The sequence below is a fragment of the Dromaius novaehollandiae genome, chromosome 4 (assembly GCF_036370855.1).
Source record: "Dromaius novaehollandiae isolate bDroNov1 chromosome 4, bDroNov1.hap1, whole genome shotgun sequence".
Taxonomy (NCBI): domain Eukaryota; kingdom Metazoa; phylum Chordata; class Aves; order Casuariiformes; family Dromaiidae; genus Dromaius; species Dromaius novaehollandiae.
Window position 1 is genome coordinate 12,813,134 of NC_088101.1, and position 265,688 is coordinate 13,078,821.

A 265,688-nucleotide genomic window follows, 5' to 3' on the forward strand; every position below is an offset into this window, starting at 1 on the left:
AATTACTTCAGTTTAGTTTAGGATTAAAAAAAATTTTTTTAATATAGGTTTTTTACAGCCACCCTTTCACCTTACATTTACCAAAATAAATCAAAAATACTTGGCAAATCTGGCATGCTTTTGTAAATAGTTTGGGACCAGCCAACCCTGCATTTTGCAGTTACTTAGTCCTTTGCCGAGGAAGTCCTACAGTCCTACCCTCAGCTCCCAGGCCAGAAGAACTTCCCATCTGAGCAGGGTCTGCTGCTTTGCTCCCTAAGCCAGAGTGAACCAGCGCTAGATTTCAGGGCCAGTGCCCCGGACTATGCCACCCTCCCCTGCATGTGCTGCGTGCAGTGACACCAATGTTCACAAACTCTCTGTGCTGGAGTTATGCTGCAAGTCAAGTGCTTCCAAGCAGCAGCAGTCAGCCAGCCTTGTGGTGGTGGTATATAAGGCTTTACTAAATAGTTTGTTAAACTGTTTCTTTTGTAGGATTTCCAGTGAAAAAGCTTGAGGTTATGGGTTCGTGGTGGTTTACAAGGAATTCACGTTTGGCACAGCTCTGCAGTCCACGAAGTTCAGGGCTTCCTGCTAGAAGTCCTGCATGTGCTACCACTGCACACACAAGCATCTGCTAATGAGGCAAGTGATAGTTGTTTACATTTTTATTACAGCTTAGCTCTTCAGGTGAAAAATGATTTGAAACCTCTATTTCTGCTGTAAGATGTGTTCAGTTTATCATTAGGGAAACAGTCTTTGCACAGCTTTGTTCAAAAATTGCTCCTGCAGAGAGGAGGACTGCAGGGTTTGCTGAGCTGGGCAGAAGCACATGTGACAGGTATTTAATAGACACTAAACATTGACTAAGCCAGTAGATTTAATTCAAAATGCCTTTGGCAAAGAGGGAAAGCTACAGATTGTTTTTTACCTTACCTTGCTTTTCTGTTGTATTCTTAGAACTAGCGTGTAACCTCACAGAGAGATGACATGGGACAGGAGCACTATGGGCAGAATTTTACAGTTATTGTCTATACACTGTTAACTTACTGGAACAAGTCTGAATTTTAGGTCTGGATACATGAGCTTTTTAGACCTGAAACTATGGTTATGGGGCTGCAGTGGAGAAATCCAGTAAGTTAGATGCAGCAAACATGATCTGCATTGCTGCCTCTTCCCCAGCATGCACTGCCTCACATATCCAGAGCCAGGGCATTTCCTTTTGCAAGTGCAGCAGGGGCTAAAAATTAGAGCACATGAAAAACAAATGTATCAAAACATATCTTGCCCCAAACAGTGGTTCTCACTGGATGTGTTTGCTAAAAATTAGCATTTTCATAATTAAAACATTTATTGGGGATACTGGAACAGAGAAGAATTGAGAACAAAGCTCAACGTGTTAAAGGTTTGTTAATTTTGTTAAATAACATTCATATGTGCCTAGAGCAATTTTAGGAGCTGAAGTGCATTTTTTATTCTGACACTGGTAAGCAGTCCCATTAGCTACAAGTGCTGCCTTCACTCCCCAGAGGTAGCAGTGTCTAGCGGTCCTTTCCCTCCCTTTTTGTAATGCATTTCCCCCTGCGTAGCCTGGAGAAGCGCTACGCTCCGTGCATTTGGGGGCTGGCAGGAGAAGAGCAGAGGGACAGGCAGACCTCCGTGCGTCTCGTGCTGGCTCTGTTTGCAGGCAGGAGATGCAGCTGGCCTCTCGCTGGAGGCTCGTAAAGTTTCCTCCTCCTCCCCCAGCATATTTTTTGCCCACAGACATATATACACAAGGCTGCTGTATTTCTGCTGATGTGCTTCCTCGGGTGATTTCTCACAAGAAAGAGATGGGAGGAGCCATTAACAAAAACCACAGATGGTGAGAAGGCAGCGTAAGAGAGGAGAGGCACTGAGCTGACTGGTACAGGACCCATTTCCGTTTGGGAAGGTGGCTCTGCACTGAAATACCTTTGGCAACAGCCCTGAAGGGGTTTTAGCTGCCTAGTCCACAGTGACCTGTGCCCTCGTGCACAGCTGTGCAGAGAAGGGTTTAGGGAAGAGCTGCAGCATGCAGTGCCTTCACACAGGGTGAAGTGTGCTGTCTAGCTTTGCTAGCCCAAGGACAATCCTAGGAAGGACAAAGCAGTTACACTTTTGACGTACATGGCCAGTTTAAGGTAAGTGGTAGCTGCACAAGAAGTGACAGGGTGCCTCACTCTCTGCAGCATCACGTTATGTCAGCACGCTCCAGGTGAGCCCACAGCATTTTCCCCCATGCTGTCTCACTTAGCGGCGAATCTGCATCGCTCTATTTCCCCGCTTCTTTCTTCTTTTGTGGTTCTCTGGCTCAGGGTGCCCATCTCTCCAGGGTGTTACTGTGCTGTCTCCTTCCCCATCCTGTCCCTTCTCACTCTTAGTTACCGTTTCACTTACTTGTGTGTGTATGTGGGGGACTTCCAGTTTACCCAGTGCTAACTGGCTGTTCCCCTTGAGATCAACCAGAAAAGTGATGGGAAAAGAGTGGGACATCAATTTCCCTGAGGTAGCGTTCCTAAAAACATTACCTTTAATTGTCAGCCAGTTTCTGAGAGACCTCCCAGGACCAAAAGCCAGTTGAAAACAGTGCTGGGCCACTGACTTTGCTCTGACTGTAGCTGTGGCACTAGGGCACTGGGTTATGGTGTTGCTGGGCTTAGCAAGTAATCCAACCAACCACGGTGCTGTCATGGCACTTGGACCTGGCCCCGGGAAAAGAGGGGTGTGCTTGAGGCTGTCCGTACTGCACAGGCACATTCAGCCAGGTCTTTTAAAGCGTAGCTCTCAGTAAGTCCTCACGTGCTTTTAACAACGTGCTGCTTTTACGTCCTGCTCAGCCATGCCCGTCCACGTGATGCGAGCGCTGTGCAAAGCTAGTCAGCCGAATTACAGTTTGCTTTTTTTTTTTTTTTTTTTTTTTTTTTTTTTTTTTTTAAACACTGCCCTCAGGCAGTGCATGGTCAGAAGAAATTTGTGTCAGATGCTTTTCTCAGGGCTAAATCTAGCGAGGAGCATTTCCCTGCTAGGGTTGGTTGGCTGCAAGCTTAAACACAAGATCTTTTGTAAAAGTTACCTACAAAACCCATCTAAGACAGAGCTTGACCTGCTTTTCTGCAGCGTGTTGTGTGCTAGTACTTAGCAGGAGTCTCCTGCTTTCCCCTTTGGCCCATTGCAGCACATTCAGCTTTTCTGCAAGCTGAAGCCATGCCTTTACCTGGCAGTTGCCCAAGGTTTCTCACAAAAGCCACCATTCTCCTGCAGCATCTTGAGGTATATATTTATTTCTTGACACATAGGAAGCACTTACCTGGCACTGACAATAAAATAGGTGACCCTCAGACACTCTGCCAGCTGATATCCTTTGGGCAAAACAGGAGAAGCCGGTAGCTCTTTTTCCCTTCGGGTTTGTCCTAGTGCTAAAGGAAACCTTAGAGCTGAAATGCCAAAAGCCTGGCAAGACTCGTGAGGCACTCACTTTTGCAAAGCAGCTTGTTTCACCAAAACAGTTCTCAAGGTGTTTTGCTGGGCTAAAAGTATAACTGCAATTTAAAAAAAATTAAAAACAGATTTTGCAAGCTTAGGAAAGATGCTATTTGCAAAAGGAAGGCCACCGAAGGGGATTTTGAATGCCACGGGGGCTTTCTGTGAGCTGTCTCTTCGCCTCAGAAAAAGGCGGGAAAAGTGAGGCGCCATTTTAGAAAGGCGGGAAAAGCCGGGCGCCATTTTACTCTTCACACCTCTGAGGTAACCGCAGCTAACGAGGCACCGCTGCCTGCAGAGCGCCCCAGGAGGGCTCCGCTCAGCCCACCACCCACCCAAAAGTGGTGAGTATGTGTGATTTAGTGCATTTTTCACCCCGGGGGGAAGGCTGTCGAGCAGCTGAAGAGAGAAATTGCCCGTTTCCTCAGAGGGATGGGTCCAGCACAGGGCGAAGTGTGCAGTGGGGGCTTTGGGGTGCAGCACCAGAAAAGGGACTGCAGATAATGCAGTGTATGGTTTGAGGCTGACTTTCTGAATTAAATGAGTTGCAGAAGCTCCTGCTAGCTTGTAAAGGGCGAAGCTAGGGCCAAGGGAGGGAGAGGCGGGCAGGCACAGGGGGGACATGGCTGTTGGTGCAGAGTGCTGCTCCATGGTTCACCTTTCCATTTTGCACAGCAGAAGATGCCAGGTGCTTTCTTGCAAGTCTGCTGCTAGAAAGAAATATTCTTGTGCCCATTATGCTGGGAAGCACATGACTCATGGGAAGGGACCTGTCTGTCTTCCTGCACTGCACCAAAACCCAGATTGCCCATTGGCTTCCCCAGCACTTTCCATCTACGCACCGCAGACACTCACCCCACACACCGTTGCTGGGCTCCATGGTGTCCTGCAACCATCCTTCGAGTTCACTGTGAACACTGTCACACATACACACAGGTGTAGCTACCGAGTCACTTGGATGACTTCTTTCTGTCATGTGAAGTTAATGCACATTGCTGAGGGAAGAGGTTATTTTTGAGACAATGAAGCTGCTGGTCTTTCTTGCCCATCACAACTCTATCAGGTCCTGTGTGGGATTTTAATTCTTTGGTCCCATCTAGTTTTCAAATTCATCTCTTCTGCAGTTGCCATTTGTTCTCCTCTCTGTGGACTCAGGACAATAAAAAACACCCTTTTTTGCATTCATGTTGTAACATGGAGCCTCACAACTGTCTTTGAGGGTCTTCCAGGTATAATATTACAGGGCAAGATAGTGGTGCAGCTTTGATTCTGGATGAGTTGCCAAGGACAGGGACTGGGGTTGCAGACGCAAACCCCTTGACAGGAATCTGGGTTGGTTCCCCCCCTCCCCCCCCCATTCTTCATCTTGGGGGTCAGACAACTAAAGGACAGAGTCTAAGTTTTTGACATCTCTTGGGGCATGTTGCTGGACTGAGGGACTGAATGTGGACTTGGCATGGGGGGGGGGGGGGGGGAAGGGGGCACAAGAAGATCTCTGGCCATGCTAGCTCTGATGCTTTTCTGCACCTCCTCTAAAGTTAGGAAGGCTTAAGTTCCCTGCAAGGCTACTGGAAAGCTGAGTTCACCACATGTTTCCAGGAGGAAAGCATACTTAGCAAGGGCCAGACCTGCTTTTATATTCAGGATGACCCTTTGCCTGCAGCAAGGTGTAGCCTTCTCACTTTCCTCATCTCTCTAGCAGAAGAGAAGTCTTAGTATTGCTCTAGGAGCCAGCCACGGTACTTTGCATTTACTCTGCCTATTTAGCAGTGTCACTTACAGGAACAGGATTATTTACAGCTCTGGGACATGAGAGAGCAGAACTCCAGCAGCAGGAAGCACTGGCAAAGGCATGCTTCCTTTCTACCTTGTCTCCTGTTGTGGCCTCCTAAGTGGTAGCTGCCAGTGTTAGATAGCAAGACAAGCCTAAACTGTTGTGGAAAGGATAAGAAGGGAAACAGCTCCCCTGAAGACAGTACTTGCATCCTGAGCATAGTGGACAGGAACATTTGTGGCTAACCTACCTGGAAATGCCTGCTGTCTTAACTAGGGCTTTGGGGGGGAAGGGAGGTAAAAGAAGAAAACAGCTGTACTCTTGAGTACTGATGAACACATACCTAGTCTGATGAGACCAGCCAGTAACAGATGGCAGAGGGACAGCTATAAGTTCCCCTGTCCCTCTGCAACACAAAGGCTTTGTACTTCTCCTAGGAGCTTGAATGCTGTAGCATTTAGCATACCTTTAGCCAGGTATAAAAATATAGGGACCAAGGGGAGTTACTCAGAAGCCATCCTCCTCCTCCCTGCCTGCACACACATCCCACACACACCCCCAAAGAGCAAGCAGCCTTCCATGACCCTCAGGACTGTTATTTGATAACAGAAAGCATAACCAGGACTTGTCTTACCCTTTGCTTGGATCCTGTGAATAGCCCAGTACACACAGGGCAGGAGTTAAAAGCCAGCATCAGCCACCAGCTCATGGCTACAAGCTGGGCTAGATGTGGTTTAGCAGTCTTTGTCACTTACCTCCTCCCCTGGAAGTCCTGTTCCCTTGGGGAGAAAGCCTCCCCCCCAGACCAGCAGAAGACAGGATGGGCTAGCCTCCCTGCTGCATGGCAAACTGAGCCCACAGTCACAGCCCCCTTCACACTCAGGCACCTTATGAGCTCTTGGCCTAGCTTTTGGCCCATGTCAAATGAGGTAATCCAGCAGCATACCCTGGCTCCTGGGATGCATGACTGTGCTCTCCACACCCTACTCTCCATTTGGACAGCTCTAGGCATCTGACCCTGTAAGGAAAGGTTGCCAGACTCCCGACACCTGGCATCTGAGACACATCACAGCATACACCCACTGCTCACTCAGGCCAGCAGGGCTTGAATTACCTCCCTGGCACCCTGAGGAGGCTGTAGAAAGCAGAGTAGGTATGGAAGGATATGAACAGGGCTGAGGAGACTCACCTTTCAGAGCTGCTTGCAGAGCTCAGGCATGCAGAATGGAAAAGTGTCACCAACAGAGATATGGACTAAGAAGTCAAAGAATCTGCCAGCACTGAGCAGCACTTTCTCCAAGCCTTCATCCATTCCTGAGAGTGTGGCCAGAGCAAGCAGCTCTTTGCTTTGCTACCCACCTGCTTAGTGTTGCCCAGGATTTCCTTGCTCTGGTTACCGCCATGGGATGGGTTACAGCAACCTTTCCCCCCCACCTCCCCAGTAGGTGCGGGGAAGGGGATGCACATGTGAACTGTGGAGACTTTTGCTCAACTCCAACACTAAAGCAGACCCCCACATTCCCCAAACATGCATATTGCCCCAAGACACATACCTGGACAGCCTCATGCTCATTTGTGCAAAGCCATCACTACCATTAAGAAAATGCACTCACTCTGGAGAGTAAACAGGAGGACCCCTGTCTATTCAGTTACCATGCCTGGGTCTATAGGGCTGCTGGCAAAACACAGCTACAACTCAAGCCCTTCTGGCAGAGCTGAACAAAGGCTTCTGTAACAGAACATGGGTTACTAGAAAGCAGAAAGAAGGGCTAGAGTAAAGCAGGTCCACCTCCAGGGCAGATTCCCCCATTACTCCCAGGGGCTGGGCCAGTTCCAAGGTAATTGGTGCAGTACAGACCTGGACACTTACTGCCATGCAGCATTTCTTGTAGGCATGAGGACAACAGGCCTGGGGCCTCTCCATAAAAGGCCATCAAATGGCTAGAAGTGCTCTGCAGAAGGATATTCCCCTACCCCAGCAGCTGGCCCAACTACTCAGCTGTTCAGAGGGCTAGCAAATGCAGCCCTGGCCCCTAACAGCCCTGCTGCAAGGGATTAGCCAAGGGGAGTCAAATTCCACCAGTTCAGCAGCATTTGGCCAAGGTGAGACTTTACACCAGAGCACTCCTTTGTCAGCTGAGCTGCACTGGGCAGGAGTACCCCAGCTGTCAAGACCACAGTGCCAGCCCCACACCCCAGGAAGCCCACCTGCAGCACTCCAAGGGTAAGATTTCATTACCTTTTGAGGTCCTCAAATGCTGCAGCAGTCCCAGTTCAATCTCTCATGGGTACCCATGGCAGGCAGGCAGCTTGGGAACAGGAGTAGCAGACACACCCCAAGGCATTGCATGAGCAAAGCAAAGAGGTTGTAGGTAGAAGAGACTATTTACTAGGCTTTTTTCCCTTCTCTGCCTAACTGCAGCTAGCTGTACTTGGCCCTTTCAGGGTTTAATATCTTCATTTCCACTGTTGGATATAGCCCTCAGGATGCATCTGGAGCTTAGCAGCCAAGTGCTAGAAAACAGCAATCCATGAAGCAGCAGATAGGAAGGGGAAAACTTATAAGGTCTTGTAAGAGCATCCACACTATCTGGTCCCACTCCAGGATTCACCTTTCACTCCCCATCTCTTCCCCTGGCAAGTGCAGTTAACCTGTCATGCCAGCCTGCAAGACAGCCACTGCCAAGCACATTCCCAGAGAGCAAAGCTGCCTGCAAGAGCCCAAGCCATGCCCTGCTCTGCATCAGTCCCCCCAGAAACAAGGGATAAGCAGTGCCCCTTGGACAGAGGTAGCACAGCACACTTCCTTAAGCCTCTCCACCACAGCTGAGTGGCTGGGACTAGTCCCAGAGTTGAGACCAAACAGCCAGGGACCACTTCCTGCAGGAAGCAGGGTCAAGAGAGCACCTACTGCTAAGGTAGCTTGAGTCACAATAATTCCTGCTTCACATGGCATATGATCAACCCAAATTCAGTACCAGCTGCAGTTTAAATAGGGACATAGGGGGATACATCCCCCTTCCCACTGTGCACCCCTGTAGCACATGTGCACACACACAGACAGGAGCAAGCAGATTAGTGCAGGAAACAGCAGAGGGAGCAGCCACAGCAAGTTTGGGTTTATTTCATTGTGCAGGAGGTGATGGGGAAGAAAACAAAACAAGCCACAGCAGTTAACTAAACTTGATGGCTTTGACTTGAAAGTCACCCTCCACAGCCAGGTATTCGATTTTCTCTATGCCCAAACGATTGGGGAACTGGAACTCCGTCTCAGCCAGCTTCACTGTAGCCTCTGCTGCATCGAAGGAGATGCACATCTGTAGAGAACCATAACAAGACCAACACATCAGCACTGACGAGCCAGGCCACCCACTCCCTCCGAGCTGGGCACAGGCCGAGGACAGATGAGGTAGCCACAGGTGGTTAAGTCAGTGCATGCCAGCTCCATCTCCTCCCTGCCCAGCAGATGCACCAAGGGAGGAAGCTGGTTTGCTCTGCCCAAGGGCAGCCCCAAGCTTCTGCCATGAAGGGATGAGACTGACCCAGCTGGAATCACAGGCCAGTTTTAATTGCTCTTACTGGTGTGGCTTGCAAAGGAAGGCCAGAGTGGAGACCTAACCACATCTGAGCTGCTGAGCACTGACTCAGGCAGAGCAGGGCTAGACTCTGTCAGCTCAGCTGCCAGGCTCTTGCCCTGTTGTTGCCTAGCTCTTTCCATACCTGCCCCCTTCTCCATCTCAGAGATACCAGGTGGCATTAAAAGCTCCACCCTTGCAGCATCAGTGCTGTGGTCTGTGCCAGGACCTGCACACATCCTCAGGGCCTCACCTCAATCTTATCGCCATGATGGAAGGGGAAGTCGGCCTTTCTGTCCTCCTCGCCCCATGCACCATCTTCCATGGAATTGCACACAACAGTGTTGATATCCCCCTTGCAGTCAAAGCGAGGGTTGAAATGCAGCATGAGTGTGCTGCTGTCCTTCCCTATGTTCACAGCGAACCTGGGGAGACAGCAAGCACTGCAGGGAGGCAGCACAAAAGAGCCCACCACCCTCTCCACCTCCCAACACACACACAGCAGCTCCAGTCACAGCTGCTCCATGCAGAGGCTGAGCCCTGCAGGAGCTCAGTCACCCTCCAGGGAAGGCAGGAGCCCATGTGGTCCACACCAGTGCCACATCCATCCATTCCTCTATCTCCCCACTCACCCTTTAGCATCCGACAGGATCTTCCCTTTGACCTTGATGCACTCTCCAGGCTGGACATCCAGCTGAGTGACCACCAGTCCCTGCAGGAACAAACCATAGGAGTTTGCCCACTCAAGGCAGGCCTACAAGCCTGCTGGGGCCAAGACAGGGCGGAAGCTAGGTCTGCCAGACCTAGCTTCATTTGGGACCGAGAGTTACAGCACAGGTTTTGAGCCATCCCAGCTGCCTCTAACCCCTCCGCGAGGAAATCGTGCCTCACAGCTGTCACCCCAGTGGTGGCACCCAGCCTGGGTAGCAATGCAAGCTGAGGAGGAGGTAGCTCAAGCAAGTCTAACAAGGCCAGGGTGCAGGCACTCATTTAGCAGCTGTTACAAGGGACACTCACAAGCAGGCTTGTACCTTGAAGTCAGCAGTAACAAGGGCCCTTATCACAGAAGTAAACAACCTTCATTACACTTCATGTCCTTCCCTCTCTCAGGGGAAGGGGGGCAGGGTGTCTCTGAGCAAAAAGGGCCACCAGAAACTTGGTGGCTTGACTTACAGCCATTGGCACAGAGATCAGGGTCAATGGAGCCCACTTTCAGCTGCAGGCCAGTAAAGCAAAATACAGACACCCCTTTGAGGCTTGCACCACAAATAAGAGTGCTTGTTCAGCTTGTTCCTTTTCTGGGAGTCACATTACTCTCTCCCTCACCTGTATATCCCAAAAATGGCACTTCACATTAGCAGAGTACCTCCACTAAAAGGAGGGTGCTGTTTTGCCATGTCAGACAGCACAACTCAGGCTGTGCTCCACAGCCTGTACTCCAAGCCCAGGCACATTGGTGCAGAGCTGCACATGATGGTTAGGGCAGGGGGCTAAATCCAGATCAGTTACATCAAATAATTGGGCTCATCCTCCTTTCCTGGCTTGCAGAAGCACATGCTTAGCAGCCATGGGCAGCTGTGGAGCACAGTGCCCACCTAGGGCTGCTACCCTGCCCCAAACAGCCTTCATGATCATGTCTACTCCTAGCTCTGCCCACATCTGAGACCCGATTCCCCCAGGCACTAAACTGCTTATCACCATAGCACTAAGGGCACCTACTAATACTGTCTTCCAGCTCTTTTTTATTACACTGCTCAAGTACAACCTAACACACAGCCTCAAGGCTGAATGGGTCCTTTCAAGGCAAGGAGAGCTAGGAGGCCAGGGGCAGCTGTAGCCATCCTGGATTCCTTTGCTGTGAAGTTGAGGGTTAGCCCAGACCTACACCTAAGAGACACTTTTCCAGAAGGAAAATACAAAGTTTAGATATATTCAGATATTGTAAACTGCAAGCAATCCTAAACTTTTAAGGCATTAAAAGATGCAGCAATCCATTAAAACAGCCTCCCCCCTTAAATAACATACACTAAAGAAAGGCAAGAGGAAAAAGAAAAACAGCTGATCAGCCCTAACCACTCTTCCCCCAGCCACATATCAGCCCAGCATTTCCTCTCAGCTAATCCTTTTCTTCTCTTTCCTCTGGCACCAAGCCCAAAACCCACACGTACCAAACCCTCATCCTGCTTGGCACACCCACCAAGTTAGAAGAGGACACTCACTTGCTTCATGCTGCAGACGCCAGGCAGGACACGCCACCGCCCCTACTCCACAGCCCAACGTGACTCAGCACTGTGCTCCAACAGCTTAAATCATTTGGGCAGGACTATCACATGATTGGGGGGGGGGGGGAAGAGGGAGTGAAGAAGGGGATCAATTGGAGCTGTTTGGGCGCTGGAGCATTCCCAGCCATTTAAAGTTGGTGCTGGGTTAAATCTGTATTGATATTGTTCTTTGCTGGCATAACGTGCACGATTTTTAAAGCTAGTGATTGTTTGCTTCTGTGTGATCCTAGAAATCCTTGCTGTAAACTCTTCTAGCTGCTGCTATGCAGTGTGTGTTGGTGCTTCTCCCAGGAGCCCGAGTGTGGCTCTGTGCCTGCACTGAGGTGGCTGCTTTTTGTTAAGTGATCCCTGACTAAAATCAGGGTTGGATTCCTCATGTTACCGCTGCGAAGTGACTGCCTCTGTGAATGTGTTTGTACTCATCCTTGCAGCCCAGCCTCATGCCTGTGAGGGAGACTGGACTGTCAGGAGCCCTTGGGTACAAAGCATTACTGCTTGCTTGCATTTAAATAAAACCCCACATTCAATGTCAGAATTTAAAAAGTGTCTAAAAGTTAAGGCTGTTTGTGTGGGACACTAGTACACATGAGAAATCAGGCTGCAGCTTTTGAAAAGTAGAGTGATCTTACTGGTTTGATTCCAGTTGCAAAAGACTCCAGAGGGAAAAGAGAAATGCTTTGTTAGCGGAGGAAGAGGCCAGGCAGGGCTGAGTGCAGCTGGCAAGAAAGGAGGCTGTTTTCCCAGCTAGTCCGTAACGCCTGCTGTTCCCCTTTACTGTGTCTCTTGAAAGCACATGATGTCACTGCCCCAAGGGGCTCTGCAGAGCAGGGAGGTGAAGGAGGTAGCAGATGAAGTGCTACGAGGGTCTGTGGGACAGGGTCAGCTGGTGCTGCTCTTAGCTTCGGACTGGCCTTAGGAGGGTCCTTAGGCCTCTGTGCCTCAGTTTCCCCCATGCCTAAAATGACAGTAGTGATGTGCAACTTCACAGTCCCACTATGAGGTTAATAAGGGCTTTTTAAAACTTCACTGGGAGCTGCTCTATAAATGCAGCATGTTACTTGTTGGTTAAGCCATGACTAGCCTGTGAGATAGATATCTGCTGATAACACTGAAACTGAGGATAGGAATTCATGGCTAGGTAGCAGAAGGAAACATGCTACCATGCAGGAGCCTACTAAAACTTCAGCAGCTCTGCTTGCTGCTATACGAACAAGTGTCCTGGCTCCTGACACCATACCTAACCCCAAATATCCTCCACACCCAGTTCTAACATTCACGAGACGTTTCAGCATCGCATACAACTCTGGATAAATCAAGCCTGGGCTGCGTTTGAACTGCAAAGTCACAAGTGTGATTTGGAGTCCGGTGGCTGGGGGTATTTAAAATAGGGCAAAAAAAACGCTGACTGAAAGTACTGCAGGGAAAATCCTGCACGTGCTCCGGCCTCCAACTAACTCCCTGACCATCCTCTGCATATGCAAAAGCCAGGCTGAAGTCAGGAGTTAACCGCAGGAGCAGACCTGGCGCTCGTAGCAAAGGCCAGCCACTGAGAACACGTCCCTCCATGGACGGTTCGGAGAAAGCCCAAGAAATTCCACCTTAAGTTTGCCCCCGTCCCTCGCATGTTAGCTGGGATCACATGTTACAGATAGGTTTTAGGCTCCTGCTTTCTGTGCGCCTGAGTTAGTGTGCAGTTGTTCCGCTGTTCGCTGCCACATGTGAGGGATTGAGCAAATTCCATTTGGTTGGTTGGGTTTTTGTATTTGTTTTCCATTCAGCTCTGCGAAACCCCTGGAAACCTCTCTTTTCAGTGCTGCCGTGTTTCTGGAGGCAGTGCTGCTGCTGAGGGGGGTTGCGGTGCCATGGGCTTAACATATTGGCTGCTCTGATGCCCCTTCGGAAACGCGCATTTCTTGTGAGCTGCTTTTCTGGCCTGGTGTCTCCTCCTCCAGCCCTTTCCTTCAGACAGGGAGATATCTTTCTGATTGTGCTTGGAGACTGTGCTGTTTGTTTTCCTTGAGTGCTCTGCCCTAACAGCCAAGCTGGGTTAGCAGAAAACCCTCTGGTCCTGCCCTGATTTAATGCTCCTGATCCTACGCCCAGTGGAATTAGCAGTGATTAGTGTCAGACGAGTCCTGAGATGCCAAACTGCCCTCCTTTACTCCTATCCCCCTGTGGTGGGGAGCCAGAAGAAGGAACATCTTCCCTTGCACAGCCTCCAGTGGGAAAACAAGGGAGAAAATCCCCCAGTGGGTCTCCTTCCCTTCCAGCACGTTTGCAGAGGGGTACAGGCTGCAAAGCAAGGCCACGCTGCCCTGCCCCATCCCGCCAAGGGTGACCCCAGACCCTCTGCGCCATGTGAGGGAGAGGACACTTCACACTGCCCACAGGGAAAAGACTGAGCCCTGACACTCTGCTTCCTGGGACAAAACGTGCAAGCCCACAGCAGGCAGGCAGGCAGGCAGAGGATTAGGATCCCCCCTCAAGGCCAGGAAAGGAAGGGACAGAGTAGCTACCCCATGCAAGCCACTTCTGCACCCCAGGGCTGGCAGATGCTGCTCCAAGAGGAAAACCCCAGGCAGGAGCCAGGATGTAGAGGAGATCCAGAATTAGCTGCATCTGTAGCACAGGCTCCCAACACACACAGGCCCCAAGAGAGCAAAGCTGGGGCGCACACACTGCATATTTTCCCAGTTCCAGGAGCTACTGCTCACGAATGTGATTTTAGGGAGGGTGTTGCACCTGCCAGGCAACCCTGGCAGGAACTGCAGGAGGAAAGTCATCCTCTGCTTCTCCAGGGGGTGATACCTGAGGGAACTAAGGGTGCCCTCCTACCACCCAGCCCTGCAGGCTTGCTCTTGAGGACAGGAGGCACTACCCAGCATCTGCTCCCTGCCCTGAGCTCTAAGTACATCTCTTGATTTGCACAGGCTAAAGCCAGGCAACTGACTGCTCTGATTTTCTTAAAACAGTCTGTAGAAATGCCTTGAATTAAGTTTTGAAAAGGTGAGTGCCAGAAGAATGTAGCTTGACTATTACTCTTTTTTAATTTCCTGCAAGAGAAAATCTGTCCCAGCCCTTGGTGAGCTATATCCCTGGCTAATGACTCCTGTCATTAGAAATGGCTTACTCCTGGTTTTGGAAGGACTGAGCACACATCTCCACTAATGGCAAGCTCGGGGGTGATGGTGTCCAGGTGACACAGGGTCCAGATGCTGGCAGTGCCGTAAGGCTGCTCTGGCTCTTCAGTGTCTGTGCTTGGCTTCATCTTGCACTGAACCTGCGCACACTGCTATTTGTTGCTGCTACATATCCTAAATTATTCATTTCTGGAGCTGAGAAAAAGGCTCCACTTCTTGCTAAAAGCGCTGATAGTAGCTTTCTCCTTTGGCTGTCACTTCACATCTTTTCATTCATGACTTGCAGGCTGCCTCCTTTTGCAGGCAGTGTATAAAGGGATGGCAGCCCCCTCAGTGCTCCTCTGAACCAGCGCTGTGAAGGAAACTCTGCTTCTCCCAGGGCACACTGACAAAAAGCAGTCATGCTCACCGGCAGGGCCCATGGAGCAGAGGTGGGGAAAGCCTGTGGGAGGAGAGCTTGCCTCTCCCCTAGCAGTCCTGTGCACATGCCTCCCCAGGAGGGCACCACCGCTACAGCCACAGTAGGTCGCTCACGATGCGGCACCCACGCAGCACCGTGCCAGTGCACTGGGTGAAATGCGCTTGCACCAGAGTGGCCTGTGCTGGCCAGGAGAAAAAACTACTTTAGTACATTTTCACTGGTGCAGTCACATCATGCCCAAGGACTATGCTGGTATGACAAGAGCAAAAGATAGCCTTCACTCTTCTGGTGTGAGCAAAGCCTTAAGTTTTTGTGTCTCAGTTCCCCATTTGTCAGGTCAAGACAGCACCTGTTTCTTGCATTTTCCTTAAGGAAGATTTGTGCTTTCACAGTATCTGTCTGGATGGGATCCTGGTCTCAGTTACAGCCTTAGTTGCTCTTGCAACCTAAACATTTATACTGGAACAGAAACTTTAAATACATGGCTGTTATCCACCTTCTAAGGTTATCTGGGCACTTTCCCTTAAGTAATTGTGTGCTACTGCTGCTGGCTGTGCCACTGACTCTTCCTGTGGCGTGTTAGTTTGTGCTCGTGGTCTCCCCAGGGAAAGCTTTGTGGCTTTTTGGTTGTTGTGTAGTTGTAACCCCCAATGAGGAGCTTTGTTGCCCATGGGCTCTCTGGACCCTGCTGTGCTGAAGGTCTCTTGCATGGCTGGTTATGATGGTACTGTCATTGCCATGGTAACTTCCAGCTGTGTGTTATCCGCAGGGGCAACTTAGGGGTGGCTCTGGAAATCGCAGAAGAAATGGAGCCAGACCCCCAAGAAAGAGCCCTTTACCTACTCCTTAAAGACAAATGATGACTCAAGAGCCACGCTCCCATTTGGCAGGAGGCCAAGAAGCCCTCCCAAGGCCTGTGGGCATCAAACATCTCAAAAGCACTGCTCCAGAGGGAGCTTTGTGCCAGAAGGAGGGGCCAAAAGCACAAGTCACTCTGTAGATGCCAGCTGGGTTGCATGGCCACATGTCAGTGCAGCATTTTTACCCTAGAAGGTTTCCCAATTACAGCTGCCTCCTATATTACAAGAAAGGCACCTGTATTCTAGGTTAATTATCAAGTAAGTTAATTATAAAGCACTTCTTGCACTATTGCACCAAGTGATGAAATGAGTGTGCTGTTCCGTTCAGTGAAATTTAAATTATGTCTTATTTTTATTTCCCTCATTAACACTGACCCAAGCTGACAATCCCTCTGTTCCTCTCTTCTTTGTGGATTGGCTTGAGCTGGAGCAAATGGATAGCAGCCCAGCAGAACTGGGGCTTCATTGTTATTTTGGGTTCATTTCACTTTAGCACCTCTCCACATAGCTTATAAATTTGCAGGTGGCAAACACCTCCCCAGAGTTTATTTTTGCATCTCAGAAGAGCTGTTGGCGTTTGTTCCTCCCTCGAAGTCCCTGTACTTCTAAACTTAATTCTGAATCCAGGTGCATCCTTTCCTCCTCTTTGCAGTGTACCAGGCAGCAGGAAAACAAACACCTCCTCCTAAGCATGCCTTGTTGTGATGCTTACAAGAAAGCAGTGAGGAAACCCCGTGCCACCCCATTGCTGATAACACACTGTCAGGCTGCACCTCCAGCTGCCTAGGCCACCCCTATTCCCATTTCCTGCCCCGTGGTAATCTGAGACTCAGGCCACCTGGAAAGGACTTGCCTTTGGTCCCCTACAACATGGTGCCCTGCGCACTGGGATCTTGCTCTGGAGCTGGAGGCTGTAGCTGCTGCCGTGCTATAAAAATAGCAGAGACTTTCCAGAGATTTGGGGGGAGGCAGGGAACTAACCCCTTCCCTGTCCTCAACTAGCCACATTAGTTATACAAGCCTTGATGTTGAAGGCATCAAAGACATGGGAAGAGCTGGAAAGTAATTACTGCACATGCATTGCCATCCCCAAGGTACCTGGGCAGCAGAGCTTGTGGCTAGGTCTGGACTCTATGAGTGGAATAAGAGAAGGAAGGTTGCAAATAACTTTCCCTGTTTGATAAAAATCAAAGTAGGACTGTCTCTTATGGAGAGGAAGCATAGCTGTTTTCTTGCACTACAGTGACTGTGTACAGGCTGGGGTCTAGCCTTTGTTTGAACTCCTATTTTACAAGTCAGCTTTGGTCACTGGGTACCAACTGTAAAGCTGAAGCTCCTGGGTTTTGCCAGGAAGCCTGGGATGCTTTCTGAAAAGATGCTTTTCAGAAAGAACACTAGACTTGCCAAATTCCCAGCCCAAGGACAGGATCTGTCTTGTGACAGCAGGCATGGCAGGAAGCATTACTTCCTCCCTGTCTGTGGCATAGGAGTGGTTTCAGCAGGACTGGATGACAGTTGCAGCCCCCTTAGTTGATATTGCAGAGTTGCTCAGGTTGGAAATGCCTGCCTTAGTCCTGCTGAAGTCAGCAGAAGGGAACGCAAGAGCTGGAGATTTCTGGAGCAGGTCTGGCAGCTAATCCTCAGGCAAAACTTCCACTGAGGTGCCTGCAAATGCAACCCCCTCCCTCTCTGGGAAGAGTGCCTTCCCCAAGCCACTCACCTTCTGGGGCAGTAACCCACAGCAGAGGCTGGCATCACCCACCTGCCCTGTGGCAGCGAGGCAGGCTGTGCCGAGAGCCAAAGAGCCATCCGCTCTGCCCCTGCGGCTGCTCATGGGCCCGTGGGGCAGTGGCATTGCCAGGACTGCTCATCCTCAGGTCTCCACAAGAGATGCAGGCAAACTCAGACAAAGCACAGCCCAGATTGCTGATAAGAGCAGCAGCAGGAAAGTCACCCTTTTGGCCTTCTCCATTTATCAGGCATGCACAAAGGGCACAGGCTATATCTTTGTTTTCCTTCTGCAGGTGACAAAGAGAAGTCAGTTAGTCCTTTCACAGACTTTTTCGTTACTAATTTTTAAAGCTTGATTTCCCCTCTGTCACACTAGGTAGCTACCTTAATTGTGTAAAATCCAAAAGGTGGGAGTCTCCCTTGTGTGGACACACAGTCAGATACAGTTTCCTGGTTTGGGGCTTTGCTCCTGTTCCATACAAGCCAGTGGGGGACACTTGCACCAACTTTGAAAGGGGTGGGACCAAGCCTGCTGCAACAGCCCAGTGCTCACAGAAGCCCTTTAGCATCCTTAAGCCAGACAGATTTAGAAGAGCTCTCCTCCAGCCTGGCAAGTAGCCCACACATCAGGCTGGGGTGGTTTAGAAACCCAAGCCATCTGGAGTTCTTCCCCACAAAAGCAGTTGTGGGCCAGGGTTGGTCTCCTTTGAACCACCCACACTAAGAAGGGATTGTGTTATAGCTGGCTCAGATTTTTCAAATTCAATTCTCAAAGGAAAATAGTCAATAAGTATTTGGAAAATGCCTTGGAAAGAGGAAGCTGATTAAAAACATAGCAACAAACTCTGAAGAACTCTGACATGATCCTTTCTGAGCTCAGAGATGCAAAGGTCTTCAGAATGATGCTACTTTGGGTGAAATTTCTTCCCCTTCCTGCGTTCTTATCCCTCAATGTTTTTTCAACCAGATTTAAGGTTTATCTGAAACAGACTTGGGTCACAGGGGCTCTCAAGAAAAAAGCTCTGATTTTCTCTAGCTATTGGAAAGCAACAATGAGGCTACTCCCAGGCTTTTCAAACCCAATGCTACCGAATCCCTTCGATGCAACGGTTTCATCAGCCAATCATGTAATCAAGTTAACCCAAGGAAACATTATAAGAGGAGCTTTAGAAAAGCCCACTATTGACCTCATAAAATGTAATAGCTAATGCCCTTACCTAAGGGCCTGCACTGTGGGAGCACCAGCCCCCTGCGGCCACATAACAGCTCTGACAGAAGGCTGCCAGGGGTTGCTGTCATGCAAAGCATTGCTGCAAGAAATAAGACATTTAAACAGCTGCTGGGAAGGATTTGCAGATTCTGGCAAAAAGCCATGACATTCAGGAGGTCATAAATAAGCTGACTGGGAATTTTGCTTGGAGACCATCTGAAAGTCTGCATGAAAACCAGCATCACCAAAGCACGGTGGCTGGCAGAGCCACCCGCACTGATGCATACCGGAGTGACTCACATACAGGTTCCCAGCAGTGACATACGGCCATAGCACCCAGGCACCTCTGACAGCATCATCCAACAGCCACCCTCCCCTGGGAGCCACTCCAGCTATTTGTTTGGGGTCAGAGGCAGCAGCAGCACCAGAGCCAGTAGGTGGAAAATGAGACTGAGGGCAACGCTCTCCTGTGCGGGCAGGGAACACCATCCAGCAGCGAGGATGCGCCCAGGGAATATTAAATTGTGTCACAGGCCAGGGTGCTCTGTGACCAGCAGGCATCTCCCATGGAGCAAGAGCAGCCAGACCAGATGCTTCAGCTGCTGTGGGGATAAAAGCATTTCTCTGCGATTGCTGCCAGCCCTTTGCTGGTGCCAGTGGGCTGCTTGTCTCCACACAGCCTGCAGGGTGAGCAACAGCACATCAGCGCCTGATGAGCTGCCGTGGGATCTAGGGAACATGTGGGAAAACAAACAAAAACACATATCTAATGACAGCACATCAGTCTACTCCTCAGGGGAGTGACGGCAAGGGCAGCAGGAAGGGCTGCACATATTTCTTGCAGAAAACTTCTTTGGTGCTCAGAGCCCAGGAAGCTCATTGCAATGCTAGACTTGGATCCTGAGCTGAGACACAACCACAGTGACAGAGGCCCATATGGCTGCAACAGCCCAGGCTCAGAGGATCCAGGCTATATATTTGGGAGGCTTCAAGGCAGTGCTGCTATTGGTGTGCAGCTTGTTCGGTTACGTCCTGCATGTTTCTCACCTGACTGCAACATCTGAAATATCTGTGTGAGCAGCCCCTCCTCACAGGGAGCCCTGGGCAATCATTAACCAAGAGCGCAGATTTCAGCCCACTCCATACCACTGCTGTTCCTTCAGCCCACCAAGCCTGACCGCACCTGCTTAGTGCCTCTGGTGCAGGACAGAGCATGCAGTTTGCTAAGAACCAGGCTGAGGCAGGGCTACCTGCCACACAGGTTTGCAGAATGGATTTCATACATGCTGCTAAAACAGTTTCAGTTCCTCAAGTTTTAGATGGTTGAGACTACCAGTCCAGCTCCAGCAATGGCAAACCTGTGGCCATGACAGCTACTGGCATTTTAAGGATGACCCTGAAGCAGGCTGGCTTTGGAGGCCATTACAACCAGTTAGAAACAGGGAAAGTTTTGGCTCTTGTTGAAAATATCCCAGCTAGGTGCTAGACCTTTTTATGCAAAGGCACAGAGTTTAGTCAGACTTTAAATCAGTATCAAATGCAGGCAGATTATTTGGTTGTATTCCATTATTGATGACAGACCATTTCTCAGAGGGCTGGAAGGTGATAGCTCAGCTGACGAGTAATGTCTGCTAGAAATGCACATATATATCACACATTCAGTGACCTTGAGAAACAATTGGAAACAGCAGTTGAGCAAGTTTGCTTGGAAGCTGAAAGGCCTCATTACAGAGCACTGTGGGCAGATCAGGAGTCCTGCTTCCTAAATCCCCTGATGGCTCTGGTGCATTTCCCTTGAAGCTCTTGGGTGGCCCATAAAAAAGTCCTGGCCAACGAAAAGCAGCAGTGGTGGAGAGCCCTGAGCGCAGTAGGATGTCAGAAAAAAGGAGGGCAGGCAGGATTTCTCACACTAGCAGGAAGCAGGAAATTGCGAGAGCGTGAGTCAGTGCCGAGGGTCTTAGCCATGACCCATGACATCAGTTGCAGCATGCCCCTAAGAGCCATCTGAGAGTGCAAACGCAACCAGCTACCTTAACACAGCCACCACCGTGTTAGTCAGCAAAAGGCAGAAGACTCCATCGAAGCATACTCTGAGGTGCTGCCCTCCCACGGCACGCGAGAGCTCGCAGCAGTGTGCTCAGCACCAGAGAGGAAACCCAGCCAGCTGTTTAACAGGGGTTGAGTGCACATAATCCCACAGCAGCTTTGGAAACCTCAGCACCAGGTCAGACAAACTGCACATCTGCAAAATTTGCAAGATGCCAGAATTCATGGCAAGCACCACTCTATCCATCTTTCCCCTAAGCTGCAAGCAGGAGGAACAGGACTTGACCACATGTCATCTCCACATGCCTGGGTATTTTTGCACAAGTACCAACCCCCCCATGTCAGGAAGGACACCAGGACGAGCCACACTGCCTACACAAAGCCCATTTGCCAGCCTCCTTGCCTAGGCAAGGCCACCCCATAGCAGTGGGGGTCTGATGCAGTTTTTCTTTGAAGAGTAGCAGCTTCCACAAAGTGCCTGGCACTACACATAGGCCTCAGAGGAGAGCGTGCCTCTAAAGAAACAGTGTAGCACTATGAACCCCTGTCCCTGCGCTAGCAGAGATCCCACCAGACTTTTGCAGCCAGTGCCAAAGTCTGCAACTGGCTCCACTCTGTCAGTCATCACCAAGGCAGAGCCCAGGCACTGACACCTTGCCAAGGGTATCACTTTGTGCAAGTGGGCTGCAGTGCCTGTCAGGTCACTCACTGCCCAGCACCGCTGGAATAGGTCCAGCTCCCACCTCCGGACACATCCCTCCCATCAAAGATCCCTGGCACGTGCTTGTCTCAGCATCTCAGACAGCAGGAGCAGGTTGTTGCATCAGCAGAGGTGCTGCAGACACCACTGACTGCTGCCCATCTCCAGCACAGACCATCCTGCAGGAGCTAAAAAGCTGCCCAGCATGAAATCAATGAGTGCTACCAGGAAGAGCAACCTTGGGCTTCACATGAGGCAGCAGCAAGAAACCAAGCCGAGCAGCTGCAAGTTCTTTGCTCTAACCATCTAGTCAGTATTTATAAAGCAGAAATGCAAAAAAACAAAAGCAGATAACTCCTGAACAGAGAGCTCTACACATCCCTTGAATGTGCCAGTCAGTAAGTGACTAAACCAGTTTTGTTTATGCAAACAGAAGCATGCAACTTCATCCATCTGTCTGTCTTCAATCCGGAAGCAATACTGTCAGGTGTACTGATCCCTGCTGGATGGCCATTAATAAAGCTCTTGGCCCAGGAGCTGCCCTGCAGCCTGCCTTGAGAAAAGCACTGCGTTATTTTCGTACCACTTGAGCCACATCTCCTCAAGGAGCTGTAACTTTGCATGGTGCCACGTGGTTGCTCATCTTTTTCTCAGAGATATGTTTTGACATATATACACTACATGTTGTGAAATGATGTTGTTCATCCCCCTCTCCCCAGAAAGGACGCTATGTAGCATTTGTCTGTTTTGTCAGCCTCTCATGCTTGCTGTGAAGTAACATCTCTTGCCCGATACTTTCCTTGTCCTTGCCGGTGGACTGTAATGATGTAAGAAGCAGAGCTCAGATGGAGGGAACAAATGCAACATAATAGGCTTGTGGCATATGAACCTCCAGCAAAAATATGCTAAAACAAGATTCAGACTTCACCTGCTTTGTCACTAATGCTATGACTCACAAGCAGGGCTGGGAATTCAGCTGACAAACTATCTTCATGCAAGAGGCTGTCTAGGAAGTGAAGTAGTAAGATTAATTTCTAATGCAGCTGAGCTTTTTTATACATGTTTGCTCATAACAAAACCTTTCCCCTTCCACTAGTTATGTGGGGTGGCATTTTAGTTGCTCTTCAGTAATATTCAGCAGGTGCCAAGTGCACGTCTCCTTGCCTTTGGGGTGACGTGGTGCTGCTTGGCATGAGCACAGACTCCTGGGAGAGGGAAGGTGCCTCCCTCACCACAAACAGCAGACATAATGCCAGCTAGGGGGCCAAGTCGGGGCACGGCATGGGGCCAGAACAGGGATCAGCCTTCTTCAACACAACCCCTTTCCCTGCCCATCATCCCTGCCAGTCCCCTCTGCCAACTTGGCAAGCAGGACCACAGCCTAGCTGCAGCCCCTCTGCGCCCCAATGCTGGCAACAGGTACCAGCCCCCAACTTGAGCAAACCCCATGGGGCACAGCAGGCAAGGGCAGGGATGCCCCACTGACACAGGCCTTGCTAACGCTGCACGCTGCCACATCTTGGGCTGGACGGAAGTGAGCAACAAACCTCCTACCACTTTGGCAGGGCCCTCAAAGAGGCTCTTAAGAAACAAGATGTCCTGAGACATCCTGGCTGGTGAGCAGCCCTGTCCCTCCATCCCAGAGCTGTTCCCCTGCATGTTTGTTAATCTTATATTATCTTGTATTAACAACTCACCATAGTTACAAGTCCCAACTTAGGGAGCTCATTCATCACTAGCTAAGGAAAGCTCACACCTCCACAGGAGCATCTCATGGGGAGGAAGAAGGCAAGGCTCAGTCCTGCTACCTGACCTTGTTTAAGCCACAGCAGCACAGGGAGCTGGGGATTCCCCTGCTAGGTCTGGCACTGAACAGGTACCTGCACCATCTCATCTGTGGGCACAGAAGAGCACAGTCTGCCCGCAGGGAGCAGGGGACATCCCAAGCTTCAGTGACCCCAGGTGGCTGGGGGAAGTGTGGTCCAGCTGCATAGCCCCTGGAGATGCTGCATGGACACTGAAGCATCGCAGAGCCTGACATGTCTTGGGAGCCACAGCTTCAGGGTGCTCCAAGGCCTGCAGGCCCTCGGGGAATCCACAGAATTGCCTCTGGTGTTTGCAGAAACTGGAAAACTGTAGTTACACAGTTAAGTCAGAGCCTGACTTTACAGTCAGGAGGGGAGCCTCCAACTTGGGGAGGACACCTCAGTTGTCTCTACAATATGATTCTTGATTGTAGGGTCCTAAAGAATGTCTCAGCCCCCTGGCAGTTTTCCCAGTGCCCTCAGGAGGCAGGGCATTGCAAGACCTGCCTTGGCTGCCCAGCCTATGTACAGCCACACAGACACCTGTGTGGGCTGAGCCAGAGGCACTGGCACAGCCAGGAGCTGCAGAGCAAGCCACAGGGACTAGCAGGCAGGCTTTTCCTTGGGTGAAGGCACAGGGAGACTGAAGCTGCAGAAGGCAAAACCAGTGATGGCACTGGGGAATGAGCAAGGGAAAGAGGATAGGTAGCATCAATGTGCCTTCAGCCTAGCGCCTTAGAAGGCCTCTGTGCAAAATGCACCATCCAGCCCAGAGCTGAGGACTGACCAAGTCACTCAAGGGGCATGCAGGCCTCCATGGGGAAAGGCCAGTTCCAGCATGAGCTGCTCCTTGCCCATCCTTCCCCCCGCTGCTGACAGCCCCTACCCTGAACCACCTGCCTGCGGGGCTGCCCCCAAGCCCTACAGGCTGCAAGCAAGCAGTGACATTTGCTTGTCCCTTGGGCTCATTCAGGTGCAGTGTGCTCTGAGGGTCCCCTCTGCACAGGCTTGCTGAACGCCTGGCTCCGAGGACAAGTCCTGCCCTCATCCTTCTCAGGTCACCATTTTGCTTTCAGGCCCAGGAGAAAGGACATGACAAAGGAGCAAGTGCTGAGCTCCCAGTGACCAAGGGCAGGGTGCCAAAACTCACGAGGCTGCAGGATCAGCCCTTGGGACCAAGGCTGGAGCCCCACACACCCATCTACCTCTGATAAGAGGGCAGCCCAAATCCCTGCACCGCAGATACTGTCACAATGTAGTGTGAGAAACAGCAGGCAGATAAGGTGGGCAAGGTGCTTGTTAGCAGAGGGAGTGCAGCTCTCTGTGTGGCAATAACACACTCCCTGTTTAAGCCTGAGAAGTATTTCCTGTCCTTTCTGTAAACTAGGCTGAAGACCTTCCCATTTCCCCTAAACAGCTCTTTCTGTTTACCCACTAGCATGGAACTGTTGTGCAGATTTTGGACAACCTGTGATAACATCTCCTCTGTGCTTGGCTGTGCAAAGCTATTTGTCCCCTGCTGGGTTATTATGGGATTCCTGGCCTGAGACACATGCTTCTGCAAACCCATCTACTTCTCTCCTTTAGTGAAATAGTCTAGGCCACATTAAAGACCATAAAATACATCGCTTAGTATCAGGCTTATCAGTATACTCTTCAGGGCTACAGCTGTGCAGCCCCAGGGAAACCAAAAGGAAAACTTTAACCAAAAACCAGCCCCCCAAAGGCCCAGCTGTGAGTGACAGCTACAGTGACACATCTTGAAGGATTTTGGTCACCATTTCCCACAGCAGCATTACAAATACAAACTGTCCCCACAGAAAAGGATGTTTACAGCTTGAATTTGGGATAGAGTCTTGATTGCTTGAGGTCCTTGACCATACTCAGTCCATCTGCCTAGGAGACACCATCACATAGCAGGAAGAGGACAAGAAATCTTGATCAGACCTGTCTGCACCCAGGGGCTTTGTGTTTCTGTTTGATGCTGCCCCAGTTGAAAAAGAAAGCACTAATAAGGAGACAAGAAGTATATTTAAGGATTACAGCTTTTCTTACTTTGCTTGCTTTTGGATTGTGTGAGCAGGCTGTGCCATAAGGCACTCCTGAGCCACCAGATCAACTTAACTGCCCCCACAAAGGAAATGCAGCAGGGGTATCTGCACAGGGTCACCCCTCTTTGCTTACAGCCATGCTATTGCACTCACAGGTGCTGTAGGGAGTGAGGTGGTCCCCACCACAATGCCTTCATACCAAGCCTCATATCCATAGCACTTTGCACACCAAGCCAATTAGAAATCTACATAAAGCAGCGGTGCTTCTGCTAGAACTAGCTAAAAGAGAATCTTGGGTTGCTCAAGAAAATTGAGTATGATTTTCCTTCTCTATCTGTTAAGGAAATCTTACTTGTCTTCCTCTTATTTCCTGTTCTGCTTGGGACTTCTTCACTTTTTCCTCTGTAATAAGTTATGCCTTTCTTTCCTTTTCACAAGTATTTTCCTGTAGTAGGTAACATTTTTCCTCTTAGTAAGTCTCTTGTCTCCATACACACACACCTGTAATTTATTTTTAAACTCTTCCTGAAAAGAAAAATTAGGAGACATTTCTAAGTTACTATAGCTAATACATTATTATGCTTTTCCAACTATAAAATATTACCTGTAAGGTTAATTTCCCCACCCCCCTTTTTCTTCTACTTACCACCCTGACCTGCTGCTTTTCAGGTGAAGTATAACAAGATCCCAGCCACAGGGAAAGAAAAAAAAAAAAGAAAGAAAAGAAAAGAAAAGAAAACTCACTGCAGTAAATAAGAACAGAGCTGCCCCAGCCTCCTTTTAAGCAGGTTACACCCAGTGCTGAGGAGATATAAGGGGATGGATGCCCTTATTTTTTTCAGGTGTTAAGGCTGTTTCTCTGAGGATGTGCAAATGAGGGAAGTAGGGTTTTTTCTTTTTTTCTTTTTTTCTTTTTTTTTCTTTTTTTTTTTTAAGGAACTCTCAGAAGTTGTTGAGGTGGGGCTGCTGTTGCTTTTTTAAGTACCTTGTAGTATTGAAGAAACATGTTTAGTTTAAGTTGATAAGTTAGTTCTTTTTACTACTCTGAAGAAAACTGTGTTTGATAGCTTGTTTTAAAATGCTGCCCTTAAAATCCTTGCTGGAATAGTCTAAGTTGTTCTCTCAAAAGTTTTTTTCTTTCCTACTGACCGTAAATTTACCTGTCTGTCTGCCTAATTGGTTTGTGCTGGGTGTGAGGGACACCACTTCAGCCAGCTGGAGAGTTGAGATTCCCTTGCCTTGCCATGTGACTCAGTCTCCAGAAATAGTAACTCTTTTCTAGAAAGGCTAGTAACTCCAATTTTAATGGGGAAACCCAGGCTGGAGAAAACTGCCCGGTTAATTGGGGGGGGGGGATGGTGTTCTTCCTAGGAAGCTCACCCTGCTAAACTGCCACCTGGTTCTACTTGTAGCACACATAGTTATTAGAAATTATAGGTTAAACAAGATTTAGTAGCAATCAGGGCTGTGTCCTGTTGCTTGTTTAAAGTTTGCAAGACATTTCTCTTGCTCTGCAGTTATGTATAAATAATTTAAACCAAATGACATTTGTCACAGTAGAAAAAAGTGGATTTTGTGTGATATAGCTTCTTAGATGGATTTATTTTTAGTTGCACAAGTTCCCTTCCTTACTGCTTCAGTAAGGTGCTGCAACGTAAAGAATCTCCTAGCCATTAGCTTAAATTAACAGTTTTGTCCTGTGTTTCTCATCTGATTTGCTGAGGAATATTTTTTCAATTGCATTAAAACCTTCTGTGATATTTTTTGTGCTGGGCTCCCACAGTTGCTTTAGCACTCAGTCTTTGTCCTGAAACTGGTGAAAATTCAACTGAAGCACAACACTATGTTACCAGCTTGCAGCCATTTGATGGGGAAAGTTAGTGTGCACTTTGAGATTATAGATGGGAAGCTGCTTTCTGAGGTGGAAAGCTTTGATTTGCTGGAGGGGAGGAGGTTCATCACTTCAAAGAACAGCTCTGCCATAAAATGTGACTCAAATTGACACACTCCTGCTCAGTGCTGAGTTTACCTCATTCGGCAAAAATGGTTGCTAGTTTAAGTGCTAGTCTTGCAGACTCTGGGGGTTTAGGAAATCAGTTTACCAGGCTAAAGTGGCAAAGACTCTGAGGAAAGAACAGTTTGACAAACAAAGAGACTTGGTGGATAGCAGAGCAATCGCATCAGACTGTGCCAGCTCACCTGTGCAACTTCTCTGTTAGTAAAGGCTACAGGAGTCTAATCTGAGCCACAATTTGGTTACGTAATGGGGACCTTAAAAGGTGTGTGAATCAGATCAACATCCAGTTCTGTTTCTGCTGTGCCATCCGCTCTTAGTGATTTAATGAGGGGGTATGGCTGCATGTGCCCAAGGAGTAGGCAGACACTGAGAAGGGGGTTACTATGTTTGCAGGATTACCTTTACGGTAACTTTTTAAGGCCCAGAGTTCATGGGCTTGACATTATGTGGTGGCCAAAGGCTGCTGAGCGAATACCCACCCCTTACAGGAAGGATGTGGCTGTCGGGGTTGGAGGCTGGCTAGAGATAAGCATTGGAGAGCAGCAGGGTGGACTTTAGCACCTGGCAGCCATAAAGTGGGAGGTGCGTTTTCAAACGCAATGTGAGGAGAGGGCAGAGTCCTGCCATGTGTTAAACTGCAGCATGTTCTGTATTTCAGGGTGGTGCAAAATCAGATGCCTGGACTGGGTGTGAGGCAAGGAGACGTACCCAATTCTAATGAGGAAGCAGCAGCAGCAAAAGGGGCCAGGCAGGCTGACAAGTAAGTAGCAGAGGAGGTCAGGAGCAGTTTAAAACAGAGGCACTCAAGCTCCGTGTGCGTGTGTCCACGGGTGGGTTAGTACTGGGAGAATGGAGCAAGGATTCCTGCATCTCGCTGCCTGAGCAACACATCAAGGCTGCAGCCTCCACTCACAACCGATGAAAGCTCTAGCCCTGCCCTCTGTGGTGGGCTCGTGATGGATTTCAGCCTTTCTGCTGCTTACTTCACCAGCAGAAAACCAGAAGGCTGAGACTTTTTATAGGTAAAAAGAATGGTTATGTCCACAAGCAATGACTGAATGCTTTCAAAGGCAGTGCTGTGTAGGAGCTGTTCAGTATTACCAATATTAGCAGTCCAAGAACTCATAAGAAATCCTCAGATAATAAAGCAGAAGGAATGCACACTGGATCCAGTAGGGAAAGCTATTTGTAGTTTCGGACTACCTAAGGGTTATTTTACAGCATACTAATTTAAAAACTGGGAAAGCAGCTTGTCTGTGTCATCTCAACAGGTGAGTAAACAGTGGCCACAGAAGAATTTCACTGCTTTTTATTAGCTTGTTGAACTAAGATATTGCTACAGAGAGAAAACTGATCTTTAAAAGATGACATATATGGCCTGCAACAGTGTGTGCAAAAAAAAAGAAAAGAAAAAACATTACCTAGATTATCGTCATGGAGAAATGTCTTTGAAAGGCTGTAAAATGAGACTCCCAAGGTAGCACTGTCCTCCTAAGATTTTGTCTTTTCTCAGCAACATTGGAGATCTTAAAGGGGGAAGCTTTAGTCCTCAGAAGCTGCAGGTGGCTGTGGACTAAAAGCATGCTCCCACCAGACAGAGGACTGGTAATCGCCACCCTGGGGGAGGAATCGTGTTTTTCGGTTCAAGATTGAGGCTCTCCCACGCTAGTACGAGCCCTGCGAGAGCAGTGACTGCTATGTGTCCTGCACTCCCTTCAGTGGCCTGCACTGTCACGTTGGAGCTGAGTTTCTTATGAGCTGAAGTTTTCATTGTCCTCACGGAGGAGTGGTTGTTCACAGGACTTCGTTTATTCAGCAATTTTCTTCTGAAAAAGGAGGAAACCAGGCTGGGAAAAGGCCCTCTTCATGTTTCCTCAGAGGCAGGCAGAGTAGCTTACCTTCTGCAGGGAAGAGTTCCTCCCTCAAGTAAACCCTGAACAAAGCAGAGACCTCAATTAGTGCTTGAGCAAGGACTTGAGGCATGTTATGCAAGGGTCAGGTTCTGCTGCCCTGACTCCTTTTCCTCCTGAAACTGCAGACCTTTAGGCACATGCCTCAAATACGTGAGCAGTCCCACACACTGCACTGGTCTGCCCCAGAGCATCCGGTTGAAGCAGAACCAGCAGCCCTAGTTTCACCACCACTGACATCCCATGGTACTCTTGGGGGTCACCCCACAGCAGTAGCGTAACCCAGGCAACAGTGTGCCCTCATCTCACGCTTCTGCAGGCTCTTTTTGGGACTCTGCATCCTAGCTCTCTTCTTGCCTTCATAAAGGATCTATAAGAGAGCCAGATGGTGCTGGTACAGTATTAATCCATTGCAGTTTTGGACTGTTAAGAGCTCATTCAAACTGGATCAGAAAAGAGTACTTCACACCGTCCACTTTTTTAAAAAAACAAACAGACACTGAGATCTGTAAAGCCAGCTTTGCCATTTGCAAGTTCTCAGGAAGGACCATGCTGGAAGTTTCTTCCTGTGCCTGGACCCCTACTTCTACCCACTCCCTTCACTTAAACACATATAAGGCAGTTTAGGTCTCAGGATCCCTGGCTGTGAAGCTGCTTTTGCCTTACAAGCCCGGAGTGCGTGCTGTGGCACTGCTCCCTGTCCGTCCAGCCCAGATTCCTGCAGCCCTGCTTTCCGTCTCTGTGGTGTGGGAATGGGGCGCCTTGCCACGCCGCAGGTACCGCTTCCCAGTCCTGCGGTGTGCGGCAGAGAGACCGGAGGAGCACGGGGAGGGGGCAGTATCGGTGCCGCCAGGCAGCCCGGGGCAGTTGTGGGGAGGAGCAGGGCTGCGGTGCTGCCCCAGATTCCTTTCTGCGTGGGCTGGTGGGCGAGAGATGGGGCAGATGTGTTACACCCTCCTCTGCTCGGGATGCTCCAGCTGCCACCCTCCACCACAGCCAGTCATTGAGGACTCTCGTTGCAAGGCTTCGCTTTAAGATGCGGCATTTTTAAAAGCACAATTCACCCTTAATCTGCTGGGATTAGAAAGGGACGTGGCCTCGGCTACTCCCCACAATTTGGGCTGCGTAAACAAGTGTTTTGCAAACCCCAGGACCAACAGCAAGCGAAAGCAAACGCTCTGCCCTGATTGCAGCCAGGCTGCGGGTGTCACACCAGAGCTTGCGACCTATGGGGCCGGAGGGCTTGTCTCCCCAGGGTTTGGATGTGCTTCCTGCAGAAGTCCCATCCTCTCCTTCGTAGCGTGTTGCACCCAAGTGGAGAGCGTTAAACAGCCTGCCAAATCCAGCAGAAGGCAGAACACGGCAGACCCCGAGCGGCTGCCTGGGACAGGGAGCACAGCAGGGCAGAGGCACCCATGGGTGTCACTGTGCTATGGGTGCTCCCCTCAGTATCTACCCGCTCCGTGGGTGAGCAGCCCCCGACCCAGGCACTCGCCAAGCAAACCCTCTCTCCTGGGGAGAAAAGCGACAAATGGGAGCGAGGGCAGAAAGACTCGGACAACGTTTCATGGGATTAATTTAAAAGTCTCTTGAATAGGTTCAGCCTCAGCTTCACAGCTCTTTGCACCCGCCCGGCTTCCCCTCGCAGGATGCCCCCCAGGGCCGCGTTTCAGTCGCTGTCGGGATGGCGGGGCACCGCCCTGAGGCCGCGCTGTGACAAGAGGCAGGCGGGCAGCGAGGTCCTGCCGGCGGGCAGCGAGGCCTTGCTGACGGAGGACACGCTGCGGGCCAGGGGCTGCGTGGGGAAGATGGCCTTGCCCCGAGGCGCCTCCAGGAGCTGCCAGATCTCCCCCGAGGTGGAGCTGCCCAGGTACTGCCAGGGCCGGCGCCCGCTGCTGTCCCGTACCCGCACCCGGCACCCCAGCTGCAGCACCAGCACCTTGACGGCGGGCTGGTGGCCGTGCATGGCGGCCAGGTGGAGCGGCGTGTACCCGCAGCCCGAGCGGGCGTCCACGTCCAGGGCCAGCCCGGCCTCCCGCGCCGCCGCCGCCAGCTCCCGCAGGCCCTGCCCGTCGCCGTGCTTGGCCAGCCAGTGCAGCGCCGTGAAGCCCGACACGAAGTCCCGCCACAGGGCCAGCTGCGGCTCCTCCAAAAAGAGCCCCCGCACCTGCGCCCAGCGCCCCGCTGACACTGCCACCAGCCAGGCGTGCTCCCGCCGCCCCAGCGGCACCGACGGCCCCCGGCCCGGGAGGCTCCCGGGGGGGCTCTTGCGAGGGAGGGTGCCGGGCAGCCCCCCGGCCTCCTCCGGCAGCGACGAGGGGATGTCCTGCACCTCCAGCAAGGCCAGCTGGCACCGGATGCTCCTGAAGACAGGTGGTGTCACTGGGGGGCTGCGCTCCGGGGGCCCCCGCGCCTCGGGCGCTGGTGCTGGCAGCGGGGACCGGGACCGCAGCAGCCCAGGGGGGGACAGCACCCCAGGCCCCGCTGGCGGTGGCGGGCAGCGGGAACGGGGTGGCCCACTGCAGGGCAGCACCCCGGGTCCCGCTGGTGGCAGCAGGCACTGGGATGGAGGTGGCCCCCTGGGGCCTGGCGGTGGCCGGGCCCGGTACGGGGGTGGCCCAGCAAGGGACAGCGGCAGGGACCGGGACAGCCCAGTGGGGAGAAGTGCCCTGGTTCCCGATGGTGGTAGCCCCCCACGTCCTGGCGGTGGCAGCAGGGACTGTGGTGGAGATGGCTCCTTGGGTCTCGACGGTAGGGGCAGGTGCTGGGATGGAGGAGACCCCCCAGGTCCCGATGGTGGTGGCTTACGGGGACCTGATGGTTTGGTCAAGGACTGAGTTGGAGGTGGCTCCCTGGGTCCCGATGGTGGTGGCAGGCACCGGGACGGAGGTGGCTCCCTGGGTCCTGGTCCTAGCAGCAGCAGGGCCTGCGATGGTGGCGGCAGGGACTGGGACAGAGGTGGCTCCTGGTGTCCCGACGGCGGCGGCAGCGACTGGGACGGAGGTGGCAGGGACTGGGATGGAGGTGGCTCCCTGGGTCCCGACAGCGGCGGTGGCAGGCACCGGGATGGAGGTGGCTCCTGGTGTCCCGCTGGCGGCGGCAGGCAGCGGGACGGCGGTGGCTCCCCGGGTCCCGGCGGTGGCCGGGCCCGGTACGGGGGTGGCCTGGCGAAGGGCAGCGCCCCGGGGCCCGGCGGCGGCGGCGGCCCGGCGGGGGACAGCTCCTCGGGGGCGGCGCGGCGCGCCCGGCGGCACTCGCAGCAGGGGCCTCCGCGGGCGGCGCAGGGGGGCTGCCCCCCGCCGGGCCCCCCCTGCGCCGGGGGGCTGCGCCGCCGCTGCCGGGGGCGGTCGCGGGGCGGCGACGACGGCGGCGGCGGCGGCTCCTGCTCCTCCCGCTCCTCCCGCTCCCGCGGCCGCAGCTGCTCCTCGCCGAGGAGGTCGCGGTAGCGGCGGCGGAGGACGATGTCCTTGGAGGCGCCGGGGGCGGCGGCGGGGCGCACGGTGGCCAGGGAGTTGACGAGGCGCTTGAAGTCGTCGCGGCGCTGGCGGCGCTGCGCGGCGGGCAGCGCCGGGTCGCGCAGGAAGCGCTGGAAGTGGCGGAGCAGCGCGGCGTTGGGGGCGCTGCCCCCGGCCCCCCAGAGGAAGTCCAGCACCGCCTCCTGGCTCAGCTCCCGCGCCATGGGGCTCCGCGGCGCTCGGTGCGCGACCCGGTGCGGGGCTCGGTGCGCAGCCCGGTGCGGGGCTCGGTGCGCGGCGGCCGAGCGCGCCGCCTCCTGCTGCTTCTCCTCCCGCGCGGAGGCGGTGCCGCGGCCGCTGCTCCGCGGTGCGCGAAAATCCCGGCTCAGCATTAAAAAAAAAAAAAATAAAGGTCGCGGCGAGGCCGGCCCAGCGCGGCAGCACTTTGCCCAGGGAGGGCGCGGAGCCGGCGCCCAAAAGCCGGCCGGAGGCGGCGCGGAGTCACCTGCCCTTGCTGCCGCTGTGATTTCTCGGCTCATAAAAACTGGCAGTCGGGAGAAGGGATGTGACCCGGGTGGAGGTCGGGCTTGAAGGGCAGTGCAGGAGAGGGGGTTGCAGTCGTGCACGACAGCCACACGCAAATAACAGTGCCTGAAGTCACATTATATCTCATATCTGTGTTCACTGGGGGGCTGGTGGTAGGTTGGATGCGTGTTTCGCTCAGCAGCAGGGGTCTGATTGATTTTGTATTGCTAATGCTGTCATTACTAGTGCGAACGTTACAGCCGAGAAGGATGGACAAGCTTAGCGCCCCAGTGGGCACCCTGCCCTGTATGAACCAAGCAAGTGGCAGACCCTGCCCCAAGGACTTTGGGCACGAGCGGTTGGGGGAAGTGTAGCAGAGAGGACGTGCCTTTTTTTGTGTGTGATACAGTCAGGAAACAGGCATGGAGGGAGAGCGGTCAGTGTAGGCTCACTGACTTCCAGGGGGTCTGGATCAGGCCCCAAATCACACTCCAGAGGTCATCTCTACCACAGGCCCCTGGGTATCCACAAATATTTTTCGCTGCCTACCACCCAGGCAGCCAGAGTGCCTTCCAGCCACTGCACACCGAGAAGCACGCGCAACCTTCCCAAAGCCAAGGCAGAGCCTGTGCTAGGTCATGGGTGCTGACCGGCTCGTGATTTGTGTTTTGGTAACGCAGAAGCATGGGACAGTGTTTAAGGCTCAGATCCAGCAAACGCTTGCAAGAGTGGATGTGTGCTGCAGTGCTGGTCTCAAGTAAGCGAGCTATGTACGTACGCCTGTGCTTGCAGATGGCTGATTCTGCACCACTGGTTTCTGCCACAGCCCGTTATGGTGCTGTCAGCCTGATAAATCACCCCGCGGAGCTGCAGGACGGCTACGCTGTAACCCGCGGAGTCGCGGGAGCAGCCCCCTGAAAGAAACTTCAAGTTTCTAGCTTAGAAGTTACAGTTTAGCCAATGTGTCGGAGAAGTTTTCCAGTGTGCCGAGATGTGGCTTCCTTAGGCGGCAGCAAAAGTAACCGCGCTTTCATGCTATACCACATCTTGCTTTTGGTTTTACCTGTGGTATATTTTCAGAAAGTATGGCTAGAGCCCCTCAGCTGTGTTCATCTGAGTAGGGCGCAGGTGCTGTGAAAAGGGGAAGGCTCGTGCAATACCTGAGAAGTTAATCTTTTTATCAGAAAGCAGATTATCCAGCAGTTTTTTGGTACAGTTCTTCAAGGCATGAATACTTTTCTCCCTCTTCTTCTGATGAGCCCCAAATTGCAGCCCCAACCCAGTGTTTGATATCAGCACACTGTCAGCGGAAGTGGTAGAGATTAAATGAATGGAGCATAATGATATAATTGTGATCATAAAGAAGAGAGGAGGGTGGATTGTGAAGATAAAAAGATCCAAGTAAATAACCATGGCAAATGACAACATCAGTATGAAGGTGTTTCAGTTTAATGGACTTAGGTGTAAGCAGGATGTATTTTATAGCTTTTCATGATATCACCTTGCTTTCTATAAGCCTGGTGTTGATGTAAAATAGGGTTTTTTTTCTGAGAAACGTCAGCATTCGCCCTGTAAACATTTTTCTTGCAGTCAGTGAAACACTCTCAACTAACATTAAGCAACTGCTTGAATATTGGCAGGACCGAGGCTGAAACTGTACGGGGATGCTCTTGCATTGCTGTGGTTGGAATAGCCTCGCCGAGCTTGTTTAAGAAAAACGGGTGAAGCTACTGCATCCTGCTTGACAGTCACAACCGGCTGGGAGCACGTCACTTACTGCGGAGCTCAGATGATGGGTGATAATCTGGCACCATGTTGAAGCTTGTTTGGTTATGACTGTCTATCGATATCCTTCCTAGACACATGCAAAAATCTCCTGGAAGAGTAGCTCGCCTTGATTCACAGGCAGACCAAATGCTGGCACACATCTCTCGGCTTAGAGCCTCAGCTGCAAATCACGTCTTGGGATTAAGTGGGTTTAATGCTGCATGTAGGCAAGGAGAAGTGCTGCTCAGTTACCTGCAGTCACTTCATTTGTCTGCTTCTGGCTAAGAGGTTTAAAGAGACTCTTGCCCTTATCCTATAATGGTTTATCCTCTCTGTAATTGCTTGCTTTTGGTTGGAGTCTTCAAAATGGCTGAGTTTACCCCAGTCTAGCCCCCCCAGGGTTTCTGGACACAGCAAGTCTCTTGACCCTTCAGGTAAAATTCAAATCAGTTGTCAGTAGTGCTAGTCAGAAAATGCAGGGAAGGATCAAACCATTCTTCAAAATTATATATAAAAAAGAAAAAAAAGAAAGAAAAAGCAGCCCACCACTTATTCTTGTAGTTCTTGTTGTTGCATGAGAAGACATTTGATTTCTTTAGGGATCTATATAGCTGTGTTTTAACACATTGATTTTTAAACAGAAAGGTTAACCTAATTTTGACAAATTGCCAACAGCTGACATTAATTGCTTTTGCAGCACCTGTATCGCATTGATGTACTGTTCCTGCAAAAGAGCTTCAGAAAGCCACAGCCAGTCCTTGGGGGGGGTCTCTAGAGTAAAGGACTGGCAATACTCTGTGGTATGGATTTATCTGTAGGACTTTAGAAACTATTATAAATGGGGGGGGGGGGGTGTCTGCTTTTTGCCATTGAACATTAGGTATGCCAGGAACTATAACAGTGGAGATATAAGAGATTGCAGAACATATCTTTGTCTTGATGGATTTTATTTCCTACTCTTTCAGTGCGAACAGCCACATCTAGGAAGTTCTGTACACAGAAAGTCTGGGGGCGAAACCTCAGCTGCGGCTCTCCCCGCTCTGGGCTAAGGAAGGATGTGGTGAGTCACACGGGGGTTTTGCACATGCAGAAGATGTTTGCATTAGTTAAGTGACGCTGACGCACAAGTATCATGCAAGCCTCCAGTTCAGGTGATGGGAAGTTTTGCCTGCCTCGCCTGCAGGTGCAGAGAGGGTAACTCTTTGGAGATGATCATCAGGTTTCCACTAGAGGCTGCACTGGTCCGAGCAGGCTTCCCAGCACAGGCACAGTCAGCGCCTCTCACCTGGAGCTGCGTGAGTGGGAGGAACATGCTCTGAGAGATGGGATGTGAGTCTAATACAGCAGCCTCCCTGGGATATTAGCTAGGGGGCCTTACATACTAGAATAATAAAAACATCCCCATCAACTCTGCTTGCAAAACCGATTTTAGTAGTGGAAACCGCCTGAGCCCTTCTGGCAGGGCAGCTTTGCTGATGAGGGCTCCCCCCTACCCTTTGGTTGGCAGCTGGCCCTGAGTAGCCCTTTCTGGCTGCACCTGTGGCCGCTTAAGGGCTTCTGCCCCAGGTGTGCGTCCTCCACTCTGTGCCGGGGGCAGTGCTGCAGTGCTGCCCCTGCATGGCACACACTGCCATTTGGCCCAAGACTGCTCATGTGGTGAGCCCTGTTCAGCTGGGGGCTGTGGCAGTAGGTGCGGGTGACTGCTGGCTAACAGCAGCTCCCTGGTCCTTCAAAATGTGATAGAAATGGCTACAGAAAGGAAAAGGCCAAGGCTCGATATCCGAGACAGGTAAGTGCTTCTTTGTCGCAGGATGGGAACGGCTTTCAGAGCGAAAAGGAGAAGCTTTAGGGTAAGGGTGTTGTCATGAGTAGGTTAGTTACTACCGACAGCTGATTTACTTAGCGGTGTGCTCTCGCCGCTCACCCTTTGTCTCTCTGCCTCGGTGCTGAGGCCGCTCGCACGAGGGGTGGCTCTGCTAGGTGTGTAATCCAGCCTGCCGTCCACGCGTGTGGAGGATCAGGCCCTCTGCCCTTGCCGTCCCTGAGGGTTTTGCGCCTTGCAAAAAGCTCCAGGACCTGACCCGGCAAGGCCCTTCCTTCCTGGCTGGCTCGGCTTCAAACTTGTGAGTAGACCCACCGAATTTGGCCCTATAGCTCCCTCCCTCGCAGGTAAAGCGGGGCTGTGCCAAGGGGCTGGGGGGGAACAAGCGTTTTGGCAGTTGCAGCAGCAGGGAGCCAGCTGCGCTTCCCTGCGTGCCAGGAAAACGCTGTCGCCGGAGGGCAACCAGCCACCAGGGCACCCCCGTTAGGTGGTATATCCAGCGTAAAAGCGGAGCACGCCTGTGCTTGGCCGGGGGGAGAGGGCAAGGGGAAGAAGCGGGAGGGGGGTGCTTGGCTTTGCCCTCGGCGGCGAGAGGGGCTGCTGCTGGGGACCAGCCCCTGCCGTGGGAGCTGCGGTCGCTGCCCCGCTGCAGGCAGCTCTCCCTGAGCCCGGCCTCCCTCAACCCGAGCGGGAGCATCGGGCCGGCCGCTCGCTGGGACCCCCCTCCGCTTTCGGGGCTCCCCGCGGCCGTGGGGCCGCCCCAGGCAGACGAGCCCCGACTTCAGGGGGAGAGACGTGCCCGGCGGCGCGGGGGCCCCGCGGCGGCCCGGGGCCGGCGCCGCCGCCCGCCCTCCGCGGCGGCCCCGGGGGGGTCCCGCCTCGCCGCCCGGCCCCTTCGCATTGCGCATGGGCCCTCCCCGCCGGGTGGCCATGTTGCAGCCCTAGCAGGCGGCGCCGAGGCGGCGGGCAGCGCTGTGCACCGCTCCGCGATGGCCGTGGCCGTGGGGAGACCGGCGGTGGGTGCAGCGCGGCGGCGGGGTGCCGAGCCGGGGGGTGCAGGACCGAGGCGCGCAGCCCCCGGGGTGGGGGGGGGGAGGTTGCTGCCCCGCCGCTTCCCACGGCCGGGGGGAAGGGGCCGCGGCGGCGGGGGGGGACAGGCTTTGGGGGGTGGCTGCAGCGGGCGCCGGTCGCGGCAAGCCTGGCGTGGAGCTGCGGCGGGGCGGGCGCGTTTGCCGGGGGCCGCGGGATGGCCGGGAGCTGCGGGTGCCCCGGAGCCCTTGCATCCACGCCGGGAAAGACAAAGGATTTCCCCTCTGCAGCAGGGAGAGGAGGCATGAAAAAGGCAGCCCGTAAAGGCGAGCAGATGCGCTTGCCGCCAAAAAGCCCCTCTTGCAGTTAGCGGGCAGAAACGTGAGTGAAACTCCACGGTGACCGGCCTGAATGCACTTTTGTGCGTCGTCGGCCGGGGGAGGGAGAGAGACTTGACCGACTTCCCTGTAACTTTTGCAGTGCCTGTTAGTGGAACAGATGTTGCCCATGAGCTGAGGACTTGAATGTGGCTCCTTCTCGTAATGTGAAAATGGTCTGTCTTCAAGATGTGACCCGCCTGAGACGGTTTCTCTTAGCGTTTATTAGGCACTTATGGATCCGCTGGGCTACGTGGTTCCTCTGATGTGTCAAAGCGAATGTATGAAGCTGCTTTTAATGGTGTTACCGTAGGTGGGGACGTTATGCCGCTATGCAAAATAAGAGCAGATGTTTGTTAACAGAATACCTATGAATTATACCAGTTGCTTATAAAGCTTGTTCTGAAATGGTTCCTTGATCCTATGGTCTAAAGTGTATGTGGAAATTGAAGTTTGTGCTTCAGTGTATAAGCAGGCGTTGAAGTCACCACTTGAGCTGGGTTTTAGGGCAGGCTGAAGGGTATTGCCAAGTGGAGCTGGTTTTGCTTTGTGTAGAGTAGCAGCCCACACTGTGAGTAGGCTCAGGAGTGGGGTTTGATGCATACTCTTGCCAGCTGATGGTAAAATGTGATTTCTGTTTGTTCTTGTGTGTATGTGTGTTTTGCTTTGTTTTCCCTACGTTATATTAAACTGCAGCTACTACGTGGCCTCCAGCGTGTTTGGTTAATTGAAGTCCACTAGCACTAGTCCAAAAGCAGTGTGCAGAGAGGGTTTCGTGCCGGTTAAACTGAATTCAGGTCTGTGTGCAGCTGAGCCGAGTCCAGTGGGACGGATTGCAGAATAAAACCACCTTCAGCATGACAAATGTGGGGGAGAGGGAAGGATAAGGAGACTTAGCTTCCCCGTGAGGAGCTGGCGGGCAGTCCGCGCTTCCTCCAGAATCGCTGCTTTTTGGAGAAGTGAGTTGTTTCATCACGGGGCAGCAAGAAAAGGAAGGATGGCAGGCTGGCGTCTGGTAGGTGCTGGGAGCCTTTCGTCTCGTGCGCCTCCTTATCAAGTCCTCTCTGCCGCCTCATTGCCGGCTGGTGGTGTGTCAGTGGCGGGGAGGGTGTTTGAAGAAAGAGTTAATTATATGGTAGGGCGAGACGAGGCTGATAAACGTTTGTCTTTTAAGCTCTGAACTTAATCAGTGTCTCTTATAAGGGTAATGAGTGATGTGTGCCTCTCTTGCTGGAGAGAGGTAGAAGTGAAGAAAGGGGGAAGAAAGCAGAAGGAGGGAAAAGCAAAGCAAGTCGGCTTGATTTCTTAAAACCAAGATAACATTCCTGAGTCACAACCTTTTACGTCCTGGCAGGATATGACATTATGTTAATTGTAAAAGCATGCATAAGAAGTAACTTAAGCGAGCTGCTCTGGAGTCTGCGTTTAATTCTAGTTGAGTAGGGTGTGTTTTGGTAGGATGGGCGGCTTTCATTTTAAGGCCCTGAACCCACAGATGGAAAGGCACATGTGTAATGTGCTGCCTGTAATTTCCTTTCTCTTAATAGAGACTGATCTCAGTATGCAAACGTAATGGCATGCATAAGCAAAGCTTTTGCAAGGGTTGCTGCTGGAAGCTGCCGTGGGACTTCCCAAGTGTGTGTTTAAACATACATCTGAGTGGAAGGATGCATATGGTCATCTGTGCCGGCTCTATCTGGGCTCAGTCTGAGATAAGCGACTTGCAGCCTGCAAACTGTTGACATGTGCTAGATAGGGGACCCTCTCCCTCCTTCGGGGCCAATGCCCGGGATTTTGTCTGGTGCTGGATTGTGTCTTGGTAGCTCAGAGCATGGGAGAGGGCTCTGGCCTCCCCGACCTTCTCTTTCTTGGTATATCCTGAGTGTTTTCAGGATCGTAGCTTGGTTTAGTTAAAGGAGCAAAAATAACACTTGCACGCAAACACGCACGCAGTGCTCAGGCCAAACAAAAAAATTGATGGAAAGTCAAGTTGGAGTGCAGATTTTACATGTGGGCTGTGGAAGATGTTATCTGAGAGACTAAAGCAGTACAGTATATTCTTTAATCAGTTTGAAAAATACTTTATAATGAGAGATTGCCAGTTTCCATGGAGGGGAGGGAGAGAAAAGAAGGTAGAGCAGCGCTAATGGAGCTGAAGAATCTGTGGGTTTTTTGTCTTTTCTTGAGCAACAGATCTAGCAACACCCACCAGAGCTGGCAGGAGCTGTGGGGCAGTGCCTTGGGACAGCTGTGTCTGCGTGCCTTCCTGGGTGGAGCAGAGGCGCCGTGACCACTGATTTTTGACAATGAGACGAGCCCTGAGGGAGGGGAATGTGCCTTTGCCTACCTGGGTGTTTCTGCGCTCTTGTTAGCAGAGCGCTTGGCTGCCTTCAGTCACGAAGGGGTGTCTGGGCCAGGGGTAGAGCTGTTGTGGACAGAGGGCTGTGCCGGGGAGAGGTGTTGGGGACAGACCCTGGGGCTGGGAGTGGGTCGTCGCACTCTCGAGGCCAGGAAGGCAGTGCTCCAGCCGCAAGGCTATGCTGCCCTGTGGCTTGCTCTTGCTTTCCAGCTAACTGCAGCACTGAGCCGTCCCTGTAGTCGGGTATCCTCTGCAGAGGCGCTCTCCTTGCAGTGAACATGGCGACAACGTGGATGGGGCTGCACGAACCAGGGTGGCTGAAACTGTTGGTGGCACCGGTTTTGGCTTCCTTGCCCGCTCACCACTGCCAAGTGTGGTTTTTAGGGCCTGGCTCAGCTGCCTGTGCCAGGGAAGTCGGCTTGGGCGGTGCACACGTGACTGTGTTTGAGTTTGTGAACTCCTCATTTCCTTTATTTGCCTTGGTGCCTTGTCTGGGGTAGGAAACTCTTTCAGATGACTCTTGTTGCTCCTATTGATGTTAACAATGGTGGGAACCTGCCTCTTCCTCCTCGCGTTGTTTTCAGCGCGCTCAGACAGACACGTGGGCAGGTTTTGTACCCAGCCCACTGCGAGCACAGGGCCTCTGGCTTTTCCAGCATGATTTGAGCTGACCTGGGGTGAGGAACTGAGGGAGATCATTAGAAAAACCTCCTCTGTGTGGATGAGAGCATGGGGAGTTGACTTCAGTGCCTGAGTAGGGCTCCTGAAATAATGATGGGGATTGACTAAACAGCATCAATCTGAGAAATAGAGTACTTGGAGCTGAGGCATGTTTTATACATCCCCTTCCCACCCCTGTAGCCCTCAAGAGAGATCTTTACTGGCTGGCTACCTGCCTTTGCTAGAGCAGTTTGATGGTTGTCACTCCTCCTGTGCCCTTGCTGTGCCTCCTCTTCTTCTCTCAAGGTGACACTGATAGCATGAGTGTGAGGCTGCACGGTGGCTTCTGGCTCTCCCTCCAGGAGAGGTGCGAAGGGGACGTGGGCTCCTGTTGACTTTGCGAACGTTTCTACCTTGTCTGGTTAACGAGGTGGATCCTTGTCTGGATCCTACAAGCTGGAGTGGCTCTTGCAGGAAAAGATGCTGAGGCAGTTTCAGCTCAGAGCAGTTGGGTGCAAGCAGGTGATTTAACAAAAAAATTATATATATTCATGCTTTTTTTGGTACAGTATGCAGCTCCCTGAACTGCTCTCTGGCCTGCTGTAATAAGTGATGCGTAATAATGGTTCAGACAAACACCGTGGCGCTGTCAGTGCTCAGCGTTGGCATTGATGGAGAACACAGCAGATGGGAGAAGCAGAAAACCAAGATCAGGGTCTTGCCATCCCAAGTAAGACAAGCAACGGTGAGAAAATCTTCCCCCTTTCTCCCCGTATCGTGTGTGATAGCTTGAGTGCTTTTAGGTAACCTGTTCAGCGAGATGACAGCAAGAGATGCTGTTCCTTGGCTGCTTTGTTACATCAGGAGGCCTTTCCTGCTCCTCTGCATCAGTGCTGAGCGTGGAGGTATGTGGGCTAGGACTTGCACGAGTCTGGCCAGGGCTATTTTCATCTGCCGTGCAGGCAGGTGTCATTAACTCAGGCATAGGCAAGGCTTGCTTGGCCCTTGAAGGAGGCAGTGGAAGAAGAGCCATGGTGAGGAAGAAGAGGAGAAGCTCCCTGCGGTTTTCCATTAGTAATATCCAGCCCTTCTGCAAGCTTTCTCTCTATCTGCATGCTCTGCCTGTTTGCTGCGATTTCTTCCATGGAGATAAGTGCTAATAAGTGATACCCACAGCTGGCATGAAACCTAGTGTAAAGGCTACTGCTGCTGTTTCACTGCTAATACATCTATCTTGCTGGGCCCTGCAGTTGAGGGGCCTGGGGTCTGAAACTGAAATTAGTGCTTTTGAAGTTGCTGGAAATCTGGAGGAGCTGAATCTTTCCTTGCAGGCACAGACTTTTTGTTTTCCTTGGTATCATCCCACATAAGGACATAGTAAAGAGCTGGCTGCTGGTGCTTTTTCTCCATCGCAGCTGGTGGCTTCTTTAGATGTTCATGTTATCAAAGTGGGCTTTCTGTCTCTGCGTCCCTGATTTATTTTTGGATAGGATCTAGCCATTGAGAGACATTATTGAAGTACCACAACTGCAAGTAATTTCTTTACCAGATCTGGTCATGGATACTTGGCAGAAGCTCATAGGAAAAGGCTTGTTTTAGAAGTGTTTTGGCTTTGCCACAGATGTTACCTACTTTGCCAGCAGCTCCCAAGAACTCATTCCTATGAACAGCAGTAAGTGTAACGGAAATTGTTTCTGGAGGTCCCCATACATCTCTGTTTCATTCAGAAATTGCATTAACCTCTCTGACATGATGGGAGCGGAAGGGGAGAAATAGTGTGTTTTGCATCCTGAAGGAAACTTCTGCAAACCATTTGCAAGTCTTTACTTTTTGGGGTTGTATGTGCATCTGGGGCTGTTCTGTCAAGTCTGTGGGTGTTTTGCCTCCGAGTTAACTGGGCCCGATGTAAAGCACGTCACCCTTGGTAAGCAAGAGACTTGACGAAATCTATTTGCCAGACGTCTGTGTTGAGCGCACAGACTGCACTAAATGCTTTACTTCAGCACGTTAACATGGTTTGAATTAAGTTTCTGACAGTCTGGTGGTGGCAGCCTGTTTTTTGTCTGTAAACAGTGCAGAAGTGGGAGAGGAGCGAGCCTGGTAGTCAGCTTGCTTGGCTCGCTTGGTGATGGCGCGCAAGCTTGTATTTCCCTCTTCTGCAGGGGAAGGCTCTCACAGTGAAGTACAAGAGCAAAACCGCACCAGAGATTAAACTGCGAGTCTGCTTTTACGCTTTCACATAGAGATTCCCGCTTTCAGGTGCAGCCAAATCTTCGCATTTCGAAGGACACAAATCATCTCCTTTGAGCCCCTGTGAAAACCCATCTCTAACAAGCTGCGAGTCAGCCTAAGAGCTTCTGGCTGCTTTCAGAGGAGCGAAGGATGCTGGGGTGACGGTCCTGGCTTTTGTTTCCCGGGACAGAATTTGGCAGGCAGCAGCCTGGCTTGTAAATAAGGAGTTGGCAACCTGGAAAGGTGAAGATATCTGGTTATCATTGACACTTGTTCTTGGCATCGCTCCGTACTGGCCTGGATTACCCCAAATCCTCCAGATCCGCGTAGGAAATGTTCAGAGTTGCCGATACAGAGGTTAGCACAGATGTGGAAGGTTTCATTAGGGGAGGCAGGGGGACTTGCTGCTTGGTATGGCTGAAGGTTTTTCTGCTCTGTTGTCTCCTCTTGTTTTAATCAGCAGAATTAAACCTATATCCATAGAATGAGCTTATATAGAAACAGTATGGCTGATATTTCAGTAGCTTGCTGCTTTTTTTATGCTGTTCCTAGTTTGAAATGTTGTCAAGACTGAGATTTTTTTAGGAACTTGTGAATTCACTGTAGATCTTGCTGGAAATAGGTCTCACTTTGTCTCAGTTTTTATGGCGAACAGGTTAGGTTGCTGTCCTCTAGGAAGGTATATTGCTAGCCATAAATACTACCAGTGATGATAAGGCTTAATACAACCGCCTGGGACTGAGCACATGCACAGTCATCAAATCTTGATGTCAAGTCTCCAAGAAGGGTGGAGATTTTGCCAGATGCCCAGTAGCTTGTTCTTGTGATAAATCCCACCATGTAACCAGCCCCATCCATCCTTCCCTTCTTTCTCCTCCAGAACTTGTTTCATGTCCAGGCTGAGCTATGATACATCTCATTGTGCCTTTTTCTCCTCGTTGGTCGCGGACATCTACACTCTGAAATGTTTAGCCTGTGTGCAAGCGCAAGAGTGTCGCTGCTGAAAATCTAAGTTGTTTCTCAAATCCCACATCATCGATTTCATCTGTAAAGGCTTCCCTTAGTTGTGGCTGGGTAACTCAGCTGGCTTCTGTTATTGTTTTTAATAGAAGAAATAATGAAGCAGTGATTGCTCCTTCCTTAATTTTTGGGATAAGAAAATACAGGATTTTAATTACATTTGGCAACTGCTTCTTTCATTTCTAGTGTAGTGTATATAGTATGCAACCAGGAAAAATCCTTAATGCTTTTCAAGGCATGCTTTTCTGCCACGCAGTTTCTTTTATCGCAGAAAACGCCAGCCTAGTCTCATTCTGTTTCATCCGTCTCATTAATATTGAATAAGTGGCACTTTAATGTGGCAGCCGAAGTAAAGCAGGGAATTTAAGCTAATATCTGACAACGGCAAGCTGAGATTAAATGAGATTTGAGTGCAATCTGCTATATAAAAAGTAATTGGCATTTTCCAGTAGCATTTGACCTAATTTATGGTTCTTTCTTCCCCCTGCCCCCTCAGTCTGTTTTTAGAGGCCTGAGTTAGTCATCAGGATGTCTGAGCTTTCAGCCTGCTTTTGAAAAGGTGCTTAGTGCCAGCCAGCCCTCTGAAGGCCCACGAGGGCGAGAGGTGCTGGATGTGGCCCTCGTTTGTGGCTTTGAGCAAACTCTCGCACTGCACTCTTGTCTTTCTTGTAGCCTAATAAATGTAAACCCTTCCTGACCCTCGGGATCGCGAAGAAACTGGGTTGAAAGTTGACATTAAACAACTTCTCCCAGCGGTGTGTCGTCTTCTCGGATGCACAGCTGATGGTCACTGTGGCAAGGAAAGAGCATTTCTGTTTGGTTTCTGCTGTGTAATTGCCCTGCAGTGGTAGTGTAAGGAGACCTTGGGTTTTGTTTTTCCAGGTAACTATATTTATCCAGCTGGAAATAGCTCTTCCTGTGCTGCATGTAGTTATGTAATTATTCGTTACCAGGTAAATACAAGAGCTGCTGGGGCACTGGGGGTCAGAGCTTGGGTGGTCAGTGCTGTAAGTGCTTCTGCCCTGGCATGTTGGGGGGTCTTGGGCAAATGGCATCATCTCAATACGCCCTTGGTTTTTCTGTCTAAAACAGTTCATGATTCCCTTCCTTGTTCTGTAAGGTGCAAAGTTGTGATCAATGGATTAATAGCACAGCTGTAGTCACCTTTAAAGCTCTGGTCAGGCTGCACCAAATCTCGTTGGATGTTGTAGCAAGAAGCATTACCAGATTAAATGCTTTTCACTTAAACGTTTTCAAGGAAGCGACAATTCTAAGAAGGTAATATGCAAGTGATGTTTTCAAGCAGATCTAGCAAGTAGTTTCAGTAAGGAATGGGGACTTGAAAGTGAATGGCGTGAGCAACTCCATTGACCTTGTTTCCTGGGCTTATGTAAAGGCAATTGAGGGTAATTGTGAGTGCTCCGAAGCCATGGTGAGCTTCTCCTGTTGTAAGCCAGAACGTTTACACATCAGAGTTAAAGGTGTTTTGGAGTTTTTTGTTTAAACAAAAACATTATTTTAAATTGTGTGACTACTGTCTGTTACTGAACAGAACTGTGTTTCCCCCAGGTTTTGGCTTTGCTAGGAATGGAGCTCAGAAGAGCAGTTTTTCCATGGGATATGCATTAATCATTTTTGATATAACCCAAGGAAAGGAATATTTTTGTAGCCTGACCAAGAAACCTGGTGTTTTCTTCCAGTGAGATGTGCCAGAAAGCTGGAAGTATAAATCCAGGCAGCCTAGCTGTAACATACTTCCCGTCATTACATGTAAGCTATAGAGCTCACACAGGCCAGAAGCTGATTGATGTTTTAGGAATGAAATTGGTGGTTGGTCCCTCTATGAAAAGCCGTGGTAAGAAGTCCTGGGGAGAGGAGCGTGCAGATGCTGTCCCTTCTCCCCAGCCAAGCTTGCTGTAGCAACTGCATGTTACTTGTGCTTAAATATCCTTGATAGGAAACAACTTTGCTACTGGAAGCTCTTCAGGGCTGGGAAGCCACTATTGCTGTTTTGTTTTGGCGCCCAGTGCAGCGCCTTGCATGGCAGGGTCACGGCTCCCGCGTCCTAGGCTCAGAGGCGGTGGAGGGTGCAAGGGAGGACGGTGTTGGCTGGGTGGGTGCATCCCCCACCCTGCTTTACATAAGTAGGACTCCTGTGAGCGATGCAGAGGCTGCTGCATCTCCAGCCTTTGCAGCATTAGCAAGGAATGTGCAGCAGCAGATCACTTGCTTTTGTCTCTCTCATTAAGTAACTTGAGCCAAGGGCAGAAGCAAGCACCACACATGGGAATTGTGCCCCAGTTTTGGGATAGGCAGGGCTCCAGCATTTGCAGTTGTAGAGCACGTCAGAGCAGGGAGCCCCACGTGAGCTAACCTCACCGAGTCCTCTGCAGGAAACATTTGCTCAGAGCAGGCTGAATTTGCCATTGGGTATGTTTGTCTTCCCAAACCCTTAGCTATGGCTCCATTAAGTTGTGCCTGGGTTTACCTGCTGTTTCAGGTCTTTAAACTTTGCTGTCGCAGAAGGATGAAGCACGGTGCAGTAGAGCGCCCGCTTGCTTTGCAGCGCCCTTGGTTGTCTGTTCCAGTCTTTCTTGCTCCGCAGCTGGCTCGAGCTCAGCTGTTATGTGGTATGTGCTGGCACAGTTAGTTGGCCAAGCTAAACAGTTCCCCTCTTTGCTTGCAGAGGGATACCTGACATGCTCTGCTGCCTATTCGGGTGCTTCCAGGAAAAAAAGGAATCGCAGCCCAGCCTGGAAGACGGCATCTAACATGGGCAGCCTGTGACCTGCATGGGGCCATAGCTGTTTCAGACGTGTGCTGGCCCCGGGTGCTCTGCCTTTGCAAATCCAGCTGCAGGGAAGCAGCCTGCCTCGAGCTGCCTCTGCGCTCTCCTGCTGAGGTGGCGGGATGTGAGGGGGCTGTGCAATCCTGAGCAGTAGGTCTCACTTTTTGGGGGGTGACACCCTTTTAGGGGGAAGAGAGGATGAGAAATTTCTGAATAAAGTGGGTATACAAAGCTGCAGCATAAAGTAGCTGCAGAAGATGCAAGCTAATGGCATATCCTCTTGCTTATTAATTCTGAGCAACAGCCTTGCAAAATATTCCATTCTTCCCTTCCAAAAGCTGTCCTTGAGCAATGTATTTCCACAAAGTGGAGTGGAATATTTATTGTTTGTATGAGGTTGCAAGACTCTGAATTCCAGCAGCTACGTGTTCAACTTCAGTCTCTGGGAAAAGAGTCTGAGCAGCTGGACTGTTCAGATAGATAATATGTTGGAGGAGGTCTTCTGTTTGCTTTGGGGATAAATCAAGGGAAAATATTAAAAGTCTGGACTTCAGATAATGCTCTTCTGTTACAAGTAGTGGCATGGATTGCTATAGCACAAGTCTTGACAGGAGGACAGAAATTAAAAGCAACTCTAGATCTGATTAATTTTGTTTTTCTTTAAAGCACAAACATGTCTGGGGTGGACAGTCAAAGCAGAACACGGTGGCAGACAAGAATTTGTCCGCGGGGGTGGGTGCTGGCTCTAGTCTAACCTTTAAGCAGGGCTCCATCGACAGCTAATGGATGTTGCAGCAGCCTGTGTGTGGAATAATTTATGAATTTGGAAGAACACGATTGCATGAAGCGTGTGGGTGCACGCCAGCGGTTCGCAAACCTCTGCCAATGGTCTTGGGAGCAGTGGGAGTGCTGCAGGCAAAGTAACATTGGAGGGAGTCAGAGTAATACCTGGACATGTCATACTTAATTCCTAAAAACTGCCCCTTCTGCAGAGCAGTGCCAGGCTCCAGGGAGAGCACTCTACAGGGAGACGGGTGAGCAGACATGTATTAAACCTGAGTATTCTTCCTATGTTGAACAAGATGTAGGAAGCAAGAGGGCTGAACGTCCTACAGGGAGGGATTGCAGGTACAGACTCTTCCCAAGCAGCCTTTACACCATCTCTGTTAAATAGGAGGACAATCCCGGTAGTGCGGGTACTTTTGACTGTCCGGTGAGTGTGTGGTCTCACGGCTTCATCTCACAGCGTGCAGGTGCAGTTGCAGACCTCACATCTGGCTCATGAGCTTGGTGTTGGGCACCTTTTTTGCAGCTTAGTAAAATGAAGCCTTGCCTTAGCACCAGACTCGAGAGCCAGATGGGAACCCGGCAGCACTTGTGTGCCTGTTTCCACCTCTTTGGCCTCCTACCTTTAATTAAAGTGGTGCGGCACTGCATGAGAGCAGGACTGAGATACCTAGAGCTAATGGCCCGGCTCCCAAAGGCGTTGGGGAACCTCGGTATGTGGATGGGGAGTCTGGGACAATTTGTAGGGTTGGGTCAGTGCCTGCCTCCCTAATTGTTGCTCCTTTGCTCTCTGCTTGTCCAGCAGCTCTGTGGCAGGGCTAAGAACAATATTAAAGCCTGGTGGTTTCCACTCATGCTGTTTTTAATAACAAAATGTACCCTTCCACCTCAGGAGCGCCAGAGATGATAGCTGCCCTTCTGCGAGCCCTCCAGGTCTCACTGTGTTTCTTTGCAAAGCTTTATGCGCACGACTGAGCTGTGAGAATAATTGTTGCAGGGTGGCCCCAGGCAGCTGCAGAGAGACGAGCTGGAGCTCATGAGTGTTACCTGGCACAGTTTTGCACCTAATGCCTCTAGATGTGGTGGCAAAATAGAGCAGGGCTTGCATCTGAGCAGCTGGCATGGGGACCTTCGCGCGCTCGCAGGCAGGGGTCACTGAGCAGCTCGGAGGCGAGTTCATGGTCCTCGGGTTATAGACCCCGCGTTCCCATAAAACATGCAGCGCCGTAAGTAAATCTTGGCTGTAGCGCACAGGGTCTCTTCCCCCTCTTGGAAGGCTTCGATAAGGAAACTTCTTGGAGTGGGTTTTTACGGCAGGCCTTTCCCTGGCAGAGCCGTGCTGCTGGGGAGCAGCAGAGCGAGCCGTGCCAGCAAGCATCCTCTTTGGTAGGAACTGTTATGTTAGCAGCTATCCCCATGCTTTTGGCAAAATTAAACCCTGTTCGTGCTTGGCGTGCTCCACAGGGAGCGCGAGGCCAGTGACGCCTCCCAGGTACGGGATGCCTGTGTGGCACAGCGGCTCTGCAGGGGCGCTTGGGGACGGCGTGGGGCTGCGCAGCCCTGGCTGCGGTGCTGATCCTTTCGAAAGCCTCAGATGGCTCATTTGCTCTGCTAACCAAGCCTGTACTTTTACCTGGCGTGAAAGCGTACTAGGCCCCCTTGCCTGCCCCCAGGCTGGGTGCTGCTCCTAGGCTATGCGTAAGCAACTGCTCGCTGCTTCTCTCGTTGCAAAAGTCAGTGCTTTACACTGGACAGAATGAAATGCGGTGTAATGCCCAAATGCGCTGCAGCTTTGACATGTACTGTGAGATTGCTGAACGTACAAACCTGCCAGGGAATGTGCTGGGGCTGAGACGATTTGAAATACAGCTATAGGAAGGCTGGTTTTGGATGGAACTATTGCATGGAGGAGGGGAAAAAAGCTCTAAAGTGATGGCAGGAGGCATGGGAAAAAATCCAGTGACTAGAAAGTATGTTTCATTTTATTTTAAAGACATGCAAGCCCTTGTGATTTGATCAGGTCAAAAGGCTAAAGGTGTGTGTTGTATTTCGATAAAAGTTTTTTAGGGAGATTTCAGTCCGACTTCCACAGCACAGAGAGCTACCGAATGAGCACCGCATCTGGTAATTCCTCTTGGACCGTGGTAAATGGCACTAAGTTGCTGACGTAACCCAGTGGGTTAGAGGCCTTGCCGATGATCTGCTCACAGAGCTAGGGACGTGTCTCGTTTGGTCTGAGGGGTATTACAATAATCTTGGGAAACCAGGGAGGATATAGGGGTATTGGTTAGCAAGTTAGTCACAGCATCTATTGAGCGCCAATTAAATGTATATGGTGGTGGTAATACGTGGTTGCTTCTCCAAATTTATAAATCCATTTGCTATTTAATGCCCTTAGGTATGTGACTGTAATGCCTGTTATCAGCTCACCTCATGGATGATACTGGCTGTGTTCTTGGAGCCTGAAGCAGGGGTTGCTGCTCCTTGCTGGCCTGAGAGGAAAATCCGGAGCAAGTCCCAAGCAGTCAGAGCTGTTTCCTTTCTGTGTACCCTAAGACTGTTTCCTGAGAACAGGCTTGCAGAGCATGGGGCTCTTAGTCTGGGAAAGCCTTTGGCGTGTGGGTGTTGTGGGGTTTTTTTTGTTCCTTTCCCCTTCAGGTTAGTGTGCAAGATGTTTCCTGAGGTTTGGGGAATTTTTTTTGTTGTGTGTCGTTTTTTCTTGTTTGTTTTTTGTTTTTTTTTGTTGTTGTTCCAGATGGTGAGTAGACTTTATGCACAGAGTGGTGTGCATCTGATGGAGGGTTAAGCCCTTTAAAGCTGATACTGGGTTTTGGATTGAGCTCTGAGCATTATTTTTATAAATAAGAATAGTATATTATAGCTACAGGATGTATTCAATCAGTGCCTGGAATTTGTCCATTAATGTCAGCTTGTTTATAGAAATACCATTAATACTTCCCTTTGGGAGTTTTGCTTCTCTACCTGTAATTGTTCAAAATAACACCTTGTGTTAATAAAACTTAAGGAGAATTAGAAGAAAAATATTTTTCTCTCTCCTTTTTGCCTATGCTATGTGTTTATATTCAGTTCCCCTTGGGCTTCTGTTTTGGGGGGTGTGTATATATTGCTCTTTCTACAGCAACGACAGAAATGGACAAAAAAACAAGCGAAAACAAAAAATGTGCTTATGGAAATATGCTGGTTGGCTGGAGATTCAGGGGTTGGTAGCATCTGAAACTACTTGCATGAGGGCAAGTGTGGGACCTTGGGGTTTTATTAATTTATATTTCATTTCATGTTGGACTGTTTTGAAGAGATTTTTTTCCCCCCTTCCAAACCCCAGGAATTTTGTGTGGCTTTTTTCTCTTTCTTTTTTTTATTTTTTTTAGGACTGCTGATGCATAGTTAGTGTTTGTGGGGAAATTCAGCACGAGATTAGCCTCCTCTCCTAACAAATGAGCTTCCTCCGCTGAAGTCCAGATATGCTTCTTAGGAACTCACAGGGGATATTCAGCAGCACCACTGAGCTTGGGACATGTGCAAGCAGATAAAAGGCGGCGGTAAATACAACACTGCCTTCAGGAAACTCAGCCCCTAATGAGTTTTGGTGTCTAGCAGGTCTGACACAGTAACGCTGCTGTGCTGCACTTCATGGCCAGAGAGCAAGAGTCTCCTGGATGCTTTCCTTTCTCCTTGCTTATGCCAAACCCTATCTGAATCCTCTGGCTGATGTTAATTGCTGTTCTTGCACTGACTTCGTGGGCAGGATCCTATCCTGCAGTCGCCAAGAGTCTGGTTCCAGAGACTTGCAGCAGGGTGAAATGGGCAATGAGAAAAGGGGACTGGAGTGTGATTGGTGTGGTGTTGCTTTGAGCCTCCAAAGCCCCTGCTCCGTTAGCTGCTGGGAGGAATTGCGGCCTCTCCCCTTGGGGTTGGATTTCTTTAGGAGAGAAACTGTAGCCCCCAGAGGTGCTTGCTTGTAGGGTTTCCTGAAGAGAGGGACTTGTGAAAGGCCTCGTGGGCCCCACTTTCTCATGTAGCAACTTATGCCAGCTCTGTGTCTGGCTTTATTTGCGTTATTAGGATTTAAGTAATAAATTTGCTTGAAACCCTAGATGGGAAGTTGCTGTTTTGCCAGCACTCTGTTGCCGAAGATGATTTCTCCTGGCTGGGTTTCTAGTCTGCATGGCAGGTGATGAAGCTGCTACTGCACACTCAAGTGCTGTTCTTGTTTTCCTGATGGGTTATCATCCATGACTTAGTTTTTTATTTTAAGCCTGATGTTTGCTTTTATATAGGCTTTAGGGATTTTTATAGTACAGTGCAAGATGTAAAATGAGTAGTCATTGCAGACTGTGTTAGGTTTCGGTGAAAATTTGTTCTGTTGGTAAGATGGTCTTTGCAAAAATGCATATTTACAGTATTAAGCGTAACCCCACAGCCAAGGCAGCGTCTTGTTCTCTGGGTTTCTGGGGGGGCCTGTGAAGTGCTAACCTCAAGGCTGCCCCTAAAATTCCCATGGCTACACACCGTTCTGCTGCACTCCCTTGCTTGTCTCTACCGCGCGGTGAGGCAGTGTGCTTGGCCGTCTTCAGCGTGAATATTGCATGGTCGGTGAGTCGGGTCCGAGTGCCGTGGTGGAGGAGAGCCATGGCTTCCTAGTGAAGTGCCTCCACTAAGGAGCCATCCTTATTCACCCATGCCATGACACAGCTTTGTAAAGCAGCAGCTGGCAGACAGTTTTCAGATGTCCAAACCTGTGCCCGTGCTTGCTTGGAGACCCCATAAACGTACTGAGATTTTAGAGGAGGCCACGTAGAGGGCTCTGTTGTGAGGCTGGCTGCTTGGAAATCGGTAGCATCTGGGAGGAAAGCCTGGCAGCAAAGTTTAAGCCCTAGCAAAAAAGAGTGTGAGAGGAAATAGAGGCTGGGAGAAGAGCGAAAGTCTTCTTAGGGCTTTAGCTGAGGCCGCAGCTCGTACGTGATGCCAAACCTTCCCTTAGTCATCACCAAGCCTGTTTATAGCACTCAGGCCAGGTGGGTGTGAATCCGCAGCCGTTTCGAAATGGTAGGTTTGTCTGCGCCCGTGCGTTTTCCTCGGAAGCTGGGGATCAGATTTCCCTCGCATTTAGCCGTTGTTATTTTGGTTGCCCACTAGCTGTTTCTGTCTGACTACAGGTCAAGGCGTGGCAAAATACGGCCAAAATATGTGTCTGTTTCTTACCCAGAATGCCACAGAGTTATCTCCTTTTCTAGCTCCTTTTCCTTGGCAGCCCTTCCCTCCTAGACATCTCTCACAAAGACAAGGTTTCTTCTTTTACTCTGGGTTATAAAAGTTAAGTTTTGCAGCTGTACTAAAATGTGTCTTCTCCTGCTAAGGAGCACCTTGCTACTAAGCAAGCGGCATTAAGGAAGTCATCGTGGTTGTACAGGTGAACAAGCAAAACTGAGGTGAATGCTGGAGTTGAATTTGCTGAGCTTGGACCGGTGGCGTGTGGCATGGGTCAGCTCGGCCAGCATCTCGGAGGGCATGAGAGCTGCAAGCCAAAATGTGGCTAGGAGCCACGCAAGTGCTGGGAGGGTCAGAAGTGGGGAACGATGGCCACACCAGGGAGGTGCCACGTGCCTGGGCTGGGCTCCCGTCGGGGACCCAGCGGTCAGTGCTGACCAGCCTTCCCGTTGTGTTTCTTTACGCAGCTGGGGTTGTGCCTCCATCCCCTACTCTCTGCACCGGCACAGACTTGCCGCCTGTCACCAGGATCCAGCCCTGGGGTGGAAACTGTATTTGAACAGCTTGGGAACGTGGTACGTCCCATGAGCTGTGGCATGGCCTGATTGCTGGTATCATATTTGTAATTGCACCGATGAAACTATTTATTTTATTCCCAAGGATTTCCTGCCGCAGTAATTGAGGTGTTTGGAAAATAGGTCCCTGCAGTAGAAACTTGTCAGGCAAAGGCTAATGGTAGGTGTCACCCCTCCCTGCATCCAGGCACTGCCTGCCTGTGGAAGGCTGGGTGTTGCCAGCGGGCCACATTTCCCTGCGGGAAAGCCTTGCCTTGCTCCAGTGTGGTGGCATCTGCTTGAGGCTCCCTCGGAGGCCGGGGTACTCGGAGGGGCCCGGAGGAGGGAGGAGACTGCGTTGCTGTCAGCCTGCTTTGTGAATGGCCGAAGAGGTCTTTCTGTGAAAAAAGCCTCTGCTTTCCTGGTGCCTTCAGAGGGGTCCAGTCTTGCCAGCAAACCCCCTCCTTGTAGCCCTGACTGCGGTGCCCTGCAGCTGGTGAGGCAGGAGATGAGACCAGCCGGGACCGCAGGAGCCCCATGCCAAGGCCGATCGGCTGCGCTGTCAGGAGCCTCTTGAGTTACTGTGCCGTGGCAGTGCGGGGAAGGGAGGCGGCACAGCATTTCTCTGCCTCGGCTGTAGCGTCTGCGAAGCCTCGTTCCGGCTGACTTGTTCCAGATGGTAGGTAGCCGGCTTCATTTGGGCTGTCTTCGCTCGCTTGCTGACGCAGGCTCCTCCCGAGTTAATTTGCATGAAGTCAGGGGTCCCCAGGCTTTGCTGTCTGCAGTCATGGAGGTCTGATGCGTGGGGTGGGGGAGGCAGGGAGAAACTTGGTGTTTTCTCTACTTCAGCACTAGCCAGGGCTGCCTCTGGCAGGAGACGTGATTTCAAGTCTCTTCCTTCCCTCTTGGCGGGATCTGCTTGGCAGAGCATCTCTGTGACTCTGTAGCCAGCTCCTCCTGCACGAGCAAGAAAACAGTATTTGGGCCACAGTTTGTCACGGGAACTGGCTTTCATTGCTGGTCTGGTTGTGATGAAGGCTGAGGACTGGATTTGGAGGGGGCAAAAATGTAGAGCGTAAGGGAGTGTGGTGGTACTGGAAAAGAGGCCTTGGTGGCCTCTGTGGTGGGAACTTGTGGTGCTCTCATGTTGCATTGTTTTTAATTAAAGTCAAGATGGGCTAGAATGCAAGAAAGCCCTTTTTTGATTTTCTTGGTGGGGGGACAGCTCAACATAAACTCCAATGCAGAAAAATAGATGCGGGACAGAGCAGGACTCTGCGGATATATGGTGGTTAGTTTAGATCTCTAGAATAAAAGGTTGGTGTTTGCTACAACCTGTAAACTAGGGCTGTAAAGCCTCTCCTTGCATTGCCTTGCTACTAGAGAGTTAATCCCTTCTTCTGGTGCTGCAAATGTTTATTTAGCTGTCTCCTTTATAATGCACTTCTGGAGCTCAAACGTTTTTGAGTGTCTGTTGGGCATTTGCTGGTGTCCTGTCCAGAGATTGCTGAGGACTTGGACAATCCCCAGGGTTGCAGTAGACATCGAATGCTTTTGCGATACTCCCCCTTTGCGAATGATGGATGTGGAGACCACTGTGGGAACATTCCTGTCCGCGGCCTGCCGGCGGGAAGGATGTTTTGTCTTGTGCTGCCTGTCGAGTCCAGAAATGCAAAGTATCTGTAGCGGTCTATCAGCGCAGCAAAATGCAAGGCGGAGGGAGAAAGCCTGGTGTAGTGTGGCCTCTACTCGCACCTCTTCCTAATGATACCAGTGTTATGACTGTGCCACAGACCGAGATCAGATCTGCTTTCCTCTGGAAGAGCTCTTGTGTCCAGTTAATATTTTTGGAAGGACAGTAAAATTGCTCAAGGCAACCACAGAAATTTTGAGTTAATGAGATGGAGGGAAGGAAGTATTTCAGCTAAAATGGGGAATAGCTCCTTGAAGCTATGTTGTATTTACGAAAATCTTTGTATTGGCTTTCCCAGATAACGGCAGGACAGTGAAGGCACTCGGGAAGCGGGTGAGGCATGTTGTTGCTGTTAAGTCAGTTAAGAGTATGAAGTCTGCAAACTAATGCTTCAAAATTGTCAGCTAAGTAATTCAGTAAACCTTGACCTTTTCCTCTCATGCAGATTTGATTCAGCTTAATTCTACTTTGAGTCCTGATGGAAATACAAAACTGCACACTAAGGTCAACACTGTTATTTGTAAACCATATTTTTCCTTGGTTGCTGACCTTTATTATTAATGAAGAATGATTTTGTGATGCCCTAGAAGAGCTCAGTGTGCCATGAAGGGCTAAACACACTGCCTTTTTTGTGAGGCATATGCCAAGCCTGTGAGTTAGCACTCAGAAATTGCCTTTCCTTAGAAATTAGATCATAACACACAAGTGCAAATCTAGTTTTGCTCCTTTGTTGCCATTTTATTTTGGGGGGTTTCTTGTTTTGTTTTTCTTGCTGCTTCTGCAGAACTGTACTCTAGTGTGTGCATTGCTGGTGGGAGGGAAAACCAGGACTCGTCTACATCTGAAATGTTTTCTCTGGCCTGCTATTTTGTATCCTGAGCTGTCATATGTGTGCGCATATAGCATCTGCCTTTAAGCAGAGGTGATCTGACAGTGGTTCGAAGCTTCCTTGGCAATGCAGTGCCAGCCAGGCTTCCCTGGGAGGCGGCAGTGTGGATCTAGCACTCACCGTGGCCGTGAAAGTCATGGTAGGGATTTCCCAAGGAGTGCGTTTACCTGCTTCCTTTAGGCCCTCCGGTAACTCCAAGCCCAAGACAAGCTCCCCATACGCTTGTCGTGTAAATGGGAAAACCATTGAGGCGTCAGCCTTGTTTAATATGAAGAGAATTGCTGTGGTAAATCTGAACTCTTTAGCCCAGGCTTGAAGACCACTGAATAGATGACTTGAAGCCACGTGCCTTATATACGCAGCCTTGTGGGCTCTGCTCGGAAATTGGGTCTGCTTTTTTGGTGTCTGTGTGCGGGGCAGTACCGTGCCGTGGCACCTGCCTGCCTGGGAGCAAGCCGGTGGGGGCACAGGGTGTTAGCTCGGGCCCTGCTCATACTTCCCAGGGCTCATGAGTTATCCTGGGCATGGTACTAGGCATCTTTCAGTTCTGGAGCCGGTTGAATGGGCGCAAAACGTGCCCTTGATGCGGGGCTGTGATTTCAGGAAAGAAAGCATGGGGTTAAGGGATTGCAAGCCAGCCCTGCTCTGCTAACCTAGCAAGGAAAGCTGCTGCTTTTCATGCTTGAAGCAGCCCTTAATTTGATTCAGGTACTGAAACAAGGCTGCCTTGTTAGAGTTTTACAAGCAAGCCCTGTGAGCTGCTTCCCTTTCTAAAAATCCTGGTGTTCTCCTCGGGTTGCGTTTGCCCCCGCCTGCGCTGGGGTTGGTGGAAGCTTGGGGAGGGCTTGGGGAAGACTTGGCCGTGGGTCAGATGCTGCGTTCCTGCATTGGCTGTTAGCGCTACCCGGTTGTGCCCCAGATGGCCCTCCCGGAGAGCTCCCAGCCAGCAGCCGCCGCGTTAGCGTAGCCGCAGGTCTCGCCGAGCTCGTCGATCACGCTGGCCTCCCCGTGCGAATGCCGTGCTGCGCTGGGGCTGCAGCTAAGGGCTGTTAGCAAAGACTGAGCCCACTTATTTAACGGCCTGCGATGCAGCTGTTCCAGGGCTATTTCGAGTGCGTGACAGTGGAAGACAGATGGAAATGGTAGTTGCTGATGCTTTTTTTTTTCGGTTTGGTTTCTTTTTCCCTCTCTGCTGTCTCGCCGGACTGGAATCCGTATCTGTGATGATGTGGGACTCTGTAGCCGGAAGGGTGAGGAAAAAACTGAAAAAACAGTATTTCCAAGGACTGCTTAACAACAAGCCTTCTTTCCACCTCCCAGCTAGCTTCTGCCTGTCTAATCTGAGTGGCTTTCAACTCCAATAAGATTAATTGTCCTCAAGTCTAACAAAAACGCAGCCTTCCCCCAGTATCGCTCTTCTCCAGCCAGTGTAAACTGGCCTGGTGTCACAAATTCGCTCGCCCGCTGTGCAGCACCTGGCGGGCTGCTGGGTCGGGGCTGGTGTGAAGGGCGCCCCAGCTTTCTCTGCTGAGCGGGGATGCCTGGGGACGCCCGAAGGGATGAATTTCCCTTTCCCCCATGCGGCACCTGGGAAGACAAAAAGGTGGAGAAATGGTAACGAATCGCAGGCGGTCTGGGAACATGAGCAGTGGAGCGTTTCAACCTGGGGAGCCTGGCACCGAGCAGTAACTCCAGGTTTTATTTCATCAGCTTCGTGCAAGGGTTCAAAAAGGCAGTTGCACGTTGTCCTGCTGACAGCAGAGAGATGGGCCGGCTGGAGCAAAGAGCATCTGGTTCTCATTGGGCTCTGCCTTCGCATGGTCTTCCTTCTTGTTTGTCGCCTTGTGCCTCTTCCCCCCTCCTTCCTTCCCTCGCTCCCTTTCTCTCTCTCTCTTTTTCCCCTCCTCCCTTCAGCGAGTTTACAAGTCTTGCTGGAATGCACATATGGTCCTTATCATCCCCAAAGTCCAGCTTTTTTTGCTGGTTAGCAATTTGTGACATCAGGGGCTGTTAGAGGCATTAGTCACTTTTACTCCAAATAGAAAGGTTCGTGGTTTTTGGAAACCTACAGAGGAAAATGTCTTTTATGTCAGTTCTTGGCATAAATGGAGCTGTTACTGCTCTGAGCTTGCGCTGACCTTTAGCCAAACATTTTGCCTGGAAGATAAATGTTCGTTCCCACTCTCTACAGCCACTTCTGAATTGTCAGATTTTGCTGACTTCCCTCTTCACAGAGGAACGCAACTGTATCCTTTTTCTCCATCCTCCCGCGGAGCCGCTGCCCAGTGCCAATGTAAGCAGCTCCCCCGGCCTCGCAGCCCCCCTCGCCTCCCCACCAGTGCGCCTTGGAGGCGCGGGGCAGTGGCGGCGCTCGGCTGCGGGGAGCCCGTCCTTGCCGCGTGGCAGGGGCCGCGGCTCGCCAGCGCGGGCCGGGGGGGCGGAGGTTTTTGACGCTGGGCATCGGGGAGGTGACCCGTGTGGAGCCGCGGCGGTTTGGGCCAGTGTGTTGGAAAAGGTGGCTGCAGAGAGGGTGTTGTTTTTCCCCCTCCTTCTCCTCCTCTCTGTGCCCTTCCCTCCACGCGTGTCTGTTCACTCCTGCACCCTGCATGTGTGCCTAGCCTTGTTGCTGTCCCCAGCATCATCCTGTGATCGATTTGGGGAGTTTGCTGGGGTAAGAAGGAAATGGGGGGTCCCTGTGAGGAGGAGTCAGTAGCCCACCTTGGACAGAGGGTGTTTCCTTCCCCATCAGCTCTGTGGTTTCTTGTCTGTGCTAACTGAAGTGTGTCCAGGACCACCCAGCCTTGAGGGTCCCATCCCATCCCGTCCCCCCTCAGTTTGCCTTGCCGACAGCCTCCTTTGGCCCCCGACTTCCCCAGATACCAACTCCTGTGACTGCAGAGCGGCTTTCTGTGCGAGGAGGGGCAGCCCGAGTCCCGTGCCTCCCCTCCCCTGGCAAGGGCTGCTGCTGGGGGCTTTGTTGGCCAAATTGCTTCCTGCCTTCCTCCCACAAGAAAACTTTTTTCCGCCCCCCCCATCGCAATGCTTCAGGGTTGAGAAGGAAATTAAAACAGGACGTTGAGAGCCTTCAGGAGTTCCCTGTGGGACCGCTGTGGTTACTGAGAGAGGGAGCCAAGGGTGGCATAGCGTTTTGACGGTCTTGCTTGCTGCTGGGAGCAGGGAGAGCTGGCTCTTTGCTATTTTAGGTGTTGCTGGAGGGCTGGGTAGGGCACTGCCCAAACTCGGCCTGCTCTATTAAGGAGCTGTCTGCTGCTAAGCAGCTACAGCCGGGGCCAGCTTCTGTCTGGGGAGAGCAAGATGGTTGAGCGAGGTGGAGCCGTGCGGGGCAATAGGCAGGGAGCTGCGGCAGCGAGTCACTGGGGCCGGTGGCAGGGCGGGAGGCGTTAGCCATCCAGCCTGCCTACCGCTCTGCTGCATCTTTACGGCTTGCGTGTGTATCATCACGCTGCAGATTCATGTGTCATGCCTTGCAAAGGGTCTGCTCTCGCTGTCGCGAACGGAGACCTCCCAGACATCAAGTAGCTTGCAGAGACATCTGCCCGAGTGTGCAGGCAGCCAGCAGCAGAAGCATGGAGACAGGAACTCCCCCTCCTCTGCTGGTGTCGCTGATGGTTATCCTAACAAAAACCAGTTCTTCCTTTCTTGATTAACTGATTGATTGCTGCAGGCTGTTTTCTTCTGGCGTGAATGCATGAGAGCTACTGAGAGGAGAGGAATTGTTCTTTCTCCCTTACACGTTTTGCCCCATATTATTACATGAGTTCTTTTGCCCAAGAATTAAGGGTTCAACCCTCATTTAAGTCTCTTTGAGGAAAGCGAGGTGGTTTGCGGGTGCCAGTTCAAGCAACTTAAATGGAGGGTTTAGCTTTGGTTTAGGGGGTTGGTTCTTTGTGCCTTGCTGGCCCAGGCCCTGGCTTTCAGGTTTAATGCAGGGAAAAGGTATAACAGATGCAGCTCTTGCCTGACTGCTCTTCATCTCTGTGCTCACTGCTGTCCCTGGGTCACTGTGTTGTCTGTGGACAGATTGCAGTAACCCTGAGCTCCTTTGCTTTGGATCCAGCATCTAAGATTGCTTCAGGAGCAGGGGAATGCATGCCTAGTAAGCAGGCAAAAATGTAGCTGGCCTGAGATGCTGACAACAATAAAAGCTTTCAGAATTTCTTCAAGGTTCCTCTGAAATCGTGTGGCCTCAAATAACTAAACACTTGCTTCATATTTGTGGTTTAGCTCAATATTTTACATACCAGCTTTTTTTTCCCCTCTTAAATTTGAGGCTCGTTTTTGTTTTCTTTAACTCTTCGGAGGCCGTGTGAAGCTGACCCCCAGCCGCCAGGAGCAGGGGAACGGGGGGGGGGATGGAGGGGAAGATTGAGCTGGCGGTCTTAAAGCAGAACGGGCTCAGCCGGGAGTGTGCTTGGGCCAGGGGACGAGCTGCTGCTGTTCGGACCTGGGTGAGGAGACGGGAGGGCAGAGCAGGGGGGATAAGCGCAGATGTCTCCGTGGAGCCTCTCTGCAGCCTCCTGGGAGCAAGGCTCCTCCGTAGCTGGGAGAAGAGTTGCTTGCTTCGTGGCAGATCAGCTACCAGCCACCGTCCTAAGCATGAGGACATGGCTCTGCTTTACGCTGCCTCCGGAGAAGTGACATGTTTCTGATTACCTTTATTTCCACCTCCCGATCTGCACGCAGACGTGCCGCTGCTGACTCCGGTGAGGAAAATAAGTTTGCATTTCCCTTTTTTCCTGCTAGCTCTGCCAAGCTGCTGTGGCTTAGGAGGAATGAGCTGAATCTCTCCCTGCACGTGCCTTGTCAGCCAAATAGTTTTGTAAAGCTTCACTGAATTGCATCCCCAGGCAAACCCCCTGGTGGCAACCGAGCATCCATTACAGCATTGCTTGACCTGTAAAACCTTTACCTTTAGGAGCTACATATGAAGAAAGACAGATCCTAAGTAGACTTGAAAGGGCTTGCAAACTCAGAGCGCTGTTTTTTTTTCTTTTAAAAGTAGCATTTTTTTTCCTCTTAAAATTGAGTGTGGAAAATGGAGGCCCTAGCAATCCATCTTTTTCTGGTGGTGGTACGTAGTAGACCCTTGGTCCTGGCTGTGCCTGTGGATCCGGAGGCTTGTCTCTGCTGTCCTTGCCCCTTCCTTTACCACGCCAGAGTAATAGGATCTGCAAGATTGTTGTTGACCCAAGAAATGTCAGTTCTTCAATGGGCTGTAGGTCATTTTCCAGAGCAACTTAGTGATCAACATCTTGTCCAAATAAACAAATGTGTATTTATCTATGTTACTTTACAGCTGTTGGAGGGTTAGTGTGCAACTCTGCATGCTTACGATCGCTTCCCGCTCACGTAAATGGTGTGTGGGGAGGGAGGAAAAGTTCCTCTTATAGTGTGGGGGCTCAGGAAAGGAGAAATGACTCTGTCCGAAGCCTTCAAAGAAAGTTTAAAAACAAAGACTGCTCTTGAGCTGTCTTTACACTCATTTTTTGAGACACTTGGTGAACAGACTTTTACCTTGTGGGCCCGAGGTCGCTGCTTCCATATGTGGTGAACGGTCTATGTGCTGATGTCCCTTAGCACAGGGTTAGGGGGGGAGTGACAGCTGATGGGTTGTTCTGGTCCGTGGGTGTATTTGCGGGGGTATTGCGGAAAGAGAGGAGCTGGGCTGAACCCGGAGGTGTGCTGCTGCTGGGCTCTCCGAATGCCCCGGGGAAAACCAGGAATTGCTTTGGGAAAAGGCCAGGGAGGCAGGGGGCCGATGTGCCTTTCCACGTGGGATCAAGCACCTGAGCAGCCCAGCCCACTCTTGCGGGAGCAGAGCCCTGTGCCGGGAGGAGAGAATCAGTGCTCTGCGCATTGCTGGCACGAAGCTCGCGCGGCTCCCCTGCTTTGCTGGGGGCACACGGGGCAGTTGCCGCATGTCAGCCTTTGACCGCTCTCCAAACGAAGGCACCCAGTTCCTGCTGGGATGGCTCGCTTGAGACCAAAAACTAACCCACTGACTCTTTTCTTGTTGCAGCAATTAATGGCCAGAGCAATGTGGCCGTCTGATTTAGCATCCTGTTGTTTTTAAAACATTTCTGTTTTGCCAGACTGAATGCATGAATCACTTTCTTCTTCTGCTAATTATACGCTGAGCAGTCACACTCGTTGGTCTCCAGCAGAGGTTTCCTTTCCATGTTGATAAAACCCGAGCCCACGAGCTCTTGAGTTTCGAACCATCTCTGTCCTTGCCGCGTGCCCCTGCAGCCCAAGAACGGCAGCGACCTTGGGCAGTTCCAGTTTTTTTTAGCTCAGCCCGGTGCAGTCAGGCTAACTGGTAGCAGGAGAAGCCAAAAAAGGTAATTCCAGAAGTAGTTTTGGCCACATGGGAAGCTTCGTGCCACTCACTGTGAAGGAAGTATCTGGGCCCTTCACCTAATTCTGGTGTAAAGGCAAAAATGTTCCACCCCTGCTGCAAGAGAGGAGAGACTAACCCAGTTAGCGGTCCCTAAGTGTCTGCCTGACAGCGCTTCCCTGGCGTATGTAACGGGTGTTTGGGGTAGGCAGAGCTGTATCCATGTGAATGGGCTTTGGGGGGGGGTCCAGGGTGGGAGTCAGGGTCCCCTCAGCTATTGCAAGTTGCTGCGGATGGCAACGGCCCCTTGCAGTCTTATGGAGCGGCATCCCCGGCAGGGCTGTGCCCTGGCAGAAGGGGCTGTGGAGCCTCGCGGGGGGGTTCTGCAGCTTCCAGCCTGCTCAGCCCGACTTCTGCCGTGGGGAGAGCTGCAGGAAGGGGGCAGGGGCCGTCTCCGTGTGACAGCATGCCTGTAGTTACCCGGGGGAGCAAGCTGGCCCCTAGAAGGGAGCGGATGCCAGGCTGCAGTGGTTCGACACTGTGCAGTGCGTGCACCTCTCCTCCTTCTGCCCAGGGAGGAGCAGCCTGTGTAACTGCTGGGTCTCTCCAAAAATAAGCCGGCTCCCTGGGCCCGGCTGCGTGTGCTGGAGCTGGCTGCCGCCTTGCACAGCACTTTAATTTGCCTCTGTGTGAGGGGGTGGCATTTGCCAGCTCTAGTCCTTTCAGCTCTTGCGCCTTGTCCAAAATGCATACCTGTGTTATCTCTGCAGAAATGCACCTGTCTTCTATATCCACGGTACCGAATGAGGTGTGCTGCAGTCTGGAGGCGACTGGCGGGGGGGGGGGGGCTGGAGCCCTGGGTGTGTGTTTCAGCTTCATCTCTGCCTGCGCCTTGGGCCCCTGAGCTCTTCCTGAAGGTTTTGGTGTTCCTGGCAGAAAACAGACTACATTTCTGCCTCCCATTATGCAGCACATCTTGTGCAAAACATTTGGAGTTGACAACTGTAGGGATGCTGTTTTTATTTCTTCCACTGTTGATGTTTGCCACTTACAGAAAAAGAAGAATAAAAAAAACCAAAACAAAAACCTGAGCAGCAAAAAATAACTGACACAGATGCAAGAGGTGACTCCAACTTCTGTTCCTGCTGAGTAACTGATGATGAGGCAGATACTTGCTTTCCTAAAATATCTCAGGGAAAGAGAGAGTGGTGCTGTGCTGAGGGAAGCTGAACACCCACCACTTTCTGTGCAGCTTGAGTCATGGGCACCTATTGCTTTTTGGGATGTACTCCAAGCTTCCTTCAGTTAATCCACCCAAGCCCACTGCTGTTTTAAAAATACTGATATCACAAGTACTCAATTTAACTCATTCATGTCACACTCAAATCTAGGGGTCTCCTTCCACTGTCTGGGACTTTTCCAGGAAAATCACTGTCATGGGTAAATGGTGATGATGGTCTGTTTGGGTTTATTTTTTACCCAACAGGAGTCAGGAGGGTAGCATCCCGTAATCACCTTGTGCTCCTTATGTATTGTGGGGATGCATATCCTTCTAGTACATGGAGGGGTGGAGGTGAGGAGTCCGGTATATTGGCCTTAAGCTTTCCTGTAAGACTGGTTGGGATGTGAAGGAAGAGAAGACTCAAATGTCAATTACAGGTGCCAAGCTCCATGTGCCAGCATGGCAAAGAAGAGCCCTTTGCCCCTGCCCCACTGCCCTTACTTATGGTGATGGTGCAGACTTGAAAGCTTTTTTGGTTTGGGGATTTTTTTGTTTGCTTTTATGTACTGTCTTTCTCGGAGTATTTTTTTCTCTCTCTTTTTTTTGTTTTTTGTTTTTTAATATCCTGTGTAACTTCCTTCTCACTGCAGTCAGCAGCAAGCCCATCAGCATCAAGGAGGCTTGTTGAGGGACTTGGCAGTTTCTAAAGGATTAACAACCCTGTGGTCTCACAGTGCGCTGTAGGTTTTGAGGAGGGAAGCAGGGATGCGCAGCCATCATGCAGGGAGCGGGAAGTTCTCCCCTGCCTTGGATTCTTATTTTGACAACTGGAGACTGGAGGCTTTGGACTAGGCATAGAAAAAGACAAATTTCATGGAGAAGAGGCTGGTTTAAACCAAGCCGAGGTTACCTATGGCTGTAATCTAGCTGAACAGGTATAACCTATGTGGAGTGACTCAGCTGGCAGTGTCTGGGACCGGGGAAAGGTAGCTGTCTTAAGATAGGGATGACAAACTTACTGTGGAAAAAGAGGTTGTGTGAAATGACAGTGGAGCTGCTTCTGGCACAGCAGTTTTTACCTGTGCTTGGGGCATTGGTGTGGCAGGAGGGGAGTGGGTCTGGAGGGGTGACTTCCAGCTCCAAGGCAGCTGAGTGAAGGGGGCCTGGGTTGCCTGGCCTGATTTTTTTCCTCCTAAAAATGGAGAAGGGCAGTGGGGCAGGATTGGTAGGTCGTGGGGGAAAGACTGGGCACGGTGCTCTGCCCTCTCACCTCATGTCAGGTGAGGGTGGTTGTAAAGCAAACCGTCTGCAGAGCTGCGTGCACACTTCTTTCCCTTCTGGCTAAGGCCCCTAAAAGACAGAAGGGCATTTAGCTGGCTTTAGAGGCATTGTTTAAGCAACATAAGCAATGTCCTGCTGTGGCCGTAGCAAAGTATTGCACCGTAAGCGCAGGGGTGTCCTATTTCCCTCCATCTGCTGTGAGGATAAAGTGGATTTGGCAAACTGAGCAAAGGAGAGCACAAGCTTGGCTCTCCACTTGCCTGCACTGATTTCCATGAGGAATACTGGTTTTGGAGTGGCAACCGTGGCCACGCTGCAACCTGCATTGCTCGGTTGTATGTTCTTTGGGAGAGCTGGCCAGACTGCATAGTTCGGGGAAGCTCCCGTCTCCAGCAAACTCTTCCGTCATTCCACGCTTCTTCCCAGGGCCGAGCACGGCCCCGCTCCCCGACAGGGGCATTCGGTGTGAGCTGCTGTCTGCTTTCCCTGTCACATGCCTTTCCGCTTGGCTTTGCAGAGCGATGACCTTAGGAACCTGTCCCTCTCCGGCCATGTGGGCTTCGACAGCCTCCCTGACCAGCTGGTCAACAAGTCAACGTCGCAGGGCTTCTGCTTCAACATCCTCTGCGTGGGTAAGTCGTCCCACACTGCTGAGCAGGCGTCCTCGTGCCAAGGGGTGTGCACGTGCTCACAAACTAAAAAGCTTTCTCCCTGCTCCAGAGGGTAAGATCTGAGCCTGTGGTGAGCGTAGCGGCAGGGAGCTAACAATTTTTTTTTCCCCAGAGCTGCTCCAGGGTAAAATCTAATATCCCTCTTTTCCTTTCCCCCTCCTTGCCCCTAGATTCACAATGTTGAAATTTCTAGGTGATGGAAATCTACCTTTTTGATATTGCTAAAGCCCATCTCTCCCCTCGGTCTACCCATAAGGAAACTGAGCTGACTTGGGAACTAAATAAATTTGTAAAAGAACCTTAGTTTGAATCTGCCTGTCTTTGGGTTGGGCTCAGAGGCTGTTTCTCAATAAATTGCACATCCCTTCTAGGCTTTGCCTGCCTGTCTCTTCATATTCATAGCTTCTCTGTTTGGAAGCGATGCCATTTTTAGTCTAAACCATGTACTTGAGAACAAAGCCTGTCACCTGTTCTTTGCTGTATTTAACCTGGGCGCTGCTCCTTGGTTTTCTAGCCTGAGTTATTGCGTTCCTTTTCCTGATTTTTTCAGAGCTGAGATACAGGGTGATACCTGGTTTTCTTAAATATGGGGAGATAGCTGTCATCTTTGCCCTCTCTGTGGCTGCCGGGCAGTTGGAAATCCATTGCTCAGCCCCAGGGAGCCGTGTGCCAAAGCTGCGTGACCTATTAGCGAACCTCTTCAAGATGTCCTCAGAAATGCGGTTCCGTGAACGGACAAAATAGGTGGACTTTGCTCTTAGTTTGGAATAGCAGTCCACAGACCGCTCCTCTCCATCCGTTGTTCATTTAAGCAGAATATAGCACCCCTTCTAATGAGCTACGTTAATTAGCTGGAAAAAAAATACAACCTTCAGACTGTGGCTTTCTGTGGCATGTAGGATTTCTGTCTGCAGTGCAGGCTAAGCCATCTGAAATGAGAATCTGGTGAACCAACTAGACTCCTCTCCATAGCTTTGTGTGTCTAAGGAGGAGATAAGAGAATGGCTCGTATTTCTGCACACTCAAGCTGCCAACCATCATGTGACTCTCCTAGCAGCATGAAACCATTTAAAATTCAGCAGGGAACATCCCGATTAGCAAGCAGTTCTTTGATCAAAATGGCATAAATTAATCGCCTTTTTCTCTTGCAGTAAATATTCCTCTGCTAGCATGATTTGATTTGCTTCCATTAACATAGCCAGTTGCTCTCTTTTCTCTTGTAAAATGTGCTGATCAAGTATTTTTAGCCCCAAATTGAAATTTCACACAAATTGCTGCAGTTGTCCAAATAGTAGAAATGTCCCCCTTAAAAACAAACTTCCAAAATTTCGTTTTGAGAAAGGATGCGATTAAGTTTGGCATGGTAACGTGAGGCAGGGCTGCATTCATATTAGCAGCTCACCAAGAAATGTAGCTGCAGAGATTAACAGAGCATGCTATCAGTTTAGGGCTGATCTTTTCACGTGGGTTACGCTCTGTGTGGGCCTACATTATAAGCTATCATCTTATGCGTGCTTGCTGTCTCCTCCCCACACACATTTTTTTTAAAGGCTTTCTTTATATCCTATAACTTCCCAGGCCAGGAATGCTGTGCCAAGTATCTCTCCTGTTGATTTTTTTTTGGATTGTAAATAATCACTTACTTTCCCAAGCCCGGTGCAAAAGCAGTCAGCTTTCCAATGTCAAAGCCAGCAAAATGAACTGTCGAGTAACACAGAGCAACAGGCAGTTGCTGAGTTAGTGACATTTGTTTATGTGGACACAGTTACTGCATGGTTTTCTGAGGTCTTCTAAGCAGCGGTTTTGCCTATTTTGAGACTCACATTTTCGTTGCAAGAGAGCTGCCTACACCCCAGGGAGACCCTTGAGGGCCATCCCTGATGCAGGGTCTGGCTTCATGGTGGTTTTTCATGCAGGTTTGAGTTTTGCAATCACTGCAGCTAAAACCTGTTTTCACACACAACACCTAAAAATTGTTTTTTGTGGAGATATACAGGTAAGGAGTATGTAAAGCATGAGTCAATCAAAGAGAAGTTTTGACTTAAAAATGAGATTTTTGGCTAATGCTTTCATACATGTTACTAATTGCACTGGGGATTAGTGAACCTGTAATAGTTTTTAAAGTTGTTATTTATGCAGTGTGATATTTCAGAATTTTTTTTACCTTTCTGTGTGCCTTGTCTAATCTGCCATTCTTAAAACCATAATGTCCTTTTGTTAGCTTACTGCCTTTACTTTAGGGAGTCTTGTAAAGCTCAGCCCACACTCTCCATTTCCACCTTTTCCCAGGGGGAATTGTAACAGTATTTTTACCAGGTGTGGGGGTGTGTGTGTTTGGGGGGTGGTGGTGGTGGTGAGAAATTACCCCCTTTCCTGAGGTGAGTGGTGCTTTGTATCTCTGGTGATGCCCCGTTCTATGTCCTTGCCTGTGGTTGCGCTGCACCTCCAATGAAAGCCCAGCCCACAGAAACCTGAGTTTCTCTTGCAACTCCCAGCGCAGCAGTTGAGCTCTTCACCTGCACTTGATGGCTTTTAGCGCTGGAGGCACTTGGTTTATCTTGATGCCTGTCGAAGTAATGGCCATCGTGCAGCAGGGGCTCATTTTGGATTCTCAGCCCCCGGTGCGGGGATGTCTGCAGCATGTGCTGCAGAGACCTGACTGTATGTGACTTGCGGAGGAAGTTAGTGCTGCCATCCCCTCTTAATGTCCGCAAAGTCCCCGGTTCGGTCCTGGGGGATTGGTAAAGATGGGGGCTGTCTCATAAGACATCTGTTCTTGCAGGGATTATTTTGCTTAGCCACATGCATGTAGCCCAATTCCATTGCTACCAGAGTGGAATAATTCCTTACCGAATGAACGTGCCTGAGAATGAGATGGGGAAAGGGGATCATGCAGTCCTAACGCTGCCTTTGTCTGCTCAGGCGAAACTGGCATCGGCAAGTCAACGTTGATGGACACTCTGTTCAACACGAAGTTTGAAAGCGAACCTGCCACGCACAACGAGCCTGGCGTGAGATTGAAAGCCAGGAGTTACGAGCTCCAGGAGAGTAACGTCCGTCTGAAGCTGACGATTGTTGACACAGTTGGATTTGGCGATCAGATTAACAAAGATGACAGGTAAATTGATTTCTGCACGGAGAAGGAGTCCTTGCGCTGATGTGCCCCAAGGTCAGAAGGGTTTGACCCCGTGTTGGGAGCAGGGCACATCCCTGCCGCTCCTGGGGGTCATTTCCTGATGATGGTATAGCAGCTAATATTGCTAACCCTGTGAGACAAGTAAATGTTAAAAGACACTGAAGTGAAGAACAAACAGATTAACTGAAAGATTACAAAACTGGAACTGCGTTTCTGCCCTCTTTGCCTCTGGCTGGCTTAGCTTAAGTCTTTGCTGGAATTGAAAGGTAAATATTTGAAAACCTGACTTCAAGTTGCAGTTGTGTTGCTATCTTTTGGGGAGCTGGAACTTGGATTATATATAGCTCCTGTTCATACCCTTTGATGATGTTCAAGCCCAGATGGGTTTGACTTTAGCCTAGGTGCTGATTTTCCTGTTGCGTGCATAAAGTAAATATTCTGGGCAGCTTGTCTTCTGGGCAGCCTACACAATCCCTTCTGTCTGTCCATATGGACTTTTGTTCTTGTGTTAAAACCAGTTATTCTGTGATCACAACTAATAAGATAATTAACACAATTTCTACAGCTTAGAGTCATACTTGTCCCCTTGTTGCAATAATCCCAGCTTCCCTTGTGGGGTTGTTTACGACCCTCTTCCTTGTGCCTGGCCAGGAGAGAGCACGCTGGCCAGCAGTGTGTGCCCTGGGCAAAAAGCTATTAGGGTGCTAGGGCTGGCAGGTAGGTGGACAGACGGACACTCGGCTAGGCTCTTTGATAATGCAAGCTTAAAAACAAACTTTGTACCAAAATCTCTGTTAGCATAGCGACTGAGCAGGTACCACTTCCTGTTCCACAATGAGAGCTTTTGTTTTTCAAAAGTTACCATTATTTAAAGTGATTTTATTTCTGGAATGCTTTCCTGCTTCCCGTGCTGACACCAAAATACTAAATGCGCTTGTTGTCCCTGCTCTGCTCCTCCTGCTCCTAACTAATGGCCCGTTCCATGCTGCAGAGCAGATGTGCAGAGAGGCACGCGTTGGCTGAAGGGGGCTCAGGCGTCAGGCGCTGCCATATGCTCTTCGGCAAGAACAAAAGCCGCTCAGAAGAGCAGCAGGTGCTCAGAGCGGGACGCTCTGGGGCTACTTGCTGTCTGCTGAATGAAGCAAATGCAAAGTGACCTGGCAGTAAGAGCTGGCAGCGGCGGTAGCAAAGCCCGTCCAGCTTCCCTCTCCTGCAGTTAGAGAGAGGGGTGGTCACAGGGTGGCAGGGTTTAGGGATGGCTTTTGTCCCACTGTGACCCAGCACAGCTGGGGACTTCTCACCTGTCACTGCAGTGGAGGTATTTCTTTGTGCACCTAGCTTGTCCTCCTGGTCCTTTTTCTGTCTAATTTTTACAGGGCTCTCTCCAGCATGACCTGCCCTGAGTAGATCTTTACTCCTTTTCTTGCAACGTCTCTCGTCTGAGGTTTTGGGGGTCTCCTGGTCAGAGACAGAGTTTCCAAAGGCAAAGGAACTGGCAGTGTTGCAAGCTCACCTAGCGAGATTTCTCGATACCTTCTGTGCCTGCGAACTAATGAACAGTGCTCAGTGGTCTCTCGTGGGTCTCCAGCATCCTGCCCCATGCAGGTGGCCCTCCTGCAGCACCAGCTGCCTTGGGTTGCACCCCTCGCTCACTAAATCACAGAAGAATCTGATGTACTTCACCCAGGGTTTTGAGCAACTGCTCAAACAGCTTCCCTGGCAGCTGGAGCGGAGAGGCCAGTCCAAAGCCTTGTTGGCTGCCTGGTGGAAAGCTGTTTCAGGAGGATATGGAAACTCCTGACCTCCTACTTCCTCCTCACAGCTGCTTTTTAAGGAGGACATAGGTGCAGCTATGAATCCAGCACTTGAGGCAGTGGCAATACTGTTTTGGTGCCTTGGACTCAGTGCCCTCCTTTGAGGGCTTTCTCGGGCTGGAGACCATGAGGACCACCCTCAAGGGGCTCTCCATGGATGGTAGAGCTTTGCGATCTGCAAAAATTTCCCTTCCAGAAGTACAATTAATTAGTCGAATCAGGGCATATTACACTGTGTCATCATTTTTGTCCCCACCAAAACTGTTCTCCCAAAGTGCACCCTCAGACAGTGCAGGGTTTGCTGAGCTTTGCTCACAGGCTTAATTCCTGAAAAGTGCTTTTTATCCCCATGTGAATTTCCCTTCCCTCTTTTAAAGTCACAGACAAGCTTTTGGGCAAATGCGAGTGACTGCAAAATGTATTCTCCAGAGTAGCAGCCATATGTGGTCTGACATGTACCTAAACCCCAGGGTCTCTGCCACTTTCTTTGGCTAACCTTGTCTCTAATCCCTCCCTGTGCACTCAGCGGAAACACACGCTTGATAAGGAGGGACTGCAGGTCGTGGAGGGAAGGTCCCAAGGCCACCATTGTCCCCATAATGTTCAGAGCACCTACGAGGCTTTCTGAGTGTTGTCCCAACAACAAATGCCCTGGCTTGCTCAGCTCTGCGTTCTCTCTCTCCTCAGCTACAAGCCCATAGTAGAATACATCGATGCGCAGTTCGAAGCCTACTTGCAAGAAGAACTGAAGATCAAACGCTCCCTGTTCAATTACCATGACACAAGGATTCACGCCTGCCTGTATTTCATTGCGCCAACCGGACACTCGCTGAAGTCCCTAGACTTGGTCACCATGAAGAAGCTCGACAGTAAGGTACTTGCTGCATGTGTTATGACCCAACCAGTGCTTTCATGACTTTCCCACGGGCTTAACCAAATTTGCCCAGAAAAATACTGACTATTTTTAGCAGAGGGTAATTACGGATGTGGTGTGTGAAAACCTTAGTGCCTTGGGCTAGCTGCTAGGTTGGGTCAGTCTGATTCAGACTCCGCAGAGATTTGATAAGAGTTTGGGCTCTCATCTTTTTCCAGTCCACTCTCCGGTGGTTTGAAAGTTGGCTGCTTGCTCCACAGCCACCCTGTAAAGATGGTAATCTGAGAGTGGAAAATGCTCTCTTTACTAGGGTGCCATGGCAGATCCTGGTTCTTACTGCTTTGCTGTGGGTTAACTCAGCCACGTTCGGTGACAGGTTCACTCAGAACTGAAAGATCAGCTGGCTGTTGAAAAAACAGAGAAGCGTGTTTTCCTATTTTGATCCATAAATAAGAATGAGGGATTGAAGTTGAGCTCTGCTGGACCCAGCACTCAGAAAGGCATGATTCCTTCCTCCGTTTCACTTTGTCCAATAAAATAATTAGGTTGCAGTGCAAAACTTGGTTTGAGTGTGTGTGATGGGGAGAAGTACATCCAGAACACTTAAGGTCATCTTATTAATCAGCGAAAAAGAAATCAAAATGCTGTGTCTGTGCGCTCTGACGGCATCCGGCTAGACACAAACAGTGATTTGAACTTCTGTGGCAAATGCAGTGTTATTCTAACCATGTAGATCTGATAAACAGAAAGCGTCTGAACAAATGTGTTACTCTGTATGCATTTTTTCAGTTATGCTCTTAATGAGCAAGAAGAGGAGCGAAACCTAGTATAAAGCATGGTGTCTTATTAGATGCTTGCAAGAAGACTTGATCCCTTTTAGGGAAAATAACTAAAGCACAAATGTAAAACAAAGCAGCATTTAAGCTGAGGTTTCTCTGTGCTTCTTTACATCATGATTAAGCAATTTAGATTGGTCCGTCTTGTGCTTTTGGCTCCTTGGATCCTGATGCTGCAGAAGATAAATGATGACAATGGTTCTTTATTTCCTAGAACGGGCTATTGATTGGGCTTTATGCAGTGGTGGGGGACGATCCCTGTCCTCTTGAAGTTAAAATAGGGTTCTAAAGATTTACCCCAAATGAGCTAATTGGCGTTCATCTTCATTCTTTTGGCAAAGGCGGATTAATAACTCTGGAGCATCCTCTGAACAGAGTTAAGTGATGTAATATAAGAGGATTTTCAAGTAATGTAGTTAAAACCTCTTCATATTAATATTAACATCTTCCTCACTAGCAGTGTTGTCTGCTGTTATAAGGGAGAGCAAGGGAAAAGCAAGTCCTGCCAGATGAAAGGCAGAAATCAGCCATCTGGCGGGATGGGAGGGGAGAGAAAGCAGAGAGTCCTCCGAACGTGTTCTCGCTCTCTCCCAGCAAAGCGGGTGCCTGCACGGTGCTCATTGTGCCTAGATCCGCGCGGCTCCACCAAGGGTGCCGTGCTGTCTCCCCTTGGCTCTTTGGTGCTGCATTTGCCATCCTGCTGCCAGTACAGCAAACAGCCTGTCTAGGGAAGAGAAGCAGTAGTTTATTCTTTATATCTGTGTTAACCCCGTGATGCGGTTTCCTTTAACGATAGTCTTAGAGCTGCGCAGGAATACATCAGCCCTAGTCCTGCAGTACAGCAGAGCACGGGAGCATGCGAGGGCAAGAGGAGGAGGAAGCAGGCCTCTGTTGCTTCCAGCCCCCACCGTGCGCATTGCCCGGTTGGGTCTGGACCATCTGCTTCCACCTCCAGCAGTGTAACAGCAGCCCTGCCGCCTGCCCGGGTGTCCCCGATAACAACACCCAGGCAAACCCCGGCGGGAGGCTATTGTCCGAGCGTGTCGCCTGCAATCATCCAGCCTGCTGCGGCTCGGAGGAGAAGTACCTAGATGGTAATTTCCTTTTTTTGGAACAGCTTGTAATAATCCATGACAGCATTTCCTGTCCAACCAATTCAGATGAGGAGTAGGGTATGACAGCACAGGAAATAGCGTGTGCATTTGACTTCTTTTTAAGGCCATCATCTCTGCTGCCTGAAAATCCTGTCTCAGGCAGCGGTGCTGTCAGCAGCAGCCACAAGGAGGGTCTTTCGCTGAGTGGGAGGATGGCTGGCAGCGTGCTTCTGGGGCCATCGCTGCGGGACCTTTCCTGGTGACATAGTCTGTACGGTTCTCTACATGAGGGTGTCCTTGTCTTGCAGGTGAACATCATCCCCATCATTGCCAAGGCTGACACCATTGCGAAAAACGAGTTGCACAAGTTCAAGAGTAAAATCATGAGTGAGCTGGTCAGCAACGGCGTCCAGATCTACCAGTTCCCAACGGACGAAGAGACGGTGGCTGAGATAAATGCTACAATGAGTGTATGTTTGCTTTTGGGGTTTGTTTTCCTTGGTTCCCTCAGGCCCGTTCCCAAAGGCAGGGCACGTAGTGCCATGTTGCTTTTGGCTTTAAAACTCCAGTCTAAGCACAGAAATCATGCTGGCTGGAAGGCTTTTAGAGCTATAAGATACCTGTAAGACGTGGGCTGCCTGACCGGTAATACTTCATTGTCTGACAAAGGATTCTCGTCTGAGTATTTCTTCATATCCTTCCCCTACTGCAGTATTCCCATTTCAGGAAAGGAAGAGGATGGGAGGCAGGGCTCCAGAGCAGTCAGGGCAGAGGGCTGGGGCTTGGGTTTCCTGTCCCAAACGACCACTGGTTGCTTGGCGGGGGGTGATTCACGTTTGCCTTTGTTTCAGTTTCCGGTAAGAGCAGGGGTGCCGTCGACGATGTTCCAGCTCACAGGGGCTATCTGTGGCAGAGACTCTGGCTCTAGCCTCCTCCCCCTTCCTCCAGCAATAGTGGTAGAAATCATGGGCAAATGCGGCTGGGGTAGAATTAGCTTTTAGCAAGGTTTTCATGGGGAAACATGGATGTTTTCCCATGGGCCTGACGTGCAATGTGAGGGGAAGAACCTGCGCTCAAGGTTTCTGGCAGTGACGTGCATCGCAGCAGTGTTTGCAGGACCCCTCTGTGGCTTAACAGGGCACATAGCACCCAAAAGGATGCATCAGCTCCAAAGCAAGTGCACTCAAAACAGGCAAGACAGCAAGTGAGCAGAAGGTTAAGTTTTATCCGCATTTTATGTGCAGCAAATGGAGGCATTGAGATTAAGCCATTTCCTTGCCTGCAGCTTGAAGACTCATGGGAGTTTCCCCATGCAGTTGCTTATAGGTGGACAGTTGTACAACCAAAGGCAGAGAGGAGGTGGGACGGGGAGGAGGGCACTCTTCCCGGAGCAGGTTGGATGTCACACCCTCTCAAAACCCCTGTACTGCCTCCGTCTTTACCCCATCTGTTGTTCGTCCTCGCTGGGGAAGGAGCTGGCACAGAGAAGGGACGTGCCTCTGCCGGGGCGTCGTGCACAGCGTGTGCGTTGCCTTCTCCCTCTGGAGCTGCTGGCACAGCCGCTGCCACGTCGGCTTGCGGGAGCCCAGCTGGTGGGAAGCTCCTTTGCCAGTTAATCGCATCCGCTCTGCCGTGTGGCTTCTTCCCCTCTGGCCCAGCGTGTGACCACGGCGTGGCCGCTGAGGTGCCCCTGGACTCGCACCCAACCCTTGCAGATGCCGTGAAGGCGGGAAGAGCACTGTAGGGTGGCTGGCGGGAAAGGCAAGCTCCATCTTGGCAGTGGCTGTGCTTCTGAGACTAGATCCCGGGTTGCCAGATTGTCCCCACCACACCCACAGAGTGCCTGGGACGCAGCAGAGCTTGGTGACTCAGACACGTCAGCTCTGGGCTGGGTCGGCTCTGCTCTTCCCCTTGCTCACAGTTCTGCCTTTTTTAAGAGGAAACATTAGCCATTATTTCTAGCAGCAGAAATCCCCAGAATTTTTAGCCTACCTTGCTTGGGAGGATGTAGTTTATTTTCTTTTTTTTTACTGCTTGACAGATATTTTTTTCAATGCTCAAACTCATTTCAATTTTGTAAGACTCTGTCTGTGCTTAAGATAGTCATGCGTTGTAATTACATGTCAAATATGTGCATCTCTTTCTCTGGTATTTTTAGGACTTCAGATATTTGGACTTTAAGTCCAAGCAGGCTTCTAATCCAGGCTGCTGTACTGAAGCCTACCAGTTGAATCGCAAAGGGAATTAAAGCAACTTAAATCCAGCGCAGCTGCCACAGTAAACAGCTTTCTTCAGAAACAATTGCTGGCAGCGCAACAAAGGAAATCCCTAACCTCATTGTCCTTTTCCTTTTGTAGGTCCACCTTCCGTTTGCCGTAGTTGGCAGCACCGAAGAAGTGAAGATTGGCAACAAGATGGCAAAAGCCAGGCAGTACCCATGGGGTGTTGTGCAGGGTATGTTACCAAAGGCACAAATAAGTCCCAGTAGTTCTGTCTCGTTCTGGTGAAAGACGCATTGATCTTTGGATGTGCTGCATCAGAATCTGTCTTGAGGTAGCAAGATCTCTGCTGTAAGGCCTGCCCTCCAGAAGAGAGCTTTGCAACCTAGATATAGACAGGAAAGAGGAGGCTTTGCAACTCAGTGTTCACTTTGTGAAGGAACGGGGTAGGATTACTAAAAGATGTTAAGTAACTAATTGAAAACTTAAATCACCCTTCTCTGTTTCTGATGCTTTTCTGCCAGCAAACAAAGTCTGAGCGATGGGGGCAAGGCCTAGGTAGCTGAATGTTCAGTTTGGGCCTCGCGCACAAGGCTGAAAGCAAACATGTAGCTGGAGGATTTTCCAGGGAGCCAGTCTGCATGCTGAGGGAGTAGTCAGCAGGTCTCTGCCCTTTCGACTTGAAATGGGAGCAGAACTAATTTAATACTGATTACTTTGTTTATCTTGTCCTTGTATCCTAAGAAAATGTGGACGTGCAGGTTGAGTATGCAATCCCTGCTAAGGTCACTGAAAGCTCTTTTTTCTGATGGAAAGCAGAGTTTGGACTTGGACTATGTTTGCAACCCAGGTTGTATCAATACTGTCAAAGATGGGGCCAGTCCTTGCTTTTCCAGCCAACACTGGGAAACACAGGGTGAGAGCATTACTGTCCCTGTCTTCTCCACCGCTCCCAGTGGTAGTCCACTTGTGGCTTCAGCCCCGTATCCATCTGGAGAACGGCCCAGCAAGCTGCAGGGGAGCATCCACAGGACAATTCTGCACAACTCGCCCAGTTTTTCTCAGTAACAAAGTCTGACCCTGAAGTAACTTGAGACTTACTGTCTCTAGCTGTGTAAGCTGGAGGGCAATACTGGGCATGACTTGTAGAAGTTGGTTTGGGAAGTCTGGTATTTGACATGTATCCTGCTGGGTTCTTGCTATTTCCAGGAAATTTAAGACCAGCTCATCCAGAGATTTAGTTGGGTACCAGAGAGCTTTTGAAGATCCAGCCCTAAATTGCCCCTTTCTTCTGAGACATTGCTCTGGCCCAAAGGGGAGCAGCTGGAGTGCTTTGCTGGGTCTCCTGGAGCGTGCTGCAGAGTGGTCTGCTAGCAGCAGAGGCACCTGCTGCTCGCTGTCAGATCCCAAAAGGAGAACTTGCAGCCCTAATTTTTAATTTTTTGCATGTTTGCTGCAGCGATGTGTGCAGCCCTCTGGCCCCACTCACCTCTTGGGCTGCACAGCTCACTCTCCCAGGGGCTGACTGTGGCACGCCGGACCCCGTTGTGAATAGAAATAGTGACGAGAGCCCATGGTATACCCTGCCTGTCTGCTGCTGCCTCCCTTTCGGTGCCAGGAGCAGGGGTTTAAGGCTCCTTCACTAGGTAAGCGGGCATGGGACGAGTACAGCACCTCTGGCGGGGTCCTATCGTGGCCTTTCCTTTGACCGCCACTGCAAACTGAGACTCTGCTGCCTGCCTGGACTCGTGTCAGTGACTTGCATTTAGAGTGGATTTGAGCGTGAAGTGAAACCCCTTGTGCAAACAGGTCAGCACCTCTCTTGCTGCTGCAGAAATGCACAGACAGCAAGGACCTCTGTGGTGAATGGGAACACAGAGATAATACAAAACCAATGAAAGGCCTTGCTCTGATGCATGTGTTTGGCATTCACCCCAATTCAGCAAGGCATGTTGGTGCAGTTTGAGTTCTGCTTGTGTGCTTAAAGGACATTCAGGCTTGCTAAATTGGAGTCTGGGTTCAGAAAAGGGAAAGGGAGAAATCCACTGGCTCCTAGGTTTAACATTGTCTCCATAGATGGTCTGCTTCTTTTGCAGTTGAAAATGAAAATCACTGTGACTTTGTGAAGCTGCGGGAGATGCTGATCCGAGTGAACATGGAGGACTTGAGAGAGCAGACGCACACCCGACACTATGAGCTGTACAGGCGCTGCAAACTAGAAGAGATGGGATTCAAGGACACAGATCCAGACAGTAAACCATTCAGGTAGGAGGAAGGTGTTCCTCGGGCCTTGGACAGCCAGATAGCTGTGAGGTCTTGGGGTTGCTGGGGTTTGGAAGAACAGGGGAGGTAGTAGTCCGCTGAGAGCGGCTTAGATCTGAAGTGCTGTTGGAGAGAAAAATCTTGTACAATGTAGATCTGCCCTCAGGGCCTAGGATTTGTGTACAGGAAAAGCTTGAGTGGTTGAGAAAGCTTATTTTTGCCTTAATATGTTGAAAATGTGTGCAGTCCTGCAGAAGGGCATACATTCTTTCTAGCGCCTGTAAAACATCCCTGGGGTGCTTGAATGGGATGTGTTTTGAGAGCAGAATACAACCCATTTCAGATCAACCTCGAAAGTTTAGGCAGAGGAAGTGGATCTCCACAGATCCTTCTGCAGCCTGTTGCTTAAGTTGTATCAGTTGTCTGTGCACCCCTCCCTGAGCTCCTCTTGCTCTGTCACGTCAAATGTGAGCTGCTGGCCCTCACTTGTAAGGCCTTTCAGTCTGTCTTCTGCCTGTTACCTGTCAGCCAGTACTGAAAAGTGTCCAACGGATTGATCCCCAAACCGTCCTCCTGTCACTCCTTATGTAGAGCAATTCTTTATTGGTCTAAGCAAGCTGATTTTGCTGTCCACGTTTGAAGCTGTCCATTGCTTTACGTGACAAAGGCTGCTGTGAGGATTGCTGCTTTCTCCTGGTTTCTTTCTGTATCCTCAGCAGAGTGGCAGGGACCTTGTTTTTGTAAGGCACCAAAGGAGGGTTGGTTGTGGTCTGCAGCCAGGGCTTGTAGGCACGTCTGATTTGGAACAGTTAACGCCAGTACCATTCTGGTTGACTTGGAAATTTTTCAGTTGGGAAGCTTATTCCCGCCCCCACACCCTCGTGCCTGCTTTCCTAAAACCTGTGACCTGTTCAGCTTCAAAGGGAACTAACACTCACCTTCCTACTGGTTCTGCCCTTGGCTGTACCGTGGGCTTTGTGGTGGCTTGGGTGAGTCTGTTGGACAGAGTTTGTCAGTCACTTCAGAAATTCCTCCTGACGCTTTTTTACCCCTGGAGAAGAGCTGATTTTGAGATACTCAGGAGATGCGTTAGTGCCACCTTTCCTCCACTGCAGGCTCGATTGCGTTTTGCAGCCAGCTTGCTCTGCCGACAGTCGAGGCCAGATACAATAGCTGGGTTTTAAAAGTGCCGTGAGTGCAGCTGTGTCTGTGCTAAGATGAAGGTGACTCACACTTTGAGGTACAACTGCTTAGCAAAAGGGTGATTCTGGAGAAATGCTTGTTGACTCTCCTGGAGCTGGTCTGATGCATGAGGTTTGGTTTATTGCTAAATACGATTTGTGCCGTCTCCAACAGCTTTATTGGTCTGAAGCCTAAGTCATTAGCCAGGGACAACAGCTGTGTGGGAATTTGGGAGGGGGTGGCTGCTTTCTCCCTTCATTTCCTGTTTCCCGTTCCTCCCTACCTTTTCCCCAAGAATGACACCCGCTGCCTTAGCAGTGTCCCACGGTCCTTGCTGCCCCAAGGGAGAGAGTCAGAATTACATGCATGTCCTTGCATCAGCGTGGGTTTACCCCATAACACACGTGCATGTCAGGAATTGGCGTGCCCATCACCGAGGTGGCAGACGTGTGGCCGGCTGGTGCGGATTGCCACGAACGTGATTCATCTCTGGCCCTCAGCAGTGGAAACCCAGGTGGGCTCCAGAGCCCGAGGCAGAGCAGGGGCCTTGTGCGCCTGTTTCTGGTTCCCTCGTGTCTGGAAAACGGCACTCCACGGAGAGCAGAGTTCGGCCTGTGCTGCTACATGGATTTTTCTTCAGTTCAGGGCTTGATTTGTGGCTTGCTGAGAATATGCAGCTGCACTTCTTTTGCAGTGGAGAAACTCCAGTGAAATCGGTCAGGTCCAGCTCTGTTACTAAGCCAAAGTGTGAGGCTTTATTGGATTTCCTTTCTAGAGAGCAGTGGCTTAAGATGGGCTCAGCCCTTCCCGTCCAGGAATCTGAGGAATTTCCATTACTTCCTGTACACGAGGCCTCTTTTGACCAAGCTATAAGTAGAAAGGAAATGAAAATGTACAGAATTTCTCCATCTGGTATGTGCTAGTTCAGAGCGGTTCATGCTGGGTGCCTCCTCCCTCCCTCCCTCCCTCCAGTAAACAAGCTAAACCCATGAACCGAAGCTGGTTTGCTGAGGCCAATGTACATCTGAAATGAGGGAAACATTAGGTTTGGTTCCTTCTGTTCTTCCTCCAGTGATCAAAAACAAGCCTTCCCCCGGGTCTGGGTTTTGGAAACCACAGGCACCACCATTCCTCAGCCTGTTTGCATCACTTCTGCCAGGAGCAGGAAGTCTTTAATAAATCTCAAGGCAAGCTGGACAAAAGACCTCAGCAAAAAATTCTGGCACTACATAGGCGACTGTGCTAGAAGCTGCGCAAACGGGAGACTGGCAGTGGCATGATCCCAGCTCACGTGGGCAGAGCGCATGGCACCGCTTGTCCAAGCTCTAGTGATGCCAAGCGAGCAGAGCCATAGGCATCAGTTGTGGGAATGGGAGTCCTCCGCTGCACAGAGAGCTCTCTGCTGTCAGACGTCTGATTTCTCAGTTGGTCTGGTTAATTTTCTCAAACTACTTTTTTTTTTTTTTTTTTTTTTTTTTAAACTGGGAATTTTTTGACAGTGCATCTTTAACTGTGTATCGTGTTTTGGGGAGTCAAGTTACTCATCTAATCCAGGTTCATATTCATATGTTTGTTTACTTAAAAAGCAAATTCCTTAGTCATTTTTGTGAGAAGCTGTAGAGTCCCAGTTGGCTTTGACTGTTGCTCCTTTGGGCTATGAGTGTTTTTTCATATGCAGTTTGCAGTTGCTGGGCCAGTTTCTCTGCTAACTTGGTTCTTCTGGATGTCAGAGTCGCTTCAGTAGAGATTTGGGTTTCTGGCTTTAGTTTAGTGGTAGGTTTTAAGCTTGAAGCTGAGATTTGCATTGAGCCTGGGTCAGTTTAAGGGCTGTTCTTAAGCACTAGCTCCTGCTAACCTTTTCTTGCTTGCCTATCATTCCACATTGTGTTTTTGGAAATGAGCTTTGTGAGAAGCTGTTTGCAATACGGGATATGATTAGCAGTGTGCACAGCTTTCCCTTTTGGTCTGTAAGGCTCTGCTGCTCCCTGGTACAGTATGTCAGTAATTGCAGATTTCAATTTTTGCTCATTGAGCAGCGAAGACTAATCTGTGCCCAGGGTTTTTCTAGGCCAGACACGTCAGAAAGATTTGTAAATTGAAGCGTTAGTGTCCGAAGTCAGAGGATTAAATCCAAGACTGAATTTTAAGGAGGTTCTGGTTTAAGCCTGTATCTGCTGTGACCAGTGTGGTCCTTGATTTAGTTCAGTACGTAAAGAAGTCTCTTGCCCCATTCCCAGGTGAAAAGATTTGTGTGTGTTTACACTCTTATGAGCATTTTTTGGTTCAGTGTCTGGTCATCTGGAATCATGCTATTCCTTCAGGTTGGCCAGCGCTGTGCAAGAGCAGCTCTGGGGCAGCCTGTCCTTGGAGTATTTCAGGAGGGATTTGGAGCACCCATCACTTTGGGATGTTAAGTCCAAGACTGAAGCACCTCTGTTGGGTTTTATTCCCTAGCTCAAAAGAATATCCCTGTGCAAGACAAGGCGATGCTTTGGCTTTAATGGGTTTATGATGTTTCACTAGCCTGGCGTTTAATGTGCCCCTTAGGTGTGTGCGTGCCAGGTAGATGAAGCAGCACATCTCTCCTGTATCAGTGGATTTTTCATTAAAAAAATGCCCTTTCAGAAAAGCATCATGGGGAAATAGTTATCATTCCCACACTATCATTATGTCTGAAACATCCAAATCCATTTAAGGAATAAAATGAAAAGGAATTTGGCGTTCAGGCTTCCTAAGAGGCTGTGAAAATCTCAGAGGTGCATGGACCACATGTTTTGTGTCTCAAATCATTGCTGCGGTATCTCGGTGCTGGGGAAATAAAGCAATGCCAAGAAGTAGAAGGGGATAAGGGAATGAAAGGATCCGGTAATGTGGAGGATCCTTTCCTCCTCAGAGGAGGAACACTGCCGCATATTCACAAAGGTTTAGCCTCCCTTGACAGCTAAAGGAGAAAGACATCTCCCAAGGTGGCTTTATCTAAATAAAGCTCCTGGTCTGAATCCATTAGCGATGATTTGTGAAAATCAGTTTTGCACTGTGACAGCGTTGTGCTTAATAAACCTCCATAAAGCCAGATTTCGTGCTCTGATATGCCCGTCTCTGCTCCGCACGTCTTTTACTTCAGATGAAGCGATTCAGGACAAACAGTGGGTGAGGCAAGAAGGTGGGAATCGAACACATCAGCAAGCTGTGTTAACATCAGCGATGGCCGCAGACGCTTACATAGTGGCTGTTTGTTTGGGCGGTCAGTCATCCTGCCTGCCAGGTGATTTCCAGGATTCTTAACAGCGTGCTCATTTTTACTCACCAGTTTGTTTCCACACTGCTGCCATCTAGCAAGCTAAGACTTGTTTTGGTGGAGGTGATCACACCTCTTGCAATTGAGGACCTCTGGTGATGTTTTGTGACAGGAGAATGCACTAAGATCACCAAAGGCTGGAAACTCGTTGGCATGCACGAAACACAGCTTTGACTGTTTTCTTTGTGTATTTTTAACAGTCTCCAAGAGACTTACGAAGCGAAGAGGAATGAATTCCTGGGTGAACTCCAGAAGAAGGAGGATGAAATGAGACAGATGTTTGTCATGAGAGTGAAGGAAAAGGAAGCAGAGTTGAAAGAAGCAGAAAAAGATGTGAGTATATCGTAACTCAGAGGGGAGTGTGTGTGAGGGTGTGGGCTGGGGATTTTCCAGGAGAGCCCTGTGAAGGTTACGCCTGCATTCTCCTGTCGAGCCTGAAAAGGGGCTTGGCTGGCATACACAGTTTCAGGGAGCAGATGTGGACTCATTTCCCAGCTCTGCCACAAACTTGTAGCATGACCCCATTGCATAAGTCCTCTGCCCCAATTCTCTGCCTCTAAAATGGGGCAGGAGTATTCCCTGGCTTTGGGCAGCCAGAGGAAGATATATCTTGGAGTGGGAGGTGCTGCAGCATGACAGGAACAGCTGCTGCATCCTCTTACCTCCATGGAAAGACGCCAGCCTTCCTGCGCCCTGGGAGTCCTCTCTGCTCCCTCACCTTTCCCTTCCCACCTAAAGAAGACAGTATGTTTGCTGCTCAGAGCAATGCTGATCTGCAGTGGATCTCTGGCTGTGCTACAGCCAGTGCTGCCCTTCGGGAGTGCAGTCCCTCCTGTCTAGAGACCCTCAGTGAGGAGATGAGGTTCCCTTGGACTTTCTGGAGGGCAGTAAGTGCGACTCGGCGCAGTCGTAGAGGGGCATTACAGAGCTATTCACGAGTGCTGCCCAAACGCAATTTGCTTGGCTCGTACAGCCATGTTGCTTGGCTTTGCTCAAGCAAGAGTGAGTCCGTAAGGTACGAAGCAACGTGGGACAGGGCAGGGGGTTTCGGATATTCCTGCAGCTTAATTCCCCCCCTGTCTGTATGCACTACTGCAGGGCTGTTCTCACAAAATCAGGCATGCTCGTGACAGGCAAACCCAGTGCCAGTGGGATCTCTCCAGGCATTGTTACCAGTATTTGGCGTAAAATGTTCTTCTCTTTCCCTCCAATTCTCGTCGTCTTTGGACAGCTCCATGAGAAGTTTGACCATCTAAAGAGGACTCACCAAGAAGAGAAGAAGAAAGTGGAAGAGAAAAAGGTGCAGCTTGAGGAAGAGCTGAACAACTTTCAAAAGAAGAAGGCAGCAGCTCAGCTATTACAGTCACAGGCTCAGCAGGCAGGTTCTCAACAAACCAAGAAAGACAAGGACAAGAAAAAGTAAGCGGCTGTCACCCACATCCTTTGTAGGGTCTGTTACAGTTTGGGGGTTGTTTTTTCTCTATCTTGCTGCATGTCTGTATTTGCTTTTCCCCATTACCGGACTGGAAACTGGGCTTTTACCAGCCTGATCAAATAAAATATTTTTTTTCTAAAGGGTGGGTCAGGGACAAGATCTTAATTTGTCTTTAGAAGAACACCTTAAAATTTTATGTTAAAGTCTAACTGGTATGGGAGAGCAATCCAGATGGTGGAGGTTTGACCTATGACATGTTCAGCTCTGGGATGTTCTGGACTCAGATTTATCTGCCTGAGCCAAAACTAAAAAGGGATCTCTATTCATCCTTCCTTTCACCCAAAGGTAGTCCCCCATTTCTGTTCTTTAACGTTATGGTTGTAAGTAGAAGTAGATGAGAAACCAAAAACGCCATGTTATTTTTACATGGAGAATCCTAGTGCCAAAAGTGAATCCTTGGAAGCTTGCTTTAAAGATAAAAGCTTTGTTTTTGTTTTTTTAAAAGCAACAAAAACTATGGTACCATAATTACAGGTAAATGGCATTTGTGGTTTTATCAAGTTGACATAATAAGCTAAGAAACCGATACCTTTTACTAAAAGGACAATGGCATTGTTTTCTACTATTTTATATTTGTACGCTGGGAGTATAATACTATGCCCTCCAATACTCTTGAGATCCAGCAACTTCGGTAGGAACCAGGTGTATCTGTGGACAGAGTCTGTCCTGTGGTCAGCATTAGCGGTGGGATTTTCAGATGCGCTCGGTTTGCACCTAACTCTGTTGCCCCCGAAACTGGAGGAACATTGCCATTGATTTGGGCTCAGAGTTAAGTCACTGGAGAGCTCTGCTGAAAACCCTGCCCTAAAGCTCCTGATTAATCCTTTTCAACGTAACCTCCTCCTTGCAGCCTGTACTTGGAAATAGCTGTGCTTAGCTTGCTATTAGTATTAGAGGCTCGTATTTTTTGACATTATACTGGCTACTTCACTGCGCTTTAAAATCCAGAACGCACCGTCCGTTCGGACGCGGTATGTACAGTGAAGGCCGACAAGCCCCGCACAGGTGAAGCAGGATGTGCATGGCTTGTTTGTATAGCACAGCAAGACGGTTTACTGCAACAAAGGCTGCTTTGAGGCCTCCTATCGTGATTCCCGTCCCCTTTTTCCGTAGCCAGTGAGGGGATACTCTAGCAAGTCCTTTCTGCGTCCTCTGCGATAACGGCGCCAGTCTATAAGTGCAATCAGGAAAGCTGTAAAGAGGGTAATACAGTAAAGTCTCACTGGAGAACACTTTTTTTAAATCCACACACAAAAATGACAGTTCCATGCCTCTTGTATTAGCTGATAGTGAAACAGTGCATTTCTTAGCCAACTTGGGCAGAGTATCCTTCATAATTAACACTAGCCATTGCTGCTGAAAGAACCAAAATGCTAGTAGGGAAGTGGCCTAGCCACTTTTGCCTCTCCTGCTAACCTGTGAACTTCAGCCAGGTCTGAGCTGTCTCTAGCGTGAGCCTGTGAGGCTCTATTGTTTTGCATATATACTGGTATATTTTTATACTTTCGGACATTACTTTGACGCTCGCTGCACGTCCCCTGTTTCTGCTGCTGGATCAGTGCCCGTCATTCATTTCTGTTCTGACCCTGGGTCCCCGGGGGAAGGAGGGGAGGGCCAAGGGCTAGTTCCTCAGCTGATGTAAATTGTTGTAGCTCCTATGGAGCCCTGCTGCTTTATGCTAACTGAGAACCTGGCCCTCAGCACCTGCTGAAATACGTAGGGCTCTTGCACGCTGCATGCTCTGCTTGGTTAAAGACGTCATTGCGGGCACTGATCACAGCGTCATGCCTAACGGCAGAACGGGTAGGCGTCCGGCAGCTATCGTCCAAGCATGCTGAAATATCATTCCCTGACGATGCCTGTAAATAGGTTAGGCTGAAACGCTGGTCTTCTCCCATGTGAGAATTCAGATGTGGTTGCCCTTTTCCTAAAGGTAACAGACAATTTTGAAGACCCCTTTTTCTTACCTCTTAAACAGAGTTGCTAGCTTAATATTTATATGAGCTCTGCAGTAGATATTTTCACCTCTTAGGTGTGAGACCAGAGCAATACTTAGTGATCTGGGGAGTTTTGTAACTGTTGGTAGTTGGTATTAGCTACTAGTTGCTTCTGTGAAGTGGGCTGGCACGTGCACAGCACTGTGGGTATAATACATCGATGTTTCTAGCGGCCGTGACAAACAACACAGTTTCTGCTTTGCCGATGCATTCACAGAAATCCAGTCATGAGGAACATGCACGTGTTTAAGTAGTGTGTCCTTTCAGTGTCGCTCCACACCAGGTGTTGTAACCGCTTAAATTGTTCTCTAGCGTCTGAACTACTAACGGAGGCTTTAAAGGGAAATGCTGATGCTTCTGCATTGTAGCACACCTTGGTTTTTCTGAAGGCTTTACGTTTCTCCTTGCACTCTAACAAAAAGCTGCAGTTGCTATAGGTAAGGCTTTCAAGCTTTCTCTGGGGTGACATGGACTGTGGCGGTTCTCGTGCAGTTGCCAGAGGAAATCCTTGCCACGCTCTGAGCATGATCCTTGTAGCCTCCCCAGCACATAATTCGTGGGAATGCTCCTTTCCGAAGGTGGGATCGGATTTCTCCAACTTGGACAAGGGAGACTTTCCTCGGTGTTGTGCAAGCTGGAGGGAAGGCCCAGGGCCAATTTGCTGCTGGCTTAACCCCGTGAGGGAGAACTTGGCCCTCTTGATTTCCAGACCGTCCCTGTAGGAACACGGAGTTGTCTTTTTCTACCTCTTTTTTTTTCTACCCTGTTTCCCGGATAGATTCCTGTAGCTTGTGCTATTCTCATCTAAAATTGTCGCAGCTCTGGCCCGACGTCAGAGAAGCATGCTGTTTTTGTGACAGCGCATATTTGTGCTTAAGATACGTGAGTAGGTATCTGTAACATGGTCGTTCAAGTACTTTGCTAAATCTGAGGTTGACCCAATTAGGAAGCCCCTGCCATAATTTTTGGGTGGGACTGTGCTTCAAACTTCTACCATCCATTTTAAAATAGGAGCAGCAAATAGTGTTTTGGTGCTTGCCTGTTGTTTGGTAGATCACCATGTGGATGCCTCAGCACGTGCCTTCGTGTTACTCGCTCATCCTCAGCCCGCCCAGGAGCCGGGACCATCTGTTTGTGCTCCGTTTCTGTTCCTTTCAAGCTACTTCTGAAAAACAGATGAAAAGCTTTATTCCAGCTTCCTTTCAGTACAAGTAATTTCCCATCCGATGTGGCTGTCTGGCTGTCTTGGGCCATGTTTAATCCCAAAGCAAATCCCTGAGCTACAGCATGCAGCAAACATATTTCGGGGCTTGGCCCGACACCCCAGTAAAAGAGGTTTTTGTTAATACCTGAAGGATCTGGATTGTGCCTGAAAACTGATGTTTGCTGAGGTGCTGGGAGATCTCACAGTGCCAAGCTTTGAGATACCTACGTTTCAGAAAGGGCTGTGCACCAGCGGGAGCGCCCGTGTTAAGGTAACTCAGCCTGGACGCCTGCAGTCGTGCACCCCACGGACGCTTTATGAAAAGAAGCCCCACAGCTTGAAGGCACCAGCCAAGTAAAACCTGTAACCTTGACTAACTGAAGCTGTCAGTTGTTCAGTTCTTCCCACTCAGTTTTTCTTTTTGCTTTTGCTTGTCATGTAGGCTAGACTTGACCCCAGTCTTAGTTTACTTTCTTTTTACTTCCATAATCCTTCTGCATGCCCACCCACCAGAGCGGGTTGCTGGTGTTGGCTCTCCCAGCTTTCCTTGATTTATTTTTATTTTTTCATTTGGGGTTCTATTATTGCTAACTTTTTTTTTGTTTTTTTGTTCTTTTTTTTAACTTGCAGTGCAAGCTTCACATAAAGCCTGTCAAGCCAAGGATGTTCCTGCATTCACCTGCTTTTGCAGTAATGTGTCTCTGCCATCTGTGTTTTTTTTTCATATTTTTTTTTTAACACAAATAACTATTAACGCATCTAATAACGTAGTGGGAGCAAGAAGGAAGAAGGGTTGGGTACAGGACTGCGTGCAACTGCAAATTCAGGGATGGGCAGACTGGGAAGGTAATGATACCATGCATTTTTTCTGGTCAAAACCAGCAGCAGTAAATCATTTTGGCCCTGGATTTGAATTGGGAGCAAGGACTGGACATCAGCGAGCGTCGTTGACTGGATCAGGTCGTAAATGTTGCTGATGCTGTCCTGCCTACCCCGAGGGCCAGCCGCGGTTCCCTGCGCTGAATAGTGGCCCGCGCCCACAGAAGGCAGCCTCAGGGAGCTCCTGCCTGCTGCACCGTGGTTACCGCCCGGTCCGCGGCGCTGAGCCTTGCCAGACCCCGGGGTTTCAGTCCGGCCCTAAGGTGCGAGAGCAACGCGAGTCCCACTGTTGTAAGGGGGGGGGGGTACGTGTGTGTAGATAACAAAAGTTAAACTGACCTTGCATGCCATTACATTTGCATGATTTTTGTCGTCTTTTTTAAGTTACTGTTTTTGTTGTCTGACTGGATAATATTAGTTGGCCTGGGTTCGTGCCATGTCCTGGCGTATTTTTGCAGTCACCCTTCCAGGCAAAGTGTAGTCACTACTTGCTGAATGCGGCGGTGGCGCCTAGAGGAGGGAACTCTTCTCGTTACTGCTCTCCCCGCGTTGCTCCCCTGACCGTCAGCTTTGAAACCCGGCTTAAAACCGTACCTGGTTTCAAACGTATCTGATCCCAGCAGCCTTGTAGGAAATCAAAACAGGCAGGCAAGGGCCACGGCATAGTCTTCAACGGCCTCTTCCCGCTGTCGGGGGCGTTCCTGCGTGCACTTAAATACCAGCTTGCTTAGTTGCAGGATCCAGACCGTGGCGGGGGAGCCCCTGTTCACGTCAACCAGCATTTGGCAGATAAAACAGCTGATTTAGGGCTCCGTCCCTGGAGTTGCCGCTCGTTTCCAGGGCAGCAAACGTGCTCGCTAAGTCCTGCTTGCCTACGAGGGCCGCCACGGTGCATCGGAAAGGTAACGGCTCAACCCCGGGGTAGCTTTGTACGGCACGGGAAAATTTGGGATGAGCTCTCTTCCAGACGCTAGTTAGTGTTAAGGAGCAGCCGGAGGTTCGTTACCCGCTGAGAGCGACTTGGGCTCCTCCTGGGCAACAGACGGAGCAGCCGAGGAGGGAGAGACGGCGCCTGGATCGCTCTACCTATTTAACTTGTATTTTCTGTGCCGCTGCTTTTCGGACAGAGTCTTTCCTTTCCTTCTCGTGAAGTGGCGAGCCATGTTTACCCTCTGACTGCTGGATTTCTTTCTCTTCCACTGCTGCACTGCCGGCATTTCCACTGCTCCTAACTAGGTAGCCTCCTGTGTCTCTCTCTAAAGCACCCTTAAAAATAACTCTCTTCACCTAGGTCTCATGCACTCCAGTTCTTTGCTTGTTTCTGGGATGGCGTTTCTTGCCTCTGAATGAATAAAGGCAGAATTATCACCTTTTCTTGAAGTGCCAGGTCAGCAAAGGTGGTTAGGGTCCTTTTTTTCCTTCTTCCTTGTTTTTTTTTGCCTTTTTTAACCCTCACTGCCTAAACATGGCTTTTGGGAAGACCATGTCGAAATACGCTACCTTGGACAGATGGCAAAATTTGGCCAGAGATAAATAAGCTGGAAATAAAATAGTTGAGAATTTCTCCCCACCACCACCCTTTTCTTTCTTTTGAAGTGCATCTCCTGGTCCTATCAACCAGGATGCACATTTGTCAGGTTAAATAGTGTTGTTTTGTTTTGGTTTTAGGGGAGTTGCTTAGAAAAACAAAACAAAACCACGACCCTCGTGGCTTCTAGCAAACCCAACCTTCCTTCAAATCTTGAGTTACCGGGGAAGCAAGCAGCGTTCTGGCACGAGTTTTGTGCCCTGCCATCGTACGCGCACATCTCAGGCTGAGGGCTTGTGGCAGGACGCTTTGCTTCAGCTGTCCCTGTGCACGTCCGCTTTTGAATTACCAGCATTTTGTGCCAAGTAGCAAACTGAATTTTAACATTTATTTGTCCTGCTTCGTTTAACAGCCCTTCCGAGGGATGTTTGGCAGGGGAAATCAGCTGAGTCTAGCTATTTTTGTTTTTGACAGAAAACCGTGGCCAAATGCATTAATGTATTTGTGGTTGGATTTTGTCCTCCAGCTGAAAGCGAGCTGTTTTGGAGGAATTGGGAATAAAGCATTAGTTTGCCAAAGTGAAAGGTATTGCTTTGTTTTTTTTTTTTTGCTGAAGGAGATGTTAATGACCCTTTTTTTCCCTTAAACTCCTGGGCCATGTTTAGCTTGTTTCTGCTGCATCTCTTTCTTTTCTTTATTTATGCCTTTTTTCACAGTAGTCCCTGGTTCTGCATGGAGTAAATGATACTCTCAAATCTAGTTGGATGTGCTTTCACCTTTGCATGCAAGTACAGCAGTAAGAGCCGCCCTTTCTGCTCACTACTGATATGGATAAACCAGCTGTTTTCTTGGGTTTTTCCTTTAAGTCCACTTACTTGCAAGTGGCATTATCAAAACCATTTTAAAACTTTCTGGAATAATCAGACTTTGCTGACATTTTGGAAAGAAGCCGAAGGGACCTGTCGTTCAGCTCCCGCTGAATGTCACAGTGACCCTACGCAGCTGTGGTGCACGCTGGAGCCTAGCGAGCCGGGCTGGACGAACCGCTGTGCGGTCAAAAGCCTCGCTCGGGAGGTGCTGCAAACCTGAATGCGCGCTAGCCAGCAGCAATAACCAGCCGATAGGTCTGCGTGGCCCCAGTGAGCTGGATTTCAAGGCTTAGGATGCTGTAAATGAGCAGGAAAGCCCGAGGGAGCGTGCGTTTCGGGGCCGCGGCTCGCGCTGTCCTCTTGGTGCGGCTGCCCCGTCCCTCGACGGCATCCATCCCGTCAAGGGGCTCCATCGCGTCGAGGGGTTTGGTAGCAGAGTCTCTCCTTAGGCATGCTGTTCCTGTAACGTGGTCAGCAGCCCTCCAGGTAGTTCCCATGTTGCTTCTCCTTTATTTAAAAAAAAAAAAAAAAAATCCAGTGAAAATGGAAATGTCTTTTTGTGTGTGATCATATCAGACCTGTCTGTTTGAATCCGATCATGATTTGCCCTTCTAAGATGTTAGAAGCGCTTATTCCCGTCTCTTCTCCAAGGACCCTGGTTGCATTTGCAGTATCTAATATCTATGACTCTCTAGTCGGCGTGTATCATCATGGGACTATACAAGTATGAAGGTTTTTTTTTTTTTAATTAATGGAAAAATAAAGCTGTGAACAGCGGTAGAAATATTGTATTTGTATACATTTTTAATATCCTGATTGCCTTAAACTATAGATGTAGAACTTTATTACCTTGCTATTCAAAAATAACCCATGTTTGTAACTAAATAATTGTGTAACCTACATACAGTGTTAATGCAAAATTATATGTATGCATCTGTTAGATATTGTCACTTTATTTGATGTTAAAGTATTTCATTTTTTGAATTACAAATTGAATAATAACCTTATAGCATAAGCTCAGTTATTTCTTGTATATGCTTTAGGTTACGTATACAAATAGTGCCAACACTTGAAGTGGGGAGAGGAAATATATTTTTACCCAAACGCTTTGGTCTTTGAGTGGCCTTTTGTGACTTTGTTTTGCTGTTGCTGTCATGTCGGGGTGCGACGGTAGGGGAAGAGGTTCCCGGCGGGCTGTTTCTTGCCTCCTGGCTGTCTCTGTGGGCCCGGGCTGGTGTCTCTCGGTTGCTTTTCGTTGCTGTTGTGAGCGTTTGCTTGTCTGCTGCCTCTCTGCAGTTGGTTTGTGTTAAACCTCCCCGCCGCACTCTCCTTCATGGCTTGTTTCCTTTAAAATGTTGTTCCTCCTTTTTTTCTTCTCTCCCTCTCTCTCTCCTGCCATTTTTTTAATTTCAATTCTGAACCTCTCTTTCTTTTTTTTTTCTCTTTTCTGTAGCTTCTTCTTTATGTAACCGTCATCTTGCCAAAGCCCCCACACCCTCTCTCCTAATGGACAGTAGCGCGCTAGAAGAGCCTGCGGCCGCGCGGCCGCCCGCGGGGAGAAGAGCCATCTCATCCCTCCATCACGTCCGCCTTTCTCTCCTCCCCTTTCTGTTCCCACCTGTGGGTCTGCGGGTGTGCTGCGCTGTGCTGTGTGTCTCGCGAGGGCTCTGGCCGCGGCATCGCGGCTACCAGACGTGACGGAGGCGATGGCTGGCGGAGAGAGCGTGGCCGTAATCCAGGACGTGGCACCGGGATTTTGCTTGTTTGTTTTTCCCCCCCGTCCCGTTTTCTCTCCTTTTGCTGTAACGTGCACGTGCGGCTGATGGCGAAGAGGCTCACGGACTGTGGATCCGGGTGAGTGTGCGTAACCAGAGGACTGACGTTGTTTCTGACTCTGCGCTGGCTGCTTTGGACACCACAGCTTCAGCACAAGCACGTCCCGAGCTCCTCTAGCACGTGATGGAAATGGGTTCGTGGACGTGGACGACGACTTTTTTAATGCGAAGTTGCATGAAGCAGAGATGGCTGCCGTTGCCTACTGTTGGAATTGGTTCTGGACGGTCAAGGCTTTATTTTTTCCTAGTTCATCGACCTCCGTGTGAGCCAAGTAGGTGTCTTTTCTTGAACGATTGAGCTGCGCTGACCTGTGTTTTGGTCAAGGGCTTTTCATTCTGATGAAGTCCCGTTCGTGATGTTTTTCTTTTTACAGTCCTGAACGCGGGACACTTGTTTAACTTTCCAACTTGTTTACGTTGGAAGTGAATTCAGTCAAGAGGTTTGAAAAGTGCCAAACTGTTGTTTAAAGGTAAAAACAAACCTTGTAAACTTGGTATGTAGTGACCTCTAGCTGGGTCAGGGGGGATGGAAGGGGCAGCCAGATCCCCTGCAGATGTTTTTCATATGGGGCAGTGCACTCTTTTTTTTTTTTTTTTCCAAACCAAGTTATGGTTATTTTTTCTCCTCGTCTGCAGATCTTAATCAAGATTAATTAACCTTCTTTAATGTGCCATGAAAAAGGTACTACTAAATAACCTAAGCTCTCTCTCTCCAGTCTGCACATGAAGTGCAAGCTGCCAGGGGTCTGGGCTGAAATCATTTACTTTTTTTCCAAAAGCACAGTATTTTTCAGCACTGTTCAGAGACGAGCGTGTTAGATGGCTTGAAGCTCCATCCAGACAGGTGGCTCTTCTCCTAAAGTGGCAGAAAACCTGTCTGTTCTGGAAACATTTCCAAGCAACCAGGTGGATTTATAGATACGGTCTGAAATACTGTTAAGTTGGCCTTGCGCGTACGCGGTGGAAACTTCCCTGGTGTTTAAACGGAATCGCTGACTGTTGCCTCAACTGCAGGGACAGGAATATTTGCACAGATGTAGCTGGGGACAGAGTCTGCATCAATACCAATTGCGCCCATCCTGCTCTCCTGACTCGAATGGGCTCCAGCGACATCTGCTCACCTTCTGCTCTCCAGCTAGACAGTGCTTAGCACGAGACATCCCGATCTAGAAAACTACTCAAATTCAGCCTCCTGAGGAGGAAAATGAGCAGCTTATGCCTCATGGATTGAGGCCTTGAAGGCATTGCTGGATCCAACCCTTTCTGCATTAATTCTTCACTTTTCCTGCAGAAATCTGTGGATGCTTTTGCTAGCTGAGAACAGGCATGCTACTTACATGAGTGAATCCTTTCTATTCTGAGCACTGCAGCAGTTCTGTAAGTGTACCAAGCCACTGGTACCCAGCAAAAAGTGGGGGGTTGAACCCCACATTTGCCAAAATTGGTGGGAAACCCTGCAGTGATGGGGCTGGAGAGGCTGCTGCCCTGGCCCGGGGGCTGTGCGTGTATCCAAGCACACACGTGGGCACAGTTTGCTGAGAAAAAACATCTTGCCCATTAAAACGCCTGGTTTACAAGCGCTGTGTCTCTTTCTTTCAGCGTTGGTGCCTGGGCTGGTCCTCAGCACTGGGGACCGCCGCCTCGGGCCGGAGGGGCCTTGCCGTGGCTCGTCTTTGCGAGCCCTTTGCGGTAGCATCTGACTTGCCAAAAGACCCTGCCAGTTGTTTGCCCAGATGTTCCTGTGGTGTCCTGCGTGGTGAGACCCTCCCCGGCGCCACCACCATCACTGCTTTGTGTGTGTGTGGGGGGGTTCCCCTCCTTATTTCTTTCTCACTCCCCAGCCTTCTGAGCCTTTTTTTGATTTTAAGTTTGCAGTATAGGTTCACCTGGTGATAGGAGCCTAACCTGTTAAATACCATCGCTGTGCTACAGCCTCTCTTAAATGCAGCCACTTTTGATTACGTAGTTCATGTTCCTGAATGGGAAAACAGCCGTTGTGCTGGCCTCTCCCAGTGTCAGATCACCCCACGTTGTGTGGGTGACAACGGCTTAGGGCGTGGGCTCTGTTGTGGTGGCCAGGTCTCATTTATTGTAAGCAAGCAGAAGATAAAGCAACACGTTTTTATTTCTTTATCCCATACTGAAAAAAGGGATATTAAGTGTTACTTGCCCAGTCATCTTATCTAGTAGTTGTGCTCTGTGACTTTCTGAAACCTCCTGTGTCAAGGTAGGAAGTCACAACTGAGATTGCAGGTTGGCAACGCTAAAGGAATATCTGATAGACTGTCGGATCGGGCCGCGGCTTCCTGAGGGGCTGGAAGGTGTCTGCGCTCGGGACGCTTTTTCCATCCCTCGCAAGGACTGTGCTGTACCAAAGAGGCTGTTTTCTGTCAGCTGGAGGGGCTCAGGGCACAGTGACTAACCAGTCGTGCAGATGCATCAGCAAGGTTTGAAGTGGGGCAAAACCCTTTGGCTGACTCGTAAACTCCAAATAATTGACAGTTTTTAAGGTTTTTTTGTGTATGTATGTGTGTGTGTGTGTGTGTATATATATATATATATATATATGTATGTATATCTAAAGAGAAAGAAAGGGAAACTGAGAGACAAAATGCCACCACTTACATGAACCACATTTATTTTGCAGCTCTGAGTCTTGCTGTGCGCATGCCTTGAGTCCTGCTTGCAGCTCTGGCCTTCCCGTCTCCAGAAGGACGTAGTGGAGTTAGAGAAGGGCGCTGTAAGGATAAATGGGATGGAGCAGCAGCCAGCCAGGTGAGACCAAAAAGGTCAGGGCTCCTTGGTCTGGAGAGGAGAAGACAGAGAGGATCAGCCCGGCTGTGAGCCCGAGGTTGCAGCACATGTCCTCTAGAGGTCCCTTCCAGCCTGACTTTTTCTGTGCTTCTGTGCTGCTCTCCAAGCCCACAAAATAGCAGTGGTGGTGGATGCCGACCTATTAGTTACCGAATCGGCGGTACTAGAACCGAGGGGCACTCGGTGAGCTGGAAGTAAGTTGGTTCAAAACATTAAGTAAATTTTTAATAGTGCAGGTAGTAAACTTCTGGAATTTGTTGCACTGGGTCATGGAGGCAGATAGTATCAGCACAAGTGAAAAAATGGTCAGGCAATTCCATGAGGAACAGGGCCGCAAACAGATCCTAAGGGAATAAACCAGGTTAAACCCTCTGACATCCGTGGTCCAGCATTGGAGGAGGCTGGGGCACTAGGAGGGGAAAAGGGAGCAGAAAGTACATACGGCGGCTGCGAGTGCTGTTTGCGCTGAGACCCGCATGTCAGAAAAGGGGATCGATGAGTGTAGCAAGCGCACTGAGGCTTTCCCGCGCCTCGCTGCCAGGGACCGGATGGTGCCGTTGGGCTTTTTTCCCCTGCCGCATGTGGCTGATGGGACGAGGTGCCAGGATGGAGGGAGACAGCAGCATGACCTTGAGTGTCAGGCAGTCTGTGACACGGCCAGGGCAGTTATTTATCACTCGCTGTCACCAACCGTCCCCGCAGAGCCTGGAAACTGCTTCATCCACAAGAGCAAACGGGTGCCTGCATTTAAAATCGGTGAGCGCTCGCAGGCTTAATCCTCCTGTCACTACCGGAGAGTGAAAAGAGAGGGCTGGAAGCAGCTTCCAGGTCAGACATGCTCTTGGCCCAAGCTCTGTCTTTCTCTCTGTCACGTGTGGTAGGAGTTTGGGGGTGTTTTTGTCCTTTCATGAGCTAACTTTCAGCATCAGGCTCTCAAACATGGCATGTTGCAGCATGGTGGTGGCAGTCCCTGAGGCTGGACGCTGTGCTTGACTGGAGCCAGGGCATCCTCTCCGGAGGGGGCGGCAGCAGGATTTGTCCCCATGTGGGTGACGGATGGCAGGGACTCTGCAGCTGCGCGTAGGTACTTAGCAATGGAAAAGGAGGTGGGTGAGGAGAGCCACTAACATGGAGAGCTGCTTTGGTTTGCTCACCTGCTCCAGGGTCCGAAAGCTGCCTGCTCTTCCTGCGGAGCAGACGGCTTTCCCGGGAGGGCGCTGGCACAGCAGGAGCTGCGGGATGTGTCAGCCCTGCCGGTGCCGTGCTGCTGTTGGCCACCAGGACTGGGTCACTGGATGCCTGCAGGAGGGGGCTGAGATCCTCACCCAGCAGCTCCTCAAGGAACCAGGATTTCCCCCATGCTGAGGGTGCGTGAGTACTTGCAGGTCTCAAAAGTACTTCCTGAGTGGTGCCAGGCTAAGCAGGTTGGTGGAGGTATATCACTGTCAGTGCACCTCGAAAGCAGCGTTGAACTGCTGTGGAGAAAATTGCAGAGAGGCTTTGCTCTCCTGTCTTCCAAACAAACACAAAGTGAGGTGATGGCACAGGTGGGCCAAGTCCGGACTTCGTCATTATATGGGGTTTTTTGTGGGAAGTGGGAAATGGTTTCCATTTCTGGTAATATAGGATATTTCCGTATCAGCTGGACCTCGCTGTTTTGGGAAGCTGAGCTTGCTGGGAAGTGCCACGTTTCCAAAGGCAAGCCTGCATCGTTGGGAATCACCTTTCTAATTGCAAAGCACCATAAACCTGTGCTCCAGCGCAGCCAGCAACGTTGACCCGTGTGCCCCGGGCGCCTTGGCGGCCCCAGCCCCAGGACGAGAGTGGCTGTGGTGCAGCGGGAAGGCCCAGCAGTGGCACCGGCAGCAGGAGGAGAGCTGTGAAGCCGGGCTGAAGACAGCTTCATGGTGGTGCTGCTGTTTCTGTGGAGAGGCCTGCGCCCTGGCCCTGGCACCCGGGACCCTCGCTGGCTGGGCACAACTCCCTCACAGCATAGTCAGGACCAGGCAGGGGGTGTAAGCGGTGGCACTAAGTCTGGTTATGTTGCTGGTGGCTCACAGCGGAGCTGGGCGCCTGCGCTTGGGCCCTGAGTGGTTTTGAAGGTTAAACCTCTACCGTGCTGCACGCACACACCTCAGTGGTGCAAACAGGCTCTCAGGAGTGCTGAGGTCCCGTGGTGGTGTGCAGGAGTTTCCTTAGTGGAGGCACTGCGTTCGCGGTGGTGGGTTGAGCGCGCTGAAGACTGGCGCGTTCCTCTGCTGCCCAGCAGAGAGACAGGAAAAAGAGAAGAAAAGCTCAAGGGCTGCATTTGCCTGGTTTTTATTTTCCTTGGCACCTGGAAGAGCAAGAGGCAACAGGGTGCCGCTGGGCAGCACGGCCAGGAAGCTGGCCCGGAGGTGGTCCTCAGCCGCACCGGGGCAGCCTGCCAGCAGGACCCCGCACAGGCAGGGCTGTCAAACTGCGGCACGTCTTGTCCATCTGAACCTTGTGTCTTGTTAGTAGAGTTCCCTGCGGCCAGGCGAAAGGTGATCAGTGTAAAGTCATGCGTAGCGGCAACAAAAGGTGTATCCCTTGGCAATCTGTTGCCTGCGTTTACGTGACGTAGGAGCATGAGTGACCTTGGTAACCAGGGAGGGTTTTTTAGCCCTTTCACTTTGGGTATTTGCTTTGCAGGCAGATACGGAGGTGGGGCTGTGCCTTGGCTGGTTCTGTTCAGCTCAGGGAGACCAGGAGGGTCTTCGTTCCCAGACAGAACCTGTCCCCCCTTTGCGTTAACGCTGGAGGTGCCAGAGGCGACACGGCACTTCCCTGCCCCTCCAGCTTGCTCCTCTCACTGTTGGGCCGACTGGCCAGGCCCTTCCTGCACGGCCCCGGCAGCACAGGGTTTGTTCCCGCATCCACGCTGTGCTGGGCTTGCCGAGAGCGCTGTTGAATGTGGTCCATTCTACTGCTGAAATTAATTTTCTGCCTCTCACAAGCTGCATTTTAAGAGAGAGCTGCCTCCTGCCCCTTTGCTGCAATGGACAATGTTGCTTTTCCCGAAGCGTAAGGGCTTTTCTTGCCCACCGTGCCCGGGGCTGGCACAAGCACGGCAGCTAGCTCAGTGGCGGCAGAGCTCATCTCCATGGGCCGGGGGACGTGCTGGTGAGGGCCCCCCACCTTCAGGGATGGGGGGGGGCAATGGAGAGAAGGAGGAATGCTACCTCCCTGCAAAGCAAGAGACTCGCCAACACGGCTACAGCACATCTGTTAAAGTGTAGAAAAAAGTAAATAACTGCTCCAGCAGCATGTAAATCTCTCCCCTTACTCCCAGCTTCCTCTTCCTTCTGTTCCAGCAAAGCCCCTGCCAACTGGCACCGCAGGTAGGTTTCTCTTCTCAGTCCTGCGTCAACTCCTTTCCTCGTGCTCGTCTGCAAATGGGTCAGGGCCGTAACCCTAGAGCGCCCGAGTGCTGATACTGCTAAAAGGGACAGGAGGGGAAGGTGTTGCTTAAACTGGGAGGGAAGGAGCGTGCGGAGAGGGGAGAAGCCATTCAAAGTTGAGGCTTAGATTTAGTGTTGCTGGATGACAACGCTGTGGCGTTTTTATCCCTGTTTTCTCCTCTCCCGCAGTACATGCGGTGCAGTTGGAAGCCAAGTAACATAGGCTGCAGTCCAACAAAACTCTCCATAGCTTTGTACCGCGCAGTCCCGTCTAGCCAGAGCAGTTAGGATAGCCCGGCGCACCTCTTGGGCTGCGCACGCAGCCAGAGCGCTTAGCAACTGCTCCTTCAGGACAGACCGGGTCATTCTTAACTGCTGTGCACATGCAGTGAGTGCAAGAGCACAAAAACCCCCTTCAGTCCAGAAACCACAGTCGCCCGGCTTGGCTGTCAAGGGGGTGAGCGAATTACCTGGCTCTAGTCTTTCCCACGCTAGTGTTGGTACATCCAGTGCTGGAAATCAGGGCAGTTATTAGCTAGACCTGTTACGCTGTGTAATTTAACGGAAAAAGGTGTGTGCACTGAAGCGAGGCTCAAGGAGCCAGCACCAGTACCACGGAAATCCAGCAAGGACGGGGTGTGTGGCTGGGGGCGTGCCACGGGAAGCCCTGAGACTGCACCACCCCCTGGTTGGAAAAGACAAAAACCAGGGAGGCGAGATAAAAGGCCCCCAACTTACACACCCCGAGGATGACAGGAAGGCCTCGAGCAGGAGGGGACACCGCTTTCAGAAACGCTGCCTCGGGCCGGCTGAGATGGTCTGGGAGGCAACACTGGCTCACGCGTTTCCAGCTCGCGAGCAGGCAGAGGATGGCTGAAGCCCAAGAAGGGTCTATGGAGGGGAGCCGCGCGCTGTGGCGAGGACAACTCGTGGGACAGGAGGAGCAGACTGGTTCCCAGGGAGGCGTGGGAGATCAAGGCCAGCCACGAAGAAGGTGCAAGTCCAAAAGAGATGAGGAATTCAGGAAGCATGCAGCAGGAATCCATACTAACCTTTCCACTGTCAAACGTGACTTGCGGCGGAGGGGATACCAGGCAAGCAGTAAACTACAGCCAACCTGGATATGAGAAACTTGATGCTTCAACAGCTTGTTCAGAGAGTCAAAGAGGAGATGGACAGGAGACAGAGGAGACAAAACACGTCCCACGTGTGTGAGTGGACTGTCGGTCCCCCTGCAAGAACAGACCAAGGCTGATGGGAGAGTGAGGAGCAACGGGCGCCTGGGGCTAAAGCTGCAGCAGCCGTAGAGATGAGTTTGCTGCACAACTCCCCATGCGCCCTGGGGGCTGAGCACCTCTGAAGCCCCTTTTGCCCAGGGCTGGCACAGAGCACGTGAAGGGGTTGCAGCTTAGCAGCTTCGTGGCGGCCTTCAGGTAAAACTGATCCTGGGCCCAGGCGAAAAGCACTAAACAAGACTCAGAATCCAGGACAACTTTCTTTATTGCTACCAGAAGGCTTTCATCAGTACAATGGCTCCAATACAATACCTTCCTCAGGGCTGTGGAGAGAGCTTAAGATTGGGAGAGGTCATTCTGAGAAACAGAGGTGTAACATTTAAAGAGACAAGCTTTTAAAGGTTTTACTTTTGGTTAGAAGTTACATGAACACAAAACTCGGGATTGGGGTCTTTTGTTCTTTTGTGATTGATAATTACATGTCTTTCAAACCTCGGGCGTACGTAGCCACCCCAGCACCTCGCCAAGCAGTGCTGGTAACATGCGAAAACCTTATAAACATATGGAAAAACCAGACTCCATTGCAGAATTAAGGTTTACACTTGATGTAGTGTGTCAAGTGTTGGTGAATATCCACAGAATGCAACATTTCCTGGTGCAAACAAGAAAAAATACCGTTTTTGTTCAAGTGACTGAAGTTTAGTTCACTAACTGCTTTCTCTGTTTGAAAACACAGACTGTGTTTAACTTGGAGAAGTCTTTGTGTAAGGTACAGAGAGCACAGTGGCCAGCTGCCCTAGTGTTCTTCTAGAGTACGTTCACACTCCTGTGGTTACTTAAGGGTGGAGCAGTTTGCAAGCACTGTTTTTTGTTTTTTGTTTTTTTTCCTGACTAACCTTTTATTTAAATCCAGTTTTTAAATATTATCACATTTAAACACCAAAGTGCTAACAAAACAAAAAAGGTCTTTTTCTTTAGAAAGAAAAAAAACAAACCTGTCATGAAGGTCAGATAGTACAGAACATCATGCACAAGACTTGCTGAGAATTAAAAGAGAAGCAAGCAGAAAGAGAGTAAGGAGCAGAAGAAATCAGATCAGAGGGGTGTTATTTGGCTGGGAAACCTGAAACAACTCTGCACAGTTGATGTGAGCTCTTGGACACAGAGAATGGGTTACAACACACAGGAGCAGAAAAACAGTGGAACCGACAACACTAGAAAGAAACAATTTTTTGCTACTTTTTTTGTTTGGTTTTTGGGTCTTTTATAAATTTTTTATATTTTTTTGTGTTTTTAAGTGCTTAAATAGTGGAACTATAATTAGCCGCACAAGAAAAAAATTCAAAAAAGGGTTGGGATTTTTTTTTCCTGTTTTTTGGCTCCCTTCAGTTCAGCCTGACAAGGTATGGGCCCCTTCTCCCCCCACTGCAAATGCATGGCGCCAGGTCCGGCGAGGTTTAGGAAGCAGCTGCGGCGTGTGCCCCCCAGCTACATAACAGACACTGGCTGCAAAGGCGGACAAGGGGAAACGTTGCCCTCCTGCCTCGAGACGTCAGCGCCGCAAACCGAGCCCATGCTTTCAAGAGCCACTACCTCTGGAGCTATGTCTTCGTTGTAGAGACGCTTGATACCATCGTAGAAGTCGTCCACTTCCATCTCTTCCACTTTGCGCTTGGCAGAGGCTTGCTTGCAGCCGGCGGGAGCTGGCAGACGCTGGTAGAGCGCGGCTGTACCTGTGACTGGCGCTTCTGGCCTGCCGTTGTCCTTGGAGAAACCTGGCCCTGGGACAGAGGAGGGCTGGCATTTGAACACTCCTCTGTTACAGGTCACCAGGGTATGCTTGAGGGGACTGTAGACATATACAGAATTGGGCGGCAGAGAAGACTGTAGAGTGGAAAGGTGATGTGCCACGAGCTCCCGGCAGTGGATCAGCTGCGAGCTATCCATCTGGAGCGAGAAGACAAGCAAGGAAGGGGCAATGCAAGACGAAGGTTACCCACTGCCGCGAGACCGGAGGCTATGAACCAGTGCAGGGCTAGTGCTCTGAACACATGGGCCACCTACGCCCTTGAAAAACGGCTCACTGCATCTGCTGGCAGCGTCACTGCTTGTCCTCGCAATATGTGTGAGACCACCTAGTGTGCTTAAAAACAACGTCTGAGCCACTAACTAGGATTTTCTCCCCAGCGTGTAATTTTTTCCCTCATGCACTGCGCCCATTATCTATCAGGGCACGGGGCTCCCTCCATCACAGACGGGATGCAGTCACGATGAGCGCTGCAGAACTGCCCCAGTGGACTGTCCTTCCAGGCTGACGCATGAGCATCTTTGCAAAAGCGTAACTGCAGGCAGAGATCAGCAGCTATGGGTCTGAGAGCCCTGAGGGCTCACGTCGCCTGAATACTCACACAGGAAAGGATTTTCCATGTTGCACTGCGTATGGATCCTCGGCTGCGTGGCTGAGGCTTGCAGCTGAAGATGTGCTCCACAAAACAAGAGCTGAAGTCTGTTATGCAGTCCCCTTTCTAATCTGTGACTGCAGTTCTGCTCTCAGACCCGTTTTCCTTGGGCAAATCCATAGGCAAATTCATGGTTTACCCCAGCAAGAGGAGACCCTGGCCTCGTCTCGCTTGGCCATGCCTTTAAGCTGTTCGTGTCTCCCCTGCAGTCTGCGCATCCCTAGACTCAGCTTTCACAATGGACAGGCGCGTCATGCCCACGTGAAGACCACCCCTCTCCCAGCATCCGCCCTTGCCCACTGCTTAATCATCTGCACCAAACACCAAGGACAAGGTTGTGTTTTCAGTACGACTGAATGGAGTAAACATGGGAGAAGGACAGCCACTCCTGCCGCGCCTCTGCGCGCCTCTCTACGCCCAATGGCTGGTTCGGTTTGCTTCCTGGCCTGCAGCCGAGCCCAGCGCTCCTCACTCCCTGGGCCTGGGGGAGAAATTGTCCGACTACAGCCTGCTGCCACCCAGAACAAGTTTCCCTTCTCCCTGGATGCCCCCTGTCCGAGCTGCAGCCTCTTGCGGCCCCAGTGGCTCCCTGCCCGTCGGTGCCGCGATGCCCAGCTCCGGCCCCCCTTACCTGCACCTTCTGGAGCAGCTCGATGATGAGAGCCAGCCAGTCGGGGAGCAGCTTCTCCAGCTCCAGGCTGACGATGGCCAGCGCCAGCATGGAGCCCTTGAACTGCAGCAGCTGGTAACAGGCCATGCATTGCAGCAGCTGCTTGGTGAGGGCTGCCACGTGCTGGGAGGGACTCGGCTTCGGCAGGATGGTCAGTAGCTGAGGCCTGTTGGACACTGCAACCGCGTGGAACTGGGGGGAGACAAGCACACGAGGCAGGTGCCGTCACCCACAGGCTCGCTCGTGCTGCCACGTAACCCGCCATGCAGTGTGTGTGTGTGTGTGTGTGCGTGTGTGTCCCGCGCACCACAGACTCCTCTTGGCCACGTGCCTTTGCAGTGACAGAGCCAGGTTGTACCGCGGGAGTGGCGTGCAACAGGCCCTCCCTGACACAAGGGATCCTCCATCGCTTGGTGTAACCCTCGAGACTTTTTCCCATGCCATGGAAAAAGCAGCTCTGTGTTGAACCCACAAACAACTTCGTGCTGTGTTTTGCCAGAACACGTCGTCATGCACTGTGGGGAGCCGGGCTTCTCAGAGCTCTGCAAAAGGCGAGCCCCTCCACCCTCTTGTTCTCTCTCAGCAACGCGCGTTTGAGAATTCAGGTGTCCTAGCCAAAAGCCTCCCCTCAGGAAAGCTGAGAGAAGATGAAATTCAATGCACAGAACCTCAGGGCATTTTCATTCTCTTTAACCTCTTAACCACACAAATAGGTTCTCTGTTCTTTCTGCAGCACATGCTGAGCATGCCTGTTGCCCAGCACTAGCACTCTCTCCTTGCTCCAGTTGTATTTTACTGCTGCCTGGCATTTAGCTTTGAACAAAACCACCAGCAATTTAGGGCCAGGTTTTCAGGCAGCAGGCACCCATTTTGAAAACTGCCCCTGAGATATCTCAAATCACAAGTTGCCTCTGACGTTCTCTAGAAAGGTTGGTTGTTTCAGAAAGTACTTGTGAAAGGTATTGTGACCGCATCCTGAGGGCTCTGCTGTCCTATGGGTAGGGTTTTTTGTCTAGGTACCTCTTGATACAGTATATACAAAGACAGACAGTAGAAAAAATAGACTATCCTCTTATTTACAATATGAAGGAAATCCAGTGGTGTTGCCATGTGAAGATCCCAGTTCAGTTTATCCAGGATAATCTTCTCCATTCTGCGAATTTCAGCTGGAGAACAACCACAAAAGCTATCCCGAGCCAACACCTTCAGTACTGGAATCCTCTGCAAAAGCCAACACATGGGCAGGGGGGAGAAGAGAAAGCGCCAGTCAGCATTACAAACATTGCACAAGAAGCTTCATCCCTGCCTTTCAAGTGCCAACCACCACATGCAAGCAAAGGTAGCGCTATAAAAGCATACAGTCATCTGACAGAGCATTACCAGGGGAAAAAAATATATATATTACCTCATCTTCCTCGATGGTCTTTGCAGCGAGGAAGAAGCAGCTGATTGCAATACAATTCAAGTACTTTGGACGGGCCTAGGATACAGAAGAGCAGAGAAATTGCCTGTGTGAATGCGGTACAGAAAGGGATGTGTGACCCTTTCTGCTCGGACATCCTCAGCCCCAGGGCCTCCAGCTGCCCGCACCACGCGTTCTGGATCAGCGGGCTGACCTCCGACACGCCACGGCGGTGGCAAGCCATGCAGAGCAAAAATCCATACTCCATGACGTAAAGCAGGACAGAAATCAGCCAGCTTCATCACTGTAATCGCCACCCACTGATGTGCAGCACTGGAGTGGAAAGAGCTCATTTTTAGTCAGTGCAGCGGAAATGGCAAGGAGCAAACCAGAAGGGCCAGACTGTCAGCTGGCACAAAACCATCACCCCTCCAACTGCTGCAGCAGAGCATTGCCATTGCTGCAGCTGGGGCTGTCAGAGGCAGAATGGGAAGGAAAACAAGAGTTTAAAAATGCTGTCCCTGTCTACTATACAAGTATAAAGCATACATAAAAAACATTCCAGTTAGGTTATTTGTTACAGGTTCTCAAAACTGTGGCCCAGAGATTATCAGGGGAGAGCAGGCCCCTTTTATGGTGAAGTGTTTCAGGTGAGGCAAGTTAAATTAGAAGGGGAAAGGGTGATTTTTTTTTTTTCATGTGCATCAAAACTTTTCTGGGCAATTTAGTGGGGGGTGGGGGGAGAAAGCACATATCGGCTGTAACCGTGCAGGTAGGTAGTCCCTGTGATCGATGGGAGCGTAAGCACGTGCTTAGAATTTGGCACATCCACTGGGGTTTTGCTCAGCAGCAATCTTTGTCAATTTGACTATCTGGAAAAGGACTCAGCTTCCAACATCAGTCTAAAAAAAAGAAAAAGAAAAAGTATGACAGGGTGCATCCACCTGCTCCTTAGCACTAGGCGCAGTAGCTGAGGGCTAGGAAAAACAGAGGCACTGTTTCTAAACCCCATTACAGCTCCCGGAGCAAACAGCTGCACCTCCATATGGCCTATGGAAAACTGATCATCTTCTGTCCATATTAAAAGGAATTTCACTGAGAAAAAGCAAAAGATAAGTGAAAACACTGCATAGAATGCAAAATCCACTTCCAACCTAAAATGTTGCCACGATTAATTCCTGCTGGATTAATTTTAGTGGACAGAACAGAGATGGGGGTTTAAGGGTGGGATCCTACAAGCTACGCTCATGCCATGAGCTCTCCAGAAACCCAAAACGCTGTTTCTGGAAAGCAGCAGGAGAGAAGGACACTGGATCCCATCCAAATTCAAGATCTTTAGCAGCATTCAGGTTGTTACATAAAAGGATTCAGCTATGCCTGGAGCCTTGGCTTTCTAGTGACATTTAAACTTCAGCTTAGGTATTTGTAGGGACTCCATGCTGGGGGCAGGGCAGGGGTACACGTGTGCGTTCAGGTATCACTCGCAGCAAAGAGAATGAAGTCCCTCAAGGCACGACTGAGACTTGTTCTTCCCCGCATAGGCAGGTTAAGAGCAAACTGTCAGCGTAAAATAAACGTAGAGCAAAAGGACGCTCACTCAGTATTCAGGGAAAAGAAGATATTTAGAGCAAGTTCCAATGCTCAGTCAAGTTTATTCCCTGATTTATTTAGCGTTTCTTCAATAATACATTTGTCCTCTCATTTCCTGAGCACAGCCCTGCCCCCAGAGACCAACCTGGAAGGCTGAATAGCATTTTTTGCCCTAGCATGTTAAAACACAGTCACCCAGCCCAGTCTCCTAGAGAAGCCTCTGCTTGCGTTCCCTGCGCCTCATCAACAGGCAAGTGCTGCCTACGTCTGCTGCGAGTAGCACCAAGTGGAGGGTTAACTGGTGCTGTGCAGCGATCCACAGCGAACACTGCTGGTCACCAGAAACGTAGCCGGCCAACAGCTGTAGGGGCGGGCAGCGCTGAGCAATTTCAGTGCATGTTTACAGCGAAGGGAAGAGACTAGTTGTCTTAATAATAAAAATCCCACAGAGCAGCGCCTGGTAAGAAGCAGGAGTTAAGGTGCATTGGTGGAACAACAGTTTTACTGGAGAAGAAAAGCAGGGGCGGGAGCAGAAGCCCTGACCTGTTTGAGTAATGCTTGCCCAGAAGGAGTATGGGACATGCTGAAAACCTCTTGACAAACACCTTTCCACATTACTCCTCGCTGCCTGAAGCACACAGTGAGCTTCTCTTAGTCATAGTCTCATACTTCATTTCTCTGTTTGCTGCTGCAAATTACTGAAAGCAAAAACTGTACTTGAGGGCATTACTGTTGAGGGATTTTTAAATATCTATTTCCCATCTCAGAGTTCCAGTAAATCACCCATTTTAAGTTAAGATTTCCATGACTTGTAATTTAAATGTTATCAATATTTAACAATATTGAAAGGATGGGTTAATGGATGACGTCATTGTTCTACTGAGCCAAGTCTCATTGAAATGTAAGTACACAGGCTGAAAATATTATGGTCTTCTGCTTACATTTCCTAAGCTGTATTACTTACCTAACAATGTTTGTAATAAGATTAGACCCGCATGCAGATGAGACTGCAGATTTGCTGACCACGAATTTAACTGAGCAAATACAGGAAGAGATAAGGCCCAAAGCCTGACTTCAGAACTCAAGGCCAGGGATCTTGAGGTGACCCCCACATACACCCAGTTCCGTCATTCACATGGGTACAAAATGCATCCCAGGCACAGCGCTTCTGATTTATTCCCACAGCAGACCCTCTTAGCCCTCACAGCGCAACTAGCTTAGATACAGAACAGCAACAGATCCCACTCAGAGTTGCAGATGCCCTAAATACTGATTTTTATTTATTTATTTTCCTTAAAAAGCCCCTATGAAATACTAGGCCTAAAAAAAGCAAATGCTTTATGGACATATTCTCTGCACCATTCAGTACAGCAGGATGGCATGGCCTGTCACCATCGTGACTTGCAGCCATGCTTGCTTATTACCTTCTCTTCAGGTCTGTCTGAAGATCAGTCTGTCTTTAGATCTTAGTCTATCAGATTGCTTGTAGACCAGGTTAGCATTGAACAGTGAAAGCACTCATCTCCAGCTGTACCTTTCCCATTCTTCCATTTCCCTGCACTAACACGCTTGCTTACAAAAGCCTAGCCCAAACCTGTCCTCAAACAGGTATTTGATCCCTCCAGTTAGTTCACTACTAGCAAGTGCTCACAGCAATTCCAGGTGATCCAAATGAGACTAACTACTGCTGCAGTTAAATACCAGAGCAATTAAGAAAGGCAGGCTGGGACTTTCTGGCTTTCTGTGTGAGAGGGCATTAGGCTTAGGTTTCTAACTGGGCTAGCAGACATTTCCTTTAGCTTTATGACTCAATTTTGCTCAACTCAGATATTCCTTTCTTTTCACCTAAGACATAACTGCTTTAAGATCTCTATTTAGATTCTCCTTTTCTCTGGCTAAGCAACAGTTGGTGTAGCTTAAGAAACAAGTATTTTGGTAGGGTTAACTGAACGTTCAAACCAGGTTAAAAGAGAGCATGCAGTTCAAGAGGCAGGGCACTTGTTTTCTCCTAGGTTAATATGTGTTTAAATTAATGAGTTGCAGTACATGAAGGAAACAAGGCAGAACAGAAGAAGGAGAAAATATTCTTGGCAGATAAAAGCACTGGGTTAGTTTCCCAGGAGAGGCTGACCAGCATGTTCTCATTAAAGCAATGGCTACTTTCACCAGGGGAAGAAATGACTAAGGAAAGAAACTACCTCCAAAAGCGCCTAGCGGCAGTGTGTGGCCCCGGTGAGAGTGGTGTGCTGCCACAGCTTCAGAACCTGAAATTAAGGTTTAGAGTAATACAGGTGACCTGCTGTATATGCTTGAGAAAGAAAGAGGGTGGAAGAGCAGAGGTGGAAAGTAAGCACTTCCATACAGTCATGCTACCAGGATTATACACAGAAACAGGAAGGACGGCTGCTGGCATACTGTGAGTGGGCAGTAAAGATCCATTTCAGTTTACATATCTGCAAATATTTACCTTTACTGTGGCTAAAAACCTGTCCAAAAGACTGATGGCCAGGGCGAGCGTTTCTGGATAAAGGTGGAACTGGTATTTGAGCTTGGCCAGCCACTGAATGACCTCATCCCTCTGCTTTGGAGAAATGGCTACATCCTGTTGGAGAGAAAAACAAACTGTTCTTAAACATGGGCTGAGCAACTCAGAAAAGACCAAACATTTTAACCTCTGCAGGAGTTAGCACTGAAACAAAGCCTGTTTCAAAAAGGGGTGCTGTGAACCTGCCTGAGGAAGCACTCAGTTCTTGCACCTGTGACTGGTGATCAGGCAGCTTTACTGGTGGCTCCTGGATACAGATGGTCTGAAACAGGCTTTCTAGCAGGGAACTGCATTAAGATTTCTACACAGATCTTTCTCTACCTGGACAAGGCAGTAGTGATAGTTCATACGTGTCATTCTACATAGCGCACAGGCAAAGGGAGAGTCTCTAACTGCAAGTCCTTATGGCTGAAAAGGTTATAGCAGAGAGTGCCAGTTTCCCTTTACAGAAAAACTTAATGCATACAACAAAAATCTGTCAGCTTTGCAGAGGGATCCAGCTCTGACTTAACACACACACCCCAGCTATCCTTCACAAGCAATCACAGACAGCACCTGATGTGCTCCATTCGCATACAAGTCAGCAAAATGCTGAAGGCGCTCAGCAGCTTGCAGGCCATAAGCTGCAGCCTACATCCCCTGCGAGCTGCTCCAGGAAGCCAGCAGCACGTCCTCTGCCCCTGCGGGGGCATGGGACCCGGTCAGGCCTCTCACCTTTTGGTGGAGACAGTCTCCAACACCCACCTCAGCTTCATGTTCGGACACTGGTAAACGGGTGTGGGATCTAGCAACGTGTCGCAAGCCATGTAAGATATGTTAGGATATTCTGGGGTCTTTTTCCCCGACTCAACAAGATAATCAACTACCAAGCTCTGTGGGTGAACAAATGGTTAGAGCAAGGGGAGAAACTCTTGTCTTTCCCAATCATGTGAATTCTCAATAATCTGAGTAACTGTTTCTGTCTCTTGAGTTGCACGCCAGCCCTTGGCGTGGTATCAGAGTATGGCATTAGCCTACAGACCCCTGCATTGTCCAGGCTGCTGGTTAAGTGACAGTTTTAGGTAGGTAATATGGTCATCGCTCTATGAAGCACTCCAAGTGCTCCCGTAAAATTTACTCTCCCAGAGTTAACATGGACAACATGGCCTCACCATCTAACAGCACTTATGCAGAAATCAGTACAACCTTGTTCCTGCACAAGAGGGCTAGTGAACATGCATCCCCTTCTCCTCCTGCTTTCTTCTCCCTGCCTGCCCAGTGTAGCAGTCTGTTTTCAGAAACCCTGAAGTACCTGCACTCCCACTTCTGAAACCATGGGTCCCAGTGAAAGAAAAAGAGAGAGTATGAGCTGTTGATAAGGCACAGCAGTGGCTGTAAGCATCTACACATGTGCTTCTGGAAAGGGCACAGCTGCTAAATTGAGTTTCCCACCTTATTTCTCTGGAGATCGTGATCTCCTGGCACTTGTGTTCATGCAGAGTTCTTGCAGTCTCAACAAGTAACAGCCTAAACATGTTTCCTCCTTCCTCACTGCATTCCCAAATTAGCAAATGAAGGCTCTCAGGTAATCACTAAACTCGCAGGGTAGGCATACACCTGCGACAGGGAAGCATCACTGGGACATAAGAGCACTGAGTCCTACACAGAGCCTCAGGGGACAGGCAGGGAGACAACCCTAAGACTGCTTGGCTTCTCTCCTGGCCTGCTAGTGTAGATTTGTCAAGTGTGACAAAGCATTACTTACGCCATCCAAATAAATCTCCCTTGGGACAGCCAACTTTCTTTACAGAAACCCTGACTTAAACATCACTCATAAATGTTACTGCACGTTGGAGGAAAGGAGGGAGGCTATCTTGTCGTCTGTCAGGTACTGACACAGTTACCCTCCAGCTTAGCGCTAAGAGGTTTATTGACCTTCTTAGACAAAAAAGCCAGGCCTGAACAAAACCAGACATGCTATGGGAGCCAGGCAGGTGCCCAGCCCCCGACAGACAGCAGATGGGAAGAAAACAAGTTGGTGTTCTGAGAGGAAAGGTTTATTTTTCTTTAAAACTGTAGTGTTTTTTTTAGCTCAGTACATGTTAAAAATAGAAGATTCCAAATAGAGATCACAAAAAAACCTTTCAGCACTAAAGGAAACTGTGGACTGGGGCTAAGCAGGTACAATTTCAATTCAAAAGGCTTTTTTTTCCCTTTTGGCCTAAGTCACCACTATTGATCTGTTTGGACAACAGTTGAATTTCAACCACAAATACAGACCAGTCATTGACATAAATGCTCTGTCTGACTTGCACTCTGAAATATTTACAGCTTCTGCAGAGCCCTTCTACCAAGCATCCCTCTGGTCTCACTTCAACCAGGATTATTCGAGGTGATTAGCAGGGACATGTCCAGAAGTGACAACTGAAACCAAGTGAATTTCTACTGCTATGATCAGGGACTTGTGTTCCCTACAACAGTTCGACTGCTGCTGAGACAGTTTCAAAGAAAGAAACTGAATAAAAGCTGGCTGCCAAGTTACGGTGGCAAGAAAGCTAAGGGCGTGCACAAACAAAAATCACTCCTGGGCTGGGCTGTTGTGCTGGGTTGTTGTAGCCGTCCTCCCAGCAGAAACATGAGGGAGAAGAAGTAGCATGAATTAAAAGATAAAAACACCTAACACCGGGGCAAAATAAACACTTCAGGCCATATCTATCACCGAAGTACCTACCATATGTTTCAGATAGACAATGATGCGCTTTTTTACTGGCATACTGAATCCACTGCCTGTGAGCCAAGAAAACCCATGAAAGCAGAGCTTTGTAGGCAGAAGTGCAATTATACTAGTGCTTCTATCAGCACAGCAACATCCACCAGAATACCAGCGTCACATCTTTTTAAGGATGGCTACTTACAGTATGACATTTGTTTATGCTGCGCTTAAATTCCTTACTGGTGTTGAGGTCCATCTCCCTAGTGGGAGAGAAGAAGAGGGGAAGGTGGCAGGGCTAAGGCCCTTGATCCCAAGCTGAATTCCGGGCTGGCAGCTTGTTAGTGGACGCACAGCTGGTTACATTTGTTCACAGACACAGGTCCCACTGAAACGCAGTTAAGCAATTCCCTTAGAAAAGGTAGAACAGGACTCCTGGTGTAGCCGTGCAATCTAAAGACACAGTTTTTTTGTAATTAAAAGCTGTTTTTTCCAGCTGTAACATTTGGTCTAATAAGAGGTACTACCTCTGCCTACAAAACTTGCCTTAAGTGCTAAATCATATGCTTCTCTGAGGAGAAGAAAGTCTTGCCTTGTTTTCTCTCCTGATGCCGCAGTGGTGCAACAGAGTCAGCAGGACTGTGTCTCAGATGCAGATGGGCCTCTGGTCTCAGCCAGGACCTCTGGATGCCACTTGACAATCGCGTTGTTTCTTAAAAAGCACCTATTACTTTTGGACAGGAGAAGAATAAACTACTTTCCTCAATTCTAGGAAATAATGACTCTTTCTATAAATGTTACTGCAATGTACAGGTGAAATCTCAGCCCCGTCAGTGGCAGAACTCCTGCTGCCCACAGCAGGCTGCACTCATTCCAGAAATGCTAGTTTGAAGAGTGCTGCCACTATAATAAATGCACCACACAATCAGCAGTAAGAAGTTTATAAAATGGTTTGCTAATAGCATCTCTTTTTCTGGACAATGGGGCAGCGACCTAGAAATTATTGGGGGGAAAAAACATGGCAAACAGTATGTTAAATGCTGGCTGTCCTTACAGAGAACATTTCTCACGTCGCGAGGTAAGCACTGCACAGCAGAACCTAAAAAGCTCTGTCAGAAAGGGGAGGAGCGACCGTTAAGATGAACTTCCTTATTGCTTTATTCACTGCATTTATTTTTAAATGGAAGGAGAAAAAGCCATACAAAAGGATTTATAACCACAGCCAGGCTGGGCCAGTATTGCAGACTTAAAAGGTTTCAAGCAGCTTAAAGTATTATTTTGAAAATGCAGTATCTGAGTGAATCCAGACGCTAAGCTCTGTGTGTACCTCCCAAAAGCCAAATTGAAATGTTCCTTCAAACAAAAAGCCCATGATTTTAAAAGCCCCTCTGTGACTCCTAAATCACTGACCTGGTCCTGCCACAACAGCGTTTCTAGCAAAGCCAGCAAGAACGGGCTTGGGCCCTCCATCAGCAGGAGGAGAGGTTCGAAACCAGTGCAATATTAAATAGCACAGCGGCCTCTCTCTCCCCATGTTCCCCCTTGCCTTACATGTCCGCTGTAGAGGAGGGGGCAAAATCGGCATCTGGTAGGCTCCCTGCCGCAGCGCCACGCGCCTTTCCTCTGCAGCGCAGGAGGACTTTGCCCATCTCCTTTACTTCCCTGGCAGCACAACCTGGTCGTCTCCATTCCCACCAGATCCCAGGAGAAACAGGGATCACCCTGCTCAGCTCCTGTCTGCATCTGTCCTGGCCCAGCGCAATCCTCCCTGCCCAGCTCCTGCCAGAGCGAAAGGTTAATCCTTCTCCTAAGAGCAGCATCTGTGTGAAATGGGGTGGGAAAGATGGATCATCTTCCTAAGCTGCCTCTCGGCCTTCGGTCCTCCTTGGCTTTGTCCATATAGTCTCTCAATACACCTAATTCTGGCGGATCGCCCTTCATAGGTCGTGGGAGGCCAAAAGGCTAAATTTCAGAATCAGAAGTTAACTTGAAACAGCTTAAGCCCTAATGTAGAGAATAGCAACTGTACATTCAGTCCTGGGTAACATGGCCCTTTCCATGTGAAAAACTTGGCATTTAATCTAAACCACTGAAAAATAAAGCTTATCTAAGCAACATATATGTAATTAAAAAGAATTCAAAAAAATAACCCATGCACAGAGCACTGAGTTCCTTGAATATGAAGGAGTAACTGAAAGGTAATGTCATTTCTAGGCACATGCACAACAGAAGTAAGGCTTCAAAATAAATGTTGGCTTCTTAAGAACTACATGGTAGGAAGGAAAGAAGAAAAAGATGAATTGTCAGCTCTTTTCTGCAATAGCATCAATCCAATAAAGTTTCGCTACGTCAAGTCTCTAATCACAATTAAAAGGACATTAGAGGGGGACAGAAGTCCCCTACCCAGAAAGACCAGGTAAATTTAAGCCTCCTCATAGCAGCACCAGGTAAATTCATTATAGTTCATTTTCACAGACAGTGTGACTGAGAACTGCTCCCATCACATGAACAAATCCTGCTGCTGTTCCAAGCAAGGCAGGGAACTTCTTACCCAAATATATCAGTCTTTTATCCCTCTACCTTGAAGGTATATGTATGTCATCCTAGTAACGTGAATATGAAATGCAACACTGTAAAATTAATTAAGCAGAGAGGTCATTGTTCCTTGAGTTATATAAAATTAAAAGCAAAAATGAGACATGACTGTGGCTGAAAGTAAAAAGTCCCTTTGGGCTGCAAACCAAAAGTTCCTCTTCGTTTTGAAAGTACTTTCCCATAGACATTGTCCTCTGCCACTCAAAGCGTCTGTGGTCATCTCTTTGTTGTGCTGCCACAAATCTGCCATTACGGAACTTAACCCCTGGCGGGAAAAGCATGATGGCCTAGTGCAGCAGCTTTAATTAGACTGCGCGTCAGGGAAAATTAATCCAAGCCTAGCAACGGTAGCCTTCAGCAGGCTGCTCTGAGGCACGCTTAACAACCGCCCCGAGCACTGAAGGACAATTCATCTCATCTGGCTGGCACTTTTCTCCTGGGTTTTTTTGGAGCAGAGGCCAGATCAGAGCAAGGCCCAACCTACAGATCTGCCTGTCCCTGTACCAGAGATTTGCAGGCATGTGCATGACTCACGCCATTAAAAAAGTGGGAACATTCCCAGCTCTTCACCAAAAACACTGGTAGGATCCAGTGCCCACCTGCGCGGCAGCCCTGCTCGCCATCTGCGACCGCGGGCTCCCGAGACGCGGAGCCCCAGGCCCGCTGGCAGGGGTGCCACGTTACCTGGCCCCCCCCCGCAGCCATCGTGTGCGGGAGTCTGCGCAGGTGTCTCTGTGCTTTTCTGTGGGCTGGTGCCCATGCAGATATTTGCACGAGGTGCCGCTTGGCTTGCCCACAGCAGGAAGCCAGGAGGCAGCTGCATGAAGCATGAGGGATTTCAGAATAGTTTTGCTGTGCAGAAAACACCCCACAAAGCACCAGCAAAACTGTTTTGCAAAAGTGCCTCAGAGTTTTGCTGAGAGTGAAGAAACAAAGTACTGCTACACCGTAGCCTTAAAGTAACCGTTACAAGTTGCCCTGCACAGCTGTAGCCATTTGCTCACACCTACCTATCCTTTTCCTGCCTTCCATGGGCAAGGATCTCCATCCATGGGGAGAGCGGCCGAAGCAAAGGGCAGAAAGCTGCGCAGGCCTCAGGCCAAGGATTCTGCCTATATAACCTCAAAATAGGAAAGTGGAAGACTAGCACCGGTCTGTCAGATTTGCAAAACTGTTAACACTATGCACAACCCATATCTGAGTGACAAACCTGTATTTTCTTTTCAAGCAAAAGATGTGATGCCAATTCCCAGTTTTCTGGAGCACAGCAAAATTTGTAAACTGATTGGTTTTGTATCAGCACAAATATAAAATCAACTATCTTGCTAGAACTACAGAACCGAATCAAATGTGTTTAAGACAAAAACGGGGAAGCAAATGGGATGTCAGCTTGTCTGTTCCTTGGGCAAAGTGCAGGTACATCACACCGAACTCTTTCCTGCAATTACTTGATTTGTTATGGAGAAATAGGCTGTCTGTTGCTTATTCTATCGATGAACATGCCTTTAGGCAGCATCAAAGAACGGGATGTTTCTGTGAAGGAGTCCAGCCAGGTATGTTAACTAACACCATGGCACAAGGCGAGTCAACACGCTGGGGCTGTAGCTGGCCATCCTGCAGAACGAAATGGCGGCACCGCAGTCTCCATGTCTGTCATTTCATTGCTCCACAGCGAGCAACAGCAGAGGTCAGCAATTCTGCCCAGGGGAGGGAATTACAGCACCTCGCCCAAAACGCACAGACTGACATCCAATACTGGGGACAGCTAATATGTCATTTGTTTGTTTCTCACCTCAGTGCCCAGACCCCCATGTCCTAGACACAGTGTCAGAAAGCTGCTGGTGTGGCCTCCACGATGGTGAGAAGCACACAGAGCTGTCCTGCTTCCCTCTTACCAACACCTGAATTCACCTGTGGCCTCTGACTCAGTAACGCTGCTGCAGGAACCTGCTCCACGCTCACTCTATGTGAGACAGGAGGGCCGGGGGCCACGACTCAGGCTCCAGAGTGCTAGCACGGTACAAATACCCCGTGAGAATACCTTAGGACCTTTGGGAAAGGCAGTCCTAAAAGATATTAGCTGTGAACTCCAACATTACTCAATTTTATTGCTGCCTAATCTAGGAAAAACACTTTACCTGATAATTCTTTTTTATGTCTGCTGTCCCAGACAGAGACGTTTTGCTCTTTCCCTCATTTGGTTCTGCATATTCCTGCTCAGCTGGGAGCAGGTAACCTTTATTGGGACTGGGAGGCCTCTAAAAAGGGCAGCTATAAACACTGGGGCCAAATTGGTCCTTATTTGGGTCCCAGGAATGCTGCTTTTACCACACAGTGACCCCGAAATGACTCCCCTTGGGCTGTTTCTCACTTGCACCGGTTTGGAATCAGAGGTGCTCTCCTGGTGATTTTCAGAAGTGCCAGTTTGCAGGGTGTGATTACGGTTTAGCGGTGCAACAAAGAGCTCAAGCAGCACAGCCTCCGTCATCTGCAAAATAATGTGCACAAACACACGCTGGGGAGAGAGTTCGCTGCTCTGCATATCAGGAGAGCTGAATGCATTAATCTCACAGTGTTTTGCAAAGCAGGAAATATCAGTCTCTGATTCACCCACAGGATAAAACAGGCACTAGAAGGTTAAAAGACCTACCAAGGTCATGTGGTGAGACAGTAGAAAAAACTGGGAAAGAACTGGGGTCTCCTGATTCCTCATGATGTACACAGAACAAATGAGAAGGCAGAAAGAGAAAGCGAAATAGTAGATGTGATGCTGTATTTCTATAAAACAATACATACAAAAATCTTGGCTTAAACATGTCTCTGTTGCAAAGTTACTTGATAACGTGCAAAAATAAACCTTTGACCAGTCTTTGCGGCTTGATTTCTCAAGTCTTAATCACAGGAAACTTCCTGAATGTCATCTGCACGTTGTATGACCCAAAGAGAAAGAAAAGACCAAATACATTCAGCAACACTAATAAAATCAAGGGGGTTCCAGATGAAGTCCAGCTAGTTTTTCAGCCTGAAAGCCCCTATGACATCTGGCTTTGGTATATTTATAATAACACCTGGAGCCAGTGGTATCAGAACAGAAATCCCCAACAGATTCTGCACTCTGTACTAAAAGTATGAAGCCTTCCTGTTTCTGTAATTTTGAATTTCTTCCTTCCTTTCAAAGATCTCAACTCTGACACAAACAAATTTAGAAACTGAATTTATGGGTTTTTTTTAAACATTAGAATTGAAAATGTCTCCAAGAATCAAACTGAAAGTTCACTCCTGAAAAATAGTTAAGGTGTGTTTCTAATCTGATCATTAGCTTTTTTGTACACACACACATATCTTCTCATTCGCAAACCAGATTACTTCATTACAACACATTTTATAGTCAGTCTACCTTTGTAGCAAGGAATGGAAAGTTACACATGCTTCAAGCTGCCAGATCTGATACACAGAATGATGCAGATTTCCTGACTGTCATGGGAAATAAACAACGATTTCATACAAGTGAGCTTTTAGGCTACTGACGCTGTTTTCAAAAGAAGCAAATAGATGTTACGGAATATGACCCTCTTTCAGATATTTGAGAAAATAGGATAATTCGCATTGAACTATTTGATTGCAGCACTGCCAAAATGAATACTGCAGAACTGAAAGAAAATGTGACAGTTTGAAAGTCGTGTCATGAACTACAGGAATAGAAAGAAATATTTTACAGGATTACAAACCCAGGGTTTTCAGATATACCCTCGCTGTGCAAGCCAGGATTTCCACCGAGCAGACAGCTGTGTTTATGTTCTCTTTTAAATCTGACCTTTGCACATTTTACACATACACACATAGAGACTTCAACCCAATTTAATGGTTTTTTACTGCTAGAAAACTTTTAATACTATGACATTCTAGCTGATAAAGTCAACATCTTGACTTTATATGTAGGAAAATGCAAAAAATGGTTACAGAGACAACACAGTTCTGAAGATGGAAGTCTCATGAAGTTCCAGGAACAGAAACCTTATGGTGATAAACACTCCTAAGTATGAATCTCAACTTTATCATCAAAGTGAAGAGGAGGAGGGGGGAAAAGATCCTTCATTATCATGACATAATTGCACAACACTAAAAGCACAAACTTGGTATCCGTCCAGGCCAGAACTGAGAGTGTTTTATCGAGCACAAATTTTATAATGGATGTAGCCATCATACTGTTTCCATACTTGATCCTACTCTGACTTTTCGCAGAAGGCAACAGAGTTGGCGCCCCAGTCTGATATTTGGCAGATAGCCAAAAGTCAAATTAACTTCCCTGAGTATTTACTACTAAGGACAACATCTCGCAAGATGCTGCGAAACCTCAACTTCAGAGACATCCAGGCCCCTTGACACCATGCCAGGTAAAGCCCTAAATCTCTTTACCATGGGAAGAAAGAGCACAGGGATCCCTGGCAGGAAGAGAAGGGCTCTTCACCGCAGAGAGGACTGAGGTCAGTCCTTATGCTGCCGTGACAACTCAAACATGCCACAGCTGGGGAAGATCATCTTCAAAGGGCAATAATCCAATCTTGCAAGGGAGGGATTGCTACAGAGAACGGCTAATGGAGGTGGTGAGTTCTTGGCCACCCAGAATCAACTTCACAAGGGCAAAAATGCAGGAGTTTTGTCACTGGGAAATCTTCACACAAGAATCTGGTTTGGTTACACTTTCTGAATCCCTAACCTATCTCATTATACTGTAATCTTATCTCACTACATTATAATCACTAACCCCAGGGATACTGCCAACACAGAACAGCAGGCTGGTTTACCATAAACAAGGGTCTTAAAATGTGTGTGGCCTCGAGTCAGCCACAGTCATGATACACTCAACACCTCCGAAAACCAGGTCACTTACTCAGACACCTTAAGGTAGACTAATGAAACTAATATTGAGCCCTTTAAAAATACATTTGTTCCTACAGAACAGGGGCAGGGAGAACACGCTCCTCACTGACACAGGCCAGGGGCCCAGCTCTGCTTCCCTCGACACTAACTTGCACCCTGCTTTATCAGTAGTCCTACTAAAAATCAGTGGGGTTATTCCCAAAGTAGAGAGTGCCTTACCAAGACAGACCCTCAGCTGGCTTAAGTTGATACAACTGTAGCCTACCCTACAAATCTGTGATGATTTACACTAGTTAACAACCTGGCTCAAAATGAGTAAAGGTGGCAAAGTCAGGCTTTCTCATGAAATAGCATGTTACGGTTCAGGTCAGAAGACGCTTCATGTGGAAAGCAACCAGCGTTTCAACGGTATTATTAACGAACTTAATCCGACAAAATTAAGTTGCTTTTCAAAACTGTTGCACAGCAGGTGCCCACTGGAAATGTGAGTTAATTATTCATGCAATTCATAAAATGAATTTAATTAAAGCAATATAAGTACGTGCTTTCACAAGAAACAGCAGAGATTTAGCACTGCATTCTGTACAGTATGTTTTGTACCCCTGATTGTGGGCATGTTCCTCAAATAAAACAGTACTTACTTCACAGGGTAATTTCCCAGCTCCCAAACGGAAGGTGACTTCTCATGTAACAGCTTCAGTTGTTCACCAAAAAATACACCAGAGAATACTCTCATGCCTTTGACAGAATCTTTACTAAGATAAAAGATGTGAAGAAGGCACTTTACCTGATTGGGCTGAATTTTCGGCACATGTGCTTTCCACATTTGAGCTTCTCTAGAGATTGCCGTCTCCAGAAGGAGAGACAACCTCTGGCTCTCCAGGGGTCCTGAAAACTTCATGGTGACCCTTGGATCCACCTGCCACCCAACTGGATACAGCTACCTGCAAGACCAAAAGACAGTCTAGTGAAATACTAGCCACGTCTATCTGGCGAACAGAGCAAAACAACAGCACAAAGACGACTGAAGCTGCAAGAAATGGAACAGGCCTATCTGTAACATGGATAGCTACCAGGTACTTGGCAAACCTATCCAAGGAAGCCCGAACAATCCAGCTCAAATTCGGATAATGCTGGACCAAAAATGGTCCACAGGTCTCCAACACATATGTGGGGTGGAAGGTCCTGCCAGTCGGTGGTGTTCTGCTTCACAGTTATGCAGGCAATTAGACAAGACTACGCCCATTTCAGCAGCAAGTTAGGGTGTTTAATGAAAAATACTTGAAGAGAGGAAAAAGACAAACTGTTTGGGAAATATAAAGGGGATTTTAATAAGTAGGCAGTCTTGGTCTAAATCCTACTGAAGTTAAAACCAATCTACCTGTCATTTCAGGGAAAGCTAAGATACTCAAGCATTTTTCGAGAATCCCAGCCTCAGAGTCTGCTTCGTGCTAGCCTTACCCTAGCACCTTCCTCAGTAACAGGAAGTTCTGTGCAAAACAGAAGAATGTTTGTTTGAGAATTTAAACGATTTACAAGCTGAAGTCCCACAAAAAGGTCAATGTTTTCCCTCTGCAGGATGGTTTGTAGTTTCTCACAGAAGCTGCAACCCATTTCACCTACAATGTAAAGGTACTAGGGAGTTCAGGAAGGTTACTCTTGGGTCTAATCACTCTGAAAATGTTAGATCCAGAGAATTAGATGGCACCTAACTTTAAATAGGAAATGTATTTTAAAGGAGGTGAAAAGCAGCAAACCCAGCAACAGCCTTTGTAAGGCATGAACTAATTACAAGCTGCATAAGCAATGGTGAAATTTTCTACAAGGCCTACAGTATTTGGAGAAGCTTGCTTCTACTGGCAAAAGTGATGACAAAAAGTATGCAATCTGAAACAAAATATCTTGCTATACAGAAAGCAAAAAAAGAAAAGGTTCCCCTGACCCTCATACAGTCTCAAGAACATGCCAGGACACTTCTGAATTTAAGAGTAAGAACAAACTAGAGAAAAGATTTTTTTTTTAAAGACAACAGATTCCATAAAATACTTTTAATAAGAGAAGATGACCTGATTGAAAAGGTTATTCAAATTCTTCTAATACTGCCTACCATTATTCTGGCTGCAAATTTCTTAACAGTGTTAAATCACTTAGCCAAAACAATTCAGCCCTGAAGCATAAATCCATGGGAAAGTATTTAAACTCTCAATTCCTTCTGTGCGCTCTTGTGAAATCTGAAACAGGTGGATATTGGCCAAATCCTAGCCAGGCTATTTTATAAAGACTAGCTTGTTAATAACAGTTTATGTCATATTTACAGGAAATAAAGCAGCATGTTGAACAAGAGAAAACAAACATTAAGTTCACAGTGAAAACAAAAAGAATCAGCTGATTATAAATAACAACAGCTCTAAACATGGGACAATTAAGGGCATCACCACGGATTTGGATTTAAGGGAAACTGTAGAACAAATTTTTTTCTTATTTTAATTTGTAAGAGTTACTCAATGTTTTTTAATGGGCACGATTCACGCACAACCTGCATGAGGCATGACACAGCACTCAAGTCCCACTTACAGCCAAGTAGATTTTAAGTGGCAAATAAACTTCGAACAGAAATCCCTTTTTATTAGATTTTTATAAAACAAATGCTATTACATGAACAAAGGCGAGGCTGTACTAGCTTGGCATACTCTAAGCAAGCTTTCTAGACATCAGTATAATGACCCAAGGTGAATGCCCCCCCCCCCCCCCCCCCAGGGAACACCTTGCATCCAGGATTGCAACGAATGAGCCTGAACAGGCTCAAAATGCTTTGTGGTAAGTCCCAAAACCATCTGCAATCAGCCCCTAAGTGGCTAGTTAATGATGACTGTAGATTGAAAAATCTGTATTATGAGCTTCCCATTTCACCAGATAGATTCTAGTCAATAGTGGAACTACATTCTTCTCCACACAGAACAGTGGCTTTAAATGTCGTTTGTCTATGTGCATTTACTGATTTTTGCACGAGTATCTTTTTTAAACCTCAGGATGCTGCTGATCACACTCCTACAACGGTAAATGGGGTTGCCAGTGAAGCTGGATGCGGAGCACTGTGGCAGGTTCACAAAGAGGCCTATTGGCCTGCCCCAGCTCATTCCCCCAAGGGTTTCATCTGCAGCCATTAGCATCCCATCAAAGCTGGGCAGGACTGGTTCCCAAAGCTTTGATTAGCAACCATTTCCAGGGCCATCAACACTTCCAAAGCAGTGTAAAACCCTGGAAAATCACAACAGCAGTGATGAGCTGCACACCCTCTGCAGGGATGCAAAGAGCGATTCAAATTGCAAGCAAAGGTGAATAATCCGGCCCTTTGGGCAAGCACTGGGAGTCTGGCTGACCATGGTGAGGAGGAGCCATCAGCAGAGGTTCACTGGATTTCAACAGGAGTTGAGCTGGGGCACTAGAAGCAGTGGTGCGTCTGACCCCTGTATCAGTGAATGCAGCTGGCCTGCCTGGCAGCTCGAACCCCAGAAAATGCTTTTTTTTCCCCAGGCCTTTGCAGTACAGAAGATGGAGTTTGGTTTTGGGGGGTTTTTTTTGTTTTTTTTTTTTAATTTAACTGAGTCTGCAGAACATCAGTTGCTACATAAGCAAGCCTTCTTTAAACAGGCAGTCCTCACTGGGGTATCAGCTACAGCCTCTCAGACCACACGAGACGGTGCATAATTGAAAAAGACAACACTTGAAGGCTTACGTGAGCACTCAGTATTATACAAGATGAAATATATGCACAGAGAAAAACAGCAAAGTTTGGAACGGATCCAAAGCTCAGTCAAGCGGCTCAGCTGGCCTTTGGAGCGGCTCCCTGCAACACTGCTGTAACCCAGCCCATTCTCAGCACCCCAAAACCTGTGGGCGCTGCTGCGGGGCTGAACCCAGGAACCAGCACAGGGCACTGAGCACAGGGAGACAGCGAGCTCCTTGCTGCATGCTTTAAAAAAAGCAGGAGCTATATTTAACCTGACCACTTCTTCTAGTATGAAATATTGATGGTCATTCCTTGTTTTTGTAGGAAAGAGGTAAGTATTTAGCCACTTCTCCAGTCAGTGGAGAACACACATGAAAATTGCCAGGCAGAAGTTAGTGTCTTGAGATCCTCGGCGACCTTTTCTTCTGACATGACAGGCAACTATTCCCACTGTCTTCACAGTACAAATGGATGTGACAGACCTCTGGGCTCATCTTGGTCTTGCTCGCATCTTTTTTCTCAGGGGCTGAGCCACAAGGTCTACCCCAGGAGCCTTTCCAGAAAACAGCTGTTACCCTCATCCCTTTTTCTGTTCTCCCCTGACAACCTCCCCAGGGACTTTTTTAAGGCCAACTCTGTCTCCACTGGTGCTTGTGGTTCCTCTACTCACTCTCCGAGGAGGGTATGTAAGTCATGTAGTGGGAAAGCTGATGAGGCAAGAGAAAAAAACAAAGGGAAGAAAACCACCAAACAGAAACAGTCTGGAAAATGTTTCCCTCTGCCCCTCCTGCCCGTGCACCCAGTGCAGATGCTAAAGTCCTCCTCTGGGGAGAAGAAGCCCTGCTACTGCCATGGGAAGAAGCTGCTGAGTGTGGGTGCAGCTAGTGAGGGAGCAGCCACTCTGCTAAAAGCAAAATCCTGAACATGGTTTCATTTCCCCCCACAGTGCAAAGACGACCTATTACATCTAGCAAAGGAGCACCTAGAGAGCTGCTCTGTTTCAAGGATAAAACAGTTTTACCCACTTGGCAAAGGAGGCTAATGGAAAGAACTGACTGTGCCATGTATCCTGTCATTTATCTGGCTGCAAATCAGTAACTGGATGTAGGCACACATGCAGTACTACGATTAAACCGACTGTACGTCACACACCTCTTCTCAGGTTCTCAGAGTCAAAAGTCAACACTCTGAGCTTGATAGAGTGTCCCAACATAGCAGGTTTCCAAAAACAGACAGTACCCGTACTGTATCAACCGGTAAATGGCCCCAGCAAAGGGCTGAGAAGCACCCTTAATTACCAAGAGCAGATGGTGGCACAAGAACCCCTTCTGACGACTAGTGAAGGCAGCTCTCCTAGAGCTGCCAAGGGGAGAAGAGAGGAAAAAATAACCTTTCCTTTCTGAACTGGGAAGGCAACTCAATGAGGGCTGAGGCACAACAACCTTTGTAAGACAAAAAAAAAAGAAGAATGACATGCTTGAAAGTTTCCCTTGGAGCAAGTGGTACACACTTTTCCAGCACCGAGAGCACACCAGGCAACTCGCCAAGCATCCTGAGGGCTGAAAACTAGTTTGCATCTAAATTTACATAGCTCTTAATCAGATAAATGCACACCATTTTAATTACAGCATGCTCTACATGCACACAGCACTTCACAAAACACACGGAGCCTCTGCAGAGCAAGAATTGCCAGGGGAGGAAGAGAAATGGGACGGCTGGCACAGCTTCCCTAACCCTGACCGCAGAGAAGTTAGGCAAAGACCATGGAGAGTCCAGACTTGCTCAGACTGAGATGTTAAAAAAGGAGCATCACAGAAAAGCAATGTCAAGGCTCCCATCAGCAGTAAGGATACTTTTAAGACATCTTCATGAGCAGGCATCCCTACAGAAAGCAGCAGTAGCACTAGGAGGACTGAGCCTGCTCTGACAGCAAAGATTTGGTCAGCCACTTTTGCACACTTTTTTCTGTGACTGAGTACCTGCCCGAGAGACCTGAGCGTGAAGAAACTGCAGCAGCTGTGACTGAGTCAGATTAGGCCACCATAAACCAGCCCACTCTAACGTTCAGCCTCTCTTTTCCTGATTTAAAATTAAACTTGATATCCATGTATCTTTCCTGTGGTCAGTTTGGAAATTTCTGAAGCACTGTTCTTGAATTTTCTTAATCTATTCAGTGTAAGGTCAACTGGCCACTCTCAAATTCCCTAAAGAACTGCTGGAAAGTTAGAGAAAGGGAAGTGAGCCAAGCCAACGCATCAGCTTTGCTTTGAGGTCTCCTGTGAGCAAGACCACATGCTGCAGGTTGAATCTTGCTCTGAAATTAGAGAGTCAAAACTGTGGTGTGAGAGCTTTTCACTATGAGGAGCATAGCAACTACTGGAGATCTTCAAGACCATGCTTATCCATTAAAAATACCCTGACTTGGTCCATAAATGTAATTCATCTCATAAAAGTGTCCCTTTTTGATCTGAGCTTATAGTTAACTTTACTTAAAAAGGTACTTTCAGTTTCCCTATTGAAGTTTTACACTGTAAGTGCTGCAGGCTACATAGTTTAACAAAGCAGTTTCATGTTAACAGTAACTGGGGCAGCCAGCCACTTGGGCAGAAACACTTCTTAGTTTGGGGGGGTTTTTTGCATTTGTGTAGGATGCAATTTTTTAGACTTTGTACTCAAACTGACAATAGAAAATGGCTCTTGCGGACAAAAGACATAGTTACATGAACGTACTATCCATGAGCAAAGAGAGTTTATGAAGTTCCTGGTTTTCCCTTGTCTCCAGTTGCAACTCAGCTATGCCAGTACAGCTCCTCATAGGACTGCACTATAAATAGGATCACCAAAATCGTTCCGTGTATTAGTAAAAACTCCCTTTGTTTTACATACTTTTTTTAAAAATACAGATCATTTCATAAAAAAAATAACAAGACTTCTAGGATTAGAGACAGTTTAAAAACTACTCTCTTCATCTTGTACACAAATCCAAGTGGGTATTCTGCGCAAGAGGGGTAATTTCAATAGCATTTAACCACCACATGCATTTCTGCAGCCCTTGTTAAGTATTTTCAGCGACCAGCAGCCAAATCTGCTTCAGCTTTAGCAAGCAATAATATAATCTTACAGATGACCTGACAACAGATTTTTCTGGGTGGGGGAGGAAGGCGAAGCAGGAGGGAGAGGAAGGAGACTGAATTCCTGAGAGCACCAGCCAGCCATCTGTGATTTCAAATGATCAAAATGTAGTTTGCACTGTTAGAAGAAATCAGCTAACTGGGAGTTGTGATTAGAAATTTCAAAGCTGTGGGCGGGGGTGGGATGGAGGTTAATTTTAGTATCTGGGGCTTTCTCTTGGCTTAACTCTTTCCACACCAGTGTCAGTAAGGCGGTCCAGAAATTTACTCCAGGCAGGTAAATGTCCACTGCATTGTTTAAATCTGAGAGTCTTCTTCTCAAACTGAAGCGATGCAATAAAATAAATGCAACAGATTCAATGCAGAAGAAATAGATTTTTCTCCTCATATTTAAGCAATACAATAAAGCAGCAGACATAAAATTCCTTTGCAATTTCTATACTGCTTCTGTGTCATATAACAATTCAGAGAGGCCGATTTTTTTTGTGGTTTAGAGGCTAAAAATTCCCAAGAATGCCTCACTACTGGAAATCAATGTCTAGTTTTCTGTCTTTTCAACTCGTCAAAGCACAATCTGATGCAATAGTGATAAGCAGATGACCAGCAGGGGTGAAGATCAACATCCAACTATTTTGAAGTTGTAGAAAGTAAATCATGTTGTAGCCTTGCGAAGGGATATGACATAGCTCGACAGAGTTGTGAGATAATGTATGATCTTTATCAAGTTAAATAACTGAATACATTGGTCAAAAAAAATTTTGTGTGTATAGTTTCAGATTTCAAGATCTAAACAAGTGGATTAGAAGCAATGAACTGACTTCTATGGAATTAATATTAATAAAGACATTAAAAATAAGGATATATATCCCCATGAGAAATATATTAGTATGAAACATAAACATGCTACAGGTAAACCATACAATACTGCATCCTTAACAAGCAGCATATTTGACTTGTGTATAAACAGCCAACAGACCTAAATTGGAAAAGAGGGAATTTTATTTAGTCTGAGAAATGAAGAGGGCCCTTGCCATTTGCCTGTATGACTCACCCAGCACTACCTCCCACAACCTGCTACAAAGGGAAGCCTGTAAGATATTTTGGCAGCATCTTTCAACCAAGCACATATACATCACACGCTCACCACTTCTTTTCCTCCAGCAAGATCCTTCCTGGGAGTGCAAATAAAGCTGACCTCATTTTAGAGACAGTTTTACAAATTTAAGAAACTTTTCAAACATTTTAAATGAAGTTGCCAGTTAAAAATGCAAGTCTGTGACTGTAGAAAGAGAACAAACAGTTATGTTTTGATGGGAGGGAAGGGAGGCATTTTTAAGTCTGTTCCGAAATACAGAAACGCCAGGTACCACTCACAGACTACAGGAGGAGGAGCCCTCTTCTCACTCTGGAGAGAGCTGCAGCATGACCAGCAGCAGCGCACACTTCCCATCACCATCTTCTGTTCTTATCCTGCTCTAAGGGAAGCGCCCTCCACCAAAAGAAAGAGGTGGATCCCCTGCACCACTTCCACTGAGAACAAGAGGGGGACCAAAAAGAGAAAGAAAGGAATACTGAAGAGTAGTGAAACGGAATGGATTTTTCTGTATTATTACTCTGCGTATTACGGTGAAAGGCTCTTCAGGCATGCAGGAGACCAAAGAGAGGACTCCACTCGGAATTAAGGGTGCAATCATGATTACTGAGGGCTACAAACATATTACAAACCTGTTTATAAACAATCAGGACACACATGCTGTGCATTTGTTCAGGTTCCAAACAACTGGCAGTGTTGGTCCAGAATTATTTGCAAGTGCAGCCGTGAGGAGAACAAAAGTTTTGCTTGTTACAAGCCTGTTCAGAAAGGAAAGCCCAGGTGGTATTTCTCACACCAACACACACTTTCAGATTTGTAAAACTGTGGTAAAAGATACAAACATCTTCAGTTTCTCATAGTATCCCTTAGTGATAGCAAAAAAAAAAAAAAAAAAAAAAAAAAAAAGCAGGAGGAATAACTTCGGGGCAAGAAATGCCTGGATGAGGGCATTTTTAGACAGGAAGGAGGGTGACAAATTGCAAAGCCACTGGTAAGGGTAGCAGTATAAAGCTGCTCTCAGATGACTGTCACACAGCGGAGTTCCTGCAGGTACAGGCTTGAGCCCTTCTCTTTTTTTTTTTTCAACAGCCACTGTTTTGTAAAAAAAAACCCCAAATCTATGCCTGCCATCCAGTTTATTCTCACCTACACCTATGGAGTCTAAAAGAGACCAGTTTTAAGACATCTCTGCTGCACTTCTTTCACTGGGACAGGTGATTGATACTGGGGTTTCAAGCTTAAATGGTATTTTCAAAAGTAGGGACTCGTAAAAGACAAGGTAGAAGACTAACGCATGACTGAATGTCCAGACAGTGTCACCATCCTTCCCTGCTGGGGAGACACACAAGTGCACAGATCCATGCCTACACTACCCCCTTTTCTAATGGCTCCCGTTAAAAACATTGGATGAGGTTTGCATTTCCTTTTGTCTAACAGCCAAGATGAGTTGTTCCAAGTAGCATTTGTCCAGCAGTGCCTTTGGTCAGCAAGCGCCTGAAATTTTTTGTCCCACAGTTCACTGAGTGATGCAGACAAGCTGCTTGAATCGCAGCTCCTTTCCCCGTTGAGGCAGTGTGTGGCAACATACCGAGGAAACTGTGGATAAAAGGTAAACTCAGAATCCAGCCCTAGGAGACCAGCTCCAGCTGGATAACGTATGCGTTTGATGCAAAGAGGAGATGAAACTCAATATACTTTAATGAGTTCTGCTTTGAGATATTGGTTTATTTGAACCTAAAAATCAAAGGAAAAGTTATTAACTGATGGAGGCTGTTTGCCTGCATGGATTAAATTAAGCAAAAACAAAACCCTCACAAACCGAACCCCCTCCATGCCATTTTATGAATACTTGCAACAAAAATGCTTTTCAACACCGTGGGCTTGTCATCTGGCTGTTGATATGCATGCAAGATGGCTGTTGAAGATGTAAACTCCTCACAAGAACTATTAAAATCAGCCAAGGGACTTAGGCTAATATTTTGGTAGGAACCAGGCCTGCTGTGGTTTGGCACCCATATCTCAATACTCAAAACAGACATGCCGCCAAGTCCGGAATGTGAGCCCTCGTCGTGTGCACCGGGGAATCACACCGAGGGCAGACAGTCCTTGTATGGGACAGTTTGCAGTCATACACCAAAGAGATGGTACTACCTCCCTGTCCAGAACTGAAGTGCACGACAAGCACAAAGAAACAACTAACTGGGCAAAGAAAGCAAGTGTTTGCTGAAATATGCCCAGCATTTTTTACGCAGTTCCCAACGTTAATGAAGGGTAAATCTAAGAAAACAATAGCAGAGTCCTGCACCAAATTCTGTGCACACAGGCAGCAAAGGGAGCCGTGGGCTTCAGGCTCAAAGCAGCACAGTTGCAATAGCTCAGCTACATGCCCAAAGTGGCTCATCAGTTCTAGAGGCACACACAGCCTCTGCAAATGCTAAAAGCAGAGCAGGGAGGTAAAAAAACGAAACAAAACAAAACAAAGCTGGCATTATGTAATGTCTCACTGTTAGTCTCCTAAAAGGAAAAGCAACACATAAAGAGGCTGATTCACCTCTCCCGTCACCAATATAACTTGTTATAAATCGGCAGTAACTTGAAGGAAGTCGCTCTGAGGAAAATCAAGCTCACAAAGTATAAGCCTGAGCAATATTTTCATAAAATAGTGCCAGAAGCTTTCACGCACATAAAAGCTAATTCTCCATAGGCAAGGGCCAACAGGCATTCAGAGTCTTAACCATCACGCACCACCTTTTGAGTAATTTAATCACTCAAACCAAATAAATACAATGCCTCTATGGGCAAAAACACAGGAACAGAATTCAGCAATAGTTTTTTTTGTCTTTCGGCATTAGTCAGTCATTAACATAAATGAACAGCAACAAAACCAAACAAGTTTTTACAGTTTAACACCCACATCCAAAAAAAAGTGCAACTACAATGGCTCAGTTCCTCTTGACATCAACAAAACAGAATTTTATCTGAAAGCATAAATGATCACCAAGGCCAATATTTTGCTCTGCAGACTCTGACTGGCTTCAGGGTAAATTATCAGTGATTACAGCTAATATCAGGATACAGCATAAGGCACTAAAAAGAGATAATTATGAGGAAATGAGAAATTATCTGCTGTTCAAACAATAGATCAATTATAAAGTACAGCTCAGTAGCTGCAGAGCAGCATTCTTAGGCTCTGAGGGTTCAGTCTCCTCTTTCTCTCTAACCAAAGAGAAGCCACAGCTATGAAGCTTAATTATCCTCCAGGAGGGTGAGCTCGCTCTCTAATTAGCTTCTTGTTGAGACAATATGGAAAAGGACATAATTCCAGCTGTCCACAAAAATAGGATGGCACAAGCACAGTCCTGGCTCTTCCCTATGTACTCCTCTCTCCTGCCCAACTGGTATGAATATTGAAGTCTTGATTTCCCCAGTTCTGGACAGCCTAAGCACAAGAGTCCTTGACCCAAAATAAATTGAGGGAAGGAAACCTCAGGAGCTGGGGGGGCCAGTAATAAAACTGCAAATACTATATCCAAGGGCTCTGCTTGTAATGGCAAAGCCAGAGTTCCCCTTCTGCTGCTTCTGCAAAGCCTGGTTGTGCAAAGCCCTCATTTGCTCCTATCACTGCAAGTACAGACACATTTGCAGTTCTCCAAAGGGATGCAGCTCACTTTAGTAAATGGAGACCAAGCTGCATTTGATGGTAATGTTATTACAGCAGTTGCATCCTTAAAGGAAGCAGATTTTTCAGCTGCATGGCTGCAGTTACGAGCAGTTAAAAGCCAGGATCTACAGTCAAAATTATGTTAGAAAGGCAAAGGTTGAAGATTTGGGGGGCCGAGTTCTCATCTAACAGAACACCACTGAAGTCAACGGCTGCCCCAGCCAAGAAACAGAATCTTGCTGTATATGGTAAAAAGAAACACCAAAAAGGCACAAAAGCCTCTGGCAAGTGGGTTCATCCAGCACCTCCCATCATCCAGGTAAAGAAAATGTTTGATGTCTGGGTTGATGAGCAAAACAGAGTATCTGCAGTAACTTGTTATTCATGAGTGAGCTTTTAGACCAGCTTATTACATACCAAATGCAACTACCTACTCTGGTTAATAAAATAGTGTTGATAATGTTCGCAGTTAGCAAACACACAGGAAGGGAAAATTTCAGACCACATCTGCCTCACACTGAGACAGCAGACACCTGAGATTTTCCATGCATCTGAATGACTTCACCTTGCTTTGTCATATGAAAATAGGTGCTTTTGTACTCAATTGTGAAAGAAACTACTCTCTATGCACAGTTAACCAGAATCCCCCTTGAAAGCTATCTCCTTGATGGCCTACCTGGGTTTCCCACTTAGTAGGAGCGTTTTAGTGATGGTACCTCCGTCCGTTTGTATCATCTCTAGCCCCAGTGAAAGTCATGGAAAGCAAGGAAAACTGCCATAACCTGTTGCTGGGCAGGTGAGCTCTAGATACTTATTTTGCACCTTTCATGAGAGGACCTTCAGATCCCACAACCGTGTTTGGCTCTATCTGGAGATACGTGACTTCTCTTCTACTCACACTTTGCTCCTTGCGCGGGCAATGGAGTCAGAAGGGTTATCATTTGGCAGTCAAAATACCATATGTGGTTTTCCTGGAGCTGCTACCGTTGTAGCTAGTCCTGCACAGCTTTTATTAAATCCATCATCTCCAGCAGGCTTCATGCCTACAGCGGACTGTGAAATAAACTGCAGACTGCGAACACTCAGCAATTACTCTTACGCTTCAAGCATCATTATACAACAACTCGTTAGCAAAGGAAGAAAATAAGAGATAGTTTGTATGAGTAAGCTAACAGTTCAAACTGTGAAATAAATACGACTTATGAGACTACAGTATGCATTTTAATATCTCTACTGTATTGGTCACCCTCACATAAATTTTCATTTCCTAGTTGCTTGAAAAGCTTGAAATACAATTCCCCAACTATTCTCCTCCTCACACACAAAGCAATTTTGCACGCCTCAAAGTTTCTCCAAATTCTCCTCTGCCATAAGTTTTAACAGTAGGCTGCAAATGTAGGAAAGGGTTGGTAAACATTAGGAAACACAACTCTGTGCCCAGAATCCTGCTAACTGCAAAAGCATATCCACAGTGCTTGTCCACTCCCCTGAAGTTTTCTTCTCTCTGGATTAATAGCCACTTAAAAATAACACAACTATTCGAAAGTCTCTGTGAACCAGATGCCAGATAGGTGAAACACTGGACTTGCATGGAGTAGAATGAACCCAATCCCTACAGCAAACCTTGCAGATTAATGGAGGCGAAATACATGGCCTCCATTTCTTCCCCCACATGTTCCAGTTCAACTGGTACTTTTCCTTTTCTGTTTCCCGGTACTTCCATAAGGCTTCCCAGGCAGGAGCTGGAGAGAGTACCTGATGGCTACGGGTTTCCTCTGCTAATGCCACTCGCTGGGTGACTTGCTGTGCAACCTTTGAGGGTTAGCAAACCTTCTGTTTTCTGTATGAGTATAATGAGGTAGACAATAGCAAGTGAGCCACGGGTTACAAAATGCTCCAAAACCTCTACCTAGGGCTATTAATAAAAGCACCCACTCTCTAATTAAGCATTTCTTTCCTACGGTGTATCTGTAGGAAAGCTTCAGCAGCATGGACCAGTAGTGAAATGCACTGTAACTCCTGGAAACCACAGTCACTTAGAAGACTGTGCATTTGTTATAGTTTGCATGTGGTTTTGCATGTTACTGGGTCTGGTTATTTTAATACATGATTTTGAAAAATCCTCTCTATATAAACAAAACACATTTTTTAAACTGAAATTTCAGCAAAACGGGGGAAAGAATAAAAATTAAAACTTCTGGTTATGAGAACAAAGAATTGCTTCTGGAGAATTAAAAAGACTCCTGCTAGAGATATAGGAAAATGCATCAATATAGTAGACCTGATTCTTCTCTCAGTCACCCAGCATGAGCACTGCATCAAATCATTGTCTCCTAAAAAGTGGCACATAAAAACATGAAAAATAAACGTAAAAGATGCGTGCTCTTAAGAACCCTGTTCAGTGTGAGGTCAAGGTTAGCTACCACTTTCACCAGCGCATTGCTGTGGATATTCAAAGGAAAGCATTTTTCACACAGGCACTGAAAGAAGGCGAGATCCACCGCATCAGTGCTCTCAGTTTCTCATTTCTGCTGCCTGCTCGAGGAACAGTAAGAAGCAGGTGTGCACACACACCCCTGTGCAAAGACCGGAGGAGGGAGCACTGTGCAGCCAGCCTAACGAGCTGCCCAGCTGGCCTTCGAACAACTCCTTCCTCATTAGCCCCACGGGAGCACAACTCCTAGGTGCGTGTGGCGGGGCAGGCAACCCGGCCTCTTCTCCCAGCAGGACGGAGGCTGCTTTCGCCAGGTAGCCTATACCCAGGAAGCGCAAGGTTCCCCCGAGGCACGTCAATGCCTTCAATCGCATCCAGAAACAGACTGCCCGCCAGCGAGCCCAGGGCAGAGCAGCTGCAGGGAGCACTGCTCTGCTCGCTGCCAGCACCCATCAGCGCTGACTGCAGCCCCACCACGGAGATGCCCCAGCAGGCACACGCTCTGCGGAGGACAGCTCTGCTCCAGGCTCTCTGCAGACAGATAGCGAAGGGAGTGACAAAAATACTCTACTGAAGTGGACCTACCTATGTTTTTAAACCAAAAAGGAGGATTACAGGCTCACTTCTGCAATGGCATATCGCTTAGGAACCCCCATGGCAAACCAGAACCTCACTGCCAAACGTTGTGCAAACACAGGGCAAAAAGACTTCTTCTACCATGAAGATTAATCCTCAACACCAGTCCCCTAAGAGCTACAAGAATCAATTGGAAAACCCTTTCCTTCTCTTACCCTCAAAGGCCTTTTGGGTTACAGGCTTTTTCACCGTTTCCACTGGGGAAAGAGGGAGACATAGCCTGTTTTAATCTTTTTGCCTGGACAAAATGCACTGTTGGTCCATAGGGCCCACAGCCCTTCATCATACCAATTTACCTTGACAGACAGCAACAACCCTCGCAGTACCCCTCACCCCAAACATGAAATAGGGGGAACGCCCAGCCCCAGCAGACATCCACTGAGTAGTATCTTTTGTGGAAAGGGTATTGAATGGCATTTCAACTGACAGTAATACTCTATCACACAAGGACAGAACAGCAGAAGGAATCTCACAGTGTTTTTAAATGAGGACTCTGAAAAACAAAATACACAACTCAGTAAGAAAATACAAGGCTCGGTTAAGAATACAGAAAGGACACAGTAAAAGGAGAGTCTAAGATCAGTTCTGCCACATCCAACTATATGCAAGCTCTAAACAGAGGTGAAGGATAATTAGAAGTACACATACACCATGTGAAAGTTTAACTCCTGCTGGGGAGAAGCCAAAAGATCAGCTTCTTCCATCCCATGCCAAGATCTGTGCAGGCACAGGTGCGCAAGACAAGAGAAGGAGCCATCCCCGGCTTTGCAAGGCAGCCAAGCTACTTTGAAAGCAAACCTAAATCGTTTGCAGGGATCCAAAATCAAACCCTCAAGACAATGAAAAGATGCTGCGATGTGCTTTTTGAGAGCTAAACTCCTACCCAGCTTCACCTTGCAAAACCCGGACTCTACAGGGACACACACACAAACACCCCCCGGTTTTCAACCAGAGGTGAGTATCAGTCAGCCCCAAAGCAAGGCATCGGGGAGAGGGGGCCACAGCCACATCGGCCACCCCATGGCACAGAAAAGGTGAGACACACTCCGGCAGGGAAGCTTCACAATCATACAAGACATTTTGCTCATTTTAGGTATTTGGTTAAAAAAAATCTCTCTCCTCTGCCTTTAAAAGGAGCTGTGCCATGCAGCAGGCCATCACAGCAAACCATGGAAAGAAAGGATGTTTTGGGCAGGAGGACTGCACACAAAGGCTGATGCTGAAAATCACTTTTTTACTTCAAAAGAGTCTGTGTGCTAACAGCTTTATTTTTACGAGTAGGAAAACACGGGATTGCTTCCTTCCCTCCCTTCACGGAGTCAAAACGGAGGGCAAAGGCAAAGGGACAGGTCTTTCTGTGTCGTACGGGCAAGTTTTCCGGAGGATTTTCTGCAAGTCTGCTTGTTACCATTAGCTTGAAATAACCTCTGGCAGCCTTATTTGTTTGGTGCGTCTCTCTGGAGATAGATTTACAGAAAACGCCACTCTTCTTTCACGGAAACTTCTTCCATCGCAGGCGGGAGGGCAAAGGGGGAAGGGGGAAGAGCACAGTGCATCTCTGCGAAGGATTTTTTCGCTGAAGGTGGACAACAAAACCAATTCACGCCCGTCACCAAGAGGTCACCAGCATCGCTGAACACATGAAGTCACACCTGGGGCACAACTGCACCGCTGATGCCCGTGCCCGCCCGCAGGCCACCCGGACCCCGCAGGCGGCCACGCGTGCATTGCATTGCATTGCGTTGCACTGCACGCACGGGAGCACTGCGCGCACCCAGGCACCGCACAGGCACATGCAAGTGCATCGCCCAGCGCCGTGCACTGCGCACCGGCGCGCCCGGGCGTTGCACACCCGCGGGCGCGCGCGCCCTGCGCGCACAGCGCCTTGCACGCCCGGTGCCCCGCAGGCACCACACAATGCGTTGCACACACCACGCGCTGCAACGCGCGCTGCACACGCACCGCACACGCACACCCGCGCCGCGCACGCTCCTGCACCGCGCACCGGTCCCCCCGCACGCACACCCCCCGCACCCGCTGCCTCGCACCCCCAGCCCCGCACCGCCGCCAGCGGGCCGCTGCGCCCCCGCGGGCCCCCTCCCCGCCCCCGAGGCGCGGCTCACCTCCCCTGCGCGGTGGCGGGGTGCCCGGCGGGGCCCGGCCATCAGCACCCCATGGCGGGGCGGCGGCGGCGGGGCTCCGCGGCGCTTCAGCTCCGTGCGGGCCCCATGTCCGGGGCGGCGGCGGCGGCGGCGCCCGGCGGGCTCATGTCGCCATGGCGGGGCCGCGGCGGGGCCGCGGCGGCGGGAGCGGGGGGAGGAAGCGGGAGGGGGGGGGCGGGCCGCCGCTGCCGCCGCCCGGGAAGCGGGGGTGGGGGATAAAATAAAATAAAATTAAAAAAGGGAGGGGGGGGAGAGCGAGAGGCAGCCAGCAGCCAGCCGCTTCCCGGGGGGAGCAGGAGGGGGAAAGAAGGGCCGGCGAGGCGGCCTCCCCTCAGCCTCTCCCCGCCTCCCGCGCGGGCGGGGCGCGGCGGCCGTTGGGGCCGTTCAGCACCAGCGCGGGGAACAACGCCGCGCGCGCCGGCGGCCGTTAGGACCGTTGGCGCCCGAGCGGGGCGTCGCGCGCGGCTCCCCCCTCCCCTCCCCTCCCCCCCGCCCACTCCCCGCCCCGGCCCCCCCCCGCGGGCGCGCAGCCCTGCGATCGCAGCGCTCCGGCCCCCGCAGCGGCGAGCGGAGGGAGAAGGGGAGGCGGCGGCGAGCGCGGCCCCAGGCCGCGCCGTCGGGGCGGACTCTTCCCTCACCGGCCGCCCGGCGGAAGGATCGAGCCGAGGCGGCCGCGGCGAGACCGTATCTCGCTGCCCGCCGTCCCTGCGCGCCGCGCCTGCGCTCTGCCGGGCGGCGGCGGAGGGGCGACGACCGTTGGGCCGGCGGCGGCGGCCGTGGAGGGCGCGCGGGCGGCCGGTGGTGGACAGCTCCGCTGAGGGACGCTGCCCGCCGCCCCCGGTGGGGCTGCGGGGCGGGTAGCGGCCCCGGGGACCGCGGGAGGGGCCCGCCCGGGCTGTTCCCCACGGCGCTGGAGACTTGAAAGTTGCATTTAAAGCACTCGCAGAACAATGAGCCCTTTATTTGCGGACACCTTCTTCCCGCAGATGCGAGCGCGCAGCAAAAGCGTTTGCACTGCTTTCACGGCCGTCTGGTGTCTGTCGGTCTGCTTTTCTCCTGCCGTCCAGGTTGCGGCAAAGCGCCTGGTCACCGCTGGCGTCTCCTTTCACTGCCGTGCAAGCTGCAAACAGGTATTAACCCCTTGTTCGCTTTACTGACTTCCACAGTCCTTTCCCGGAACACAGAGGCCTGCAGAAGACATTCACTGTCTTTTTCTTTTCACACTTGCAGTTCGCAGCCTCTGCCTTGCTGTCCCACTGACAGAGCCGAAGACAGAGTTCCCTGAAGTATTAGGTTAGCCGGGATGGCCTTCCACAGCCTCAGTCTCCCTTTTTTTTTTTTTTTCCTGCTGGACTTGAGAACTGGACAACTCAATTTGTGAGTGCTCAAATTTCTTTAACGTAGGTCTCCTGGGGAGGGGAGGTGTTACAATGCTACAGCTGCAGCAAAGAACTGGAACTATATAGCCGAAGTAAATAATTTGAAAATCTTGGCAGTGCGAAGATGAATAGCAAAACCTTGCTGTACCACCCGAGGTTGAAATTAACAGATGAAAGCAAGAAGTTCAGAGCAAAGCCAACTCATTTTCTTTAAACTCTTTCCAGTAGCTGTAGTTATTAGCTGTTCAGATAGCACACAAAGGAGGATTTCCTCCACAGATAATAAGCACAATGACATAAATCAAGCGTAGAGAGAGAGCATAGAATTTTTCTATTAATTTCCTGACAAATGAACTCCGAATCAGTTTGTTAAAACTCGTATGGCGTAAGGTTTTTTAACTCTTTCTCTGGTAACTCTCAGTCCACATTTATGAGAGCGAAATGAAAGGCTATTTTTAGTACAGCAACCAAATTTCCCTGTGCATAGTGTGAACTCTATGCTCTCCGAATTCAAGCTTGCCATGCACTGCTCTGCTCCATTTTCCCTCCTTTTTATTTTGAAATGGAATATGCCTTTTAGAGCTAAGCAGGTGGAGAGAAGGCCAGCATTTGCAAACTTTTTGCAAGCTCCATGGGCATTTTACCTAGCTTTTCCAGTTTCAATCGAAATCTTCTGGGTCTCACCATGAGAGGATCAGCATTTCAGGAAGCTGTGAAATAGCAAAGCCATTATTTTTTTCTATTGGCCCACTAGTAGTATCTGGCAGTGATCAAGCGAGGATAATTTAGTTGATGCTCCTCATTGGGAAATTCTTGCTGGAAGTCTGGCATGCAGTGTCACAAGATTGTTGCACTCCGGCAAGTTACAGTAGTCCTTGCATACTGTGACTATTTGCGTAAGGGATTTCCATCAGGGCCCTTCCCAGCACATCTAGCATGGCCGTGCTGGGACCCCAAGGCCACGAGGCCATGCGACACATCCTCAGACCAGCAGACTTCAGAACTGATGGTTTGGCAGGAACCTCTAGTGCTAACACACTGCAACAGAGTTCCTTTTATTCCTGTCATGCTGAATATGCCCTCAACTGGATTCATGTGATTATAGCCCTTTGTCCTCAGCAACAGTAGGAAAGGATAGCTGACGCAGCACCCAACTGAGTTGAAAGTAGTGGAATCGAGTCAGCTACTTGAGAGATACTCCTTTCCCAAGGAAACCTTGGAGACTGAGGAGCGAGTCACCTGGCACAGGAGGGACCACCGAGTAGGTCATTTTAGCAGGGTGGCAAATTGGAAACAAAGTCTCTCAGGACACTTCCAGCCTCTATAGGAGGTGGCCAAGGTCTAGGCATGACGGCTGGGGGGTCAAAATAGCTGCACAGTTGTACACGCTCCAAGAAGAAAGACACAGCATGTGCCTAGAGCAGCTGAGGGTTACGGTGGGCAGGCTGCCATAACAAAGCGACTGCCAAGGCCAAGGGATTAAGAGAGACTGCTGAGAAGGAGTTGGAGGCAACCAACAAGAACTCTGTGTTTGGGCCTGCAGCCCAGGGAGAATGCGAAAGAGGCAATATTAAGCCTAGAAAAAATAACCTCATGAATGTAATGAAGCATACCTGGAAAAAGGCCCTTACAAGCAGGTGTTCAGCAGGCAGGGACCTGATGCATCGTACAAAAATCTGATTGCCTTGGAACAGCATAAAGACCCCAAATGCCATATCGGCCACGGAACAAACTCAGTTATGTAGGAGGGAGAAGGCTTTTTTACCCCTGCTGGGTGCGACTACGGCATGCCTGTTTTAAGGGAATGTCTCTGGCCAACAACACTGGCATAGGCAGCACATACTGCAAACTCGCTGTCCGGGCATGCAGGGGGCTTGCACCAATCCTCATTGCTGTGGTCATAGCAAAGTGAAGTGTCCCCGTCTGGCTCCCAAGACTGTGAGACTGCATGCAGTTACAACTACACAGGTGGCCACTGCCTTAACGCAGACTGGATGCTAGGGAGGTGACAGGCCAGTAAATATTAGAGCAGTGAGAGACCCATGTTAGTGGAAACAAGAAAATTACACATATGAAGCACTTGTAGGACCTGTTTTTTTGCTGATGCAATTCCTGATTTTTCCACTGCTGAGTGGAAGGTCGGAAAAGAGCACTGCTAGATTCACAGCCAAATTCCAATGCATGGAAAAGGGAAGGACATTTATCTTTGCAACAGACATTTCTATCTGTACTGCTTAAACACCCTTCAGACAGAAAAACAGGTGGTCTTGTGGTTTGGCTCTGAGCTGTGCTTTGGAGACCGAAGTGCTGTTTACTGCATGACTTTTGACCAGTCTGTTAAACCCACAGATGCAAAGGTTGATACTAATTTTCATATCCACCCAAATTATGTTCACGCAAAGTCCAACACAGGTAAGCAAATCTGATGAGTTCAAGTAGGTGTACATTCAACAACTTCAGAAGAGGGCAAAATTTACCTTCTTGCCAGGTTAGTTGTGAGGCTAAAGTATTCTGTAAAGCATGTGGATATCCCGAGGGACTAGAGAAATGCAAACTTTTAATAATAATTGCAGTTTAACTGGATGAGTTCAGGATGGCATGGCAGAATAAGTCTAGTAATTCCTGTGTTTGTGCTTTGACTCTGACTGTTACATAACTGTAGTTTCTTTATATTTATTACAAACCCGAAGTCTTAAAAAAAAAGAAAACAAGTTGCGGTCACCCTAGAAAAGGCACTATAGGACATGGTGTTGGCATAAAGGACACACAACCAATTTAAACACACAACGATTTAAAGAAAAATGCATGAAAAAGTCCTATTGTTTTTTTCCAGTCTGATCTTAGTCAGAATTTGGTAAGCAGGAAAGCTCTCCTCTAAAGTCACATTCATCACGAAAGAGGAAGGGCCTGGGGCATCTGTGCTGGCTGCCCCGAAGGCAGGCTGAGCTCGGGCCATTGCTGGAGAAAACCCACGCAGAGGCATTTGAGTGTCCAATGAAGCAATCCGACCTGCATGCTGATAGCACTGAGGAAATAACATATGGAGGCTTATTCAGGCCTTGGAAAGACTTTTCCTCTTTTTGGAGGAAAGGCCTTTTTCTAGTGACTGGAATGAAACATTCTCTCAGGAAGCCATATTCAAAAGCTGTAAAAAAAGTTACTCTCCCTTTTCTTTGCCTAGAAGCATAGTTTGCAAGACAGTATTGTGGAATTCTGGGAAAAGCAACAGGAGGAAATAAGAGTCCCCCCAAAATAGTTTAGGGTGAAATTAGCTGACAGACCTTACCCAGCTTCCACAGAGTAAGTGTTCATGAGACAAAAATCGTCAGTGCATATGAGTTCTCAAAAAAGAATAAAATGGGTTCGAACGCTGAACTGTCTTTGACCTCTGTGAAAACTGAACTATCCAAAATCACTAGTTATTTCTGTAAATCTGATCCTTTCTCTGCAGTGAATCAGTCAACAGAATGCTGATTTTCCAAGTAAGTAGTGTGGAAGTGATTACATACAAATTTTAAGACTGAGCATGCACAATTCTTATGTTCTACCTTATTAGTACATTCGCTATGCTTGTTCTTACAGGCAATAATGAATTATCCTTTGAAAAAAAAAATTCTAGTATTCCTGAAGTATGTGGCAAAGGAAAAAAGAAACCAGATGCAGGCCCATTCATTTATTTCAGCATAAAATGTAGGTTTCTACTGCAGCTGGACAGACAAACCCTGGCAGTTTCACAAGTAGAATTCAGCTGTTCCATGCATGAAACTGAAGGTAAATCGTTGCCTTGGCATGGAACAGAGAGAAGCATCTGGCCAGTAAGACAGACTAGCAGCAAGAAAGACCCCTTTCCAAAGTGCTCTAAGTTTGTTTACTCTTTCCCAAATAGAAGAGAAATAAAAAGGAACATAAATTATCTCTCCAAATACTTTTTAGCTTTGGAAAAAGAAACTGTTTAACAAAAAATAAAATACCTTGCGCACTCTCTCAGATACCCAAATCCATTTTTGATAAAGATACAAGAAAGAGCCATGACTACATGTAGCTTATACAGTCAACAAATTGTGCAATTGTGCAATCTATTCTTTCACTTTTAAATCAATTGGCAGTTTTAGTACTTTCCTTATTACAAGCTGTCACCTTCTCATGCAGGGAGAAGCAGTCTCTCAGGTATGCAGCCACTTGTTTTTTGATTGTGAGTCCCAAGGACTATGCATTAAAAGAAATCAGTTGACATTAGAGGTGATCATAAGCTGGATCACTGGAGTGCCAGAAAAAGTGTAACATCTCAGTGGCCTTTTAGGACTTCATAGCTGTTACCACACTGTTTTCAACAGTCTCTCACAACTTCTTCCTAAGAGCAGGAATATAATTTTTTTACTAGGAAAACAAATCCTGCTATTTGAGTTGAAGAAGATTCCCCTACTATCTCTTCCTGCCACGGAGCTTCTGAAACTGTGATACTTGTGCTTTCATCCAGAACAGCGAAATATGTGCTTACATTTAGCAAATGAAGTATCTCTTTCACATTCAGTGACTAATTTGGAGGGGAGAAATGCAGGCACTAAATTACATTTTCACCTCATTTATGTTTACTGAATAAACAGCCCCAGATTATGTAATTTTCTCCAGCAAAGCATGTACTTCTGTGGTTTGCTTTACCATTTGGAAAATGTTTGAATCTGTTCCATTTAACTTGATCTGTTATTGTAAACCCTTCAGACAGTGTCTCTCACCCTGGGGATTTCACCTGTAAATCAACTGTTCTTTCTAGAAAACAGATGACTAGTCAGAAATGCATGTTGCAACATGTGAGAAAGACAACAGTGGATAGGACTGTATGTCTTCTTGTACAATATTTTCAATTTTACGCTGGCAGCATGAAAGATAGAGTAGAACAGCTACCCAGTGATAGTATTTTATTTATATAAAATATATACAGTTTATATATTTTATATATAAAAATTTATATAAAAATATTTATATAAAATTTTGTTTATTTATATGCTATTTATATATAGCTGCCCAATATATAGCACATTCCTCCTTAATTTTGTTTCATATACATGATCTATGTGCCTGAATTGAGATTACTATAAGGAAGAAAATGATTCTTAGTTTAGCCATCTGCATCCAAACTTTTTTAGACTTGTCCTTCTAAACGATAAAATGGTGCCAAATTTTAGAGAAAAATCTTTTCAAATAGTCATCATGTCACATTTAGGTTAAGTTTTATGTAATCTGATTTGAAGATAAGTGTATTCTTGAATCGTTTAAAATGCAATATAATTTCTTATGGTCTAGCAGTGCCAGAAGCAAAACACAATGGCAATATAGCACTACAGGAGAAGCAGAAAATGGCCAATATACTTTCACAATCCAAGAGCAGTAAGTATATGGGCATTATAGATGCAAAGGTGTTAACTGCAATACATAGTCATAAAATCAGAGAATAATTTAGTTTGGAGGGACCTTTGGAGGTTATCTAGGCCAACTGCCTGCTCAAAGCAGGGCTAACTTCAAAGTTAAATCAGATCAAATAGTTTTAAAAATTGCACGTAACAGAAAAGATAGGGTAATTTGAATGCATCGGAAGACATTAGCACTGGTCTGTATTAGCCAAAGATATGACCCTCAGTTAAAATTTGACGACATACCTGGTACAGAGATGCTTTGTCTCCAGATACAGGCTCAGTGGAAGTTGGCTGGACTTGAGCTGATAATAGCTGAAATGCTTTTTTGTTCATATATGGCCTGCGTCTGCTGAAGTTGATACCAAAGCTCTCATTAAGAAAAACAGAAGAACAACCTGTCAATATCCCATAATAAAAAGCAGTCCTATTTGATATTTCTCTGATATTTTTCATTCTGAAAGGTGATTGGGACACAAACCTGTATCCTCATGACTCCTCCTTTTCTTTTTTTATCCTCAGTTTCCCTTTTCCGTTAACGAGCTTCAGTAAGCCATCTTTAAAAATCGGTTCATGACCTGTAGGACTTTACACAACAAGGTGAGTATGCCACTTTCATATTACACCACCTAAAAATGGGGAAGGAGAAAGGAAAAGAGAAAGGATTTTGATTTTAAAAGTTGGCACAGGCCTAAGAGCAGCATCTGAATCTACGAACTTTTCCATAATTGGACCTGATCTGCTGTCTCCCTGCTGCATTAGAAGAAATTCTCAGGTTTATGGGAAAGCCTAACAAAACTTTATAAAGCATTATTATAAAGTATAGAATAGTATGTATCTCAGAGCATTGTTAAATCTTTCATATCCTTAGGCAACAGCAGCTGTGTGTTCTTGAGCATGTCTGCTCCAAACAAGCCTTCAGTTAAAGCAGCTTAATTATGTCTCCAGAAAAGGAGAAAAAGTAAGGAATAGTGCCTTGAAAAATAATTCTGTAGGGTTCATTTAATACAGTTTTTCTTAAATTTTTCCCTTCCACAACATCAAAGTTTCCTTCTTTTCTCTACATGAATACTTAACAGCAGTTAACATTAATTACCTTGGTTGTGGTTATACTTCATCCTAGACATCATCATCTATAATTTGGTATTTTATGCCCTGGAGAGTTCATGTTATCATTATAAGAGTTTATGTTATCAGACATCTCATAAAGTCTACAGTGTTCCTGTGACAATTGTATACATCCCTTTTTAAATGGATAGTTTGCTGTCCAGTAACTCAGTGACTTACACTCTTCTACGTGTGTCAGGACTTTTCTTCAGAACTTTTTTCCAGGTTTATAGAGATGACTTTTCATTAAAGTGCAAGCAAAATGACTGACCAATTCTACTGCTGCAGGCACAATCAAAAATCATAGCATGTGTCTGGAAAACTGCTCTATACCCATCAATTCCTCTTGTGTGCCAAGCACATTTGAAACCTGTGGTCAGCTGTGGCTAGCAAGCAGTTTTGAAACGTGCATTAGAAGAACAGGTGGAAAAACATTCAAACTACTACCTTGATTTTTAGGAGTGCCTATAGTGTGCCTACCGAGTGCTTATATATATGCTATGTGAAACATATGCTATGCATATATATATGCTGTGTTATCTAGGAGAGATTAACTCTTGGATTAAAAGTAGGAAGAATTTTGTTCTAATCTATAGGGATAAACCCATCCTTAACATAAGGAACTCTAAATGACCATTCAAAGCATATAGAAAACAAAAGATTATCTAATTCATAATGAGAAAAGCTAAGTTAGCATTCAGTGCATTTCAGCCTAATGTTAATTTAAAACTTCCCAAGTTCAGTTCTGGGTTGGGCTTTTTTGGGTGGGGGGGGAGTTTGCTTTTAGGGAACAAATAATGGCAGTGAACAGAAACCGAAACTTTTTGTGACAAAAGAGCTTAGCACTGTCTGTAAACACAAGGCGAGTCACATCTTTTTATATAGGCTATAGTTAGAGCAGTTGGGCAGAGGAATGGCAGGGTCTACCATACTTGCAACAAAATGTGAATGCTGTAGTGAATGCTCCTGGACCTGACTTGGGAATGTTTAGCTTTCTGTATTGAAGACAGTTCTTTGGAAATAAAAAAAAAGGGATTTAGGGAACACAGAATGATGTCAAACCAAACGTAGCAAAGATACGCACATTTCAAAGGCCCACACTGCCTATTCTTGTCCTTAAATAATGACCCAACATAAATAACACCTCAAGTTTCAAGTGAATAGAAGGAAAAACTGCAGCATCATTGAGATGCAGTATACTTCAACACAGTATATCCCAGTCCTACAAAGGTTTTCTCATGTTCAGCTTAAATGCTGAAACTGTGTTGGTCCAGATCTTGTCTTTCAAATGGGAATGTAGAATGGAGGACTTTGATCGCATGTATTCATTGAAGCTCTTTCAGATAGAAAGAAGGTTGCAGATTTTAGAAAAGTGACACATGTTTCCATTTGCTAAAATTCACCTGGCACCTCAGGTGGATACAGCATTCTTCATTTCCTGTCCTAACTCCTAAATTGTTGCTGTTGGGGCCTGGCATTTCTTCCACTGAAGGAGATGGGAGCTGTGCTGTGGATTGCAGTGACAGCAGGAGGAAAGCAGAGACAGATTAGGTTAGGTGTTGGAGAATTTTCTGCACACTCTATAAGTATTTAAGGAACCATGGGAGATATGTGATCCTATATACAGAGTTACACAGTTTGAACTCTTGAGTTAGACACAGATATTTTCAGACAGGCAAAGCTACCTATTGACTGTACATCTGAGAAAGTAAGTCTAAATTATTTCTTTTGGCAAGTATCAAGAGCATGTTAGGGAATGTGCCTGGATATGCTAGCTTAAGATAGAACTATGCTGGAAATGTTCCTGCAGCTGTTACTTGGAAAACATCTGTGGTGCTGTGCATGGAAATTTGTACATCTCTGTTCATAGTAGCACAGAGCAATTAATGCTTGGGAACGGAGTATAAATTAATGGGAAATATGAGAAGGACATTAAGCACCAATTAAATGACTAAAGATATTAGTAGTATAGGAAGAAAGGAGAAAAAAATCTAATATTCCATTTCTGGCACAGAAAATGGAATAAAATCAGGAGACTGTGACACTTCTAGAATTCCAAGTGTTAGTTATCTGCATAAGAGTAACCATTTCAACCAATTACTAGATACATGTTAATGACTTGAGGGGTGACATTTTGTAGGCTTTCCAACCTCGATAATTTGTGAGACTTTATGTTTGCATAGACTAATAAAGGGAAAAATATACTGGTTGACATGGTTTGTTATTTACAGTTAATAGTCATCTCTATGCCAAATTAAAAGACATTGCTTTTCAATTTTAGCAGAAGATATTCAAAGAGGTAAGCTTAAGAAACCCTGTGAAAGGCACAACGAGATACATTTTGTTTACAGCACATTAGCTAATTAAGGATTTTTTCCTCTCTTGAGGCTTTCAAATTAAGACTGGCTTATTAGAAAGTGTGCTTAGTGAAATCTATGGCCTGTTATATTCAAGAACTCAGACTAGCTAATCCATGCAAAGCAAGTGTGTAAGGAATTGAGAATGTCTTCAGTAACACACCAGCACGATGAGAAAGTAGGGGAGATACCTGACTGGTAGCCAGAAATTTGTCACTAACTGTTACTGAGACCGAGTTTCTACTAAGAGCTGATGAGGTGTAGTCACAAGGTGTGATTCACCCTGTAATCTCTCTCTATAGCCTTGTATGAGCTCTGCGGTGCAGAACATGTATACTTTGCTGTTCTACATCTTTTTTTCATGACACTTGCATTGCAGGATTAAAAACTTAATGGACGTCAGGATGGAAGTGTCTTCCTACTGACTTGTGAATACTTCGTGCAAGGCCTCTTTCAGTGTTTTAGACTTTAATGTTAAGTTGTATAAAATGGATATGAGCCATGTTAAATGTGTAAAAAAAATTTAAATATCCATGTCTAGTACTTGTAACTGAATACTTCCTAGTAAGTCATTTCAGTCAATAGCTGCCTGGTTGCATAGTCTGAAAGGCAACTGCTCTTTTGTTCTTGGCTTAACTTTTAATGACTAATTTAAATTCCATTTTGTGCAGGCTCCATGTGATTTTGAAAATGTCTTCTGAAATTATGCACAGCTACCTTTTTTAAAAAATACTTTTAAAAGCCTTAAGTACAACACTGCCTAGAATTATCTTGTCAATTAAATAAAAGAACCCATTTGAAGTAAGTGACAAAAATACATAGTGAATGAAACACACCTTCCAGTAACAAATCATTATTAAAAGAGAACTTTAAGCAAACTGCTAGTTATGTGGTCATGCTTAGACAAGCACAAGGTTATTGAAACATACAGCCTCCTTTCAGACAATTTAACTTGCATGAAGGCAAATTATTGCCATAAAAGCATTGAAGCAGGCTGCTCGGGCATTTGCCCTGGTGTAATTCTCTTTCTTCTGAAAGATCAGTCTTGCTGCACAACAATGTCAGTGGCATCAGAATCAGGTCTACATCTTCAGTTGCCATTACAAATACTTCCTGCAATGTTTTCCAGCAGTAAATTGATGTATGCATCTGATACTATTATCTAAAAAAGACAGGAAGCAACATTTTAATAGACTCGTAGATGCAATATAGATTTCTGACAATAGCTATAATGGAATTCAGTGAAACTGAACTGGCTCACAGAGAAGCTGCAAGGGGAATATACAACTGTAATACAAACAGCATCTAAACTGACCTAACTCAGAAATCACAAAGAGTAATTTTATTCTCTAGGTAAGCTATGAAATCCACCACAGACTTGGACACTCTCGTGGTTCCATCAGTGTTCTCAGAGCACAGGGAGCGGAGTTTGAACAAGGTGCAGCAACGGCGCCCTGCGAGCAGCAACGTTTTAAGTGGCAGGGGTCAAAGTCACCCACGAGCTCCTTCCCCTTCTCACCCTTTTTCAGTGAGGGTTTGCATCGGTGTGGTGATGTAGTTCCCCCTTCCTCTTCTTGTGCCAGAGCCATTTTCAAAGCCTCCGAAAAGCATAACCTCAAGAAGCCTCTATGAGTTTTGAAAACATTACAGAAGTAGGTTGCATTGGACAACGTGCTTGCAAGGTTGGCAGTTAGCCCCTGAACACCATTATAAATCTTGCCAGCTCTGTGTAGAGAGATGTCGTCATGAGAACATAGGCAGAAAATCAGGCTCTCCCAATAACTCTGTTCCCTCTTTGGCCATTTCCCAACGCTCGCGGGAAATTAGGGAGTCCCGAATTCGGTGGTTACTAGCACACCATACATAGGCTTCTTCTGAGACATGAAATAATAGACGGAGGCCAACCCATGGTGTTGTTCCTGAAAAAAAAAATCCTTTTGCTTTAGTAGAAATTCTCGGTGAAGATACTGATTTCCTTCAGGATCAAGATTTTAGGACTAGGCACTTGCTACAAGCAACTTGATTTTTAGCTGTGTTTTCCAGGTTTTATGCCAGCTACTGTACTGGGAATATGAACAATTTCTAGGAAAGATCTGTCATGTATCAGAATCCTAAACAGGTCTAGGGTTTTTGTTCTCTCTCTCCCAGTAACCTTGCCTTGGAACTCAGAAGTTAGGTTTTCCTATTGTAAGAGGGCTCACAAACTCTTCCTTGAACAGTTTAACCTCAAAAGTATTTCTGATCATATGGGTGGTGGGGAAGGGAGGGGAGGGGAGAACACTGCGTTAAAGCAGCATAAATAGGGTGAAAACAGACCTAGCCTTACACCAAATGTTAATCTAGACAGTGAAAATGGAGGTCAGAAGTAGTCATCTTCAGCCGTCTGCTTCAACATTTCACTGTCTCTAGAAGTCTGGTGCCGCTTCCTTGGTGGTTAGCTGTAGTTCAGCATATTACTCGGGCCTTGTTTATAGTAGGAAGTTTTGTGACTTAAGTTACACTGATGCACTTCCTCTTGTCCCTGAACCTTGATGCAGCTGTGCTGGTATAGATGTACTTATCCCAATGTAACTCACACTATGGTAGCTTTTTTTTCCATAAGTACAATATGTGGTATCAGTACGTGGCAACTTTATAGCAGCATAAATGCACGCATAGATGTATGTGTGCACACAAATCTATTTTATATATATATATATAAATGGTATACACTTTCTCTCTACACACAATAGAGTTCTAGTATGTGTATATATTTATAAAGCCAGGTCTGTTTGATCAGAGCTATTTGCAACTGGCCTGTCCCATATATGCGAGTTGCTTTGCTGAAGGTGCCCTGCAGCCAGTCACAGTTGCAGACCTTGTAGCCTAATAATGGTCCAAACAAACTGAACTGTGCTTCCAGGCGTACTCTCCAAATGGACGAATGGACAGCTCCTCTAGCCTGAAAGGGGTTTCAGGATGCTCTTCAAAAAACCTGTAAATTTACCCCTTGCAATACAAAGCAACACACCTATCAATATAGGTCTGGTGTTCCAAATTTTCCTGTATAGACTGACTTGCATTTCCCCTTTGTGATAAGCTTCCTCTTGTCATGGAAATTCTTCTCATCTAGCCACTAATATTGTTAGATGTATTTCAGTACTGTTTTGCCATATGTTGCACCAGCAAAACAAAATCACAGTCTCTACTCTAGAATCTTATAGTCTATGCTAAATTTATTTATGTCTCCACTGATTTCTGTTTGGATCCTGTGCGCTCAAAATATTTACTGCTAAGTTTAGTTCCCTTCTCCTGAACAAACAAGCTTGGTTTCTTTTTTTCTGCACCCTCCCTTGCTAATTTCGACAGCTCTTTTGCACTCGGGGTGGGGTCACTAAGACAAAGTGCACGGTCACTGCTGATCTCTAGATTTATTCATGTTTGCAGTGAACCTTTTCACAAGCACTGACTTCGTGTTTACATTAATCCTTGATTGGCAAGTCTTGTTTTCCTTCCATCATTTAGGAAGAATGTAATAAATCTGAATAATCTAATTTATTTATGAATGCTGAACTTGACCAACTTCCATTAGCACAAGGTGACAAGTGTGAAATTACATACATCTATATTACAGACAGGAGCTAAACCAGCGGGGACATTTACTTGTATGGCTACTAGAGGATCGAATGCCATTCTCTGTGAGGGGGTTCTGTCACGGAAACAAGTTTTACATTCTGTCAGATATATGAATCGTTTTATCTCCTAGACTTGATGTTCCCTCACAAAGGACCTGTGCAAAGGCTTCAGTTTTGATAGTTTTTTATCAACAGGGGCTGGTCCCTCTGCTTTTAAAAGCAACAGACTCTGCAAAGTATTGCTTTTATACAGATAAGTGTATATGTTTGTGTGTATATCTATACATATATACATACATAATACAAACATAAAATAAATATATAAAATACTAAAATATAAAAAATATATAAAAGAAATATATATTTATACATATAAATATATACACGCACACACTGAGGGTACTTTATTTGCATGAAAAAAAGTAGAACATAAACAACCCAACCCTCAAGTCACCCCATTTAATTAAAACAAAAAAAATCTTTTTGTATGATGTCTGTTAAGGAATTAGGAAAGAAAGACTAGGTAGATGTCAAGGGGGGAAAGGATTCTAGGGCTAATCTCATTTGATGCAGACTCTCTTGATGTTTGATACTTTACCCACATTTTCAAATAAGCTTGAATATGCTTGGAGAAAATGCTAATTCACATAATAGCTGTTGTCTCCTGCATCATCACAGAATTAAAGGATGTTGGCCAAACTACACACATTTTTTTTTCTCAGAATTGTGGGAAATATGGCATGCTCCCATATGGCAGCAGTTCTGTCTCGTGGAGAAAGAGAAGTCACAAGTCAGTGACTTTTTTCTCCAGTTTTTAGCTAGTTTCATGGTGCTTCTCTCCTCCTTAGCAGGATAATGGAATAGCAATGGGGCACTTAGTTTAAGGAGTGGCTGTAAAGTGTATGGAGCTCTTGGGTTAAGTGGTGCAAAGGAAACAATTGTTCTGATGGAGTCCCATTGTTCTTTACCGTGGAGACCAACTGCTGCCTGGGTTGTGAGCAAGACTTCATGTTTCTAGGGTGTTAATTACTGTGTGCCCCTTAATCACAAAGGTTTAAAGTCCTATTTCAGGTAGGAAAGCTGCATACAAGGCCCAGTTAATATCTCTGATATCATCTGCTGCTCAATACACAGCTATTAGCCATCCATAACCATTCTCAATCGTCATGCAGACCTGCCAGGGAAGTTGGGCCAAACCATATTAGAAGATTGTTTAGCAAGACTCATTAAAATAAAGCCTGCCTATGTCACTTGACGGTGTTGAAAAGTGTCACATCACAACAAATTTATTTTTTTCACCCACTTCCCTTAATCCTAAGTAAGTGCCACATTGAAAGAAAATTAGTTACTCCTTTTGTGTGGGGTGGGGGGGGAAGAGCTTTACTTGTGGACTTTACCGTGACTCCTCCTTTGCCTGCAACACTGGGTTGTTCTGCCAGGTCCATATAGGAGGAGACTGTTTCGTTGTTTACAGTTCCAAAGCTCATGAGTGCGTCACTTATACTAAGGATCCTTGAGGGTTTTTTTGCAATCCTATACAGCTCTTTGCAACAGATCAGCTAATGACAGAGAAACAAAGATGGGACAGGGACCCTTTTCTTCCAAATGTAAAAAATGAGCTCTTCTGATGCAAGGCTACACAGAAAAAGCACTGGTGATCCATGCTCACGTAACAGACTTTTTCTTCATCCAATTACATGATGTGTGAATGATAAATTTTCAAAGTGTTCTGTTAGGTTTAAATTGGTCAGTAAAATATAAACAGTGCATGTGTTCAAGTAGATTGCTGAATTAGTGTTTTAAGAATCCAAATGCTATGTGTTTAAAAAAATAATCCTTTCTGGCTTTTCTTTGCATTTAGGTAAGCTGAAACATATGTTTTGCGCTGTGGTTTTCTTTAGCAGTCTGAAGGAGAACATCTATACTGCATCTCTGTGATGCTTCACGTGGCAAGACATACTTGAGAATGTGGAGGAAAAAGCAGCGACTGCCAAGGGAATTTGGATAACACAGGCTGGACTGATGAGCCTTATCCTGCAAGCATCACATAGGTGACACTTGCAGCTGCCAGAAGTCAGTTTGAAGTCAACTCCATTAATGGTAAGCACTGTTTTTAAAACTGGAGCAGAACCACAACTCCTTATTTCAGAGGCTAAAAGTACTTTTATCCTTTGAAATACTGTCTTCAGATGAAAAAAAAAATAGTACCCAGTTCATTCACATTGCAGGGATGCTATATTTAGGGGTGTTCAGATATACTTGATGGCACCTATGAGAGTGCTGTCCTGTGTTAGGAATATTCCAAGGAGAAGTTGTGCATACTGATGGGAACCTGAGAGAGCTCGTAATCAAAATAAACATGAAGAAATTGTTGGCCGTCGCCACTGGCATAACAGACAATAACTGAGCCTAGAAATAGAGATTGGCATAGCAACATTGTTGACTGTTTTGTACAGAAGGAGGCTTTTTTTTTCCCAGACTGCCACACTTAATAAACATTTTCTATTTGTTGAAACTGTAGAACCTCACTAGATCATACTGAATGCTAATCTGCTCTCCCTGCTGCAAGCTGCCACTACGCATTTTTGTCTTCAGCACGTACGCATCACTGTCATTGTGGTTTTCCCTTTGACATTTGTGTTGTGCATTTGGGTTTGTCCGTGAAAAATATATTTGCAGAACATGGAACAGGCTGTAACGTTTCTATTAAATTCCACAAATCCAGACTGTGATATATTTTGTGAGATCCTGTTTTATCTTGTCATTAGGGCTCTGTCAAGCTGTAGCCTGAGAAGATTTGATGCAACCCCCCTACGTCTAGCACTCTGCTAGGGGGTAGATAAGACCAGCATAGTTGCCAGCTGTTCACGGTATTAGCCATATTCTTCCTTACGCATCAGACCCTGGATTCCCACTATGCATAAATCTACCATGATTATAAAGAAGCTTGGAGACGCACAACCTGAAATTCTCCAACACCAGATAGTAAGTACAACTGACTCTTGCTTTAAAGCGGTATGTGGGATTTTTAAGCCACGCAAACTGGGGCATCTGGAAATCAGGAGATAGGATGTGAGGAGAAGGGTCTCACACCTGCCCCCAGGGAGTCAGGTCCACACAAGCTGAGCTACCTTAGGGCTGAGCTACGTCAGGCCACCTCAGTCGGAGGCTGCAGGTCAGCAGTCCTCCTTTGAAGTAATTACAGGAGAAGCCTAAGAGACCTGTGGGGCCAGAAGGGGTTTGCTGGGGACTTAGTTGACAGGCAGCGTGCACCGCCGAGCCTGGCCGGGCAGTTGGTAGCCGTTTCTGGGGGACAGGCGCCCCAGAGTCCCACCGGGCAGACAGAGGTGCTGCTGCGCTCCCAGGCCCCGCCGAGTGACCGTTGGGCTCTGGCCGTTGGTGCCTCAACTCCCTGCCTTCCCTGAGTGTCGCGCGCGCGCGCGGGGCTCTATCGCGGTTGCTAAGGCCTGGAGCTGTAGGCGAGGCAGAGGCAGAACTCGGCCGGCCAATCCGGAGGGACGCGCCCTCCGTCGACGGCCAATCACTGCGGGTAAACAACACAACGCGACGGGTGGGGAGGCAGAGGGGGCAAGGAGGACCGCTGGCCAATCAGTGGCTGGGGGAGCGCGGACCAATCAGGACGGGGGAGGGTTTGGGCGGACTTTTCAAAACTGGCGAGCGGCCACAAAGGCGCTGCTCCCGGTCCCTTTAAAGGTGTGCTTCGACCGCGCCCCGTCTCCTTCCGCCGCGGCCTGGCCCTTCCTCCCGGGAGCGGGATCGCGCTTCGCCTTCATCAAAGCAGAGGTGGCGCAGGGTGGCTGCGGCGCGCCCGCACATCCGGGGCTGCTGCGCTCTCCTGGAGTGAGTGGCTCTGAGCGGACTTTTTTCCCTCGCCTCGCCCCGCCCCCGGGCGACTCACCGGCCGAGCCTAGCAGCGAGCTCTCCGCGCGGGGCCATCTGCGGGCCGGGAGAACAAAAACAAGGGGGCGGCGCTGCGCCGCCTCCATTTTGATGCGGGCCCAGGGCGGCGGCGGCTGCTCGGGGCCGGGGATGGTGTCGCTCCCGCGGCCGTCGGCTTGACTGGCGCGGGGCGGCGAGCGGGGCCGGGCGCCGGCGGGGGCACAGACGGCCTCGCCTGGATGCGGGGCCCGCGGCGGAGCCGCCCCGCGTCCGTGCGGTGACGGGAAGCGGGGTCGTCTCCCCCTCCCCGCCGCGGAGGGGCCGAGCGGTGAGGGCTGCGGGGGGAGCCCGGTGTCCCCTCCCCACCGCCGCGGGGGGCTCCCCGGCGGACGGCGTTGTTCGCTTCTCCGCTGCCGTGGGGGCCCCTCGGGGCCGGGCTGGGGGAGGCGGTTGGGAGGGGGCTGCCTTTGTGTGCCGCCGGCTGACGGGCTGTGTCTCCCGTGAAGATGAAGGATCTGGAGGCCGGGGAGAAGATGAGCAGTGAGGCGCTATGGCTCTTCAAGCAGCTGAATCTCCACCTGGAGCAGGAGGGGCGGTTTCAGCCCCGCGAGAAGGGGCTCAGCCTCATCGAGTGTGCGGCCGAGGTGAGGGAGGGGGCGGTGGGGGGAGAAGGCGACTCTCCTCCGGGCAGGAAATTTGTGAAAGAAAAGCTTAAGCCGGGGGGGGGGGGGGCGGACACTCGTTTGCTTTCTGAAACTTAGGTCTTTTCTCTGCAAATACCTCTTTGCCTTTGTTCTGACTCTGTCATGGAGCTGCTTATATTTTAATATACTGTATTATCAAAGAGCTATGAACTGCTGGTCAAAAGAGGGCAAGTAAATCATGCACGTACTTAAAATTCGTTGTTCCACACCTATAGCGAAAAGTGTGTTTATTTCCATTTAGTGCACTTATTTCAGCACTATAGCAGTGCAGGAAGCCAGAATGTAAAATAGGCAGCTTAACAAAGGGGAAACTACTAGCTTTTGATTAGCAAAGCCCAGGGAAATGAACCAAGAAGCCTTCAATACTTAACAGCAAAAAAAAAAAAAAAGCATTAAAACTTTCATGTTAATGACCGAAATTCCTTACAGGGTTTAGCGACAGGCTTACTTTTTTTCCTTCAGATGCTTCTGAGCTTTTTGGATTGGGTCTTAATCTTAAACAGAAGGAGCCTCTCTGAAATCTGTCGGGTTGCTTGTTTTGAAAGCAGAGTCCGTAGTTACCTTAATATTCACATGCAGGCAGAAAGCAAAGTAAGCTGGGTTTGTTTCTTTTCCTCTGAGGTCAGGAGTCATTGTGTGTGCACCCACTTTCTGGTAACGATTGGCTTATAATAACAAGTGCATACTTAGAAATGTGGTTGTGCTGGGTATTGCACCAATGAGACTCAGAGGACCTACCCTTAATGCATGTACTTTAGGTGTGTTTTGAGTCTCAAGTACGAAACTTGTGTTTTCTTAAGTTAAAACAAATGCAGTAGAGTATGTAAGAAAATTTTTTTTTTGATCTAGGTAAGAAGTTTATATGGCAGTGAGTGGTCACAGTCACCACTGAAATATTGATTTTACTTTCTCTTTTGCCATAGAATGAAAATACTCTGTGCCCGAGACTAAGGAATGTCAAGGTGGAAGATCTTTGGAGTCTGACCAACTTTTTTGGTTTTGCAACTGAAACATTTGTTTTGGCTGTTAACATCCTGGACAGATTCTTGGCTCTAATGAAGGTAATCTGAGTGGAGAATACCTGCTGTATTGTCAGCTGCGTATGCAAGCTTCCTGTGAGCTTGCATTCTTGTCTGACACAAAGGGGAAGAGGAAGGCTGCGATCTATGAGACACTGTGGCTGTTTACCGATGTTAAGCTAGTAACACTTCCTGATTGCTCCTGTGTAACCTTGGAGCTGAGTACAGTTCTTCTGTGAAAGATTAGCCTATTGATGTGATACATTAAGTACTTCATGCTGTGACTGCTCCTGACCCTTAAAGGCAAGTAGCAGCATGCCTCGTTTGCCTGAAAGGCCTGTGTAGCCTTCGCTAGATCAGTGTACAAGACAGAAGGAAGTACAAAAGTACCAAGTGAATGAAATGTGTTACAAACTAACTCTAAGTACTTTGATATAGCTTGATTTAAAGCTGGAACTGATACCAAAAGATCGTTGTCCTGGATGCTTGTTTTCTTGTGTGTTTGTGCTGCCTTATGGCAGACAACTTCAATCTAAAGCATTTCCCCATTATTAAGGTGACAGGAAAAAATGAATGTCTTAACTTGCATCACTTCTCAGATCTCACTTTCCTTGAGGTGGCACAAAACATTGTGCTTGTACGTGGGAGAAAACAGAGGGGAGGGAACAAGTTGGGGAGGGATAAGACTGCCCAGAACAAGCTTAGGCCAGATTTGTGTAGGCTTTAATTGAGGGTAAGTGAGCACTGCCACTCGGAGAAGCGGAGTATTGCAGTTATCGGTGTATAATTTTATTTGATCTGTAGTGATCTGGAATAATTTCAGTAGTGGGTACTCAGCTGTTGAACTTCAGTTTTCATCTAACTTAGCTGTGACAGACTAATATTGCTTTATTGGCTATGCATAGCTGTGTTTTGCTGGAAATTAACTACTGAAATGACTTAAAACTAGATGAGATGTTTAAGTGACTGAGTGTGGATGCATCAGGTCTAGCTGAGATACCTTAGACCTCTCATTCTGTTGTAGTGTGGATGTTCAAAGCTACTCTCCCAGGCTCTTTGATAAACACAGCCCATAGGAAAAGAATGCTATCTCCCCCAAAAGACTGTCATCTAAACACTAAATGGTTTTACATCACATCTCTTACAGATGTTAAACCTCATTCTGTTTTTGTGGATTTTCTTTAAAGTACTCATAGTGCTTCCTCTTGCTTTTAGGTGAAACCAAAGCATTTATCTTGCATTGGAGTCTGTTGTTTCCAACTGGCTGCCCGAGTAGTTGAAGAAGAATGCAATATTCCATCTGCTCATGAGATCATCCGGATCAGCCAATGTAAATGCACTGTGTCCGACCTGAAACGGATGGAAAAGATAATTTCAGAGAAGCTGCACTTTGAATTTAAAGCTACTACTGCCTTAACCTTCTTGCACTTGTACCATGCTATTGTACTCTGTCATACCTCAGAAAGGTGAGTTTGAATTGCTTGTTGATGGTATTCTGTCATGCTTGCTGCGCCCTTTGTCTCTTTGGATGTCCCCTTAAAAAAGGGGTTCCAATATCACCTGGAGAAGAACCAGCTCCTTAGTTTTGCTTCCTGATGTGTGACTGCTTGCTGATATGAATGCTGCTTCTTTCTCTTGGGTATCTCTTAGGAAAGAAGTATTGAATCTTGACAAATTGGAAGCACAGTTAAAAGCTTGCAACTGTCGTCTAGTCTTTTCTAAAGCAAAAGTAAGTACAAATAGCCGCCTTGGGTGACATCTGAGTAGGCTTTGATTTGTGTATGTTAAGCAGTGCTTTTTGTCCTTCTAGCCATCTGTCTTGGCCTTGTGCCTTCTCACTCTAGAAGTTCAGACTTTGAAATCTGTTGAGCTGTTTGAGATCCTTCTGCGTGTTCAAAAGCATTCAAAGGTAAATATTTTCAGTGGATTGTTGCTGGGAGTGATACAGCTAATGATGTACCATGTTACATTTAAGGGATCCCTGCTATCAGAGTACAGGCTCTAGAGACACTGTTTGGCAGCAACTGAAATAAGCAATGAAACTAGTTTTTAAGCATGTCTGAAGCTTTTCTAACACAATTTGTTTTGGTAAAATGCCAAGTGCAAATAACTGCTGCTTAATTGAGAATGAGGTCAGGTAGTCATTTCTCACTTGCATATCTTGGCAACTGTCCAGGATGCAAAAGGATTACGATTCAAAAACTGTCTTGAATGTATAAAATTGGAAGAAGTGCTGTTTCTTAATGACTACGTAATACATGCTTCAACAAGTAGCTGATTCAACTTGTACAGTTCTAGCTGCATGTTCTAGAGAAATTTCCAGTCTACTTATTTCAATGACTAAGATGTCTGCTGGGCTTGTTCTTTTCCCCTAGTAACTAATACAGAATTTAAAGCTTCTAGCTGCATGTTGTGTCAGGTGTGATGGTCTAAACCACAGACTACTTACTGCTGCAGTCAAATTCAGCTAACCCCATTTGCAGTAGGGATGCTTTTGGAGGAGGAAAGCACTTCCTTAATATACGAGATGATACCATTTTAGAAAGATGGTATTATCATGAGGGCACTGGAGCTTCTCAAAGCAGGATTCTCTTACACTGGCTATCATTGCTGTACTGTGTTAGCACCAAGCTCTCAAAATACTTAATAGCTTGTGGTCTCCTTCCTCTTTTGGGAAGGATAATGAAAATACTAACAGCCACTAACAGGCAAACTGTTACTCAGAACCTGTGTGGATGTATATATGAGATGTATAGGGGTCAGCCTTCCAAAGCAGCAAAACTTTGACTGACAAATCCATCACAGTGATCACTTTCACTTTTGACTGATATTTTTATTTAAGTCATGTCCTTGAAGGTAAAATGGCAGGAGGGAGTATCTTCTGAGCCTGTGTGTAAAGTAATAAATAGATTGTGTTTTTTTTCCTCACTTTGAAGATAAGTGATAGTGACCTACTTTACTGGAGGGAACTGGTCTCGAAATGCCTAGCAGATTATTCTTCTCCTGAATGTTGCAAGCCAGACCATAAAAAGCTAGTTTGGATTGTTTCAAGACGTACGGCCCAGAATCTACAAAACAGTTACTACAGTGTTCCTGAATTGCCAACGATACCGGAGGGTGGATGTTTCAATGAAAGCGAGAGGTTGGTAAAACTCATTGGGCAGCTGATTTGTGGGAAATTCCCATTTTCTGGAGATGTAACGGCAACTCTTTAAAAACTAGGTTTATTCAGTACTTCTTGAAAGAATTCTAGCTTTGGAAACTTCAGTAGACTTAAGAAAATACATCCTAAGCAGCAGAGGAAAATTTGGGGAGCTATTATCGTGGCGTTTGAGCAAGTATAAAGACAAATGCTTTGGGGGAGGGGTGTTTTTTGTATGTCAAGGAGGCTTATGATGCTTTGGAAGCCTGCTAAAGTAACTTCTATTTGATATCCTGAACAGTGCCTGCCTCTTGGTTGGTAGGAGATTCTTGGCACTAGAAAAAAGGAAACCGTACCTTGTTATGGTGGTGAGAAGTGTTTAGATTTGAAATACTATGCTAGGAATCAAAGTTGGCAATAAAATAGCAGGGTTGAGGAACGCTTTGCCACTTTCAAGGGTTTGTGCTTAGTTTAAAATATCTTTCCTACTGTTTCTTTTAGTGAAGACTCCTGTGAAGATATGAGCAGCGGAGAAGAAAGCCTTAGCAGTTCTCCTCCTAGTGATCTGGAAGGCACCTTCTTCTTTGACCTCAAACCTAAAACGAAGTGGCAAACTCTTAACTCTCAGTCTTAGCATTAATGCTTGATAGTTCTAGGTTAGGAATTTTAATGCACCATAGTGTTTTGGCAATAATAAGTGAGGAGGTATACTCTATATACTGTCTGTATTAAGGCAAGAGTTGCCATGGTATATCCAAATACTTAGAATGCCTGCCTTGTGTTGTTCTAACTTTAAGGAGAAACTTCCGTTCAGGTCCCAGTTCAGCAAAAAGCTTCATGTGTAGTTCTGCTGTCAACAAGGACAAATGTTGCGGAGTACTGTGCCATTATAGTTCTGTTAATAAGGTCAAGTGCAATTGTGCACCTGGGGTTCCTCATGCTCAGCAGCTAAATGGAAGTCAGCAGTGTGTCTCTGTAGCAGTGGAGGCTGACAGCATACTGGGCTGCATTAACAAGAGGATAGCCAATAGTTTGAGAGAAGTAGGGTTTTCCCCCCTTTACTTGGCATTTGCTAGATCTCGTCTGGAATAGTGTGTCCAGTTTTGGGCCTGCAGTATGTAAGAAAGACCTTGATCAACTTGCTCAAGTCCAACAGGGAGCTGCCGAGGGGTTTGAGCCCCGAGGGACCTGGGTTTGCTCAGCCTGACAAAGAAAGGGCTTGGGGTGGGGGTGATGGCAGGGGATTGAATAGCAGCTGTTCAGTATCTAAGAGGAGGTTAGTGAGAAGATGAATTCAGGCTCTTGACAGAGCTGAATGGTGCAAGTATGAGATGGTGCTTGTAAATTGAAATGGGAGGTTCCCAGTTAGGGGAAGAAGTTCTCTGTGGGGACAGTCGAGCATAGGAACAGGGCCCGGAGGGGCTGTGCAGTCTCTGTTCTGGGAAGCTGTCAGTGCTTGATGCAACAAAACCCTGAGCAAGCTGGTCTGAACTCAGGAGGTCTTTAGTCCAACCTCCTGCTCAAAGTCAATACTAAGGACCCCTGCATCCTGAAGTATTCTGTGATAGTCTTGAATTGGGTGAATGGCTTGTGTGGGAGCGATGGGCATACGCAAAAGTACCACGCCAAAGTGATGCTTTACTGTCAAATGGGCCTTTCTTTAATACTGAAATTGCTTTTACACTACTTCGTATGTGCTATGCTTCTTTTGGGAAGGAGCATTTTAGCTGATCTTGTGTTTTGTACTCAAAGGGCATTTTTAAAAGCTTATTTTTTCATAAACTTGAGGAATCCCTGTTTTAAAGTAGGAATATGCCTAGTAAGAGTGTAGTTCTGGTAAGAATGGAGGTTTTCCTGTTTTCAATATTAGTCTGTTTCTAAAAAGGATAGTGTGAAGTGTGTGACAGGGCTTACTTTCATGTTTTGTTTAAACTAATGCAAACTAGCTTACACTGAAATTTGCATTGTATACTTCAGTGTGTTTAAACTCCTAGTGTTAATATGTCAATCCATACTATTAGAATAGGCTTATTAACATGATAAATTTGGTAAGTTGACATTCCTTTAAATATTTAACCCCTGTAGTTGATTTCAGTATCTTCATATTATTGATTGAGTCATAATCAGACTTGTTTGCATGCTTATGTAAAGCAGTTAGTGCAGGAAAAGTTGATATTATGCAGTAATATCAGGTAAATGTGATGTTGAAGTAGTTGATGTAGTGTTTTTTCCTGAACTTTTTATTGAAGCACACAAACTTTAGTATGATTGCATTTCTCCATATTGAGAATATGGCTAGGTAGCAAGTGAAGAAATTCACTCAGAATAACGGTGTGAAGTGTGGTGGTGCCAAAGTAGAAATGAAGGGGCAAACAAGCTAATGGCGGTTGTTTTGTAGATTACTGTTTAGAATGATATGAGCAGTGCCATAAGTTCATAACTGTTATGTGCTTTCATTTTTTTAAAAATATAAAAAGTTTACAAAAATGTATATAAAAATGTAAATTAAAAAATGTACAGAAAAAAATTTAAAACAAAAAATGAGCAGAAAATACTGTATTTTTTTACATTGTATGTAACTTTTTGTAGGTATGTTGCATGTAGATATTAATTTATTGTGTACTCTATGATAATATTGTACATTTGAAGACTTCTTACTGCAAGTCTCTGCACCTGGAAGCTCACTTCTGAAACAGAGTACCCTTGTTAGAGGTAATGAACCTACTGAGTTTTGTTTCAGTTGAGAATGACAATAAACCAATTGCTGTATTTGTTAACTGGTGTGAGTTATAGTTGGTTACTTGAAGCACTGGCTTGCTTTTTTTGCTGTGATCTGTATGGTATATACCAGCTGTTTTTCAGGTTTGCCGGCAAGTTCTGGTGAGCAGTTTGCAAAGAAAAACTCCTGTGTGGCTTGCTGCTGAAAGTGAATCTTTGCTGTTTCACTTGTATCGGTTCTAGAAGCTGGTGTGAGGTACACTGTGCTTATCCGCTGCACACAGATGCAGCTGAGCTCTGTTCCTGTACAATGGTGAGGATTTGGATTGGTGTGTTTGCACATCTGGCCAAGTGGAGCTCCCACTAGTGGTGATTTTAAGGGTCACTAACATGAGTGTTTTGTGTTAGGAGTTGGACTTCTGAGATTTTTGCTGTTCCCAACTCTGGAACTTGGTCTCTAGATGTTTGCAGTTTTACAGTCAAAAACACCTACAATAATTCATAAAAGGGAAACAGCTTCTCTCACCTTCCCATCTTACTGTTTCCAGTGTTGATATGTTGGAAAAACACTTAATGCTGCTGTAATGACTGTGCAGCAGTAGAGGATGTAAGGAGCTCTAATCCTTGCTGAAACAATGTTCCCTGACCTAAAAGGACTGACACAAGTATCTGGGACCTACCCACAAATAAATCTGAACAGTGCAGAGGAGAGATGCCAGCCACCTGCCTCCTGAGGTTGCTTTAGAAAGTTGCATACAGATCTCTGCTCTTTTGGGCCTTTTATTCCATGCACAAGGGCTTGAGTGTCAGCAAGCACAAGGGTGCTCCGTCTGCCAGGCCAGCCCATCATCCAGCGCTGGACACCATTGCAGGGAATGGGAATCCTGCCCCGATGCGCTCAACATTGGGGGCCCTGTGTGTGGGTAGGGGCTGGGAATGAATAGGGCTCTGTGGTGCTGACAAGGAGGGCTGTCACTGGCAGTGAGCACGTGTGGCAAGAATAGGGTCACTGCTAAAATAAACCTGTGAGTTTAGTAACTTCTTCATGGCCTTCACATCTCCTTTTTTTTAAAATGCATGCACACATTACAAGGCTTCTCACTTCCCACATAAAACAGATGAGGGACTGGCACCTGATACTGTTAAGCAAAATTTCCTTGAATGTCTCATAAGTCATACACATCAGTAAAAGTCAGTTATATAACAATACTGCTCATATTTCAAGTACTCATTGTAATGTTGAAGTGCAATGGCATCTTTGCTGTCTGTTGTGACCACTTTGAACATTAAAGCTGTTAAAGCAAAGATGAGCTCCTACTTCAAAGGTGCCCACTCGGGTCACTTCAGTACAGCAACCCCCTCAGCAGATGATACATAGGCAGTCTAGATGCCTTGTAAAGGCAGGAAGCCACAAGAGATGTCCTTGGGTTAACTAACAGCTGGTGGGATTAGTCTGTTTAATAAAGCTTGGGGTGCACTATTTGGCTACCTTCAGGTAGGTCCCAGTGTGAAAACAAATTTGCTTGTGAGGACATGGTCAGATTTATTTCTGTGGTTTGATAATTTAGGCTGAACTTTGATTTTGCAAGGTCAGATTGGAGTGCATCCCTCAAAGGAGATGTTTGCCTTGCTGTGCCCAAAGAATGGGGCTTTTGGTGGTTGTTGATAGTGAAGCTGTGCATACTTTTCAAATGCTGATTTGGGCTTTCTTACAGCAGAAGGTGAAGCTTTGAATGTTTGCGGTCTCAGGAGTTGAGATTTATGCTCATTTTCATAACTGTCCTGTCAGTAAGACTGGTTTGGGTTGGGGCAGAGGGGCGTGAAAGAATCTTGCTGTGGGAAAGACACCCCCCAGGACTGCTCCTAGCTGTGCACTTTGTGTGAGCTCTGGAACATTGCCCTGTCTTGTGCAAATTTCATACTGTCATACCTATTTAATGTGTAGAATTGGTAGTTAAGTAGTATGGCTTGTCTTGCACTTCACATTTTTGTAGATGAACTCGTCTCCAAATGGATCTCCAGATGTCATCATATTGCTCGCCTTTCAAATCTGCTGTCTTGTGGGTCAAGTGGGCCACCGGGGATCAGTAGTGGAACTGCTTCTATTCTAGTGAGTTGTCAAGCCATAATTAAATAGTAATCATCAACCTTTAAACAGAAAACTTGAGTTCATCACCCGATGACTACGTAATAACTCACATGGAACAATAAAAACTTTCCATGTAAATCACTCGTTGTGTTCAGGCCCCAATCTTTAATATCTCCCCATTTGTCTACTGAAGTAAGTACTGTGTTTCTGTAGGTCAGTCTTTAGAGCAGACTCTATACTTGGCTGTAGGGAGAAAGGCTGAACCGAACAGTAAAGGTGCTGCTGCCTCATGATCTCATACAACTTCTTTGCTAGTTTGTGAAGGGGCAGGACGAGTAGGGGAATGCCCAATTCCTGTGGTACCCGTTAGCTATCAATACCTTTGGGCCACAATGAAATGTAAAGCAGTAGATAGTAGGGGCAAGCACAGAAATCAGGTTATGCAATTCCCAGTTCAGTGCGCATTGTGTAGGGCCTTTAACAAGAGAAAATGTCTTTTTTCCTGTTTGCTGATAGTGCCTGACTTACAGCTGCTTTGTTCAGCTCCCTACAAATGTGGCGTGCTTGATTGCTCAGACTGAAGAGGTGTTAAAGGAGTACTCCAGAGATGGGCAAAATGTGGCTCAGCAGTACACATGCTAGTAGAGCAAGATCCGTTTTGCCATGCATGAGTCTGTGTATATGTTTTACAGGTGGACAGCAATTTCAGCAGCACTAAGGAGAGACTGGTCGAGACAGAGAAATAAGAGTGAGTGCATAAGTAGAGCTGAGCGAAGCTTTTGCTGGGTATTCTTCTTTAACTAATCTGAGTACCTTCTCCAAGACAGCAAGACTGGACTTCAGGTCTCTGTCAGATTTCAAGTTCTTGCTCTGCATCCCTGTTGTCTAAAAGATAATCTGTAAAAGAGTCAGAATAGAGAAAAGCTAATGTCTAACATAATGTGCTGACAAAACTGCTATAACTAGCTTCCTTCTCACAAAATGGCCAAACTGTTTGTGCTCAAGGATAGAGCAAAGTAATGAAAACTGAGAACAGTTGTTGGTAGAAATGAGCATGGAAATTATCGGTTGGGACAGCTGAGAGAAACTGTGGAATTTATCAGCAAATAATAATAAAACTTTGGACTAGAAGGTGCTAGACAGCCCTAACTATGTTCTGAGTCTCCCATGCATTGTATGAGCAGATAATCACTGTTTATCTTACAGTAGGTGTTGTAACCGTGCTGTGTCACGGCCTCATTCTGTGGAGGCCTGTAAGAGTCTAGTGCAATGCGTGTACTAAAGGGAGTAAGTTGCCATAACAACTGAATGAAATCAATTAGAGTAATAAGCAATTAAAATCTCATCCTTAGTGTTGCATAAACATAGCATTTTGCTCATGAATTATTAGTAATCTTGCCTCTAGACCTGTGTGTTCTGTTCCTGATTTGCAGTCTCAACAGTTTTTGAATTAATGAAGCATTTCATTTCTCCTTCAAAGAGTGCTGGTGGGTTTTTTTGGCTGCAGCTAGTATGTCTTCATCAGAGAGATGTAAACACTATTAAAACATCTACATGAAGGAAGCATTCGTGATGGGATTTCCAAAGTACTTAGCGCTGGCTTCATTCCCACCCTGTGAAGTCAACGGGAGAAGAACTGGCCTATGGTGAGAAATCTTGTCCTGGACCTAGAAGGGCAAATTCAACTTCTTTCTCTGTCACACGCTTCCTCCTTGACCTTCTGTGCGTTGCTGAATCTCTCACTGCCTTTGTTCTCCCTCAGTAAAACAAAGATAAGAATAGCTTTTTACTGTCTCTCACAGACGTCAAGAATAAATAAGCAGAAAACAGAGAACTATGTAGCTGTTATGGGAAGGCAGGATACATAAGGGTCCATGAGAAAGCAGATATTGCTAATATTGGTGGGAGTGCAGCTAGGCCCCCTGTTTCTTCCCAGTGGTGCTTTTAGGTGCTCTAATGTAAAGATGTTTTCAGGACAGGGATTCAACTCAACTGTAATGCTGCTTTTGCTTGTATGACGGGACCCGTTTAATGCCCAGTTGATAGTCTCCGATGTCTGCCCCAGTTTCTGTTGCAGGAGGCGTTCAGCATTTTGCAGGAAGAACTTTACAGCTAGCAAGGACAGGTACTCTGTGGTTGCAGGGACAGATTCTGTGCAGTGCCTTCAGGGATGTCATTTCTTCAACAGCCTTGTAGAGGCACTTAAAACTTTGCCCACTCTGTGGTACATGTAGAAATGTGGACCAAGCTGATGAGAGCTGCTGTCATGGAAGTTATGCAACAGCTGAAATGCCCTCTGTTTACTTTGCAAGGGCCTGTATGCTTGTTTTCTGAGGAGTTCGTATGCCTGTGGCTAAAACTGCTCCAGAGTTAGGGTGGACTTAGAATCCTAAGCCTCCAAAGTGTCCAAGGAGCTTTTGAAGGTGTTGCCCAATTGCGGTCCGAAGAGTAGTCTCCTCACATACAGTGATGGAGTCAGGGAGTTGGGAAGTATTGTTCATCCAAACTCGATTATCAACCCTTTTAGGGAGGAAAAGGACTTGAAGTGATCCCATTTCTAGGCTTACTGTCCTGCCAAGATTACCAAATCAAAGGCCAGTTGCCTAACCTTTGTGCTGCAGACTATCAGAAGCCAGATGGAGTTTATGTGCCAACTCCTCGCCTCAGACATTGGCATGGTGTCAAAGGGACAGGAGGGCAAAGCTGTTCAGTGACAAAGAGTCAAGTAGCATACTCCTCCCTTGCTGTATCAGGAGAGCAAAGGGACACTGCAAGTCCCAGTTCATGCTCTGTGCTCCTGTTAGGGTGCAGCGGCTGTGTGCTGTCCCTCACTCAAGCTCCACTGAAACAGGCAGATCTGGTCTATCACTCATGAAGCTGAGACCTCTTCTTCTTGGAACACCACTTTGCAAATTCAACTGTTCCTTCTGGCCAGAGGCACCATCCTTTGTATCCAGAGGTCATCTGTCTCATGCCTTTTGCTTTTTTAGACTTTTATTGTTCCATTAAATGCAACTCTGCTATCTTTAGCCTGTCTGGGCAATCTGGAGAAGCCACACTCTCAGTGCTGTAATTACACCATGAGACAGCTATTTACATCAGTTCAGAAATCCAGTGTGGCTCCATATCAGGAACTAGTTATTACTCTGTTCTTGGGATGTCTGCTTTGATCAGTTATCTCCACAGTCTCCTGTTGCTACTGGAATAGCTGTTGTAGGATTCCTTAAAACCCAAGTTAGGGATTTACTCTTGCACCCCAAACTCACTAGTTGCTCATGAGTTCTCAGGGTATTGTTGTCTTTAACACCAAGCAAGCGATGGTGATGAATAATGCACGTTGCTCTGATCTGTATGCATATACACTGTATGGCTGTTACTGCCTGTTAAAATCTGGGTTTCAGTGTCAATATAAAGAATGTGTGCACCTTATCCCTCTAAGCAGATAGGGATGCACAGTCACATAGTGTGTTGAATGCTTGTTCATAGTTGGCTGAGTGCTAGATAGCTATTAACCCTGCATGTTTATCGTTGGGGCGAGCGATGCCTTTGCCCAAGGTACATTAAACAGAAGTAATGAATAATGCTTTGTTAAAAACTTCAGCTCTGAAGTGCTGTATTATAAAGAATCTGAGTGTGGAGGTATTAGGGGCTAGCGTGATTTTTATCTGAACAGAGCCTCAAAGAGAGTTTGCATAGGAAAAGATACATTTCTCAAGTCAAGATGTTCTCTGAAAACAATCTCGAGCGTGAAGACTTGGCATGAGGGGAGGGTGCCATCGTAGGGGCTGGGTGCAAGTCCTGAGATTTTGTTACCCACATGGATGAATGGAGGAAATCTTGTGGATTTTCTCAGAAGTATAATTAGAAATAACTAATATCTACTGCTCCTTAATTGTCTAAGTGGAGGGAATGCACTTACACTTTTCTTCCAAATGATTCGGTTCAGGAGCTGGTAACAGACAGGATCAGTGCAGAAGAGAGCTCTTCCGGTGGTGAGTACAATGCAAAGGTTTTGTGGCTTGCGCTGAGACAGTGCAGAAAGGGCATGATCATTGGTCTTCCACAAGTTTCTAACAGGAATGGACCATTTCTTTCCATTGGCAGCCTATAGGAATTTTTTACTTCTCTAAAGGGTTTTTAGAGGCAAGGGAGTTGGGATTTGTTATGCCACTCTGCAGCTATATTTAGCTTTGCACTCAGGAGACAAAGAAGGAGTGAGAAAAAGACAAACTTTATAAAGTGTTGGACCTTGCTTATAGCAGACCGATTCATTTACATATCAATTGTATACTGATACGATAACTGCTTGCAGGTAAATTTCTTACGTCTGTAAGAAAAGGACCTATATTCTTTGCTGTGGTTCACAGCTGTTAAGGATGTGTAGCAGCCTACAGACTGGAAAGAGTGGTTAAGGTGCTTGACTGGCATGAAAGTGGTATGGGCCAGATTCCCAGCTTTGTCTTCAACTTTCAATGCGACTTTTGAGTAGCTGCTGTTCCACCCTGTAGAAATCTGGCTAATCATTGCCCCACTTACAAAATGGGAATGATGCTCTCTCCCTGTCTTTTTTGTGCATAGTTGGCATGTTGCTGCACTGAAGCAAGTGCTGTGCACTTACTGTATCTGTAGTGTATCTTACTTCCATTTGTATATAGCAGTAGTAAAGGTCTCAGCTGGTACCTTCAGATACTGCTAAAATACAAAAGATATCATAATTAAAGGCTGTTTTGTTGTCTATAATAACGTCTGGTTTCTTATCCTCTCATCTACTAGCGGATTTCATAAGCGAGAACTTATCTGTGGTGGTAGCTCAGCTCTGTCTTCAGACCTCGGGGATGAGTGCAGATTAATTCCTTCCGGGGGAATAACAGCAGGTTTTATTTCCACTGGTGTTTAATCTCTTTGACAGTGCCTCTGCTTCTCTGCTTTCCCAGAGTAACCTGGCAGCAGTACTTGACTCTCTAGCACCTGAAGTCAAGCGTAATCCCTTAGCTTTTCTTTTTGGGATTGATTTAGCATCGAAGCTTTCAGTCCGCAGCTCCTGGATACCTGTCATTGTACTTATATAGAAAAGCACCAGCGTCCTCCAGCATGGCCTTCCTTCCACCCTCCACCCTTCCGCTGTTCCAGCAAGGCCCTGCTGGAGGCAGAATTTCAGTTAAGGTGGAGACTTGTGCTCATCCGCCCAGGTTCTTCGGCCAGATTCAGCTACCAAAGACATCAGGAGCCGGGGCTAGTGCTGGCTTTTATTCCCCGCTTCCTTTGTTCCCCAGGGACTAGTTCAACACTCCCAGGATGTTGGGACCTGAGAGAGATTAAAGTAAAACAGTTGACTGTGACCTTAATGGTGCCGAACCTGCTGCCCAGTTCAACTAGCTTTTTGTGACAACACTCCATCCTCAAGATGCAGCAAGCAGCTTTCATGGAGCAGAGGATTTGGCCTGGGATATTTGGCAATATACTCTGATTTTGCTGGGCCAGAGTTACAAGGCAGAAGCCATTAGATCTTAGTGTAGTTGAAGAAAAAGCCAGCAACTAACCTGTCAGACGATCAGAGAATGGTGCTGCAGAAAGTGAGGAGCTCTTTATTCCTAGTTCGCTGGTCAGACAGGCCACTGGCAACTGCACACGTAGCAGGCACGTATGCGCTAACATTAGTTTGGGGAATTAGCTGTGATTAAGCAGGAAGTAGGACCAGCCATTCCTATGCAGAAGGCTGCTGTTTAATGTCCAGTTTGGGACAACAGTTCTTTAGTGTCTTTTTCTAAATAAACTGCTTAGGCACTTTCTCTGTAGTCTCTCCAAAAAGAGACAATGTCTCTCTCCAAGGCGGTGACTGCCAATCACTCAGCCATGTCCCTTTAGTCCCAGAGGTGCCTTGAGTTCCTGTGGAGGACCTTTAGGGGATCTTTAGAGCCAGAGGCCGTGCCTGCGTGATGTATCCTGTTATTCAAAGCAATGGACGTGTTAGTGGGCCTGAGGGGAACAACAGGCGGTGGCTGCAGCTCTAAGAGCAGCGTGTTGGAGCACCGGGGGAGGCAGGGAGAAGCAAGAGCCACCAAGATGAATACGTAAAGGACATGAGCAACGTACAAAGCCTTTTTTACAAGTCAGCAGTCTGGAGATAAATCTTGATAGCCAGTAATTCAAAGCAATCTTTGAATGAGAAGGAAGCCTAGCAGCCTGACTAATAGCCTTATTAGGAGTTACAGAGACTGATTTTAGGATTATTAACTTTGGACTGTGGCAAGAACAAGGGCAAATCAATGCAGCAACCCAAGTAGAGGCATCTAAAATAGCTTTCAGGTATGCCCTGAGGGGAGCCAAGGTCACTGGCTGCTCCTTTGTGCCATTTCTGACCATCGCTTCCAGAGCAGCTGGTTGTTCCACAGGTGGGGAGTGTCCTCCCTCTCCTGTCTACATGAGAGTTGTTTATTTTGTAAAAACTCTCAGTCCTTTCATTCTTTCTCCTTTTTCCTTTTTAACATTGGAAGGAAAGACAAACCAACCCTTTATGCCTCCCGTTTCCTAGAACTCACCCTTTGACTGCCCCGGACAGGATCTTTAGCCAGTCTCCTTGCTAGAGCCCAGTTCTTCAAACCCGAACAGTGAGCTGTGTTTGTGCGCCAATGGGCCAGGTGACACTGTTAAGCTTTCACAGGGCTGGACTTTCCCCAGGTGCTCAGCGCTCACCTACCTCTGCTCTCCTCACTGGCACCGCTGCATGAGTGCTTCCTTGGAGGCCCCACTTTTGCATGCCCAACTCTGCCTTCATTAAAATTGCATCCCTCAAATGATTATCCATTGCACACAAATGCACAGTTGCAAGAAGGGAGATGAGGGTTTTGCATTTAATACCCGATGTTTAATACCTGATGTTTTTCAGCAGCTGTAGAGGCCCAACCTATTATTAGGATGTAATTATTTATAGAAAAAAAGATTTAAATGGCTTCAGAAAGCAGCTAAAGGCTTGGTTCTTTTTTATATGAAGTCCTCTTTACACTGTGCTGGGTATATTTATGTATGTTTTATTAATTTTTGATCTGGAGAATTTTTTTTGTAGTGCCACGGTTGTTGGAGAGGTGCTTGGTGTAATGGAGAATTTAGCTCTCCTACTCTGTTTAATGGGCTCTGGCCACTGTTGCTGTAGAGTCTCTCTTCTAAATAGCCTTGCAATTCATTTGTTACCAAAGGCCCACTTGAAGTCACAATGCTGAACTCTTTGTATATAGCTTTCAGTCCTCAGAGGGGTAAAGCCACTCTGGCTCTGGTTATAAATCTTCTTTTCTGCTTCGCTGGCGTTCAAGCTTTTATGTTATTGCTTTCTTTAAACCTTTGCCAGTCCAGTCTATTAGACTCTGAGGTGTGTGAAGCGTTTTGGTTCGCACTGGCCGTGGCTTGGTGTTGTTGCTCTGTGATCAGTGCATACCTTTTGGAATTATTTCTTTAGCTGTTAACAGGAAAAAACTTTTTAATAAACAGTAGTAATGACAATACCATGTATCTGGGACTTATCTTTCAGCTAATGTCCTGCATGTCTTACATAATCTAAAAGGCAAATAAAATGCTTTGTGAAACATATTGCCTCTTCAAAGGTGTTAGATTGTCAGTTCTGGAGATCAAATTCCTTTTTCAAATAGCTAACAGCCGCACAAGTTTTTCCATACTTCCTCTTGCCTGTACTTCAACCCTGACCTTGAGAGGCTGTTTATTGAGAAGCCTGTTTCCGCTATGGCAATTTACCCAGCTGTGCAGCGCCACTTTCCCGGCTGGTTGGAAAACCCCTCACATGCGCATGCAAAATTTCGCCTGGCAGTTTGCAAGGCAACTAGCTCTGTGCGAAAGAAATGGCACATGGCTGGCCTGCTGCCCGCCTCGGTGTTGCAGGTGTCAAGCTCAGCTCTGTAGCGTCAGCTTGGCGGGGAAATAGCGAAAAGGCTGGATGAGTCCTGGTGTCACTGGATCATGGCATCCCCTCAACGACCGCCAGGATTCACTGTTTATGGAGAAGCCGGGCTGAGAAGGGGAGGTCGGTAGCAAGAGGGAATTGCCAGTGCAGCAGTTCACGTGACGGCTCCTGCACGCACACGAGGCACGTTCACAAGTGTGCTTAGCTCTCTTCGGCCTAGCTAGCCTTGGCTTTGCACTCTGGCTGCCAGTCCAGCTTCGTCATGTCACGTAAGCGCCTAACTCAGGCTGGCAGATCGCAGGTCTCCTCTTGCACTGATGTGGGCTGTGTTGAAATCTCAGCACTTGCTGTTAAGGGAGAGCTTTCTCATGGCTGCAGACTTCAAGGCACCCAGCCAAGATGTGTCCCCATGGCCCGCCCTTGCTTGGTGTGACTGCCCTGCACCACAGGGAGGTATTACCTAGCCACAGGAACTCAACAGTTTCCCAGCGGTGCTAATGCTCAGGCAGCATTTCTGCTCTTAGTAAAGCTGATGCCCTAACAAAATGTGTTACATACAGAGATATTGTTCTTATTCCTCTCAGGCAATCTACCCCCGTGTCATTACACCCAGACTTATTCCCCCCGCCCCGATTCAATTTGTTATTGCAAATATGAGGGTTGATTTGAGTCACCGGGATTTTTAAGGTCATAATTTCTAAAAGCTCTGGTATTCCTCCCCTCCTTAGCAATCCCACTGTTTGTCTGATGATGTGGGTCACATCCCAGGCAGTTGCTGTGTGGGTCTGCTTGGTTCCCAATGCTGCCTTTCCCTAGGCTGGTAGAAGATATAGCAGTTACGTGACATTTTGAGTCAGGAAGAAAACTCCTCCTAATCCTTTTTAAGGGCCTCCCCTGCCTCACAGGCTCAGTCTCAGCCAGGGCTCTCATGTAAGCTAAGTTTTGAGCAGTTTAGTTCTCTTCTGCAGGCCTTTATGGCTTCTGCCCTTCTCCTACCAGCAGTGTCCCCCCAGACTGAAACCACACAAAGGTACACCCAGCCTGCTTCCCAAGGGCACTTTGTGGCATGCAGGCTCCCAGTGTTTCCTTGGGAGGGAAGAGAGCAAGAAGAGAGGAACCAGCCTTATCACAAATGCAGCAAAGGAACCAGCTCTCTTAAAGAGCAGTTCCTTTTGTGACAATAGCCATGTTTCACATTAAGACAGCTTTGTGATAGCAAAGTCTTTCCTCTTCTGAAGAAACAGAAAATAAGCTGTGCTAACATTCTCCTGATAAGATGTGTACATGTTATATATTAACTCCTTGAAGAATACTGCTAAAGTAGGACTGTTAAAACTCCTAGCAGAGGAGATCTACAGGGGCTACTAGGGTGTGAAACAGGAGCGGCATTTTTCCACCCACGTGCAGAAAACAGGATTTTCTCAGTAGCTGAACACCTCCAGCTGCCATTACTTTCCAGAGTTGAAGAGATTCATGAGCTCCAAAACTCAGGTCTTACACCTCCTAGGGTTAAGCCGGAGGGAGAACTCTAGATGCAAAACACCTGATCAACACCTGAGTTTTGCAAATGCTTACATGGGTAAGTTCTTATCTTAGTAGCAGGTTTCTAAAAACAAGCAAGCAAGCAGAATTGTCCCATGGCACTGTGGGCTGAATTACAACAAGGGCAGAAGACTCCTGAACTCCAGGAGGTCTGAAAGTGAAGTCTGCACTTTGAGACTGGGCCAGTCTTTTCATTTCTATTTCAGAAGAGAAAATACCCCGCAGGACACTGAGCTGGGAATAACTTGCCAGACCTAGTGTATTAGCAGTAAATTTGGGGTGAAAAGACATCAGCAAAAATCACAAAGGATAAGATGGAGTGTATGTATTTTACCATTTTATCTTCAGTCACAAGCACTTTCAGAACTGACTACTGGTGCTGATTTTCATAGTTTTATGGGTCTGTGCAGGGAGGTGAGGGACATCAAACATTAGATTCTTTCATTAAAGGACTGAAATTACATTATTCTTAAAAGCAGAGAAATAGTTTAAAGGGTGCTGCTAGACTCGGATTTGGCTACCATTTGGCAAGCTGCCAAGCCCATCCTTGCCGCGCTGAGACAGGCCTTTCTGCTACCAAGCTGTGACTGCGCACTCTGCTTACGCTGTGTCCGTTACACTAGCATCTGGTTTCCAAAGTTTTCACCTAGCAAAACACTAAGCCACTTGAGCTGCGCAAGCCCAGTTAACATCTATGTGGAGCAGCCTTGAGTCTGGCCTCCAGCTCTGAACTTCACATTCCTACAGGTAGTTTTGTGAAAGAGGTCAGCTGTCCTATGTCACAGCCAACTCCAATATGTCCTAACGCAAATAGTTCTGTTAGTTGGTTTTCACTTTCCATTCACCTCAACTGTTATTTTCTCCTGTTCAATTCTAGCACAGTATTTCTTCCTCATCTCATTTTAAACCTATTACCTTCATTGGTCTTCATCACCTAAGGTCCTACTTAAGCAACAGCCTCTACTATGATTTGTGGCAGCCCTATGGGATATGCTAATCAAAAGTATTCACCTTTTCCCCCCCACTTCTGGCACAAGTAAGGCCTGGAAATCTCTCAAGCGTTAAAGAATAGGTTTAAATATGTTTTTTGAAAGGTACCTAACTGTGATCACTTGTCTGAACCGCCTGATGGCATTGCTGTGTCCTCCTGGGAAAAACTCAGGACAATTTTTCTCTCTACTGGCAGTTTAAAACTCGCAAGATGTTTTAAGTGGTTAAGGACAGCTATGTTTTCTTCTTGTCAAATGAAGAGAGACAAAAGTGAGTTGGGAACAAGAACTCAGCGTTTTTCTGCCTTCCAGGAGTTGCAGAATTCTTGGAGGACAGAGGAATTACTGCCTCCCTCCAGGGCTGTCCCCTCACAAGCTCCCAGTGCAATTGCAGCTGACAGCCGGGAAAGACCCAGTCCCATCATAACCAGAGGCCTTGCAAGCCCTTGCTTCAAAGCACGATTGACTAACTCAGACCCAGCCATGTTGCAAAGCCCACCAGGTCCTCATTCAGAGGGTATTTTTTCCCCCTGCTTCAAGGCTTGGATCCCCAGCCCACCCAAATCTCCCAGACTTTTATAGACCACTTGACCCTCACACCCATGCCTGCCCCCTTGCTCCTTGTATTGCTAACACCTAAACAAGCTGGCTGCAGGTTTTCCTGGTCCTTTGCAGGAGCAGGGAACCCAGCAACTGCAGAGCATGCACATTGCTCAGCAAGACAGACACCAGCAAAATCATCTCCGCTTAAGACCCGAGCAAAGAGCATCAAGTCAGTCTTTTCCAGAGGGTACAAGCTAGCCCAGCCCCCAGCAGGCTTTTTGGTATAATTTGGCAGTGATGCTTAGCCAAATCAGTGCCCTGGATTTTGAAATAATGCTGGTAGCTGATTGTTCTGCAAACCCAGAATTCACTAAAGAAAACCCACAGTGTCCCCTCAGTGAACATACCATGTTCAGACCAAGGCACAGACATTCTCCATTTGACTGCAAGGCTGATGGAGTTTACCTCTATAAACACGTCCCTTCCTGCAAAGAGCTAGCCAGGCCAAGCCTGCCAGGCCAAGGATTATAAAAGGCAGATGTACTGAGTGACAGCTGTTATGATCCTATAGAGGAGCCTCCCTGGGGGGGGGGGAAAAGGGCGGGGGCAGCTTAATATATAAAAAGGGGGCTGTGGCTGTCCCTAATTTTTGCATGATGGGGGTTGCTTTGGGGGAAGGCTGAGCTGGAAGGGGAGAGAAGCAAGATAAAGGTTAGGGTAAATAGCACTCTACTTTTTTCTTGTATCTGAAGCAGATAGGAAATTGCAGGAAAATGCTTTCATGTAGGAAAATTTATTAGAGAAGAAATTGTAGGAAGATAATAGATGTTGTGGGAAATGATTTCTTAGCTGACTTCACACTAACTCTCTGGAGGATGGAGGGCTTGATGGAAATCAGACTCTTCTCTCAGGGTTCAGCTTCATTAGCATCAGTAGAAATGAAGCTTGCACAGCTGAAAATAATCTACAAATAGGGAGAGCCAAGGTGGGGGGAAAAGAACCTACCTGACAGATAAATCATCTAGGACAGGGGGGTTTGAAGTGCAGCCTGCAGGGCACTTACAGCTTGACAAGTCTCTACATGCAGTGTAAAAGGGGTGGTGGGGAGTTGCTGATTTTTTTGTTTGTTTGTTTTTAAACTGTGGCATTGCATTTATCTGGGGAATTGCACTGTGGATGAATGTTATGTGATCCAAGCTTCATAGCCCACAGATGGAGTGGGTGTCTATGAACATGACTAATCCTGCAGTAGGGCTCTCCTACCTAGCGCTTCCTCAAGTTTTCTTTAGGTGTGAGTGCTCTCTGTGTTAAGCAAAACAGGGCTTTCTGAGATGAGGAAAAAAATAATTTCTTACAAGTCATATGCTCTACCCTGTGGCTTCATTAGCTTTCTCAGGAATTAGGCTTCAAAAAGAAAACAAAAAGGAAGTTCTAAAAGGCAATGTGATTTTCAGTACTTAATGTCAGTACTAATCAGTTATCTGAACTCTAGCTCTATTTCTTATTGCTTTATTGTAGGGCTGTTCTGGGTAGCCTGCCACAAAATGGCTGGAATAATGAGAAATTACCTCTTTTGCAATTTAGAGCCTCCTAATGATGGGCAGGGAAAAGCAAGCTCAGGGCTGCATATGTGTTGAAATACTAACAGCTGAGAGAAATCTGGCTGCAGAGCCCCTTCAGCCCTCAGGGCTATGTAAAGTGGGTCAGTGGCAAAGCGCAAGCTGGATAAAAGGAGAGGGGAGAACTCCTTACTTGTGGATTGTTTTGTTTCTTCAAGCACAAATTTAATGTTAAACTACTTTCTCACTTGAGGGATTGACATGTGTTAAAAAGCTTTGCTACAAAGAGGGGCAGAATAGCAATTTTAAGAATGCCAGAATATAAATGAAAGGGAATCTGTATCTCTGAAAGCAACAGTGATTTACTGAGACATTTGGGGATTTCTGGGAATGTGTTCCCACTTCAGTACTGCTTTATGGAAGCAACTTTCTGCGTGATGAAGAAAACTTGTCATGCACTTCTGTCATGCCACTTGCAGAGTTCCTCTAGCATCCTGTCCTTGCCCTTTGCTGGAAGGGTGAAATATAGCACTGCTATCCTAGCATCTGGGGCAATGTGGGGAATGCTGCATTAGAGAAAAACCACACGTTCCCCTCACAGGTCATGCACTTCTGCAAACAAATGCACCGCTTGGAGCTTGTAAAATTTAGGCTTGGAAATGACTGCAGAGAATGGATGACACAGGCCTGGAGGGAGGTAGTCGGGGCGTAAAACGTCATTAGCTTGCCTCTGTCTTTTTCTGATTAGCTCAACTCATCCTCCTCGCTTCTTGCCAATTGCCCAGGCACCTGAGGAAGGCACCAAAGCAGGCCTCTGTCTCACTCAACTTCCCCAGCCCTCGAGTTGACATGCCCTCAGCCACCAGCAGCCTTCTGAATCCTAACCGAGCCGAAATGTAGAGACTCGTCACAGCGACTGCCCTGCTGATTGCAAGAAAGCTGGCTGCCACATTTCTTAACAGAGAGAAGCCTCTGGAAACAGCCCCATAACAAGGTCTGCGCATGGAAAATACAGGTATTTTACTCATGTTCTTGCTTCTTTTATGGCTACTGATTGGGGCTAGACTATGATATTTAAGTGCATACAGACAATGTCTAAGGAAAAACACAATTTTTCACATGCTGTTAGAAGTAGTTCCTGCAGGTGATGGCTGTTTAACCTGAATAAGTTTCCTTATTAAGAAGAGTATACCTTCACCCCATTTCTTTTCCAATGCAAGTAGAAGTTTCCACCTGACCCCACAGTGGGAAGCTTGCGGGCAAGCGGGCTCCTCTTAGAGGTGCAAGTAGAGGGATTAAGAAGAAAGGAATGAGTGGAGGAAGGGGCAGAAGCTACTACCTCTCAGGAAATGGCCAGACAGTGCCGAAGCTCATGTAGACAGTGCAGTCCTTGGGCCTCTCCAGGTATGACCCCAAAAGGCTTCTTGAACTTCTGGCTCCAAAGTCCCTATGAAGTGCAGGGACCTTTACATTCCCACACTTCAAGGGATTCCTGGATGAAGAGGAAGACCATTTCAAGGGTTTGAAACTTCATCCTGTTAAAATAAGAACTCCCAAACTCGACCTACTCTTTGTGGAAGTCCTAAACTTTACACAGGTGGGTACTCACTCTCAGTTCACAGAGAACCAAGGAGCAACATGCTATCAGCTGAGGTGTCAGCACCTGAAAGTAGGAGCTGGGAAACATGGCAGGCATAGTCAGATGCTTAAGAACCGAAGGACAGGTGAAACAAAGGACTTCTGCTAGGTTTTTCACCCAGAGCTTAAAAACCCAACCAAACCAGCAAGGTGGGTTTAGACTCCCTACAGGTAGCATGCCTGCAAGTTCTCTCTCTACAAGGACGTTAACAGTTCACAGTACAGCATTTAAGTGTTGTGTGTTGATGGTGCTACTGCGAGGTTGTAGCAGATGTGCCATTGCCTCTTCACAAACGCCCCCCGTTGTCCTTTCACATTACCTGTCCGGAGGAGAACTCTCTAGCTTTTCTCTTTGAAATTGTCTAGCTTTTTCAGCCACATCTCCATAGCTGAGGTGGATGGGCTAGGAAGGGAGGGGAAAAGCATGTGACTTTTCCAAGTCATTTCAAAGCATGGGAAGGGCTTGCAACGTCAGCTTCGGAGGACTACGGCTGTTCGTACAGAGCAGTGAGCAAGGTAGAGACTTGGAGCCTTGTAACAAGATCTACTGGCTTTTTAGAACATGCCAGGGCCCAGATTATTTAGACTATGGAGGGGAAAAAGTTCTGTATTTGGGAAAGTCTGTGCTCTGTTATTCTTGCCCCCTAGGATTCTACTTTTTGCCATACAAAACTTGCCCTTAATGTCTTCAAACCAACCTGTCTCTGTTAGTGAAAATGATGCCTACAAGTAGGGTTAACAGAGGTTTTTACTTCCATTTTGTGTATTCATAATTTGAAGTAACTTCACAAACATGCTAATATTGCTGCTGAAAACATAACCTCTAAACACATAGTGAAGGGTATGAAGCTGTTGACAGGTCTGACTCCTTCCAGAGTGAAAAGGGGAAAGGAAATTTGGCTGCTCTTTGTTACTAATTCTGGAAGAAACCACAGCTTCCTGCCTGTCCATCAAAATACAAATGAGTTCAAAAGCACCCATTTCCTTTAGAGTACAATCGAGGTAGCCAGCATTTCAGAAAAAGCTACCATACCACGCTAGCAAAAAATCATCCGAGACTTTGATGAGGAGGAGGCATTTTGTGAATAGCAAATCCACTCTGGCCCAAAAGAAGAGTTAAAGGGTTCTTTCTCGTCCTGTTAAGTGTCACAATAAGACTACAGAGAAGGTGGAAATTTCTGTAGAGCATTTGCGATGTGGTGTAGGGAGGATGCTTTTGATGCTGTAGGTAGGTTTGGGGGTCTAAAATGGCACATGACTGATATATTCCTTAAACCAGTGCAAGCTGGAGAAGAATTGCTATGTAGATCTTTGATTTGTGCATCCTAAGATTTGCACTGCTGCCCTAGTAGGGAAGGGCTTTTGGGGAAAGTTTGAGCTCCTGGTGCTGAAGTTTAAGGGAGACTGAGGAAATATGCCAAGTGAAGGCTCACACCCAGCATTTGAAGGACTTTGTCACTTCGGAGAAGTTCAGAGCACTTGCTGTGTATCCTGAGACAGACTGCTGCTGCATGTATCATGCAGCAAGGGAAAACAAGCCTGAACAGTTTCGTATGTCCTTCAGACATCGCATGTTGGCGAAGGGCCTGCTGGCGTCTCCCAGGCTTGCTTATACAGAAGCAGGCATGTGGTGGGCTTTTGAGGTGACCTTGAAATACAAGCGTTTATTCTGTCGCAAGTGGCACGCAGCAACTGTCCCTCGGAAAAAAGGCCTTTCTGTAGGTGTGGTGGAAACGCGGGCTCCTGCCTTGCTGGTTAGGCTGAGATTAGGCAGGATAGTGACTAACACTAGGAGAGGCTGGCGGAGCAAGCTGTGAGTGTGTCACTATTCATGTGAACAGCCTGATACCTGCAGCTGTTCAGAAACTACCTGTGGGCCTCAAATTGCCCAGCTGGGCAGGGCAAATAGCTGTGGCCTTATCTGCATGGAGGTGGGACCGGTGACAGCCTCCATCTGCAGGTGTCTGACAGCTTGGGAGGGTGACATGGATTTGTAATCGGACTCGCACCTTCACCTGCATTTGTCCCTGCCTAAAAGAGGGGAGGAAGGGGAAAGAAGGCCGGGCAAGTCTTCCTGTCTGTGGTTTTGTAGCTGGCCATTTGAGGAGATGTTTCAGGAGAGGCCCGCAAGGAAGTGTCTGTTGGCCAGCGCAGGTCAAAACAGAGCTCACCCTGGAGCTGGGCAAGGGCTGGGATAGAGACTGCGGTGTTGTGCACGTCACATAAAGGTATTGGAGCAGTGCAGGCAGGATGCAGCAGCCTTTGGTGTCTCCATACATGAAGCACTGGAGGCACATGGAACAGCTCTCCCATTTCTACTTAGTCCTTCCTGTCTCTGCTTATTCCACTAGACATCTCCTAGGGTACCGGTACATCCAAGGATGTGTTTGTTCATGGGATACAGTACCTGCCTCTTTGCTTGTAGTGTCACCAATATACCATGTGAAGCTATGAGCTGATCTGGCTCCAGAAAAAAGCAAACTCTTACCTGCTTGCTTTAAACCTGGCTTTTTGTTGGGCACATAGCATCTGTCCAGATGCTATCTCCACTATAATGCAATCAGTGAGATCTTTCCCACCGGCCTTCGATTCCCATTTTGGCTTCCAAACATTCCTGTCAATGAAGTAGGCTGCCAAGCCTGTCTTCCCACTCACCAAAGCAACTGTCCTTGAGACAGACTGCTTTGGAGAGGCTGCAGGTGATGGACCCGTCCTACGGAGGGCTCTGCCGTTGGTTCCTCTCCTGCTGGGGCAACGCGCAGTCCCAGCACGTCACTGGCTGACAGCGGGGCAGGCTGCTGGCCAGGGCGCCCTGTTGGCTTTGACGCTTCCCAGGGATACTGTTCTCATATAGCCAAGGAGAGGTGCTCTTGGATGCAGTGCTAGGGCTGATACAGGAATCCTTTGCACGGCAAAAATATTCAAATGGCATTTAGCACCGTGACCTTTGAACACTTCCGCAGGCTTATTCAACTTGAATGTAGAAAACACTTTGGGTGAGGCAAGGCTTAGTGTAAATCTGTTATGAATCACGCTGTTGTGATGCTGTCCAGTGTATTACGTGGTCTCCCAGCGCCATGCACTAGAGTTCTGGGTGGATAAACATCATTTGCTTTAATGTGACAAATGAAACATTTGGGAGGGTCCATTAGTTGTCTACAATTGCTAGATGAGCACTGAAGCAGATAAGGCTTACTGTGCAATAGGCTTAGTGTTGTTAAACTATTAGTCTGTTTTGGCTTCTATTTAAGTGCTAAAAACCCCAGCTGTTCAGGAGGTTCTGCACAGAAACACACTTTATCCACGGGAGGTAGATGTTTGCCCTCTCGCACATTTGCCTTCTCAGCATCGCTGGCTGGGAGGAATTCCCTTCCAGCTCAGAAGATAGAGACTTATGCCAGCAAACAGGAAAAAACAGGCACAAATGCAGTTTGGGCAACTAACTGTAGGGTAAGTTGGTTTGACCAACCTGTAGCTGGGCCTGAATACCTCCTGGTGATACTCTGCACACACCCTGAGGATAACACTACCCGTCTCCCGTATTGCCCTCCTGAGTGGCAGGTGGGAGAGCACTACGCGGTGTAATGAGCAACCCTGAACCCGCCCAGAAATAACTGAGTCCTGTGTATATACACTTAGATATCACTGGGGGATTTTGTTCATGTTCTTACTGAATTGTGTAATTTACTCAGTAAATTTATAGCTATATCACTTACTCAGAAGTACTGACTGACACAAAACAAAGATGTCGTGCACAAAAGCTAATAGCTCATGATCTGTCATGTTCACCAGCTATGTTTTGTACTTCATAAGGGCAAATCTCAGTAACCACTGGGGAGTGGAGGAGTTCAGAGTAACCAGTAGTTGTTTGTTATAAGGTTCACAGGCCTAGCTGGGCTTTAGGATAGTAGTACCACTCCTGAGTTTCTCTCCCCTTTATCTTGCCTCTCCAGAAGTCTTACGCAGCAGGCTTGCGACAACATTATATCTTAGTAAATCAGCATGCAATATTGTACTGAGGGAAGCATATCTTTTGGGTGCAGAGCTGCCTTTTGAGCAAAAAACTCATGAGAAATTTGGAATTAAGTTGACCCTGAGCTCCCTTAAACTTCAGTCCTACCGTTGTTCCTCTTAGGGATCCAAGAAGCCAAAGATCTCAACGCACGCTTTCCCAGCTCTTGAACGCAAATGCAATGAGATCACATACTGGAACGATCAAAGCAGGCAGCCTGTTCTCCGGCTCTCCAGCTGCTCCCAGTGGGAAGCCTCAGCTGTTGTAATATTTATCTGCTTTTATATGCTGCGCACTGGTTTCTATGAAACTAACAGTTTCCAGCTGTTTTCAGGTGTGCAGCTGAACAGTAACACTTGCTCATATCTCAGCTTACGACTACTTAAGCTGCAGGTTTTCCAGCTAGGAACGTAGCTACTATAGATACACGTTCTAAACAGGCATTGCACCTAGGCGAGCACCTCCATGCTTCTAGCAAAACTGTAGGTATTTTCATGTGAACTCTCTCTGGATTGAGAAAACAGCACTGATCTTTCCTAGCTGGTGCTCTTTTTAATGCTGGCATACTTGTACTGTCAAGTATTGCAGCATAGTTCAGCAGCAAGGAGGCCTGTATAGTATGTCTTCCTCAGCCACGCAGGTTGTAGTTCGGACATGTAGCTAGGTTAATGCTCTTTCAGGTTGCGAGCACAAAAAAATGTGTGTTTTGGTGAGCTCAGAAATAACGCTGGTATTTTAGGCTGCTTGCGAACTCTGGCAGACTTGCTGCAGCAGGCACACCTGCTAATGTTTCCAAATGTATTGGCAAAGAAGGGCCCTGTAGTCTCTGTAGAGGAAAGCCCAGATCCTGGAGCCTGAAGCAGGGCAGTGTACAACATATTCAGCATGTCAAGCTAACAAATGGGCATCTCCACCTGCTTCTGCTTGGAGGTGTCTTTCATAAGATAGGGTCAAACATCAGCGTGATCATCCATGAGCCTGCTGTGCTCGGTATGCAGAATAACACTTGATCTTGGGAGTGATGCCAGCTTTTGAAGAGCAGTACAAAAGCTACTCACTTGCACACTGCCTGGTGACCCCCCACCTATGTGTTTTGAGTCACAGGAGTACTTTGCCCACACAGCAACGTGCATCCTCAGTTTGCTCATCCCAACTTGCTTCTGCTCTCTGTAACATCTTGGAGCTATGATTGGGGCGTGTGTTGATGGCAGTGAAGCTCTCCAGTGGCATCCCTTTCCTCCCGCCATCTTCCGAATGCATGGTGAAAGCTCTCTCCATCCCTGGACGGGCACGGGAGGCAGTTTCCTGCCATGTCCCACGATGACTCTGCAGCAGTCTCAGTGCTGGGCAGTGACTCCATTTTTGGTGGCTGGCTCTCAAGCCTCCTCTTGCCGCCCACAGATGATTCTGCTCAGTGCTTAGTCCTCTTGCAAATGTCCTGTCTCTCCAGGGCAATAAGTTGGCTACAGGCTTTTTTCCTTTCCTGACCTGCTTCGTCTCAGTGTTGTCTTTCGCCAGTCCCACAGCAGTGCAGGGCAAGGAAGGCATTCTGCCTGCATCTCCTTCTCATCGTATTTCCTGCTCCATGTAGCAGTCTTCCTCGATCCTCTCCCAAAAGAAAGTCCTTTGACATTGCTGCAGGGTCTGTGGGGTCTAACAGGCACTTCTAGATTTCCAGGATGCCTCTGTGCTTCTCCCCACCCAAAAACCCACCCTAAACCGTGCTTTGCTGCAGAACGTCAAGACAAGCCAGTTCCACAGGCCACCACTGCTCTTGCCAGAGAATTAAGCCAAGAGCTCTAGCCAGTGAGTTTTTTAAAAGGAAGGCTTTCTCCTCTGCCCTGCCTCTTCCTTCTGCAGGCCCAAATCTCCCTTCTTCATTGCTGCCTTGCGATGAGCCCAGTCCCTTGGTGCTGCCAAGCTGCTGCCTCCTCCTTCCATGCATATTCCCCCTGTCCTCACGCAGGACGTGTCCATGCTCCAGTCGGATGACACCGGCCAATGCAGCGACACTGGCAAAAACTTGTGTTAATGTGCTGCAGTCACTCTTGGAAGTGGCAAACGAACTGGGGGACACTTGAAAGCTGGTGGTTCAGAAATATTTGTGGAAGTGGCCTCTAAGCAGCCGGTGGAGGAGTTCTCCGCGATGAGAACAGTCCCTTGTAACACCCAAAAGGAGCTTACCACCTTAGCTCTACGCTCAGTCCACTGACTGTGACCTCTGGGCTCCGACCCAGACACCTCCGTACATCGCTGGCTGTAGGAAAGCCACACTTTTGAGGCCATTTCCCCTGTTTCCGTATTGCACTGGCGGTGGCGAGCTGTCGTCTGCAGCGCTGGTGTCTGCCGCTCTCTAGCGGTGCCGAGTCTGCAGCCTCCCCAGAGCCCTGCTACGCACCAGCTTTTCACCCAGGGCTGTCACAAACGTTGGATCAGCAAATGCTGGAAAGGACTTGAGGCAAGTCCCAGGCTGCGTCTGCGTGTACATCCCTCCTCTCCAGACATCGGCCACTGCCGGTGACTGCTTACCGGGCTGCGTACCTCACCCAGCACAGCCTTTCTTAGGGGCTTTACTCAAGGCAGGTGAAATATGTGCGTGTACAAAGGGCAAACTATTCTGGATGTTCGTATGTGTGTTCCACAAATTTTTCAGCTAAAATAGCTGTGCGTTAAGAATAGCGCGGTGGAGTGAAACAATATGGCTTTGAAACTAAAGGAAGAGAAGATGTTTCCCCTTATATACTTCTTGAATCACTGCGTTGCTGTACATGAATCTCATGGTGTCATTGCAAAATGAAAACACAGCTGGTGCCTTTTCTGCAGAACTTGCTTCTGCCCTTGTAGGTCTAAATGCTGCGTCTGTGTGATGTGGGCTTTGAAGCTGCCCACGTTCCCCAGGCCCGTGGTCTGAGGGAGGAGCAGAGTCCCTTGTGTCGTTAGGCTAACGGGATATGCTATGTGGGCATGTTATGTTATGTGGAGGAAATATCTTTCCGAGTGCCTTGCTTGTATGCCACCTCCAGCTTCTGTGCAACCAGAGCTGCCATGTGAAGTACCCCCTCACCATTTCCATTTTCTTCAGAATTGACTTTTGCTCTGCGGTGCTGCAACCCCCATCAGCAGAGGGAAAGGCTGTGGGGAGAGCTGGCTTTCCAGGGTGAGTGCGAGAAGGGCTTTCACTCATCCTGTAGCCTTTTATCAAATGGGATGCTGAAATTCAGACCCTCTAAATGCCTGAGCAGTCTTGGCAGCCCCTAACTTAGTCCCAGGGAACGTGTACGTCAAGGAGCAAGGGCATAACATGAAGAGATGTGAGTTACCATTTCCTGATTATTGTGCCATTTAAAAGTGAAGACAGCTTCAGAGGCCAAGGTGGAATATAACCAGCAACTCATTGGAATCAAGCATGTAAAGACCACCAAACAGCCCTCAGAGGAAAAAAAAAAATTAATTCAGACCAACCTGCTAGCAAATAGTAATCCTCTCCTAAATAAAAATCAAAACTACAAATCCTGAAAACAACCCAAAACTGTTCAAGGACAAATCGCATTCGTCCAATGTCAGAACATGCAACCGATGTCATTTTATTGGAAAATGCGCTTTAATATGGGACCATAATCAGATATATTTGTGAGGGCTCAGCTTGGTTCGTGTCATGATATTCCTCATCAGTGGGATTTTTTCTCTAATTTGAAGCACAAATGTTTTAGTCCTTTGGCAATTTTGCTTTTTATGTTGTTGTTTGAACAAGGAAAACCAGACCCTAGAACAAATGAAAACTTCCTGTATTTATGTCTAAGTAGTTGACATGTTAAAGGATCCAGGTTTTCTGCAAGATATTGTTTCTATTTTTCTTCCAAGCCATCTGCAAATCTATGAGGACCAACAGACTAATGAAAGGAAAAGGCTGTGTCCTGACAAATCCATGTGTAGGGAAGGGTGGGAGTTTAATATGCATATGATCCACACAGTATATTTAGCAGGAGAAAAGGATAAAGTATATATTTAAAGAGAGGGGAGAATTTTCCCTCAGATATCAGCTATGTTAAAAAGAGTCTTCGTCAGCCTTTCAGAGGCATTCATATTCCTTTAGTTAGGAAACTGGTGAGATTTAATATTTTTCTACCTCAATTTTCTATTTTCCCAGTTTTTCTATTTCATGCTCACAGGCTGCGGCTTGGGGTGCTTTAACCCAATGCAGAAAGGCTGCGCTCGAGTTCTTGCCTGGTCCGACCTGCAGCAATTTGTTTGCTGGTATTCTGGCTTGCTGCTCGCTTTGGATAGAAAATGGACAGGTTCAAGTGACTGAACAGCAGGGTGACTTATCTAATAAAGGTATTTGCAGACATCTTTTTCCTTTCTGGGCCCTAGAAAATCACCTGCGTAAGAACCAGTGTAGGCAGAAGATTTATTTCCAATTACTTTCAGCATGCAGGTGATTTATACAGATACCCTCACCTTATTTTTTTCTTCTCCCTCAGCCACTGCTGGGTCCTTTTTTTACTGGTTGTGTAACTTCATTGCTCAGCAGATACTGCATTTCTTTCTGCTCTTTATCAGTGCACCTCCAGATAAGCTTTTAGCTTTACAATGACTCTATTAGCACCTTTATTGTGCAGCACCCTGTCCATTCAACCATAAATCCACACCAGACCCTGGATGTCCTGTGCATAAATAAGAGGTAGGTGGACAGTGACTCTTCCGGCTACGTGCTAGTGCTCACACAGTGTCTGAGACGCAAACAACACTCTTGAGCAAGACAGGATGAGAACAGGGGCTGTAGTGTCACCTTCACATTACATCACGGCATTCTGGGTCTGAAGTGCTCTCTTTTTCAGAAAATGCAGATTATCATGACAGCATCAGCCGTGCATGTGTTTCAGCCTGCAAAGCACAGGCATGTCTACTGGGAAGCACACACTTCCGAAGGGCATTCGTTATGCTTTGGCTGACCGTAGGCCTGTTTCCCTCTGTTTTGAAGGGCTAACTAGTTTCTTGGACTGCTTCCAAGCTTTTGACCTATGAAAGCCAGAGGTAGCTGCCTCTTTCTATTTCTTGCACAGGAGTTTGAAGGAGGAGACATTGCTCTGTGGCATTGCTTTGAAATAGAGTTAACTGTAGTCACAACCCAAAATGCCAAGTCTTTGTGTTTCCCTGTAGGTTTTTAAAATAACTCTCAGATCATTTTCAAGCTGTTGTGGTGATCAGCTAATTTAAAAGCACGTAGAGCCAGTAGGATCGACCCTTCGTAGCCCAGAGCGTTGCTGTACTGAGTAAGGCTCGGCGTTGTCTCCCATGTGGGCAGGCATCCATGCTTCCTCAAAGTAAACATCTCGGTTCTCTGTGGAATATGTCTTGCAAAAGGCAGGCAAAACCACATGGGAAGACATCAGGTTCTTGTCTGTTTGCATAAATTTCTCAAGTGGGAATGAACCTCAAAGAAACCAAAATATTCGTTACATAACGCTCTTCATTGAGCAGCCTGTAAAGCTGCTCAGCTGTAGAGACAGGGTCAGCAATGCGAGTCCTTTACCACACACTTGGGATTTTTGCCCCATGCGGTCAGGGCGTCCTTGGTCTTGCTGTCAGATATTTCACGACTAGTCACTTTACCTCTCCCTGGAAGCTCATCCAGTCCTGTGTACACCGTGGACTTTTCTTTCCATCATCTGTAATAGAAATGCCTTTTCCTTCCTGAAAATGTATTTGTGTAGAAAGGTGGGGTTAACATGGCAATTGTAAAGAGGAATAGCTGAATTCTCATGCAGCCGTGGGGCAAATAGTGTTAATTCCTGTAGTCCTTAGGCCGTTATCTGGTTTACTAATACCGCCCCATCTTCCACTGTATCCAGGGGACAGGCGACACATGCCCCTGCTCTCCTGTCCCCGGGGTGGGACTTGATCCTGAGTGAAGACAGTCTGGCGATTGCTGTGATGTGGCAGTCTGGACTGAAGTGGTCTTAGGGTGCGTTCGTGTTTCAGTTTGGATCACGAGGGGTTTTTTTGAACCAGATGTCCCCGGCGTGCTCGCTCACCCCGTCCTACGGGGCGGTCCTCAAGAGCATGAAATCAATTCCTTTGCAGTGAAACTAAACCAGAAGAGGTCCAGCTTCTAACGGGTGTTCGGTCCACAGGGCCAGACTAGAAATAGCCTAGAATAAAATCAAAAAGCCCCTGACGTATGTATAGAACCTGGATGTCCTGTCCTCAGATCGGTGAGTACTTGCTGCTGTGGACAGGCCTGCAACAGTCCTTTCTGACCTTAGAGAAAGAAATCACCGAGTAAAAGGAGATGCTGAAAGGAGTGTGGGAGGAGGAGAAAAAGGAGAACAGTAATGAATCCTTTCTGGAGCACTGGGGAAATGAACTGTGATGAACCACCTGCTGCAGGAGTCATTTGAAGCCTCCCCCAAAGACCAAAATGCTCGTAAAAGCTATGCCAAGAACCTGGCAGTGTTAAATTAAGCACTTGTCAAAGTCAGATTTTTTTTCTTTTTTGGTTGGAGCTGAAGATAAAGTAGGGAATCCCCCTGTGGCCATGATTTAAATTCATATGTCCAAAAATAGTAAGAGAAGTTAATCAGAACATCTCTCTTCTGAGGGCTGAAACCGAGTGAGGAGCTTTCCTCCTTAGTAAGATCAGATTGCTTGCTCTATCCACCTGAAAAATCAGCCTGGTTGGATAAAAATCACTTTTTCTTTCTCTCAGTTTTTCTTTTGTGCTTGGCAGGCAGGGGCAGGAGGCTTCAAACTGTGGATGGAGAATCTTTATCATGCAGCAAAACCTCAAGCCAAGCGATGCTCTAGTCTTTGCTTGCAAGCAGCAGTCATCTAAACCACACAAAAGCAGGGTGCAAAAGGAAGGGAAAGTGCACAAATAGCAACAGAGATGGTGGATGCAACCCCAGGCTGTGCCCTGCAACTTTTTAGATTTATCATTTTTCCGGGTGTGTTTTGTAAACGAGAACGAGGATAAAAGCTGAGGAAAGATCAAAGCGGCTTCATGGTTTCTATGGGTTTATGCTTCTTGGTTTCACTTTCCAGTATGCTTCTGAGTTTCTCCTCTCCCTGCTCACTGGCCTTTCATCCCTGTTTTTGCTCTGCGGACGATCGGGCTGCAGATGAGGACTGGCTGAACTTCCTTCCCCCAGAGTTGCGGCTTCTGGACTTGGCCAACCTTTCCCCACCCAAACCTGAAGAAACGCTGGGTTATTTTAGCTGTGAGACAACCCTTTCAGTATCAATTCTCTGGGCTAGTTAGACGTAAACCTCTTGCAGAAGTTTGGCTCCGGTTTCTCCTTCCTCGGCTCAAGCAGCTGCACTGGCTCAGCAGCGCACGCAAGGCCCTGGCGCCTGAAGTGCTGATTCAGGGATGCCCGGACTGACACCGGTGGAGAAGGGGCTTTCCAGGGGCTTAAGAGCGGCTCATCTCCCCAAAGACATTTGTATTGCACCAGGGTGGTTCCTTTTCTGTGGCGATCTGGATTTCCCCTCCTTACCATGCGCATTCGTAAGCGCTGCTCGGGGATGGGCACTGTGAGTGTGCTTTTTTAACAACTTCTGTGGTGACCGCGGGCAAAATGTGGGGAAAGAAAAGCCTCTTCCCCAAGGAGAAGAGGTGGGGAGACACTTAACTGAAGGAGGTGTAGCCTCCCACCCCTTGCAGTCCCCTGTCACCCTCCACGGCCCAGCGCTTCAGCAGGGATTAACCCTGACAGCGGGACATGCGTGGTGGTCAACCGACGCTTGTCCGTGTCTCTGCCGCTGGGACCATCGCTGGTGCCCCCATGGAGCCCAGTGGGCTGGGAGCTGGCTCCAGTCCCATCCGTGAAGCGCGAGGGGGTTTATGTAGCGCTCGTGGACTTGTCAGCTGCACGGCTTGTGAACTTCTCAAGTATGCCAAATAAACCTAGCGCTGCTCAGACTGGAAATGCCAAGCTAGTGCAATTACCAGATATCTGTAAATACCGCTTTGAACAGGTGGCAAACAGCAGCGAGAAATGTCATGTGTGCTACGATAATCAAGCTCGGATAGTCTGGGAAGAGGTGACATTTGTAGGGAAATGAGTCACTAACATACATGTGAAGCGATGATATGTCACTAGACATTGGGGTGGCTTTTTCTTGGGGCTGAGGAAGCTTGTACCAAGCTGGAAGAAGAGATGCTGCTTTTCTTTAGATGTGCTACTGTATTGACTGATGTAGCCAGTATAAAATAGGTCAAAACTGTGTTCGGCCATACCAGAAATTATAGTAGAAACAGCTTGTTAACTACTGACTTCAACTAAGATGGAAACGGCTAAGGTTTGGGGAAAAAGAAAAAAACCTGCTCTAACTAAACCTGCCTGTTTCTGGCTGCATTTACCAAGGTTTCAGCCTCTGAGAAGGAGGAGAGGAGATCTTGCCCTAACTGTCCTTGGGATACTTCTGGTAAAACTAAGTTTTTGCCTAAATAAGATGCCCAAATTGGATGTAGTTGAGCTCTAGTGGTGAAATGTACCTTCACAAGGCTGCTCCCACTGGCACAGCGAGGGGATGTGCTGCTGTATTCTGCATGCCAGTACCTTCATTCTCTTCCTGCTCCTCATGACGCTTTTGGGACCTCTTTCCTCCCTGCCACAGGCAGAAAGGTCCAAGCGTGAAAGCTGGAATGGCTCCCTCCGAATCTCAGCAGTCTCCTGGGTCCAACTCCTCTTTCTTGCCAGTTGTCCAGCTAGCGGTGCGATTGCTGATGTACCGCCTGACGCAAGAGATGGCTAAAACCTTGAAATGAAGTGACAACCTACTTGATATACCCATCATCCCACCAGCACTGGGGGCTTGGCTGGATCCTCTGCCCTGTGGGCCGCAGGGGTGATATAGCCCTGCCCTCTGATTTAGCTGCTTCTCTTTAGCACCGTTGCGCAAGTCTTCTCGAGTGCCGGAGCATCCTCGCCCATGTTACAGTGTCCTCTTTCTATTCCAGGGAAAAGTGTCACAAGTTGCGGCGACTGCGATTGAGTTTGGTGGAAACTTCCCAAATATGCTGCTGAGGCGCAGACTAGATCTCGCCGTGGGGGTTTTCCGGAGCATGTTTGAGTCCAGCTGGGATAATTAGGCCTGGACCATTTTGTTGCTGGTCCAAGACCAAAGCGCTAAAAGCAATAGATCTTGTGGAGTACATCACGTTGACCTTTCTTTGCCCTACAGCAGCGCTGGTCTCCACTTTCCAATGCCCTCTCCCAAGCGTGCGACAAGTGCAGCCAGGCCATGTCCGCCGGCATGTCTCATTTATAGTGCCCGGGCTTGCACTTCATTGGCTCTCCCTGGCACGGCCTGACTTCGTTTTGACTCATCGTGGGCTTGCCCCGACACCAGACGTCAGGCTGTCACCGTCGCACGACCCCCCTATGCAAATAGCTAACGGTGCCCTCAGGCACCTGCGGCGTCTAGACTGGTTCCTTCGTGTGTGCCCACATGCAAATGGGCAGGGGAAGGTTTGGGGGTGCCTCTCCAGCACGCTTCTCTAGTGGCGAGCGAGCACAGGGCAACAGCAGTTGGGACTTTCTCCTGCACTTGCTTGGTGCCATTTGCCCCTCTGGGCAGAGACTCCTCATCCTTCTTCCTTATCCTTTCTCTTTTAAGCAGCCTTCTTACTGTTTGTGTCCCCTTTCTTTAGCCCTCAAACAGATCCATGCCAAATGCTCCATTTGTGCTTTGGAAAACGCACATACTTTTAAGTAGTTTTTTCATCTGCTTGCGGGGATGAAGAGCGTAGGTATGATTACACCACCAAAATGAGATCATCTCCCCATGCCATCTCACTGGCAAGTCCACGTGCCTTCCCTCTAAGAAAATAAGTGATGGTTAGTTTGGTAGGTGGCCTGAATGACCTAAGTCTGGACTGATTTTGCTCAGCTTTCTCTAATTTGGGTGCTCTCGTGTTTAAATTTCATTTCTATATCTGGAGTTTGGGGCAGTAATTTCAGTCTGTTTTGCATCTGAGTGCAGATAAAACTCCGGGGCTGAGTTCTGGCTGAGCTGGAAACCACCGACACGTGGCCTTGGGGACGCACGCGTTGGGCTGTTGGCTTCAGAGGGAGATTTCTAGATTTGAAGTGATGGTTTGTGCCACGGTACTGGTACAGCAAGCCCTTGCCCCTTTGCGTGCCTGCTGACCTAGGGGCAAAGCAGCCTGGAGGTGCCCGTGGGAGGGCGTCAGGCCAGACGGCAAACGCTCCGGTTTGTGCAGTCCCAGTCTAGTGCCTCCGGGGTCAGTTTTTGCTTTCCCCGGGGCTGTGCTGTTGGGTTAGTGTTATTTTTCTGGGAGTTTGGGCCTGTGATTTTTCTGCTTCAGGCTTTGATACCTGTTAGGGCAGGAACAGATTTTGACAGCTCCAGACAGAGGTGGATCAATGCTTGCGTCCCTACCTTGGAGTGACCAGGCAAAAGCTTGCCTGGGCGGTGGCCTTGGACAGCGGCTCAGAGCATGAGGACTCAGAGCACCAGGTTTTTATCTCCCAAAAATATGATATGAAGCCTGCTGTGGATGGTGCTGTTGACCAGCTGCGTCCTCTGCAACGTCCTTATTATTCTAAACGTGATAAATGGAGTTGAAAGGCACATGGATCACTGTTAGCTGAAGCCATCCAACTTGCCACTGGCCTGGGGCAGTAAGGGGAAAAGTATCTGAAAAAGTAACTGGAAAAAGAAAGCTGAAGCTGAAATGGGATGCCCTGAAGAAAGGAAGGCCAAGTGTGCAAGTGAGCTGTTCTTATTAAAATGCTACTGGGGGGGGGGGGGGGGACATCGGGGAAGATGGTGATGATTTAGCTAAATGAATTTTCTCATATAAATGGATGCAGGTTAGTTGGGAATGTGTTTTGGAGCTGCCAGAGGCGCAAGATGATATGAGGACATCCCAGCTAGGACTGGAGGGAGAGAGTGGAAGGAGCCCAGGGCTTGGAAATCAGGCACTGTATGAAGCAGATGGGGACTCTTTTCCACAATAGCAGTGAATAAGCTCAGCGATCAGATCCCGTGTGCCCCTGAAGGGGTTTTCACACGCTGCTTAAGTGGGCAGCACCAAGGCAGGTGTGCATGAAACTCGCCTTCAGGTTTCAGCAGAAGATATCTTTATATCTCTCTCTGCAGCAGATGATGTACCACAAACCACAGCAGTGACAATTCACTGCAGTTGGGGGTTTGGGGTTGGTATCTTTTTTTGTTTTTTCTCTTTTCAGACAGTTGTGAACTGTCAGCCAAAGGCATACTGGGTGGCTTGCGGAGAAAGAGAGGTGCGCCAAAAGCTCACTTTCACTTGCAACAAACTGTTTCAATATGGCCGAGATACTTCAGGTTTGGTGTCACTGAAGACGTTTTCAGTGCAATCTCCTATGAATCCTTATGCACTGTTTTGTTGAGGGCCCAGATGGTCTTCCAAGGGCAGGAGAGCTGGCATCTCCACAGCGTTGATGCCAGAGGTGGGTTTCTGTCTGTTCCCGTCTGACATCGCGAACGTCTGGTGTGGTTTGCTTCTCCCGATGTGCTTAGCTCAGATCATTTTCTTGATATCTCCAAAACTGCTGTTACAGACAGAGTTCTTGTTTTGTCCTCAACTTGTGTTTGGAAATGCCGTGACACCTTTTTCACTCTCATCTTTCAAAGGGGGCTTAGGCACATAGTATCTCCAGTCTCCCTCTGTCAAAGTGTGAGCTTCCTTCTCCTTTCCATATGGGCTCACCTGACTCTCCTCTCATTTCTCATCATCTCTTTTTGCAGTGTCTTCGAGGAGACCTTGCTGAACTAGCCTGAGGCCTTTTATAGCTTTGCAACACTAAATTGCATGTTTTTAAGCTGTTTAATGGCTGCAGAAGTGCAGCCAGGCCACACAACAGAGCAGTTCTTTCTTGCCATGCTCTCATCCTTTGGGAGCTATTTGCACCGCATTCCTACAGGCCTCCAGTTGAGGTACCACAGGAGGGATTTCCAGAGGATCCACTGGAAAATGAGATCTAATAGAAAATAACAAAACCCCAAAGTGACTTAAGTCAAGTTCTTTGTGACAACTAATTGACTCCAGTATCAGTTAGGCTCATCCTGTGACCGAACCGTCGCAGCTCGGATGCGGAGCGGGGTGAGAGAAGGTGGTTACCACTACAGCATGCTTGGCCATCTTGCCTGCAACAATACAGCTGCTGCGGTAAATACACAAACTGCTAGATCATTTCCAACGTGTTTCAGCTGACGATGGCGCACGTAAATCCACAGATTGATATACGAGGGCCGCTCTTCTGAATTACTGGCATCCAGGAAGTGGTTAGCTTAAAAATAGTCTTAGGGTAGATCCTCACCCTCCTTCTCCCTTTTCGGAATTGCCACTTGGCATGCAGAAATGTTAGCCACCAGTAATGACTTTCCCTTCCTGAGAAAACACCACAATATTTATCAGTATAGACATACGTCAAAGACACCACTATCAAAAACACTTAAAAACCTGGGATTACAGTATCTCCGTCAAGTTCTCCTTATGGCCGTGCCCACGTCCATTTCACCTTTCCATCTCAAACTTCAAGAGCTTTGGGACCAGCTACTCAAATGGCCGTATTCTGGTGCGATACAGTGGGGATTCAACAGATTACCCTGTGTACCGGGGGAAATCCAAGCACGTCACTTCAGTAAGCGAACAAGAGCTGGGCTGCGCTATGAAAATCTGTGTTTAGATATGAATCGATAGGACGCGTCTGTGAAGGAACCGCTGGTTACGCTCAGTTTCTCTTTCTGGCCGTGCAGGCAATGACGGCCACACGACACCCCGCCAGAAATCAGAGCTGTCTTATTCCTGGCATGCTAAGCCAGGCCCTGTGCAAACTGGCCTCCAGCAGGTTTGGTGTGTGTGTGTGTTTGTTTTTTTCAGAAAAAAGGGGCACCAATCATATAGCTAGAAAAATCTAAGGAGTGGTGTCCACAAACTAGCTGGATATCCATCATACATCTTCCCGTTAACAAACGCTAAAGGATTTGGACAGATGTGCCGAGCATGTGTTAACCACTCCCTGATTTCACCAAGGCTGGTCTAATAAATTATATCAACTGCACCAACATTGCAGTTGTTTTGCTTCCCAGAATGAAGTTTCCAGAAGCTGCACGGCCTGGAGCAGGGTGAGAGACGCCCTTAGTCACTCCTGCTGGGTTGGATGATGCTATAAGGATGGTTGCTTCTTTGCAACTCCAGGGATGAGCACATCGTTTTGTCCTACTTCTGGTATTTGGAGGGCAGATGCACCGTTGGACACCTTTCCCTGTGCTGGTCGCAAAGAGGAGGCCCTCTAGACCTCCCTGAGAAATGCCCGGGTGTCATCCCTGTACGATGTGAAGGGGTGCCTGACCTAATAGCATCACTGGAGCCGAAAACTGCTGTTTGGTTTCACTGGAAGGGGCCTGCTCAAATCCCTAGATGTTGGTGTCGCTTCACCCTTGTCGTGGACAGCCCCTAAGGTATGAAATCCTCAGGAGCGGCCAAGGACGGGCAGCATCCTGCTGCAGGTGGGACACGTCGCCTGGGTCCTGTGCAACGCTGGGCAGGGAAACGTCTGCCCTTCCCCGCTGTTTTGGAGACTCTTCTGCAAAACGACTCCTGCTCCTACCCAGCAAAACCACATGAAACTGTCTTCGGGTCAGGCCCCTTTTAATAACACTTGGCAGGGAACCTGAAAACTGAAAGTATTGAACAAAATCCAACTTCAATGCCAGCTCCTTTCCCACCGACAGAGCAGCAAGTTGATGGGACATTGGGAATAGCTAATGGAAACTTTCCCTGTGCTCGCCACGACCTTGATCTATGGGAAATTAAACTCCTACTTGCCCATTTTTGACCTCAATTTCTTGGATGCAAAGCTGAGGCTTTACAAGATCGTTGCCCCACCTCGGAGAAGAACAAGTCTCTCCGTGGACTTGTGAAAGACTTTTTTTTTTTTAATTCACCATTGCATTACTCTATAAAATGCTGACGTGATTTGAAAGCTCCAAATTACAAAGGTTATTACACAACCACATCGTCTTTCTGCCGCCCTCTTCCTTCCTCCCGACTGCACTCCTGCGGCTGCACGTCCCCTTCCCCTTTCCCTTCCTGGCTGGTGGCTTCGCCTTGCCCTGGGCAGCCCCAGCCCTGGGAGTCTTACCGGGCTGCAGAAGGACATTGAATATCCTCTATCAGGGCTCGAGCTTTATTTCGTTTAACAGCAAAGGAATACAGTACTGCCTCTAGCCCAGCTTGGGGGGAAAAAAATCTCAGTGAAATGAACCTGTTAGCAGCGTTTGTGGGCCGCCGGGGCTCCTCGCACGCCCGCATGGGGTCTTGCTCCCTATATTGACGGAGGACGGTCCGGGCGCGACGTGATGAGACGTCCTCTGGGACAGCGCAGGGCTTCGCCTCCCCTCGGGCCGAGTCCCCGTGCTGCGGCCCGAGGGCTCAGATCACGCCCTGGCGAGCCCCGCCGCCCTCCCGTGCTCGCTTACAAGTTTTTACACTGGTAAAAATGAAGTTGCTGCCGATAAATGAATACATCAGCATTTGGTCATGGACCTGCAGATACCGAGGAAGAGGTTTCCTCTTGCTGGCAATGCTGTGCTGGCAATCGCTTTCGTTTACTGGGTGTTTTACTGGCACAGCGAAGCCCTAGGTTTGGAGTGACTGGAAATGCCTAGCGGAGATCTTCAGTCTTTTTCCACTGTACCGCGCTCAGCCTTTTTGTTGATGTAAGAGGTGGCAAAAATAGCGTGGGGAATTATAGCCCCGCTAAAGAAATATGTAAATGTCTGACTGCATACAAAAGCCCCTGTTTACCCGGGGTTTACGCTCTGATTTTATTTCAGGTTCTTTTCGTGGTCGGAGAGTAAATATTGCAGGGAACAACAGCGATGTTGTTCGCGCGGACCCAGCTAATGAGAGAGGGGGGAGCGACGCGGGGAATCCAAGCAGCAAATCCATCCCGTCGCTGACCTGCCTCGGCAGCGCTGCGAGCTCAGCGTGCCAACGCCGTCGCTGGGGGCGTCCCAGAAGTGAAGTCACTGCTCTCCACGCTCCGCTTGCCAGCCGTGACTGCTCGGCTTTGAGTCTGCCTTGGGCCGGCACGCCAACCTCCCCGAATAAATAGGAGCCTCGCTCTGCCCGGCTCCTCAGAGCGGCTCCGGCTTGCGGCGAGGATGGGACCGGGCTGCCCCCCGCTCGCCTGCCTGCTGCTGCTGCTGCTGCTGGCGTCGCACTCGGCCCGCGCAGGTGAGCTCCCGGCGGGCTGGAGACGGGCAATAAACGCCGGGCGGCGAGTTTGCACCAAGCGGCCGCTGATGCGAGGGTTTCTTGCAGGGGTAGGGCGAAGAAATGCAGGCAGTGCTAGCTGTTTCTTACCCTGGCCCCTAAAGCTGCTAAAAAAAGCACGAGAAAGGGGTCATTTCTTTGTCGCTAACGGGTTACTGCATCTCTAAATACCGCTGACTGTCCGTGTAAGCTGTCGCCCTCTCTCTTTCCCAGCCATCCTGGAGATGAACGGAAACCTGAGCTGCAGGTGCGTGAAGACAACCTCAGACTACATCAACCCAAAGCGGTACGAAAGCATCGAGATCAGGCCGGTGGGGAGCACCTGCCGGCGCACAGAAATCATGTAAGTGCTACCAGGGGCTCACTGTAGCGTTAGCTGTCGCCGCAGGAGCGGAAAGCTGCTTTCTCCTCCAGCTCTCTCTGAGCAGCGGTGCCAGCGCTCAGCGTTTTTTTCTGCAACCACCACGCTTCTCCGCTTCCGTTATTTTTTTAAAAAAAAAAAAAAAAGCTCAAAATCTTTTTTAAAAGCCAGCAATCTCAGCCGCGCTCACAGTTTGGGGGCTGAGAAACACCGGGCTGGCCCTGACGAAGGACGCGCCTGGGCCGCAGCAACGGCTCGAGCGGGAGCTGGTTCGGCCGCGGGGGACAAGGCACCGCAACAGCCGCCACCTCCGTTTTGCGGGGAACTTCCTTCGGGAAGTTGCAAATCAGCGATTTTGTGATTCTGGACTCGGGAGCGGAAGGATGACGCTGTCCCCGGGGAGTGCTCTGGTGGCGTTTTCAGCCTGTGCAGACCCAGGAAACACCACGCATCTCCCAGCGTTGGTCCCTCCAGAGTTACAGCCCAGAAACGAGGTGCTGGCGATGTGAATAAACCTTTCAAGTAGGGGAAGGCGTGATCGCTGCACAGTGGCGTTTGCAGCCTGGAGGAAGGGCCTCTTCAGACCCCTAGGTAGAAGGAGCCGTAACCAAGACCTGGTTTTTCCCTACCAATATACAGCACTGCTGAGAGCAGGCAGCATTTCAGTGCAAGCCCTTATCTCATTATTTCTCTCTTAACTAAAGCAGCACGTTAAATGAAAGCGTAAGATTTGTTTACCTGCTCAGCATCGATTTGCTTTTGCCTTCTGGCACACGTTTTCACTGTCCCATTGATCCTGATGGAAGAGTGATGGATGCATCGCCCTTACTCAGACTTTGTGTGTGTAAATCTGCAGAGAAAACTGCCTCTGGGCTTCAAGGGTGGTCTCTGCTGGGCGCAGGAATGTGTTGCATCTTGGTTTTTCCTCTTTCCTGACTGTCCTCTTGCCTCCCTCTGCGAGCAGCTTTCTGTGACACACACACACACACACACCCCCCCCCCCGCATGGCAAGAGAAAGCTGTTCCTCGCAGATCTGCTCTGGTTGCTCAGATACCTGCCTTTAGAGGGAGTGTAACGGTCACAAACTCTGCTTGTATTTCAGAATTAAATTTAAAACCTCCTCAAAGGTGTGTGTGAATCCTGAGGCCCCTTGGGTAAAGAAACTACTGAAACGTATTGCTAGCACGTAAGTGTCTTCGATAAAGTCCTTTGGCTCACGTGGAAGATCCCCGGGCAGCATCTCACCACGTCCGTGGGCCTGGGACAAGGGCTCACAGGGACAAGGGGTCTCCTGGGGCTGGGACCTTCTCCGGGGCCACCTCTGCTGGGCGACCAGCCTGGAGGCGGAGGGGTTCAAGCCTGTGCTGCCCACGGGTCAGGGTCTCCCTTGCTCCTGCCCGGGACTGCGCCTCTGAACATACACCAGAGAAAACCAGCGGCAGGAGCAGGGTTTGGCTGTAGCGAGCGCGATGGTGCTTTCATGCTCCCCGGGGAAATCTTTCCCCCTTTGGCGCACGGAGGTGTTTCCCGGTTTCCGGTGCTGCCGGCTCTGTCGTAGCAGCGGGGCGGCGGGAGATGTCCCCGTGGGAGACACCTGCCCCGAGGAAAGCCCGGCGACTTCCCCGGCTCCGCGCAGCAGCTTCCTCCTGCAGGCCCGCGTTTGCGCGTTCACACGTTTCCCCTCCTTCTGCTTTTCACAGGAAGAAAAAGTAAGTTTCCTGCTAAGGAAGTTGCCGTTCAGAGCCTCGAGACGGACGCGCAGGCGTGCAAACCTGACGGCTCCTCACTTTGCCGTCGCTTCCCCCCACTTCCCCGCAGCCCGAGCCCTGGGGCTGGCCCCGCTGCGGCCAAGCTCGGCGCGGAGCCGCGGGCCACCCAGTGAAGCCCCGCAGCCCTTTCGTCGGTGGGTTTTCCCCGGCGTGCGGTAGCGGAGCCGTGCGAGCGCCAGCCCCTCATTTACTCACTTCGCGCGCGCTCTCTCGCCAGGGCTGTTCCCCTCTCTGCTGGGACAGATTTCCAGCTCCTTCAGTGCAAAGCACTCGTGAACAGGCTGCGTGTCTTACTTTTCATTACGTGCCACTGCGTGTTGTGCCCTGAAAGCTCGAGCCGAATAAAATCTGGGGTTTTTTTCCTCTCAGAATTTTGTTGGGTCTTGCCTTGAACCTCGTTTTGAGAAAACTCCGAAGAACCGTGATAAAACCCGCTGTCATAACTTCCCTGGAGTTGGATTTGCAGTCACTTGAGTCAGGCTTGCTTTAACCGCTGCTCTTTCACAAATACGCTGCGGGCATGAGAGCATACTTCGAGTACACAGAGGCAGCGAGGCGGGCGTGGGAAGAGGCTCCTCTGAGGCGGCGGCGGTGGCCAGGACGTGCTTGGCGGTCTGGTGCGAGGCCCCTTTGGGGTAATTGGCCATGGGGGAAACAGCAAAAGCAAGTCTCTCCAAAGCCTGGGCCAAGGTTTGCCTCGCAGAAGGGAAGTCTGGCTGTAGGATGCGTCTGTCAAGGTGTCGAGCATGAAACAGGGAAGTATTCGCTGCCCTTGTCGCTGTGAGAGCTCGGAGGGAGGAAGGGGCACGTCAGATGCCTGGTCCGGGGCTGCAAAAATCCCTTTTTCCAAGGCGTCTCCAGCAGCAGCCTCACTGAGAGCTGCCAGGGACCTTCCACCCCTCAGCAGTGCTTTACTGCCTTGCGCCACACCGATCTGAAACAGCCCGAGAGTCAATGGAGGACACCGATATATACGCCTATATGTATGGAGAGGGGGAGTTTGCGTGTGCATAGGGCAGCGTGGAGCGCCAGCCACGTACAGTGGTATGTTGAAATGGGTAATATCTGAATACACCAAAAAAAAAGAAAAAAAGAAAAACGCCCCAAAAACTCCAGGTTTGGGGGATTGTGCGGGCTAAGAATAGCCGTCGGCAGGAACAACCGCTGCCTTTACAAGAATCGGCTGCTCAGGAAAGGCAAAGCAGACACGGTTTAGGGAACCTGAGCCCAGCCAAGTCCGGAGCTGGCTTTTATCACCGGCGTCGCCAATTCAGCACGCGCCTCCGGCGGGGAAGGGAGATGGGCAAAAACTCCCGCAACCCCCGCGGGCCCCCGTGCCGGCAGCGGCGGTGCCGGGGCGGGGGGGGGAAGCCGTGGCTTCACTTCTCGTATTTCCCGGCTCAAATAGGTGCGGTGCTGCCGGGGCCGCTCTGCCTCCTTCCCTCGCGTGGCTGCCGGGGGCCGGCATGGCGTGCCGGGCCGCCCTGCTGCTCTGGCTGCTGCTGGGCGCCCACCGCCCCGCCGACGCAGGTGAGGGGGGAGCCGGGGGGGCCCTGCCCGTTTTTCCTTCCCCTTTTTCCTTTTCTCCCCCCTTTTTTTCCTCCCTTCTTCCCCCCCTATTTCCCGCAGGGGTGGGGGGCAGCTAGCCCTGCAGAGAGGGGTTTTGGGGTGCTCGGGGCTGGGGGGGGGGAGCGGGAGGGTTTGGGGTGCCCCCGGCGAGCCACAGCCCTGTGCCCCCAGCCCTGCTGGAAGCCAACGGCAACCTGAGCTGCCGCTGCGCCAAGACCACGGCCACCTTCATCCCGCCGCGGAGGTACGGCAGCATCGAGGTCCGGCCGGCGGGGAGCAGCTGCTGGCGCCAGGAGGTCGTGTAAGTGGGGCCACGGCCGCGCCGCGCTGTGGCTTCGCCTGTGATTTTACCCTCCAGTTCGCTGCCTTGGCTGCCGGGCCCCCCGCTTTGGTGGTGGTGGTGGGGGGGGGGGCCTCACAGTGCCGCCAACCCGGCTTGTTTTCCAGAATTACATTAAAAAACCGCAAGAGAGTGTGCGTGGAGCCCACCACCCCCTGGATGAAGAAACTCCTGCAGGACCTTCCCAGCGTGTAAGCTGCCCCCGGCCCCACGGACGGCCCCGCCGGGGACGCCGGCCCCCGGGGCGGCAGCCCGGCTTCACCCGTTTCTCCCCTTCCGCTTTGGGCAGGAGGAAGAAAGAGGCTCCCCACTAAGGGAGGAAGCTGCTGCGGGAGCCGCGGGGCGGCCAGATGGCCTGAAACCGGCCCCCCCCCCCCCGCTGCGCCGGCGCCGCTGAATGAAGCCCTGCAGCGCTTTTGCCAGCGCGCTTTCCCCCTTTTTACGCTTGCAAACCGTTGCAAACCGTTGCAAACCATTGAGACCACTGCAAACCATTCAGACCACTGCAAACCATTCAGACCCCTGCAACCCCCTGAAACCCTTGCGACGGCGCTCTGTTTCCTCCCGCCCTTGTGCAAGGTGCCCAGCGGCGCCCGTGGGAAGCGCGAGCTCCCCTTGGGCCACCACCGAACGGGTCGATTAAAGGTGGCAGCCCGCACATCCGCTCCCTCATCGACTTTCGTGTCCCTCTCTGGATACGCGGCCTGGGGGGGGGGTTGGGGAGCAGATTGGGGATCCCCGGCATTTTCCCCCTGTGCTGGGGCGGGAGGCGGGCGCGAGGGCTGCCGAATCGGCGGTCCCCGCGGGGAGGGGGGGTGGCCGACGGTGACAGCCCCAGGGATGCCCTCGCTGCTCCAGGGCTGCAAACGCACCAGGTTTCCAGCCAAAAGGGGAATTAATGCGCCGAAATAGGTGTTCTCCTTTCGCCCATCGCCGCTCGTTTCCCCACCTCGTCACCGGCGGCTCAGCCACGGCAGTGCTGCTCGGCGAGGGGTTGCTGAGGGTTTGCGCGCCCCCGGGTTCGGTCAGCTCGGCGCCGCGTGGCCGAGAGCGTTTTCACGGCAGCAGCCTCGGCCTTTAGCAACACGGTGACGCGAGAAGGAAGCTGCGCCATGGGTTTTTCGCATCCCGATAGACTGCCCCCCCCCCTTTTTCTTTAGCGCTTATTTTATGGTGACTCCGTTTTGCAAGAGGCCTTGCCGGGGCGCAGCTCGGCGCTGGCTCTTTCTGGGCCAAAACACACCCCCCCCGAGCCGGGCAAACCTCTTTTTTTCGCCAAAACGCTGGGAAAGCCGGGGCCTTTTGGGGCGCAGGCTGCGAAGGCGCAGGGGGGAGAGGGGCTCTGGGCCCCCGCGGCGGGCGCAACCCTCGCCTCACCCGGCTCCGTCACCGAAATTCCCGCGCGCCACGTGTCGGCGGGGAAGCGGAAGGAGGGGCCGGGGAGAACCGCTGCCGCCACGGCGCTTTTCCCCTGGCCGTTTCCTACTCGGCGAGTTCCCCCGCGGCGGGGGCTATAAGGGGGCCCCGCGCGGCGGCGGCGGCGGCACTCGTGGGCCGCTCGGCCGAGGATGAAGCTGCTGCCGGCCGCGCTGGCCCTCGCCCTGCTCCTCAGCCGCCTGGCGCCGGCGGGCGGTGAGTGACTTTGGGCGCAGGGTTTCCCGCTCCTCTGTCGCCTTTTCGGTTTGCTTTCGCCTCCAATTCGCCCTTCGAGCCCTCCTGCTCCCCCGCGTCGGGTTTTCCAGGCTGATTTACGCTACTTCTCCCCCGGCCCCGGGAAACGTCGGCTCTGGGCCGGCAGGAGCCCGACCAGGCGCTGGAAACACGCGTTAGCTTTCCAGCAGCCGAGTTTCGCGTTTCCCACCCCAAAACGCCGCCACCTCGCACGTCCTCCCAACCCCTCGGCGGTGCGCGGGCGGGGGGGGTCCCGTCTCCCGTGTGCGCGGGGGCCGGGACCCGGCTGTGGGGTGCTCTGGGCGCAGGTCTGTCGCTGGAGAGCCTGCTCACCAACAAGCGCTGCAAGTGCCTCAAATCCACCTCCCAGGTGGTCGGCTTGGGCATGATCCTGGCCATCGACGTCATTGCTCCCGGCATTTACTGCAGGAGGAAGGAGATCATGTAAGCGGGGAGCCCGGCGCAAGGGCTGGGCGCGGGGGGGGGGGGGGGGGCCCTCGTCCCCCCCTCGCGCCCCACCGCGGCGAGGGGTGTTTTCCCTGAAAATGGGGGTAGGGGAGACCTCTGGGAAGGGGTTTTTTTCGGGGGGGGGGGCGGTTCACCGCGTCCCCTTGCCTTCCAGCCTCTCCCTGAGGAGGAATAAGAAGGTGTGCGTGGCCCCCGAGGCGCCCTGGATCCAGCTGCTCATCCACAGGCTGACGCAGAGGTAGGCGCAGCACCCAAAACCCCGCCGAACAGCCACCGCGCGGCCAGCGCGACCCCCCCCCCCTCCCCTCACTCTTCCTTCTTTTCCCACCTCCCAAATCTGCAGGAATGCCGCCAAAAAAGAAGCACCGCCGGCCCCGCACAGGGCAGCCGAGCGGCTGCGGCCGGCCCCGTAGCCGGCCCGCGGCCCCCCAGCGCCGCCCGCCTTCCCCGGTTATTTATTTGCCCGCGGGGACGGCGCGGCGGTGGCACCCCGGGGCGAGCCGGTCCCCGCGGAGACGGCGGGTTCGGGGGCGCAAAGCCGGCGGCTCGCTCGGGCCCCGGGGGTTGCTGCGCCGCGCGCGCTGCTCAATAAAGGGATGAGGCCGCTGCCGGCGGCTCCTCTCGCACGGGCGCGCGTGGGCCTCGTATTTCCTCCAGACGCGCCCCGAGGGGTGAAGCCGGGTCGGGCTCGTGCTTCCCATGGGAAATCCCGCGGGAATCCCGGCCGGCGCCGCGTGGCCCTCGGGAGCTCCTTGCGCGGGAACCGGGACCCTGGGGCGACGCGCGGGGCTAAAAACGCCCTCGCTCCCAGCAGAGTCATCGCCCTTTTCGAACCTGGCCGGCTCTGGGTGTCTGGGGACGCGGCACAGGGCGAGAAGCGCTCAGGGCTCTGCATCCCGTGCACGGCACCCTGCCCTCCGCCCCGTCCGCGCTGCCTGGGGCGTCCCGGGAAGCAGCGCGGGACACGAGGGCGCTCGCGACACGGCCCCTTATTGCCTCCGGGAGGAAATAAGAGCACCCAGGTGCAAAGAAAGAAACAAGCAGATATTCAGCCCCGTACATGACACGTGAGCAGCACCCGTTCTGCGCGAGGCGGGCGGGGGGGAAGAAGAACCAAAAGGAGAAAAAGGGAAGAGGAGAAGTAACACTTCAGGGTTTTGAACATCTCCCTTTCCGAGCTGCCCTAAGGTTAAAAAAAGGCAGTGATTTTGCGCGCGGGCGCAGATGGTCGCCCCGGCCGGCCCGCGGCTCCCAGGACGGCGCAGCCTTCCCACCGCCCGCACCGGGGACCGGCACCACCGAGCCGCCGGTGCCGCCTTCCTTTCGCCCATCCTCTTCTCACCGAGACGCCGGTTTGCAGGATAGGGCCTGCCTCGGGGTGGGGGCACGGCGCTTTGTCCAAAAAGCCGAGTTCTTTCGGAGAAAAGAAGAAAAAGACCCTGTGCTAAACACAAACCTGACTTTTTAAACAGCATTTGAGGCTGAGAAATATAAATGTCTGCTGGGGGGGCGGAGGGGACAGAGAGAGTCTTTTACTATTTATTTTCGTGGGTGAAACGGGGCAAGTTTTTGCTCGGGCCCGAGCTGCCCGAGACTGCTGCTCGCCCCAGCACGGTCCCCAGGGCCGGGGTCAGGCTTTGCAAGGCCTTTTTCTCCTGGAGACGCCCCGGTCGGCGCCTGCCCGCGAGGACCAGCCGCAGCGGGACGGGGAAAGTCTCCGGGGGACGAGCTCTGCCCCTTGGCTGGCGGCGACAGAGCTGACTGCTGCCGGGGCGCACGGGGCAAAACCCGAGCAGGCGGCGGTGGCCTGAGAGCAGGGCTCGCGCTTGGCTCGAACAAGCCCACAAACGCCATAAAACGAGAGCGAAGAGCCCGTGCAACCGCAGCGCAAGCGTACGGGCGCGTCACCCTGCAGCTTCCCGAGTCTCCACGCGCAGGTCTGTGCTTCGAGGGCCAGTATGTCGCCAAAGAAACAAAACAAACCCGAAACAAAGAAATCTGAGCAAAAAACAGCCTCCCAACACACAAAAAAAGCCACCCGCGGGGGAAGCCTGAGCTCACACCACCGCTGAGCTGGTCAGACTGGGCAGTTAGTGAATTAGGGGCATATTTAGCTAAGGCGGTGCACACCAGCGCGTTACCTGCCGGATGGGGAACCCTCCATGCCACAGCTGACAGCAGAAAACGAAGCCAAAGCAGCAGAGCGTCGCTTGCACCGAGAGGCACTGCGATGATTTTTTTTTTTTTTTGCCTTGGAGCAAAGACAAACACAGACGAATGCAAACTAGGCAAATGCCTAAATTTTAGCAATTGGCCTACAAAGAGGACAAGGCCAAGCACCAGGATCACGCCAACCCCCGCCACTAAAACAGCGGCGGGGTGCAAGCTAATCGCACGGTGCTATTGCGAGGGGAAAAGCAGCAGCAGAGTCATGAGTGAGTTATGGTGAACGCCTTAAAGGTGGTCCCGCTGGCCCTTCTGCGACCGTGCCATACCCGCGCCCGTCTCACTGGCTCTGCTTCTTGTCTCTGCCCTCGTTTCCCCGAGGTAAAGCTCGCCCGTGGCCAGGATCGGTGCCGAGAGCGGTCACACGCTACGATACCGGGTCAGTGATAACTGTGCCTTTATAATCTCCTTTTTTAAGTTCTTTCTAGTATTCAAGGGAGGTCTAGGCTTGAACAGCCACCGAGCACGAAAAAATGCTCGTCCCTCTGCCCGCTCTCTTTTATTTTCCCGCCTGCCTCCAGCCTAATGCCCTCCCGCTCGCCGCTGCGCCCGCTCGCAGGGCAGATCAGAGGCCCCTCACATGCACCCACGCGCGTCCCCTCGCCCCGGGGCCGCAGGAGGGATCCCTCCGCTGCCAGGGAAAAACCTGGATCCGCCACAGAACAGCAACAAACTCGGAAGTAAAATGGCAAGGGAGGAAGAGACGACGTTTCTCCCTCTGAGCTCGATACCAGCTCAGAGCGCCGGGTCTGCCGCCGGGGAAAGCCGGCCCCACGGGCAGGATTAACGGGGCGCTCAGCTCCTCCGGGAACCAGGCGGCTCTCGGGGCTCCCCGCGTCCCAGCTCGCCGGGCAGGACCTCGGCGCTTTTGACCGGACGCTGAAGCCGATGTTACACGTTTAAACGCTAAGTTAGGTCAGCGGCAAGGGCCCCTGCAAACGCCGAGTCCCGGATTTTGGCTTTAGCATCTATAAAGCGTGGACTAGCAAGGAGCTGCGCCCAACAGGAATTTGTTGAGTTTCCCGCAGGCTAAGCAGGAGTGGCTTCAGCCACGTGGAGAAAGCGGGCGGATAAAACGAAGGGTTTTTTTCTCAGTGAATGCCAGAAAACGACGGAAAAAGCTTGCAATGCGGCAAAGGGGGAGAAAAGCTGGTCCGGGACCCCACTGCGCTGTACCTGACGTCGACACGTGGTACGCAAATGCTCGCGCTCCTTAACGTCAAAATAACGAAACAAAAATATTCAGCTGCGTTGTATAAAATTGGTTTTTTTTATATATATATATATACTTTTATATATATACACACAAAACCCCGTATCTAACAGATTTCCCACAGCGAATGTTAGAAAGTTGCTGGTCGCAGGGTGTTGGATTTTCTTTCCTCTGCTTGCGCCAGGCAGCGCCGCTGCCCAGAAGCCGACGCCGGGCAGCCGTGCTCCGCGGGCGCAGGAGCAGCGAGCGGGTTTGGCCCGGGCAGCGGCAGGCGGGGAACGCGCCCCGGGGCTGGCGAGAGCGGCCGCTCCGCGCGGCGGGGTCGGGGGGCAGTGGGACCCCGTCACCGCTCCTCCCTTACGGGTACGGAAAGGCGGAAGAAACCAGAGGGAAAGTCAGGTGGGAGCCAGACGGGAAAGGCAGGTAAAAACAGCCCCGGTACGTTTATCAACCGAAGCGAGACCCATTTTCTTCTTCTTTTTTTAAAATTCAGCGTTTTAGCGCAACATCTGTTAAACATTTGAGGAACGGCCCAGCATGCTGGACGTTCGGGAGAGCATTTCGCAGCAGAGAAAATCCAACGAAACACCTTCCCGCAACAGCCCGCCTCCGCCGGTGCCGAGCCGCAGGGAAGCACAGCGGCAGCCGAGCACAGCCATCAGCGGTCCTCCGGCCTCGCTCCCGCCCACCCCGGCGTTACAAAAGATTGCTGTTGGCTTTTATTTTTATTAATAAACGGGCTCCTCGGCAGTTCATATACAATCATAGGTGAACTTTAAATTCCATTTTATACAAACAGCTCAAAAAATATTGGGAGTGAAGTATGGTAGGAAATATTGCTCACGTTGCTAGTTTACCATGCGTGTAGGAAAGGAGGAGACCGGGTGGTTAGTGCATACCTCCAGAGCAGAGACCCCCCTCCAAAACAGATACAGTAGCTGATTACAGAAAGGTAATGTCCACAAAATTAAGTTTTTCATGCTATTCTACTTTCCAGTACTATGCTCTCAATTGCTTTCCCAATTGACCTGCGTGGCTAGGTGTCGAACGCTGAGGTATATTAAACGAGAGACACCTGCCCCTAGAGGAAAAATCCATCTCTAGAAAGGGCTTTTGGTGCTGCACAAAGCAATTTCTGTACAGTAATTTCACCCAGCTACGATAACTTCCAATTTATAGTAGACAAGAGATGACGCCTCCGTTTTTAGGCACTTCTTTTAAAAGGGAGTTGTCATTGCGTTGAACCAATTTTTGCGCTCTGTCCCCCCCCCCCCCCCCCTCGCCGGCCCCCCAACAAAAGTCAGGGAATATTTTCCACCCTAGGTCCAATTGATTTTTCCTATGGATGATTTCCTATGTATAAAACGACAGAGGAAATGTGTAATTAAAGAGCGGAGGAACAGCCTGAATTGTCGGTTTTGCAAGACAGCAGATGGCTCCTTAGTATTTAAAACTGATTTAACAATTTAAATTTGACTTTTTAAGTATACGAATGAGACATAAATATAGGCTATCAATCTGTTTAAAAATTTCATTCACATAATGGAAAATTTTTTCATTTATTAAAAATATCACATTTTGAGACTAGAAACAGTAAAGTGCATGAAAAGTTTAAAATATAAATTCAAGAAAATCTTATAGCAGCAAAAAAGCAGAATAAAGAAAAACTTAAAAACACAGACACAACCTTTTCCTATTACTGTGCCATTTTCTTTTTTAACATCAAGCAGCCAACCAATTTTTCAGAAAATTGCATTACGTTTAATGCCTCTTGAGGCACAAGGTTTTGAACTGGCCACCTCGAGCGTAAAAAGAAAGGAAGAAAAAAAACAAACAAACAAGATTTCCAACACATCTAAAGAGCATTAACAGTTGGGAATGAACCAGCAGCTTTTTAATTCAACCCTGACCGACAACAGAAAGGAAGAGTATTAAAAACCTACGATGGCTATTTGGCAACTAGGGTCAGGAAAAATAATCCAAGGAATGATTATGGCTACCCCTCTCTCCCCCAGTGACAAAAACATTCAGGTAGCTACTCCCCATGCGCTTCGGAGACAGAAGTAAGATCATTTCCAGCGGCTTTTTCCTGTACCCTTGGCGTAACCTGTTAGTCCAAAGTTTCTCACCTTTGCAACCGAACTTCAGCAAAGGGAACCTGGAACGGATCGGGAACTGATTTATTCTCCCAGAACTCGAATGCTTGCCACTATTTAAGTGCGATTTCTTGCCATTTCTAAATCCTGCTCCCAAACTACGCTGCCGAACAGTGCGTCACCCCGGTTTGCCAAAGCAGACAGACAGCTCTGTTTAACAGAGACGGTTTGGATTACCCAGCGCCTCACCCAGAAAGAACCAAGCTCTCCAGAGCTCCAAAAAAACGTTCCTTTATGGCTGCCAAGCTAGCAATCTATAGGGCATCAAATGCTGTGATGTAAGGTCATCGTAAAAGTCATCGTAAACGAGATTACGTCAGGAGAATTTAGACCGCAAGTGTCACTATGGCTAGTAAGCCATCTTTGGTTTTCTAATATTAGTTAGATAAGGGGCAGGGCCACACTGCTAATAATTTATAGTCAAATATTAAGTGCTTTGCTGATGTGCAAAATTTATTTTGGATGCAGAGTTCAGTCTCCATTTTGGGTTCAGACAAACAGCATTTCTAATGTACTTCCTACAAGACAATCATTTCTACTTTTCTTTTTCTTTCTCCTAAAAGGATGGCTCATTTTGCCATGTTCTGGAAAAAAGCATTATCTTTAAGTATGCTACTACGCAAGTTTTTAATCTCATTTGTCCATTTATAAGTGCAGCTTCCTACTGAAAAGAAAACGCTTGCCAGTTAAAAAAAAAAAAATTAAATTAAAAACCTGGAAAGGGAATAATACTTTGGTTCCAGCCCTAGTGCCAAATGATACCAATATGCACCAAAATGTGCAAAATCTCATATCAAACACATAAGGAAAGGAGCTTGAAGAAGCAGCTTAAGGTTGGCCATACTTCACTCCTATATACTTTGATTTACAACTGTACAGGTCCATGACAACAGGTCCTTGCCCGCAACGGGGCAGGGCTCCACTACCTCCTGCTGGGCAAGTGAACACCGTTGACAAGAGGCAGGAGCGGAGGATGGAGTTCGAGTTGTGTTAACAGTGAGAAGTGGTCTGAAGGGATGTGAGGGTGTGGACACCCAGTGATGTTGTTCTCAACCAGCCACTGAGGGTCCAAAGGCCCCAGGACACCAAGCACGTTCATGTGAGTGTTGGAATAGAAAATGTAGTCAATCACACCCTAGGGAGAAAGAGAAACACGACAGTGAGAACAGATCCGGGTCCCGGCAGCCCGTACTCGACTTGCCTCTCGCTGCAATTCAGAGGAGGACGTAGAGCAGCGGGACCAGCGTAATAAACGCGTACACCTTTTCGTGTTCAATGCGCTGTCTCCGTTTTAAGTCACTGACCAGAGTCAGCTTCAGACGCTTAAAAACGCCAACGCATCTAGGATTTGTGTGTGTTAGGGAAGCGTCCGGCAAGTGTAGCAACCGGCGGTGAAGCACTTACAGGAACAGAGAGAAAGACAGCCAATTGCCAGAGAATTAAGACAGCGTCCTGGAGAGACCAGGTCAATGTCTGCCATTTCAGAAAAAATCGCTGCTTACTTTGAAATCAAAAGTGTAATTGGTGTAAGGCATCAAGTTGTTTTCATAGGCGCTCTTGAGCTGGAAGCCATGCGTAATTCTTCCTTCAGAAGCCCCGTTTTTCCCATTGCCGCTGAAGTTCATGAGACACTCGTTGTAACGCAACTCCTTGAAGTCCTTGTGGTTGTCAGCTACTATGCCATTGCTTAGGTATTCCACTACCCCTGTTTGCAAAGGAAACGGTTCAGTGAGTTGCTTTAAAATACAGCATCCGCGGTATTTTGACCTAGGTGTTAAAACCCAAAACACCAAGAAGAGACCCCATGAAGTCAGAAAGAAAAGAGCTTCCCATCTAAGTGGAAATCTACCCAGCAGCTGTCCTGTCCGTGTCTGAGAGGTATGCAGCTTTTTGACCTGCAGCCAGGGAAGAGAGGCTCTTCAGTGGTTTTGACACAATTTTTTAGGATTACGGTAAGACCACAGTGCATGTACGGACACAGGGAGTGCTACAGAAGCAGCTTTCATTTGTATTTCTGATACTGCAGTATTAAACATCATACAGCAAGTCCATCTCTTCAGAAAGTTTTCGTGTTACATCAGGAACTCACTACATTCCCACCTCACTGGTGCTGCTCAGGGCAAGGCTATTTATTTAGCAATTCATTTTAAGATCATTTTGTGCTTCTCTATACATCTTTTAAGGCACGACCAGCTTTTCTAGAGCGGATAGCTCATCACAAAACGCAATCTACTCAGCCAGAGGGCTTGCATTTTCTTTATTTGGATTTTGAAAGGCAGCTGTTAACTCAGAAAACTTTCATCAATACTTAACAAAGGAAGTACAAACTACCAAATAACCCTCAGAGGAAAAGAAGATTCAAGCATTCTAAAAAACTAAGTTAAATTAAGGAGTAATCAGTCCTACCTGAATCAGGCAGTGAGTTAAGATCTGCACACAGCACCAGAGGGATAGAATTAGGATCTGCTGTTGGGCTACCAGGCCTGCTTGAGGCTTTCTCAAGGATATTTTTCAGTTCTGAGACAAACATCATAGTCTGAATGAGTTTCACATCTGAGTATTCAGGGTCCCAGTGCATGTGGGCATTGGCCACAATGAGCAGCTGTTTGTCCACATGAAGTGATTTCATACCTAGAAAAATAAATACATTTTTTTCAGTGAAAAGGCTGATTATGTGAACACAGCTGATTCCCCCTCATTATGTTCAGGGCCTGGCAACTAAGGGCTTCCGACACGCTAGCAGATGGACGTACGTTCATTGTGGAAAAAAGGCATTTCTTGAACCATTGCTCCTTTCTGAATCAACAACATTCATATATCTTTACTTGATTAAATCTCTCCCATACAGGAAAGAACAATAACCCACAAAATATGGTACAGTTCGGATTTTATTCCACCTCTGCTGCTCAACTGCATGTGTTAACATCTCTTCTAAACGCTTCCCTCCCCTTCCTCTCCACTTCTCCAGGACGCATCTCCTCAAGAACTCTCCAATTACCAGGTGCTAAAGGGCGCTATGAATTTAAAGGTGAAAGTGGTCACCACTTGACTGTTAAACCATGTACCACTATTCAAGGTTTAAGGCACAGGAGGGTTTCCTGACTCTTACCTGCCACACTGTGGCAGCTTGGTACCTCGGGGAAAAACCTAAACCTGATTAAATGAATGCAGTTTGAACTTAGTTGCTGGAAAACACTACAGCTGCTTTGCTATTTATCTGAGAAACGGTACTCTAAAAGACAGGACATGAAGTTACAGGCAGCTTCTTCCTGTCCTGCAATTTGGACATCCTGCTCCTTTTAAGAGTACACTAGAAACAAGTAAGCAAAAAAAAGCAGGCACACAAACAGAGCAGGGCGGCAATTCTAACTATCTTGAAATTTTCTACTGCATCTGATCTAACTTCATGAAAATGTGACAGTCAGTCAATCAGCTGGCATCAAAAGATACCTGATGATCTCATTTTTCCATGCCAACACATCAGCACTGTCCTGTAATCACTAGGGGAGGATGGAAGGATTCCATAAAGGATAAAGAAAAAGAGACTTGAAAATAGAAGCTGAATATTTCCAACAAGTATTGGTAAGAGCATCTGCATGCAAGCACACTGACCTTGGAAAAAATTTATCACGTAGAATTTCATCGTCAAAGTAAGCAAGGACAAAAGCTTGAGAGGAGAAAGCTAGATGTTGGACGGATGGATGAAAGTGCAGCTAAACCAGGAAATCATGTCACCTATGGCCTGTTTTGGCTTCTGATGTACTACCATTTCTCAAACTAGCACAATGAACAGTGTTTGCTCTTCTGCAAATATTTCATTACCACCACCAGTGGCAATAATATTCTACAGAACATAAGGAATAACTCACACCTTAAGTGGAACCAAATAATTAGTCTTTAAGATAAGCACGGTCATACTCACTTGCTCCAAATAATTCTTTGTGCACTTCTAACACCACAGCAACTCCAATGTTGTCCTTCGTCATCACTCTGTTTAACATAGCTTCCGAACCTTCGGAGTTCGCCATTGCCACCTGATTGAACTCCACTGTATGCTTCTGCACCAGGCTAAATCTGATTAAACAAACAGAATCGCATGTAAAATCGTATGACATATAGGTGTTTTAAAGACAAGGTTCGCATGTGAACTCCAGTCCTCCACATCCATGGGGAGAGCCTGTAGGACGGGGTGAGGTGCATCTCTTTTGTCCTTTCATTTTAATAAAGGAAAAACAGTTCTAGGAAATATCACCAAGTCAGTGCAGAGCTCTCCATCTGGCAAGGGAGCTACTCTCCTGGGAGATGAGATATCGGGGGTAGGAAGTGTTTACTTGTGTCAGTGTAACACTCTGAGAGGCCACTTCAGAGCAATGCACAGAGGTTATCACACCTCCTCGGGAGACAGTCTGAGGCAAAAAATTAAGAGGAGATGGTAATCAAAGGCTTGTCTTTTATTTTCGACAAATGTGTTATTAAAAAACAGCTTCTTTCTAACTGCTAGCTACCACCATTAGTTTTGTGAAATTGTGTTTTCATCCCCTTCCGGCCTTGAAATGCTCCAAAACATCTAGGTTCAGAACAAACTGAAACCCTCCTCTTGAACGAAAGTTGTTCTTTTTTCCTCATCTTAGAAAATAAAAAGAAGTTTAATTATTATTAACAGACAAATGGAGTTCTTCTGTTTTTTAACAGTGACAGCCAAAGCGTAATAACCAGTTCTCTATATAGCCTTGTTCGTAGCAAGGTTTTAAAAACATCAGTTTGTTTTCACAAACTTTCTCTATTCAGAACCAGTTCCATTATTTTTATACACAATCTGAAAGGCGTATTTTTGTTTCTGAAAGCAATGAACACACAGAAAGGGCCTAAGATTTTGTGAAACTTCCATTCTAGTTAGTGAAATAGCCCAGAGGGAATATTCAGCAGGAACTTCTGAGCGGTGCAACACGAGCGCAGTCCCAGGAGCAGTTTGCACCAATGAGCAGTGTGATGCCAGCACCTCCTCCTCCCTTCCCAAAAGCTTGATGCTTCCAGTGTAGCTGAACTTCATGGATCAGCTATTCAGAAATTTACCCGGATTAGAGCAGAGAATATTCTGTGATCCTCTGGCAGCAATACATCTTTTAATGCCTGAAGATTAAGCCAGCACAGCTTATGGATCATTAAAGATTAATCTTAGAGGGGTAAAACTTTATGTCAAGCAAGGCAAAAGTTTGTAAAGAAAGGTGAGAAATTATTAGTAGATCAATCAAAAAGTGCAAAAGTGAAGCATGTAAGCTTTTATTCATACTAACCCTCCTACAACTTTCATGTTTCTTAAGAGATATCTTTGTTCGTAGTCTGAAAGAAATGTAAAGACTGTTGCGAATAATCAAAGCAGCAGAGGGAGGAAGGAGGATCATTCTTTGTAGTGAACTTCGTGTTTTGTTTTATAGTGCAGTTACTTGGCTAGCGTACATCCTGAGAGAAGGAGGCCTTCAGACATAAATCAAACTATTTTTAAATGCTTTTAAGAAAAGCTGCTTTTGCCCCTTACTTTTCCGTTTTGAAGAATATTGCACAGCCATCCACATGCTTTTTCTCCTGCTCAGACATGATTTTGGCACGTGACTTTGGAGAAAAGAATCCGTCGTATCCTCGTTCTTTCAAGGCTGGCAGAAAAAGGGTGAAGTATTGCTCTGTTTCCACTTCCTGGAATGGAACACAAATATCCGAGACTAACAAAGTCAAGTAAGCCCCTCTTATCACTGTGTGGCAACTTGTGCTTGTCTTGGCTTGCAATCAGCAACTTTTACCAAAGTCAAAGGCTCGTGTTTGCACAAATCATGCCACTTCCTAGATTAATGGCCTGATGGAAACAGATTCGCCTTCCCTGATATCCTGGAATCCCCCAAAAGGGAAAGTGACAGGTGTATTTTGAATACCCACAGGAGATTACACCTGCTATTTTTGACACACGAATGCGGATACTGTACTAGGTTAAAACTGCTTAGAGGTCTATAGATATCCAGCAGCAATTACTATTTAACCTTGAGAGCTCTCCCTTAAAAGGGTCTCTCACTCTTCTCTAGCAATACATTTTCTTTGCAGTGACTTTTGACCTCTGATAGGGTTCTCTTGAGCTTTTCAGAACAAGATAACGGTTCTCGTCTTGTGCAAGACTTTTATTTACAAGAGCTTGCTTAGAAAACAAAGATCACATTAAAGACAGAAGTGCTCAACTGTACTAAGCGTTTGCAATAAACTCCTAGTAAGACAGCAGGATACAAGTAGCAATCCAGTAACCAATTACTTAACTCTGAACATGTTGGTCCCCTCTGTTTTTAGTGAGATTATTTTTGAGAAACATGTGTTTTAACTTCTGCACCAAGCAGGAGCGGCCGAGAGACGGTGGCATTTGGGCATTTATCATTCTACAGCTTGCCTTTCTGCAGTAAACTCCCAAAGTTAGCTTAGCTGATTTTATCTCTGTCGTAAAACACAGGACAACATGTGAACAAGGAGCCGTGCGCACAGTTTGTACAGGTAAGCCCCAGAATCTGTGAGCAGGCAGGAGGATGTGGTGCTTTCAAGCGAATATTACATTCTAAAGGCGGAAGTTAATGTTTTCTGCTTCTGATGTAAAACAAAGCTATTACCTGAAGACTAATGATATCTGCATCACAGTTGACTATTTCTTCCATGATTCCCTTTTTCCTGTACTCCCAGTTCAGGGCCCAAGATGGGCAGTAGCCATAGAGCTGCCGGGTGGCGTATTTATCACACAACACATTGTAACACATAACTGTGAAGGAAGCTAGAAGGAAACAAAGGGAAACGACGTCAGCCTCGGAAGATAAGGAATGCTAAAGTTATTCAAGTCAAAATGCTGTATCTCACGCGGTCTATTCTGGACAGCCTACCGAACACAATTCAGTGGGCTTATTCCACTGAGAGCTTCATGAACAGGAGTTAAAAAGGCCCTGCTGAGCCAGCAGTTATCACGTAAGGCTAAAATCTTCCTGAAAAAAAATCAGCATTACTACCAAAGCACAAGGGAGTAATAATTGTAACGAAGCAATGAAATCCCATTTTGCAGTTAATTCTTTATTTCCTTTGGGGAAGGGGTAATTTACTGGTCAGCAACAATTAGGAACGCCCTCTGTGGAGCTGGGGGGTGGGGGACGGGAAAGGAGCACCATTTCAGCAACTGAGTCAAACCCCAATACGTAGTGCTTGAAATGCCTTGATACAGCAGCGTCAGGCCTGAAGACCTGCACAGTTTGAGAGCAAAATAAAAACCAAGCTATTAAGGAGCTGTGACCATGTCATGATACCGCAGCATCAGAGAGAAATGCTGCTTTAGAAAGCTTCATTTTTAGGCAGTTTAATTCCAAAACATTGGTATGATTTTCCTAGCACCTGCATAATGTATTTCTAATTGACTAGAAAAATACATTGTTCCTCTTTCCTGTAGTTAAAGTGTATGAAGTCCAAGGGAGATAGAGGCCCAGGACAGCGTGGGCAAGAGAAGGAGAAATGAATTCATTAATCAGCAAGCACCTAATACATTATTTGCTGGCACTGAACAAAAAAGAGAGAAGTCAGCATGCGTCTCCTCAGGTCACTCAGCTTGAAACACAGTTCTTTCACGCGCAAACCTTTCAGCTCCCTCTTCAAACATCACCTTAGATTTTAAACCAATTAAAAAGAAAAAAGAAGTAGGTAAATGCAACATCCTAGCACCATGCCACTGGGAAAAGACTGCTCATATTTGCAAGGAATTGAGTGAGGTTTTACTATGATGTTACCTCAGGCCCTGTCGGTGCCTCTCCCAGAAGCCTGCGGCCAGTGTTTCAACATATACAGTATAATTCGGCACATACATATATATTTTTCAGGATAACAGAAGCTGGAAATATTATTTGTGAACTTCCAGATGTCTCATTACAAAGACTAAAAACACAATGTAAAAACATCTTTTATTCTTTTATGAGATAAAAGTTTGATATAGCCAAGATCAGCAGAAAGGCATTTGCAAACAGTACTAAGCCAGTCACACAGACTGAAGTCAAATCAAAGATTGCTGGTACAGTTTTGCAGATTAATCTGTGTTATGCAGCAAAACAGCTGTATTTTTTTATTCATAGTCAAAAAAGATTTCTGCCGTTCAGCTGTTTCCATTTTATTACAAAAAGCTATTGATTTTTTCTTTCTGAAAATCTTCTTGCACTGGATCTTGCCATTTCTACCATGAAATATCCCACAGCTCACTTGCTCAGTGCAATGCTGTTTAACGATTCCTAAATTCTGTTTCTGCTCTGAAAATTTGATTAAAAAAACAAAATCAAGTCAGTAGAACTGCACTGAGATCCTGATTTGTAAGGGAATTTGAAGCAGAAATGCTGTGGTGGCATAGAGGATTTTTGGTATTTCCTCCTTTTCTCTCTACTTTGTGCTGCTTTGCCATTTTTGAAAATAAAAAAGTGACAGGTGATCCTAACTACTACATTAACTTGCTTAACACATTACTGGCTGAAGTCCTGAAGACCTGATATCCTGGGACTTCTAAAAAAAACTTGGAGAAGACTTCCAATATTACTCTTGTTAGTTATTAATCACATCTTCTGCAATAACGATATTAGCATTTGTGTTCTTCATACATGCTCGTGAATGCTTTTTGAGGGCTATATTCAGGAAAAACAGACAGTGGATTTGTACATCCTGAGGAAATGCAGCCTCTTGCACTTTACCATAAAGAACAATAGAGGGCATTAAACTAACTGCAGTACCAGGCACTCCACGTGTTCCCTTGCAGATGAGGGACTTCTCAAAGTCTAACGCTAGTCAGCACAGGTGTGGACACTGCATTTGTATACAGTCATTTTACAGTTCCTCTATACACTATGTAACAGCATAAAAAAAAGGAACGTGCTTTTGCTTGGGCCTCAGTGGCCGCCACAAATATGAAAAGACCTAACATGGAAAAGAAATGTCTGACACCACATCAGAATTGAAAAAAAAAAAGGTATTTACAGCCAAGTTTTGAAACACAGCTCAGCCGTGTGTTAATTATTTTGCAACAAATGAACACAAATGGCTACTTCCAGTCTGATCCACATAACACTGAAGATTTCACTGAAAATAAAGATGAAGAAAAATTCTTCAGTGCTTCATTGTCTGAACACAGGGAAAAGAACTACAGATTTACCTGAGGGCAGAATTTGGTCTCGTTCTTTTAAAGTAATCCATGGCCTTGGAGGCAGCTGCTCTGGATGAACTAAAAAATTTAAAGTAGTGATTAATTCAGGTTTATCATTGTAAGTTACAATTTCTAAATCAAACTGATGACTCAACAAGACTGTTTCACCCTTTGCTTTGCAACCCCAACTCCCCAAGCCTTTTTAAGCTCCAGGGAAGACAAGGATACACAAAAATCGTTTAAAGGCTAGAAAAAGCTAACTACAGTAAGAGCAAATTGTCAGTTGTATGATTCCCAATTATTTTTCTCTCTTGCTTTTAAATCTAGAAGAACCACTGAAATACCCCTGCACCTTGAATATATTGTTTAAGAAGAAGTGGTAAACCTTGCAGCGGTTCAGCATCCTATACTCCCTTTCCCCAAGAACCGCACTCTACATCACAGCCATTCGTGCAATTCATACTCTCAGTTATGAAGCTAGATATTGGATCTTTAGGCAGCATGAGAGAAAGACCATGTAAAACGCTGGTGGCTTTACAACACAGTAGAGTTCAGCTGTGGGCAGTTTCCAACATAAATACAGCTACTATTAAAATTTAACAACTGGGAATTCTTGAAACGCAAAATCCTACCAACTCCAGTGGAGTTTTGCTATTCAATCTGCACGTGAACTGAACTTTTTAACAAAGTGCAGTAAGTAACAGAATGGCAAAATTTAAAGAACATGCTTCCTAAAAACGCACCATAAAACTCATGAAGGTTTGCATGTAGCGTGTTTTCCAGACACAGGCCAAAGCCTACACCTAGGAGTACAAAAGATGTATCTCAAAACGCAAAAGCAGTTAGAAAATACTCTCCTCTCAGCAGTTCAGATTCTTGACTGAATGACAGATACTGTCAGTAAAGCATACTTTTAAAACACTTATGTCAGTCAGATTTGTAGATTCGTCACCTGCTAGATTGTCAAGCATGTAGTTCAGTAGCTTTCGAGTTCCATCTGGATCCTGGTAGAGGCTGAGAATATCTTGTGATAAAGGATTGCCTGCCAACCAAATAACACAACACCTTGGTGATTAGCTGCTCAGCTTTCCCAATAAAAGAAAATCTCCCATAATGAGAACAGACACACTCACCTAGAAGGTCCCTACATTGCTTAACTCCGTAACTCTAGAATACCACAGTAGCAGATGCTATAGATATAGCCAGGACATACAGACTTTCTTCCTTTAACTCATTTCAATCAAGACAGAATAAGTTAAGAGATCTAATTATCTATTTACAAATTTGAAATAAGGTTATAATGAAGTTTAAGAGCATTAAAAAACAGCGTTATTTTGCAGACTGGCTGGTCATCTTTGCTACAAGTTTAATACCTAAAATTGTAAGAAAGTGTTGAAGTAATACAGAAAACTTTTGAGCCCAATCCTCTCAGTAGTTCAAGAGTACTTCTAGGAATATTTTACTGTAAAGAACTCACCTTTCAAACCTAGGGTCTGTAGCTGGAAGAGCCGTCCAAGTTCGTAAGGCAAAACCCGTAACAGATTGTTATTTAAAAGCAATTCCCTGCAGCAAATGCAAAAACATTTTGGATGAATATCACTTCAGAAGAAAATTCTCAAAGGACTATATGCTGCCCCTCTTCAAAGATGGCAGTTTCCATTCTGAATTTTTTGTATTAAAGAAAGATATGCCAATCTTCCCATTTCACAGCATAACTGAAATACTCCCATAAAAAAAGAAAAAAAGACAAAATTAAATCAGGGAGAAGTTAAACAGCAGCCAATCCCCAAGTCTCAAACTGAGACTGCTTCAAAGCAGAATACTACATGGCATACAGATATCTATCCATAGAGATCAGAAAAAAGTTTAACAAAAGTAATTATTAGAACTAAACCTTTGCACCCATCTTGAATTTTTCAGAATAACTAAATCCAAGAATAGAAAGTCAAAAAACACTTAGTCCCAATCCCCACAACATAGAGTTTTGGAAAGTTAGCCCGAATAATTTATCTTACCTGAGAGATACCATGTTTCCTAGTTCTGCTGGTAAACTTCTGAGCTTGTTGGATGACAGATCCAGGTAAACCAGATTATGAAGCTTGGCAATATCAGGCGGAATGCGAGTAAGATTATTGTCATTGAGGTGCAGAGCCGTCAAGTGCGTCAGTGACCAAAGTGACGTACTTAAGCTCCGCACTCTACCTAAAAAAGAAAAGTAAAGAACCACCTCTTCGGTCAGCTTTACACTCTCAAATTATTGCATACAAACTACGGGGGATGTCGGAATACCCATTTGCAGAGCTGCACAGGATTTCCAGTGTGGGAACCCTATCACGTCAATGCAATACTCAACGACGCCCACAGAAAATACACTCAGGTATCTTTTCACTGAGCAGATTTTAAATAACCATCTAACACTCCCTGTTAAAGAGGTGGAGACTAAGGTACCATTCCATGGAAGCAGATATGCTATACAAAGCTTAGCGCCCAAACCGAGGCAGTGTTTTAAACCAAATGAACTGAAAGCGAGCGAGAAAGGCTCGCAGGCAATCCGGTAAGTTAGTTAATATTCTACCCCCACTTCAGAAAACCTCTTTGCACTGCAGGATCTCCTGTTGGGAAGGGTCTGGTGCAATTTGTGCATGCCGCAACTCTGCCGAACCAAAATTCAAAACCGAATCGACTCACCCGAGATCTCTAATTCGGCCCAGTGAGACTTCTTCCCGTTGGCTACCTCTTCGGCTGACATGATGGTGTAAATTCTGCGAGGATCTGGAGGATCATATTTTTCCTTTGGCATCCCTGTTAGTCTGAAAGGTCATCACAATCATTACTGTATGCCACTTAACAACCTTTCTTCATTTCTGTTGTTTACGAAATAGTATAACATTTGATACAGAAAATTTTAGTTGATAGAAAAATTATTGAGTATTTATTTTACTGTTCTGTTCTTACCTATTTTCTAATTCATTCACTGACACTGCAAAAACACACGCACTGAAGTTTACTGAAGTTCACAGAAGCTGTAGACAAGACGACGGCATTTCACTCATTCCCTGCATGGATTACTCTCTCCCATAGTCTACATAGAAACTCTATGTTCTCTATTTTTTACAGCAATAATTTTCAGCATACAAAAGTCCCAGTTTTGCACCTCACTTACCAAAGACTTGAAATTGCAATTTGAAGGGGAATAAGCTGGGGTTTTTTTTCCCCATTAACTATCTAGCTTTTCTGTTTCATGCTTTTTCATGCTTAATATCAGCCAAGTCCTTTTTATTACTAATGGCCTAGAAGAGACAAAACAAGGTGCAGGTAAAATTCCCATTAGCAGTTCTTATACATACAGGGTATCTGAATATCAAATGTACTCATGTCTTAAGGGTGAGTTTGCACACAGACAAGTTCAAATCAACTGATTTTCCGATACTTGTCAGAAGAGTGCTCTGATGTCCCAACCAAAAAAGCCATACACTCTATAGATGATATGGTGAGATGCTTTCCTCTATACATTTCCAGACCACGGCACTAAGACAGACTGCGGAGCTGTTTGGTTTATAACATAAGATTGACTGAATAAGCTGTTCACTGCTCTTGTCACCCTACTCCTTTCCTCCCCAGACGCACAAAACATACAAAACCTAGATTTTATACGAATTCAACTGACTGGTCTACAGAAGGCATTTTTTGCTTATCTGTATGCCTCTATTACAACCAGCTCCTATGGGTGTGAAGATCTTAAAATAACCTTCTCTCGTTTGGTTTGCTGAACTGCCTAGTCGAAAACCTATGAAGAATTTGAGGAAACTAGTTTAGATTATTTCCAGCTAAAGAAAGGTCACACATCCGATTCAAGAGCTTAGTTGAAACTACAACACTTTTTCAAATTGAGAATAACTACTGCTGCAGATAGCCAAAACAGATTTCTGGCATTTTATAGAAACATGAGTTATCAGAGCTCTCCTTTGTGAAGCATCTCAGCTAGAAGACTATTTTTTTTATTCCCCTGAGAACACACAAGGAAATTCCATTTACCCTGCATTAAATCCCCAAGTTTCAAGCACGTGGCAGATGGAACCACACTTCTAATTATAGCAAACTTCTATTTACAGGTGAAGTCATATGGCAATAAAAGCTGCAGTGTAAGAGGATTCGGCACTCCTGCTGCTGGGCTGCAGCAATTCAGTCCAGGGAGATGAATGAAACGGATTAGGTAAGGACACCGGATTAGACCTGAGAAACTTAGATCCCCATTTCAGAGCCTGAAAATTAGGAACAGGACTTGCCAACGAAACCAGTAACAGACTACACTTCAGTACTGCTGAAACTCCCGCGCTTGAGTTTTGTGGGATTTATCTTTAATGCTAAAAACACGTGCAGGCAGAACCGCGCAGCATCCCCGGCCTCACGGCCCGTTCTGCGAGTCGCGAGAGCCCTGTTTCTATTTTTCTCACGGGGTTCCTCGCCCTAAGGCATGCATGAAATGGACCCACACTGCATCGAGCCTCCACACCGCTCTTCCTGGATTTTGTAGACCCCTGAAGCCGCCCTGAGCCATCCAGCAGAGCCGTGAATCACCACCGAGACGGGGGCCAACACTTGAGCACACGGAGAGCCGGCAGTCCCTGCCAGCCGCGGAGCGCCCAGCCCCAGGTTTAGTGCGAAGAAGCACACTGCAATGCCACTATACGTCGTATAAGACGTCTCACTGCTCGTGCCAAAAAGCAGCAAGCTAGTTTTGCAGCGAACAAAGCTGCCACGGCTGTGGATTAGCATTACTGGCAACCGATCCTTTAGAAGGAAATGAGATTTTGTTACCTGGCGATCTTTATTTTAACCATAATGTTTGCTGCAGATTGTAAGGGGCAAACATAAGGCTATCTGCATGGTGAAAATCAAGCAGATTATCCAGAAAAGATTTAGGCCTTCTACTAGAAGGGAGCTTTTGGGATCTTTAAGTCTTACTCATCACATGTTTTAACACTTGGATTTCACTCGTTTGATCAGAATTGCCCACTCTCAGCAACCAGGCCTCAATTTTGGTGCCCATTGCTCTCCTGCTCTCAATTCAGCCGTCTGTTTTCCCTCCCTCTGACCCAAGTACCAACTTTCTCCAGCTGCATCTTCTCCATGCAGTGTCCACACTGCTGCTGCAATCCCCTTTTTGCAGCAGCCGCCAAGGCGTCCAAGGCAGCGTTTCTCTGTTTGGACTACTATAAGTGTTGTAAGCGTTAAACTCTCCATTTCCCAACGTTTTCCAAGGAAAAGGGCAGTAAACAGAACAGAAATGTTCAAATGATTATTAACTAAAAACTAAACTCTGCCGAGTTCCTTCGAAGAGGTGGTTTATCCCAGACACCCACTCTGGCTCCAGATACACGCTGAGAATGTATCTGCTACCTAATTTTCGGTAAGAGTTAAAGCCTGTTCTCCTACTGGGTTTACAGAGAATCCTCCCAGCTCTGGTTGGTGCACCCCGACCCTTGCTATCCTTCACACTGGGAAATACTCTGACGCTGCTCAACCAAGCGCTACTCATTCTTAGGACTGAAAACCCAGCCTATGTTTAAAATATCTAGAGTGTGACACTTATTAGCTCCCAGACCTATCAGTCTATCCACCTAGCCAGGACGGGTCTTCATTTTGCTTTTCAGTCCGCCATATCTTGAAACAACCTGTGTTTATACCAAATGTGGGCCCAGGACAGCTGCAGCATCCCAAACTTTGCTTTCCAATAACTGGTAGGAGCTGTTGGGCAAGTGCTTTGTGAAATGTGCTGTGCTTAGTGGCCTTTGCATTCTTGTTTTCTACGCCATAATCTTGTCGTAATATCAGACCCAGACAGGGGTCTGATAAAAATGCACCCTAAATTTCAGGGTGCATTTCCAGCTAAAAAGGCACGTGGAAAACTATTTGTACTTCTGCTTGCTGTTTCAACCCAAGTCGGGCGCAGCGGGCTAAGCGCTCGGGAAGGCTCAGTCCCAACGCGGGACCTTGCTGTCACACGTGTGTCGATCCAAAGCCTTGGGGTGGCAGCGGTCTCCCTCCAGCTGCTGAGCAGAAAGCAGAGCAGAGCTGGCCGTTCACGCCGCCAGATCCCAGCAGCTTTGCTCCTCCCCATCTGGCAGATGTTGGACAAACATCCCAGGCCCCAGTGATGAAAACTTGAAGAACGGCGGTGGTTAGACCATCTGAGTCACCCCATACTCATCCATACCTGCCCCCGGGCCAGGAGATGACCACTGACCAGGCAACACCATCAAAAAGTTTCAGGATCACCGTTTCCTCTTTGGAAGGGCACCCAACCAAGTTATGTTGAAATATCGCTTGTTATGAGAAGTGCTCTGCCAATTTAAAGTAATTTGCAGCAGTCAAAGGCCCTCTAATGAAATGAGGCCTGAACTGCGAGTCAAATGACACACACATTTTTCAGATATTAGTCACTTTAATGCTATTCTGAAATAGTACTGAGTCAAATGAACATCAGTGTAATTTCCATAGCTACAGAAAAGAGAAATCAAAGCTAAATCAAATATACTTTTTTCTTCTGCATAATGGCAGCATTAAGCAAGAATTGAGCGCCGCTGTAGGCATTTTTTAAAGCAAATATGAATGCCGTCTAGGGTCCCAACTCCTAACGTTTCAGTCTTCCGCTCTACTTGTCCTGGAACTAAACCAGTATCAGAAAGAAAAAAATAATTTTTTTTGCTCGGTTAGTCTTCAGGGGGCTAAACCTAGTTCCTTGAACCAGTTAACCCTGAGATCAGGTGAGTACCAGTGCCGCTGCAAGCAACAGAGTGGGAACACGCAGCCGGGGATACGGGAACTGAAGCAACGGTGATTTTTTACACACATATGTATTAACTTTTTGGGTATAGGTCTGTCCTAACACTTTTCCTAGAGCCTCTTGAACACCTTTGGACTGGCATTAAAACCCAGAGAGAAAGCTGGCACAGTGCCATTACTCAGCTCAAACCCTAATTATGGTCCCAGATGAAATTAAGCAGCTCTAACTCAGGTGTGTATAAAAAGAGCCAGAGTCGGGTGGGGTGTTTTTTTTGTTTCTTTTTTTTTGGCACTTTTGAGCTGTGAGGCTGTGCTGCAGGTTTTTACCCTCAGGAGACATGTTTTGGGAAGCAAACAACGAGAGCTTCGGCACACATCGAGTTTCAGAAAACCAGGTACTAACAGAAAACTGTTCTGTACTTATATGGGTGTGGAGAAAATGAGATACGGAGGCTGCAGTTAGCAATATGAATTACAAACTGTGATTTTGCTAGGGAGAAGCTGAAGGCAGCCCTACAAATGGTATCAATACAACAGCAGAAGTGAAGGCATTATGCTAGGGATACTACACCATCTTTGAACATGAAACTTTCTAAGTCACACTGTATTTTTTTCAGTGGATGAGATGTCAACAGCAGCTGAGAACAATGAAAATCTCGTTTAACGCACTGCATATCCAAACACACCAAAGTAGTTATCTCAAATTTGCTGTGACAGGTGAACTATATCATTATCATTTTTAATAATGTCAGATCTCCTCTTTCAAAGGCAAATAGCTCGCACCAAGCAGAAGGATTGACACGTGTTCAGAGGAAAGAGAAAGCCTGCTCAAAGTTGCCCAGATTATTTGGCATCTATGGTGCAGGAGGGCTTTGAAACTAGATAGGTCTAGTGCTGTTCCAAAATAATGACCAATCCCTTCCCCAGAGAGTTTAAAAGATGTATTTCTTATACCACGGTGGCTATAGTATATGTTGTTCACGTTCTTTCATACCTTAATGCATAAATGAGCTGTCTGTTTCCAATGAGGAAAAGCAAATCAAGAAGTAAATCGAAAAGAGCTATAACTGCATCTCGTTTCCGCCCTATATTCATGGGTATGTTGGCATAACTCGAAATCCTGGCCTCTAGCATAGTGACTTGCTTTGAGATTTTCAGGCTTGGCATATACGAGTCAAACTGCCGGAGGATTTTGACAACTATCCAGCAGACGGCCCTGAGTCACTTCTCCTCCCTCTGCGCAGTAACAGCTTAGTGTCCGTCCGCTTCCATATGGTGATTCCTCACCGAAATTAAAAATCTTGCCGGTTGACAAGGACAAGGAGGGTGTGTGTGCACAAACAGGCACTTGTTATTTAGCCTGGCAAGTTGGGTCACAAGTTTGGAAACAGAGCCATTTTCAATCTATATATTTTATAAATAAGACTACATGCTTCCAAAGGCTACAGCGAAAGGCTGCTGTTTCGGTTTAAGTGCATTTCTTTTTTATATGGCAGTATGACAACAGTCTCATCGTCTCAGGCTCCCTAAAGAGAAGGAAAACTACAGCTGGTACCCACAGAAATGGGGGGAATGATGAGCAAAAGAAGTTGATCAATTAATGGCGTACTACTACCAGCGGTTTTGTTTTAAATCCCCATAGCATGTGTATATACGTGTTAAGGTATACTACTTAGTAAATCAGGGGAAAGTGGAGAGGGAATATTTTCTACCATCTCTCCAGACTTTGCAACTCCAGTAAGAGTTGAAGGACCGCAGTGAGTCTGTCAACAAAGACACTCTCTCTCCTCAACTACTGCTTCCAAGTAATCTGCCTGCAAACAGAGACCATAGGCGAAATGAATAAAAATGCCTCATCATATCTTTAATTAAAAAAAAGAAAGCAAGTATTCTGTTCATGCCATTCCCCAATATTGAGATTTCAAGCTAGCTTTAAGAAAACACAATGAAAATAAATAGGGACTACTTGGATACAGGCAAGCATCCTATCAACAGGAGCTTAAACACCAATTGAGGAAAAACTGTGGGACAAGAGATCAAATTTGAAGTGATTATTAAATCTAAGGAATGGCAGTTAAAATTTCAAGCTGAATACCATGGAGCTAGCAACAAATGACATGGTCTGCAAGGGTAATCGAGAAAACCCTTTGTTTTCTAAATCTGTATGAAAAAAAAAAGGCATTTACTATCAAACTAGCCATCCAGGAAAAGGTTTTCTCACATGATGGCACACGGGCTCACCAGTACAGAGGGCTCTTCTGTAGGAAATCCACTGGTCTCTGCTAAGTCTCCTCTGCAGCAGAAAGAGCACAGAAACGGTTAGGAGAGCTTTAGAAGTTAGAGCATTAAAGGTCTTGGAGTTCTGTGTCCTTTCAAGTCTGTAGCAACAGTAACGTTGCCTCTATGGCAACAGGTAGACAGGGCTTCAGTGCAGTTTGCTTTCTGGGAAAAAAAATGCTCCAAGTGGGAAAGGGAGAGGATCTTGCTCCTGTAAGCAAGCTACGTCAGCTTGCGCTCTTCTCACATCCTAATGCATCCTACGGCTCGTTAAGCGCTGTTAGGGATGTAGGAAGCGTTGCGGCCCTCGCCAGACTGGCGGCGGTTCTGCGAGCAACCGCGTCCGGGATTTGGGCCTGGGCTGGCGCTCGCCCGTGCAAGGCAGCGATGGCAGAAGCGCGGTGACGAGGCCGTGCCGACGGCCGCGATGCAGTGGCATTTGTCCCAACGTTGCTCTCGCTTATATCCCGCGCGCTCCTCCCGTGAGGCTGAGCAAGGGCAGGCTGCTGAAGCTGCTGCTGCCGGCTGTAACAGCCAGCCCTCCTTGCGCGCCAGCGAGTTTCCCGTGCAGCAGTTCACAGGGACTCGCTAGGCGCTGCCTTACAAGGGGCAGGAGCAAAAGCCAAGCAGAGGAGCGGAAAGGGAGGGAACTAGCTGTTTTCTACTAATTTTAGAGCCAACTGGCACTCACTGGATGGAAATGCTAATTGTCCTACTGACGTACACCCACTAGTTATTTCCCCCGGCTCCCTCATCTCCTTTAAATGAAATAGTCTTTTCTCAACTCACAGGTAACACCAGAATATCCGGGTTTCCACCCTTCCTCTTCCTCTGTCCCACCCCCATTTACAAGAAGAGCAGAGCTGTTTACTGCATGGAAATACTACGTAGCATTAAGTAGTTACTTTAATTTGTGTGCTTCATTAACATTTCAGTCTCTACTCAAAAAGAACAGCTTCTGCTGTGCTTCACATAGGCTGTTACCTCTCGCTGTGTCCCTGATCCCTACTGAACTGGGATCAAGTCATATATTAAGCAATATCTGCCTCTGTTTGCATACACATTTTACACCTATTACTTTCAAAACAGTTTTTAGGAGCTGGTTTGCATGCCAACACACGGTAGGTATCTCCTCAAAAGCCAAGCTCTGCTTAATAGAAACGCATGAGATGTCTACCGTAGGGCAAGAGTAAGAGCGTCGCCAGACAGACTGTAAATAAACCTAACCAGAAGCCCCCGGAGGGCCAGCTTAAATAGCAGGTTTATTTACATGCGTATCCTCCACGGGCCTAAAGAAATGACCCATTTGCATGGCCGCCCCATCCCCTGGAGAGCCTTGGTCTTTTAATGAGATACAGGGCAGAGTGGCTTAAAGGATTAAGGACTGAAGTCAGCAAGGGGTGGGAGAAGGAAGCAGCCGGGGCGACTGCCTGATCGGCAGCAAACAACACGGCAAAACACTGCCGGGCACGGCTGCGACTAAAGATAACCGCGGGTTTTCTTAGCTCCAGACTGACAGGGATAGGAGCAGGGAGAAAAAATCTTCAGCACTTAGAGCTGGATGTGTTCAAAGCGCCGTGGTTCGCTAGCATCTCGCTGGGTCTCTAGGGAAAGGGCTGTTTCACTGACAGAGCTAACCCTGCACCTTAGTTCATCCAGTCACTCGCTTAGGAACGATACAGACCCTGTTCGAGTTACCTGAGCCAACACCTTGCCTTATGCAGCTCCTCGGGATCAATAATTGGAGAGAAGCCAGCCATCGATCTGTTTTTTGAGCAAAACTATACCAGAATAATTAATTCGCACGTGCCACTGCAGCGACTTTGAAGTGGTTTTCTCAATAAATATTTCTTCCCTCTTTTACAATGCAAGTCAAACCATCGATAACCTTTCATCCTTCAAAAAAAAGTTTGTGCTCGGGGAGAAGAATAGACGAGATTATTTCCGCGGCCACAATGTTATCTTAGCCCGTACGTGGTGCACTGCCAGCAGCTTAATAAAATAAGCAAAGCCGAGCCGCACTTCGGCTACTCTCCCCGTATGATAGGAAGATAACGGCCAGCTTATCGCTCACAGTCTGTCCTTTGCAGCAATAATTAACAACATGGAAATCTGCCACCGCAACGCTTACTTCAAACAGCTTCAGAGTTACAAGGCCTGCCCTGTTTCAACTACAGGTAGGTTTGCACTAGTCAAAGCTTGGAGGGGGGGGAGCCAAAGAATAAAATCAACATGTCAGTAGTGAAAACGGTTTTGCAATCTCTGGCACAATAAACCAGCCTTTTCATATCACAGTACAATTTTAAGAGGGCACAGGATGCTGCCCTAATATTCACAGGAGCTAGGCTAGTATGCTCAAAAGAGGAGACAGTGAAGAGGAGGGATTTTTTTAATGAAGGGATTTTTTTTTAAGAAGGTTTCTAGGAATTAACTCTTTTTTTAATAGGGTATATTTAAATAGATGTCACTTTTAATCAAAGAATCAAAGAAGCTTGCCTGATAACCAGAGAAAATCATATTATCCTGATATCAAAGGCTGGTTAGTTCAGCTTTCTGTGTATTCAATTATCCAAATCCTTTGCATGTGTACTTACCTCATGCTTAACTTCCAAATACTAGATTTGGTTTTAAAATCATTGTTAACAATTAACACATACTCTTCTAGCCATGTGCCAGATTGTCTTGGGCTATGGGTGCAATTTTTCATTTTCCATCAATCTCTGCAGGAAGCAGGAAACTCACATTGAACAAAAAAGTCCTGCTGCATAATGGAAAGGTAAATTATCACAAGCTTCCACAAAATTGGACCGTGACGATGAGACGTACAAGAGTTGTGAGCTCCGGCCGGTAAAAAAGGGATGTGATCCAGCACAGGAATTTTCTGGTCTTTAAATCAAAATTAGCAGAAGGCTAATTCTGGTGTGCAGAAGGATCTCTGTAATACTACTCCTACCTAGAGCAAAGTAGGCCGTACGTGAATAAACCCTGAAGTATACATTAGCTGGGAAGGGGCACAGCTAACATGAATTCCTCTCATTCCTCTGCCAAAAGATAAGCTAAACTTAGGCTGATCCTTCTGTTCAGCCATGTGCAGGGATTTCAGGGCAAGTGTTTTCTTTACCTAATCAGGGAATACCCTTAGCTATTTTTGCAGCCGTTTTCCCAACAGCTTTCTGCTTTTATTTAGTATGGCAGCACGCAAGAAGTTAATTCCTCGAGCTCCGCAACGCTTTTGCTTTGGGAAGGCCTCCTCGCAACTCCTCCTGCCTCCCCACGGCGCTGGGCTTTGGTCGCAGGTCCTGGCTGAGATTCGCAGGTGCATGGGCCACCAGCCACCCCAGAGCTGCAGCGCTGACTCCCCTGCGAGCGCGACAACACGCCGAGCTGCAAGGGGATCCAAGCGCTCATTACGCTAAGTGCTGCGGAAACCTGCAAAAAGATAACGGTCTTGGAAAGAGGTTACAAAAATGGAAAGCCAGTCTAGGAAACGGCTATCGGTTTAGAGAACAGTTCCACTTCTCAACGCACAAGGAGCTTGGTTCAGCAGTACTTAGGGGTTACTATATCAGGCAGAAAACCATCTTACAGTTCATCACAGGACTATTTATTGTGCTGGCTTCAGGTCAAATCATAAACCAAAAATACATCAAAGAAAAATATGGGTTTCCTAAAGTCACAGCCCCACTCCAAGTTGCTACATAATCTGCAAAAAGGCTCTACAGCCTTGTAATCCAAGCCATTCCAAAGAGATGTTAGTACTGCAAGACTCCTATTCTATTAACAGCTCAAATACTTAATATATGTGCTTCTCTCATCCGCTCAAAATATTCCTCGTACATCTGACAACCTCAGCTCCTTCACCATCTTTTACTCTGGACTAACAGAGAGAAGGAAGAGGATCAATGCACAGGTCCAAAAATGATCAGAGATTTAACTCTTTCCAGTGGTAAAACCTAACCGATCCGGAGGAAAAAAATGCAAGTCGAGGGCCATCTGACGAGCTGAACCCAACTCTTCCTGGCACTTCTGACTACGCTCTGGTATGTGAGAAGTTGCCTGGCCCTCTTTTCCTTTTGCTTTCTTAACTTTCCAAAACAAAAAGGGATTAGAGGAAAGGCGTTCACAAGTGGAAATTTCTGCTGGGTGGATAATTCATCCTGTGCTAGCTCTCTCCTACTTCCAAGGCCAGTTGTAAAGTCATATAAGAGGATAAATACAAACTGAATTTTAAGGTACAGAGGAAGCAGTAACCAGTTTTCTGGAATTACTTTCATCACTGCCCCAACTGGCCTTTTCCTGCCCTGAGCTGGCGAGTCCCATTATCCTAAGAAAACACAGCGTCTCCTGCTATCAGGACTGCTTTTGACAAATATTCTGTTTTCAGGTCCCTTGCAAATCAGCTTGTGTCAGTTTTAAGTTTCACATTTCTTTTTATGAGCAGGAAACGCTATTTTTCGGCAGCCTGTGTCATGTGTGCAAGGGCCGAGCAGCGCATACCAATGCGTGCTCCGACAAGCAGCAAGGGAACAAACCCTCTGCAAAATCGCAGGAAACGCTCGCCGTTTCAGAGCGCCAGCAGTAGCTCCTATCTGCATTTCTTCCCCCAGATGACGGGATGGTAACTCTGCTCTTTCCTCCAAGTACTGTAATTCTGCTCCTGCTCTCAGATGGGCAAAGCCTGAAGCAACAAGAAGGGAAAGGATATTTCCCATGTGTCAAGGCTGACTCTAGAGAAACATAAAACCATTTATTTGAGGGAGATGCTCCACATCAGAAAGCTTATTAACTTCTCGCAAGCATAACACAAGGCACAGAGGCCACGCAAGTCCCAGCTATCCGTGCCCCTCCATCTTCTGAGCAAAAACTACTTTGCTTACATCGAATAGACAAATGTTTCACAAGTGCTACAAGGGGGCCCTTCCACCAGGAACTCTCAGATACCTTTTCAGACCACAAAACCTTGGTATTAAGCAAGAGAAGCAGGAAGAGCTGCAGGCAACTTAACCGAAAACTCGAAAACGGGCAGGAGCTCCCTGCTCAGCTGTTGACACAAGGCACGATCGGAGCAGCGGGCAGAGCACAGGAGGTACGCCTTCTGCTTCCCCCGGGCCTGCCAGGACTGCGGGCAAGAGGAGCTAAAAGTCAGTGGGAGAAAGTCTTCCTCGATAGGCATTTCTCCCTAAGTACTCAAAACCAAACGGAAACTTTTGAGAGAGCCTCTAGTCCGACTTCTTAGGAAGGACAACAGCAAAACTAATTTGTGAGTCAAACTCACAAAAATGTTCAGTTTTGGAAGCGTTCCTAAAACAAGAGCGAAAATTACCCAACGAAATCGTTAGCTGCCCTAAAGGGTGAACATCAGCAAACTTGAGTACAACCTACAGATATTGCCTATTATAATAGTAATAGCGTGACCAAAAGGGGATGTTTTTGTAGTTTTATTTACACTTGCGAAATTTGATAAACTAAAAAGAAATAGACTGGACAGGCACTGATGCTAAAGCAAAGAGGAGACAAAGCAGAGTGGGTCACTTCGCTCTACTGCCTCAAATGCAAGGTTCAAGTCTCTCGCTCGGAGAAGAAACTTGCTGAAAACGGTTGTTTCAGCTGGTAGTGGACGTGCAAAGGAATGAAAAGAAAGAGGATATCTGGGCTTCAAATTTATCCGTAAGGCATACTTCTTAGCATCCACAAAACTCTGCTTAGCAGTCCATAAAACCTCCTTTCTGAGATGTTCTGCCAGTAAGGCAGGCTTCTGGCGTTGGTAGTGTAGTGAAGAAAAAGGTCCCTTTTCAATTCTGGGCTCCGGTAAGGTGAAGGCTACGTATCCCTCCCGTCGTGGCTGTGAGACACTGCACGTTTATCACTACGTACGAGACAATCCCCATTCCCCTTTGCTTCCTGAGGAGCCCTCGTTCCTCCGTGCCTCCCCCAAAAGCTAGCAAGAAAACCTCACTTGCACAGCAACAGCATGCTAAAACTTCATCTGTACTCTGCAACCTGCCAAGCCAACTCGACCCAGGAGTATTTTTTGCCATTGAAAAGCATTTAAAGTATTATAATTGTTTTTTTAGTTTCTTGTAAGTAGGGACAGGCGAGCTTTTGACCGGCGGTAATGCTTGTGGAAGGACGGACGGCTTTGCGGTTAGGACCCTTAGTCAGGAGCTTTGGGTCACACTCCCATTTCCAACACAGACCTGCATGGGAGTGCCAAATTCGGGAAGGACGCAGGCCTACGGGCTCCTTGGAGGAGTGCCGCCTCCAGTAGTTGCCCAGCTATAAAAATTCCTGCTACTCCTAGCTGAGGGCACAGTAGCTTTTCCTTCGTGCTTCATCGAGGGTAATAAATAATCCTGAGCCACCTCGGTCTCCCTGCCCATCAGCGGGGATGACTGCAAGGTGCTCTGATGGATTAGTTGGTTGGTGTCCGCGCACCACTGAAGATTTGTCAATCCTCAAGCCGCAAAAGGAAGAAAGACAAAACAAAACAAGAACCCTAAAAACCTGTCTGAAGATCGATCGCCGCACAGATTTCAGAAGTATATTCCCCCTCCTGAGGTCTGTCATCGCTGTTCCCATGTCACCCCCGCCACATCAAGCAGCTTTTCCCTCCAGAGCGAGTACTGATTATCGTTGTAGGCAAGACATAATTTGCTGGAAGAAGTATAGTAGTACAAGAGTTCCCATGGACCTACTTGAATTACAGCCAGATTTGCTGTTGTTTTGTTCTTAACTATTTTTGACACCGCCACTTTTAGCCATCAATGTCACAAGCAAGCCTGAACTTGCTCTCAGCAGTGAGGCCAGGAGCAAAACCCTACTCTTCCTCTCGCCCCCGGCCCTACTCACACGGGCGCAACAATGTGCTCAAAGCAGAAGCATTTCACTATTCCCAACATATTTTGTTTTGATGAAAAAAGAAAGGTATTTCATTTCTCTCCTGGCATATGACTGTCTGAACATATTTGTTAATGTGACTGTGTAGCAGTGTTGGAAATTTGTGAAATCTGTCTGCAGACAATGTATGCACAGTGTTAACTTTATTTAAAATATGCAGCTGTACCGCAGACTTAAATTCCTAAGAAATCTTAGTCCAGCGGGATTTTAATTCTCATTTATATACCTTTCTCAGAGAAAATATTATGCATAAAGCCCCTTTACAGGCAAGCAGAAGTAAAAAAAAAAAGAAAAAAAAAACCCTTTAGCTAAATGCTAAGCATAAACAGCTACAATGCCATGCAATCATAAAATGCCATTAATCATTTACATCAGGAAATGCCAAAGTAAGGGTGAACACACAACCTTATCTGTTCCTTGTGTACACATACAAGTTACAAGCTTTAGTTAAATTTGTTGTTTGCATGATATGCAACAGCTAAAGGGGGTTCTGTTCCTTGGCCCAAGGTGCCAATTTTGCATAATCTCACAATCTCTGTGTTCAATGAATCCACACAAGTTGCAGCCAAAACTTTTTGTGTTGCTGTTTTTTTTTTAATCTTGTATGCTTTTCACCAGTGTTGGTTAAACTTCTCCACTTGAGAGGTACAAATTTTGTTTCTTGCAGAACAGCATAGAAAGCATGTCTGTCTAGCTTTAATCGTATTTTAAAGGTCTACCTTTGGAAGCCCAGAGGAAAAGCTTGCTGCTAGTGTCTGAACACTGTTACACCACTTCTTGATCCTGTGTACGGAGATGTGCAAAGGACGGCCAAAGTTGTTCTCCTGAACAGGATTCTAGCGCAGCTTTCCTGGAGAGCTTTTCCTCCACTGTACTTCCCTTTTCTTCAGAACCATTTAAGCTTGGGGGTTTGGTCTGCGGTTTTTTTCGTTTTGTTTTGTTTTTTCCCCATCACAGATAGCTGTCACCTAACAGTTGTGAATTTACCAGGCTTCAAACCCAACCCAGACAGCATGTACCACTAATGGCCTAGAGTCCTCTCGGCACCTCACGCTGCGATTTACTCCAAAGCGCTCCTGAAGGGGCACAAATGGATCCAGTAAATCCTGAGCGTTGAATCCTTCCATCTCCTGCAGGATGCTTCAGAGTTGCCTTTATCCCCTGAGTTTTTTGTTCTTTTGGGAGGCCTCTGTGGCAAGAGGTACGCACATGAAGTTTATGGACACGAACCTGAGATCCTCAGTCTTTTAAGGCGGGGAAGGAGAGCACGAGAATATCAGAGATACTGTATTCAGATGAAGATACCCATAAAGACATGTCCTAAGCCAGCCCCTGCTTTTAAAATTACAGATGAGACGTAAAAGCTGTGCAGACAGATGGCTAAAAAACAAAGAATTGATCAAAAGGCAAAGTCGGATGTTCCTGTTGGAGCCAGTCTAACAATGATCGCCCCTAAAAGGCGAACACCCTGTGGCCTCCATCTCCCATTTTGCTTATTTACTGAGAGTTTAGTGAGTGGAGCCGGTCCAGAAAGACACAAGACCTGACAACTGGGTAAGTAAATGTGTTCTGGGCAAGCAGCATCTCAGGCAGCCAGCTCCCGGGGTACACAGGGAACGCAGACAAAAGCAGAGGAGAACATCTGCCTGTGCGCATGTGTGTAAGTGCTATCAGTATCTTTATGGCTGTAACAAATCTGTCCTAGGACAGAGAGAGAAACATTCTGTTAAATGAAGAAAGTGAGCTGCGAATACACGGAGTTTGATCTCGGGATAGCATCAAAAGAACCACAGAATTTTAAAAAAGAAATATTAGCAGTGGCTTAGTATTTAATGCTTTAAGTAGTAAATCCACCGCAAATCCTCCTGAATTAGTTGCAGGAGGTATGCATGAGACAGATTGTAACTTACTTCCTGAAGTTTTCTAAAGTGCCATCTTATGCTCCCAAACTACCAAACTCCCCCAATATTTCTGCTTTCTCAGTATTCTGCAAGTCAGATCACATTCAGTGTCTTACATGCCCTTCTGGAATTCAGAACGCTCTTTCCAGTAAATACCGAGCAAACCATTTATTCATATTTATCCCCTTTTCAAACTTAAGTGACCTAGAAGTGTTCAACAGAATAAAGCTGATCTAAGCAGTATTTTTTTGTGGCCAAAGATGATCTCTGCGATTATGAGTGTTATTAATGCTACCACTTAAAAACAGAATGCCCTTGGAAAGGTTTTAATAAGAAAAAAGAAATACATCTCCCCATTCGCGCACGTGAACGCCGAACAAAAAGGACAGCAGCTACTGCGATCCACCTAAATGTAAGTTTTTGTTCTCAGTGTTTTAGGTTTAAATTAAGTAAAGACTCACCCTAGTGTGCAAATCAATGAATTTTTCTCCAGTGGTTCTCTTTCATTTTATTACCAGAGTCCACACATACCTTTGGAGTCACTTTCGGACTTTTAAGACCAGTGTGGGAACTAAATATTCCCGCACTTGGCAAACTCAATCAAAAGCTTGCCTTGCTTTGTACAAAAATAAGACAGTTACTGGAAAACAACGAGAATCTGAATGAAAAAAATCCCGGCCTATCACACGAAATGCAAGTTTTACAAACACCTCTGGAAAAAAGGAAAACAAGAAGCAGTCATAACATCACTTACTTCAGCACGAGATTTCTCACTGTAAAAGTTACCAAACTTCTACTGACCATGGATGGGGGGAGGAGAGCGCGCACACATAAAACACAAACGGATCGGTTGACCCTTCCGAGTCAGACAAATAAACGTATGATTACACCAGATCTCCTTCTGCCCTGGGAGTGTTGCGCTCTCCTGGCAAAACATGGCTACCGGTATAGGAAAAACACCCTTAAAAACGAAAACAAGCTATATCAGTAAAAGCGCAGTTTTGCAGATAACTGCATCTACAGCTGGGACTTCTGCTGGCACAGCTATGTCAGTCACGGGTCACACTTCGTCACAGCACTCGCAGACAGAGCTGTGCCAGCAGAAGTCTGCCATACAGACCAGGGGTAAAACTCAGCAGTGATTAAAACGAATCTGTAGAGTTTCCCATTTTTCAGACTGCTGCCAAACTACCTTTCTCTGATGACGGGTATTCTCGCTCTTGTGCTGACACGTTAGGATCCCAGCTATGAAGGACAGAAGCAGCATAAACTTAGCTCAAGAATGGGCAATACCTATGATCCATTTACATGGTATTTTACAGCTCAGCTAAATTCCCAAACTAAAAGAGAAAAGAACAGACCCTGTAGGAAGACAAAGCGAAACTGAATAAATTAAGTTCTACTGTACTACAGCCCTCAGAGCAGATCGTGACAGTCCTCACTTTCAATATTAAGAAGAGGATGAAACTCAGACTGTTTAACAGAATTTGTTTAGCAGACCGATACAGGCAGCAGAGCACTGCAAAATTCTGACCGGTTAAACCGAACAGTCACATTATAATGAGGCTTTTATCATCTTCGATCATCTCTGAAGACAGCGGGCAAGTAGATTTTATGCCTGAGCTGATGCTCGAACATAAGTTCTGTCCGGATGGATCACCACGAGACTGCAGGTCATGCGTATGGCAATGCACATAGTTATTTCAAAGTACGGAGCAGCAATATGTCAGAAGCATCTGCTGCTGATCTACTCTGGAGTAAAATTACGAGATAAAGTAATAAATAAATTCTCAGTGCCCTCTGTGTGGGAAAAGAAAGCTGAAGGCAGCTGTTTACAGCAGCAGAGCTCCTGCTAACCTGCTCGCCCTGAACAAGGGACGAAAGAGTCTGAAGCGAAGTGCTGTGGAAGTGAACAACGCGAAGTACAGGAAGTCAGATGGAGCCGCGGTGCTCGTCTGCAGCGCAAAGTAAACATCGGATGTAACGTGTGCCCTTATCTCTTCTGAAGCATCGCTAGCACATGACCACACCTAAAATAGGCTACGGTTTGGAAGATCAACAGTTGTTAGTCCAAATTTCACCATCACTTTTCTATTCTGATAGGGAGAATACAGAAGTAAAATCAGCGGCAGCGCTGTGCTTGTCAAGGCCGTATCCCATCTCTGTCAGAGCTTTTGGCCCTCCAAATGCTGCACCGGGTTCTAGGAATTCCTTGATTTTTGTCACGATAAAGTCTCAGTTATTAGAAATAACGTATTTAATTCTGTTTTTTTTTTAAGCACCGGGGCAAAAACATCCCAAAGGAACGGCGTAGGCTAAAAATAGACCTATTACCGTCGCTCTCATTATCAGCCATGTCTACACACACCGAAAGCGTAACTGCGAGCGATTTCAGTATCAGGTGTTTTCCCCTCCGGGTTACTTTTAGGGCTGCCGGGGCGCTAGGCTGAGAACAGAGTATTGCAGACAGAGGCTGATACGGGTACGAATTTAACGCAGGTATAAACTGAATTTTAAGGAAAGCTCCGTCTAAGCGAGGCTGTCATCCGTTTTGTTTACAATTCTCATCAGCGGGCTAGCGGACGAGAAGCTGGAGCTCCGAAAGCGAACGCTGGGTCCGCGCGGAGTTTCAGGCATCGGTCGGTAACGGCCAGCCTTGGCCCGGAGACTTCCCGCAGGTCGGACGAAATTTTGGGGCGGCTGGTAAAGCAGCAGAAAAGCACCCAAGCCCCCTGCCGTGCCGTCTAGGAGGGGTGCACGGGTTTAAGGATAAAGAAATAAGAGGGCCGCAAAAAACTTTGCGTTTATGCGCGCTGTTTCTAAGCGGGAGTTTGCCCGAGCTGGCCGTCACCGGCGGCGGGCCGTCTTCAGCGTCACTCCGAGCGGGTGACGACAGACCTCCGGAGAGGAGGAGAAAGGGGTTAACATCAGCATCCCGGGGGGGCACACAAGCCCCGACGCGGGGTCGCGGGTCCCCCGCCGCCGTGCGGGCCTCGCCGTTCAGAGCCAACGGGATGGAGTCGCAGCACTGGGGGGGGGGACTCGGGGCTCGGCGCCCCGGGGGGCCCCGCGCCGCCATTTCGGGCGCGGGCCGGGGGCCGGGCCCCGCCGCTCGCCCCCATTTTGGGGCGCCGCCGGCCCCGGCGGGGCTCCCCCCGCCGCTGCCCCCGACGACGCCGGGAAATGGCGCAGTTGGGGCGCGGGGGCGGCCGGCGGCCCCGCGGGCGGGCGGGCGCGGCGGGTGCTGGCCCCGGTGCTGGCGCGGCGGCGGCAACAGGCCGCGGCGGCGGGGCCCGACATGGCGGCGGGGCTCACCTGCATGCAGCGCGGCGGGGCGGCGGCGGGGCCGGCGGCGGCGGCGGCGGCAGGGCTGCGGCGGCGGCGGGGCGGCGGGCAGCCACGACATGCAGGCGGCGGCCCGCCGGGAGCGGCGCCGGGCCGGGCCGGGAGCGGCGGGCGCGGGGCCGGGGCCGGGGCCGGGAGGCGGCGGCGGGCGGGCGGGCGGGCGGGCGCGGGCCGCGGCTGGGCTGGCGCGGAGGGCGGAGGAGCGGGAGGTGGCGACGGGCGGGGCGGGGGCGGCGGGAGGCGGGCGGCGGGCGGCGGGGCCGCGGGGCGACGCCGCGGCCGCCCGGGGCGGGGGGACGGGACGCGCCCGCCGCCTCCGCGCTGCCGGCCCGGGGGGGCGGCGGCGGGCGGCCGCGCACGCACACACGGTTGTGTCACCGCACACGGTTGTGTCACCACACGGTCGTGTCACCGCACACACACACGGTTGTGTCACCACATGGCTGTGTCACTATACACGGCTGTGTCACCACACACACACACAGACCGTTGTGTCACCACATATGATTGTGTCACTACACACACAGGTGTGTCACCACACGGTTGTGTCACTACATGGTTGTGTCACTATATGTGGTTGTGTCACCACACGCGCACACACACACGGTTGTGTCAGCACACACACACATGGTTGTGTCACCGCACACGGTCGTGTCACCACACATGGTTGTTTCACACATGGTTGTGTCATTACACACGGTTGTGTCACCACACACACACACGGTTGTGTCACCGCACACGGTTGTGTCACCACACACACGTTTGTGTCACTACATGGTTGTGTCACTATATATGGTTGTGTCACCACATACAGTTCTGACACTATGCACACACAGTTGTGTCACCACACGGTTGTGTCACTACATGGTTGTGTCACTATATACGGCTGTGTCACCACACACACACACACGGTTGTGTCACCACATACAGTACTGTCACTATGCACATACAGTTGTGTCACCACACGGTTGTGTCACTACATGGTTGTGTCACTATATACGGTTGTGTCACCACACACACACACACAGTTGTGTCACCACATACAGTTCTGTCACTATGCACACACAGTTGTGTCACCACACGGTTGTGTCACTACACACGCGATTGTGTCACTACACACACACGGTTGTGTCACCACACACACATGGCTGTGTGACCACACACATGGTTGTGTCACTACACAGTTGCGTCACCACACACACACACAGTTCTGTCACCACACACACACACAGGTCACTACACACATGGTTGTGTCATCACACACACACGATTGTTTCACTACACACACGCGCAACTGTGACACCACACACACACAGGGTTATGTCACCTCATATACATACACACAGGGCTGTGTCACCACACACTGGTGTCACCACACACATACATGGCTGTGTCGCTACAGATGCAGCAGGCCCTGCACACCCACAGCTGCGTCGGTACAGGCACACACAGGGCTGTGCCGGCACACACCAGGCCATGACGCTACCCACACACGAGTGGGTGTGTGTCACCACACACAGGCGGTGGCCCGGGCCGTGCGGGTGACGCTGGTGCACGGGCGCCAGCCTCGGGGACGCTGCCAGGCTGCCGGACGCCCCAGTGACCCGAACGCCTGAACCAGGGGAGGGGAAATGCCCATTTTTACCTTCTCGTTGTGATTAACTGCAGTGTGGGGCCCGAGCCCCCCAGCAATGACGGCCTACCAAAGCCACGGCGCGGCTGTCGTGGCGGCGGGGATTTCGGGCAAACTGCAACGGGGAGGAGGCGGCTCGGTTCTTCCCAGATGGGACGGTGCCGTGCTGGCATCAGCCAGGGGGGAAATTTGGAGGTGTTTTTCTCACAGCAGCCATTTCCAAGTTGGATGGGAAAGAATAAGGGGGTGCCCCGAAGGAAAGATGGCAGGAAAAAAAGAAGGGGCTGCGGGCCAGGAGGGCTGGAAGGGAAAAACAATGTGAAACAGCACCAGAGGGAAGGTGTGCAGGATGCAGGCTGCTGCCTGGCGCGGCTGGGTGTCAAGCCGTGACGCGGTGAGCTTTACGTTACTGCCTCCATCACTGCCAGGGGAGGTGTCCGTGCCAGCGGGAAGGCAGCCCCTGCCCCAGGGCGGCCTCGGCCTCGCAAATTTAGGCTTTTTCACTTATTGCTAGGCTGGCGTTTTACAACTACGCCAGGACGAACCGATAGAGAAAACCCGGAGTTTCCGGCAAAAGAAAAATGAATGTAATGCGGAGGATCCTCCTGGGCACGGCTGTACCCGCGAGGGAACGGGGCACACGGACGCCTTACACCGACGCGCTTCGCTGTCACCGGGACGGGTGGAGACCGGACAGCGGTGAGGGGGACACCAGGCGGCGCTTCCGGGCGTCGCCGGAAGCGCCCGGCCCCGCCCGCCGCCGGAACCGCTCTTCCGCGCCGCGCGCGCTGCTGGGGAATCCTTTGCGCGGTGCACCGCGGCGGCCGGGCAAGATGGCGGCGGCGGCGGCCGGGCGATGCCTGTGGCGAGGTGATGGCGCTTCGCCTTCTCCCGGCTGTAACGGGCGGGGGAGGCCCCGGCCTGCAGCAGCCGCCTGGTCTTTGGGGGGCGGGGGGCGGCCGTTGGCGTTGCCCGCGGGAGGCCCCGGGTCCGTCTGAGGCGGGTTATGTCTTTGCGTTTCCTCGCAGTGCTGGCGCCGCGTCGCGGGGCGGCCGCCCCCGGACTCCAGCGGTGCCTCCCGGCCGCCCCGCCGCCCCGCAGACCCTACGCTGCTGCCGCCGCCAAGTGAGTGCGTCCCCGTCCGCAGCGGCGCGGGTGGGCGCCCTGAAACGCCGCGGAAGGGCGCTGCGGTTTGTCGCGGTGGGGCTTTCGGGGCCTCCGGCCTTGCTGCAGCGGCCGAGCCGGCGCTAGAGGAGCCCCAAAGGCGGCTGGTGACCAGGGAGCCAGTGTGGAGAGAGAGTAGCCGAGCTGGAGCTGCAGGGAGGGTTTCACTGGTGCCCTTGAAATATCAGGTGTAACAGTTCTGGAGAAATACTGTTTTTTCTTTTCTTTTCTTTTCTTTTTCTGTAGTATGTTTCTGAAAACCTATTGCTCAATTACAGCTAAGTGGATAGTGTCAACATGAAAGACAGTGAGTTTATGAAGCTGGTTTCAAACAATTCATATTTTCCCTGCCATCTCTTTTTCATGGCTTTGTTTGCTGTCTCTTTAAGTATGACATTTCTGTGTAAGTAAGAGAAGGAAAAATTAATTCTGTACACAGAGCAGTGAAGGACACTGCATGTGAAGTGTTCTGAAGTGCTGTGAGCTTTCTTGCCATAGTTAATACAAAAATGGAGAGCTCTTCAGATAGAAAAACCTATCTATACCTGTAGCTTTTCTTTTTTTGATTTGAGAGCTTTTTAAAATAGGTAGCAAAAAAAAAAAAAAAAAGACTTGGGGCTTCTGTTCATTAACTGCATATAAAATGATATGGGGAAGGACTTCCCTTGTGAGTGAATGTGAGACTGCTGTGCCCCACTGGAGGGGGAGGAACCCCCCACCACAGCTGATGTGCCTGTCTCTGATTACTAGAAGGTGTGCAGGATTTGCTTAGGTTGAGAAGCAATTTAGTCAGTGCCTGGAACAAGTCCCATTGGGGCAACACCTGTAAAGGTTTGTATGTTGTCTTAAAGTGGTTCTGCTTTGATGCAGTAGGGGCTTACTAACTCAATTCAGTGCTGCACAAATGTGATTATATTGCTTATGGAGCTTAGCTGCCCTCAGAGCTTTTAATATTTGAACGTTTGGTTTCTGTCACAGACATCTGAGAGGAAGGAGTTATTGAGATTAATTTAGAGATGTTATTGGTTTCTGTGTGCAGTTCCTACCTTGTTAACTAATCATCAGTTAATAACTGACACATGCTGGTACCTAATGTCTTTTGGAACATGTGCCAAACCCTTGGGTTGATGATCTAACTTTTTTTTTGATTTGATTTGTCTTAGAACTGCAAAGAAAAGTTCTCACAAGCCTAAGCAGGAAGAAACAAAAAAGAAAAAGGGAACCCTCAGGCGGTTGCTGATGAGCAAGCCGGTGGATGATGTATACTTAACATGGTGTTATGAGCGGCCATCCTATGATGTAGAAGTGGCTGTGGGTATGCTAAAGAAATTTCAGGAATTGGACTTCACTTACCCAAAACAGTATGTGTATGTTAACATAACTCTGGATATGGCATTACAGAAGAAGGTAAGCTGGATGTAGATAAAAATTTTAACACTGGAAGGATGTATTTTTGTAGAGTAAATGCTGCTGTTAGCCTTCTGTGTTGTCTCCTGCAACTTCCCTGTTTGTCAGAATATCAGATGCTTTTGCAGGTGACACCAAGTACAGGCGTGTGTATCTAAAACATTGCTCAGATCTGTGGTGTAAGGATGGAGTCATCAAGACTTCTGAAGACAGGATGTCCTGTGACTGAAACTCAAGTCCAAACAGAAATGATCAAAATAAGCTTTACATCTGTTTTGGGCTTTTAACGATGAGCATGCTTACAAGTTGTCAACATCACATGCATCTTCTGTTCTGTAATGTTTCCAATGCTTTCTCACCAATGCTGTGCTTGATAGCTGTGTAGTTTTACAAGTATTGGTAGGATGACTGTTATGGGGAGAAAAGACAAAAGTTTTTTTTTCCTGTTTCTGTCCTCACTTTGTTCTTTTTTTACTAGTTATGCCCTTTAAAAGTATGCCATTGCTTGTTTCCCATGATGGTTTTGCTGCTACAATTGGGGTGGGAATGCTGCATGTACACCACTTCGATTTTTATCGAGAGTCAGTGGAAGGGAAGTATACAGAGAAGGAAGAAGCATGTACAAAAAAAATTGTATTTTATGCTCTATTTCCCTGGGACCCTTGGCATTTGTGTATGTACCAAGCTATGTGACTGCAGGCCAGAGAGTTAACTGGCATCCTGCCCTGACAACTGCAGTAGCAGCTCCTCCCCTCTTGGTCTGTGTGACAGACTGGCCTCAAATTCAGAGCAGAACTGCCTTGTTACCTTGGTACAGCATTCCAGTTAAACTTTTAAAAGACCTTAGTTTTTAGACTGGCTGTTTTGGGAGTGCCTTGCTGCTAAGTGGTTACCTGGTTTGGATTCATGTCTTAAATTTTTCAGAAGACACAGGTGTGAGGAAATGAGAGAAAGCAAGGTGAATCTCTCTGTGCTAAATGACATTTCTTGCCCTTTCCATTTCCTTGGCGGCTGTCAGGAATCTACTGTGTGTGTGTCTTGTCAGTGGAGTATTTTAGCTTTTGTAGCCTGTCTTCCCTTGTGCCAAGGTGTCTAGCCTGGTTTAGTCTTTCCTTGAAACTGTTTTTGTTTCCTTCATAAATAGGAGACAGCTGGCCTCTTTAGAATAAAGGTTGCTCCTTTCTGTGTGTAAATGCCCCCTTGGTATACTAGTTGTCCTTTGGAGCTGGGAAATGCTTTGTTACTTCAAGTAGCGGTGGTGAGGCCTGTTGAGAGATGCATTGCTTGCTGATATTTTGCATTGGCCATTACCTGAGAAAATTCAGATAAACATCTACATGGTGTGCAGCTTATTATTGACTGAAACTGAACACAGCAGCAGGCTCATGCTTTGGGTTGCTGATCCCAGCTGCTTCCTCTTGGACAACTATAACAAATAATTCTCTTCTTCGGGGTATCTGCAGCCTAGATGCTACTGATGTCTATATATGAGACTTAAAAATGTAGTCAAAATGTATGTGTTTAGAGCTGTTTTATTATGAGCTTTGTACAGGTAAGTTTGTTATTTAGGGGGCCAACTCCATGCAGCTGAGTTTGGCTGAGTTATGTACTGTGATTTGTCCTAAAAGTTATGGCTTTGATTCTCTTGTTCTAATTCTTTTCTTTTTAGAAAAAAGTGGATCCATTTGCAAGCATCGTTCTTCTTCCATATCGTTTTACAGATGAAATGAATAAGGTTCTGGTTTTCACAGAGGTGGGTAACTGTGAATTACTTAAGCTATGTACGTAGCATGCTTTTATCACACAGCCAGTTTTCATGTTTGTTCTGTACCTTTATTCAAAAGACACTGTGAATGTTTTACAGAACTCTCAAGTCTAGTTTGTTTTCAGCAGCGTCTTAATATATTAACATGTACCTTCTTGAACTGCCTTTGTCTTGATGTGTGTTTATGTAGAATATTGTAGCAATGTACCTAAGGATTAATCACGGATATCTGCACGGATGTGACTAAGTGAGATAGAAGTAGAAAATGACTCTACTAGTAGTTTTTTTTAAATTAAACAACTTGAACCCTATTTGCTTATATTCAGCTTGTTTGAATAAAATCAGGGAAACTTATCAATAAATGTACACCAGACCCCCTGCCCCTGGCAAAGAGTTATGAGCTTAATGACTTGAATTAGATTTCTTCCACTCTTTTGTGGACAAGACAGTGGTCTGTTATTTTTAATTTTTTGAGTGCTGCTGTTGCCCTCTTTCTGTAAAGGCATTAAATTCCTATGACTGAACTCTGAAACTTATCAGACTAAGTCTTGCAGTTGCTTCTTTTCTCTCTGATGTGGTCAGCTGTTTAATATATAAATGTAGTGTGCATGTGTGTATCTTGAAGAAAACAATGTTAGGGAATGAAGTTCTTTAATTTGTCATAAGGAAGCAAAAATGCTCAGTCTGAGTACCTTAATGTGGTCTCCTTTGTTTGCATTCATTGCATTCATACCAAGCTTCTTATTCCTTTAGTATTGTGCAGAGCTAATGCAAGGGAGGTGCTGGTATTTCTTTTTGTTTGCTTCTTCCAGTTTCTAATAAAAATCAGCATGTGTCCTGTCTTCTGACTTCTTAACTTTCCAACCAACTCTCATCTCTGTTGCTGCTTGTGGGGAGTTTTGAGATAAGGATTAAAAACAAAAGTGGGCTTTTTTTTTTTGGGGGGGGGGCAGATGGTATAGAATAAAAACTTTATGAGTGAATGTAATACAGACCATATAGTGTAGCAGTCCATGTCCACCATTGCTATCGTAAACTCATTTTCTTAGTAGGCAGTGCAGATTAGAAGTTTCCTATTTTTGGTAATGTGTGTTGTGAAAGGATCCCATGGCGAGGTGGGGAGAAAAAGCAAGTCTTCCTCAAAAAAACCTGAAGAATGTAACCTTGTCTCCCAAGCCCTCCATTAGTATCCTAGGAGTTAACAAATATGAAGTTGTATGAAGAGCAGTTGTAGTCTCTGTATGAGACTAGTTTCAGCCTCTTAGCTAGAACTAGTGCTTTGCCAGCTAACAATGCAAAACTAATGGTGACTTGGGACTTCAGACTTCTGAATCACTCTAATAAAATGAATATGCATGCATCTGCTTAATATTGTTCTAGAGAAATATCATGGGTTTAGCTGACTATCCTTTGCCCTTTTTTTGTTAAATTGGGCACAGTAGCTACAAGGTAAGAATCCTCCCACAGAATGGACAGCTGGTTAAAGACCTGAGCATGCAGAGTTCCTTAGTGCTGTATCTCAAAGCCTTCTCTATCTCAAAATCACATGGGATACTGACACCCTCTTGTGAGGGTGTGCATATGAAAGGCTAAGCAACCAGAACACTTTACAGTGCTTTCAGGTGGGAAGTGTGGAGCTATTTGGCCCGTTCATGTAAGGAAAATGTCACTTTGAGACATGAATATCTATCTGCCTGTGCCAAAAGCTGAGCTAGAGTTTGTATAAAATTGCTGTTTCTATATCGGTATTTCCTTTCCATATCAGAGGCAATAATGAAACCTTGCAGAGGACAACCGAGGTTACCTTCTAAATACTCTTTGAAGCAGAAGTTTACAAGCAGTTTCTGAAGTAGAACAGCCTTATTTCTAAAGAGACAATTAATGCTGGCTTTCAGTAGCATGCTCTATGCTTTTCCTTTAGCTCTGAGTAACAATAAAGGCTGACTCCATCTAGTGGATGGTCGGTTGTAGCTTCTAGATAGTGAAGGCGGGAGAGAGAGGACACTTGAGAACTGTCCAGCAAATGTGACAAATCTGTTGCTCCTGTCTACTGGAAGAAATGGACTAAAGGCTTTATTGCTGCTTCTTATTGGGGCCTGGAGGGAACTGAAGTTGCAGTTCCTATGTTAAATCCCCAGCGCTAGGTTTTTAGTCTTTGATTGTCTTCAACTGTTCAGACAGGATATTTCTCTTAATTTATGAATAATCTCTCTTTATAGCCAGTTGTCAAAGATAAATCCTCTTTCCAGTGATGCTGATATTGACAAATTAGTTGGTAGTCTAGATATTAATAATTGTTTCTTCTTTTTAACAGAATAAGGAAGAAGCTGAAATAGCGCAACAGAATGGAGCTGCCCTCGTAGGAGGAGTTGAATTAATCAAATGGGTATTTATTTTTCAAGAACCATGTGAATTAAACATTCTAACTAATACCGGAATGAGGGGGAGGGAGCAAGAAATCACGTTCAGCAAGCTCTATACTGAAATGAGCAGACAAAGCTAGGAGTGAGATAATGGGTTCTCTGGTACGTTTGTAGATATATCTTGAGTACTGAAGTTATTAATTCCTAAATATATTTTTATTGCAGATTTTGGAAGATGAAATAAAAGTGGACTTCTATGTAGCTGTTCCTGAAATAATGCCTAAACTAATACCGTTGAAGAGCAAACTAAGAAGAAAATACCCAAGCGCAAAAAGAAGTAAGAAAGCATTCTTTTTCATAAATCTGAAGTATTGGAATCTAAAATACTGGAGTAAAATTTAAGTCTTGAGGTGACTTTAACATTTTTTGGTGAAGAAATGGAATGACGTTGGGTACTTGTGTGTAACCAAGAGCCACTTACTTCCCTTGGATGAGAGTTGCCTTTGGAAAACTAGTAGTGTGAATTTCCTGTACAACTGAAAAATCATGGGATTAGAGCCAAGAGAAGTTTGTCAACTAGTTGCTCCTATAGCTGTGATTACAAGCATAATGAAATACGGTGGGAACACTTGAAGAAAATGGTTTCACTGAGATAGCTGAATTGCCTAACTCTTGCAGAAGTTTTCTGGATCTTAGCTTCGTGACTATTACTGCTCCTTCTGCCTATCCAGAGGTTCTGAACAGCATTGTTCTTCATGCTTTTCCTTAGTACAATCTGTTTCCTTAACTGTGTTGTCTCTTTCCATAATGCTCAAGAAATTCCCTCTTCAGGTCAGGGTTCTCATAGCAACAAACCTCAGTCTCCAAGTACCTTTGTCCTCCCTTGCAGACTTCCTTTATTTGTAACTATGCTTAAGGGATCTATTTCTAACTTGGTGAGGAAAAAAAAAATTGGATGCTATTCAAACAGTACTGAGTCTGTGCCAACTGTGTGAAGTATTGTGGCTCCAACTGTATGGCTTACTTTGTGCCCCAGCTGTCTTTGTGATGTTTTTACAAGCTGCAGGCAGTGTTGTTAGTCATTTAAACATTTGAGGCAAGCCTGTTAACCTGTCCAAAGCATCCTAACAGAGAATACTCCAGATGTATTTTGGAGCAAGTGACATATGTTGTGCCATCCCAAGTTCAGATGACAATCTGCAAACTAAATGATTTTTCTTACAGCCACCAGAATGCATGTGGGAGAAATAATATTTGTGCTTGAAGGGATTGAGTGATACTGTAAATCCACCAAATGAGCCCCTGCAGCTAAGATAACAATGAGAAATCGGCTGTCTTGAATTGTAGGAATGATCGTTTGGGCTAGCCTGTTTCAGGTAGTGTGTAACTGTGCCATTACCTAGCTGTAGACAACTTGTTTCTTAAGGTAGATGCTTGGGGCTTGTTCTAAACTGAACTCCTTAGGTTTCAGTGTTCCAAGCTACTTTAATTACTCGACGAAACTTTAATACACTTAACATGTTCTTCACAGGTTCTTTATTTGAAGTGAGGTCTCTATTATGTATTATGTACTGTAGCAGCTGTTCAAGTGCACTGATGAATGGGAAAGGATGGAAGAGGGAGGACTTACGTAGAACCTGTGTGAGAAGCCCCTGGTCTTGCTTGTGAAGTTGTACTGGTTTGGGAGTTTCTTGTTTAACTGCCTGAACTGAAACCTTGAGTTCTGCCTTTGCTAGTATTATGTTTTGTCATGCTAATAAACAATACTCAAACTATTTTTTCTGTTTCTTGTTAAATTAGATTCCATGGGTTGTGATATTCCCAAAATGCTGCAGCTCTTTAAAGAAGGCCTTGAGTATGCAGTGGAAGATGAGCATCTAATCAAAACAAGAATAGCAAGAGTAAGTTGTGTACAGAGTTCTTAAGTTTCCTCTACTGAGCAGAGCCAAAGTTAACATTAAGTAGAAGGAAAAATAAAAAGGTAATGTATAATAAAAGAGCAAGATATAGCTCATGCTAAGTGGTTAAGGATGTCAGTGGGATCTTTATTTGCCACTGTATTGGCAGTGTATTGTAGTGTCAAATGAAATAGGATGTGAGTCAAACAGTGATGAATGTATTTAGCAATCTCCTGGTGACTCATGAGATCTTAACATAGGTTCCACCTCCTCTTCATTTCTGTGGGTTTAGTATTTTGTTTATTCATTATGTAAATGGGGGGTTTAAGTCAGTGGTCAGTATGCACAGGTGAATCAAAAAGGATTGGCTTTATTTAACCTAATAATTAAAGTCTGATTTTTTTAATATTGAAAAATCTCTGAATTGACCTCATGTAAAATAAAAGCTGTTAATTTTGTATCACTGTAATCATCACAAAACTTGTTTGTGTTTCGATGGCTGTTCTGTAAGGAAGTGGTTTATGTTAAAGGATCTTTTCCTCCTGTTTTGGGCTCTTTGCTTTTTTCCTTACTTGTTTCTGTTATTTTCCTTGCTTTATGTCCTGCTCTGGTTTTCACTCTGTTTAGTCTGTGCGCCTTGCCTGAGTTGCAGCTTTTTTAGCTGATAGCAGTGCAGAAAGGAAGCTTACAAGACCTTTCTTTAATCCCTGAAGCTTTGTCTGGCAGTGTTAGAGATAAGATAGCTCATTAAGTCTGGCTAGCTTTGGCAAGTTGTGTGTTTTGCTCCTCTTTACAGAATTTGAAACTGAGGTTCTTGTGACTATTTGCCTAAGGTATGTTGTTTACTAAAGTTTTGTAGAGGTGGGGAATAGCTTCAGCTGTGTATAGGTTTAATGAGTGTGTGGAATGTGGAATCCATAGATCTATCCTGGTTTTGAGTATTGTATCTATATTCTGTTGTGTCTGTAAACTTCAGATGGTTTGAAACAAATTGTATATTATACTTTAGATCAGCCTGAAATTTTTGCAGTTGAAATGTCTTGCGAAGTTTCTTCTAGCATTAAGAAATTCTTTTTTTAATCAAGGTCAATGGAAAACTCTGTTTTGACAGTGTTTGGCAAAACTGCATTTGCATCAGTGAAATATAACTTCTTACAGCTGTAGTTAGTTTTTGAAATGCAGAGCCTGTCCTGTTATTAACATAATGTCCCTGCTGTTAAACAGTTTCTCATGTTCTGTTACTAGGCAGTTCTGGCCCTGCTGTTCTATAGCACTTGGAAGATCTGGTGCGGTCAGGGATGTCATTTTGTAGCGTCCTCCTTGGTTATTCTATACTGTTTCGGGGAGGCTCTTCTGATAATAGAGTAGTTATTTATGAATGCGCTTTTAACCTAGGTTACATAGTATGTCTGGGGTTTACTTGTACACAGAAAGTTGATCTGTGGTGAGTTAATGTCAGCTACATCGCAGAGGTGCCTCTAACACTGTGCAGGCAGTGTGATGTGTTCTGGGAGTTGTAAGCAGAAGGATGAATCTGGCTTGTGTAAAGTGTGTCCACCCTTTCCAGCTACTCTATTTTAACTGACCTAGTTTTGCTCCTGTTAGTGCAGTGATGCTGGAAGGAAGCCTCGTTGGTATAGGCAAAGCTCTGGGAGCCTGTGGAAGCCATGAGTGCTTATGCATATCTGCACGCTACTAAATCAAGAGCTTCTTAAAATGAGGTCTTGTCAGTGAGAAAATAATCACTTATTACACAGAAGCGTCAATATCTGTTGCTGTATTTCAAACAGTAACATAGATGCTTCTGGGACTCTGCCAAGTTGACCTTTCTGAAAGAGATATTTTCCCTTGAGTGCTGGTGTCTTACATTGCCTGTTAGTTCAATTATGGCCCATGGCTTGACATAATGCTGCACTCCCACCCAAGTCAGTAGCCTCAGTGTTTTTTTCCTGCATGTAGTAAATAATTGAGATGTCAATTTAAAAGCCAAAAAGAATGGCAGCAGTTACCTTTAATTGGTATAATCTGGAGTTGTTAAACAGAAAATGTAAAATATTCTTTTGAGAAATGGAGCTTGAGGGGATAGGAATGGGCATGTTCAGGATATCTGTCAGTGGTACCTCCTGCAGAGGGCAGCTTTAAAAGGGTTTTTGTTGAGGATTTTGACATAGCTTTTGAAACTGGATAGTGTGCTGTTGATCACTACAGCATACTTCTTCTCCCAAACTGGATTTGTTTTTATAGAAATACGAATTTAAATGCAACACTAGGAAGTGATCTCTAGTCTCTTCATATTTGTGCAGAGAGTTGCCTGGGAATTGGCTCTTCTGTAGAGTAGACTAAGGTTATTTCAAGAAATCAAATTCTAAGGTTTGATCTAAAGGATGTATTTTTTTTTAGGAAGAGGTGTGTTCACAGGATTGCCATTTCATTCACATGCTTAGAACTGTGGATAGATGTGTACCAGACCAGAAACCTCCCCAGTTTTGGCTACATAAGGCAGAAGTGCATGGGCATTGAGATTTAAGGCAGGAAACAGAAGATGCCTGTTGGCACCAGAAATAGCATCCTCCTCCTTCTTCTGTGGATGTGAGTGTTTGTCTTCATTTGGGGGAAAAAAAAAAACAACCTAATAACTTGTAAAAAGAAAAAACAGTTGTAGATGGAGTAAGTAAACTCTTAAGTTTATCTTAAGTTATCTTAAATTTATCTTAAGATAGAGTAAACTCTTGCATTTAGAAATGTTTGCAAGTTGAAAAAGACTTGGGGGGAAAGGGAGCCATGTGCAAAGCATAGGTTCTAACAGTTGTGTGTTACCTGTCTGAGCTTTTCTCAATTCCAGATCTTGAATGTAGAGGCTTACGTATCTGGGAAGCTATTCAAGGAGCCATTTCTAAAGGATTCAATCTATGGCCAGGTTGAGGGTGAGAGGGACACTCTGCCTTATATTATGTATGTCAGTGAGAGCTGAAGGAACAAGCACGTTTTACAGGGTTAGGTGTTACTTATGTCCTGATGGCTTGTATTGGGCTGTACCTGAAAAATGTCATCATATAAAAAGGCCATGATGTGTCTCAAATGTGATCTCATATTGGCAAAAGGCTTGAACTTGAACCAAAATAGTGGACCAAATCTGTATTTAAAAAAAGCTTAGCAAGTTAAAGTAGTAATAGGAAACCATTTTCTCATGCTGCCATTCAAGCTGGAAGAATTTCTGAGGTAGTGGTCCTATGCAATAGACAGGTTTAAAAAAAAAAGCAAGCCCTTGATTCTCGTTGTCTTCCAAAACGATATCTGTAGCATCCAGGTTATTGTAGGCTCCTACAAAGAACTGTTCCTCTGCTTCTGTCCTTCTCGGGAAGCTTCATAACCTAGCAGAAACCTATGAAATCAAGGCAAGACAAAACAGGTCAGTACTCTGCTGTCGTTACTGTCATTGATATTTTCGTGAATGGTGCGGAAGTGTTGTTCATCTGCCATGTGTATTAGCACTTAACTGTTGGTTTAGAGGCTTTTTGATCATGCAGTCAGAGAGATGTTCCACTTCCTCTCACTCAAGATGCTTGATTGCCCAGAATAATGGCAAGGACTTATTCTTGTATTGTATTCCTGCACTGAGAAACTAAATCTCTTAGGAGCAGATTTAACCCTGCTTTTGAAATCGGTTCACTTAACACTTTGTATTGAGGCATTTGAGGATAACTTTTTCGTAGAGTTGAGCAGAGTCAAATGCTCTTTGAAATTAAGAGGAAAAATGTCATTTTAATTGAATAATCATAGAGCTGTGTCTTGCTGTGGGATCCTGGTTGTGTTACTATGAACAGTGACTCGGTGTCTCACCATTACTATAAGCTGAAAGGTAAAACAGGGCTCTGATCCTCATTAGACAGCGAGGAGATGAACAATCCTCTATTAGAAAGCAAACCTATTAACTCATGTCTGCAAGGACACTTCTTGTTTTGTCTATGACTGGATTAAAAATTGCAAATATTGTGGGCAGCTGGAGTTCCAGATCTTTCTGCTGAAGGAGCCAAACCCAAGATCATTGTCTCTAGGTTTTCTGCTCTTGTTAGTTTATGTTTCTCTAAAGCACCATAGTAGTGGATTCAGGATAGATCTTTTTTTCTAACTGAATACCACAGCTGTAAGCTGGGTTAATGTGCTTTGAGAACTGATCTAGCATTCTGCTTCAATGGTCACCTGACAGCTCTGGTCTCTTAAATGCCTTGAGATAAAACCATAAAAATTCCAGTTCCTTTTTGGGGAAGGACACTTTGTGACTGGATTTTGGTTAAAGTTTTCAGGAAAAACTGGAACCTGAGTTAGGAGTCAAGGTGCTAAAATTCCTGATTTCCTCAGTATTGCGGCCTTTATTGTTGGAGGCCGAGTCCTCGTGGTTTCTTACGTGGGAAGCTGTCAGTTGTGGCAAAGGCTGGAAAATCATTGACTGGATCAGTGTAATGTCTGTTCATTCTGGCTACCTTATTAAAGGGACAGGAAGAAAAAGAGGAAAATCAGCTCAGGGAAAGGAAAGTGGCATCATCTGTCTTGGTGAGAGATCCATTGCTCTCTGGAATGTATTCTTGTAGGAGTATATGTTACTGCATTGATTATTCTTTTATGCTGTTGCCTGCAAGTACAGGAAATGTGAGTGAGACAGGGTCAAGCTTTTCCTCCTTTAAATTTCTTGGATGTGGGAAGCAACTCCCTGAAGTGAAAATGCCTGTTTTGAGATGTGCATATAAAGAAAAGGGCTGTTGTCTTTAACCACTTCCTCCTGGAGAAGGGATTAAAACAGCGTAGTGACTCAGGTAAGTATTACAAGATTTTCGCTGGAATTCCCAGGAGTAAGGAAAGCTGTATTTGCTGACTTTACATTTGCCTATTTTATATTCTATTCCTCATTTTTGAGGAGAATGCTATTTGAGTCCTGTATGTCTGTCTGCTATGGGATATTGTTTTACAGTTGTAGTGCCACTAAGTCAACTGGAGTCTTAAACATCTTCATTTACCTCTAGAAATAACTTCATACTACACTAAAATTGCCTTGAGTTGATTCAGTAATGTTAAAATGCTGAAGAGATTTCTTTTCTTGCTAATAGCTGACATGATAAATTAAAGTTCCCTTGAAACTGTACTCATCAAAACCGAGATGAGTGCTGCTCTTGGGATGAACTTACAAAAAGAGGGATTACTTCACTGCTCCCATGTCACTTAAATTGAAACTGCATGAAGCTTTCAGTTCTATTATTTTTGTAGGTGGATAGCCTTGTCAGAACCCTTACTAATTTTGGAGAAGATGCTATTTCTGTTGTAGAGAGGCAACAATTTGTCCAGGCTGCTGTTGTCTGTGTGGGTTTTCTTTTGTTTTGTGACCTATCATGGCAAATGATACATACCTTCAGAGAAGGTCATAGCAAGCAGAAGTGCCACTATTTTTTTGGTTTACATTGGCATGGCTTTTGGTTTTGTGGGTTTGTGTAGTATGTAGTCAAAATCTGCTGCAGGGTGTAGTAGATGACATGTAGCTGTGTATATGTGTTGATGCATGACTTTAACTTCAGAGCTATCAGCTGTGTATCATTCAAGCTAGACAGTAAACCAATTGTAAACCAGGTTATGAACTGAGGCAGTTGATTCCCATTGAGAAACCTTTTTTCCGTTAGCTTATTTTGATTCCATTAACTTTTTGTTGCTAAGTTCACTATGGACAAAGTAAAACCCAATACATACCATTTACAAATTCTTAAAAACAGAATTAAGTCTTTTTTCCACATGCTGGTTCTCAGGCTATCAAGTCTTTAAATGTGCATAACTGCATGTCTAAAGTTGCCCTTCTCCCTTGCACCTAGGCATAGGGGTTTCTGTCTTTCTGTTTGTTGTGGCACAGAAGAGGAGTTACTGTTGTCTTTAAAAACTGGGCTTCTGAAGGACTTGGTTGTCTTGCTCTTTTTGTATGGATTCTGTTCTTGCTCTTTAACTGAAATGTCTCAGTTGCTGGGTTTTTTTGCATATTCTACTTGCTTCAGTGAGGTGTGCTCTCCACACTGCTTCCACCATGTAGTGCAGCCTTGCTGTGTCAGATTTTCTTTCTATCTAGTTTCAAACTTCATTCTCCTATCATATGATTCTTAAAGCATTGAGCTCACTAGCTGGTGATAGTCCTGTGTCATAGAACTTCATTCTTCACTTTCTGTTACTGCTTTCCTTAGGCTCTACCATGACCCCCATTTCCTTAAGTTGTATTTGAACTGCCTGATAGTTCAGTCAGGTCACCTGATCTGCACTACAGACTTCTCTTGTGAGAATAAACTGAGTACAGTTTTGAAAAGCAGCTTTGTGCCTAAAGTTGCAGAATGTATTTTTTGTTCTTTATTTGCATATTTAGCTAGCAGACAGCTTTGGCTTTTTCATATGTTCAGCTGTAGTCTGAAGATCTGCTAGGCATTAGAAGCATTGGCACTTCATGAATGAAGTTTTGAACATAATCTGTTTTGGTGAAACTTCCACAGCACTGAATACTTATGGGCAATTTCTGACTAGGCAGCAGAGGTAGAGACATTTTTAAAGGCATACATATATTATGTTTTTTTACTTAAACAAAACTTCCCTGAATCCTGTTACAGCATCTTGTGCTGCTGTAGAGGAGCGTCCTAAACATTCAAGAGTCAAGTGGGTACTGCTTGAACTCCATTCTGTGATGGTAATATGTACCATCATCCTGTTTAGCTACTGTGTGGTTAGGTTGTATTTGTAGGAATAGACTAGAATATCATCTATAGCAGCTCCTTGTGCAGCCTGTGTTCTTCAGGAAGCCTCCGGTCTTAAGATGCATAGCTCCCACTGAAATCAGCCTGAACTGTAAGAAGCTTGCTTTGAATATGTTGTCCAGAGCACCTTTGTCAGTTTTGGTGTAAGTTTGAATTAAATTAAATGTCAAAGTGCAGCATGAGTGTGCCTATGCAAGCAGCTACTGTGGAGTAGTTATTGTGGTAGTGTGGAAGCTACTTTGAAATATTGGATGACTTTGGCCTTACTTTCCTTGATTATGGAGCTGTTGGCACCTAAATAACTTAGGTCATCTCTGGGACAAAGCATGTTTGTTTGAACACAAGTTGCTTTTTGAGTCCTGTTTTCTTTCCCTATCTAAACATAGAATACATAAATATCTCAAACATGAAGAAATGAGTTTATCTGTTGTGTTGTGTTATTCTCAGTCCTTATAGGAAGCTTTAAGTTGATGTTCAGAGCAACTTGTTAATTCTGTATCTTATGGACTTGGAGACTGGGTTACAGACCGCAAATGCGAAGTAGGTTTTTCAGACTGGACAATTGAGGAGTCATTTAAGGTTTGAACTCAGTATAAGATTTGGAAGCAAATGGCTGCAAACCTTAATTTGAAGTATAGGCTCTAATGAGTTAAGTGTTTTAAGTTGTTCCAGGTTAGTGTTCCTTTATTTTAAATGTCATGCTGCTTGGTGAGTGTGTCAGGGAAGGGAAATGCACATGGTTAACTTCAAATGAAAAATGTTTTTTTTTTTCTTTCCCCCCCCCCCTAGCTCCATCCCTGCAATGTCCAGAGAAAGAACAGGATTTTCATCTAGATAAAGATGTCTGGTTGATATGGGTGAGAGCAGACAGCAAATTAAGTATAACGTAGCAGGGTATTGTAACAACAAAACATTGAGAAGTGCATGTCAAATCCTCCTGGAGCTGAGATAAGTCAGCCCTGGCTTTGATCTGAGGGTGTTCAGGTTGGCATGTCTCCTTATTGTGAGCTGCTTATTGTTTTAAAGAGTCTGGATGAGATCAACAGCAATTTTGGTTTAAGATAATGGGTCTGTGAGGTAAGATGGAGATACTGATTTTATGGCAGTGGTGTTGGCTCACTCCCAGGATTTGTGATTGGTCCAGCTGGGGTAGGGACTGCTTGTGTGCCTGAAGTGAGCTGTGCTTAAGTGCCCTGTTAGGTAAGGGCCTTGGACAGAACATGTTTTTGCAGGAAGGTGGAAAATGCCAGGAACAGGAATTAGGGTACATGAAAAGGGTAGATATAGAACTGGTGTGTGAACAGGTGGTGTTTAGACTTAATACTGAAATGTTTCCATGTACTTCCTGTAAGAGGTAGAATTTGTGTGAGGTGTAGAGAAGGGAGAAAATACACAGAAGTCTTTTTCTTTTTTTTAAATTCCTTTGGTTCAATTTTGGTAATATTTCTTCAATTTGAGGTTCTTTTGTGTTTGAGTTCATGTGTTCCATAGCCTGGCAGCTGCTTTTCAAAGCTTCTCTCCTGAAATGCTTAACTGCCAATAAGATTTTTGTCAAGGTACTTATACATCTATTGTTTTAAGTCTTTGTTGTCTTTTAAGGCCATATGTGGTATGCCACCATGGGAGTTTAATGCCCTGAATAAAAATAAGAAAAATGATGAGCCTATAACCCTGTATAAAATACTTGGGGTCATCTAGCTGAGGCGGTTAATGGGGTTTGTGACTCTTTAACAGGGGGCACCATTTGAAGAAACAAAATCTACCCGAAAAGAGAATAAGTATATATCCAGCCCACTTTATTAATCCAGGCTTTAAGTTTCACCATGGCTAACTTTGAATTATCCTTTTCCAGCTGGATATGCCTACTGAGCAGATAGTTGCCAATCTAAATGCAATTATCCAAGACATCTGCACATTCAAGCCATCAAGCTATGGTAAGTAGCTTTTCTTTTAATCTGTTAACTGAAGCTATAGCAAATGAAAGGAAGAAATGAGTTCTTAACCAGGGTGTCATCAGATGACCTTGTGGCTTTATCCACCTTGAGACAGGAGGAAGGAGCTGTTAGGCAACTCAGTAAATCAAGGCCTAAGAACTTCCCAGTCTGTAAGGGCATGAATAGGGTCTCTTCCTATTGATGTGAACTCCTATTGCACTGCAGCACTAGGTAAGCATCTGTGAGGAAAGAAATGACATAATGTAGTAAACTAAGCTTGCAGGGTTGATGCTTAAATGGACTGTAGCCACACAGGGAAATCCTAATGAGACACTGGGATTTGCAGAGACTGTATGCATTAGCTTTACCCCACTGACATGACTCTGGAGTTGACTTAAGCATCTGCAACTAGACTCCACCTGCAGTTGCTTTAGCTGAAATTATGCTTGAGCTAACATCTAGTTAAATGTCAGGTACCTGCTTGTGAAGACATACCACTAGTTCTTTTATTGCTGAGATGCTGTTTGGATTTCAGCTTTTCATTCTGCAAAGCTGCTAATGCTGTTTTTAAAACTCCTGAACCAGAAGATCAGGTTACAAAGGATTAAGAGGATGATTTCTGTCTTGTTTCTGTGTGTTGTGCTCATTGTTCCTTAGCAAAGAAACTGAACTAATATGCAGTCTGCTCTTTGTCATAATGAAGTAAACTTTAAACAAATGTTATCTGTGTAACTGGAGTGGAAACAGTGATTTGAGAACATAAACACACAGCTATTCTTGCATAAAATTAAACTAACAAAATGATTAACTTGGGTCAATACTGGTTTAATTCTTGCAAAAACATTGTCTCTTTTCCAGTGATGCTCTATTAGTAAAAACTGCCATACAAACCACACAGGGATTATGACATGCAAAATACACTAAGCTTTGAAAGGTTTTTCAGCCCCCTAAAAAGGTATAAGGGTTGGGTGACCAGAGGTAAGTAATTGGAAGCAGAAAGTGAGGTGGTTGTTAGCATTAACAAGTTGCTATCTGAACTACAGCAACTTAGTGAAATAAGGGTAAGCTGTTCTGGGCTTGATAGCCTTTCTATTTGTCTTTTGCAGTATCAAGCTTGCTTCTTGTGGAGGGCTTTCAGTTGCTTCCTACAAGTGGCAAATATATTTAATCAAGCAGACTTGATCCTTAACACATCTTTACAACAATGAAGTCTAGATATGCTTGCTAACTATCAACTATTTAGACCAAGTAATTCTTGTTCCTTAGTTCCTTTCAAGCTTTCCATATGTAATAGAATGTTCTTCTTGCAGCTGTGTAGTTATCACAAAACTGCATGCCTGTTGAAGTCACTTGATCCAATGCAAGACTAAAAATACCAAGTATGCTTTCCCAGAGTGTAATGTAGGAGTTGTATTTTATCTTCCACAAAGAAGTCAGGCTGCTATATCTGTAGTTCCTCTTGTCAAAAGGCTCCTGCTGTATTTGGTAATGGGATCCTGAAATAGGAACAGTTTCTTGTGCCTTGTTATGTACCGATATTTAGATTATAAACAGGAGGCTAGTTAAATTTTGTCAAGGTCCAAATAAGTAAAGCTTGATTCCGGTGTTCTGGAGCCCACTGTAGCTTTCTTGGTGGTTCTCCTGGATTGGCTTCTCCAATGATGGGTGGGAGGTGGGTGGCAATCAACTCAGTTCCCCCGTGGTTGTGTGTACTAGAACTAGATTGTTACAAACATGGCTTAATTGTTGTGAACAGGTAATTGTAAACACAGAGCTGTGTAGAAATAGCGTTAATACAGAAGAGCTGATCAGGGTTGGACTAGGAGAATGTTTGCTCTGCATGGGAAGTTTGTTTTATTAGTCTACCTGCAATACTTCCTGCATTTCAGTCTTTGAATCAGTTAGGCTATTCTTCCTGCCTCATGGCATTGTTATCCTTTTTCAGCACCAAGTGCTCAACTGTAGCTATGAAACATGTAATGTCTGTAGTGATCCGTAATCACCATTGTCTCTGAGATGTATGTGTCCCAAATGATACTAACATGTCTTCCTTCTGTGCCACAGCTGGGCTCTCATTCAGTTCCCCCTTCCAAACCCAAAGGGGATTTGAACCACTGCACACCTCAGCAGTCCCTTTACCAGCATGCCACTTCGCTTGTCCTAGATTGTGCGGTCTCAGGCCACAGTGTGTATGTAGCTGATAAAACAGACTGCATTTTGTAGAGCATTACTGCTTTTACCCTTTTCCCTTTTAGAGGAGGACTGGTGAAATGCATATGTCAGTGCCTGACAGATTTGTAATGCTACTGAAGGACAGGCAGTGCTTAGCCTATCATAAGAGCCTGTGGACCCTATATTTGCCTGTAGATCTGCTGCTGTTCCCCTTTCTCTTGAGGGGCCTGTAAGCAGAATTGAACTTCTATTTTTCTCTTCTTTCATCTCCAAGCTGCACTTCCTAGTTAGAAGTGAGACTGTCTTCCTCTTGAATTTTGGGGGGATAATAGTGCTGTGGTGAGACTGGACATGGATTGTAACTTAAGAGTGCTGACTGCTGGATGTTGCTTTCCTCTGCTGCTCCCTTGCTGAGAGCTCTGCAAAATATTTAGCTCCTTAAATGCTTACGTTTTCTCTTTGAAAATCCAATTTGCTTTTTATTCTAGAGCTCAGTTTTTTTTCCTCCCAATTTGAAATACCTGAGTGGTGTCTTGGAAAGCACAAGGTAGCTTCTGTACAAGGTCTGAATGGGTGCTTCCAAGTAACTGCTACATACTGAGCTACCTAGGAATGAAATTATGCCTTTCTTTTCCTTTGTTTCCTATGCAACTGCATGTCTGATACCTTTAGAAAAGAAACCTTTCACTGGAGCTTAGATGTATAAGTGCTTTAAGTCACTTCTTGGAGAACATGACCCTAGGCTGCCATATTGGACTGCCAGAAAAGTGATTAGGTTGCTAACGAACTTTCTGCCCATCTTGCTTCAGTCAGGACCATGTTCCGAAGCGAGTTCATCTGTACTTGGTTTTTTTGAAGGAGTGTGTGTGTGTGTGAAATATTTCAAGCTTTGTATGTCCTAAGCCTGGGGTGGCTGTGGTATAAACTGCTGGTAAGGTACTGAAGGAGTAACGTAGCTGCCAAGTTAGTACCTTCTTTGACATGGGAGCGTAAATTTCATTTTGAAGCCACTCTGCCAAGGTGTGTGAAACAATTTGTACTGAAATGATTTGGGTACATGTGTAGTTCTGGTTCTGGTCATGTGCTTGGCCTGGTATAGAATAGTAGTAAGAAAAATCAACCTGGAGACCTGAAGAGTGGTAGAATAACTGAATTGGTGTTGTCCTTTTTGGTTTTTTAGGTCCTTTTGTGCAAAAGCTGGTTATTCGATCTTCAACCAGTGAAGGTTTGCTACTGAACCTTGATGGACTTCTTCCGCAGGTAGAGAAGGAAGAAGAAGAAAAAAACCCAGAAGATGAAGAATAACATATGTCCAAGAATTTGTTAGTACATAATGTTTTCCTTTGTTGATTTGATAATCAAGTGTGGAAAACAAGTGGTGTAATGGAAATCTTACCCTGTGAAAAGGAAAAAATAAATTTTGAATTTTTTAAAAATCTATGCAACAAGAAACAATGTCACAAATGGGAGTCTCAAGCTAAACCTGAAGATATTTAACACTTCCTCTGGAAGCTGAAATCTCCCCAGTTTGTGGGGGTTTTACTTTGCATGTAATGGTTTATACTCAATAAAAGTAATATTGTGAATTCTTAAGTATTCCCATCCAAATCCCATAGTTGCAGATGAAAAGCTAGCACCTGTTGCATCTATTTTGGGCTTTCTACTCTGAAATAGCAGGATGTTCAGTGCTTTTGTCTATTTGACTCAGTCTGCAGAGAGAACTAATGTGGTCTCTTGTGCCAAGCTGCCTAAATAACTCTCAAGCAGAACTGTTAGATAGTATTTACCATTTCATTTCCCACAAAATCTGAGATGTGTGACTCCCTTTAAGTTGGTAAGTCACATGTGTGTGATGCTTGTGGAATCCCATTTTGTTTTGACTTAATCTACAAGTGGAGATGCTGGAGAGGTAGAGGATTATTGCTTCACTTGGCATGTCAAGGCTATTTGGAGTTTCTGAGTTCAGGATAGTCATTGCAATTTAATTGCTACAGTTGAGTTTTTCTGCAGAAAAAAGGGTTGTCCTCTGAAAGAAGGGATCATATATACCTTACCTTGAAAATTAATTCATCTATGTATAACTGATTATGCTCCTCAGGAAGTTCAGTTAGTGGGTGGTTTGTATTTTCCTTTAAAACTAAAGAATTTATCTTGGTGTTTCAGGGTGAAGCCTGAATAAAACTTCAAAGCTTATGTATCTGTTTTATGTCTGCTAGAGGTTCCTTTGGATGGGCTTGCAAATAACTAGATGGGCTAAGTGGATAGCTTTTGAGGGGGCTTCACAACAGGCAGCGGGAGGTCTCCCCTTCAATACAGGTTCTTCATGGAAGAAGACACCTATGCCATGTGTGCTGTGATGAGACTGCCTAAAAATGTTGATGGACACCTTATGTGGAGTGCATGTGTTACCATCGGGAGATGAAGGGCATGTATGAAGAGGAGCAGTGATTAGCTGGGAGGTCCAGTCCTGTGCCAGGTTGGTCATCTCAGAGGTGCGTTGTACTCTATAGACCTGGCCAGAGAAAACTGATGTATCGGTGGCTGGACAGAAGCTCCCAACCCCTCCCTGGCAGCATAAGGGAGAAGACTGCAGGGTCCCCTGTTGTACACCTGTTTCACCTGTTCCTTTGACTCTGTGTAGCTATAAATACTACCTAGACTTGGCTCAAAATCTTGAAAATCTTGAATGCCTACATTTGGTAACTGAAATGGAGGTCTCTCTTAATAATAGTACAGCATAATGTAAGTGGTAGACTGCAAATAAATGAATTAAACTTCTTTGGGGGTGGAAGGTCTTACATGTGTTGGAAGGCGCAAGTTGGCAGTATCTGAATTTTTCTGTGTGGTTAATTCTCTGTTCTTTAGGACCAGTTGGTGTGGGTCAAACCAATTAAAAAAACTTTGTTGCAACAGACAGTAATTAATATGCTTGTAGTAGTCTTAACCATTTGGGCTAATTTAATTCAGTTTGGGTAGTAACTGCTGTGACTTGTAATTACATCTGCCTTGTTTCTCTCCAGCATAGCTGTTGCATGTAATCTGGAGACTAGCATGAATATTCATGTGTCTCTTAACTGGCTGCTTGAAAACAGGTGTGTAGCTTCCAGCAGGTGGCATTGGTCCTCTTCTCCTCGGCGGCGAGTTTTTGGACTGCTTTGTGTATGCTGTTGCTGAGTGTGTGCTGGTAGAACTGCAGCCAAGAATTCAAGAGGGTTTGAAAAAAATTGCTATTTACAAAGGTGATGAGATTATCCAAATTGGGAGGGATGACTTGCATTTGGTGTTTTAAATCATTCCTATTATTGGAGGTGAGGCTCTCTTTCTCTTTTTTGGAGATCACCTGTATTAGTCTGCTTCAAGTTCTTGCCCCTCTGTCTGAAGCACTTGGCTGCAGCTGGTCAGAGTGCTTGACAAATTGCTTGGACCAATGCTATGTTTTTAAACTATGTGGTGTACTTAGCTCTTAAGGGCTTGATCAGAGAATTCTGTGAAAGTAAAAGGCTTCACACTGACTTGAGTAGATGTCCTAGGCAGTATGTGGAAAAAGCAGTGTCAGTACATTTGAATAGCCATATATATAAAACAGCTTTTGGCTGTAGGCTATGCTCACATGCCTGGTAGGAAGAGAGGAATGTTAAACCTGTGTTACTGGAAGTGAAGGGCTGATGTGACTGGCAAAAATACTGTTAGATATGTTCAGAGAAGTTAGCAGACCTAAACATCCAAATTACTTTGGTCTGATTTTAGTTATATAAACACTTGAAGTGTTGAGGAGGGGACTATAACCTTGTGTTGTCTATTCCTATAAAGATGCCTGTATCCCTGGTGTACTGAGATGCAAATGAGGAGATAGATAATTCAAGTAACTTGTAAGTATCTTGAGTATCAAAGTCCTCTGTGTTCTGTTGAAGTTACGATAAATTGTTGGATTGTGTTTCAGGTTGTGAATACTGTTGTCTGTTCATCTCTGCCTTGTAGCACCAGGCATATTTCTGTAGACAGGAGAGGATGCATAATCAAGGATGGTTTTGTGAACTATTCTAGGGTTGGGGGGGGGGGTGTTTGGTTCCCCCCCCCCCCCCCAAAAAAAAAAAAAAAAAAAAACCCAAAACCCGAAAAACCTAGCCATACTGAGTAATGGCTATTGTGCCTGGCAACTCTAGTCTAGGCCAGTCTAGAGGGGTTGTGCAATGCATGATGTGCAGCAAAAGACTTGATTATTATGCCAAGTTTTATATAGCTGATTCTTTTCTAATGAAAAAATAATCATTTTCCACAGGTTCCTCATGCCGTATGTCTAGCTTCATTAGCTCAGGTACAGCATCTTTAACAGATCATTTAAGTTGTGAATCTTTCTTTCATTTGCTGAGGATGTGTGCTTGTGTGAGCAGAAAACATCAAGCTGTGGAAGGCATACTTTGTTTTGAGGACTGTCTCTGAGTTCAGGTATCTGAGTTTATCTCAAATGCATCACAAGCAAGGGATTAACACTGTACTTTAGCAAAAAGGGTGTTCGACACAGATTGTTTCACCCCTGCAAAGGATGTTTTGTGGTAAGTAATACTATGAGATAACATGATACATAGTATATGCTGTTCCTGACCCAAAGGGAACCAGATGAAAGTGAGATATGTTCATCTAGAAAAACAAAGCTTATGATACCAGCTCTACAGGTTCCTGGGTTTCTGCTCTAGTCTTTCTTGGCTTGCTTCAAAAATTTACTACTCAGTGTGGTAAAAGGCAAACGCATCCTTTAGAAGATGGATGTTTAAGAAAAGGTGATGCTTAAATGTAAATATTCAGGCAAACTTAACTCAAGATCTTAAAAGGTGAAATACTATATATTTCTGCAGAAATACTTAATTTTCAAGTTCAGACACTAGCAATACCATATATCTGTGAATCTCCGTAGACCAGGTGACCAAAAAAAAGAAAATATACCTAAGCAAATGCAACTAAACCAAGTATAATCCTGCAGTTCTTAATACAGGTTAGTGAATCAATATAGTAATAATGCCTCTGACCTGTGTAATACTAAAGCAACATTATGTCATGTGAAAGCAAATAAGAATGTTTGCATCCTGAAATGCTTGATGGACACAGAGGGAGAGATGAAAGAAGAAGAATATGCATGATTATTCCCATTTAATAAGCTTAGTCCTAAAACATGCAGAGTGGGGATTGTATATATGGTTCTTGTGCCAAACTATCTTAGAAACTAGTGCTAATTGTTAGAGTAAGCATAACTAAAAGGGCATTGATTGCTTCTGGAAATAAATACTGGTGTACTCTTTGCCAAATGTAGGATTGTAATGTTTTAGTGGTTTCTGGGTTTAGTTATAACACTACATAAATCAATTGTTGATGTGTCCGAAATGTTAGGTTATTGTAGGTTGTATATGATAAGAGGCAACCTGTTCTAGGATTCTCCCCTAATCACTACTTGATACTCATTTGCTAGGTAAATAGTGCAGATCTTCGATCAGAAGCAGAACAGCAGTAACCCAGGGCCTGGTTACATGCATCTGTAGTGAAGCAAGGAATGCTGCATCACAAGCTGTAACCACTTTTATGTGGTGTTACCTGCAGTAAATGGCAAAGCATTTCAAGTAAGTCACTCCTTAGTGAAAAGAAGAGATGTCTGGGCGGGTAGATGGTAGACCATCTTTCCATATACCACACAAGTGAGGAACACCCTTCAGACTGTCCTACTTCTCTCCAAAAGGCCTTTGTGTTCTTCATTGCAATTTCCCTTCCTGAGACCTTCCTGTCCCATTTGTAGCAGCACAGTCCAAGCTATGCTGAATTTGGTTGGCAATCTTGCTTCATCTAGAAATCTTTCTTAAGGAAGAATCAGGTTACAGCTTTTAAGGTCACAACCTCTTTGCCTCTGAAACAGTGAGCTCCTACTTGTTTTGAGAAAGCTGGAGTTGATGTATGAGGCTGGGAATCCCCACTATTTGTATGAGTGTTGAGAGAGGCCCATGCTGTGCCTTATGGAAAGAGTACTGCAATGTATTTTGTAATTCAGATAATATGTGATTGTTTTTAAAATCATGCTATGTGAAACTGCTGTTAGCTATAACTAAGGAGAGGCAGGCAACGAC

General features: G+C 47.4%; 10 protein-coding genes and 1 long non-coding RNA gene across 21 annotated transcripts; 6 read left to right on the plus strand and 5 right to left on the minus strand.

The window, feature by feature from the left end:
- Nucleotides 1-8,333: 8,333 nt before the first annotated feature.
- Nucleotides 8,334-11,146, minus strand: LOC112985130 (16 kDa beta-galactoside-binding lectin). The gene is made up of 4 exons (XM_026103530.2): nucleotides 11,049-11,146; nucleotides 9,462-9,541; nucleotides 9,083-9,254; nucleotides 8,334-8,571 (listed from the first exon to the last, which is right to left on the minus strand). Exons 1-4 carry the CDS (start codon nucleotides 11,055-11,057, stop codon nucleotides 8,428-8,430), a joined length of 405 nt encoding a protein of 134 aa, XP_025959315.1. The 5' UTR covers nucleotides 11,058-11,146; the 3' UTR covers nucleotides 8,334-8,427.
- Nucleotides 11,147-30,575: 19,429 nt separating this feature from the next.
- Nucleotides 30,576-32,782, minus strand: SOWAHB (sosondowah ankyrin repeat domain family member B). The gene has a single exon (XM_064510439.1). The coding sequence runs from the start codon at nucleotides 32,679-32,681 to the stop codon at nucleotides 30,672-30,674; it is 2,010 nt and encodes a 669-aa protein (XP_064366509.1). The 5' UTR covers nucleotides 32,682-32,782; the 3' UTR covers nucleotides 30,576-30,671.
- Nucleotides 32,783-37,432: 4,650 nt separating this feature from the next.
- SEPTIN11 (septin 11) lies at nucleotides 37,433-93,818 on the plus strand. Of its 6 annotated transcripts, none has more exons than XM_064510442.1 (11): nucleotides 37,433-37,587; nucleotides 65,566-65,680; nucleotides 68,642-68,837; nucleotides 71,357-71,543; nucleotides 73,782-73,943; nucleotides 75,831-75,927; nucleotides 77,789-77,957; nucleotides 82,635-82,767; nucleotides 83,666-83,853; nucleotides 86,144-86,209; nucleotides 87,761-91,510. In XM_064510442.1, exons 1-10 carry the CDS (start codon nucleotides 37,561-37,563, stop codon nucleotides 86,178-86,180), a joined length of 1,311 nt encoding a protein of 436 aa, XP_064366512.1. In that variant the 5' UTR covers nucleotides 37,433-37,560; the 3' UTR covers nucleotides 86,181-86,209; nucleotides 87,761-91,510. The 6 variants fall into 6 exon arrangements, with proteins under 6 accessions (XP_064366512.1, XP_064366513.1, XP_064366514.1 ...); XM_064510443.1 differs by lacking the exon at nucleotides 37,433-37,587 and adding an exon at nucleotides 38,960-38,992; XM_064510444.1 differs by lacking the exon at nucleotides 37,433-37,587 and adding an exon at nucleotides 54,266-54,284.
- A 6,141-nt stretch (nucleotides 93,819-99,959) lies between these two features.
- Nucleotides 99,960-135,704, minus strand: CCNI (cyclin I). Of its 3 annotated transcripts, XM_064510445.1 has the most exons (7): nucleotides 135,352-135,702; nucleotides 119,331-119,487; nucleotides 108,301-108,435; nucleotides 104,247-104,321; nucleotides 103,922-104,062; nucleotides 102,803-103,033; nucleotides 99,960-101,659 (listed from the first exon to the last, which is right to left on the minus strand). In XM_064510445.1, the coding sequence occupies exons 2-7, from the start codon at nucleotides 119,442-119,444 to the stop codon at nucleotides 101,201-101,203; spliced, it is 1,155 nt and encodes a 384-aa protein (XP_064366515.1). In that variant the 5' UTR covers nucleotides 119,445-119,487; nucleotides 135,352-135,702; the 3' UTR covers nucleotides 99,960-101,200. The 3 variants fall into 3 exon arrangements, with proteins under 3 accessions (XP_064366515.1, XP_064366516.1, XP_064366517.1); XM_064510446.1 differs by lacking the exon at nucleotides 119,331-119,487 and having other exon boundaries at nucleotides 135,352-135,704; XM_064510447.1 differs by lacking the exon at nucleotides 108,301-108,435 and having other exon boundaries at nucleotides 135,352-135,703.
- A 560-nt stretch (nucleotides 135,705-136,264) lies between these two features.
- CCNG2 (cyclin G2) lies at nucleotides 136,265-160,797 on the plus strand. 2 transcript variants are annotated; one of them, XM_026103549.2, is made up of 12 exons: nucleotides 136,265-136,520; nucleotides 136,621-136,767; nucleotides 142,700-142,777; nucleotides 151,117-151,355; nucleotides 152,024-152,240; nucleotides 153,662-153,799; nucleotides 154,783-154,920; nucleotides 156,094-156,344; nucleotides 156,529-156,607; nucleotides 156,689-156,787; nucleotides 157,815-158,020; nucleotides 158,522-160,797. In XM_026103549.2, exons 5-12 carry the CDS (start codon nucleotides 152,172-152,174, stop codon nucleotides 158,652-158,654), a joined length of 1,113 nt encoding a protein of 370 aa, XP_025959334.1. In that variant the 5' UTR covers nucleotides 136,265-136,520; nucleotides 136,621-136,767; nucleotides 142,700-142,777; nucleotides 151,117-151,355; nucleotides 152,024-152,171; the 3' UTR covers nucleotides 158,655-160,797. The 2 variants fall into 2 exon arrangements, with proteins under 2 accessions (XP_025959334.1, XP_025959335.1); XM_026103550.2 differs by lacking the exons at nucleotides 136,265-136,520; nucleotides 136,621-136,767; nucleotides 142,700-142,777; nucleotides 151,117-151,355; nucleotides 152,024-152,240 and adding an exon at nucleotides 153,201-153,483.
- LOC112985139 (uncharacterized) lies at nucleotides 136,321-137,780 on the minus strand. The gene is made up of 2 exons (XR_003259669.2): nucleotides 137,414-137,780; nucleotides 136,321-136,799 (listed from the first exon to the last, which is right to left on the minus strand). It is a non-coding gene; the product is annotated as an uncharacterized LOC112985139 (long non-coding RNA).
- Nucleotides 160,798-175,851: 15,054 nt separating the features above from the next.
- LOC112985119 (interleukin-8-like) lies at nucleotides 175,852-198,816 on the plus strand. Its single transcript, XM_026103503.2, has 5 exons — nucleotides 175,852-176,384; nucleotides 195,873-196,275; nucleotides 196,528-196,657; nucleotides 197,779-197,862; nucleotides 198,377-198,816. Exons 2-5 carry the CDS (start codon nucleotides 196,203-196,205, stop codon nucleotides 198,387-198,389), a joined length of 300 nt encoding a protein of 99 aa, XP_025959288.1. The 5' UTR covers nucleotides 175,852-176,384; nucleotides 195,873-196,202; the 3' UTR covers nucleotides 198,390-198,816.
- A 941-nt stretch (nucleotides 198,817-199,757) lies between these two features.
- Nucleotides 199,758-201,030, plus strand: LOC112985146 (C-X-C motif chemokine 13-like). The gene is made up of 4 exons (XM_026103557.2): nucleotides 199,758-199,975; nucleotides 200,186-200,315; nucleotides 200,462-200,545; nucleotides 200,644-201,030. The coding sequence occupies exons 1-4, from the start codon at nucleotides 199,912-199,914 to the stop codon at nucleotides 200,666-200,668; spliced, it is 303 nt and encodes a 100-aa protein (XP_025959342.2). The 5' UTR covers nucleotides 199,758-199,911; the 3' UTR covers nucleotides 200,669-201,030.
- An 875-nt stretch (nucleotides 201,031-201,905) lies between these two features.
- LOC135328370 (C-X-C motif chemokine 2-like) lies at nucleotides 201,906-203,579 on the plus strand. The gene is made up of 4 exons (XM_064511763.1): nucleotides 201,906-201,986; nucleotides 202,334-202,469; nucleotides 202,648-202,731; nucleotides 202,837-203,579. The coding sequence occupies exons 1-4, from the start codon at nucleotides 201,923-201,925 to the stop codon at nucleotides 202,904-202,906; spliced, it is 354 nt and encodes a 117-aa protein (XP_064367833.1). The 5' UTR covers nucleotides 201,906-201,922; the 3' UTR covers nucleotides 202,907-203,579.
- A 3,065-nt stretch (nucleotides 203,580-206,644) lies between these two features.
- On the minus strand, nucleotides 206,645-238,557 carry CNOT6L (CCR4-NOT transcription complex subunit 6 like). Of its 3 annotated transcripts, none has more exons than XM_064510449.1 (12): nucleotides 238,446-238,557; nucleotides 219,958-220,079; nucleotides 219,285-219,471; nucleotides 218,747-218,832; nucleotides 218,222-218,311; nucleotides 217,279-217,347; nucleotides 214,727-214,884; nucleotides 213,625-213,779; nucleotides 212,011-212,162; nucleotides 210,495-210,719; nucleotides 209,591-209,793; nucleotides 206,645-209,223 (listed from the first exon to the last, which is right to left on the minus strand). In XM_064510449.1, exons 2-12 carry the CDS (start codon nucleotides 220,067-220,069, stop codon nucleotides 209,011-209,013), a joined length of 1,650 nt encoding a protein of 549 aa, XP_064366519.1. In that variant the 5' UTR covers nucleotides 220,070-220,079; nucleotides 238,446-238,557; the 3' UTR covers nucleotides 206,645-209,010. The 3 variants fall into 3 exon arrangements, with proteins under 3 accessions (XP_064366519.1, XP_064366518.1, XP_064366520.1); XM_064510448.1 differs by lacking the exon at nucleotides 238,446-238,557 and adding an exon at nucleotides 235,885-237,934; XM_064510450.1 differs by lacking the exon at nucleotides 238,446-238,557 and having other exon boundaries at nucleotides 219,285-219,467.
- Nucleotides 238,558-240,826: 2,269 nt separating this feature from the next.
- MRPL1 (mitochondrial ribosomal protein L1) lies at nucleotides 240,827-261,174 on the plus strand. The gene is made up of 9 exons (XM_026103548.2): nucleotides 240,827-240,978; nucleotides 241,137-241,233; nucleotides 242,436-242,679; nucleotides 244,349-244,432; nucleotides 246,759-246,830; nucleotides 247,033-247,144; nucleotides 248,608-248,708; nucleotides 257,328-257,409; nucleotides 260,762-261,174. Exons 1-9 carry the CDS (start codon nucleotides 240,942-240,944, stop codon nucleotides 260,884-260,886), a joined length of 954 nt encoding a protein of 317 aa, XP_025959333.2. The 5' UTR covers nucleotides 240,827-240,941; the 3' UTR covers nucleotides 260,887-261,174.
- Nucleotides 261,175-265,688: the final 4,514 nt, after the last annotated feature.

Excerpts from the sequence above, each read along its gene's own strand:
- LOC112985130 (XM_026103530.2), bottom strand. Across the intron at positions 9,255-9,461 it reads ATCCTGTCGGATGCTAAAGG|GTTCGCTGTGAACATAGGGA; the intron begins GTGAGTGGGGAG and ends CTGTCTCCCCAG. Across the intron at positions 8,572-9,082 it reads ATCATGGCGATAAGATTGAG|ATGTGCATCTCCTTCGATGC; the intron begins GTGAGGCCCTGA and ends GGTTCTCTACAG.
- SOWAHB (XM_064510439.1), bottom strand. The coding sequence starts at position 32,681 with ATGGCGCGGGAGCTGAGCCAGGAGGCGGTGCTGGACTTCCTCTGGGGG.
- SEPTIN11 (XM_064510442.1), top strand. The coding sequence starts at position 37,561 with ATGGCCGTGGCCGTGGGGAGACCGGCG. Across the intron at positions 37,588-65,565 it reads TGGCCGTGGGGAGACCGGCG|AGCGATGACCTTAGGAACCT; the intron begins GTGGGTGCAGCG and ends TTGGCTTTGCAG. Across the intron at positions 75,928-77,788 it reads CCCATGGGGTGTTGTGCAGG|TTGAAAATGAAAATCACTGT; the intron begins GTATGTTACCAA and ends CTTCTTTTGCAG.
- CCNI (XM_064510445.1), bottom strand. The coding sequence starts at position 119,444 with ATGAAGTTTTCAGGACCCCTGGAGAGCCAGAGGTTGTCTCTCCTTCTG. Across the intron at positions 104,322-108,300 it reads GGTTTTTAGCCACAGTAAAG|GCCCGTCCAAAGTACTTGAA; the intron begins GTAAATATTTGC and ends TCTGTATCCTAG. Across the intron at positions 101,660-102,802 it reads AGCTGCTCCAGAAGGTGCAG|ATGGATAGCTCGCAGCTGAT; the intron begins GTAAGGGGGGCC and ends TTCTCGCTCCAG.
- CCNG2 (XM_026103549.2), top strand. The coding sequence starts at position 152,172 with ATGCATAAATCTACCATGATTATAAAGAAGCTTGGAGACGCACAACCT. Across the intron at positions 153,800-154,782 it reads TCATCGAGTGTGCGGCCGAG|AATGAAAATACTCTGTGCCC; the intron begins GTGAGGGAGGGG and ends CTTTTGCCATAG. Across the intron at positions 156,788-157,814 it reads GTGTTCAAAAGCATTCAAAG|ATAAGTGATAGTGACCTACT; the intron begins GTAAATATTTTC and ends CTCACTTTGAAG.
- LOC112985119 (XM_026103503.2), top strand. The coding sequence starts at position 196,203 with ATGGGACCGGGCTGCCCCCCGCTCGCCTGCCTGCTGCTGCTGCTGCTG. Across the intron at positions 196,276-196,527 it reads GTCGCACTCGGCCCGCGCAG|CCATCCTGGAGATGAACGGA; the intron begins GTGAGCTCCCGG and ends TCTCTTTCCCAG. Across the intron at positions 196,658-197,778 it reads TGCCGGCGCACAGAAATCAT|AATTAAATTTAAAACCTCCT; the intron begins GTAAGTGCTACC and ends CTTGTATTTCAG.
- LOC112985146 (XM_026103557.2), top strand. The coding sequence starts at position 199,912 with ATGGCGTGCCGGGCCGCCCTGCTGCTCTGGCTGCTGCTGGGCGCCCAC. Across the intron at positions 199,976-200,185 it reads CCACCGCCCCGCCGACGCAG|CCCTGCTGGAAGCCAACGGC; the intron begins GTGAGGGGGGAG and ends CTGTGCCCCCAG. Across the intron at positions 200,546-200,643 it reads CTGCAGGACCTTCCCAGCGT|GAGGAAGAAAGAGGCTCCCC; the intron begins GTAAGCTGCCCC and ends CGCTTTGGGCAG.
- LOC135328370 (XM_064511763.1), top strand. The coding sequence starts at position 201,923 with ATGAAGCTGCTGCCGGCCGCGCTGGCCCTCGCCCTGCTCCTCAGCCGC. Across the intron at positions 202,470-202,647 it reads TGCAGGAGGAAGGAGATCAT|CCTCTCCCTGAGGAGGAATA; the intron begins GTAAGCGGGGAG and ends CTTGCCTTCCAG. Across the intron at positions 202,732-202,836 it reads ATCCACAGGCTGACGCAGAG|GAATGCCGCCAAAAAAGAAG; the intron begins GTAGGCGCAGCA and ends CCAAATCTGCAG.
- CNOT6L (XM_064510448.1), bottom strand. The coding sequence starts at position 235,934 with ATGGTCAGTAGAAGTTTGGTAACTTTTACAGTGAGAAATCTCGTGCTG. Across the intron at positions 220,080-235,884 it reads GTGAGAAATCTCGTGCTGAA|ACTAACAGGGATGCCAAAGG; the intron begins GTAAGTGATGTT and ends ATGACCTTTCAG. Across the intron at positions 219,472-219,957 it reads GGCCGAATTAGAGATCTCGG|GTAGAGTGCGGAGCTTAAGT; the intron begins GTGAGTCGATTC and ends TTTCTTTTTTAG.
- MRPL1 (XM_026103548.2), top strand. The coding sequence starts at position 240,942 with ATGGCGGCGGCGGCGGCCGGGCGATGCCTGTGGCGAG. Across the intron at positions 241,234-242,435 it reads TACGCTGCTGCCGCCGCCAA|AACTGCAAAGAAAAGTTCTC; the intron begins GTGAGTGCGTCC and ends GATTTGTCTTAG. Across the intron at positions 257,410-260,761 it reads ATTCAAGCCATCAAGCTATG|GTCCTTTTGTGCAAAAGCTG; the intron begins GTAAGTAGCTTT and ends TTGGTTTTTTAG.